The sequence below is a fragment of the Leucoraja erinacea genome, chromosome 28, assembly GCF_028641065.1.
Source record: "Leucoraja erinacea ecotype New England chromosome 28, Leri_hhj_1, whole genome shotgun sequence".
Lineage (NCBI taxonomy): Eukaryota > Metazoa > Chordata > Chondrichthyes > Rajiformes > Rajidae > Leucoraja > Leucoraja erinaceus.
In genome coordinates this window covers 16,121,017-16,409,374 of record NC_073404.1, presented here as the reverse complement: position 1 = coordinate 16,409,374, position 288,358 = coordinate 16,121,017, and the positions used below count along the sequence as shown (strand labels likewise).

Below are 288,358 nucleotides of genomic sequence, written 5' to 3'. Positions count from 1 at the left end.
CTCAGAGTATTGAAAAACCATTCCATTAATATTTCACCTGTAAAATGCAGCTAAGGCTGTTCACTGTAGCTTTTGGTTGTTTATAGGCTTTGAACAGGGTTTCAGTATCTTAAATTGATTTTTAAAGATACTTTTGAAACAAACTGTCAACTGTATCATTCGCTAGCGGTCATTTTAAACACATTGTCTATGAAATCTGAAGACAAAGACTAATATACCAATCTCGTTTGCCGAGTTTCTGTGGCCCTGACTGCCCACAGAATTTCCATGTCATCAAAGTTCATTATGGCAGAAACTTTTCAAGGTGCTGGTAAGTTCAGATCATTTTGAAAATTGATGACAAGGCCTAATTAAATTGAAAAATGCATAGACTTATAAGGACAATCAATCATGAAGAGCATAATTTATTTGGTAAAGAGGTGTTTGGAGCAAACTTTGGAAGCTACTGCAGTACAGGCTGATCACAACTGTACAAATAGGTGGGTTCCTCCAAGTGATCACCTGGATGAGTTGCGTTCAGAATCAGAGATATACATGAGGTTAAATTACAAGTACAGTGTAAGGTTAAACCTCTGTAAGGCTGATAAAGTACAAAAGCCATATTAGTGTACACTATTCATCAATCTGAAGGGTCCAAACCCAAAACGTCTGCCCATTTCCCTACACAGATGCTACCTGACTTACTCAATTCCTCCAGCACTTTTGTTTTTTCCTCAAGATTCCAGCATCTGCAGTCTCTTGTCTCCATAGAATTTTTGCTGTTGTATTTTACGTCATAGAACATAGAACAGTGCAGAACATGCTCTTCTGTGCACAGTGTCCGTGCCAAACATGATGCCGTTAAACCAGGCTCCTCTGTAATCCATCCGTGATCCAAATCCCTCCATTCCCTGCATCTCCATGTACCTATTCAAAAGATAAATACCACATAATTATTTTGTAATTTTGTGTAATAATCAATTGTAGATTATTTGTAGTGCTTTATATTATATCAGTTGCAGTGTTTACTTAATCTCAGTAAATGTTTATGAAGAATTCTGGAGGGGGGGGGGGTGGGGACTTTATACCACTCAGACTGCGATAAACTTAGAAAATACGTGAAAAAGAAAATTATCTACAAGGAGGAAAAATGTAGTGCACACATTATTTTACTACTATTTATACTATTAGTGCACATGATTTGTATTTAACTATAAATTGACCACAATCCTGTATAATTTAATGGACTATAATTGATACAAGAGCATTAATCAACGACGGCTCCTAGCAATGCTACAGTAATGTTATCATTTGGATATTCTTCTATGTAGAAGTAATTGGTAAATAACTTGCAAGTTATTTACCAAGTTTATTGCAGTTGATGTACGATTTTAATGAGAAGCATGAAATGTTGAAAAAGCACGATGGGTCGACTGGCATTTGAAGGCTCCATGTTTGTGGTGGGACTGAGATCACTAAAGAACTAGCGGTTAGGTTTTGGCACAATTGTTGTCGTGGTCACAATTGCATTCCTGGTTAGTAAGGCAATGTTTACAGAACTAAATGATGGTAACAGTCTCCGTTATTTGCATTTGCTTTGCTGAGCAGAGCTGAAGAACGACTTCACCAACCCAGCTCTTCCTTCCTCGTTGACCAAGCTATTGAATGTCTAAGGCAGCTTCTGTCGTTATTTGGTTATTCTCCACTTTCTCCAAACCAAACTTAAGTGGCACCATTTGCATAATTGTGAGTCAGCTTTCATATGTTGAATCACTAAAGTCAATATATTAGATCACTACTCAACCAAGATGAATAATACAGGGTCTGGTGCTTAATATTAATAAATACCATGCCTCATTTTGTAAACAAAGGGACAGAAATAAGAATGATGCTGTTCAAGAACGATGACAGAGTGGTAGACGGGAGTTACGTGGGGAGATTAGAGCATTTTTACTTACAACTGAGGAGGTTAAGGTAAGTTTAAATATTCAAAATTATTGGAGGCTGACAGAATACCAACAGATGTGTCACAAACCAGCTCAAAACCAGTTTAGCATCGCTGGTTAACATACTGACTCAATGGACTTCTATACAGGTCCATATTTATACATCATGCTACCTTGGCAAGGCCAGCAGCATAATCAAGGATGAGTCGCACCCAGGCCATTCCCTATTCTTCTCTCTCCCATCAGGCCAATGGTATAGAAATGTGAAAACGCACACTTCCAGATTCAGGGACGGTTTCTTCCCAGTTGTTATCAGGCAACTGAATCATCGTCCCACAACCAGAGAGCAGTGCTGAACTACTATCTACCTCATTGGTGACCCTCGGACTATCCTTGATCGAACTTTGCTGCCTTAACCTTGCACTAAACATTATTCCCTTATCATGTATCTGTACAATGTAATGGCTTGATTGGAATAATGTATGGTCTTTCTGCTGCCTGGATAGCACGCAACAATAGCTATTCTCTGTACCTCGGTACACGTGGCAATAAACTAAACTGAAACTCGCCAAGTCATACACAATTTAGCCAGATATCTGTTCTATTCTTGGAGCACAAGAAACAGAAACAATGATGGACAGTTTGACCCTTCGTACCCGCTCCACCATTCAATGACCATGGTTGATCTTTTCCCAACCATCCTACACTAGCCCAATTTCATTCTGCCTACATTGTAATCCTTTTACCACAGTTCTACTCATTTGCCTGAATTTGTTAAGAAAACACAGATATGATAGCAAACTTTATTAAACATAATTACATTCCTATTAAATGCCATTGTTACTGTACAGAATGGGATAGCCACTAGATGCTAGATTAGAGAAAAAAACAGATAGTGCTGGAATAATTCAGTGGTCAGTCATCTTCTCTGGAAGACATGGATAGGTGACGTTTCACTTCGGGAAGCTTCTTCATATCCTTGATCACCATCTTTCAGCACAGTAAAGTCTGTAGAAACAAGACATTTGTACTGTCTTTTTGCTGACTGGATAGCATGCAACAGAAGCTTTTCACTGTATCTCGGTACATGTGACAATAAACTAGGCTGAACTAAACTGAACTGAAATTGCCAACTTATCCCTCCAGAGATGTTGTACCCATGTAGCCTAATATGTAGCAATTAAACGCAGAAATATACATGTCGTAGATTTCTTCCCAATGCGCCAATAATGTATCTGACTTCAACTCCCCACCCTCACTCAAACCCACAAACTTTTTCACCATAAATTTCAAATCATAGGAACAAGAGTAGCCATTCAGTTAAATTATGGCTGATCTGTAATTATCCACCTTGGTCCCATAACCCTTGGCTAACAATAATCAATTTCAGTTTTAAAAGGTGATGATGACAGCTTCCACAGTAGCCTCATTCAGACATAGAAATAATGCATGGCTCCAGAATGGGGTCAGAGACCCGGAAGCGATAAAAAACAGGCTCGGCATACAATCCAGAATGGTTGCATGTACACAATAACAAAGACACATTCATTCAATATGTTTTACGATCTCAGGATGTTCAAAAGCAATTTCAAACTGTTAAATTGCTTTTTTTTTAAATGAACAGTAGTGACTGTTGTAATGTATGAAACAAACGCATCGAATTAGGGACACCACGATCCCACGAAAAGCAATGTATTAATTAATTAATTGGATCATCTACTTGTGGCAACACAAGAAACAGCAGACTGAAGCTCCGAAACATTGTCTGTCCACTTTCCTCCACAGATACTGCCTGACCCACTAAATTCGTTCAGCTGTTTTGTTTGCTCATCTGTTTGTAGTCTTGTGTGAGACAAATATTGACCAAGATAATAGAAGAACTCTACTGCTCATTGGAGCATTGTTATAGGATATCAGGCTTCCTACATTACATCAGTCTTCTTCTTCTTGCGTTTGAGGCAGCAGAAGTCTGCAGCAGGGTGATGCCATCCGGTTCGACATCCGTAGGTGCCCGCCCTAAAAAGGGCGCATGCCCCGGGTTGGCGCCAAGCTGCGGTGCTGCTGCTTTCTCTGTTTGTTGTCGCTCGCCTGACTGTGGTCAGTTGACAGGGCTCACCACGGGGAGGTCGACAACATGAGCCCCATTATATCAGTGACTACAATTTAAACAATGTTTTTAGGTATTGAGATACTATGAAAGATATCATATGAGTAACCAAGATTACTGCTCTTTATTGCAATACAGGGAACCCTGCAGACAAGTTGGCAAATGCCAACATTATCTGAGGTTCAGACTTTGTTTGTATGAGATGCTTGTATTTTTTAAGAGCCCAACCAATTGCATTGTATAGACTTTTACAAGAAAGATAGCTATTTGGTCGAGGCAGGGCAGAGAGCCTAGTGATCAGGGGACAAACATGTTTCACACACGACTGGTGAAATAATTCAATTATTGATTTGAGATGTACTGTTATATACTAAGTCAAATATCAGCTGCAGCTCATAGCACCACTTTTGTGTCTGACAGTGGTTTTAGGTTCAAGATTCACTAAAGAAACTTGCATAAAAACTTAGATTGCTATCTCATTGCAGTATGGAGGAAGGGCTGCCATGTTGGAGGTAGTCTTACAAATGAAGTTAATTCAAGGCCATGTCTAATCTCTCTGGTGGACGTAAAACATGCAATAGGAATTTCTTAAAGGTGGACAGTAGTTATCCTGTAGAGCCCTAGCCAATATTTTCCCCTCAGCAGTGCTTTTGTTGTCAACCAAAGGTGCCAGGTTGCAAATAATGATTCAATGGTGCGTTATTGTCACATGTGCAAATACACAGAGAAATTCTTTTCTTCCAAACAGTCCAGAGCAATCTCCAGATTAGCAACGTGTGCAGAAATAGTTCACTGAGCCTGCATGCAAAAGGCACCACGTCTTGGCAGTTGCCTCAACACTATTCGCAGCTGTACATAAAACAGCAATGAACTTTTTAGGGGAGCCGGCACACCTTACCAGCGCATACCGTCACAAGAAAGAGCATTGCCCCTTGGTGAATGTCACAGATGCAGATTGCTTTATCATTATTACAGCGCTGTTTATGTGAGCTTGTAGTATGCACATTGAATGTTGCAGTTCCACATTACAATCGTGACTAGGCTTCAAAAACGGGTTTACTATTCGAAAACCAATTTGAGTGATAGTCAAATTGGCTCCAGAAATGAGAGCCTTTCCCTTTTAGTTATTATGCAAATGCCCACACCTAGATGGAAAATTACATCAAATGTTATCTTTGAACACACATGTCATCTTCATTTGGAAATTTGCTGTTTTTGCCTTTGTTCTGCAGCATCAAAATCTACCTTTACCACACAAATTCCTTTACCACACAGATTATTCACGTAGTGCACCTAATCTGATGGAAATTAGCTGCAATCTGCAGATTGGCAACCAATCCTACCTTTACATTCAGCCATTAGAAGGTAAAAATACTGACTCTTGCTCAATTCATATCGTCCTGGCAGCATTACCAATGTCTCAGCAGCTGCATCACCACCACAGTGGTGTTATCCTTTAACTGTTACCAAGGAGATTGCCACTGGCAACAATGATCCAATGTGCACTCAAACGAAAACAGGTTAGGCCCCAACTCTTGATAACTGAAAGTAGCTCATAAGTAATATTCACAGATCTCATGAAGATAGGGGTAAATGTCTTGTTTCTACATACTATATACTGTGCAGAAAGATGGTGATCAAGGATCTGGAGAAGGGTCCCGAAGCGAAATGTCACCTATCCATGTCTTGCAGAGAAGATGACAAACCACTGAATTATTCCAGAATCTGTTTTTTACTCTAATCTAGCGTCTAGTGGCTATCCCATTCTGAACAGTATTAATGACAGTTCTGTTTATTAAAGTTCGCTATCTCCATGTCTGTGGGGTTTTTTTTTTTAACAAATTCAGGCAAATGATCAAAATTGTGGTAAATGGATTACAATGCAGTCTGATGTAAATTGGGCTAGTGTAGGATAGTTGTGGGAAAAGACTAACCATGGTCATTGAATGGTGGAGCAGGTACAAAGGGTCAAACTGTCCATCATTGTTTGTATTTCTTGTGCTCCAAGAATAGAACGGATATCTGCCTAAATTGTTTATAACTAGAGCAGTTTCAGTTTAGTTTATTGTCACGTGTACCGAGGTCCAATGAATGGCTATTGTGGCGTGCTATCCAGTCAGCAGAAAGACAATGCATTATTACAATCGAGCCATTACATTGTATAGATACATGATAAGGGAATAACATTTAGTGCAAGGCTAAGGCAGTAAAGTCTGATTCAGTTGTCTGATCCAGGATGGGGAGGAATCTGCCTACAGACAGGAAGTGTCACAGCTGGCGTCCTGGTGCCGTAGCAACAACCTAGAGCTCAATGCTCTTAAGACAGTGGACTTGATTGTAGACTTTAGGAGAGCTCCCCCTTCCCTCACCCCACTCACCATCAATAACACCACAGTCACATCTGTGGAGTATTTTAAGTTCCTGGGAAACATCATCTCCAAGGACCTTAAGTGGGGGGCTACCATCGACTCCACAGTCAAAAAGGCACAACAGAGGATGTACTTCCTGCGGCAGCTGAGGAAGCACAATCTGACACAGACAATGATGGTCCAATTCTACATGGCCATCGTGGAGTCTGTACTCACCTTCTCCATCATGGTCTGGTTTGGCTCAGCCACCAAGCACGACACCTGGAGGCTGCAGTGAATCGTCCGAACAGCAGACAAGATTATTGGCTGCAACCTTCCCTCCATTGAAGAACTGTACACTGCAAGGGCCAGGAAACGAGCGGGCAAGATCATCTCTGATCCCTCTCATCCTGGCCACAAACTCTTTGAATCACTTCCCTCTTGAAGGCGACTCCGGACTGTCAAAGCTGCCACAGCCAAACATAAAAACTGTTTTTATCCACAAGTAGTTGCTCTACTCAACAGCCAAAAATCTGTAGCCTCCCTTTCATCTGGCATTTTGTTGCTTCACATGCTTGATCAATGGTGTTTTATCATTAATGTTTTATTATTATTAATGTTTAGTGTTTTCTGAGTCATTCGTAACTGTCACAATGTTGTTACTTGTGGGTGGAGCACCAAGGCAAATTCCTTGTATGTGAATACTTGGCCAATAAACTTACTTACTTACTGATAACAGCTGGGAAGGAGCTGTCTCTGAATCTGAGTATAGAAAAGCCGCAGGAAAGAACATAGACACAAAAAGTGGTAGCCCTGAGGTTGTTGCACCATTAAGTTGGATCATGGCTGATCTGCTACCTATCTCCATGCTCTCTGTTCTTCCATACCCTTTTCTCCATTGCCCTAGATACACAATAAGAAATGACAGGCACTGTATAATACTCAGTAACAAAGAATCAATGTAAGTCCAATGAAGTTTAGAGTTTTCTATCTAATATCAATTGAAATGGCTTGGATGGTACAAAAACAATGGTTAAAAAAGACAGAATGCTAGTTTTCAAAAGAAGGAGCAGAGTGGGGTTTGAGTTGGGAAATGAAAATGGGCAGAAGGAGGATGAATGATGCTCAATGAGAAATTTAAAAAAATCAAATTAGTCTGGCAGGTAGAGATGTTGGATTGAAAAATAAAAATGTACTCTGGATATGGAAAGCTGAAATGAAAATATAAAATGTGAAAGCACTCAGCAGGAAAGAGAAAGAATTCAATAACGTATCAGAACTGTGAAAGAGGGAGAACGTTACTTTTGGTTTGCAGATAGGGTGGAAGAGGGATGGAAAGGACATAGTGAATATCTCCGGTTAGGTGGTGCTCCAAGATCTCAAGATGAGCAAATCACCTTATGATCAACTTATCTGTTTTATCAATTTAATTGATATCAGCTAAGTCAAAGGGAAGAACTGCACTAACATTCTTTCAAATGGAACCAGGGGACATTTAACAGAAGGTTTAAAGTCTTGTCCAACAGACTTACTTCCTAGACAGCGCAGCATTCAGTCTCCTTCTTCCTCTCATGCATGAAACGCATGAGGCTCTTCGTAGATTACTTGGCAAGGATTTTACTGATTTGATGAGCTACGATCTACTGAAATAAAATACAAAATAGCTTTTAATTTCAGTTACCAACCTTTGATCTCTCTGAAGACGATCACATTTTGCTTGTCATGTGGCAAGGCACAGGACTTCATTATGTATCTATTCCTGTATCCTTCGGCATTCTAATTATGTAAACTGTTCTAGTTATTTAATCTAAAGCTACTTCCCTCAAACAAAACGTCCTTATTTAAAATTCTTAGCCCCTGCCTAAAATGCACCACCAGCTCTTTTCTATACTGCAGTTAATGGTTCCCTTTTCCTGCGTTTATTGCCCAATTAACAAAATATTTAATTTTTATATCAGGGTCCTGGTGAGACCACACCTGGAGTATTGTGTGCAGTTTTGGTCTCCATATTTGAGGAAGGACATTCTTCGCATTGAAGGAGTGCAGCGTAGGTTCACAAGGGTAATTCCCGGAATGGCGGGACTGTCATATGTTGAAATAATGGAGCGACTGGGCTTTGGTACAGTGGAATTTAGAAGGATAAGAAGGGATCTTATTGAAACATGTAGGATTACTTATAGAAAGATTGCTTGGGTCCTTGGATGGAGTCGAGGGGGGAGGTAAAGCGACAAGTGGAGCATTTCTTGTGGTTGCAAGGGAGGGTACCAGGGGAGGGAGTGGTTTGGGTGGGAAGGGGCGAATTGACCAGTGAGTTACGGCCCCCACCACTGGCCACATCTTTCCATCTTCTCCCCTTTTGGCTTTCCGCAGAGACCGCTCTCTCCATAACTCCCTGGGCAATTCGTCCCCTCCAACCCAAACCACCCCCTACCCTGGTACTCTGCCTCGCAACCACAGGAAATGCTCCACTTGTTGCTTTACCTCCCCCTCTCGACTCCATCCAAGAACCCAAGCAGTTTCCAGGTGAGACACAGGTTCACCTGCACCTCCTCCAACCTCTTCTATTGCATCTGCTGCTCTAGGTGTTAACTGCTCAACGTCGGTGGGACCAAGCGCAGGCTTGGCGATCGCTTCGCCCAACACCTCCGCACAGTTCGCAACACGTTCTCCCTGTGGCTCAGCAATTCAACTCCCCCTCTCATTCCGTATCTGACCTTTCTGTCCTGGGCCTCCTCCATGGCCAGAGTGAGTCCCACCACAAATTGGTGGAGCAGGACCTCATATTTCACTTGGGTAGTTTACACCCCAGCGGTATGAACATTGACTTCTCCAATTTCAGGTAGCCCTTGCTTTCTCCCTCCTTCCCCTCCCCTTCCCAGCTCTCCCACAACCCACTGTCCCTGCCTCTTCCTTTCTTCGCCCCCCCCCCACCCCTCATTAGTCTGAAGAACGGTATCGACCCGAAACGTCACCTATTCCTTTGCTCCATAGATGCTGCCTCACCCGCTGAGTTTCTCCAGCATTTTTGTCTAATCAACTAGTATTGTCACTTACATTACTTCTTTGAATAGTGTGACCAGAAATGAACACTATGCTCCAGGTTCAGCATGACGAGAGAATAGGAATGGGTGGAGGTTTGTTATTTCTCAAAATTTACCCCTCCACCAACGTTCAACTGGGGCTGGCCATAATTCCCATGCTTATCTCTCTTCCCCCTTTTGCTTGAACAGCATGTACCATTTGAATCAGTCTTTTTTGTCCACTCCTCTCAATCTCATCCAGTTCTTAAAAATTCTGGGATGAAAACCAATCCGTCCTGAGGAAATTATTCTTAACTATTATTTTTTTAATTCCAATTTATCTCCATATATTATTTATGAAGCATCCAATCCCTGAATTAATATTTGCTCTCTTCGGACATGTGCCGTTTATCTTGTCGCACTGCTATAAAAGGTATCACAAATTAAATATTTAGCATGTCCATTATTTTCTTGTTTTCATTTGCAACTTCTTCATTTGGAAGAACAATTTAAAAGAAACATATCTAGTTTAACCAATTGTATCCAGGTTAAACTAGATACAGTTTACTCTTATTTTTGAAGACACAAATGCTAGTTGCTTAAAAATTAAGTTTATTAACAGATTAATAAGGCGGACACTAGTGCAGCAGTAGAGTTGCCGCCTTAAAGCACCAGAGACCCATGTGCAATCCTGACTATGGGTACTGTCTGTGTGGAGTTTGTCCGTGTTCCCTGTGACTGCGTGGGTTTTCGCTGGGGAGTCCGGTTTACAACCACAATCCAAAGGAGTACAGCTTTGTAGGTTAATTGGCTTCTGTGAATGGTAAATTGTCCCTAGTGTGTAGGATAGTCCTAGTGTATGGGGTGATTGCTAATCAGTGCAGACACGATGGGCCGAAGGGCCTGTTTCCATGAGATCTTTAAAGTCTAAAGTCTAAACGTCGGTTACATTCAAAACACTCACAGCTTAATTATTTAATATGAACTGTAATTATGAAAACAACACGATGCCTACGTCCTCCCTGCCTCTCCTCATGTCCTTTGCCACATTGCCACTGGACCTTGTGAACAACATGCCCCATTCTCTTAAATCTTACATTTCTCAGGTAAGGAGGTAGGTTTCTTATTTAAACAGTCAAATCAAAAATAACAAGTTATGCACAGGGCAGTGAGGGGCCCCCATGACATGTGTTCCATGTTGAGTTTTCAGAGCATTCTCCTTCTGATGGACCATTCCAACATAACAAAGTCTCCAGATGAGCCAACCTCAGGATATTAACTGGACAAACAAAGATTATGTGGAGTAGTCAATGTTGGCAGGCTGGGCAAAAGCAACTCTTTCAGAGCAACGTGTGGCAATCACCCACAGCAATTTCCTGCAGACCAGACCACTGATAGTATATTGGACAGGATGGATCCACATTACAGGTGGTATAAACACAAAGAGCTTTGGAACGCAGCAGGTCAGGCAGCATCTGTGGAGGGAATGGATAGACAACATTTTAGGTCGGGACCCTTCTTCAGTGTGAAGTGTTGTTTGCCCATTCGCTCCACAGATGATGCCTGACCTGCTGAGTTCCTCCAACACCTGGCGTTTTATTCAAGATTCCGCATCTGCATTTTCTTGTGTGTCCACAGTTGGTGCAAAAATGCACATTGTCCTTTTGTAACGTCCTGCTGCCTTCCCTAAGTTCCACTCTGCTATGTTTGCAAAGTCGTGGGTTAGTCTAGGACCAGAAAGTGCATGCTCAGAATAAAATGACAAACCTTTAGAATGGAAACGAAGAGGAACTTCTTTAGCCGGACGATGGTGAATCTGTGGAACTCATGGCCACGGAAGGCAGTGGAGGCCAAGTCATTGGGTTTTTTTTTAAGTGGAGATTGATAAGTCCTTGATTAGTAAGGGTGTCAAAAGTCACGGGGAGAAGGCAGGAGAATGGAATTGAGAGGGGAAAAATAGATCAGCCATGATAGAATGGCAGAGCAGACTCGATGGGCCGAATGGCCTAATTCTGCTCCTCTGACCTACGGTCTTATGATCTTATAATTCTAAATGAAATGAAATTCAAACTTCGCCCTGAATCAATGTCAGTGAAAGTAGCTGCCCCCCCCCCCCCCCCCCCCCCCCCCCCCCCCCCCCCCCCCCCCCCCTCCTCGAACCTTCCCATGGGACAGCTAAATTCAAGATTCAACTACTACTGCTTTCCATGTGTTTTAAATGTGTCTAAATTGCATCCTCAAGCACACCCCCCCCCCCCCCCCCCCCCACCCATGTAGATCATAAAGCAGACCCTGCCATTTCTGGAATAATACAAATGCTGGATATTCTTTAAGCTTACATCATGCAGATAAATGTGGATTGATTTGTTTATGGGCTTTAGAGGCTTGTACGCCGTTGAACAAATGCTTCATTTCAGTCTCAGTTTCTCTTCTATTATCCTCCACCCATTCTTCTGCATCAGGAATATAAGTCACGTCTCACACATAGCAACAATCAGCCAATGGGAAGCGAGTAGTGGATACCAATGTACCAATAATTTTCCTGTTTCCAGGGGAATAGCAGGGTGGCAGAATATCGACACAAGTTCTTACACACAGATTGGTATCCCTTTGAAAAAGGACAAAGAGTATGCAGCAATAATCTCGAAGAACAAGGATCTTCACATATTAATCTATATGCTGATCCATGCTCTCTCTTCATCCAGAATACCTGAGGTTTCTTGATTTAAGGTAAATGCAGTTAAGCCTCCCAGGCCTCTTATTTTTCCCCACCTGCCTCTATTTGCTCTGCCCACTCGACCTTGTATTCTATTTTCTATACTTGATTCTGATTCTCTCCATGCTGCACCATCATCCTGGGCCCCAACCCACAGTCCCACTAATTTAAACACTTCTGAACAACACTAACAAACCTCTCTCCCCTCCAGTTTATGTGCAACATACCATATTCCCCCCATTAATGCAAAACACGTTCCTTCCATTACTTACTGATATAAACACTTTCCTTGTTACTGAAGCTCTCGAATAATTGTTAGAAACCTCCTGTCGGGTTATCTGGCTCTTCTCCCACCGGTGGCTCATCAGCGTCGACTACCTCACTGTTGGTCTGCAGCGGCACCAAGTGCTGCCGGTTCCTCCTCAGTGTGCCCTGAGGCACCTGGACGATATAAGAGCGAGGGGTATTGTGTGTAGATAGCACTTTGCCCTGGACTCGTGCATCGGTGATCCACACATCCTCCCCAGGTACTAGTGGCTCCAGATTTCTCGCTCCGTGCCTCTTGTCAAAGGATCTTGCGTCGTTCCACCTCTTCTCCCTTTCATTGGCCCCCAGCGCGTTGTAGTCAGGCAAAACTGGATTCAGCAGGGTTGGAAGGGCAGGAACTGTAGTGCGTAGGCGGCGCCCCATCAACAGCTTGGCCGGGCTATAGCCGTTCCGTAGAGGGGTTGCTCTGTAGGCCAGCAATGCAAGATATGGGTCTGACGCCTTTGTTAGCAGGTTTTTCACGGTTTGTACAGCGCGTTCCGCCTCCCCATTGCTCTGAGGAAACCTGGGGCTGCTCGTGATGTGCATAAAGCCATACTCTGCTGCAAAGGATTTAAAGTGGCTACCTGAGAACTGGGGCCCATTGTCACTTTTAAGAAATTCACAAATTCCATGACGAGCAAATATGGATTTCAGGTGCACCACCACATCTGTGGACCTTGTGGGTGAAAGCAGCGCAACTTCCACATATCTTGAGAAATAATCTACTACAAGTAGATAAGTCTTGTTTTTCAGCGTGAATAGGTCAGCTCCCAAGGTTTGCCAAGGCCTGTCTGGCATCTCCGTTGGCATCAGCTGCTCTTTGACGTTCCTTCGCTCTTGGATGCAGGTTCTACATTTCAGCACCATGTCATTCAGCTGGCTGCTGAGTCCTGGCCACCATACCGTCTGTTTGGCCCGGCCCCTGCACTTTGTCACCCCCAGGTGTCCTTCGTGTAGTCTCTGCAGCACATCACCTTGTAAGGCTGATGGGATGACGAGCCTCGTGCCCCGCAGCAGCAGCCCATCGTGCACAGTCAGCACTGCTCTATCAGCCCAGTAATGTCTCAGCACTCCCTGCAGTTGGCTTTTGTCGGGCCAGCCGTCTGTGCAGTACTCCATCAGTGCAGAGCATGTGCTGTCTGCCTGCAGGTGCTCACGTAGGCTGCTCAGATAATCTCCACTGACAGGAATGTTGCTGATGACAGAGTCTACATAGATGTTGGTGTCCTCTGATCCCAAGGTGATGCCGTCAACCCTGCACACAAGCTGAAGCCTTTCTATGGCAGGTCTTCCCAACAGTGCAGTGTGGAGGTCTTTGACTACATAAATGTCCTCTATGGCTGTCTTGTTGCCTCTGCGCAGTGTTTCTCTGGCTACGCCCAGGACAGAGAGTGCATTGCCCCCTGGCCCAAACAATGGGCGTGTCGACACTGCCAGGCACTTCACCTCATGCCCCCCTGTAATGTCATGGTACACCTCCGCTGGCATGGCGGTGACATCAGCACCAGTTTCTATTTTAAAGCACACTTTTTTTTGTCTCACTTGTAGCTGCACCGTCCACGGATCTTTTCCAGCATCCACGGATCCCAGGAAAAAGCTCTCTTCTTCCTCTGTAGTGACAGCATTGAGAGATTTTGCACTGGTTCTGCACACTTTGCCATAATGTCCCTTTTTGCCACAGTTGTGACACGCAGCATCTTTAGCAGGGCATTCCAATTTTCCATGCGAGGGCATTTTTCCACATCTATAGCAGGCCTTTGAACCTGGCTGTGGCTGTGTATTAAATTTATTTTTGCCTGGTGTTTGTGCTTGTGGCTGAGGCTTTGAGGGAAATTTGGGTTTTCTGTAGCTTTTACCATGCAATGCATCAACATTTGAGCACTTGCTAGCACCGCTATTTTCTCCTCTTAAGTCAGACCACTGTCGTCTAACTTCTTCAGACTGCCTTGTCTTTGTTATAGCAGTTTCAAGGGTTAGGTCTCTGTCTAGCTGTAGCTTTTCTGACAATGAGACGTTTCTCAGCCCAACCACTAACCTGTCGCGGATCAGCTCGTTCTGTAACTGTCCATAGTTGCAGTGTTCAGCTAATCCGTATAGAGCAGTGATGAAGGAATCCACCGTTTCTCCTGGCAGTTGCACACGCTGATTGAACTTGGCTCTTTCGTAGATTACATTCTTTTTAGGCACAAAAAATGCATCAAAGCCTGCCTTGACATCCGTGTACATCCTCCTCTCATCTGCAGTTAGTGTTAGCCCCTTTAGCACATCTTCTGCTTCATCGCCCATGCAATACACTAACGTGTTCACCTGGTTTTCTGCCGACGTCGCGTTTAAATTGCTTGCAAGCCGAAAGCGGTCGAATCTCCTGATCCAACTCTCCCATTCTTGAGGCTTGGTAAAATCGAATGGCTCTGGAGGTTGTATTGTGAACGTAGCAGTTGGTGTAGGTTGCGCCATATCTGCCAGCTCGTCTCCTATTTCCCGCCAAAACGATACACCGTCCTCTTCTGCTTTATTTATTTTCTTGCTTACAAGTCTCCCAGATCTGACACCATGTCGGGTTATGCTTGTAATAAGGCTCGTACGACGACGTAAACAGAGTATACCTTTATTTAGCCTCTCTGTACATCAGCAATCAACCTCGTGTTCCAGCCCAGGCAACTCTCTAACTGCCCACACCCTGGGTTCCAGTCACATCCGGTTACTGGAGCCTGGCTTCTGGCACACAGGGTCCTAGTGCCCCTCTGCTCAGCCTTACACTATATTGCATAATACCACACCTCCCTCCATCAATAACTGATGTGTACTTTCCAACCATTGTACCATGACCAAGCACTAACAAGTTATGCCCTGGCTACTGAAGGCCAGCCTTCATGTGCCTTATTCGCCACTATTGAAAGAATCCCTCCATCAATGACTGGCACTCCTCCTCCACCATCATTTATCGACACAGTTATTTACATGGTTTATTTAGACTGCTGCTGCATCATTATTGACAGATTTAATCCTTAACATACACACTCTCCCTCTCTCCTCTAATCATTTCCTGGTAGATTACCTCCATTATGCTTGCTATTGTCCATCAGCCATTTCCTGGCACTCTCCTTCCATTAATTATTGAAACATACCATCCATTACATACCAACATTCTTCCTCCATCACGGTTGACCTTCTCACTACTCTACTTCCTGACACGTTGCCTCGACTACTTAATTCCATTTGCCACCATCACATGCTTACGTGAGACCAACTATCCCTCCCTTCATTTATGACCATCTCTATCGATCAATAATTGGCAAACACCTTCTAAACTGACACATTTCTTCCACTAAATCCTGGCACATTCCCTCCTCATTTATTGACACTCACTCTCCATCGTGTACTGTCTGTTTACCTCTATCACTCACTGACACACCTTACACTATTTACTATCTTTCCTCTTCATCACTTGCTGACGATCCCAATTCCTTGGCATATCCATATATATTTCCGCCTTTTACCATTGGAACACTGAAAGAGAGGAGGCCCTACAGCTCCTGAAACCTATTCCTCCACTGAAAGATTTCTTGGCTTCCAAAAGACAAATGTAAATTCCTATGCATTCTATATAATCCTGAAGTATTGTTGTTTAAGCTAAAGCCATCAAACGAAATGCAGAAGAAGGGTTTTGGCCCGAAACGTTGCCTATTTCCTTCGCTCCATAGATGCTGCTGCACCCGCTGAGTTTCTCCAGCATTTTTGTGTACCTTCGATTTTCCAGCATCTGTAGTTCCTTCTTAAACAACTGAAATGCAGACTTCTAGAGGCTAGCTGTGCACAATACTGAATATTGTGCCCATCAACCAAGTTCTGCACTATTTGCATCCATCAGCAATGATTTGATTTGTATGATTTGGGTCTGGTATTTTCTTAAAATAATTAATTCTCCCTTTAACTCGTGGCATAATTAGGCATGAGTTTTATAGCGATTACCAAATATGTAATGAAGACTACATTTTTGACATCAACCAGTTATTTTCTTTAAACGATCCAGCAATTCTTAAGTTGACATTTTTTTTGTACCATTACTTCCTCAGAAACCATCACCGTTAGAATTATCTCGACATAGCAGATAATGAAACTGTATGTTGGCACAAGGTGCTTAGTGACGCAGAGTAGTCCAAATGTCAAGAAAGAACAGAGAATGTCAAAGAAGATATTTATTGATTTACTTCAGCTTTTGAAAGCTGTTTCTTTCTCTTCTTGAATTTTCCTTTATATGCCTTTTTCTACTCTCTCAGAAACAGTGACTCAGTGTTGAATTACTTCAACGTGTGAAAACATCAATAGAGAAAGTGTAGTGTCCTATTAAGAAGCCCATCACTTCCCCTGTCCTTGTCCTTGTCCTTACATGACAGCCACAGGTGTAGTTACAAGCAGGACTAACTACACTGAGATCAGGAATTGGATTGTAAAGCAGAGTTTCACAAATTGTCTCACTTTGTCCCAAGTCAAGTGATTGCGAGTTTGAATCTATCTACCTTAATAGGATATTGACTAACACTGCAGTGCAATTCTGAGTGCTGGAGAACCCATGTGGGGATGCTAAACTTTTGGAAAGTGTTTGTGTCTTACTGATTGCCCGTTTTATGCAGTGGTGCTGCCTTTTAACCTTCTGCAGCTGATACAGATGAAGTTAGGATGCTGCAATCCTTAGAGAATTGATAATGTAGGATGCTGGCATACGTGAAGGTGAAGGTCACAGCTGTTGAGAGACCAAAAGGACTGCACTGTCTTTGAGCTGGCAAGTGATGCCTCTGCAAGATATATTAGTGAGGACTGTGCAGCTTTTGCTAGCCAAAGTATTCTGTTGCTTTGAGTACCAAGAATGCAAAGCATTTTCTGATATGCAAAATTAATAATTCAACATGGAATAAAATTGGGAGGGAGCCAATCTGTCTAATATTATGAAGAAGAGTCAAGTGGAATATGCTAATATAATAGGAGAATAAATAATGCTCTCCATTGGCATGGAGAGTGTGGAGTTTAGTTTACAACATATACGTAGGAAACTGTAAATTCTATTCAAGATTGAATTCACACAAGGGAAAGGGAGGGACACCTCTGAACATTGGGAGAGAGATGACTGCGGTGGCGGAATTGACATACGATGAAAGAATGTATCGACTGGGCATATTCATTGGAATTTAGAAGGATGAGAGGGTATCTTATAGAAATATATAAAAATGTTAAGGGATTGGACAAGCTAGATGCAGGAAAAATGTTCCCAATGTTGGGGAGAGTGTAGAACCAGGGGTCACATTTGAGGCGCGACGGTCCCGCGAAGTTCGCACGCGACTTCATTCGCCCGCACAGCCGTCTGGAGCGCGTGACGTCATTTGAAGATGGACACAAAATGCTGGAGCAACTCAGCGGGACCGGCAGCATCTCTGGAGAGAAGCAATGGGTGACGTTTCGTGTCGAGACCCTTCTTCAGTCTGAAAGAAGGGACTCAACCCAAAACGTCATCCATTCCATCCCTCCAGAGATGCTGCCGGTCTCGCTGAGTTACTCCTGCATTTTGTGTCTATCTTAAATTTTTCTGGCCCCGCTCTGGGAGTAGAAGTGGGGGCGGATCCGGACCGCAACGGCCGTGAGCCCCAGGCTGAGCCCGGCGATCAGTTGCCTGCTTCTGCTGCTGTTAAAGGTGAGATGTTGCGTCACGTCAGAGTCTTGGGCCTGTCCCACATTGGCCGTCAGTTACGTGACAGGCCGTTGGCGCGCAAAGATTTCGTTCGCTACAAAAATTTTGGAGCTCCGCGTGATGTCGCGCACAACTACATACCCCTCCGTGTTTCTCAGTGGGAACGGTCCGGCGCGGCCATACGATGACCGTGCGCCTCAGGTCGTGTAATTTGCGTGCCAAGGACACATAAGTGGGACAGGCCCTTTAGATTTAGCTCTTAAGGCGAATGGAACCAAGGTATATGGAGATAAAGCAGGAACGGGGTACTGATTTTGGATGATCAGCCATGGTTTATATTGAATGGCCGTGCTGGCTCAAATGGCCTACTCCTGCACCTATTTTCCATGTTTCTATGCCTGAGTGTGTAAGAGGGGGACAACTTTATGCTGAGAAAGTCTACATGGTTAACAGGGATAGGAAATGTTCAACCAGAGAGAGATAAAAAGTGTGACCTCTACATTAAACGAGAAATATATGTACTTCTGACTTTTATACGAACGGTTTAGTGTTTGCTTTGATTCTGAGCACTGATATTATGATTCTGCCCAAATGAAGGACAATTCTTCACTTTGCACATGCAGATTGATTCAGTTTCCTCAACGTGCGTATGAAATGTTCGATTGGATTGGGCAGCCATCTAGACTGATCCAATTTTCAGACGTCACCAAATTTTTGTCATGACCCTGTATTCTTAAAGTCGACCGCAACAGTGGATGGCCATTGTCTTGCTGCCCTCATGATCAGAGTTATCATTCATTGCTCTGCTGAAACTCAAGGTTGTTTGCCTGCTCTGTACAATACTGTGATGATGCAATAGTACTTCCTGCACCAAGGTCACTGAATAGCACGGGCCTCATATGTTGCTGAGAAAATCCTTTCCTGGTCTTAGCAGCCACTTTTAAAGAAATACAGCCGCTGAGTTTGTCTTTATGTCATTGACAGTCACAGACTCAAACCCTTCCAGTCTTGGTCAGTAATTGTATGGATGGTAATAGGCGTGCAGCATTTCTTCATAAAGATCCTCTTCACTGGTATGATTATTTTCCCTAGGTACACTGCAAAATCCTTGTGAGCATACCTGCAGGTGATGGAGCCATCCATCTCAGGTTACCTTCTTTAAACAGAAATCATCAAGACCGACTGGTTAGTTGGACAGAGAATCTATTGGAAGGCAAGAGAGGGTCCATTGTTTCCTGTTATAAATCCTTATTGTTTTGTTTATGCTGCATGGTGTAATGTCATTATGCCATAGCTGGCCACTGTGGACTTCAAGGGGAATTGTGGTGCAATGAAATTGTTAATGACATTTTGTCCAGAGAAGGCTCCCATAAGCTGCTATTTTTCCACATTTCTCTCTACATTTCTGTTGCTGGAGGGCATCGCCAAAAGGCTTTATTTAGACTTTGGACTTCAGAGATACAAAGTGGAAACAGGCCATTCGGCCCACCGAGTCCGCACCCACCAGAGACCACCCCATACACTAGCACTATCCTACACACTAGGGACAGTTTACATTTTACAGAAGCCAATTAACCTACAAACCTGTATGTCTTTGGGGTGTGGGAGGAAACCGGAACACCCAGAGAACACCTATGTGGTCACAGGGACAATGTACAATCTCTGTACAGACAAACCCCTTCAGTCCGGATCGAACCTGAGTCTCCTGTGCTGTAAGGCAGCAACTCTACCGCTGCACCACAGTGCCGCCCTGAAGATTTTTAGGGGGCAACATCTGACAAGAAGATGGGAGCATGTTTCCAGCACATACTTGAGAGGTAAGCTCTGCAGATACAATTCCCTTCTTCCAGTTCTCCCTTCAGTCCTCAAGTATGTTTATCTTGCCCTGATGCCACCCCTTCACCTCGAACTTGTACTGCACTCCCAGTGTGATTACCGCAGAAGCACCCGTGGGACAGAGATAAGAAACATGCAATCTCAGTGCACCTCATCCTGGGCACTGAGGTAAACTGCAGCAGCTTCCTGAAACAACAAACTTAAAGAATGATCTTAGGACATTGGAGTGTGTGAAATAGGATTCTGGAACCTGCAGTACTTCAGCGGCACCATGCAGAGCTCTCCTGAGAGTTTTAATCTTTGAAACACAGCGGTATATTTTTCTGGAAGCTTTGCCGTTCTAAAGCCAGTGGTGACCTTCTGTGATCTTCTGTGGCTGGAGTTCCACTTCCCATTCCCACACTGGCCTTTCTGTCCTGGGCCCCCTCCATTGTCAGAGTGAGGCCAAACGCACATTGAAGGAACAGCACCTCATATTTATCTTGGACAGCCGACAACCCAGTGGGATGAATATTGATTTCTCTATCTTCAAATAACCCTCGCATCCTTCTCTCTCCATCCCTCCCCTAATCGTCGTACTAGTTTCACTGTGGTCCTGTTTTGTTTCATTGTCAGTATAACTCATTATCACCTACCCGCCAACCCTTGACCATTGTGGACTCCATGTTTCCTTCAGCATTGTTAATTTTTTTTTTTTCATATCTTTCATTCATTTGTTCTATATCTCTCTATATCACCATCTATATCTTTTTGTTTCCCTTCCCCATAACTCGGGTCAGGTCAGGGGGAGATTACCCCCCGCCACGGGAACCATGTGATCCCCTGCTACCTGCTCCATGGTCGGATAGTCAGCGACTAAACCGTCTCCACCACCTGGTTTGCCAGGTGAGGAGGGGACTGTGGACCCCCAGCAGGACCAAGAACAAGACCTGTCAAAGGGCGGGTGAGTTTCTAGCGAGCCATCCACGCTTCAGTAGACATTGCGATCACTGTCGTACATGGCATTGTAAGGAATGATGATAAAGCACACTCACCAAAATCCTATACTTCCAGCAGAGGAAGTCCGCAGGTACAGGAGGCCGGAGATGTGTGGTGCATCCGTTACTGTTCCCATTGGAAACCAGCACCACTGCTTCGCTGATGTTTTCAACGATAATGAATGAATGACTCTTAGTCTGAAGAAGGGTCTCGACCCGAAACATCACCTATTCCTTTTCGCCAGAGATGCTGCCTGACCCGCTGAGTTACTCCAGCTATTTGTGTGTTTCTTCGGTTTAAACCAGCATCTTCAGTTTCTTACTACACCAAGATCTGGACGTCATCAGGTCTTTTGCAAAGTTATGCTGTGGCATAGATCCTACAGTTTCTGCAAGGTGCTCCTCCCCCTTGCAGATTGTACACATAAAAGATAGTATATATCCAAACCTACACTTTCTAAGAATACGCATAATGCATAATGCATAATATCTGATCATATATTTGGGGGAATTGTCATCCGAAGGTTTCACACACAGATTTCTTCTGGATAATAGTGTCAATAAGAATGGAACACTGGTGGACCTATGGAGTTGATTTGCAATCCACTCAAGATCTATTGAAAGGGAGAGCAGGCCTGATGGGCTGAATGGCTTCTTCTTATCCCTAGTTAATTCACTGAGTTGCAGGTACGACCCATCTGTGACTGACAAGAACTGTAATATAATTACAGAGGATTTGTGATACAAAAATAAGTTAGTTGGTCCAGATAATCCAATGGTTCAATGGTCCTTTATTGTCATACCGAGCGAGACCCAGTGAAATTTGATTTACCATACAGTCATACCTATACCAGAAAAAGCACCAAGATGGGGTGGAAGATTGCAACCTTCAAGTGGTCCGCCCTGTTTCGATGAATGCAATCAACCCGGCGTGCACAATCAAATAAGATCAAATAGAACAAGTCGTCCTACAACTTTAGGCTGTGCACGCCATACGCAAGAAGAAGAAGCAACAAGATACAAAACTAGAAACAGAATAAACATAAACAGCCAACACAGCGGAGTGTGTGAATCCCTAGGGCACACAGCATAAGTGGAGACCCACAGCCATCAGTCCAATGTCCGGGCCACACACACGCTCCTTCATCGTGATGTGATCAGAGTTCTACCGACCGCTGTCACTCTCTCTGCAGTCCCTGTCCGCCCGAACAGTCAGAAAGCCGTCCACGCTCACACTAGACTCCGGGATGTCCCCATGGCACAATGTCCCCGCAGACACTGAGATCAACAAGATCACTGCACTCACGGCAATCCCTCCAAGTCCCCACCAGCGCAGGCAGCACGTCCATCATGGATTTTCGGTGACCTCACATTCCCCCACTGTGATGGAAGGCAAAACATCCATGCTGCCATTTATGCTCCATTGGAATTCCTTTCATCTTTCCTCATGAAAATGATATCAACCATCTATCCCATTCTCTTTCATTTTCTTTTCCACCCTTGCTTAGATCTGTCTCAACTATCAGTTATTCCCCGTGGTAGTAATTTACATACTAGCACATAAAATAGGATCAGTAGTCAGCTCCTGAAACTTGCTTTTCCATTTCCACAGTTCTATCTATCGGCAGTAATCAATTTCCTTGCTTGATGAGAATTTGTCTATACCAGCCTCCCGACACCCTGAGGAGAGAATTCCATAGATTCACAGACCTCTAAGGGGAAAAACAATCACCTCATTGTTATCTTAAAGAGGCAACCCCTTATTTATAAACAGTGATCGTTGAAAGGTCTTGACAGGAAACATTGGCCACCCCTTTGCCTCCACATATACCAGTTGACCTGCAGAGCTGCTCAGCAACTTGTGTCATATTCTTGGTTCCAGATCCACAGTCTTCTGTGTCTCCAGCAGGTACATACCCAGCCTGTCTAACATTTCCTCTTAATACAATCTACTCCTTCCAAGTATATTGAGTAAACCTTCTCCCAACTGCTTCCAACGCATTAATATCCTTCCTTAAATGTGACCTAAATTGTATTTTGTATTCCAGATGTGGCCTCATCATGTTCCCATGGAACTGAAACATTACCTCCTTTCTTCCGTATTCAATTTGCCTAGTAATGGATGATAACACACATCCCTACTTACTTGCTTTACCTGCATTGTAACCTTATGTATATTGTGAACAAGCATAACTAGACCATCTACTTCTCAGAGCTCTACAATCATTCACCAATATACCCTTTTGCACCCGCTGAGTTTCTCCAGCTTTTCTGTGTAACCTACCCTTTTTATATGTTCTGTTAAAATTGACATTGTTCCGCATTCTACTAAATTTGCCAAATCTTTCCCACTCACTAAACCTTCTCTGTTTGTAGCCTCCTTATATACACTTCACAACTGATTCTCCTCTCTATTTTTGTATCATTATCAAATTTAGGCAACATACCTTCAGTGCCTACATCAAATCATTCAAATGAATAGTAACAAAAATGAGACTCCAGCATCAATTCCTGTGGCACAAAGCTAATTATATCAACACTTATATGACACTTGTTATGTTAACCTGGTAGTTGTTTCCTGCTTACTGTCATTTTTTTAAAATAAAGGAGCTACATTTGCTATTTTCTGATTTAATGGAACGTTCTCTGAATCTAATGAATTTTGGAAGTGTAAAACAAATCCAATATTTGTATTTGTATTTGTATTGTAAAACTCACTAGTCACTATTTAAAAAATAGTGAACCACCAGGACATACAGTCTGGAAATGGGTCATTTGATTAACTGCATCAGTGCTGACCAGTGGGCATTCCGGTGTATTAATACCATCTTCCAGCACTTTATGTCTAGGCAATACAAGTACTTATCTAGACACTTCCTTAATACATCAGGAACTCAGCTTGCACCACTTTCTCAGGCTGTGTATCCTAGGTGATTGCCACTCACTCACCCCCCTGCAGGAACTATACAACAGGAGGTGCAACTCCAGAGCAAACAAAATCATGAGAGACCCCTTCCACCCCTGCAACAGACTGTTCCAGCTGCTACGGTCAGGCTGAACGTGTGTTCCATATTTTTCCTTCCATCCTAGGTGCATTGCCACTCTCACTGCACATCTCGTATGATGAAAAATAGAGAGTTGAGATACACTGGATACTGAACACAATGGATGGAACACAATGGACCTGGTCAATATTTTGATGGCTCCAATGCTCATCCCGAGAGAAGAAACTAGCTTTTTTGTCATCAACAAGCGTAGGCACTGAACTCCGCTTTAAAGCTTTTATGTGTGTGATTCATGACATGTTAACTTAAGCATATTGAGCACTATTAAATAAATGTAAACTCTCAATGCATAAAAATAGGACTGTGTCAATGATAATCTAGTAAATAATTTATAGCGCTTGAAACCTCCCTTTATGTTAAAGTTTGTCATCTTTTCTTGAATCAGTCAGGTAAATATTAAAAACAGGGTCAAAGTATCACAGGCATGCCAGCAAGAGGCAATGTATGTCTTTGTTTGCCAGCAAGTGTTCAAATAAAACTTTGAATGACTTTTTCCACAATGCTCAGCCTTGATCCAGACAATTTCAAAAGGTATCAGAAGAAGATGGGTCAATGCCCTAATAATTGACACACATTGACACACACTATATTTTTGGGGCTACCATCCCTACATATGAACATTGATGTTAAACTGCAATATCTGGCGTCCAGACTAATTTAAACAAAATCTACAAGGTGAAATCCAACCATTTAAAAATTGAACGAGGATCATGGCAATATTGCCCTTTTTGCCCTTGTTGATCATGTCAACAAACATGGGCAGTGGCCTAGGAGGAGAATCATGTTGGCCAAATTTCTAAGCAAATGGAAACAGAAATAGACCATTGAATCCAGGTCACATGAAATTAAGGAGCATCGTGGCCCAGTTATCCTCTTTGTAAGACAAGTAATTTAATTGAGGTGGCGAAGCAGATTCGAACTTATACTGGCACCAAATTTGTGATTCTTTAATTTAATGTTAGAATGTGAACAAACTCCTTCGCAAATTAGAGTGAGGCATCCTGAGCCAGGCAGCATTCTGGTAAACCTCCTCTCCAAAGCCTCCTCATTTTTACCGTAATGGGCGACCAGAACTGCATGCAATACTCCAAATGTGGCCTAACCAAAGTCCTATAGAACTGCATCTAATCTTCCTGACTCTTATATTCAATGCCCCTAGTAATGAAGGCGAGCATACCATACACCTGATTTATCACTCAAATTATTTTGTTTGTGAGATGTCCCATTGTCTGCATATATGTGATTTGACTAATTTAATTATATTGGATAAAACCAATACTGCGCAAAAAAACATTGTCTGCGTGTTCCTAGACCTGAGATACTCTATAGAAAGTGTTACATTCATATTTTCCCTCTCCAGTCACCATAGAATTTTCCCTTATTGGTGTTTCTTTCTCATTTTAAGTAGAGATGGTGAGGGTCTTGTAAAAATGTCCATTATTTGCTTGTATTTGTTGATGCCCTTCTTACACCCCCCTCCCTCCCCCCATCCCTCCCCTCACCTACCCCCTCCCCAATCCCACTCCCCCTTCCTCTACCACCCTCCCTTCCCCCTATTCCCCTTCCTCTCCCTCCCTTCGCACTCCTCCATCCCTCCCTCCACACTCCCCTCCCCTCCAGCAAAGATGGGTTGACAACTATGGCACTAAGAACTCGTTGGGCCTTCAACTGATCCTTCAAATGAAATAATTAAATCTGAGCGATTGCATGTCCACTCAGCCTTAAACAAGGGGAGATACATTTATGAAGGGATGAAGCTTCTTCCCTTCATTATCCAGGGAACAGAGAGGCCAATTAGGGTAATTTAGTGTTCAAGAAGGAACTGCAGATGCTGGAAAATCGAAGGTACACAAAAAAGCTGAAGAAGGGTTTCGGCCCGAAACGTTGCGTATTTCCTTCACTCCATAGATGCTGCTGCACCCGCTGAGTTTCTCCAGCTTTTTTGTATACCTAGGGTAATTTAGTGGCCATTGCAATTGAAATCTGTGATCAAAGATGAAAATGATTCAATTCTCCAAATGACAATGAAGACAATTGAGCCACCAGGCCAAACTGTAGACAGGAGCTAATAAAGAAAACCTAATGTAGAATGGGCACAATTAAACTGGACACATAATGTTCATTTAGACATCTCGAGGCATAATTCATAGCTCATTAATTCTGTAGATAGCTTTAAATTTGTGATTGAATGATTGTTAATTGGTCACTCATGGGTTAAGTCTTGATCAAGCATGAAATACGGATCTTTAATTGCAACCTAAATCACTTTCATGATGGTTATTATGTCACGTTTCAGTCATTAGCTATATTTTGACTTCAGATGTTGTGACCAATAAAACTGCAGAGAATGTAACAGAGCTGCTTGTCTTGTGTGTCGGTATTTAATTAAATATATTTCGATAAATGCAAGCACAGTCAAAAAACTGCCTTTGTCACAATGATTATGGGCAGCGGCAATGGCTGGGAAGGGATGACAGCAGCAGAGCACTATCATCAGCATGACCCGCCTTGTGACACTTCTCCGCCACAGGATCACCAGTGATCTCATTCCAGCATCATTAAGGTTGCATTGGCAGAATGACATTTCTGGGAAGCAGGATTCCAGAGTATCTGCAAAATGGTTTGCTGTCCTCACACAGCAGCTCAACCTTAAAAACGTCTGTACTGGAATAGTGCAGTGGTCTTCAGGGAGATGGCCCACTTTATGCTGGCAGCTGAGACAAATGGACTCTGCCTGTTCTTTCCTACCTTACTGTTTTAGTAAATATAAGCAGCTACCTACACGATTCCATCCATGCAATAATGAACGAGTAGCGCAGTGATCTCTGCACTGGTGCGTACGCTGGCAGTCCATGTTGTTTACGTCCGACACCAGGAATCCAAAGCAGACGTTCTATTCCGAGTTCTGTCATGGGAAGAGATTATTACCAGGTGGATAGAGATAAAGATTTAAGATGTGCTTAAACCCTCCTTCACAAATGTAATATTCCATTGATACCTGGGAATTTATAACCAATGACTGCTTAAAGGGGCTGTCCCACTCCAGGGACCCAATCTGCGAGTTTGGAAGAGTTTGCCCTCGAATCAAACTCGCAGCATGGTCGGCACGTGGTCCGTCCTAGGAGGTCCTATGACGTCACTGGAACTCTCCTTCATGCTCGAGTGAAGTTCCCGCATACTCGCGGCCTCAGTTTGGTCGAGGAAAAATTTTCAGCATGTTGAAAAATTTTCCGCGAGTAAACATTGGTCGACATGGTTCTTTTGAACTCATAGTGCAGTGGAGTGGGGTCGCGATGTAGTTACAGGCACTCGAGGGCAGCCGTAGGCAATCTCCTTCGCTGACCGCGGTTTCATCGCTTACGGTCGATCCAGCTCAAGGTTATTCAGGCGAGTGCCCTCGAGCTTGAAGGTCGTAGACAGTCGCTGAAAGGTTGCGTCAGTGGGTCGCGTCACGTCACTCCAAGCTACCCTGATCCCTTGCTTCTTTATATGTAGAAGCAAGGTTTATATTAATATTACTGTGTTGGGTGCTGAATTGCACTGTGTCAGACAAAGCAATTGAATTGGGACAGAATTCATGGCTGGGGTCAAATGAAACATATTAACAAAGTCAATTTACTAAACCAACTGACTTTTCTATAGAGACTACTAATACAGAGTCCCTGTAGAGTCTATTTGAAAGGAGTTGTTTTGATGTAAGAAAGCCGAATTCATGACCTAAACCATATTGTCACTTGATAAGAAATTACATGCTTCCTCTGAAGTTTTAAAGAATGACCATTGGTCTTATGGAATAATAGAATGGGCTTGGAGTCAATTTTGGATGAATACTACAAGGTTGTAGCTCTGTTTAGACCGTCGTGCAGAGGTACACAGTCAGGGCGACAGATAGCACAATGGGCTAAGAGTTCGGCTGGCGACCGGAAGGTAGCCGGTTCAAATCCCGCTTGGAGTGCATACTGTCGTTGTGTCCTTGGGCAAGACACTTCACCCACCTTTGCCTGTAATGGAATGTAATTACGGTGGCAGGCGCGGGCACACCGCGACGCCCTGTGTCTCCCTTTCAAGGGAGATGCTAAAAATGCATTTCGTTGTCTCTGTACTGTACACTGACAATGACAATAAATTGAATCATTTCATTTTTTTTTTTTCATTTCAGGTTAACAATTGTGATGAGCAATTTCTTCACTGTGAATGTTTACACTGTCTCAGAGGACTATTGAATATCCTGAAGACTGAGTTGCCTGAGATTTTAGATATAGTGGAACTGAAGGATGTTGCAGTAAAAAGGGGAGGTAGGCCAGTAATGTTTTGTATAATAGGCAGAGCAAGCTTGAGGCCCATACGATCGACCTCACACTGCTTCTAATTCTCCCATTCTTTTGTGATTGTAGAATAAAATGCCCTATCATCTCCATTCTGGTCAGGGAATAGTGGTGCTGGGATATGTAAAAAGATTGCCAGCCATATGATTAGTTTGTCATGCAATGCTGATCCAAGCCTGTACCAGCAATGTACTGTTTTCATTCACTACTCTGTACTTATCCAGCAGCTCAGAGTTTCCTAGCCTATAATTACAATGATCATTCATTTCCATATTGGTCTGTATGAAATATCTACTCTGCTATGTAGTTCCATTGTGCAATGCTCAGTGGTCTGTCCACTGTGCCATCTTAATCCTCATAATGCTACATTAACCAGTGTTCAATTCTATATTGTACTATATTGATGGAATAATAATCCAACCATGTAACTTAATTACTTGCTGCACATCTAGCTCTGTGATACTCTGATCTTATTCAATGTTAAAAACTCATCTGAGAATTCAGTGAAAATACATTGTGTTGTACATTGATATCAATATAACAAACTATTCCAGCATTTTATGTCTATTTATCTTCTTAATGAAGATATTTTATTCGACTTTCTGGCATTTTACATCTTGTATCGTTTGGTTCAATGATACACAGATGTAAAATGGCAGAAAGTCTAATAAAATATCTTCATTAAGACTATAAATGGACACAAAATGCTGGAGTAAATCAGCAGGACAGGCAGCATCTCTGGATAGAAGGAATGGGTGACGTTTCGGGTCGGAGCCCTTCTCGACCCGAAACGTCACCCATTCCTTCTATCCAGAGAAGCTGCCTGTCCCGTTGAGTTACTCCAGCATTTTGTGTCTATCTTCAGTTTAAACCAGCACCTGCAGTTCCTTCCTACACATTTCAGTTAAGACCATGTTCATTAAAGCAAATAAAGAGGGGTGTCCGTAACAATAATTCATTGCCATGACTGGGATTGATATAATATCCATTCCTGCGATGCTTTCATTAGCCTGCCATGATAAATGCAACTTCACAAAGTCCATGACAACAATCCTGTTGAACCACATCTGGAGTATTATGTACAATTTGAGCCTTCTGACTGAAAGAAAAGATGCATTTGCAATAGAGGTGTTACAGTGAAGATTCATCAAATGGATTTGTGGAATGACAGATCTTGTTTGGGACCTGATCAATCACCCTAAATGTTCATTCCCTCCCCCATTGGTACATAATGTCTGCAATATGTGCCATCTATGAAGTGCACTGCAGTTGCTTATCCTGGCTATGCCAACGATCACTCAGAAACCCTCAACATCTGTCACAGAGGAAGAGCAGCACAGCAGAAGCTGGGGAATATTACCACTACCGGTTTCTTTCCAAGATGTACCCACCAACCTGACTGAGAAATATATTGCCAATCCTTCATTGTCAATGGCCCCATATCTATTTGTGTTGTATTGTGGTTTCTGGAGCACAGTGCTGTTGGCGATGATAAGAATTTCCAGTGGGAATGGAGGGAAAAATGCAATGTCCCATTTTCCCATTCAGCCCCTGCAAGATTTCCAAAAGACTATTTACACAGTGGATTGAGGGAGGCCAATATCCTTTTCATTCTCACCAAATGTGAAAGGCTAAAAGTGGTTTGAGGCAAATGATTGTTGGAAAGCACATACAGCATGAGGTACAGGTCCCTAAATAAGGAGAGCATTATTGGTTTATTGTTGTCTGCCTTGTGATCAGAATAGAAATTAGGTTGTAAATAAATTCTGGCATTTGTGCCTTCAAATATTTAACTGAAATTTTTATTATCTGATAAAATAATACACAGTTCTCACGAGTGGCTTCAGGAATTGTTTGCATTGTCATTCATGCTGATTCTCAAAATAGGTCGTGCATCACTGATCTCGGTTCAGTTGTAAGAATGTCTGTCTAGATTAGACTGTGTATCTAGCTTAAATCCTTAAATCACAGCTCCCATGAAGAAAGAAAGTGGAAAGAATGTGTCACCCCTGATGTCATCTCAGTCCCTGCCACATGCCCGTACCAATGGCTAATTCCCTTAAAGTCTAAAAATCTACTAATCTCTGCCTTGAATTTACTCATTGACTGAGCCTCCAAAGCTCTCATTGGGTAGAAAATTAAGGGATCCTCCATTCTCTGTTTAAGAGAAATTCATTCTTATTTCCGTTCTAATTAGCCAACTCTTTATATTTAGAATGTGGCCCTTGGTTCCATAGTTTCCAGCCAGAAGAAACATCATCCCCAAATTTAATATGAAGAAGGGTCCCAACCTGAAACATCAACTATCCATGTTCTCCAGAGATGCTGCCTGACACACTGAATTACTCCATCACTTTGTATCCTTTTGTGTAAACCAGCACCTGCAGCTCCTAGATTCTTAATCCTTGTATTTACCGTGTCAGCTTCTAATGAATTTTATGTTTCAATGTTATAATGTTAAATTATGTTAAATACTCAATAGTATAAGCCTAGTCTGCTTAACCGCTCCTCATACAACCCTATCACCCAATTTAGGAATCAATCTGTGGACCATTGTATTTGCTACAGCTATATCTAATATTTTGGGGTTGGGACTCAATCACTGTGGACTGACATCAAGATTCTTGGTGCAAAAGGAGTTGATGTGAAATATCATTGTCATATCAGAAGAGTCCACGATTGAGTTCAGATACAAGGACCGCCAAAAATGAAAAGAATTGAACCATTGAAGACCTGAACCTTCTCCTTGAGACTTTAGAGATACGATATCGAAACAGGCCCTTCGGCCAACTGAGTCCACGCCAACCAACAATAACCCCGTTCACTAGCACTATCCTACACACTAGGCGCAATTTACGATTTTTACTGAAGCCAACTAACCTACAAACCTTTACGTCTTTGAAGTGTGGGAGGAAACAGGAGCTCCTGGAGAAAACCCACGTGGTCAAAGGGAGAATGTACAAACTCCTTACAGGCAGCATCCATAATCACAATTGAACCCGGGTCTCTGGCGCCGTAAAGGAGCAACTTTACCACGGTGCCACTGTGCCGCCCTAATGCTGCTCTATATGTGAGGAATAAATGAAGGGATGGGAGACCATTGCAGAGCCTTCTCTTTCCACTGGGGGGGAACAGGCACTGGTTATTGACCCTCCTGTGAATGTCAGTCATGTGGCAACTGAGAATATCTGAATGAAACAAAATCTGATTTATTATTGTTGTACCATTGACAAATGTTCCGAAGCATATCATTCAAAAGTTGACCCAAGTAAGCAAATATTTAAATACAGGTAGGTTAGTTTTAAGGAAATAATTAGCAGATGAAAGACAATCATTTTAATGGGGGGGGGGGGTTCTGGATTTCAGAGTTTAGAGCATGGACAGTAAAAGGCAAATTATATTAACTAAATCATTTTGAGATTATCACTTCAGCTCATTTGCAATATAATGCAATCATCTTACACAGAATGTTGCTCTTTTATTAATCATCATCCACAGAGAAACAGCACAGCATAGCATATGCAATAGTCAGTTGAGTCAGTGTTAGAGAGATGCCTGGATATTAGCAACATAGTGAGCAATTGATATCACATGAATTATGTTCTGGATAATGTGACTGAATTAACTTCTACAGTTCAATATTAACGACATTAATTAAATGTTTAATGTGACATTCTGCAGAGATACTTTTTGTAACCTGTGGCATAATGCTTCAGTCTACAATTTAATTTAGTTTAGTTTATTGTCATTTGTCAGGTACGGTGAAAAGCTTTTTGTTGCATACTATCCAAAATGTGACAAGGACAAGGAATGGATCAAAACTTAAGTTCCAGTTTGTTTCTCTTAAAATGAGAGTGTGGTGAATCTCTGGAATTCTCTGCCGCAGAAGGTAGTTGAGGCCAGTTCATTGGCTATATTTAAGAGGGAGTTAGATATGGCCCTTGTGGCTAAAGGGATCAGGGGGTATGGAGAGAAGGCAGGAACAGGATACTGAGTTGGATGATCAGCCATGATCATATTGAATGACGGTGCAGGCTCGAAGGGCCGAATGGCCTACTCCTGCACCTATTTTCTATGTTTCTATGTTTCTATGATTACTAAGCCTGCACATCTATTTAAAATTCTTCTCTCATTTTTCTTTCCTTCACCTGAAACTATGTAAACAACCATGCTAAATTTATCTCATTTGTTTTTGAGTGAAAAAGCAATGAACAGAATGTGTTGAAAACGCTCAGAGGCTCCATCAGCAGCTTTAGGCAGAATAGATAATTTAGTTTCTCCGATGCCTTTGTTTACCAGAACAAAGGCAATTACTTTCAGCAATCACTATTCAAGCTTAAACACAAATCAATATAGCTGGGCTTTGGGTGCACCCGGCGGATATATGAGTTATGTTGGCAATAAAATAGAACTGTACAGCAAAGAAACAGGCTCTTCAGCTCCTATCATGAATCCAGTCTAAACTTGTACCTCTGGCGTTGGGTCTTACATTGACATGTAATGCTCCTCTGAATGCTGATATTTTCTGGTATTTTCACACATTTGGTGCTGGCCACTCATGCACAGTCAGGCTTTCATTCCACTGCAAGGTCTTCTTCAGCTGGAGCTAACCAGAACTTTCCCATGAGGGTCATAGCACATTGCTGGGAGGACATAGAGTCCCTTTAAGCTGTCTATATACACTCCCCTTCAAGTCCTCACCCACATCAGTACTAAAGCTCTCTCATCCAAAGCTCAAAACTCTCTCTCTGTCCATTGATTTTCCATTGTGTGGTGGTCAGTTGAGTAGGTTAACCTATGATGAGCGTTTGTTGGCACTGGGCCTGTACTCGCTGGAGTTTAGAAGAATGAGGGGAGACCTCATTGAAACATACAGAGTGGATAGATTGGATGTGGAGAGGATGTTTCCACTAGTGGGAGAGTCTAGGACTAGAGGTCATAGCCTCAGAATTAACGGACGTTCTTTTAGGAAGGAGATGAGGAGGAATTTATTTAGTCAGAGGGAGGAGAATCTGTGGAATTCTTTGCTGCAGAAGGTTGTGGAGGCCAAGTCAGTGGATATATTTAACATAGAAACATGGAAAGTAGGTGCAGGAGGAGGCCATTCGGCCCTTTGAGCCAGCACCGGCATTCATTGTGATCATGGCTGATCGTCCCCTAGCAATAACCCGTGTCTGCCTTCTCCCCATATCCCTTGACTCCACTAGCCCCTAGAGCTCTATCTAACTCTCTCTTAAATCCATTCAGTGATTTGGCCTCCACTGCCCTCTGTGGCAGGGAATTCCATAAATTCACAACTCTCTGGGTATAAAAGGTTTTCCTCACCTCAGTCTTAAATGACCTCCCCTTTATTCTTAGACTGTGGCCCCTGGTTCTGGACTCGCCCAACATTGGGAACATTTTTGCTGCATCTAGCTTGTCCAGTCCTTTTATAATTTTATATGTTTCTGTAAGATCCCCCTCATCCTTCTAAACTCCAGTGAATACAAGCCTAGTCTTTTCAATCTTTCCTCATATGACAGTCCCGTCATCCCAGGGATCAATCTCGTGAACCTACGCTGCACTGCCTCAATCACAAGGATGTCCTTCCTCAAATTAGGAAACCAAAACTGTACACAATGCTCCAGATGTGGTCTCACCAGAGACCTATACAACTGCAGAAGAAAGGCAAAGGTAGATAGATTCTTTATTAGTACAGGTGTCAGAGGTGATGGGGAGAAGGCAGGAGAATGGGGTTAGGAGGGAGAGAGAGGTCTGCCATGATTGAATGGCAGAGTAGATTTGATGGGCCGAATGGCTTAATTCTGCTCCTATCACATGACCTTATGACCTATGGTCAGAACTGCACTCAGTTGAAATTAATCAGTGTTTAAGAAGGAATTGCAGATGCTGGAAAATCGAAGGTAGGCAAAAGTGTTGGAGAAACTCAGCGGGTGCAGCAGCATCTATGGAGCGAAGGAAATAGGCAACGTTTTGGGCCGAAACCCTTCTTCAGACTGATGGCGGGTGTGGGGGGGGATAAGAAAGGAAAAAGGAAGAGGAGGAACCCAAGGGCTGAGGGAGAGCTGAGAAGGGGAGGAGACAGCAAGAGCTACTGGAAATTGGAGAATTCAATGTTTATGCCATTAGGGTGCAGACTGCCCAAGCGGAATATGAGGTGCTGCTCCTCCAATTTCCGGTGGTGCTCACTCTGGCCATGGAGGAGGCCCAGGCCAGAGAGGTCGGATTCGGAATGGGAAGGGGAGTTGGTGCTGATCCAGACAAGCTGCCTGTCCCACTGAGTTACTCCAGCATTTTGTGTTTATCTTTGGCTAAACCAGCATCTGCTGTTCCATCATAAACAAAGTTGTTTGCTTGCCTCTGTGATCATGTTGTTTCCCCTGAACTGTATCTGACGATGCTAGGCTGTAGATTTGAATGTAATGTGTTTTTTTTGTTCACTTTAAAAGACACTGCACGGTCTGAATAGTTATGAAGCACTGCATTAGCTAAAAGACAATTCCAACAAAAATGGTTGCCTTTTCCACATGATTACACTGATTTCCGTCAGCAGGGTATTATTTAGTGTGGATAGCAGGCACCGCAGCAAATGCACTGCTTTAAATTCTGCACATCTCCCTGACTATTGTTGTCTGGTGAAAGAAAATCTACCCAGGTCTTTCTTCTATCTGCTGATTCTATTCGAAGCATTATCCTGCAGATTTTCTCTATCTACTTTTTATTTTCTGAAAGTGACAATGATCTTGATAATTCAAGTAGCATGGGCAGTTTGATATTCTTTCCAAAGATTTTGATATGCATCCTCTAATAATCTTACTCAGTATCGACGAGTTCAGATTTTGCAGCAGTTTGTGTCAGATGAGTGCAATATTAATCTATTGCTTCTATTGCTGCTTACCTTTTGTGACAGAATACAATCACTTCACACACCATTTGTGCGGTGGTAATACCTGTTATTGATCTATGTTGCAAGTGAAGGTATTCCATGCACATTGTGTTTATATCCTCCCACAGGAGCACCTTTTTGTTTCTCATCTGTAATCTAAATCTTGACATTTTCCCTTCTGGCGCACAAACCACTTTCTCAGTGGGACATAATTGAAGACGGCTCAGAATATCTGTTGAAGATTGTGAGATTAGCATGGTCGACTCCATCTGAACAGGTTGTGAATGCATTGTAAGTGCACTAAACCTACTGAGCTCTAAAATGAAGAAACAAGGAACTGCAGATGCTGGTTTACAAAAAAAGACACAAAATGCTGGAGGAACACAGCGGGTCACGCAACATCTACAAAAGAAGACCCAAAGTGCTGGAGTAACTATAAAATAAAACCCAAAGTGCTAGAATAACTCAAGAATGTTGTGTCTTCTTTTGTAGATGCTGCCTGACCTGCTGAGTAACTCCAGCACTATGTGTTTAAGAAGGAACTGCATATGCTAGAAAATCGAAGGTAGACAAAAATGCTGGAGAAATTCAGAGGATGAGGCAACATCTATGGAGCGAAGGAAGTAGGCGACGTTTCAGGTCGAGACCCTCCAGCACTATGTCTTTTGTAGATGCTGCCTGACCTGCTGAGTTACTCCAGCACTTTGTGTCTTTTTTTTTGTATCCAGAGATGATGCCTAGCTCACAGAGTTCCTACAGTACTTTGTGTCTTCTGCTGAGCTCCAATGTTTATTCAAAACTATATTATTGACGTTAGTTAACTTACATAAGTTAATATTAAATAGATCAGATGTGGGAATGTATTTTTTCCTTGGCAGTTGCAGGGTTGAATGATGATCAGTCTCAATTACAGTCATGCGCGGACGATTTGGGTCGTGACCCTTCTTCAGACTAAAGAACCCTGACCTGAAACATCATCTGTCTATTCCCTCCGCAGATGCTCAATGGTTTCAATGGTACCGATGGTTTATTTATTATCACATGTACCAAGTACAGTGAAATACATCTTTTGCATACAGATCATCAAAACTATCCCCGTACATAGGTACAATCGCCCCAAATCAGTACATTATGCACAGAACAGCTCACTGCAAAAGGCTCCATTTTGGCACAAATAAACAAAGGGATGTGAGACCATTGCAAAGCCTTCTCTTTCCACTGGAGGCAACAGGCACTAGTTATTGACCCTCCTGTGAATGCCAGTCATCTTGTTTGTGGCAACTAAGAATGACTGAATGAAATAAAATCTGCTTTCGTATTGTTGTACCATTGGCAAATGTGCTGAGGAATATCATTCAAAGGTTTCAGAAAACAAAATACTTAACCCAAGTAAGCAAATATTTAGATAGTACCTGAAAGATTGCTTTTTTAAGGAAAAATTCGAAATATTTTAGGGGAGAGGGTCTGGGTTTCAGAGTTTAAAGCTTGGACAGCCAAAGGCAAATTGTATAAACTAAATCATTTTGAGGTGTATCACCTCCTCATTTGCAATATAATGCAAATATCTTGCACTGTGGGGAGTTGATCTTTTAATAATCATAATTTACTGTCCCAGCTGCATCTGACTTGAAGCAATGGCCGCCATTTTTGTTCTCCCATCCAGATGTTGCCTGACCCGTTGAATTACTCCAGTGTTTTGTTCAAGATTCCAACATCTGTGGTTTCTTGTGTCTCAATTACAGCAATGTTGCGAGGAAACCTGCACATTAATTCAAACATCAATGTGGGTCTCACACACACATACTAAATATTTGAGCTGTCGGCCATTGCTTTAGGTCCACCATCCTCATTGCCAGAGCAAACCCAAAAAAAATGTTCTTTAAAAGATGTACTATTTTATAGTATAGTGTAACAACACGGCAGACAGAGGAACATTGTGTTAATCCAGTGTCTAGGAATATAGTCAGCAGTATGATAATTTCTGGAATGAAACTCAGACCTGGCCTTCAGTGGTCCCTGACAGAAAGTTAGTGAATGATCTATAATTCAGATAATACTTCAGACACATAGTGCTTCATTGAATTGTGGCAGGCATGATTCCTTTTAGGTAAATATTTAAAGATATCCTGATAAAAAAATTGAGAACAGAAAATCCAACAATCTTGCTGCCGACTTAAAAAAAAAAGAAGTGTTTGAAGCATGTTTTGACAACGGGCGGGGCCCATAAATAACCTGTGTATGGATTTGTTTGTGTTCTGTTCTTGCTTAAGTCAGTTGTTGATTTTGAGTGAGTTGGTAGAAGTATGGCATGTAGTTGATAGGTCCTCTGCAGTAAAGGCTCAGCTGTCCTTCAGTCTGCTGTGGGTTGAGAGAATTCCTCCTCTTTCCTAGAGGAACATGCTTTGATATATTATGTCAACGTGGAAAGTCAGTGGGAAGCTGTAGGATTAAGGACTGGGATCAATGCTTAAATATGTAAGGTTATTTTTGTGTGTTCTGATGTACACATATTAGGTTTATTGACCAGCAATTTTATGGTAGGACTTTAATACAGCAAGCTTCACAAAATAATATCCCAGGTACATTACAAAGCAGAATATGGAGGTTTATTAAGCCGAAGACTGATTCAAGAGTTATGAGGAGGGAATGAGTGAGAGATGTGGAGAGGTAGATGAGAGGGATTCTTGTCCATAGGGCCAAGTGACAGAAGTTTGACTACCATTGGCAGAGCATCTACAATCAGTAGTAGCAGAGCATAGAGATTTCAGGGAATTAAAGGATGAGGTTACGGTGACAGAGAGGAGCAAGGCCATGGAGATTTCAAGAAGAGAACTTTGAAATTGAGACATTTTCAGACTGAAGGCACAGAGGGATAATAGATGGATGATAGGTGAAAAGGATTAAGGTGAGATAACTTGGACATTTGAGTTAATGAATGCTTATTATATATGTGTGCTGCTCCACATTTGTCAAAATCAGTGTTCAGCAGATGTATAAAAAGTGGGAATGGGATGTATTCTTACTGAAGGTGCCAGAGTCAGCACTGACTTGCACATGGCAGAGTCAGGAAGCAACAAGCACAATAAACTATCCTGCAGAAGAGAGTCTTGTGTAGAAAAGTGTATCATTAGCATATGCATCAATAATGGGACAGTTCTTACTTGCAGCAGCTTAACAGACCTGGAAACGCAATACGCACAGAAAAAAATAAAAAAAACAATGAATTAATCACCATAATACTAGATAGCCATAATAGTGCAAAAAAAACAAAGTCAGTGGCTACAGAAAACACAATCCATAGAAGTCCGAATATCCTCAGTCTTTTGAGGAAGTAGACGTGTTGATGAGCTCATCAATGTAGCCAGCACAGTTCTCCTGAGATATGCACACCCTGGAATTTGAAGCTGTTGAGGCGTTACTCAATACTTCCATGCTGGAAAAGATGGGCTCAAAGTACTGGGAAAAGTCCCATGCGGGATTGTTGATAGTTCTTGGCATAGCTGGATTTCTGGCCTACCAATGAACCAAACATTTCATTATGCATTTCTATCATTTTTCTTCCAAGCCCAAAATGACAGAAATGACTCTTATAATCCTGCCAGATTGCTCGGTCATTGAGTTAACAAAACAGACAGAGGATTCAGTCTGATCTGGACCGCACAGCTCATGTTTCAGACGGGCAATAAACTTACCTGTAATATTTGAAATGCCTGATTCAAAGAGGTGAGAAAGCATTCTGCCGTAAATTTAGGCATTAAATTATTTTTACTATTTTTACTATTTTAAAAACAATACGATTAAAAAGTACTGAACGTTGTGGATATCTTGAACAAAGGCACCTCAAGAGGTAACAACAACTTAAATTTAATTATAATTATACTGTAATTATGCATAATATTCTTGTACAATTATTCTCACTGTCAGTGCCACATTCTGCTTCCATTCAATCAATTATCCCTGGGCCTTCAGTCAAAGTCCACAGTTCGATAAATGTAAATGCCTGTTGCTCACTGTGGTAATTTTATCTCTGTTTTTGGCTTGTTATTTTAGTGAAAGACTTCCACAGATCACTGGATCAAACTGCAGAAGTTCCTGCCTAGCATCTTCAAGGGAGCTACTTCCCAAGAGGAATTGTTGCAGTTGATGTAGAAGGCAGAATACTGCTGTCTCACAATAAATACCCATTTTGCAGACATCCCACATCCCAGTAATGAATCATACTTCAAAAACGAAACTCTGGCATCACCGAGGTAGAATCTCTGCAGGGTTTAAGTGGGTTATATAAAGGATAATCAATTGCAGTCAGCTATATAAAGGATGGGAAACAGCTGGTAGTGGGCTACACAAAAGGCTAGAAATTGCAAGGCATGTTAAAGCAATGCTACACAAGTGGCCCACTCTATTTTTGAGTAAATCCCCTAGCCCTCATAGTGATATTCTATCCTGTAGGAGACCAGGAATGTCGTGTGTCGTGCCTTACATATTGAAAGCAACACAAAGGCCTTTTGGAGGATTCATTAACTGATCAAAAGATTACAAGTAAGGGGAGGAAAATGGCCATGATAGAAAGAAGTAAGTCAAGAAAGGTCGATGGAAGGGTGTAGATTGATGTGGGGTGCTGGTTATAAGATTGGGTGATGTTGAGTGCTATTATTGCTCAGTAAAAGATCAGGAGGGCAAGAAAGATGATGGGTGGTGGTAGAGAGTGCTGGTGTATACGGTCATTCAGGGAGATGGTTGTGTGATGGTTTGGTCTAAAGTCACGAGGACATTGCTAGTCAGGAGTGGAGGGGCAGCAAAACACAAAGACACTCTAACACAAACCGAAAAGAGTGCTTCACCCAAGAAGTGGGTTATATACAGGCTACCCCCCAGGTTATGAACACACAACCCATACATACAATCAACCACGCAAAACATTATTAACTTTGAAAGCCCATACATAGATACATACATTTGTTCCTATGTTTGGCTGAACTAGTTTCCTTTCTCTCTCCCTCTCTCTCCACTTTTCTTTGTTTTCAGTCTCATGTCCTTTTGTTGTCATGATTAAAATACTGATGTGGGGGCTGGTTATGAGATAATTGGGTGATCGATGAGTGGACTGATTGCTCAGGTGGAGGTATGGTGATCATATTGGTGTATTTCTAACTTACGGACAAAATCTACTTATGGACATCTGTAAAAACAGAACTGGTTCATTACCTGAGGATGGCCTGTAAAGGTTTATAAATAATTGAAGAGTGGGCTATATAAAGGGCATTAAACGTTTGAATGGTGGACAATGTAAAGGTTAATAAACAATGACATGGTGCATTATACAAAGGACAGTAGGATGCTGACAGTATTTTTATTATGAAGAATAATAATCCTGGTATTAAAGGTAATAGATAGCAGACAGTGGAATATGAAGGTAGAATGGATAACTGTTAATCTGAAAACCAGCTGATTGTGAATTATACAAAATATAATAAATAACTGGCAGTGGATTATGTATAAATATAATGGATTTCTATCATCGTTATATCCTGGACTGAGCTGCCAACACAATAGATTTTGTGTGATAAGAAGCCGATCTGTGATCTGTAAGTTGGGGCGCGCATATCACACTGATGGTTTGGCTCTGTGTTGACAGTGGGTGCCCCATGTTCACTCTTCTTTGATCATTCCCACTCTGTTCCATTCCTATTCATAAACTGTAACCTAGCATCTGTTTGTCCACTTCCTATCACCAACACCACAAACCATCTAATTAGTTTGTACCAAAGACAGACACAAAAAACTGGAGTAACTCAGCGTGTCGGGCAGCATCTTTGGAGAAAAGGAATAGGTGGGGTTTCGGGTCGAAACCCTTCTTCAGACTGAGAATCAGGGGAAAGGGAAATGCAAGATATAGACGGTAATATAGAGAGTTATAGAACAAATTAATGAAAGATATGCAACAAAGTTAAAAAGTAGCGATGATTAGGGGGAGGTAGAGTCCACAATGGTCCATTGTTGACTGTGGGCTAGGAGTTAAAGAGTTATACTGACAATGAAACTCAACAGGACGACAGTGAAAGTAGTACGATGACTGGGGGTCAGTTCCTTCCTCTACATAATTAGTTTGTTCAATGTCTTTGTGCTTCTTTCTCAGAGCTCTTGGACTGTTGCCATTTTGACCATGCTGACCATTTTGTAGAATCTTTGGAATGCACGACTTCTGCATACATCCAACATGACCAGTCCAGCGAGGCTATACTGAAATGAGAGCACCTGCCTATCTGGAATGCTGCACAGCTCAAGAACAGCGGGGTATGGAATCCTGTCCTGGTACACGTATTATTTTAATAAAGGCAGTGCAGATGAAAGCCATTAAGAACAGAAATGTAAGACAAAGAAACTCCAAATATTGTGCCATAAAGCAGTGGAGGCGATATTTTGTCGATGTCAGCTTCGTCATTTTTTCCAATGCCAAAAATGGTTCTGCTTTCAGAAAGCAAGCATCAATGTCACCATCAAAGATAGCACTGCAATGCAGGACACTTCCAAGATAGAAATAATTATTTGCTATTTGTAGTTCATAATCATCCATGTTGACAGTGGCCGAGACATGGATTTAAGGCACTTCAGATTAATCGTCAATCCACGAGCCTACTTATGTAAAAAAATCCAGAATTCTTTCTATATCCACAAGTATGTGAGGCTATTAGAGCACAGTTATAACTCAGTAACAGATCACAGGTGGTTGCAGTCAACATCTATAGAATATTCATCAGGCAATAGTTTGTCATCTATGATGTTGCTAAATGCTTGTTGTGTATGCTTGATGGGCGAAATGATTTATTTTCAATATCGAGGTACACTAAATAGTTGATGGGTGAAATTAGCCTTATTTTGGGTAATAGGGAGCAGTAAAAATCATATTTAAAAAATAAAAAGGAACAAATGTAATTGATTTGGTGCGATAAATTACTCAGTCTGAAGAAGGGTTTCGGCCCGAAACGTCGCCGATTTCCTTCGCTCCATAGATGCTGCTGCACCCGCTGAGTTTCTCCAGCATTTTCGTGTACCTTCAATCTTCCAGCGTCTGCAGTTCCTTCTTGAACAAAATTACTTACATGTCAGTTATGGCACTGTCCCACTTAGGTGATAGTTTGGGTGACTACAGGCAACGGCCACAACATTTTCAACATGTTGAAACATTTTCGGCGGCAGTGGCAACAATTTTTGCTGAAGGTTGTCGCCAGGTGTCGTAGGTGAATTCCATTAAAAATAGTCCCTAGCAGTCGCCTAAAGAGTCGCCTAAGTGGGGCAGGCTCTTTAAAAGATAATTGATTATATGGAATATTGATAGAAATGAATTTGTATAATTCAGAATATTAAAAGAGGCAGAACAAGTAAAGATAGTTGGGGGAATTTAATTTGATTTAAACGAGGAAGCACGTTGCACAGCTCATAGCTGGTGCATATTGCTAAGGTATCTTGACCCAAAACTTCCTTCTCTCCAGATCTGCTGCCTCTCCCGCTGAGTAACTCCAGCTTTTTGTGTCTGTCTTCGATTTCATCTGCAGTTCCTTCCTACACATTGGTTGGACACAGTTCTGTTCAATTTTACTGCAACAGTAGATACAGAGATGTGCAAGATAATTGTACTGCCTAATTACTTCATTTAGTGGTGAACACTACGTCTTTTCACTTCAATAAGCCTGACCTGTAAGAACTTGTTGAAGTAATTTATATTTACAGTCTGGTATAACATGGAACAATACCATCTTATATCAGGTTTATGTGGATGCTGTTACTTCTTTCCTTAATTTTATTTTAATTTGAGCTCACTCCTAATTCCAACAAGAATTCCTTTATTGTCATAATTGCATAATTGGCCTTTTTGATGTACTGCACAAAGCACTCTGCCACTGATGGCTGTGATTGCCATAATCCGCTGCTGAGTGGGTAGAAATCTGTGCTATAGCCATAATCATGATTGACAACTGCACTGTGCTGGCCTCTTTTAAACAATTGGATAAAGCTGTTTGGGAAATAATATAGGGCTTAATTTTTTATGAAGGCAAGAGAAAAGAAGTGTTAACGAGCTCACAAAGCATGTTGCTGCACTGATCTTGTTGTGCTCTAATGAGGTGCCATTTTCCCATTTTTCACCCAGAGCGTTGTGAATTTGTGGCAGAAGGCAGTGGAGGCCAATTCACTGGATGAATTTAACAGAGAGTTAGCTAGGGCTATTGAGGCCAGTGGATCAAGGGATTTGGTGAGAAGGCAGGCATGGGTTACTAATTGTGGATGATCAGCCATGATCACAATGAATGGCGGTGTTGGCTCGAAGGGTTGAATGGCCTCCTTCTGCACCCATTTTCTATGTTTCTATGTATATCACATTTCAAAAATTACTTCATTGGCCACAATTCACATTGAGATTTTGAAAGGCGCAATAAAAATGGATTTTCGTTCTTTACTTCAGTTAAACCAGAGAAAACATACCCTCATTGCTCAGCTGCAGTAAATGGCAGACCTCAACAATCAGAAGCTTTGGTCTAGAAACTACAAGAAAAACTGAGCAAGATTGTGCCCACCCCATTGATCCTATTAATAATAATAATAATAATAATAATAATAAACATTATTACGGACTCAAGGTCCAGACAAGGGGCAACATTACATTAAAAATGCATTGCATATCAAATATTATAAATATATATAAAATCATGGTATATCACATAAAAACATCATAATTTATATTTAACAAAAATCCACAATACTTAAGTTAAAAATCCAGATTAAAAGATGATCAATGTCCTACAACGAGACAACGATACCAGTGTCTCCACAGCTGGGATTCGTAGCGTGTAGTGCTAACCCTTATGTTTGTCAAGGCCACAATAAGCACATTTTTAGAGTCATTTATCCTGCAAATGAATTTATACACGTGGTGTCTTAGGATAGCTTCTAAAGTACTGACTCCTGCAGCCACAAACATATTACTGGCACTACACCATCTAGGTTGCCTTGGCAGTGTTCTCATGGCATCGTTATATGCCACCTTTAGTCCCTGCATACTTGTCTTTAAATAGTTCGACCATAGGTGCGCAGTGTAGAGGGGTGTGCAGTATGCTCTAAATAGCGACATCTTCACCACATCTGCACACACACCAAATTTACACAAGAGGATATTTGCCTGTACATACAGCATGCGTCGTTGCCTATAAATATCCTCATCATCTGTCATTTGTTCTATAATAATATGTTCTAGATATTTTATCTTATTACAGACACTAAGATTGTTGTCACACAATTTGAAAACAGGATATTTTAGGCATTTGGTTCTACAGACCATAACAGCACTCTTACTAGCATTATATTTAATGTCATGTTCCACACCATGCACGGAACATATAGTAAGGAGCTGCTATTCTACCCGTTCTGTCGATTTCCCCCAATGCCAGCCACAAGACTTTGCACAATGAATGAAAAGCTCAGAAGATAGACGAAAAGTGCTGGAGTAACTCAGCGGGTCAGGCAGCATCTCTGGTGAAAAGGAATAGATGAAGTCTCGGGTCGAAGCACTTGTCCAGACCTTCAGAGATGGCAGGGGCTCCACGGAAGAAGATCTGTCTTCGCTCATGCTTCCCTCCCTGGCAACTACTTCAGCAACGCAGTATAAGGAGCAGAACAGCCAGGTTTTGCAACAGCTTCTTCCCCCGAGCCATCACTTGAATTCCATATAATGTGCTGCCACTAATATCTATTTTATCTTTTATCTTATTTATCCTTTTGTTATTTTATGTTGCACAGTGAGCCAGATGCAACAACATTTCGTTCAGACTTGCATTTGTTGGTGTATTTTTGAATGACAATAAAGTATTTGATTAATTGATAGATTGATTGATTGATTTACCTGTGGTGTTCAACCAGCTGGTCAGGGCTGTGATTTTGCAGCCTATTGCTGGGCCCTCCAGATCAAAAACTTCCCAGTCATCCTTTGAAGCTTTTCCATCGCTTAATTATAATAGCTGGGGAAATATCTTGCATTATTTCCTTCTATAAGTAACCCCCCAGCTCAGTGACAACCCCTCCCAGAATAAGCCCCAGAACAAGTGGTTCCACATGTTCATTATCTGAATGGGAATTCCTGCAATGTTACAGTCAGTAACCCCAGATGAGAGCACAAGCTTATAAGCCCAGCAAAAGTGGTGACACATCTTCAACCAATGCAACTATGTTACAGTCAGCAGTGATGGTTATCATTGTTTATCTCAAACCAGTTTAGTTATGCATTTAGTACATGGTCATTGTTTCAGTGATAATTTGCATTAGTTTTCGAATATTAGTGACAATTTAATATTTTTATATTATAAAATCATTGTAAACTGTCTTTGCATGGTGAAGCAGGGGCTCCACCCTGCCCTTCCATTTAGAATTTAACACAAGCTCAGAACTTCCCAACGCACTTTAGAGCTAAATACATTTGAAGTACAATTACTGTGCTGATACAGTAAGAACCAATCTGTGAACAGCTATGACACCCACTCCACAAACAATTGCTGTATATTAGCTTATTTGTTCCAGTTTGGTGCATAAAAGGATAGAATTTGAACAAAGCTCTGAGAGCTCTTTCTGAGTTGGACTTGAACCTCCACTCTTCTGACTCAGGGACATGAAACTCCCACTGGCCCACCATCAAAGGACAACAAATCAGCACGATAGTAAAATATCAGAACACTGAAACAATTCAATCATCAAGGGAATATTATTCACCATTTCTAAAAAATTGTAACTTGAGAGCGAATGCAACAGAATAACAATAGCTCCCGGAGTCTCTGCTGATGAGTATCAGTAACACCAAAAGGGAATTGAAGAACTTGAATTCTTCCCATTATTCAAATGGAAGAAAAACTGAGAAGCCCATTCGCAAGCTATCTTTTCTCAATATGAAAATTTAGAAATACACGTTTCGAAATGTCAGGAATGCGGATTTGGAAAATTAGATTTTGAATTGGCGTGATATTTGACTCAGCACTGAAATTTGACAAACAAGTCAATGCCGTGGTAAAAGCTAGCTTCTTTCAGCTTCGGACGATAGCTAAAATAAAACAATTCCTCCAGTTTGATGACCTGGAAAAGATCATCCACACATTCATCTCCTCCCGCCTAGATTACTGCAACTCCCTTTACACTGGCATCAGCCAATTTTCCATGTCCCGCCTGCAACTGGTCCAAAACGCCGCAGCGAGACTCCTGACGGGCACCCGAAAAAGGGACCACATCACCCCGATCCTGGCCTCTCTCCACTGGCTCCCTGTGAGGTTCCGTATAAATTTCAAGATCCTCCTCCATGTCTACAAAGCCCTCAATGGGCTTGCCCCCACCTACATAAAAAGTCTTCTCACCCACCACTCCACCTCCAGGCCCCTCAGATCGGCCGACTTGGAGCTGCTGAATATCCCTCGGTCTAGGCATAAGCTCAGGGGCGACCGCGCCTTTGCGGTTGCAGCCCCTAGACTCTGGAACAGCATCCCCTTGCCCATCAGAACTGCCCCCTCCATCGACTCTTTTAAGTCACGACTAAAGACTTATCTATACTCCCAAGCCTTTCCTGACATCCTCTGAGTGAGGGCTACATGTATATATGTATGTAGTCTGTTTTTGTTGTGCTATTCTTATAACAAATGTTAAGCACATTGGCCAACGAGAGTTGTTTTTTAAATGTGCTATATAAATAAATGTGAATCGACTTGAATATAAAAAATAAGAGTGGAGAAAGGATGGTTTAGATGGAATGGATATTTAGTTTGTGGTCATGTTGTAGCGATTCTGTGGGCGGTAGAATGGAAATCATCACTCCTGCAAGTGACCTAGAGTTTTGGAGAGTGTCCAAAGTTATTCCCTTGATTAAGAATAGAAAAATCGATCATCCAGGAAAGTATAGGCCATTATAGGCTTCACGTCTTTGGTAAGGAAGCTATTCGAGAGATTACTTAGGGATAGGATTTATTCACGTTTGGAAAAAATGGGCTAAATTAAGGTCAGTAGGCATGGATTTGTCTGCGGCAAGTCATGACACAAACTTGATTGAGTGTTTTGAGAATATGATGAAGGTGATTGACGAGAGAAGGACAGTGGATGTAATAGATTGGTTAGTAAGTTTGCAGACAATGCAAAAAAAAATTGGTGAAGTTGCAGACAGTAAAGATAGGTAGTAAAGAATGCAGCAAGATGTAGATTAGTTACAAATATGGGTAGGGAAATAGCAGATGGAATTTAATCTAGGCAAGTGTGAGGAGTTGCACTTTGAGTGGCCAAATGTAAGGGGAAAGTGAACATTTAATGGCAGGCCCTTTTACAGCATTGATGTACAGAGACTTCTCGGGGTACAAGTCCACAGCTCCCCGAAAGTTGCAACGTAAGGAGATAAAGTGGAAAGATGGTATATGGTATGCTTGCCTTCATTATTTGGGGCACTGAGTGCAAGAATGAGGGAGTCATGTTGCAACTTTATGAAACTTATGAACACATTTAAAGTATTGTATGCAGTTCTGGTCACCCCATTACAGGAAGAATGTGGAGGCTTTGGGTGTAGAAGAGATTTACCTGGATGATTAGAAGGTGTTAGCTATAAGGTGAGGTTGGACCAACTTGGATTGCCACAGGTTAAGGGGAGAAATTAGATGTTTATAAAATTATGAGATAGGCATAGATAGGGTAGACAGTCAGAATCTTTTTTCCTCAAGATGGAAATGTCATAGACGATGGGGCATTGCTTTAAAGTGAGTGAAAAAGTTGGCCCCATAGCAGAAGCGTCCACGTCACGGGGCTGGAAACTGGAAGTATCATCAATCAATCAATCAATCAATCAATCAATCAATCAGTTTTATTCGCCACTTGCACATAAAGTGCAAGTGAAATGAATTTGCCAGCAGCGGAACAATAAAAAAAAACCACACAAAAACACAATAAAAATTTAACACAAACATCCACCACAGCATTCATCACTGTGGTGGAAGGCACAAAATTTGGCCAGTCCTCCTCCATTTCCCCCGTGGTCGGGACCTCAACCCTCCGCAGTCGTCGCTGCGGGCGTCCAGATGATCAGACAAGGTAAGGTCCAGGTAAGTTCTGAATCGGTGCCTCCCCACCGGAAGCCGCGGCTTCAAGTTGGTCGGCAGTCGAAGGCCGGCGGTCGAAGATTTAAAGTCCCTGCCACGCCGCTGCCAGAAGCATCGCAGACCGCAGGGCCGGCGGTCAGAGCTCCCCTCCAGGGATCCCCGGCGAGGGACCCCGCTCAGGCTGGTAATTACCCTGAGATAATTCTGCTACCACCATCATCTATTGCAACGTGCGATGGCTCCCACTGATTGTCGCCGGAAGCTTGGTTCCTTTTCAGGTCGGACGATGACAGCGATATCAACATTTGAAACCTGGAAGATGGACACGAAAGAAGAAGAAGTGAAAAAGTTTAAAAGAGATGAGTGGGGCAAGTTTTTTTATACAGAGTGGTGGGTGCTTGAAAGAAGTTGTCAGGCGGAAGCAGATATGAGGCTTTTCGATAGGCACATGAATATGCAGGGAATGCAGAAATATGGACCATGTGGAGGCAGAATGAATTAGTATCTTCTTCCTTGCAGAAAATTTGGGCGAAAGGGCTTATTCCAGTGTTGCACATTGCTTTGTATATTCTATACAAAGGCAAAAGATAGTGTGTTGGCCATATATATGTTTTATATGTATACAAATGATTATTTGCATCCATGCCTGAGTTTTGGATATACCTGCTTGTTCATTGTGTGTTTCATCTGTTATAAATGCATACATTTATATGTGTAAATTTGAACCTTTTCATAGTTTTTAAATGTGTCTATAACCGTGTATGTGTATGTGTGTGTGCCTGTCTGAGTGTATTTGTGTAAAGGTATGAGTGATATTGCTAGTTGGGGGATAAAAACATATGTAAAAGCACAACCAGTTGGAGACTATGTAATTTTACACCTGGTAGCTGTGTAGGTTTTTAGTTGAGTTGAGGCATTCGCCATTTCCTAAATTCTCACCACAATCTTGAACACGAACGGCAAGCATCATTCAATTATTTGCGACACAAGCTTAATTTCTCAGAGGGAGGAATATTGTGTGTACACAATGTACTTCTCAAATCGATTCCTCCATTAAAGCAATTAAACAGTTTTCACGAGTGACGCCTGGTGAAAGGGGCAGTGTCTTGACAGCTGCACGTCCTGTCTCATTTGCCAGGTGAATATCACTGGCTGTGCTTTCAGGACAGAATCGTGAGTCTCACCTTAGCAGATTCCACAAGGACTTTCAGCATTGTGCTGTCGGCACAAACAATAGCAGCAGTTGGGAATGGAGCACTAGTACGTCAATGCAGCTGTCAGCACAAAGGCTTTCAACACCTGCACTAACCAGTTGTTTTCAAGGACTTGGCTTTTAGGTCGACTTTTTCTTTAATCATATGATGCTCCTGAATGGATAATGAGAAAGTTGAAGGAAACCTGATTGGCTGCCGTGCTCTGACCACATCTGTCACCATGGCAACTAGATCTTACACCGACTGCCCCTAGTTCGATGTTTTCCAGGAACAAACTGATTCTGGAAAAAATTTAACCCTGTGGAGTCATTTTTTACATTTTAGTCTTTGTTTACTTGGTTGATATTTTACATAGAATTACATGTAATCTGTGCAGGGAATAGATCTTTCAATGATACTCACTTCAATTTGCCACTATGTGCTGGTATGTGCAGAACATTCAAGTCTCAAACCTTACTTCATCTAATAATATCAACATTTCCTATTTTTCTTGCGCCCCTCATGTTAAAGTACCACATATGTCAATGGTATTCGACGGAAGAAGGCAAGTTTGATTTTAAATTGATGCATGGGATAAAGGTAAGGGTAACAATTGATGAGAGTCTTACTGCCATGAGAACAATAGTGTGGGGACCGGCAAAGGAGTGTGGCTGGTATCCCAAGCGATACGAACAAAGTCAAGGTCCACAGAACCTGCTGCCAGAAAATCTTACTAATCTATTACAGTGGCGTGAGCCTTCCACTCCCCTTCAGGGACTGGAATCCATGATAACAGAGAGATCTCTTACTGCAGCATCTTGTCTGTGCTGCAATGGCAGTGTGACCTCAGCCTTCAGACATGCATCAATGTTGGTGTGAAGCTGGCTTTCGACGTCACAGGCCAGGTTGGAAATGGACTCCATCACACACTCAGAAGATTCATCCAAGCTTTCTTACAGAGCGTGCAATGCTCCATGCGTCTCAGTGCTCATCAGCACTAGTACGTAGACTGCACCAGTGCAACATGGAATTACACAACATGGAAACATGCATAAATCATCCATTTTACATTGATTATATATTAATCCCATTTGTTTTTGTTCTCACTGCATTGCCATCAATTTCCCCCAGATTCTAACACTCACAGAAAATGGTGACAAGATACACAGGTAGATAGGGGAGTGAAGAAGGCATTTAGTTTACTTGTCTTTATATACAAGTGTATTGAGTATAAAATTTGGGGCATCATGTTGCAACTTTACAAAAGATTGGTTAGGCCACTTAGGATATTGTGTGCAGTCCTGGTTACCACAGTATTAGAAGGATATGATTAGCATTAGAAAGTGTATAGAAGATATTCACCAGGATGTGGCCTGGAATGGTTGGCTTTAGTTACAAGGAGAGATTGAATATGACTGGGGATAGATACAAAAAGCCATAGTAACTCAGCGGATCAGACAGCATCTCTGGAGAAAAAGAATAGGAGATGTTTTGGATCGAGACCCTTCTTCAGACACATTGTTGGGATGAGACAGGGATTGTTAGTGGAACACAGACTGAGGGGTGAATTTATGGTGGTTTCCAAAATCATAGGGGGCATAGATTGGGTAGATAATCACACACTTTTTTCAAGGGTAGAGGAGTCTAAAACTGGAAGACATAGTGAGGGGAAATATTTAAGGGGAATCTGAGGGACAAACTTTTCACACAATGTGATGAGTACATGGAATGAGCTGCCAAGGGGATTGGTGGAGACAATTACATGCACTTGGAAGGTACACAAATATGAAAGGATTAGAGGGATTTAGGCCAAATACAGGTAAATTAGATTAGGATAGATAGACATCTTGTCGGCATGGACAAGTCTGGCTGAAAAGCCTATTTCCGTGCTGTATAACTCTAAGATTTTGTTATCTGCACATTAGGGACAATTTACAGTGACATTTTATAATTTACAGTTAACTTATATGTCAGCGTATCTTTGGGTAATGAGAGCAAACTGGACCATAACCACTTGGTTACAGACAGAACATGCAAACTTCACACAGGCATTATGTATAAAACCCAACTTGCTGGAGCTGTACGGTAAATGTAGGATTTCCTATTGTGCCATCCTGTGGTGTGATTCTAAACCATCAGTGGAAGCAGTACACAATCTCACTCTCCGGAGAGCAATGTATGAATTCTGCTTTCCTACTAATCTGACTGCAATCCTCTCAGTCCACAGGTTGCCAGTTTTGATGCAGCTGTTAGCCAGCAGCATCTTCTCCTTCAAACTCATCTGACAATGCAGATAGCAGCAATTATAGAAATGACGGTGATGTTCAGAATGCTGATTCCGAAATATCACCCATTCCTTCTCTCCAGAGATGCTGCCTGTGTCACTGAGTTACTCCAGCTTTTTGTGTCTATCTTCGGAATGCTGATGATGGAAATGTTTTGAATAGTAGAAATGTTGGATTCATGCAAGTTCTGATGATAACACTGGCTGTACTCTGGAACTATTTTAAGTAGTGTGTTGAAAGGGATCACTTGAAAACGGGAAACCAAAATCTGAAAATTGTCCAAAGTTAATTTGGTTTCTGAATACCAGCTTAGTGTCTTCTTAATAGCTTTTCCTTCAGAACACTTAGAGGGAAGGGTAGCAGATGAAAACATTAAGACACACAAAATATTGTATTAATATGATAACATTTATTTTTTTGCTCACCATTCATTTTATTAATAAAGTTTAATATTGATCCAACAAATAATTTGGTAACACATTTATATGGTTGTGTCAAAGCAAAAGATACAGAAGGGTTATGAGAAATATGCAAAGTGGACATGAACTAGAACCACTGCCTGTAATTGTGGTACAAAGTCATTCCGTGATTCTAAGGCACTTGAAAGAATATGATGGTCTCATTGTACGCTGTAATCATTTAATGATTTATGATTTTAACTTTTGAAAAGTTCAAATTATTTTTGCCAAAGTCTAGAATATAAACAGAAAATATTTAATAATCTGACTACAAACTATTGAGGCAATAAGTATGATTAGCTCACACCCAATTAATTGCATTGGTGTTAGCTGGTGGCAATGGTTGACTATTGTGATCCTGCAATAGCTTTCTCAGTACAGTATTGTGTTAGCTACTTTGGATCAGGTCAGTCTATCAGTGCAGTTCTGGGTATTATGTGCTGTCTTGGTGCATTGCCTGCTATTTGAGATGGGTACACTCTTCTTTGCTACGGCAGTCACTTCTTCGTTGCTTCATTTGTCTTCTTTGAATCCTGCACTCCAATCTCAGCTTTAGTCTCATAGGTAATAGGGATGGTGACCTCAGAAGACTGCAGAGCTGGTTTGACCATTGATGCTTCGACCGTTAGCACACCAGTGGGTGACAGTGCTGAAGAAACTATACCAGGGTCGATGCCTTGAGGGAGGCTGAAATGGAAGGGAAGAAAAGGTTAGACTGAACAATATTATTAAATGCATCACAACCTAGACCTAAATGCTCGCAACCTAGACTTGAGTGACAGACAACAAGGCCTTAAAATTAGATTTTCATCGAAGAATCAATCACTTTAATAATTACACTTTTGAGACAAATGTTCTACTTCTCCTAATGGCCAATATTCTGTGCAGACACTAATTCTGATGGTCATGGATTAGACCAGACAATTTAACATTAAATATAAATCATTACTCTTTTGAGCCAAGAGGGAATTTCTGGTGAAATTTCTCTTTAGATGAAGGGATTCAGTGTAACATTAACACATTTGGAGATGACATAAAGCTGGGTGGCAGTGTGAACTGTGAGGAGGATGCTATGAGAATGCAGGGCGACTTGGACAGGTTGGGTGAGTGGGCAGATGCGGTTTAATGTGGATAAATGTGAGGTTATCCACTTTGGTGGCAAAAACAGGGAGGCAGATTACTATGTAAATGGCGTCAAGTTGGGAAAAGTGGAAGTACAATGGGATCTGGGGGTCCTTGTTCATCAGTCAATGAAAGTAAGCATGCAGGTACAGCAGGCAGTGAAGAAAGCGAATGGCATGTTGGCCTTTAGAACAAGAGGAGTTGAGTATAGGAGCAAAGAGGTCCTTCTGCAGTTGTATAGGGCCCTAGTGAGACCACACCTGGAGTATTGTGTGCAGTTTTGGCCCTCTAATTTGAGGAAGGACATTCTTGCTATTGAGAGAGTGCAGCGTAGGTTTACAAGGTTAATTCCCGGGATGGCGGGACTGTCATATGGTGAGAGAATGGAGCGGCTGGGCTTGTACACTCTGGAACTTAGAAGGTTGAGAGGGGATATTAGTGAATCATATAAGATTATTAAATGTTAGAGGTAGGAAACATGTTCCCGATGTTGGGGGAAATCCAGAATCAGGGGCCACAGATTAAGAATAAGGGGCAAGCCATTTAGAACGGAGACGAGGAAACACTTTTTCTCACAGAGAGTTCTGAGTCTGTGGAATTCTCTGCCTCAGAGGGCGGTGGAGGTCGGTTCTCGGGATACTTTCAAGAGAGATCTAGATAGAGCTCTTAAAGATAGCGGAGTCGGGGGATTATGGGGAGAAGGCAAGTTCGCGATAATGAAGATAATGTTTCTGCCAGCTTGTCAACTGTCAAGTTTTAAATAGCTGTACATAAAGTGTGGGGAAATTGTTTCCCACAGCTTTATCTCATGTATACAACGGCAAATAGTTTCCCACAGCCCTATCTCATGTATACAACGGCAAAAAGTTGGTTGAAATGATCTGCAAAACCAATGTAGATGGGAGAGTATTAAGAAGAAATAGATAGAGAGCTTAAAATGGAATTGGGGTACAAGTGAATAGGTAAAGCAAAAATCAACAATTCATTCGCTGGATTCAGTGGAGCTTTTGGCCTTCCACAAAAAGCAACAGGGGACTTTTATTTTCAATGGCGGTTTTGGGAACAGCTTGTGCCTCCAAAGACCAGTATTGAGATCATTCTCTCCCAGATTTAATAAAGACACTTACACATTGGACCACTCAAAAATTAAGTAGGGCTTAGTTAGAAATTGTTCGATGGGTGTTTATTCGATGGAAATGCAGCCACAGATTCTACTTTATGGCAGGGATTGGAAGGCAATCCATTTTGCAGGAACATCTGCGCTTTAAAATCGGAAGTGAATGTAAATATTGCATGGATGTGCAAATTTATACCCACACGATTTTTCATGGTCAAGGTGCTAGATATGTTTAAGGTCATACCTTATCTTGATTCTGTATCTTACTATATTGCAAATGAAATGTAAAATATGGCCTGCAAAGTTATTTTTGATAAAGCTGTAAGATACACTGGAATGTAGAGATCTGTGGTGAACCTGGTCTATTGCATAAACTGTTATTGATAGTTGGTTTCATATTTTCAGGATGAATGTAATGTTGTAATTACCAATTGTTAATATTGCCTTTGCTGCAGACCTAAGGTATTAGCTTGTAATACAAGCACGATGGCTGAAAAGTCACACTCAGAGATGAATTTATGATTTTAATATATATCTGTACTAAAGTACTCTGGTGATTAAGGAGTTGGGGGTGACAGGAAGAAGACTATTTTAAAGAGTCTATTGTTTAGGAGGAGTTGGTTTGACTGTGGGTCCAATCAACAGGGTGAGACATGTCAGAGCTATGGTCAGCTTCAGTACCTGGGGAAAGGAGTTGGGGGACAATAGTGGTGTGGAAGAGGTGGTATCAAATCTACAGCCAGGATTAGGGGTCAGTGTGGTCATTGATTGAGGAGACGGTGAGCGTGGTTTAATGATGAGATGGTGGTCAGGTGAGCAGGCAGGCATTCGGTAGTAAGTGAGTTGACGGGTTGATGCATGGCAGCCTTGGCAGGTGCTGGGAATGTGAGGGCATGTGGGGGAATGATGGTTAGTTCCAGGGAGCAGTGTGGGTGGCTCGAGCCTATGGGAGAGCAGGGTGAGTATCACTTTTGAAGCACACCTACTGGTTCACCTCCCCATGCACCCTTTAAGTCAGGCAAAAGCAGCCACGTAATTTGATAAATGCTTGTAATATGATTTATAAAATAATTCACTCACAGATATTTTCGAGTAAAACATCTTGAAATGAAGCCATGTTCATCTTGTCTCTCCTCATGTTTACCTGCAAAGGAGAATTATTGAACTAATTTTAGCTGTTAACATTTTTTTATAAAGACCATAGTCATAGGGCTATACAGCATGGATGGTGTATAGAAGGGTCTTGTTCCGAAACGTCACCCATTCATTCGCTCCAGAGATGCTGCCTGTCCAGCTGAGTTACTCCAGCATTTTGTGACTACCTGCAGCCTAACTCATCCATAGCGACCAAGTTGCCTAACTGTGCTAGCCCAAAATGCCTGCTCCTGGGCCATATTCCACCAAACCCTTCCTATTCTTGTAGTCATTCCAGTGCCTTTCAAATATCATGATTATACCTGCCTCTACAACCTCTTCAGGCAGCTTATTCATTAAACTTTGTGTCAATACGTTTCCCTGCTGGTCCATGCAGTGTCTTTGTTCTACAAGATCAGACATGGTAAATCGCCATAATTCACAGGTAGTGCTAAATATGTTTTCTGTGGGCATATTCATTTATTGCAAGAGAATACTTCCCAGTATTAGCTGAAAATTGGACACTTGAAAATAAACAGACTGTTTAAAACAAGTTATTCCGAAATATAGTGAAGAGCACTACAGCTAAAAGGGCGTTCGGCTCACACCTATTGTATACCGAACATGATGGCCAGTTAAACTCATCTCCTCTGTCTGCATGTGATCCATTCCCTGCATATCCATGTGTATGTCTAAAAGTCTCTTCAATGCCACTATTGAGTATGCTTCCACCCCCCCCCCCTCCCCCCCTCCTCCAATAATACCAAGGGCTGGGATGTTTCAGGAGGACACAGGGCTGATGTTATAATCTCATGATAGGCATTGTGTCAATCCTATGTTGTGTAGAGTAGACTTGGTGCTTTAGGCAGTGATGTTCAAATCCTACTGTTCCCAGGGTGAGCACTATTCCAAACCTACTGTGTCCATGTTGGGAACTGTTCCAACCCCATAGTCTACTCTACAGGACAAAGATCTCCCACTCCCATAGTCTACACTGTACAATGTGAGCCCGTGCATTGTCGTGTTTTAGACCTACTGCCAGCTTTACTGCAGAATGGGAATCTCTATATTGTCTATGTGGTGACTATTTGCATACCTTGGATATTTCTCCATATCTTGAAGAATTTCACTGTGACTTGTCACATGTGACAATAAAGTATTAATTCATTCATCACATTCCATTCCACAATACATTCCTTCCTAGCGTTGGTTTTTGGTCAGCACCACTCACCCCAACATAGCTAAGATAATGCATCAGGGAATTGACTATTCCTAGTGCATAGATTTTTAATATCATTGTGATTTTTAAAATTGTGTAAATTTGTCCAATTGTTTTGTTCCAGATGTTTTGGATCAGATGGGGAGTCAAGTTACCCAGATCACAATGTTACTGATTTGCGAGAGATGAACACAACGCAGAGGTGAACCCCTCAACAGGCACAGGTAGCCATTTTAGCTTTTTTAAATTTTGAACTATTACGCTTTAGTTATTTTTTGAATATTTCTGCCAATTGCTGTTAAAGAATAGGGTGGGGGTTTAATTTAAGTTATGTTCATACCATTTCGCGCTTAGAATACGTACTAAGAATACGTACTAAACTAGCTTCGCCCTTAACTTTAAAACATGTGTGGTAGCGGTGTGTTGCCCAATGACATACAGTAAGGGGCCGTGGTGCGGACGAGGCTACCGAGCTCGGTGGGAAGTTTGTTATGGAGCGGGAGCGATGCATCGGAGACCGTGACTCAATTTGGAAAGACCCTAGTAATAATGCACCCCCATTTGGACCAATGAATGAGGCATGGACTCAGTTGAGCTCCAGCAAGATCATGCATGGACATCAATGCAGGCGGAGTAAGTAACACCCAAATGGTCACCCCGGGGAAGAATTAGATGGGAGATAGACACAGAATGCTGGTGTAACTCAGCGCGACAGGCAGCATCTCTTACTCCAGCATTTTGGGTCTAACTTCGGTGTAAACCAGCATCTGCAGTTCCTTCCCACACAATAGTTAGTTGGGGTTGAGGTTGCCCGCTGTTAGTGTCAATTGCCTACCGTTAATCTCCACATATCCATCCTTGGTTTTGACGGTAATCTCCTCGGGGGCGAATTGGTTGACATCCAAGTTGACCCTCCACTTGTCCGAGGTGACCTTGATTTCCGAGATGCCGGTGCTCTGCTGGCGACTGAGAGCAGCAACAGCGGTGGGCGCTGGGATCTGCGCCACCGGTTCCGCCGCCGCCGGGGCCCTGGCTCCAATTGCAGGGAAGGGACGCATGTAACCCGGCCACATGCCCTGCCAGTCCGCGCCCCAGTCGCAGCCCAAAGCCGGCATGCCGAAGGACTGGTCGAAAAGCCGGCTGGGGTAGTGCCAGTCCCGGAAAGGGTCCCAGCTGGGGCTGCGCAAGAAGCTGAAGGGAATCCGCCGCTCGGACATGCCTGCAATTAGAGGTGGGCGCAGAGCTGGTCAGGGAGACGTGCTCGGAGCTGGTCAGACTGCGGTCAGGACTGGGCTCTTATATATCTGCTGCCTGTTCTATAAATGGAACAGGTGCCCCAGTATAGGGGAACAGTCATTGTTGTGGAATGCGACCGGCTTCCAGAGCATTCACAGTGGGAAGCTTCTAGTGCCCTTTAATTGTGTAGGAAAGGAGAGGGGACCGATAAACAAGGGTGGACACAAAATGCTGGAGTAACTCAGTGGGACAGGCAGCACCACTAGAGAGAAGGAATGGGTGACGTTTCGGTTTTAAACCAAATTAGAGGCATAGTCATAGAGTGATACAGTGTGGAAACAGGACCTTCGGTCAAATTGCCCACACCAGCCAACATGTCCCAGTGTTAAATCCAAGGAAAAGGCATATAAATTGGCCAGAGGAAACAGCAAACCAGAGGACCGGGAGAAATTTAGAATTCGACAGGAGAGGGCAGTTTAATGTGGATAAATGTGAGGTTATCCACTTTGGTAGCAAAAACAGGAAGGCAGATTATTATCTAAATGGTGTCAAGTTGGGAAAAGGCTAAGTACAACAGTATTTGGAGGTCCTTGTTCATCAGTCAATAAAAGTAAGCATGCAGGTGCAGCAGGCAGTGAAGAAAGCGAATGGCATGTTGGCCTTCATAACAAGAGGAGTTGAGTATAGGAGCAAAGAGATCCTTCTGCCGTTGTACAGGGCCCTAGTGAGACCACACCTGGAGTATCATGGATGCATTGGTAATCATTTTCCAATGTTCTCTCGACTGGATCAATTCCTGTGGACTGGAGGATAGCCAATGTAACCCCACTTTTTAAAGAAGGGAGGGAGAGAGAAAACAGGGAATTATAAACTAGTTAGCCTTACATCGGTAGTGGGGAAGATGCTTGAGTCGATTGTCAAAGATGTTATAGCAGGGCATTTGGAAAGCAGTGACAGGACACCCCCAGGGTGCCACTAACTAGGGAGTCTCAGAATTTAGACCAAGCAATGATGAAGGACACTCAATAAGTTTCCATGTTAGGATGCTGTGTGACTTCACATCGAAATATGGAAAACCGATGTAGGAGGAGGCCATTCTGAACTTCAAATCTACCTCTATTCAATGTGACCATGGCTGATTATTCAAATTAAAACAAAACAAACTGCTGGAGCAACAGTGGGTTGTGCGGAAACATTCTCTGCCCAGTTTCCTCCACTAGCTGCTGCCTGACCTGTTGAATTCCTCCAGCAGTTTTCTTTTTTGCTCAGGATTCAAGCACGTGTTGCCTCATGTTACTGCTTCACTTCACAATCTCCTCTGAAGAAGGATTCCGACCTGAAACGTCGCCTATTCCTTTTCTCCAGGGATGCTGCCTGACCAGCTGAGTTACTCCAGCATTTTGTGTCTATCTTCAGTATAAACCAGCATCTGCAGTTCCTTCCTATATGTCTCCTGAAAGAATGCCCACTTTGAAAACGTTCTCCTCCAGAGTCTGAAGACGGGTCCGTACCCGAAACTTTGTCTGTCCAATGTGATGTCTCTTTCGCAAAATCATGCTGACTTGTCATTTTTTTGCTTAACAAATTCTATGTTACAATGGACTCTTTGCTTTTATCACAACTAATTTCAGACTAATCAGACACTAATTTCCATTTTAAACAATGGAGTTACATGAATGGAACTAACCCGGAATCTAGGAATTGTTGGAAAATAATGACCAATGCATCCACTACTTTGAGACCTTATGTATTGTGAGATGCAGATTATCAGGCTTTGGGGATATATTACCCTTCAATCCCATCTATTTCTTTAACATTGCTTTCCAATGAACACTAATTTCCTCTCTGTTCCATAGAAAATAACTCCCACCTAATTGGTTTCTCCTCATGACAATAATTCTCCAACCCATCAGCAGCATCGTAAATCTCCTTTGCACTCTTGCCAATACTGCCTCATACTTCCCACAGTGTTGTGCCCAGAAATGACCATTGTGCTCTAACTAGTGTTTTATACAGTTCCAAAACAATAGAATTTGAGCTGGGGAGGATAGCTTCAGCATAAGCGATTGCCCACTTGAGTAAATTGAGAAATGGCTTTTTTGCTGAAGATTGAAAATGTATGAATTCTGTACTTCGGAGGGTTTTGGATGCTCAGTCATGAAAATATTCGAGGCTGAAATTCATAAGCTTTTGGTCACTAAAGAAATCAAGAATGGTGAAGGTTGAGAAATCAGTGGATCGAGGTAGAGAACTGCGAGTGAATTTGAATGGTGGAGCAGCTTTGTGGAGTCCTAACTTCTACCTCTAGAAACAAGGAACTGCAGATGCTGAGTCATTAAAAAATATATACAAAGTGCTGGAGTAAGTCAACGGGTCAGGTACATCTCTGGAGAACATGGATAGAGTACATTTTGTTTTGACTCAGGACCCTTTTTAGATTCCTGACATGATGTTTGCTTATCATCTTTGAGCAGTATATGCTATCAATATTTTAAAATAATTATATCCTGAACATAGGGTATCATCTCATACTTATGTCAACACAGAAACAAAGCATTCAACCTTTCAGGTCCACGCCAGTTGCCAGGAGTCCTTTCCTGTCCCATTTCTTTCCTGTTTACCTGTCTCACTGCAATTTATTCTCTCACCATGCCTATCAATTCTCCTTTGATTCTATTTTGGTTTTAGTTTTAATCTATACAAAGGGTAATTTACAGTTGCCAATTAACCGATCATATAAAAAGGCAGTTGTCACAACTGATGTTGGAACTTTTGTAAACTCCGTCAGAACAGAAATCTCAACAGAGACAGGAAGAGCTAAACATAACACTGTTTTTTGAATGATAGAATGTTTAATGAAGGATGCATTTCCTCGCCCCACGTTTCCATTCCTTCTCAAAGATTTGTTAGAAAGATTTCTATTTTTATTCATTTTTCAGAATGCTTTCATCACTTGCTAGTTGAGCAGCGGTGTTGAAGGGACGGATTTTTAAAACATCGTAACATCAGGTTGATGGTGCTAACACAATTATTGGAAAGTAACTTCCAGGATGTGGACTCGGATGACAATGAAAGCAGAGCAAAATATATTCCAAAGCAGGATGCTGTGTGCCTTGTTGGAAATCTGCAGAAGATAATATTTCTTGTGTCCTTCTTGATGGTAAAGGTGATGTTTTTAAAAGATATTGTTAAATTATCTTATCTGGATAACTGCAGCAAAGTTTGCAAATGGACACGTGATATCCTGGTGCAGGTTAGCAGTAATGAAACTTCAGGATGATGGATGGGATAGCAATCATATAGGCTGCTTTGTCTTGAATATTGTCACGTATCCTGAATGTTGAATGTTGAATTTCACACTTTCAGGAAGACAAAACACAACTTCCACGTAAGTGATGAATATTCCATCACACTCCTGATCTGTGGTTCATAGTTAATGCTTTGTGGAGTCAGGAGTTCAGTTATTCACTGCAGATTATCAAGATCCTGATCTGCTTCTATGTGTGGGAGGTCCAGCTGACTAGGTGATCAATAATGACCCCTGTATATTGATGGTGGAAGACCATGCGGTGGTAATGCCATTGAACATTCAAGAATAAACAGTTGGATTCTACCTTGTTGGTGATGGTTGTTGTCTGCTACTGATGGCATAAAAATACATACCACTTACCCACACATGCCCTAGTTTGTCTAGGTCTTACTGCATGTGCACATTGAGTAAATTATTTTCTGAGGAGTCATGAATGGAGTTCAACATGGACCTTTAGATTTCTCCAACTCTAACCTTGCAATGGCCAGAAGGTCACTAATGAAGCAGCTGAAGCTGGTTGGGTTTAGGTCATTGTGCCAGGAGCATTTGCAGGGATGTTCTGGGGCTGCAACAATTGACTTCCACCAAGCACAACTACTTTTTGTGCCACGTTCAACTTTCCCTCATTGGAACGTTTTATCCTTCATGGTCATTGATTTCAGTTTTACCAGGAGCCCTTGGTGCCGTATATACTGGGAGCTGACTTTTAAAACGAACAATACCCTGAAAGGTTAGTGTCCACAAATTAGCTTTTCTTTCTGTGACGTGTGTTCTGTAATTTCAGCTGAATGGCTGAGGAGGCACATGAGCAGTTGTAGTCAATTGTAACTCTACTTCCCACTGACTTGGGGCATGGAGACTTGAGCAATTGGGAGCCAAGTATTGTGCTGGAATCAGTACCGTAGCCCAGCATGATATGTCACTAAAGTAATTGGAGCCACCATGCAAGCCACTATCACTGAAAAATACTTCAATAGAAATGAAAACTGTTCTATCCTAGTTTTCTGCGCAGTATTCTCCACGGAACACAATTGAAAGACATATGTGGCAATTAAAGGTTTGGAACTAAGCTTCTGTACGCAATTCAATTGATTACTTGGATATTGCTGCTCAGAATTACCAATGAATGCTATTATACTGCAGTCACAGTCCACACACCACAGGGTATCTGGGATTTTGACTGACTGGTCCTTCTGTGAATAACATCGGTATAATTCTTGCCACTGGGTTATTTTTAGCTTTGCACGGTGAGTGCGTGAGTAATGGACCACTTTAATCATTCGGCCGTCCAATGGGGGACCAAGTTGAGAAGTGAGTTTAGGATGTGAATGTGCATTAAGGTAATAAAAGTTGTATAAGGCAACGAAGACGCTAAAAATAAAATCATTCCACTCTCAGGTCAACTGCAGAGTTTTCATCCTTATTGATTTTTAAGTCATAAAATATTAGCCACTGATGTCAGGTTAATCGATAAAATCATTTTAGAAACTAGGAAATGCAGATGCTGGTTTACTAAAAAGGACACAAAGTGCTGGAGTAACTCAAAGAATCTAGCAACATCTCTGGAGAACATAGAAGGATGTTTCGTGACGAAAGAACTGCAGATGCTAGTTTAAAGCAAAGATGCAAGGGTGTTTCCTCTGACTTTGGAGACTAGAAAGAGGGGGGGGGGGGGGGGAGGGGGGGGGGAGGAGGGTCACAGAATCGGGATATGGGGCGAAATGAGGGTAAATTTCTTTACTGAGGAAAATGAATTTGAGGAATTCTCCCCACAGAAGGCAGTGGAGGCCGTCACTGAATACACCCAAGGAGCAGATCGATAGATTTCTTGGCACAAAGAACATTAGAGGAGAGAACAGGACTAGGGAAGGAATGAAAGATTACCAATTCCATTACTTCCATGGAAGATTGAGGAGTCTAGGTACAGCATGTTGACGAATACCCTTGTGAACTTCTGCAGGTTTATGGTAGAGAGCAAATTGATTGGTTGCATCATGGCCTGGTTTGGCAACTCAAAAGCACAGAAACAAAGGAGATTCCAAAAAATTATGGGCATTGCCCAGTCCATCATGAGTACTGACCTTCCCACCATTGAATGTATCTATAGGAGGAGCTGCCTCAAAAAGGCAGCCAACATCATCAAGGCAACATGGCCACATTCTTATTTCACTCCTACGACCAGACAAAATGTATAGGACTCTGAAAGTTGTGACCTCCAGGTTCAGGGACAGCTTCTTCCCAACAACGATCAGGCTCTTAAACAGTACAAACACCAACAAAACTACAAGCTATCTTGGTTGCACGAGACACTTTGGCTTTTGTTTTGCACTAATATCGAGTTTCTCTTTAAGTTGTTGAACTTTCTTCTGTTTATTGTATTGCCTATGAGTACATACTGTGTTTACAGACCTGTTATGCTGCTGCTGCTGCTAGTAAAAATGTCATTGTTCAATTGTTGGTACTTATGACAATTAAACACTTTTGACTCTCTTGAATAGGGCATTGAAATAATCAGCCATGTTTGTATTGGTTGACAGAACAGGCTCAATAGTCCTATTTTCTACCTTTCTATAAGGGCCAGACTGAGCAAGGTTTGTGGATTTACCTCCCTGAAGGATATTTATGAACCATGTATATTTTTACAGTGTACAATGTTTCATGGGTACTGGTGCTAACTTGATCACTATTTTTAAAAAAACATTTGATTTTTCTGCCTAATTTAAATTCTTCAGTTTCTAAGGTGGGGGTTTGAAGCTCGATGAATGGTCCAGAACTCGAGCCACTGTCTAATAACCTAACAACCAGCCAGCATTATTTATCACTGTAGAGGCTAAAGTCGGTCCTGGGGAAAGTTCCTCACTAGGATGAGTTATCTAATGTATTTTGGCTGGACAGGCGAAGTGCCTCACTGCTCCTTGAACTTGCATGCCAGTCTGTCACCCAATCCCAGGTGCCTTGCCGGTACGTTGGGAATGAGGAATCACTGGGTGGCATAATCCGGATTTTCTCTCACACTCTCACACTCTTCCCCGCAGCGTCTCTGCTCAGTTGCAGCTGTGATATGTGCTGCTGCTGTCTGGCTGCCACAGATCATGCACTCTTCAGCAATCCCTGCACATTAACTGTCAGCAGCTGCATTACAGTGAGTGAAGTCCCATTGAGACCTATGCAGTACCCGAGTAAAGCTGCTTTCTGGGTGTGAATCAGTGTTCAATACAATAATGGTTAAGTTCACAAGAAAATGGTGAAATCCAATTTCTGGGCAAAAAAAGTCTGCAAGGGAATAAAGACAGGTTAAATGAATGGGACAGAAAGAAGATAGCAGATGAAATCCAATGGGCAAAATGAGGGTAGAAAGCTTAGAGAAGTAGAATATTATTTAATAATGTTGGACTAAATGAATGTTGGTGATCAGAGGGATCTGGTTGTTCTCAGACAAGAAACTGCTTGCAAGGACAGCATTCAATTAGGAAGACAAATAGGATGCAGACTTTTATCACAAGCTAGGTGAATTCAAAGAATCATTTTATGTACAACATGAGTAAGAAAAATACAAACAGGTCCAGTTCCTCAGCGGTAATCTCCACTGATGTTGCAGAGTTAAGAATGCTTAAAGAAGTTCTCCTTCAAGGAACTGTTCCGGTGATACTGCATTTAATTGAACTATTTCATTTTGAGTGATTTGACCTGTTTTTACTGCTTTTACTGGAGCTCTTTTGGATTACCTTCCCAGGAGCTATATTACTTTAGGATATTCTTAAAGGAACTATATTGGTTTAGAAGATGCTAAAAATAGTTAATGAAGAGTGAAATTGCTATACATTGACTGCAAATGAGCTTTATTATTTAAGATTAATGTAATATTACCTATTTTTGACTGCTCTTGGAAGAGTGGCAGTCTTTCCAAGTAAAAGTGTTATATAGCACTTTAAATTCTACAATCTTGGTTATAAGGCAGGTTGGATGGACTGTGAGTGTTTTCCCTGGAGCAAAGGAGGCTGTGAGGTGCTTTATAGCAGGTTATAACATTATTAATGCTATGGATGGGGTAAGATAGTCATTTGCCAATTAACCTGAATCCACCTATTACTTGTCAGTTCTTGTTCCACTCTTTTCACTCACTACTTTATTCCATCTCTTCTTTATTCCATCAATCTGTAGAAGGATCCCACCCCAGAATCTCATCTGTCCATTTCCTTCTACAGATGCTGTGGAAAATATGACCCTCTGAGTTTCTCCAGCAGTTTGTTTTTGGTCAAGTGTCTAATATCTCCAGTCTCTTGTGTTTTTGGATAGTCACAGTCTTTTGCCCAGGGTAGTGGAGTCTAAACGCAGATGGCATAGATTTTTGAGAAGGGAAAGATTTAAAGGAACCTGAGGATCAATTTGTTCACTCGGAGAGTGTGGTGAGCATTCCGAACGAGCAACCAGAGGAAGTGGGAGAGGTGGGTGCAACTGCAATGTTTAAAAACATTTGCATAGGTTCATGGATAGGAAAGGTTTAGAGGGATAAGGGCCAAATGGGACTAACTCTGACAGGTACCTTAGTCAACATGAATGAGTTGGGCTGAGGGCCCTGTCTCCAAGTTATAAAACTCACAGACTCCATGTTAAATCACGACCCTGTCTGTTATCTCAAGCCGATACGATAAGTCCAACAGTTCATAATTAAAAAAGAGCACATTGCTTCTGTTTCTACACCTGCAGGTTAACTAGTCATTACCACTGTGGTAACTGTAGGAATTTGCTCTGCTCAAACTATTATAGAGTTACAATGCAAGGAAACAGGCCTTTAGTTCATTGAGTTAGCATTGGCCATCAAGCACAGTGTGAAAGATACTTCTAGATGCGCTGGGATGCATCCTCAGTGATGTGACCTGGGGTCATCGGGTGTTTCGGGTCTCACAACATCAGGCACCCTCACCCTGGCGTTACAGCCGGGGTTGATCAAGCCCCGACTTGTGTCCGAGCAGCAATCGCACACGGATCAGCCCTCTTAATCCAAAGCCACCTAGTGGCTTTCTCTGCGGCTTCGCTTGCGGATTGAAAGGCCCTCTTCTTTGCCAGCCCTGTAATGGCCAAATGATTGAGGACTTTGCAGAGTGAGCGTCCGGTAAAGCAAAGACATGTACACGGATCCCAATTTATTCTCATCAACATTTTCCAGATTCTACCACTCACCTATACAAGGGGTCACTTTACGGAGGCCAACTAACCTCCCATTCCTTACAACTTTGGGAAGTGGGAGGAAACCACAACAGCTGAAGAAAATCCATACCGAGCATGCAAATAGCACCAGAGGTCAGGATTGAACCCGGGTCACTGGAGTTGCGGGACAGTAATTCTATACTTATTGTCTGCCATATTTCCCATACAATAACTGTGGGGAACACTAAGGTTGTAGAGGGTGCTCAAGAAATGCAAGTTATTTTCATTTTTTACAGGTACAAATGCAGAAGAAAAAGGACAATAAGGATTTAAAGCATGATAAATAAGGACACTGCATTCCTTGGTTTGTTGTTACCCATTATTTTTTATTTGATCTTTTTTTTGCAGTAATGTTGCTCTGTTATTAACACTGCTGGCAGACCTGACGTTGAGATCCCACTGCGTGAACTGGAGCTGAAGGAGGGACCAAGGTCCTATTCTTAGCATGCAGAATGGATTGAGAAATATTTGTATCGCAAATGGAACAAGTCCAGTTTCCAGTTGCTAGTCTGTGCGCCACTAAACAAAATCTAAAATAAAAATAGAAGGTTCTGGAAAACCACAGTAAGTGGATCGGCATCTGACAGCAAGATTAATGATTAGATCGAATTGTTCAATGGATGTCAGCCACCAGACTCATTCAATGGGGCTGCCTGCAGAAGTCAGTGTGAAAAGGCATAACGATCAGTGTCTTCATTCCCTGACTAACAGCCTGAATAAAACATGACTGACTCTCAGTAGACCCCTTCCTGCCTACTTAAACTTCCCTGCACATCCATCACAACTCTGGCGATGTTATCTCACTCAGTAGAATACGGATAATTATCATGTAAAAGAAAAAAAACCTTTCTGATTTGTTTCCGCGCTCAGATAATATTTCACTACACTTTATCCAGTCCGTCCATATCAGTTTCTAGAATGTGTCATTGGGAGCAGGTCAAGATATCTTCCATTAATAGCATTTTCCATTTTGAAAATTGTTTTACCAAGTCAAACTTATGTCATTACAGTTAAGTACTCATTTTGTTTAGGCGGAGATATAATAGAGCTAGAATGAGCTGGCAATAGTACTGTAAAGGAGTTGGTGGGCATGGGTATGTTAAAGTGTGGCAAAGGGCGCGTTGAGGGGTAGGTAGACGTAAAATGCTGGAGTAACTCGGTGGGACAGGCAGCATCTCTGGAGAGAAGGAATGGGTAACGTTTCGGATCAGACCTGAAGAACGGTCTTGACCCGAAACGTCACCCATTCCTTCTCTCCAGAGTTGCTGCCTGTCCCGCTGAGTTACTCCAGCATTCTGTGTCTATCTTTGGTTTAAACCAGCATACGCAGTTGTTTCCTATACATTAAAGAGTAGGGTTGTGCAGTTGTGTGTAAGGGTCCACAGGTGGGATATTTTATCATTATTCGATAAGACACCAAGGCAGCACAACATACCAGGCCTTGGAGATTTGTGTGCAGGGGGCTGTTTCCACCACAGAAAGTGGAACTCGCACTGGAAATCAGTCGGCCTGTGGGGAGCGGGGTGTAAGAGAGGATTGCAGGCAGAGGATAGTTGGAAGAGATGGTGGACGGAACAAAGGAATGTAAATAATGGTGGAGAAAATCAGTCAGGGGAGACAGGATGGGATCGGTGGTTGTCAGGAGTGGTCGGAGGAGCCACCAAAGGGCATTAACAGCAAGAGGTGGAGTAGTTGAAAGGAGTTACCACTAAGAAAAATAATTAAGGGACCTTCCTCAAACAAGATAGATTTCCAAAATGGACAGGTGTCAGGGGTTATGGGGAGAAGGCAGGAGAATGGGGGTTAGGAGATAGATCTGCCATGATTGAATGATGGAGCAGACTTGATGGGCCGAATGGCCTAATTCAGCTCCTATCACTTATGACCTAATGACCTTGATTCCTAGCAATGACCGAATCTGACCGGTGGTGAATGACAAACCGAGCTCTGTCTCTGGTCTAGCTCATTCACGGAATTTATCTGTCGAGGGCAGTTCTGCAGAGTGATGGAAGAGTGAGCTTTGCACAAAATTTCAGATCACCGAATGTTTCCATGGTCTCCAATACACTCCAAGGAACTGGAGCAAACTCAAGAAATACCTGGTCAAATTGTTTTTAATAATATTCATTTGCACAGAAAACCTTTTTGCCATTTGATAAACACTAAGACTCTATCACATAGCCATTGAATATATTCCCGGGATGATCATCATAGTGGCAATTGTGTGTTCCTACTTTCCTTTGCAAAGGCGAAGGTGAAACTTCTCAAGTTGCTGCATTTATTATGCTGAAGGCAGATTTTAACCCAATGATGATAATTGGTATTCAACTGAAGATCCTTTACACTTTTAGATATTGAAGTCAGAATATTTTGGAGCTTTTCAGTTGCAATGTGGAAGCATGCCATTGGGACTGATATTCACTCTACCTATTAGACTCTGCTTTGAATCTGTATATAGCACTCTTGGAAACTTCATTGTGGCTTTAGGGCATTGAGATGTTATGCTGAAGTTCATCATGAACCATTTAGCAGTCGAATGTATTGCCGGTGAATCATCCCTTCAGTGGATTCAATGTGATTTATATCTGCAATAACATAAATATAAAGCATATAAAGAGAGAATATATTTACAAATCAGCACTCTAACTAAATATTAGGACTTCAAGAGTTGTTGTAGACTCCATGTTTGAAATGGCCTGCGAAACTGCTAGATTGAGAAGCAGACAAACTAACACGACTCTGCAATCTAAAGGATTACAATACAAACACAGCCACAATTACAGTATGGCCCAGATATACGAGAACAGCGTACAAACAGAATAATGAGCTTGCCCCACGACCCTTTACACCATGGTATTCGATGTTTTCTGTGATTGTTAGGTGTCAGTTGGAGGCCTGGGAGAGTCTTGAATGCAGTTGGCAATGTGAGGGTGTATGTGCTGACTATGGGCTGTGGTAAGGATGGATGCGGCGATTTGGTTTGTGATTGTGGTGCTAGGCTGGAAATCATGAGCTGGGGATGAGATGATTGATCATCCGTCAGGGTGGATTAGTGTCTCGGGTGGGGTTTAGTTGGACTTTAGGATTAATTGGAGCATGGTGGAAGTGGTGAGATCAAACCCTGGTATGATTGGGAGCTGGAAAAGTGATCAAGGGGCGCAATCACCACTGGGTGGTGCCCGTAATGGACACCTCGCCAGCAGTTTGTCTTGTCCCTTCTCTGTTTTTATTATTTTAAGTATGTCTTGAACGTTTGTTTTAATGTCTCTCGGTATGTTTTATGTGGGGGGTGAGGGGGGATCGGGGGAAACCTTTTTCAGTCACTTACCTCGACGGAGATGTGATTTTTCTCCGTGTCACATCTCCGCCCCCTCCCTTTGTGGCCTACAATGTGTAGTGGTGCGGCCTTTCCTGGGGACCGGCCCGGAGCTTCAAGCTGTGCGCGGACTTACCATTGCGGAGTCTGGGATCTTTTGCCGAGGATCGCCAGTGTTGGAGTTCTGACCGCGGGGCCTGTGGACTTTAACACCGTGAAGCAGCGGTCTCCGGTAAGAAGCGGCCGACTCGGGAGCTCCATGCCGCGGAGTGTTCCGCTCCTTTCGATCATCGATGCCGGAGTTCCCATCATCCCGACGAGAGGACTTGAACAGCAGACCGTCGACAACGGCCCCGTTCAAAGGCCCCGACCACCACGGGTGAACAAAGAAGGAAGATGACTGAACTTTATTGCCTTCCATCACAGTGAGGAATGTTGATTCCACTGTGGTGGATGTTTATGTTAAACTTTATTTTATGTGCTGTGTGTATTTTTTACTTAGTATGGCTGTATGGTAACTCAAATTTCACTGTACCTTCATTGGTACATGTGGCAATTAAATTGAATCTTGAATAGTGAATTGAAAGTCATGGCAGTTTGGTTCCATGTGAGGTCAGGCCAGAATATAACGACCAATCAAGGAACTTATCTTATAGGGAGTCCCTTTCTACATAGCCCAAAAAATATAGATGGTTGATGATCCAAGAACAATGTCATTCAATTTCATACTCGTGTAAAAACCTAATTGGGGATGATGTAACCAAAGCTTGTTGGCCTTATTTTTGATACAGGGCTGATACACAGCTGGGCGCATCCAACAACATTAAGTGTGAAACAAAAATGTTGTCACTGTAATTTGTGACCTACTGTTCCATGAGTCCTCACTTTTTACACCACCAGCCGTTCCATGATTAGAGCTAAGCAACCACCAAATAATGAAACATACCATGTCTTGGACGGTTGGTTACAAGCAAGGTGGTTAGAGGCCCTGTAACTCCAGTTACAAGGACAGATCAATTGACAATCACTCATAAACTGTGTTAAGCTACTCTATGTTACATAGCAAAGCACTGAAGTTGGGCAGCCAGCCTCAAATCCCAGCGAAGCAACATCACTCCCCACCATGCATAGCTTTGCTCTTTTCCCTTTATGCCTCAACAGATAATGCAGAATCCAAAAAAGATGCAAATATAATAATAACATAGAGGGAAACATTTTTGTCTAATAATTAGTGCTGGAACTTTGCTTGTATTAAAGGAAAATTTCTATTTTAGATGGTATGTATGCTGCCAATCACTCATAGGTTCCACTGTGACATACATTTAAAGCCAAAATAGACTAATTCCGGTGGGCGGCACGACTCTCGTCAGCAGCGGCCTCTGCAGCCCGTCCGCGCTTTATTATTTTCTGTCTATGTTTTTATGTAGTTTTTGTTATTTTTTGTTGGGGTGTGTGTGTGGGGCGGTGGGGGTGGGGTTGGAGGGAGGGGGAAACTTTTAAATCTCTCCCTGCACGGGAGACCCGAACTTTTCTCGTCGTGTCTCCGTTATCGTTGGGGCTGCAATGAGGAGCGGCCTCCAACAGGAAGAGACCGGGGACTCTGGTGCCGACGACTCACCGTCACCGTCGCGGAGCTGGCCGAGTCCGGAGCGGGTGGAGCGGTGGAGGAGCGCTGCTGCTGCTGCTGCTGCTGCTGCGGCCCGACCGGAGAGTCGGAGGCTGCTACTGCGGGTCTGCGGACGGCGGCACCGGGAGCCCGCGGGTCCCTGGAGGGAGACTGCTTTTCAGGGCTCTCGCAACGGCGACTTCTCCCGCCCGAGTTGCGGGGTCGAAGAGCTCCTGGAGCGGGGCCTGACATCACCGCCCCGCGCGGCTTGGAATGGCCGCGGGACTCTGCGAGCGCACGCCGGGGGCTCTAACATCAAGACCCGGTGTGCGACCTTGCACCACCCGCCGTGGTTTTAATGGCCGCGGGACAATCGCCATCGCCAGCCGGGGGCTTTGACTTTGACTCTGACATCGGGGGGGGGGGGGGGGGGGGGGGAGAGTGCAGTGGAGAGATAAGTTTATTTGGCCTTCCATCACAGCAATGTGATGGATGTTTATGTAAATTATGTTGTGTCTTGGGTCTATTTGTTTGTAATGTATGGCTGCAGAAACGGCATTTCGTTTGGACCTCAAGGGGTCCAAATGACAATTAAATGTATCTTGTATCTTGTATCTTGTAATTGCTTCAATGTTATTTACATCTCAGATATACCTTTGCAAACCATCTAAAATTGTAGGATGAATTTAATTGTGGACCTGCCTATGGACGTCCAGACGCTTTTGAAACTCTCTACTTTTCCATTTATAAGATGATGCTTAAAATCTACTGCTTTGACACGCTTTGTGGTCCAATCTATCCTTTTGTGACTTGGTAACAAATTTTAAAGCACTCATGAGGCCTTTTGGGATATTTTGCTGTTGTAAAGGTGTCAGATAAATACAAGTATTATATTCAGTCGGAGAGGTTGCTCTCCAATAAAGGATGAACAATCATCAATTATTGTCAAATAATATTGATTACTGTTTGCTTATCTATGCAAAGAAAATATTATTGCATTCTGCTTCACCACATGGTTTATTTTGCAATTTATTAATCCAATGCAAAGGCAATGTAGGAACCTGACCTTGGGACATAGTGTAAAAGAGGCATTTGCAACTCGGGACCTGTTACCCCTTTCCCCATGTTTATTACCAATAACAATTACCAATACCAATAAATCTATTATCAACTGTTTAACACTATCACTGTAAGTGACAACTTCTCTTGGGTATTAATCAAAACCTTACATGTCTGTATTTTTAAAACAAAAGACACTTTTCACGCCAATGATTTTCATTTTTTAACACAAAAAAAAGGCTCTTAACAGGACGTTAATGACTATTTGCATTCAGTTAATCCAGGTACCTTCAAGCTTTATTGTCCAGCTAGGTACATGAGAAGCTGCAAAACTGTGCTCATGCATGGCTCTTGGGTAGTGTGGTGCTGGTGAGATGATGTTTGGGCACCATAGACTTGTGTAAGGGCACTCATACACTGTTTACTAATTGTACATTTTCTACTTCCAACCTGAGTTACACATGTGCACCTGGTGAGGCAGTTGAAATTGAAACCTTGCTAACTAAGAAAATGATAACGACTTCCACAGTGCCATGCAGTCAGATGTCATGCATCTAAAGAGACTACTCACTAGTTTGTGTAATTGGGTTTTTTCCCCCGAATTGACCAGGGGATCAATTCTATGTCACTCGAGTTCTAGCAATATTCATAAATCAAAGCCAAATGTGAAGAAGGCCCAATTAGTGATCTGTGAGATCATTTCATCAAATGCATTCAGAAAACGTTAAGCTCTGAAAAAAATTTATTATTTCTTCTGATGATCATCCCTGACCAATTTTAAACAGTATACTATTAGCACCACTTCATGATGCATGGAGCAAATGACCGTGTGTTCATTAATAGGAATTTCTTATTCATTCATAGGTTGTGGATATAACTGGCTGCATTGTCCTTCCCTATTTACACTTGAGGAGGTAATTCAGAGTCAACCACATTGTGGGCCAGGTGTTGTAGGAAGACCAAGCTAGATAAGATAAGGAGGTCACTTTCTTTAAAGGCATGGGATTTTCTGACAGCTATGTTGGGCAAGCTTTAAAAAAAGAAATCACTCCTATTTAATCTATTGAATTCCAATTACCTGGCTGTCATAGTGAGATTGAAATCTTAAATCTCTGGATAAACTAGTCAGGTAATTTAATCAGTATCAAACTTGTGCTGTTGACATGTTATTATAGGCCTGTATATATGTCTAGATAGGCAATAGGGGAAAATTCCAGGCTCTACCTGGTTTCAAAATTAAAGTCTGCTCTGGTTTCCTGTATTCTTCACAGCTGAACTTTTATTAGAATAAATTTAAGGCCTGTTTTAGGTGGGGGTCTTTTTAAATGAAACCACATGTCTAATGGAGAATAAAACGGAATGATTCATTAACTTGTGATACATGGTTAGAGTAATGGGAACGGCTGAATAGATAAGCACTCCAAACCAGAATGAAACTGGTTTGTTTTGACCAGATTCAGGCCTGTATTTTAGAACATTAGAGGAGGGTGGATCTGTTAAATATTTCAAAAACTTAGCCCATCTCTGATACACGGTTCTTCATGATAACCAAGTTAAGAGAAACACATTTAATACTGTACAGGAAAAAAAGCAGCATATTGGAACTTCTACATTTCAACAATACAAGTCAACATAACACAGATTAAACCCAAACCGTACAAGGCTGAAGGGGGCTTATTACATGCCACCTTTATTTAAAAAAAACATTTTTTATATATTATGTTGTCAATAAATGCATTTAACTACTGAGGTACATATTTACAAATAAGTTAATTGTTACCAAACAAATAAAAGACAAAAGGACAAATCTCAGAACTCAAACATTGAATGTTTCTTATTGGGTTAACAATAAATTCTATGAATGAGATCTGTGCAATAAATTAAGAGGTTTGCCAAGTTCCTTTTATAAATATATCTTCCAATGCTATTGTTGAAATACATTTTTGGGGGGAAGGAGCCTGGATTTGCAGGCAATCTTAATAATACGTTATAATGTAACATGCTGTGAAAAAATTCTACCACAATAAGCCCCTCCCCCAATGAAATGTTTTCCGCTACTGAATATCTAGCTAATAAATTGATTGTTGGCATTACCATTGTGTTTGGAAATGCTTGGATTACAGTTGGTCTATCTCTGTTAAATTATATTGCTGGTAGTGGTGGAATCATTCATTGTATCATTGCCACTTTTTTATTGTTTGCCAAGGTAACATCCCAAGGACTCTTTACCCCCTAAGAATGTGTGAAGGTTTTGTTCTAGTTTGCTCTTGTTTATCCTTAGAAATATCAGACAGTACGTTGTATTCTATTGGGATAGGCCTGCTGTTTTTTTTCATATCTTTTACTGCATGATCACATACAGTAAAACTCCACTAATCTGACACACTTGAGTCTTTGGTGGTGCTGGACTAGCAGAATTTGGGAGAATATATAGGACGAAATGTGATAAAACCAGTTACTGAGTAAAAAAAGGGGCGATCAAATAAGATTACAATATTCTGCTGAATTGCAAGATAATAAATAAATTAGTGCCATTGAATGTAAAAATCCAATTAATATGGATCAGCATCAGATCTTATACTCTTGCTTTTCAGGTTATAAAACATTATGCACCAGGATTGACATGCAATTTCTTGTGTTAAATACATCCCACCTTTATTAAATTAAATACAACCTATCTTTCATTCTATATTATTTGACTTCCTGGACTTTAATGTTTCAGTTTGTTGTACTGGATATGTTACAAACAGCAAGGCTTGCAAACCTTGAGTATGCACTGAATGTTATAACTACAACTGGAAAAGGCTCTGCATAAAATTGCACATCCATAGGACATACCTAAGTCAATTTGATCTCCTTTCCTCTGAGAATGTAAAAATAAATGTTTGTGTTTGAGATATCATCATTCTTGTGCAACTCGTGGGCAGGAACGTTAGATTTTTCTAGATTCATCCCTTATTTTAGGACACTGAAAAGTCAGTGATTATCAAAACTACAATTCCATTCTGCCAACTTCAGAATTACGGATGAGTTTTCCAAACTCTTGGTTCAAGCCTTCAGTCTGAATGGCAGCATTGGATTCCAATTTATTCAATGCTTCAAGTTGGACTGGACACTAGTGCCTCGTATTTAGCATACTGCGTGCAATCAGAGTGGCACAACTCTATTCACTGGAGAATAGTCATCTAGTGGATGAAGGGTTAACCTAAAATAATGAGTTTCATGAAATAAGCATTTTGATTAACAAGATAATAAGTTAAGGTATTGCCTTTAAAATCCTAATAATGAGAACAGAAAAGTAATGAAAAGACAATTGCATTTGCTGCACAACATTTAAACATATATTTTTTGAGGCATTCTCAACAATGTTGCTTAAACAGGCCTCATTAGCAACCATTTGTAAGTAACTAGAAGAAGGGACACAATTCCACATACATCTGCATTATACAATTCCCCTTTGATATCTTGGGTCGCTCACCAGTTGTCCCCTCACCCCCCCCCCCCCCCCCCCCCCCCCCCCCCCCCCCCCCCCCCCCCCCCCAACCCACATTTGCTAATTATACTATATTTACAGTGCATAGTTTTCCATTTTTGCAACCAGTGACTTAATCCTAGTTTCCTTCCCATTGGTACAAGGTCAGTAGGAGGAATTTGATAGACTACTCTTGTAGCTGGCATTTACCGAATAAGACCAAGTAGAGAACTTCCATGCTCACTTGTCCACTTGTTCATCTGAAGTATTTCATCCAGAGGTTCTTCAAAAATATAAGCATGGAAACTCCTGACGATTTGTTCAATGAAAATTCCAGTCAACCAGAAAATAATTGTTTTTTTTAAATAGCTGCATGTTTAATATTTGGTGGAAGTTGCTGACTTTTGGTTCAGATAACTTCATGGAAGAATTCATTTGCAGAGGTTTATAATTAAAGTTTTTTTTTCTACAAAAAACGTATTCACTTAAATCCCAGCACCAGGCAAATAGTTTGAATCTCCTGAATGATGGTGACCAGAGAAACATAGGATGGAGAGAGTTTGAAGACTGCAAAACTGTTATGTACTTCATTTTTATCAGTGCTGAAAGTTGTGTGAGCCTGGGCCAAGAATTCATCAAGGCTGTCTTGATATAAATATATACTTGTTATAATATAAATCTGGTTGCACTGACCTACTGGGTTTACTGAAGCTTGCAGTTTCTCTTCAGTTCCCATCTTTTGAAAACGAGTCCATTGATGATACTTACTTTTGTAACTCTCAGTTTTATTTGTGCACATTTTAATATCCAATCCTAGAAGCCTGCGCTTTCTGAGCTGGTACGACTGTCGTAGCTGGCTGTCCGGCTGCGAGTCCGGCTCCGGCTCCTGCTCCTGCTCCTGCTCCGACTGTACGAGCTGTAGCTATCGTAGCTACGGCTTTGACTCCTGCTGTAGGAAGAGTAACTGCTGAGGGAGCTGGGTGACGATGGGCTGGGCCTGTAGTATGGGATTGGCCGCTTACGTGCACTGAATGAAGGGGGACATCAAAAACAAACAAGGAAAAGAGACAAGAATGAAGCTGGGTTAGTTACGACTCTACACAGCATGGGTATTAAAATGTTGCCACTTATCCCAATAGCAGATTTTCCTGCTCTGGGCATCTGGACCTTTGGGACATGCTTACAAGGGACAAACATGCCCTTCTCCAAATTCTCTGCCCAAACAATCTAAAGGCATCAGGCACCAATGCAGGAAAAGTTGCTCAATATGGTTCTACCCTTCAAATAATTTACTGGGATTTTCAGACACATTAACAGGAAACATTAGAGTTCCCCAAAGATGATATGTTTATAGACTTATGTTAGCACGTACGTGATGTCTGATGTGTTCAGTTTATCCAGTCTTTTAGCAAGTCTGATTCTTTAGGAACCTGGCCTATGTCCAATTTAGCATCTGCATTTATGTCAAAAGAACCAGAGTGAATATGAAGATATTTTGCTTTTACAGTAACATCTGAAAAACATCACTTTAAATGATGGTTTGAACAGACCAAATAATGATGTTCAAATGCGAATTAGACATGCATTTATAAGAGAGAGGACTATTTAAATATTAATCTTAATCTTGAACATTAATCTTAGTTTGAACTAGGGAATTCCCATGTGTTAAAAATTGTCAGTATTTCATAAAGTATTTAGATTAGTTGCTGTTAACTGTGATTGGCTTGAAACATTAACCTTGTTCCTCTTTCCACAGATGCTGCCTGACCAAAGTATTTACAGCATTTTCCTTAGTTCTTGATTTTATTTCAAATTTCCAGCATCTGCTGTGCCTTTTGATTGCTGTTTATTTAATTTATTTTTGTTAGAATGCAATTAATTAAACTTGTCAGTTGTTATTTTTGGCTGTTCCAAGGACAACTGGTGAGATCAGAATTGGTTTGGGCTCTAATGCCCCATGATTCAACAATAGCTTCAACAATTAAAGCCTAGGCTCACATAAACCAGAGGCCTGTTGTCAGCTATAGAACCAATATCCTGTATAAACTAGAGGAATGGGGAGAAAACTAGAGAAGTAATCTGGTGCATTATGTCAAATAAGCTTTAGTAGGCCACAGAATGGTCACAAAGTGCTGGAGTAAAGGCAGCATCTCTGCAGAACACGGATAGGTAATGTTTTGGGTCCGGACCCTTCTTCAAACCCGAAACATCACCAATCCATGTTCTTTGGAGATGCTGCCTGACCCACTGAGTTACTCCAGCGTCTTTCTTTGTAAACCAGCATCATCAGCTTCTCGTTTCCACCGAGTAGGCTTTGTTTGATGCAATTAGGCAATAGGCCTTTTTAAATAGCGAGCTCTTGTCAAACTCACCAAAAGACTGGATTGTACTTTTGAACACTGATTATGTTCTGGTGTGCAACGGTAATTAACAAGTAATGTAATTAGAAAGCCCCCATAAAGCCAGACTCAATTATTGAAAAGAGTCAATTGAATTGCTTCTGAAAATGTCAACCAGTGAAGATTATAAAAACTATATGAATACAACGTAATTAAAATCACTGTTAGATTAGAGATTTATCTCATATGAAGAAATGCAATCTGAAAAAAAATATTTCAGGACTCCGTTAATCAGGCAGAGAAAGCCTTGGCTTTTCAAAATTTGCAAATTAGGCAAATCATCAAATTAACAGATTAGAAGAAACATAGACAAGACAAAATCAACTCCACGTCATCTCTATCATTTTGTGTCAGTGTTTTCCACAGAGCTCATTGAGGTAACAGCTCAGCCTAGTATAAAATACCAGGTTTCATCAATTCACTAGCCATCAGAACCAGAACCATCACTTCATATCTTAATAGGAAAGTAGATATTCATAAAAGTGACTACTTGCGGCCACTCAAAATGTCCGATTTCAATTAAAATCAAGAAGTGAATTATTTTAACTTTGTATGTATGTGGAGAACACTGAAACATTGCACATTTCATTTGATTGTGAGCGCAAAGTTCATTGAAAGCTATTTTATTAATATGTAGAAGTTACAAAAATGATTAGTTGAAAGCCTGTGCTGTCCTTCGGAAAGATCAGGTACGCCAGGTCTACAAGAGGTGAATATAACATTGGTTAGTAAGCATGTTAGATTAGATCAGAGAGGGCCTGCTCAGTGGGGTGGGAGGCAATTCCAAAGATTTATCAAATTGACTAGAATGTTTGTCTGTCATGTGGGAAGGAGAAATTCCAAAGGCATTTTCTAATATTCCTTCCTGCAATAAAACCACAAGTAAAACTAGTTTCCAAACATTTTCTGCTGAAAAAAAACTTGTTTAAGGTATTTTGTCATAAATTACAGATATCAGTTCAAATTAGGGGACTTGGTACTTGAAATGTTTCCGGGGTTAGCAGTATAGTAGAGCAAAGTGGAGATACCAATGATCCAAAAAGCTATTAGCATTCAGCTCATTTGCCTTTTCCTTTGGGTCTATGTGTTCTGAAATGAAACTGCTACCATGTGAGCAGGTTTAGAGTATTTAATGACGTCTGAATGTTCCTGCCTTCAGTATGCCGAATTGCTAGCAGTTCAAAATGGAAATTAAATGGAAATTAAAAAAAGGTGAAAGTGTTATTGGGGAAAAATGGGCAAAATGAACCTGAATTGCTTTCAAATGAGGATTCTAAAGAATGTTATGAAATATTCACCAGTGAGCAGTCCTTCATAAACTCGCAGCCCCAAAGAGCAACACCATAATCTGTTAGTTGGCTGTGCAATTTGCTGCTGTTAGCAAGGAAGCAAAGATTCAATTTTGTACAAGATCAGATCTGTACCAGACTCAGGTGATGTCCATGTGGTCCCAGAGTCCCTTTGTTCTACATAGTACCTTTTAATGTTTATTCTATATAAAGAATATCACTCCAATAATAAAAGTCTGACCTGAAAATGCATCGCATTGACATGTTATTACTCTATTCTGCCCCATCAGAAGCTGAAGTGTAGCAATCAGCCAAATGGCTGAAATGGTCAATTACTAGCAAGTTGCTTGACTATATGTTTTCATTGGTTGAGAAGAACATATGAGCGCATTTAAATGGACAACAGCCTAACAGGGCGAGGTTGGATTGCATACCTGTTCTATGCCTGGCCTGATTTTATTCTCTAATGACTGGGAAATTCAACTTTCTATTTTATAAGGTGAGATCAAATAAGTTGAAGTCTTTCCTTTCCACAAGTTTCTCGAGCAGTATTATAATGAAAATGGCAGCCAGGCCATCGGAATGCTCCTCCTGCAGGATGTGGGAAGTCAGGGAGACCTCCAATGTCCCTGAGGACTACATCACTGCAGCTCCTCAGTGACTGGGCGAAGAAACTGAGGCTGTAGTTGGACAATCTCATGGTTGCCTGGGAGAATAAGAGCTTCGTAAATAGGAGTTACAATGAGGTGGCCACATCTAAACTGTAGGCAGAAAGTAGATAGCTGACCACAAAGAAATGTAGTATGCAGGAATCCCCTACAGCCATTCCCCTCCAAAACAAGTGTGTCCTGTTCGGGGGGAGAGGGGGTGATGGAGGGGGAGGTGGGAGGGTAACCAGTCAGGGGGGAATAGCAGCAGCAGTCAGTTCTGTGGCACCAGGCCTGGCTCTGAGGTACAGTGGAGAAGGGTGAAGTCAGAAAGAATGATAGTGACTGGAAGCTCGGTAGTCAGGGGAGCAGACAGGGGATTCTGTGGCCAGGATGATGTGTTGCCTCTCTGGCGACAGGGTACCGGATGTCTTGGGGGAGTTGCAGAACATTCTCGAGGGCCAGGCTGAGTGGCTGGATGTCGTTGTGCATGTTGTCAGAAATTATATAGGTTGTAAAAGGGAGGAGGTCTTGCAGAGTGAATATAGGGAGCTAGACAAGATACTAAGGTTCTTAGGAGTCTTGAGGTTTAGTAATATCCACTTTCAGTGCCATGTGGTAATGATGGTAGGAATAGAAAGATAGGACAGATGAATGTGTGGCTCAAGAGTTGGAGCATAGGGCAGGGATTTAGATTTTTGCACCATTGAGGCAGGGGAAACCTGTACAAGAGGGATCTGAACTGGTGGATGGTGCTAGTGCTACTTGGGAGGGTTTAAATGAAAGTGGGGACCAGAGTGGAAGGTCATCAAATGGAAGGATTGATGGAAAGGTGGAAGTTAGACCAATAAGACTCAAAGAAAGGACAGACAAGGGAGAGGTTAAGGAATATGGTGAAAGTGAGGGGCTGAAGTGTGTGCATTTCAACGCAGATGAACTGGCAGCTCAACATTCCAGGATTTCAATGTTTCAGACATGATAGAGTGGTAGGTAAAAGAGGTGAAGGAGTTAATCTCTGCTAATCAGGGAGAATGTCACGGTGGCACTCAGAGAGGGCATACTGGAAGATTCATCCATGGAGGCAATATGGGTAAAACTCAAAATAAGGAATGTGAAATCATTCTAAATGTATTATAATATAGGCCCCTCAATAGCAAGTTGGAGATAGAGCAACAGATATGTAGACAGATCACAGAATGAGAAAACTCAGTAGGGTTGTGGTGGTAGTGGGTGACTTTAACTTCCTCAATATTGAATGGGACTTAGTGCAAAAGGCTTAGATGGGGTAGAACTTATTAGTTGTAACCAAAAGGGTTTCCTGAAACAGTAGGTCACCACTTCGTAGTCATGCACAGAGTTATTCCTCAAAGTTCCCTTAAATATTTGCCTTTTTGTTTTGCATGTGATCTTTCATGCCAACTTTGATGATTTAGGTGGACACAACCCAGTTTCATTCATCACACAATACTTACAGCCAGCAATTACTGCACTACATTTATTGCTTGGAAATGAAAGGCAACTCTGCCAACCTGTTGACTTCCCCTCCCAAGTGATTTTTTTAGACGGGCAACCTTAAGACTTAGTGTGACTAATGTTGGGTCAGAATCTTGCTACCTGCATCTACTGTTTGTGGATTGTTCATTGTTATGTTGGTGAAAATGGGGATTACAATAAAATATGGGTCCTGTGGACAGAGGCAGGTGAAAAGTAGTTAAAGGCAACAAGTTCCAACACCTCGACATCAGCTGAATTGTAAGTACACTCTGAAAGTTTGCACAATAGATTAGGTAAAAGTGACTCGTCAGCAGAGAAGCTTCCACTGTGATTAGATATTACTTAAATGTTTCAGTATGGACAGAGCGACAAATGTTGGCCGTACAGTGATGGGATGCTCTTCTTTAACTGCCTCACAATGGGGGTTCAAGGTGGGAAAGCGTCACTCCAACGCAGAGCAGCGGTTACCCAGGTAACCAGAATCCGATGGAGCAATCTTCACCAAACCTTCAAATGGGAGGAAAAAAATGAGACAAAAGACAAAACTGAAACAAAGTTAAGCAATTTGGAGCATCTTAAAACAAAAGCCTTTTCAGGGCCTTGAGTTTAATCATCCACATGGAGAATAATAATGTAAAATATGGAACACAGTTATATACGTGGCTCAAATCATCCAAAGGAACGTATGCCCCAAAATGTTGACAATGCAATGATGCACATTGAGCATTGCCAGACTCAGATGTATGTGGAACAAATAATTACTGCAACTCAAATTCATCAACCGACTTATCAATATTCACCAGTGTTCAACATTTACCATCAACACCAAGTGTCTTAATTTGTCATTCACACATCTCAAAAAACAATTCACTTCCAGTGAGTGTCTTCAGTTGTTTAGTAACCAGTGTACTTTAGTTTAGTACGATTGTTATGTTGTGCAGAATTTACTAACCAGTGGTAATCTAGAACAGGCTGTATTTTTTTTTACCCGAGGTCTTGAGATCCTGTAAAGGATCAAGCTGAAACTAGGTTAGATTCAGACTAAAATAAGGGATTTTCTTTAATTATAAAGTGAAAATCGGAATGAAATAGAACCTTTTGTTTTGTTGCTGTGTTATTATGCAGGAAGAAGAATAACAATTTAAATCTTCTCCAAGATCAGATTACATTTTAGATCCAGCAAATAAAACAGCACGTCCTAGAAGTTAGATTTCCTTCTTACTAGGTGGTTCAGTGGGTACAGCTGCTATCAAATCTGGGTTCAATCAAAAGAAAAATGCAAATCTGCGGTACTTTACTTTAAGAAATGGTTATAATTTCCTCCCTTTAAAATGCATTGAAACCTAAATCTGTGGGATTAAATGGGCACCGGCTCATGGGAGAGGTGGTGACACCATGACAGAGCTCTCTCTGTGGCAAGAATAGGCTGTCTTGCAGTGGTGAGGATCTGAGGTATGGGAGAGGACCATGATGGCACAAGGCAGGTTGAATCGGTGGGGTAGTGGTGCACATATCTCTAGGTGGAAAACTTCTCCTCCCCTGATGCCCTTCCTTGTGGTTTTAGCTTTATATACTTGTGGCTCCATCTGCCTGTGCGGACCAAGATGATCGGCATCACTGCATCTGGCTACCAGTTGACACACAGAAGCTGCTGGACTGCAGCTTACTATCAGCTTACCGCTCTATGTAATGTAGCAGATAGATATTTAGCTAAGTGGGGTCAACAGCACTTTCAGCGGGCACTGTGAGCTCAAAAACCAGGCTTGCTATAATTTGATAGTCAGCTATTTTGAAGGCTTTCCTGCCAAGATCACTGAAGCAAGGAGTATAAGTCCACCACTGAAGGACTTTCCATTCCAGTAAAAGTTGTCAATAAGTATGCTTAAATGTACCAAACGTTAAATGTACAAAGAACGTCGCTGGCGAGGAGCTAGAAGAACATACATACTTTGGACGATATGCTGCACCTCATCTTCTTAGACTAGCTGTCTAATAGCCAAATAGAACAAGCCAAAGTTAGCATTCAGAAGCTTTAAAAGTACATTAACTAACAATAAAGAATGCAGTCTTCACATCCCACCTGCAACTTAATACATTCCCTATGAAAGAAGGTTTAGTAAGAAGGTTATAAATGAGAATAAGTAGTACAGGAGGAAGTCCAAAAGTCGCCCTTTGGCCATGTAGGGGATCTGTTATATCAACCCTTATACTCTTGCTAAAATATCACTATACTCACGATAAGATGAAATCTGAATAGCTGAAAAGATGCAGTCAGTAATGTTTTCTTCCTTTATTGAATCCATGCCTACATCCTAAACAAACCTACTGAAGAATGGCAGCTGGGGCCTCCAGATGGTGTACCTTGTAATCCGACGGGGCTCCATGAAGCTGGGCGAATCCCTCCTTCGTTTCCTGATCGGCGAATAACTTCTTGATCGGCGGCGATGTCTCTCTGCTTCAGAGTCATGGTGCCGTGGTCCTATGTCATTATCTCTTTCTCTGTTAGGAGGAGAAAATTAATGAATGACTGCACAGGTGCGAAAGAAAGAGAATCCGTCCTACTTCAACTCCTATTCCAATTGATTTCCTCTTGTGCTGTCTTAACAATAATTGTGTTGTAAATATTAAGGCACCAACTTTACTCATTGAAAGACAAGCCCCAGAAGCAGTCTCATTTTTGTCTACAATGCTTTCAGTTTCAGTTCAGTATTAGTTTAGTTTATTGTCACGTGTACCAAGAGACAATAATCACATTAAATGGCAGTGCAGGAGTAGGCCATTCGGCCCTTCGAGCCAGCACCGCCATTCAATGTGATTATGGCTGATCATCCACAATCAGTACCCCGTTCCTGCCTTCTTCCCATATCCCCTGACTCCACTATCGTTAAGTGAGGGATGGCTTGAATACAGAGAACAGGAAGAATTTTAGCTAAACAGGTTGTGGTATAGAATTAGACTCGGTTTGTGTCGAGAATTAGGGATCACAAACTTAGACAAGTTATTTAACACTGAAATAGTGAGAATTTGTATCACTCAAAAGGCTGGTGAACCTTTGGAAGCACACACTAATGTCATTAAAAATCAAGATCAATTTATTCCTAAATAAAAAAATGAATTGATGGATATGGGAATAGGGCAGAAAAGTGGCACTGACTTGGAAGATCAGCCGTGATCTTGTTAAATGACAGAGCAGACCCATGAGGCTGAATGGTGTATTGCCAGTGCTGTTTCTATTGTTCTTATGCTCTTCTCTACATTTCTATAATCAGCCAGTGTCAGTATTTGCACTCAATATTTGATGTAGGCAGTCTAACCCTTTCTATCTGTGGAATGTATTTATCCTGAATTCTCTGAATTTAATTATTTAATTCTGCTGAATTACCTTTATGAAACTAATTTACCTTCAAGTAGCTGCTTAGAGTTCCACTTTTCATAAATAAAGGCTAATAAAATAAGCCATACCCCAACTTGGAATCTTTTTACCTAATTTATCTTTGTCTTTTTGCATAACCAGACTGAATCTAACCACATAGAGGTATGGATGCAGCATATAGTTTTCTGTTGACACAAAATGCTGGAGTAACTCAGGACAGGCAGCATCTCTGGAGAGAAGGTCTCGACCCGAAACGTCATCCATTCCTTCTCTCCAGAGATGCTGCCTGTCCGGCTGAGTTACGCCAGCATTTTGTGTCTATCTTCGATTTAAACCAGCATCTGCACTTCCTTCCTGCACATATAGTTCTTGGTTTTGGGTCTACTATGTGAATGTGGAAATATCAAATGTACTAGCCTGGCTCTGCACGCAATTTCCCTGCTGCACTAATCCATCCCTTGGATGCAAGATGCAAGAGTCCACTATTGGAGCTGGAGCTACCTGAAACTCTCAAGCATTTATGCAGGATTGCAAGTCTATTCATTTGAATTGTGGTTGTATTGCTTTAAGGAAGAATCGCATGAATGCACTGTTACATTTTGTAATTTTTATATTTTACGACCAGTTTTAATTATTTCATAATAAATCATGTTATCATTTTATGACAATTGGTGGAATAATGCATCCCTCTTGGGATCAAATCGTCCCTTACTAACAATTGGCCTATCAGGGAACCACCCTGCCTGCCCTGATCTGTTGCTGGCCCTGATTTGTCACAGTCTGTTCTTGCTTCCTGTTCCCCTCACCCCTAAATCAAATTGAAGAAGGGTCTCCACCTAAACAAGAATTCCAAAACAACACCTATCCATTTCCTTCAAAGATGCTTCCTGACCCGCTGAGTTACTCCAGCATTTCGCGTCTATCTTTGTTACGTTTTATTAAATTGTTTTAATGTTTTAATCATTTAATATTCAATGTTTAGCCACTCTTAAATTTTCACAATTTAAAATCTATAAAATTATTTATTTCATTAAAAAAATCTTTTTAAACAGTCCATCAATAAGCTTGATGGGCATCTCTAAGTTCCAGGGCAGCCTTGGCCAGCAAGATCAGTGATCTGATCTGATCTGATCTGACCTGGTCAGATGAGCACCAAACTCAAGCTATGTGTGTGAGCAGGAGGCTCAATGCACTCAAATCTGAGCCTTTGTGATCCATGGGTAAAATGGATGAACAATGGATGAAAATGGATTAACCACCACGTGCTGCAGTTTGTTGGTAATCCAGCAGAGGGAGCCAGGTTAGATGTTGCAGGGAATTAATGCAGCAAGATGAATATTTTAGCAGAGCAGCATAGGCTTCCACCTCTGCATTGTGTAAGCAAATCACTTGATAGAATAACCACAGTTGGGCGCTGACAATATGAAAATACTGTGCGCAACAGCATATTGTTATTTTACATTTCATCAGGGGTGCACGATGAGTCTGCTCATTGTCATCCCTGTTTAAACTGGTTTCTCAATATGAAAATAGTTTTATCAAAATGACAGCCAATCACTTAACATCATCACCCTCAGGTCAAAAAATGAAACTTGAAACCTGGTGCAGAGCACCACATGAATAAATAAATAAAATGCAATATTAAAAACACCTTGGCTATAAGGAATTAAATCAAAAACAATGGAAATAAATAAGAGATTTTGAGGAGAGAAAGTGCAAAATAGCATTTCTTGCAATATTCAAAAATCTATCGACCTTAATTTTTGGATTAATGTAATGACTGAGCTTCCAAAGACCTCCAAAGTGGAGAATTGCAGAGATTCATCATTGCCTGCATCGAGAAATCTCTCTTTATTTCAGTCTTAAATTGTTTACCCATCATTTAAGGTCATGGCTTCTCAATTCCTTAACCAGAGGAGATGTCCTCCCTGCTGTATGTTGCTACATGTAATGATAATAAAACAAAACCCAAAACCTCTCCTAGAATTTTCTATGCTTCAGTGAATTAGGTTGTCGCATTGCAGGCAGAATGTGAAGGCTTTGGAGAGGGCCCATAAGTTGTTCACCAGGAGGTTGCCTGGATGAGAGAGTATTAGCTATATGGATATATTGGACACACTTGGATTATGTCATCAGGTCATAAGGTATAGGAGTAGAATTAGGCCATTCGGTCCATCAAGTCTACTCCACCATTCAATCATGGCTGATCTATCTCTCCCTCCTAACCCCATTCTCCAGCCTTTTCCCCATAATCTCTGACATATTTACGAATCAAGAATCTATCTATCTCTGCCTTAAAAATATCCACGGACGGCCTCTACAGCCTTCTGTAGCAAAGAATTCCACAGATTTGCCTCCCTCTGACTAAATAAATGTCTCCTCATCTCCTTCTCAAGAGAGCGTCCTTTAATTCTGAGGCTATGATCTCTAATCCTAGACTCTCCCACCAGTGGAAACATCCTTTCCACATCCACTCTATCCAAGCCTTTCACTATTCTGTATGTTTCAATGAGGTCCCCCCTCATTCTTCTAAACCCCAGCGAGTACAGGCTCAGTGCTGACAAATGATCATCATAGGTTAACTACTCATTCCTGGGATCATTCTTGTAAGAATTATGTTCTCTCGAGTGTCGAAGGCTGAGGGGCAACCTGACAAGAAATTGGTGGAAGGCTCTACCCGAGCCGGCTGCCTGCCCCTTTTCCGGGGAAACGTCCCTGCCCGGGTGCGGATAGAAAGGGAATACGCCCTGTCTACGGGCACCCTGAGGGAGTTCCGCGACCGCTGGGCACCGAGGAGGGTTGAAGGTATCCTGGACAAGGATTGCAATATAGTTGTTTAGCAGTTGCTTAGCATATTTGTTTGTCTTGTATTATGGTGGTGTTTTGTTTTATTGTATTGTAAATACTATTTTAATATTTGAATAAATATTTTTGATTAAAAAAAAAGAAATGATGAAATTATGAGAGGCATGGATAGAGTAGATAATCTTTTTTCCACAGTGGAATTTTCAAATATTGGAGGGCACAGATTTAAGGTGGGAGGAGGAAAGTTTAAACACGATTCATGTGACACATTTTTTTACACAGAGATTGGTAGGTGTCTGGAATATGCTGCCAGGAAAAGTAGAGGAAGTAGACATGACAGCAATGATTAGAAGACATTTATGTAAGACATGAATAGGCAGGGAATGGAGGAATATAGAACATGTGCAGACAAATGTACAGTTTAACCTGGCATCATGTGCAGCATAGCCATCATCGGCCAAAGGGCTTTATTCTGGGCTGTACAGTTCTATGTTTTATCATCCCTTACTATTGTAAATTAAAGAGAGTACAGATCCAGTCTAGTTAATTTCTCCTCATCTAACACAGTATCTTTGCTGCAAGAATATCCAAAACTGCACGCAAGAATATCCAGATCTGCACATTTGATTGGGTTTTTTGAGATGATGATCTTCCATTTATATTACTGCAAATAGCATTTATTTTCTTAAATAATAAATTTTGTAAACAGGCATCGTAGCAGAGCAATTATCTCAGACAGGATAAAAAGATAATTTGACGGCTTTTACAACTCTAAAACAGAAATGGAACATGCAAATCAATTAAATGAAGGCTGAGCAATTTTAGAAGACATGAACTTGACCAATTAAGGAAAAAAGTTTGATCTCTTTAACCGATTGAAACTCATTCATTTGGCTTCCTTCCTCTGATTGCCAGAAGCAGGTCCAGAATTTGCAAAAGGCAAGATGATCAATGTTCTGACATTTTTTAAACATAGTAAAGTTCTGCAAATCAAATTCAGAAGAAAGTACTAGCGCGTTCCATTTCTCTGGTATTACATACAGTAGGCAAATGGAATTTGCACAATTATACCTACAATAACCATGTGTGTAGGAAGGAACTGCAGATGCTGGTTTGTAACGATGATAGACACAAAATGCTGGAGTATCTCAGCGGGACTGGAAACATCTCTGGAGAGAAGGAACCCGAGATCCGAAATGTCACCCATTCTTTCTCTACAGAGATGCTGCCTGGCCCGCTGAGCTACTCCAGCATTTTGTGTCTATCGACATTAACCCTGCTCAGCATGGTCGAGGGAAGAGACTGACCTGGACTGCTCCTTCCGAAGTAGTGACCGTGATTTGCTCCGTCCATCTCTCTTATCGTGCGATCGGGAGCATGAGCGGGACACGGACCTACTGGAGCTCCTGGAGCTGCTCTTGCGCCGGGGGCTGTAGGAAGAGCTTTTCTTCTTGTCCGAGTTGTGGCTGCTGGGTTGTTCGTGCTTCCTTGGAGACCGGGTGCGGCTCTTGTTCCTGCTCGTGTAATGCCTTCGATGGTGACGACTTGAAGCATGCCTTAACCTTTAGAAAACCAAACAGATGTTCTTAATTTTTGTATTGTGATCTGACGAGCCTAGGACAATGGGGATATGAACAGATCTTCTGCCTCATCCAACTTTGCCTCTACATCTGTGCATTGTGCATCGCGGACACTCCAAGCAGAGTTTTAATGGACTTGCATGTCCTGGATTCTCTAGGAAATAATTATTCATTTCCTGGACATTGTTGCACGCAAAAGGAAAGGTAGTGATATTAATAATGTGTTTTTTTCTGCACTTTTTGAACAGCAAAATACAGACAGTTCTGCGATAGTGTGATAGCTGCATTCCTGAGAATCTTTGCATTATAAAAACTTGAGCTATCAAAGCAATTATGTCAACAGGGATCAAGGGGTATAGTGTTTCAGATACCAAAGATTTTCAAATATAAAGTTATTTTTAATAGGTGTAAGTTTATTTATGTTACTGCAATTTGAAAATACTAAAGGCGGTATGTTACCCTTTTAATTAGAATATCCATGTGTCAATAAAAGCAAATATTTGTCCATTTCAATGAATACTGGTGGTGAATCGACAGACTGCATTCTTAAGAGACAATAGTATCTGATTATTGTGGGCAGGTGAAATGGAAGCAGTTTTCTCCTCCCTAGACTCTTTTTTTCCAAGCTTTACCGGCATGTCAATTTAAAATGCCTTTTAAGTAGTTCTCTAGTTCCTGGTCAAAATAGCATTGTAACCAATTCCACCCAGGTAATAGAAATAGCGTTCCCTAATTCATCAATCTTGTCATACCTGATTCGCTTTGCAGAAGTATGTATTGTAGGATAATTTAAAATGTTGTAAGGCTGAATGCAGTGAGGCTTGGCAGAAATAACATCTAATTTCCAAGAGCACATCTGCCTGAAGCAGGAAGCAATACTCAGTAGCCAGGTGACAACTTGGGAGAGGTGAACACCTTTATCAAATAAGAAAACAAAAATCTTACTGTTTTATGAGTCTGAAATGAGTTCACTTGGCCATCTTCCTTTTAGAGATGAATGCAAGGTTAAACAGATGCATCTATTAAGAGTGGCAATCCACATTTACTATTGGACAATGGGGTGAACAGCAAAGGTACACAAAAAAGCTGGAGAAACTCAGCGGGTGCAGCAGCATCTATGGAGCGAAGGAAATAGGCAACGTTTCGGGCCGAAACCCTTCTTCAGACTGATCGGGGGTGGGGTGAACAGCAAACACATTTGCCAATTGAGCTGCACTCACAATCTGGATACTTTGCTTTAAATGTAAAATCTCAACTTTCTTGAGATTGAGTTAGCTAAATTTTGGGCTGCTTTTTGAGATGCTGAATGGGTCATTCTTTTTACTGTGACTGCAATTTAAAAAAAAAGACAGATACAGCGTGGAAACAGGTCCTTCACTGCTGTTATGAAGGGACAATTATTGGTAAAATCAGTCAATGGTGGCTTTGTTGAGGATTCTACAAAATTCCTGCAGCAATTTCCTCAACACTTATCTTTTGTATAAAGCATGACTCTAACCAGTACATTTTTGATTCATATTGGCCAGTTTGACCAGAGCACTTCATGAAAGTATTTAAACTTTTCACACTGGCCACAATGCCTTCACAACACCTTAAATAATAAAAATCAGGCATGAATCGAACACAAAGGAGTTTCAACAAAATGAAACCCAAACTCACAGGGGCGCTCATAAATAGTGTGTCCTGCCTTTGGTTGAATAACTATGTGTTGTGGTTACATTTCTGCTAAGCTTGCTTTAATGAAGAAGAATATGATAACATAGACAGAACGTGGGTCACTGCAAGGTGGTATGACCAATTACATGATTGTATGGTGACTGTCTGGATATAAAAGTCTAGAAAATGGATTTGAACCATTTTTGGTGATCTCAGTTATGCTCTAAGATTACATGGATGTTATCCAACAAATAAAATCTGCTTACAAGGAAGCGTATCAGCATTGTTAAAGAGCTCACGCTACACCAATCACACAGGCTGCCATGTGTAAGAGGGAAAAGAGAAGACAGAAAATCTGCATAGGGGAGGGGGGGGCAGCGCAGAGAATGGGATGGGGAAAACAGAGAAACAAGACTGAAATCAAGGGAGGAAAGTGGAAATCGTGGGGCCAGGATGGGAAAATAATTTCAAATGAAAGCGTTATGGAGCTGCTGACTGGGCTTCATGTTATATCCAAGCCCCAAGCTGCACATAATTATTGGGACTAGCATTTGTCACTGTTGACCGCCTGCTAAAGGGCAGCATGCATTAATCAATGTGGCTCCCCCTCTCTGTGTGTTGTACTTTTTGTTTTGCTGTGATACACTAAGATCATAGGCCACAGCCTTGTTATTCAATGTCTGTCAGTGAGTCATAAGATGAATGTTAATGATTTCATAGCATGTGAAATATGATGGAAAATGACACTTGGAGGGTGAATCATGACAGGAAGTGAATAACGTACGCACATCGTACAGACTGCAGGTAGCCACAGATGTTTATTTTCTAAACCAATTTCCAAGATAGGTTTGTCAATGAACTGCAGTTTCACCAATACTAAGAGGTTGCATTTTGGGTGCCAGGTCAATTTATTGGTATTAAGGGAATCGAAATGTGGTTATAGCTACATTTCCATTCCGTCATGTCCAATGACCCGGAAAGCCAGATTTGTAACCTGAAGTACAGGTTCCATGGAGGGAAGGAGTACTTTGGGGCATGTCAACACTGAATTACCTAAAAATGGGTGGACAAGAATTTACGACAGCTGGTAATGCAGAATATGAAGACCGTGTCTTTTGAAAAGCAGAAAAATAAGAGAGGACTAACTTCTTTGCTCGTGTGCTTTTACTCCGGCCTGACGTATGACGCGATCGCGACCGACTGCCGACACTTCCCGCAGAGTCACTGCTAAAGTCCGATTGACTTGGAGAGCGAGAAGATACTTTGTGAGCCGGCAGGATCGACTTCCGTCGGCTTGAGCCTCTGTGAGTGGATGCTGATCTTGACCTGGGCTTTGCGTTTCTTCCCTCAGCGGAGGACCTCCTGCTGTGGCCGGGGGATTTGGACCTGAAACTCCTGGAGTTATGCTTCGAGTGTTTGCCTTCCTTTGCCTTTGGCGACTTTGATGCAGACCTGGGCTCTGCTCCTGGGGACAATGACCTGGAGTCCGTGCTCTGCAGCAGGAGAAAAAGGCTAACCTTAAAAGAGACCCTGACATATTAGCAACACCATTTTCCAATTCTTGCCATATCCCTATGACACAGCCTACGTCAATATTTTATCTAACACAGTCCTCTACAGTGCAGCTCATGCAAGATTTTGCATGCAAACCAAAAACTAATTGAAAATAAAAACCTGGAATTGGAAAAAATAAATAAAGAGTCAACAAAAGTTTAAGAAGGAATAGAATGGAAGAATAAATAAACTTTAAAAAGTGAGCTTAACAGGTTGCTGTAATTTTTGAGGAAAGGACAAGTTTTCTTACAATTCCTGGTTTAAAAAAAACAAGGTGAAGATAGACAACTTGACTGAACAGCACAGAAATGGAAGGCAAAAATTGAAAAAAATTCACAAATGTATTAATTATCACTCAAACAAAACTCGCTGAATAAAACTGTTTTCTTTTTGTGCTTTTTCCTGCAGAGAACTGCTCATCTGTCATCAGCGACCCAGATTATTAATTTTTTTTGTACCCCCGTTTGGTTAACATACACTTACCAATCAGGTAGCATTTCCTCCATTAGTAGGTAAGGTGTGAGGAAAAAGGGAAAAGCGGGGCAACATAAGTGCATCATTAGAGTCACAAAATGCAAGAGAAAAAAAGACACAAAAAAGCCCTTTCCAAGTAGTGAAATATGAACAATGTATGAAATTAAGAATGTGCAAAGGAATTTTTTAATACTACAATAATGCAACTGCTTCAATGCCTAAGTATTGATGAACTAAAATAAGGCCAGTCCGGAGTCTCTGGGCTACCGTCCACATTAGGGAAATATATGCACATGGATCATCAGATTATACCTGTAAAGCTTAGAGCAGGAGGTTGTAAAAAGCAAGGTGAAATGCAGAATGTCTAACTATGCCTTAAATGCAGAAATGGGCCCCTCAGCCTCAGCGACCACTAAGACTTCTTCAGGGTTGAACAGCCAAAGGGAAACATTTTGTCGACAAGTTTCAGAGTTGAAGTTAACAATAGGAGTCCAAAATTGTATATTTTTATGTTCAATGCATTTTAATCGCAAAGCTATGTAGATTGGTTCAGGGCAATTTAATCGATCAAATCTTCTGGTTTTCCCCTTGATTCTGGAGAGGATAGAATATTGTTCTAGAAACCAGTCACTGCTATTTTCTAACCAGAATTTATGTTACTAAGATTAAACCATTCTCTACCAATTCTCCTAGTTAATATGCCCTGGTTATAATTGTTGCCCTGACCCATATCCTCAAAGTTGGATTCCAGACGACATTGCAAGTTAATTGTTGAAATAACAAGGTTTTTTTCATTTTTGAAATGCTTCTATTTGTACAACGTATTTGTAAAATAAACCATCCCAAGATGCTTCATAAAGAATGTGGTTGAGTTGAGGTCTGACTGGTTTAACTGGGCCCAGCTTGATGATTTTGCACTGCCGATCTTAAGTCTGTGACAGTTTCCAGATGTGTTTCTAGAATGTCAGCTTGGGGCCTTTCGTCTTCTATGTTAAAACTGTGGTCCATTATAAGTGACCCGATTTCCTTTCCCAAAAGGAAACATGCTGTAAACATTCAAACACCACACGTCCCAAAAGCCCTATTTCATCATAATAACTATACAACAACAACCATCAATTAGCTTAATTGTTAATTATGTTGATGGAAGATCCCAAATTACCTTCTGGTACAGTGATGTTCTGTGGTGGGCATGTTTTGCAGTGCCATCTTATGAAAAGCACAATATAAAGTGGTCAATACTTTATTTTTTTTTGGAATAATTTAACATTATGAATTATCTGAGCAATAATTTATTTTTTAATTTTATTTCTCCATCAATTTCTTTTCAAGCCTTTAGAATAGCATAGGTGCAAGGAATATGTATTTAGGCTTCGATCAGTTGCAACTACTTAACTGGCACCAGCAAATGGGAGAGAACTAACACAACTCCAAGTAACCCTCCCATCCACTATTGTACTGAATGTTCCTTGAATTACAGAATAAGAAGTGATGATCTGGTGGCCTAATGCTGCCATTTTATATCGCATCAAATACTTTGGAATGGAAAAACAAGATGTTTATTTGTAAATTGTAAATCATGATTCTTTTAAAAGAGATTACACATTGGAAATATTTACCTATTCACTTGGCTTTCATTGGGTTTCAAAAGTGAATGGTTGCAAAATGACTCTATAAAATTGAACTGGGATTGTACACACAAGAACATCAGAGCTTTCAGTGGGCAGGGATTGTTGTTGTTGAAACACATCTAACTTGATTAACAAATTTCAACCTCACTTATTGTTAACATAAAAGAAAGTGATTAAGAAATAACATTACAAAAACTATCTTAAAAATTGGAAAGCAGAATTGGTTTCAGGACTACTTGTAATGAGGATTGTTTTCATTGTTCCCTGCCTTATCAGGATTCTATAATATTACAAGAGGCCAGGAGCTCCAGGCAGAAGCACAGATGCCTCTCCTGCCCTCGACCAAGTTCATGGGCAACGTTACAGAAATTCTTTTTGGCCATTTTCATTTTCTCTCTCCCTAGAGACAGCATTTTGAACACTTGGTAATGTAGCAAAGCAACACCATTCCATGAGACCCATATCCTATTTGCTTCATCCTGGAGCTTTGATATCCGTTTAGTTAAACTGCATTATGAACACCTTTGGTCTCCCATAATTTTCTTTCAAAGAAGTCAAAGTGTTCATTTAAAATCACTTAATTAAAAATAACTCCAACAGCTTCAAGACTTGACTGTAACCCAATTATGCATGGATTTCTTGACTTTATTGTGAAGCAACAAAGCAAAATACGAATCAAGGAAAAGGTATAAGAGGCAACCAGCCATGCATTTTAAGAATGCTGTCATCAGCAGCCTGAAAGCTTGCCCAAACATTCAAAGAAGATGTAAAAGGTGCTAAATAAATATTTGCTTTCCTAATAATCACATTTTCAAGGTAGAGATGTATTTTCTCACTTGACACCAGAATAAGTACAAGAAGGTGAGGACAATGGGATGAATAAACCTCTGCCTGGCTCTATCTGTAATGATAGCTGGTGATCAAAGGTTATGAGGGATGTTTATTAATGTCTTAACCTCACGTTTTGTTTTCTTTTTAAATATATTACTCCTCTAGGATAGGTCAAATCCAGTGTCGAAAACAGGGAATAGCTGGAATAATAATTCTGCCTAATGTACTGGCAAAATACCCACACACTTTATACATACATTTGGTCTTTACTTTTTGAGATCTTTCCCTTGTTTAAATGTTCTATAGTTAGAGAAGAACAAACAACCACTATATTCAGGGTGCTACTACATATGTTAGTAAAGCGACTGAAAATAAGAGAAATAAAAGAAAATGGCTTAAAAGGCATCATTCATGGATCAATGCTACAAACGACACACAGATATGCATCTTAACAACTCTAAAGAACATGAAGGTTAATAAAACACAAATTCAGAGCAGGGGGCTTATGGGAGGATTAATAAATGAAGCAGAAGAACCAGAAAATTTAAAAATAAATCAACCTATAAAATAGAAATCAAATAGATTTAACTTCAAGCCAGGGTGCTTTAACAGACTCGTCTGCAGATGTGTTGCGTGCCAAGGCAAATAAATACCTACCTTTTAACCACTGATAGGAGTGCAATAATAAAAGAAAACAATATTCTCCACAATGGAGTGCAGTATGGGAAAGAGACAGTGACTCTTTAGTAACGTGCCTTTTCACTTGATGCTAACTGTTAGTTTTTCCTCTTTTTTTTTAATGCTCAAACATTGCAGCCATGATATTTCATTCGCAAAATGCTCAATAAAAGAAAACGTTTGTTAAACATAAAAGCCCATCTGCATGCATTGCAATTACATTACAAGACAACTGGCTGAGGACAACAGAAGGTGCACATGGATCATATGCACATTGGGAAGCTCACAGGTGACAAAAAGCACACAGAGAGGGAAAGGAAGCTGTCGATGAGAGAATGGGTGACACAACCAGAACACCTTATGGATACTTTCTAATAGGGAAAGTTAACTCTTTGAGAACTATTTAGCAAATGCTGTTGCCAACCTGATCAGCATTTAGAAAACTATATGAGTTCCCAGGCTTGGAAATTGTCAACAGAGGTTTGTGCCATATTTAAGGTAGGTTCTTGGATACTCAGGGCCAAAATTGTGCTATAATTGTAAACAAAATATGCAGACAGACAGTGAAAGGCAAGACTGAATGTAAAGATGCAGACTCCATGAGCTTTCCCTTCTCCTACACCTGGGTGGTGATCTGACAGTCAGCTGTTCGCTATTATGGAAACGGCTTGTGATTTGGTCAATAAACATATTGCCAGGGAAGATTTACGAAAGCATGTGATCACTCCTTCAAATGCCCACCTCGGCAATGGGAGTGAAAACACAGTTCATTGTGTTTCACCTGCTCCTCTTAAATGAACGTTTCCAACTAAAATTATACCAGTTGATGAATAAAGCAAATTTAATGTTAAAAATTGTGAAGACACAGTACATTGAAATCTGCCTATTTTTTTTTCTGTACAAAAATGCATTGTGCCTAAGTGATTATTCTCCATCATATCGAATGAAAGTGACAAATTAAATGATACAAGATTTGAATAAGTGGAGGCCAGGACTCGTCACTGATGACAACTGAACAGACACTATTATCTAAGAATGGTACAAATTAAACCTTCTGATAAATTGGATAAATATTCTTAGTATATAGATGTTGCTGGCAAGGCTGGCTGTTCTTTGCAATAATGCTGGCGGACCACCTTGTTGATCAACTGTTCCCCATTCTTTGTAGTGATCTGGTACAAGTGGATTTTTACTAGGCCACATCAGAATGCATCTCACAGTCAATTAGACAGGGGATAGCAGTCTGACATTGTTCTGAACAGTTTAGTGTGTTATATTTCTTTCCGTTAAGGAACATTAGTGAACATGCATAGTCTCTATTTTTACTGATAACTATATTAAGATGCATATTAATCGTAAACGATCTAACCGTGATGACACCTTACCTGGTTAGTGCAAGTACAACAAACACAAAGAAAGTAATTCTCTTCAAACTTGAAATTGGTGAGGTCTTTGTCAACCTGCTTTTAGTTTTATTCATGATAGCCCTCAACATTTTTATTTTAGCATCTTTGCTCGGTTTAATCAAGTTATATGTTAAATGACCGTTATTACTTAATGTAGCTAATCCCAATAATTTAATGAACAATGTCTAAGGTGTAAGTGATTTAGGTATTTGGTATAATCTGAAAACTGATTTGCTGGACAATTATAATGTTGTTTATGCAACAAGTACTTCAGTCAGTGGAAGTGAAAAGATAAAGGACATGTTCAGGCATTCATGTCTATAATTAGTAAAAGCCGAACTGGTCAATTAAAACTCATTGATCAAGGTAAGTAATGCATCCAGTGTCATGTCAACTTCATTTTTCTGGTACAGATTTGAAATTAATGCTAAACTGAATGTAAAAGCTGAAGGTGATATTATAAATCTTATATGTGGCATTATTTATTATCAATTTCTCAAAATACATCCCCAGCTAATGCTAATATTCCAACTTCCTCTCAGAATCCCTTTAATTTGTCTTCTCCAAATCAATGAACATTATTAACCTTTATCCAAATTTGCAGATCAGTAAATTTGTTTTACCTTAAATCAATTTCAGATAATTATTATTTGATTTCCTCTTAAAACAAGTGATTTGAAACAGTATTTCATGTGCTGACCAGTACAGAGAACGTGTTAAAAAAAATCATTGTTTTAACATGCACTTTAATGAACAAAACCTCTCTATTCTGCCCAAGTGCCATGCAATAAAACAAAAGCAATGATGTACATTCATTTATAAAGAGAAGCAATAACAGTTTCACTTTTTATTTTAAATGGACATCGTAGCAACTTTTTGTATAGAGTTTAGTTTTGTATGAATAATGGTGTTAAATTGAAATCGGAAGAAACTAAAACTGTGATGGCCCGAAAGGTATTGATACAATGGAGACACGGGAGACTACAGATGCTAGGAACTGGAGCAAAAACTTCTGGGGGAACTCAGTGGGTCAAGCAGCATCTGTGGAAGCAAGCTGACGGTTGACTTTATGGAAACCCTACATTAGGACTGAAATTATAGAGAGCACATAGCCAATGTGAAACAGTGAAAGGGAGGAATGAAACAGGGGCTGGTATGTGATAAATGGAGCCGGTGAAGTAGTGATTGATGGGCAGATGGAGGTGGAAGATGTAGTTTAGAGATGGTGGGTGGGTGATGGGTGGAAACAGTTAAAGGAAAAAACATTATGTGCAGGGGTGAGCGGGTGGGGGGTGGGGGGGGAAGGTAGCACAAAGGCTGGAAAGTGATCAATGGAATATGGGAGAGATGGTGGGCAGATTGTACCAGGTGGGAAAGGGAATAGGAAAGGAAGGCTAAGGAGGAAGAAACTAAAGTGGATAGAAGTGTGGGTGATGGTCAGATGGAACCAGGTAGCGGACGGTAACCAATCCAGGTAATGGGTGTTAGAAGAGGTGAACAAACGAGATAGAACCTAAGAGGACTGGAAGGAGTGGGAAAGGAACACTGCAATTAAGAATAGCCTAAAACTGGAAAATCCAATGTTGATACCACTGGGTTGTTGGCTACTCAAGTGGAATAGGAAGAGTTGTTCTCAAAATTTGTGTTTCGCCTCACCATGGTAGTGGAGAAGGCCAAGGGCAGACACGCAGGGCAGGAATGGGAAGGTGAGTTAAATGACATGCAACTTAAAGATCAAGATAGCTGTTGCCCCACAAAACAGTTGCCTAGTCTCTCACCGATGTCGAGGAGGCTGCATTGAGAGCACTATATGCAATGTTAAATACCTTAGTGAGCTATGTAAAGTGGAATGCATACTTTAAGATTGACAGGTCTTAAGTTTCTTACAAGGGGAGAGTCAGTTGTGTCCAGAGAATTAAACCAATGGAATGATATTACTGTATATGTTTCAGTTTGCTTTCTTATATACCCGTGTCGCATGGGGGCAATTGCCACAATTACCATAGTGACATTAGATGCAGATTTCTCCTGGGGATTATAATGGCTACAAAGAATGTTTGTATTTCATGCATCGCAAAATCTACAAAACCTTTAACACCCATTGAATGTTTTCATTGTACCACCCAGGTGATAGCCAGCTTTGTATCAGCAAAGCGAAACCAGTCCTAAAAGGGCTGAGCCACTTGGATTTAAAACACATCACTCACAATAATCAATAACCGTTGGCTTACCTGTGTTGCATAAAAGGAATAAAATGGATAGATACATTTCAGACAAAATTCTATTTCATGGAAAAGCAGCAGTAATGATTCTTAATTGTTTGCTTCAATGTCATCCCGTGCAGATTCCCAATTTTATCCTTTCTCTTTTGTAGATTTTTACCTCCAACTATTCCTGTTGATCAAGTGGATTTGCTTCCATCTTTTTCAGGCCCTGATTAATGATCAGTCTGCTTTGGAACCAGGTAGATTTCAGAATAGGACATGCCAAAAATTCCAGCGAGATAACAAAAAACAGGTAATTTTGGAACAAAAGTTGGATACCATACCTGGTATGTAGAACCATTAATAATGAAATGTTGTGGCACTTTTTGTTATCTCTGCAGCAAAGCTCAAATGGGAACACAAAATCCACATAAAGTGGTTCAAATTCCATGCTGACACACCCTTAAACCACAAGAACTGGAATGATTATGAGTGGAAACTGATTTCTTGTACCCATGGACGAATATGCCATAGTTGTTACCAATTTCATAAGGAAATGTGTGGAGGAGTGTGTTCCCACCAAGACTGAGTGTTTTCTTGAATTCTCTGGAATGCCAGATGCCTTGAATGAATTAGGAAATCCATCATATACTGAGGACCTGATAGGCGTTCAAATCTGGCTTTGCCGGTTCATATCAGAAAGGTTAAGAGACATTTTTGCTTTGAACTGGAGGATTAGACAGACATTTGGCAGCTGTGGCAGGGCCACATGTCATCACTTCCTGCAAGGGTAAACCGAGTGGTAGCCCAAACGGTAGCAAGGCATCACTGCTCATTGAACGAGCTCAATGCTTACTAGACTCACTTTGATAAATCGAGAACATCGATGCACATTCTTATGCCACCAGAGCCCTTGATAGCAGTGTAATCACAGTCATCAAGGCCGACAATAGAGGATTATTCATGAATATGAACCCTGAAAAAGCAACCGACCCTGATGGTATTCCTGGTTGCGTTCATAAAGGATCCGTGGGCCAACTAGCTGGAGTGTTTGTGGATATCTTCAACCCCTCATTCCTAAGTATTGAGGGTCACATATATGCTTTAAAAGGACATCAATAAAACTGGTGCGCAAGAAGAGTAGGGTGGGATGCCTCAATGATTGCTGTCCAGTGGCACAAATGTACGTAGTGATGAAGTGCTTTGAGAGATTGGTTATGACATATATTAATTCCTACCTTATTAATGACATGGAACCATTACAATTCATCTACCACCACAATAGATCAATGGGGGATGCTATCTCACTGGCTTGCCAGTCTATAACTGGACCACTTTGACAATAAGAGCACTTACTTTGTCAACGTGGATGTTGTTCGTCAACTATAGCTTGGCATTCAACACCATCATCTCATCCAAACATTATCAAACTCTGAAAACTGTGTCTCTGCTTATCCCTATATAATTGGATCCTTGACATCCTCACTGGCAGACCACCATCACTATAAATTGGCAACAGCGCCTCTTTCTCCACAACAATCAGCACATAAACCCTTCAAGCCTGTGTGCTCAGTCCCCTGCTCTACTCTCTCTATATCCATGACTGGGTAACCAGACACAGCTCCAATGCCACCTTCGAATTCTCCGACAAAATCACCATTGGTGGACAATCGGCCTGAAGTGGTCTGAAGAAGTGTCTCGTCCCGAAAAGTCGCCTATAGATGCTACCTCACCCGCTGAGTTTCTCCAACATTTTTGTCTGCCTTCGATTTTCCAGCATCTGCAGTTTCTTCTTAAACATTGGTGGACAATTAATGGGTAATGATGAATCAGAGTATAGAAGTAGGATTGAAAACGTGATTGAATGGTACCAGAACAATAATTTTGCTCACAACATCAAGAAGACTAAAGAGCTGATTGTTGCCTTCAGCGGGGGGAAAGCCAAGGATCCGTGAACTGGTCTTCATTGATGGGATGGCAGTGGAGAGAGTCAAGTCAAGTTCCTGTGCATGCATATGTCTGAATATCTTTCCTGTGCCCGACACATTGATGCAATCACAAAGAAAGCTCATCAATGCCTCTACTCCCTCGGTTGATTAGTGAATGTATTCTCCACTGAGCTTCTACAGGTGTACCATAGAGAGCATAGAGACTGATTGCATCATGTACTGGTTCAGTATATTGAACACCCAGGAATGAAGGAGGTTAAAAGAGTAGTGCCAAGTCCATCAGAGATACTGACCTCCCAAGTATAGAAACTTGCTGCCTCAAAAAGATAGCCCATATCATCAAAGATCTACACCAGCCTGGCCACATGCTCATTTCACTCCTACCATTTGGAAGAAGGTACAGCAGCCTGAAAATCATGACCACCAGATTCAAGAATACCTTCTACACAACAACCATCAGGCTACTCGACACTAACCTTAGCAACTATGAACCTTCATGGACTCTCTTTGTTTGCACTAAGGACTGCAGTTTCTATTTCGCCTAGTATTATGGCTATTAATTCATTAAAAATTATATTATATATTAACTGTGTGTTTTATGTTTATGGGCCTGTTACGCTGCTACACGCAAGAATTTTACTGTTACGTTGTTCGTACAAATGACAATTGCGTACTCTTGACTCTTGTCTTGACTAACTCTTTTATATGTCTAAGTCACACAAAAGTTTGTAACTGGTAGAGTATGGTATGTTGTGATCATTTTTCACATTCCCACTTCCAGCTATTACACTGACCTCATTGGAAATGGCTTTGCTGACCACTTCGATAAGCGCAGAGACAGATGATAGGCACAGACTCTTCCTTCAAGTCACAATCAATACTAAACAGTGCACTGTGATTGGTGTACAGATAGGCATTAACAATGACTAGAAGGGGAAGTTCATCCAATTAGTTGCTTGGAAGCCTGACAGCCGCACTGTTACTCTCACACTTTATGGCTGTAAACCCTGGATTTACAAAAAGGGTCACTGATCAGATTATAATCAATTATATTTTCTAGCATCAATGCTTTCCTACTTCATCATGAGTTAATTAGGGGGCATCGTTTCATTTAATTCTAACAGTATCAGTGGTGTTTAGATCTTGAAGGATATCAGAAGACCAGCAGATAGCATGGACTGAGCTTCGTGGGGATTCACATGTGCTGTGGGGTCCATACCTGCTATCAGAGATGTATACTAAATCTTGTTTAAAAAATCTTATAACTGTCACTGGACTGTCATTGGGACAAATTTCCTGTGAAAATGGAGAGGTATTTCAATGCAGATGAATAGAGCTTATTGGGAATTCATGAGGACAACTTTGCCTGTGCACACAGCAGCATGAAATCAGTGTCGATAATTTAAGTTCTGTGGTAATGAACTGAAGAAAAAAAAAAGGTCAAAAGGACCGACAAAAAAAACAGCTGGAGTAACTCAGCAGGTCAGGCAGCATCTCTGGAAACATAGATGGGTGAAGTTTCGAATCGAGAACTTCAGTCTGATGAAGGGTCTCGACCCGAAACGTCACCCATTCCTTCTCTCCAGAGATGCTGCCTATCCCATTGAGGTACTCCAACATTTTGTGTCTACCTTCAATTTAAACCAGCATCTGCAGTTCTTTCCTCCACATCTAACCAAAGAATGTTAGTTAAAAGAATTTATAAATTAAATGAACAAAAATAGCATTGAATTGCACTTTTCACCTTTGTTTTCTGGACTTGTTAAAATATAGTAGATCAACCTGCATACTAATTATATCTTTACATCGCAGATCAAGGGGCATGATTGCTTTGCTGCTACCCATCATGAAAGAGAGAAATATAAAATTACAAACAAAATATACCAAACTGAATTTCAAGGCTTCTAATTAGACCAAACTGAAGTAGGTAGGGACATGCACATATACACTGTAAATGGATAGATTGTAATCATGTATTGTTTTTCTATTGACTGGTTAGCACACAACAAAAGCTTTTCACTGTACAACGGTACATGTAACAATAAACTAAACTGAACAGAACAATCAGTAAAGGGGAAGATGTTGAAACACAAGAGGAAGTTGGCATCCATGGTCTGGAAATTTCTCAAGGAGAAATCAAGTAACAAAGGAGGAGAAATTAATCTTTAGTGATCCAGTCTAAACATATACAAAACTAACTGCTGCCTGCTGGATTCACATTCACAAAACCAAATATGCAACTAGCAATCAATGTTCTGCTTTATATCTAGCGCTAGCGACCAAAATCAATTGTTTTTTCATCATCCATGAGTCAAATGATAAAGGACTCCTGCACAATCCCTGTTCAGCTGATGTTTCACAGAAAGCAGGCAGAATATTTGTTATCAACAGTAAAAGACAGCTTCAAGTCGACGGTATCAATAATTTTAAGAGGGATGCAGGCATTTAACTGGAGAACTAACTAAGGAACATGGCTATTGCATGGTGTGTTTTGTTTATGAATTCAGCCTCTGAGATAGATGAAGATGTTGTTTAATGTTCCCAGGGTGTGATGCACCAGTTACAGTTGTTTGTATATTACAGTTTTTTCGATTATCGATAATTCGCTGTATTTTTTGCTAATAGTTTCTGGCTAGTGGAGAAAAATTGTAAATGCCCTATGACATCCATGAATTAGATGTTGCACGTAGAAGTGAATTTACCACCAGCCTTGTCCCAGTCCTATGATTATGCCAGTTCTGTGGACATGGTTCGCTTGAACTTCTTGCTATGGATGTGGAGAAATGGATCGCAAATCGAAGATTCTAATATTATGAGGCACAGGATGTAGGAAGGAATGCCCAGGAATGTTCTAGTATGCTGGAAGATCAGCTCCTATAAATATCACCACTTCGGTTGTTTGTGTGCGTTATGGCATAACTTTATCTTAACTAATTAAATAATTGCTAGACAGCAGAGTTATCTCTCAGATTGAAGATTAAATACAGGAAAGCAATCGAGCTACAAGAATAAAATGGATAGAGCTTCTGGGTGAAGAGAGCTAGGGCTGGTGAACATGGTGCAGCAAGTCTGAAATGCATGTGCAGTAGTGGCACCTGGAGTGACACACGGATGGCACCTTGAATAAGTAAATATCATCATGTTTTGCCAAATAAGGTGGTATCTGTTGTATACCCAGTAAGAAAACGCAGGCAGCTGCGTTTGAGAATGCTGCAACTGGAAATTGGTGCAGTGTATCTCTTCATCATTTGTTTCCACCAGCTGTATCAGTATATTCAAAGTGGTGGCAGCATGAGGAAACACAATAAAAATAATCATATCTCCCTAAAAGTTTTACCCAAGGAGGCTTCCTTTAATCGCTAACATGTGGCTTCAGATTGTTTCTCTTGTATTTCGTTTCAAGATACAGGGAAAATGGAACACACCAATGGAATACATATTAGTTTGGCTAATCCCTGCTCCCTTTGAGCCAAAATGAAGCTGACAGTAATCACAAAATCTGCAGGGGTCTGATCATATTTCCAGACTGTTGAGCCTCTCAAACAGCACACTTGAATCTATGGCTTGCACATTACAATTCATTACAATGGGGATGGGTTGCAAAAACTAATTAAGATTTCATGAAACTTAAATTTTAATTGTCATAACATCCTGCTTTGGACCAAAGGTCTATCAGTCCCATCCCAATGTTTAACCTATATAGGTTTTTTTCCTTTGAAGTATTTGACTTTCTTAAATTTACTTTTGCATCTGTTTCCAACCATTTTTCAAACAGGTATTCTGATCAAGAAATCTTAATGCAGACACTTTTTTTGTCTCATGTTCTCTTGCCATTGTTAATCAATTTATACATTTGTCATGCGAGCCTCCTGTCAGTAGAAATGATTTCTCCTTTACCAAGCCATTCATAATCTTGACTACTTCTTTTTGCACTTCTAGCCAACCTTTCCCGCTCAAAAGGAAATATCAGTTTAACTTATTTCTTTGAACTACTGAGGTCTCTCATCACTACTTGAAAATATTAATACTACCATGCAATCAAATTTTGTGAAAGGCTAGTCGGTTCTGACTGTTCTCCCTTACCAATTGGATATAAATTTTCACTAAAGCCTTTAACGGAATGATCGTTAGTTCAATAGACAAATTTCTGGATACAATTAATATATGGAGGAAGGACATTCCAAGATTAATAAGGTACTCTCCACTAAATTGTTCATAGGATTTGGAATTTTCTATCACAAATGAAGCTTATTGCTAATGAACTGCACATGCTGTTCAGATGGTAATGAGAAATAGAAAACAATGATGGGAATGGAGAGCACACACAAGATTCTGATTGGAAACTGGCTTCAAAACTCCCAGAAGAGAGAGAGGAAAAGAGAGGGGGCTGGATAGGAGAAAAAGAGAGAGAAAAGAGGAAAACCAGAGAAAAGAAGGAAAAGACTACATACATCCTGTGATCTGTTTGGTGGATGTCTGTGTCTTGGACTGTGTCTGTCACTCCACGAAGGACCCTTGTGTCCATTCTCTCTGGGAGTCACTGATCTGTTGCGTCGGCCTTGCAGAGGAGATTGACTGGGTTCGTTTGTGTCATTCTTGGGCTGCCTGGAAATAGCACTGCGTTTGCTTTTGGAATGTGATGTTCTACGCTCTGAAGATGGGCTGTGGGAACTGGAAAACAAATAAAAGCAAGTGGCTGATTAAGTGTAACCAATAAGTTCTTTGCTGAGTTCCAACATTGGTCAGTGGGTGAACTTTGATTAGTTTTTAGTCAATGAAGAATAGAAAGCTTGTAATATACTGTTGCACACAGTGCATTTGCGAATACAATTCAAGTACATTGATGACCATGCTCCAGCCTCAATCACTCCACACAGCTTGCTTCATTGTAGTACCACCTAATCAAAAGGCTATTAAACTTCACCCTTAACCTGTCATGCCACTGTTAAATTTAAAAAAGTTAATGTGGCACAATCTGGCACTTGCACATTAGGTATTTGTTGATAGTTTATTTTCTCCTATGCTTGATGAACTTAAGCCCAAATAATATTGTGATCAAATAATTAACTAAATGCAGATAAATCATCCATGGCATTGCTGTTTTATCAACAATACTTGGGGAAGTATTGCAGCAAGAAAGCATTAACTTATAGAAAATGGGTATTATAAGCAAGGCATCTTAATGTTGTGAATTTTGCCAGTAACTTCACATAAAGATCCATGTTTTGGAATTTGATATTTAAATTGTGATATTAAATATTTTTGTGTCTTTACCAATTAAACATTTTTTTTAAATTACAATGTCAGGAATAATCAAAAACAATCAATGGCCTTGGTGGCTTTTAAGCTTTGAGTGAATGGTATAGATGGCAATAGTGAAGCCAAGCAGCATTGTGCCCCAGATGCGCCTTCTATTAAGGGCATTACCAAAAGTTCAGAGGGATTTTTTAAATGGAGGTGGTTCCAGATATTACTGGAATGAGTTGCTGCAGCTTAGGACCTAACTGACCTAACTGTTTGGCTCCAGGACCTTGGTGCTGGTGTGATTGCCTTTCAAATTGCCTTCAGATCAATAGGCTTACAGGCAGCAGGTTGACAAGTGGAATCCAGGCCTGTGTATCAGTAAATAGACACAAAATGCTGGAGTAACTCAGCGGGACAGGCAGTATCTCTGGAGTAAAGGAATGGGTGACGTTTTGGGTCGAGACCCTTCTACAGAAGATCATCTTCTCCAGTATTGTTGACAGGTTTTAAGACCTGCATGTTAATAGAAAGGATACATGGACGCAATGCAAACCTGACGTGAAAGCTTGGGGAAAACATTTAATTTAGATCGCTGTTGAAAGTATAGGCTGGCAGCTGTACTTTATCTTTATGTTCTATGCCAATTTAGAATCGTTGGTCTAGAGATGAGTACACCTGTTAAAACTGCCCTTGCTACACATGATGAAATAAATGGTCAGATAGGATCAAATGGAAAGCAAAATGACCTGGGTGCCGACATAGCCTACACACATTTTAGATAGATACATTTTGTCCTTTTTCACACTCTGTTGTTATTTATTTATGAAATCATGGTAATATATTAATAGGCCTATTAAAAAAAATAATAAATGTGTGTTAATCAGTTTTAACTATTATGTTAAGGAACAAAGCAATGATTTCTGAAGAAGGGTTTTGGCCCGAAACGTTGCCTATTTCATTCGTTCCATAGATGCTGCTGCACCTGCTGAGTTTCCTTTTTTGTGTACCTTCGATTCTCCAGCATCTGCAGTTCCTTCTTAAACATAAAGCAATAATAATGTCTCTCTCCCTCCTCCTTCTTTTCTTGATTCCTCACACTTTCTATCTTTTGTCTGTATCTTTCTTACTCTTCTTCCCAATTTTAATCATTCTCAGACCGCATTTACCCATTGCAGCAATCTGCTCTCTAGGTGGGCTGTAATATAAAGTGCCAAATCACTAAACTTCCAGTGTTTCATAAAACAGAACTGGGTGTTACATATTATTTATTCTGTTGCAAGTTTTAGACGTTTAACAGATGGGAGTTACAAATTAAGAATACTGTAGTAATTTAATCTCATTTTGACTAGGATCATGAAATCGGCAGTATGGAACCTTTGAAAGCACTGCTGACTATCTAATTCTATTAACTGCTGGGTGCTGCATTGAACAGATGGCCTTTGTGATAAAACTTGTAACGTACTGCAGAACACGAGTAATATCTAACCAAAATTAGAAAAGATCCCATTCTAATTATGAATGGGGATAGGTAATGATGGTAAAGTTAACATCGGGGAATTAGGTTTACAGACTGGAAGTCAGAATTTGTATAATAACATAACACCTAGTCTGTTGATATTCAGCTGAATCTGTGGCATGTAATACTGACCTGCTTAGAGATTTGGAGGAGCTGCGTATGGACGATGCAGACACACTGCGGGAGCTGCAACAGCTTCGTGCTTTGTGCGCTTTCCGTGGTGGTGACTCACTGGGTGACCTGTTGAGGAAAAGAGGCTTGCATGAGAAATGTACCACACTGAGCAATGTCATTCCTGAGGATGTTATCAGCAGCGGATATTTCAGTATAATATAGAATAAGTACAGAGTATCATTAGCAGACAATCAGAAAACAGCCCTTCAAGCAGAATCTACCTTTCAATCAGACCACGACTGATTATTTAATGTATCACAGCATTTCATTATTATTTATAATGTGTAAAAACAAATTCTATTAATTACACAAAAAAAAACATTATTAATGTTATGAGTACAGAATGCAAGAATTTAGGCCACATTTCCTTAAGTTAGGAAGATTAAAGCATAAATATTTCCTCTGGTTGAACAATTTAGAACAAATACACGACTTTATGAATCAGGCGAGATGTCAGGAGGTATTTCACAATAAGAATATTACAAATGGAAATTTCTCCTCAAAAAGCTGCTGCTAATTCATAAATCTTACAATTTTTCTATTCAAAGGTACTCAAAACCTATCTGATCACTTGTTCATAAACCTCTTTTGTGATTTAGTATTACATTTGTTTTATAAGACATCTGCAAAATGCTTTGAGATGTTTCACAACATTGAAGGGCCTGTCCCACTTATGTGTCCTTGGCAAGCAAATTACGTGACCTCGTGGTCGCGTTGAGGCGTACGGGCATTGTATGGCCGTGCGGGGCCGGTCCCACTGAGAACCATGGAGGGGTATGTAGTTGTGCGCGACATCGTGCGGGGCTCCGAAATGTTTGTAGCGAACGAAATCTTCGCGCGCCAACGGCCTGTGGCGTAACTGACGGCCAATGTGGGACAGGCCCAAGACCCTGGCGCGACGCAACGTCTCACCTTCAACAGCAGCAGAAGCAGGCAAATGATCGCCGAGCTCGGCCTGGGGCTCACGGCCGTTGCGGTCCGGATCTGCCCCCACTTCTACTCCCAGAGCGGGGCCAAGAAAATTGAAGATGGACACAAAATTGTGGCGTAACTCAGCGGGACCGACAGCATCTCTGGAGAGAAGGAATGGATGACGTTTCAGGTCGAGACCCTTCTTTCAGACTGAAGAAGTCTCGACACGAAACGTCACCCATTGCTTCTCTCCAGAGATGCTGCCGGTCCCGCTGAGTTACTCCGGCAATTTGTGGCCGTCTTCAAATTACGTCACGCTCTCCAGACGGCTGTGCGGGCGAATGAAGTTGCGCGCAACCTTCGTGGGACCGTCGCGCCTCAATGCGACCATGAGGTCATGTAATTAGCGTGCCAAGGACACGTAAGTGGGACGGGGGCTTAACGGTATTAAAGCAAATAGTAGTTGTCTAATCATTACGCTTATGAACACTGAACTCCATCTGCCAGTTGCCTCAACCATACATTTAGGATTATTGTGCATTGACTATTTATATTATTGTGCATTGGGTTGGTCTTATCTACAAATCTGAACACTTAGAAGTGTGTCTTTCTTTATGATGATTAAAAAACAGCTGATAATCCGTATGAAACTGCATGAGGAACCTGAATTCACAATAACATCTCCGCTGTAGCCATCTCTCATTCATTGTTCCAAAGAAAGGACTTTCCACAGATCCTGCCTGAGCTGCTGGGTGCTTCCAGCTTTTTATTCCCACTCACACAATTTCTGTTAAATGGTACAATGTAAAAGTCAGATGGATTCCCATAGATCCTTCAAGATAAAAGAAATATAGGTGACCTAACATTTCTGAATTTCTGCATGTCTGCCCTAATTCTCACCATTGGCAAATTACTATCTCTTGCTTCTGGTATGCTTTACAGCTGCCACATTTTTTGCTTAATCTTCCTTTTAATTGTCTAAAATGGAACAGATATATCGGAAAACAACTTACTGGTTGTTACCCCACTGCATCAAATATCAATGGAGACCAAGATCCAAAGCAGTTACAACCAACAAGGTATTGCACGTTCCACATGGGGGGTCTGCTATCAGGGTCACTGACCTTTCATCTTATGAAGGTACAAAGGAACTGAAGCTACTTTGTGTATACTCTAATGCTCAATAAGTTGGGCCTGTGTCCTTCATTAATTCTATCCTTTGCATTTTCCTACTTTTCAAAATTAACCAAAATGTAATAATCTCTTTCTTGAACATACATGACCGAGCTCATGGTCATGAGCCTTTGGGGTAGAGAATTCCAAAAAATATCAAATCATTTGAGGTGAACAATTCCTCCTAATCGAAGTCCTAAATATCAGATTTTAATGAATGATTATTGGCCTGAAACACTTGCACTATTTTCTCTTAACGTATAAACTCTCAATGAATATGATTATGGTACATCAAGGTGTTCTTGAGTTGCTGATTCAAGGATAAGTGTTGGCTATACTACAGAGAATGTGATTGTGGAACTAAAGGTAGCCCTTGTAAATTGGCCATGGATCTGGAACATTATCAACTCCAACCTGATTTCATACATTATTAATTCAACTGGAGGCACAAGCTACATTTTGCAGTTGGTGGGAGCAATAAACAAAATGTCAATTAGAACATAAATGCCTAATCTCTTGGGATTCATTTTAATTAATCACTGATTTGGAGAAATATTATTATACTGCAATGGATTAATAAAAAAATATGTAGTGAGTCAGGAAGGCAGTCGAATGTTTGTGCACAAAACTGTGACTAACCTGAAAAAGGTTGATCATACAAATATACAGATCAGAATTTATTTTTGTAGTTTTTAAATTATACGTTAATATGTGAATAATTTAGTGGATTGGACAAGACTACTATTTACCAGTACAGAATAAATGCGTTCATTCCGTTCACTGCACTGTTATGCTGCAATATTTTTAGGTTTGCTACATTATTGTGGCTGTTGTGAAATCTGTCTCACACATTAACTAGTAAAATGGGATTATTAAAGTAATAAATACTGCAGTAATTATTCCAAGTTTATTCATTAGTGTGCTTAACGCCCTACAAGTTTTTAAGTGATGTCAAACGGGTGAAAAACTTTTTAAACCTAGGGAAAGAGTAGGCCATTCAACACCTTGAACATGTTTCATTATTCAATTAGATTGCAGTTGATTGGCACCTTCATTTATTTCCCATGGTTTCATATTACTTAATGCCTTGCTAACATAAATCTCCAGTCTTATCAAATTTTAATTGATCTATCCTCAACAGTGTCATGAAGGACAGAGTTCCAGATTTTCATTACCATTTAGACAAAGAAGTGCTGTCTAAAATTACCCATTCTATACGAGAAAGGCATAGTTCTAATTTCACCCACGGATGTAACCTCTCCTACCAGAGGAAATGCTTTCTCGACGTCTAATGAAAATATTTGATCATCTTTTAAACAACTCGATTATATACGCTCTTAATTAATTTCATATGAGAAATACAAGCCGAGCCTAGGAAATCTGTTACCATAATTTTCAAGGATTAGGACTGATGCTATTTGAATGTATAAACACTACATGTCCTTCAAGGCTAATATATCCTTACTGAAAATCAGTGTTCAGAACTAAATGTAGTAGTACTCTAGATAGTATTTGTAGATAGAATTTGTATGCCTCTTCTTTCTGACACACCCACTCTATAACAGGCCTACTCATTTGTCCTTTCCTCCTGTCCTTTATTTATCTAAAAAGCTACTGATCTCCAACGTGTCACAGTTTTGACAAAATACTTGATTTTAATAGGCATTGAACAAGTTTACCAGATTGCTGATTGGATTAGAGGGGATTAGTTATAGCGGAGGCTGGACACCCTTGGAATGTTTTCTCTGGAACATCAGAGGTTGAGGGATATCTGATAGAGGAATAAAAATTCCGAGAGGCATTGATAGGGTAGACTGTCAGAACAAAAGACTAGAAGACTTAGCTTTAAGGTAAGTCAGAGGGGGAAATGTAAAGGTGTGGCAGTTAAAAGATGTTTAGACAGGCACACAGAAAGGCAACAAATGGAGAGATGTGGATCATGTATAGGGAGAGATTAGTTTAAATTGAGATCATATTTGGCACATACATTGTGGGCCAAAGGGCCTGTTCCAGGGCAGTACTGATCTGCGTTCTGTGTGTGCAGGCCTTCAACCTGAAATATTATCTCTGATCTCTTGATCACCGATGCAATTTGACCTGCTGAGTATTTACCATTTTTTTCTGTTATTTTATGGTGGATACGTACCCAACCCTAATGTAAAGCAACACTGCAAATAATTTACAAACTAAATGGGAACGCCATGTACTTTTCCTGTGCAACTTAAACTATAAACATGCGGCACATTTTAAATCGACATAAATTGAACTATAGCAAAAAATCACCGCAAAATGGAAAAGTTAACAAACAAAGTGTAATATAAAAGAAAACAGAATGATGGAAGATCTCAGAATGCAGTAATGAGTCAAGCAGCTCCTGCAGAGGCAAAACATGGAATTTTACATTTAGGGTCGGGACTGCATCAAGATTGAGAGGGAATAAAAAAGTTTCCAGGAAATAACAGCGCAAAGTGAGGTGGGACAGAGGGGCGATCAAAGTGAGGTGGGTGATAGGTGCAACCATTGGTTCATGGGAGGGGATGAGGTGGGGCGAGGTGAGAAGAAACCTAGAAGGACAGGTGAGTGTGTGTGGAAGGAGAACACTGGGGTGCTGGTGTGTGGTGTAGGTTTGGAAATTAGAACAATTATTTTTCATTCCATTGCATTGTAAACTACCAGGCAGAATATGAGTGGTGTTCCCCAAAGTTACAGCTTTTGGTGGCATGGCAAGCCAACATTTCCACTCCCACACTGAACTGTCTGCCCTTGGACTTCTCCATTGCTAAGGTCAGGCCAACATCCTCATTGGCCGCTATCCCATCTGCCCTCGCACTCCTATTTATTGGAAATCTTTCCGATCCCCTCTCAATCCTGATGCAGGATCTCAACCCAAAACATTGACCCACTGAGACCATCTGCCATTCTAATTCATGTTCTAGATTCCAGCATCTGCAGTGTCTTTTGTCTTTAAACAAGAAAGCATTGAGCCCTATGCTTTATGCTGGTGTCCAATTAGGCTATCTCTTATTTGGTTTTGGTTACGTAAATCATTTTGGTTACGCAAATAATTTGAATCCAACATGAAAGAGAAAAAGTAGCATTTTCAACAGGCAAATAAGCAGGTGGAACCTATTCTAGGTAACAAATACATTGTGATGGTGGGCAATAACATTCGCAATTCCTTTGTGTACTTGCGTCCAATTTGTCAGGAATGAAATTTATTCAGTTGGTCAATTTTAGGTAACCATTTGAGATATTTGATTGGAATAGGTTCTTGAATTTTTATTATTATGCATTTATTCAACATTTTAAATTAGGCATTAGAACTATAGAAATGAAAAGAAAAAGAAAAAAGTTAAAAAGACAAATGTGGGAAACTGAGCTCCACAGGGCTGTGTAATTAGATTATTTGGCATTATCATGAACTCTGCGCCAAACCCTTATAAGATTATATGAATAAGAATCACCATGGACCAACATCTAGTATTCAGGCCATCTATGTGAGCAAGAAGTAGCTTATATCAAAGGCTGAATCCTGAGCCGCTAGGATAATCATTAATAATTTAAACATACCGCCTTCTTTGTTTGCTTCTGTCTTTGCGTTTGGTTTTAGGGCTTGTAGACCTACGGAGAAAATTAATAAATAAAAATCAGGGAAGTAAAATTATATAAGCCAATATGTGTGTAGACTTCCTTAGGAGTACTTTAGATTGCAGACTTCCTTCAGAGCAGATTTCAACAGTATGTGTGGTTAAAATACCCCCCCCAAGAGAATAATACTGCTACTCATTATAATAAAATGTGGCAAAATTTGATGAACAATATACTTTACCACAATTTCCTTGCAACACCTGCATGAAGTACTTCCAGGTCAAAGGGGAGTTGCTTCCATTCATGAGATGCAGCATTAAATTTCATGAATGGAACAATTCTATTAGACAACAATTTTAATTGGATTCATGACCACCCATTATGATGGACATTTACCATTTAAATTGCGACATAATTCACGCAATTAAGATATTCAAGAAGGTATAATCTTTATTTATTCTTTCTTGATATTTACGGTAAGTAGTTATTGGACTAAAGCCTGGGTGCAGAAAATGTTGGGGCAGGAACAATCGGGGTTTGCTGAAGACAGTACCAACATGTTTTTGTATAAAACTATTTCTGAACTTCTGAAACATATGATTTTAATTTACTGGGTATGTCACCTAATGTCGGAGTCCCCTAATACTTTGGAAATCAAATCAATTCCTACAGAAGAGGTCATAGAGGAAACGGACAATCGTTTAGGATAGCTGAATATAAATAAACCAAGTCACAACATGATTTTAAAAGGTAAATTATGTTTGGCAAATCTACTTGAATTCTTTGAGGACATAACAGGGAGAGTTGATGGAGGGGAACATGCAGCTTTAGTGTAAATTCACAAAGGCCATTTGACAAGATGCCACATAAAGGCTTGTGCATAAATTAAAGGCCCATAGAACCAGAGAATATGTGTTAGAAAGGACTGTAAACTGGCTGTCTCATAGAAAACAGAGATAGGCACAAAATGCTGGGGTAACTCAGCGAGACTAGGCAGCATCTCTGGAGAGAAGGAATGAGTGACGTTTCAAGTCAAGACCCTTCTTCAGTCTGGCAGGTAGTGGCTAGTGGGGTGCGGCAAGGCTCGGTGCTGGGACACCAGTTATTTTGCAAGATATAATAACGATTTAGTCGATGGAATTAAATGGAAAAAGATGGAACAGCTCCAAGTTTACGAATGACACAAAGCTGTGTGAGCTGCAAGGAGACTGCTATGAGGCTGCAGGGTGACTTGGATAGGATGAGTGAGTGGGCAGATGCATGGCAGATGAAAATAATGTGGATAAATGTGAGGTAAATGGGTATGCTTGTACATCAGTCACTGAATGCAAGCATGCAGGTACAGCAAGCAGTGAAGAAAGCTAATGGCATGTTGGCCCTTATTGCGAGAGGATTTGAGTTTAGGAGCAAGGAGGTCCTACTGCAGTTGGACAGGGCCCTGGTGAGACTGCACATGAAGTATTGTGTGCAATTTGGGTCTCCTAATTTGAGGCAGGACATTATTGCTATTGAGGGAGTGCAGCATATTTTCACCAAGTTAATTCCTGCGATGGCAGGACTGACATAGGATGAAATGATAGGTCAACTGGGCTTGTATTCACTAGAATTTAGAAGGATGAGAGGCAATCTTATAGAAACATATAACATTCTTAAAGGATTGGATAGGCTGGATGCAGGAAACAAATTCCCAATGTAGGGGGAGTTCAGAACCAGGGGTCACAGTTTAAGAAGAAGGGGTAGGCCATTTAGGACTAAGATGAGGAAAATATTTTCACCCCGAGAGTTGTGAATCTGTGGAATTTACTGCCACAAAGACAATGGAGGCCAATTCATTGGATGCTTTCAAGAGATATTTAGATTTAGCTCTCAGGGCTAATTTAATCAAGGGATATGGGGAAAAATCAGCAACTGATTTTAGATGATCAGCCATGATCATATTGAATGGCAGTGCTACCTCAAAGGGTCGAATGGCCTACTCCTGCACCTATTTTTCTCTGTTTCTATGTTTCTATTTTGTGGCTATCTTTCATTTAAACTAGCATCTTCAGTTCTTTCCTACTCATAGAAAACAGAGTTCAAATAAATATGTACTTTTTCACCGGAAGGAGGTAACTAGTGGAAAACCTCAGGGAGCAGTTCTTGGCCGCAATTGTTCATGATTTATATTAATGATCTGAAGGGAGATGTTGTAAGCAAATTTCCAAATTTGTTGATGGTCCAAAAAATAGATGGAAGGCCGTATTATGATACTGCAACAGGATACAAGTATATCGAGTGAATGGGCAACATACTGGCAGATGTAGTTTAATGTGTGGAAGCTGTATACATTGGTAAGAGGCAGGTTATTATCTAAATGGAGAGAGACTGGAAATGATTGAAGTTCAGAGAGACATAGGTGTAATAGTAAGATAACTCAAAAATGAGTTAGGATCTCAATGGAGGGACTACAAATGAGAAGGCAAACAACATTTTGTCTCTCAAGGGATTGGAGTTTAAAAAAGGTAAGTTTTGTTGCCACTTTATAGGATGATGATGAGGCCTCCTCGACTACTGCATACAGTTTTAGTCCACTGAACTAAAACTGAACAAATATTAACTCTAGAGACATTACAAAGGATATTCACTGGCTGATTCCAGGAATGAGAGGTTGTCCTATTCATTTAGACTAAATATTTTTTGACATATTTCTTGAAGTTTAAATTCCTCTTTGGGAATAACACAACAGCCATAAATAACATTGTTCAAATTATTTGATAATCATGCATTGCATAACATAGAGGTAATTATTTTTATTTGCCACTGTCCACAGCCAATAAAGGTTTTTCTCAAGCATACCATCCTGAAATGTTTCACCTTAGCAAGCTTGCAAAGGAGGTACCACAGGATATGGAACTCCATGTACTTGTCACACCCAATCAGTACCCCGTTCCTGGCTTCTCCCCATATCCCCTGACTCCGCTGTTTTTAAGAGCCCTATCTATCTCTCTCTTGAAAGCATCCATTTATTTATTCCCTGATGGAAATTTCCCTCGTCTCAGGCTGAAAGGAATTCTCTCTATGTTTGTATTTTACATGTCTACAACAGCTTTTACACATGTTTAAGCTTCTTGTTAGATCTCAAGTTCAACTTTCTTATTCCTTATTAATACCTCAGCCCTCCATTGCCAAATTTAGATATTTCCTCAATGTTCAAGATTTTTCTTATTTGGCAGCATTGTATGACTTTATCTTTGATCCAATATTACCTTTAAATGTTCCTGTCAGCCATGGTTGGACCAGTTTACCTATTTATTTTTGGTGCCTTACAAGAGATATATAATTTGTTGTAATCTATGAAATAATGAATTCATTAATTATTTAAATTGTCTGTTTACTGTTGTACATTTAATGTAGACTCCCAATTTACCACAATTTGCTTGTGCCTCACACCTTTGTAGTTTGCTTTGTTTAGATTTAATACTAATTTTGGACTAAATTAAATAAATTCCCATCTCTGTATATAATTCTACCATATTTCCATCAGTCTTCCCTAAAATCCCCTTAACCACAAAGTTATTTAGTTAACTTCTCACTGTAAAATACTGGATCTAAATAACCTGTTCTCTAATTGGTTTATTGACATATTTATCCATAAAACAATCTTGTACAAAGTCCTGGGACAAAGAAGATTTCTGCAGCATACGCGACTAGCTGATGCCACTAATCCCAATAGCACTAGATGTGTGATCATTGACAGTAGGCAGCTAATGAACCTTTACAATGGTATCCAATGCTTACCTATGCTTACCAATGCCTCCTCTTTTTTCTGGAACCTGAATCAGACCCGTATAAGATGAGAAGTGACTAAGTGTAGGGGTTTACTCGATGTAGCCTCGAGCACAATGCTCTTTGATTGCTCCATAAAGAAAATACTTGCAAAATAAATTTACGATTCCATGTATCAAGGATACTTAAACAAGTGGTTTATTTCAAAGAGATTAAGACATTCTCCTAGTTTTTTTTTTATCACCGGATCACAACATTAGGCAATTATTGTGGGTCACTTTTTCCATTTTAGAAGACAAAAATACAAAGACCATTTTCTTTAGTAAGAAGAATTAACACGAGCATTTGGAAAAACCAATGATGCACAATGTTCATTTGGATATCAAAGAGCTGCTGCACAATTTCTAAGGTCCTACCTTTAATGTTCTGAGAAGAAAGGTTACTGACCTGAAATGATTACCATCTCATACACAATTGCTGCCTGACCTGCTGAGTATTTCCAACATTTTAGATTTAATATATAATTTTGCATGTGACTTAAGAGTCAGAGAGCCATACAATGTGGAAACAAGCCCTTCAGCCCAATAGCCCACACCGACCAACATGTCCCATCTACATTACTCCTACCTGCCTGCGTTTGATGCATATCCCTTTAAACATCTTATCCACGTACCTATCTAAATGTTTCTTAAACATTGCGACTGTACCTATGTCAACTACCTCCCCCGCAGCTCCTTCCATACAACCACCAACCTTTGTATGAAAAAGTTAGCCCTCAGGTTCCTATCACATCTTTCCCCCCTCACCTTAAACCTATGTGCTCTGGTTCTCAACTCCCCTACTCTGGGCACGAGACTCTGTGCGTCTACCTGATCTATTCCTTTCGATGGATGATTTTGTACAACTCTATAAGATCACCCCTCACACTTCTGCACTCCAAGGAATAGAATCCTAGCCGGCTCAACCTCTTCCTACAGCTCAGGCACTCGAGTCATGGCAACATCCTCATAAATCTTCTCTGCACCCTTTCAAGCTTGATAAAATCTTTCCTATAACAGTGTCCAAAACTGAACACAATAATCTAAATGCGGCCTCATCGACGTCTATACAACTGCAACATGACCTCCCAACTTCTATACTCGATACTTTGAGTGATGAAGGCCAATGTGTCAAAAACCTTTTTGACCACCTTATCTACCTGTGATGCCACTTTCAACACACTATGTACCTGTCCTCCTAGATCCCTCTGTTCAAAAACACCCCCCCCCCCCCAGAGCCCCACCATTCATTGTGCAGGTGTTGCCTATGTTAGTGCTCCCAAATTACCCCATTTCACATTTCTCTGTATTAAATTCCATTAACCATTCTTCAGCCCATCTGCTCAGCATGAGTTAACTTCCACATCACATATGAACAAGTTATTCCCTATACAACATTCTTACTTTGTTGTGTGCCTGAGATGACTAAATACTAAATCTGTGTTGAACTGGGAAGCCACAAAGGTTAAATCCCGTTACTTACCTGGTATATGTTGGACATCCCACTATCATAGTTCTGTATTCAACCAAATAATCTCTTCCAACAGCTAATCTCCTTGATCACCAACTTTCTGATCTCCAAACTGACACTGGCACTGACCACAGATCTCCTATTAGACCCTTATTGATCTTCAATCCCTACTGGACTCGAGATGTGATCAGACATCTTACTGCGGCCTCCTTCCCCTGGGAAGCTGAAATGCTACCTTGGGAACCATTTAAATTTGTAGTTGCAGACCACAACTTAAAATTAATATTGGCATGCCTTGCAACAGGGAGCCAAAATAAACAGAAACAACTGTCCATGGAACTCGATGGTACAAGAATTATCCGGATCCCTCACTTTTCCTCGTGTGCAAGGCTTTAAAAAAGAGTGGCTGGAAACAGATTAAAAATTGCAGTGTCATCTATTATTGATGTTATATAGGTTGCTTTAACTATATCATTCAGATAATGTGCTGTGGCCAAGGATGTGAGAAAGACATTACAATTATCTCCAGGGATTGTGCAGACAATCGATTCTGCATTAGATGTGCTATATACCTGGAGGGGTCTGGTATGACTACAGAAGAACAGAAGCAACTCCACCTGTCTCTCTTGTGTTTCTTCCCACTCTTCTTTTTTCTCTCTTTCCGTGATGATGAAGAACTTTCGCAGCTATGAAGAAAAACAAAACATTTTAAATATAACAATTGTCTCTTTCTGAAAATACTTGCATCTAGTACAAGAAGAACCAACCAGGAAACAATACGTCAGAAAAATAGCTTGCTGGAGTTGCAATTTTATTTACAGCAGAGGAAGACAAATCAGCAATTCTCAAGCTAGACTTCTCTACCCCTGGTGTATTTTTTTGTGGCTTTTTATGTAAGCAAGTTTAATGTGCTGCGTTTCACAAAATTGTCCGAGCCACATTACATTATAGTCATAGCTTCCCAATAAATGAATGAGTGGGAAGATGGAAATAGAATTTGCAGAAGAGCAAAACAAAATTAAAGTTGTTCAGGGCGTCAGGAAGTTCCTCTTCGTGCAAAAGCTAATGGAAATCTGGAATGCTGACTTCACAAAGCACTGATGAAACTGGGAGTACAAAAGTGAGCTTGATAGCTTGAATATAGAAGTGTATTAATGGATTTGGAACTAGAGAAGTAGACAGAGTTACGATGTACATCAGTTTCGAGATACTAAATGGAAGAACAGACTTGCAGAATAAAACAGACAATCATGGAACAGGTTAGGGAGAAAACATTAAGGTTTACAGGTTGACTACATGCATGATAATTGGAAATGCTGAAAAAGCAGTGAAACAGATGAGCAAGGGTGATTGGTAAAGAGAGAAAGCCAAGTTTCAGTCTGTAAACCACTCAAAGCACAAGAAGCCATCATGCTATTAAAACAGGAAATGTGCTGTGTCATATTGTAAATTGTGGGACAAATATCCCCATAGATAAGCAGCAAGCAGCATCAATAAAGCTCATGGGAATATCAATTGCTTGGTATTTATAGAGGAGAGCGTTTCAGGACTGCACTGCAAACAATTTTTAAGAAGGTTTTGTCTGTAATAAATCTAGTGAGGACATTGGTTGTACTGAAACTTTGCAGTGAAAGCAGAACAGGATTGGATCTAAACAAAAAGCTGCACTGTTTGCCACGTTTTTACATTTGAACTGTGAAAAGAACCCCATATTAGCATTATTAGTGGGGTAAGCCATTTATGATTACTTCCTACATTGATATAATGGAAATAAATGAAAGGGCATCACGTAACAAATCTTAAAAAGGTAAGAATTATCTGTCATAATTTCAGACTACAATGATCTTCCAAAACCATACTGAGTCAATGGTACAAAGGCATTCTACAACCTTTAGTTTTAGTTTGGTTTTGAGATACAGCGTGGAAACAGGGCGTTTGGCCCACTGAGTCCACACCAACCAATGATCACCTGTTTACTGGTTCTATCATAGAAACTAGGGACAATTTACAGAAGCCAATTAACTTACAAACCTGCATGTCTTTGAAATGTGGGAGGAAACTGTAGCAGCTGAAAAAAGCCCATGCATACTCCGTATAAACAGCAAGATTGAACCCAGGTCTCTGCCGCTGTAAGGCATCAAGATTTTTTTTCACCCTTGTTGTAGAAATCTAGAATCACTTTTATTAAAATGCTGTGAACACTTGGTCAATTGGAGCTATCAAGTCAGATATATAGATTCTTGTTCAGTAAGCAATCAAGAAATAGGAACTCAAGGTGTAGGACATGTACAATCCATTTTTCTGTTTTAAAGTCTTTTATTTTCATAAATTGAATATCTATAAATACTTTTTACAGATATCTATGTAGTTTTATACAATATATTAATGTCCAGTCACAGTAACCAAACACAAAAATCCGCAATATACGGGGTTGAAAAAGGAACAGGTTTTTATGTGGTCAAAACTAGTGTTGAAAGGATTAAACCTGCACTACAAGGAAGATTCTACACTTAGCCGTACTCTCTGATGAAAGGTGGCTTTCATAAATAAAACATTTGAATGAAATGTTCTCCCCTTGTAAATCTTTTTTTCAAGATTGAATTTATGGGATTTTTTTAATACATTTAAAAAAACTATCAAATATAAGAAACTAAAAACACCAGGAACTGCAGATGCTGTTTTATTTATTAAAAAAGGGGACACAAAGTGCTGGAGTAACTCAGCAGGTTAAGCAGCATCTCTGGAGAACATGGATAGGTGATGTTTTGGGTCCGGATGCTTCTCCAGTCTCTGAATCTGCAGAAGGGACCCGGCCAAAGATGCTGCCCGACCCACTGAGTTGCTCCAGCACTTTGTGTCCTTTCTTTATATAAGAACCGACATTTTCTTATATGGCCTGCCACTAACCACCTGCTGTTTACTTTTCACTTCTTCAAAGTCTGAAATGCAAAATCCACTGTTAGGTGTCACATAAGAAAGGATTTTGAAATAAAACAGTTAACAATTTTGAACCCTGTGCAGTTTCATCTGGAAAACTAGGTGAGACGATGTTACCTTTTGGAACCTTACTGAAGCTTAATACAAACCTCCACCTGTCAAACATTGCATTCCATTGCAGCAAGATTTTTTGGAAATATGCACCAAAAATTCAACAAGCATCAAGAAAAAAGACAGATGGTTTCCTCTTGATGAATGCTTTGTACATGGATTTAATCATTCCAAGAAGGAATAGCACTTAAAAGACGCTATGATGCCTCAGTAGGTCTACTCTGGGCTCAGAACCTGAAATGACACCTCATTTTTGAAATACACAAAAAAAACCCAACTTTGTTTAATTTAAGAACACAATCTACTTGTATGGTAGGTATTGACAATTCATTATGACTAATCGTGAAGCTTCCTATCCTTTTCATGGCACCCTTATTGTACAACACAAAAAGACATTTACCGGATTTTGTAGTGCCCCGATTTCTTCTTCTTCTTCTTCTTGGGTGGTGGTGAGGGAGAACTGCTTGATTTCCTTTTCTTACTTCAGTGGCATTATTCGCAGAAAAAATTATTCAGATATAAACACAAATAAGTTACTTAATGTGGGATAAGAAATCTTTACATAGGATATACAATATATAATCAGACCATATTCTCCCTGCAGATAAGATACACCTTCTCTTTAACTACTCTATCATCACATTAATTCTCGATCATGGAAGACATGTCACAGATGTAAACTCTCAATTAATTGATCAAGACAATATAGCTTTGTCAAAGTGATGCACACAGTTGTCTAGACAGTGTTAGGTATTGTGTCAGAGCAAAAAAACACATATATTGACATACACAAGATTGGTTCCCTTCTTTTTTCATGATTGGGACCTAAACCCCAGACAACAAAAGGTTTGTTACTGAGTAGAGACCAACTGATTCCCCACAGCAGAGGAAGGCAAATCTGCTTCAGACACATCCTATCCCTATGTCCCCTTTAAAATTATTCTCATGTGTGCAAATTAACAGAGACAAGTGTCACGGCATGTAACAGATTCAAGCCTCATTATTGTGCTGCATATTATATAGACCTGCGCCTTCCCAAATATTGTGCTGTGAACACTAGCACCACAGAAACCAAGAGGGGAAGAGATGGTTTCACTTAACCTTTTGAATTCATTGTTGCCCAGCAAGAGATTTATGCTCTTGTTATTTGTTCATGAAGGAAATAAAAATCTGCCCTATGTTCGGAGCTTTTAATGTTTACAAGTGACCTCACCTCGAGACCCAATCTTCATGAGGGACTGTGCTTGATGAAGTGAGCAGAAATTTGAAAGCTGATATCAGTAAAAGTATTACACATCAGTAAAACTATCAGTGACTATAAACATTACACTGGGTGGGACATTGCAACCTTCACGTGGTCCGCCCTGCTTCGACGAATGCAATCAACCTGTAAGATCAAGTAAGATCAAATAGAACAAGTTGTCCTACAACTTTAGGCTGTGCACGCCATACGCACGAAGAAGAAGACCATTACACAAACTTCTTTGTTTCTGCATTGTGTAATTTTTCCATATTAGTCCTCCTTCTTTAGGAAATGCAGGTTCCCATCTCACATCATAGATGTCTCCTCGGTACCACGCAACCCCGCTCTTGCTCCCCCTCTCCCGAGTCACAACAGAGACAAACTCTCCCTAGTCCTTGCCTTTCACCCCATCAGCCGTTGCATACAACACATAATCCATCAACATTTTCGCCACCTCCAACAGGATCCCAACACTAGTCAAATCTTCCCATCTCCACCCCTTTCCGCCTTCGGCAGAGACCGTTCACTCCACAATTCCTGGGTTAACTCATCCTTTCCCAAACCACCCCCTCCCCAGGTACCTTCCCCTGCAACCGCAGAAGATGCAACACCTGTCCCTATTCCTCCTCCCTCCACTCTGTCCAGGGACCCCAGCAGTCCTTTCACGTTAGGCAGAGGTTCACTTGAACCTCCTCCAACCTCATCTACTATATCCGTTGTTCAAGATGTGGACTCTTATACATTGGCGAGACCAAAGGTAGACTGGGCAATCGTTTTGCTGAAAACCTTCGCTCAGTCCGCCTGAACCTACCTGATCTCCCGGTTGCTAACCACTTTAATTCTCCTTCCCATTCCCACACAGACCTTTCTGTCCTTGGTCTCCTCCATTGTCTAAATGAGGCTAAACACAAATTCGAGGAACAGCATTTCATATTTCGCTTGGTCAACTTCCAACTCAGTGGTATGTATATTGATTTCTCTAACGTCAGGTAGCCCCGGCATTCCCTCTCTCTATCCCTCCCCACCCAAGTCGCACTAGCTTCTCGTTTTCACCCAACAAGCAGCTAACAATGGCCTGTTTCCTTTATCATCATTACCTTTTTGCTTATCTTTCATTCATTGTTCTTTATCTCTCTACATCCCTTATCTCACGTCCCTTACCAGTCTGAAGAAGGGTCTTGACCCAAAACGTCACCCATTCCTTCTCTCCAGTGTTACTGCCTGTCCTGCTGAGTTACTCCAGTTGTTTGTGTCTAACTGCAGATGCTGGTATACACATATTAAATAAGAAAATGCAACAAAGAAAGGAGAGTATTGTGGGAAAAGGATTAAGACTCATGGTAGCTGGTTAATTTAGTAAGAAACAGACAAGTCTGCAATAATTATAAATCAATGCTGAGCAGTGACTATTGAGCATTGCTGCCTTGTTTTTTACTCCCTGGAAGCCCACTGTTAATGTTTCAATAGCTATTGCATGTGATTAAATAAATTAGATAGCTTTGGTAACTATAAAATCTGCACACATTCCATTCGAAGAAGGTTCCAAAGTACAACTGTACCATTTCTTACACCTCACAACACTTAAAATGTTTCTCACACAATCGAAGCATAAAATTAAAATCCCATGATAATTGCAAGGCGGAGATGATTCACACTAAGTGAATGACTCACAATGCCCTTCATCACCATGGAATTTATATTTATAGGCACTGAAGCTCAGTGAGACAGCAAGAATGTCTGTTATGCTGTTGTAAAAAATTGACTCTAACTGCATGTTATAATTTTACCAGTGAGTGTCCTTTAAATTTCCAGTTCGTTTTCTATCTTGAGTTATAGCCAGGGCTTGAAAAATTAAGGTTTGATTTCCATTAACTAACTGAGAATACACACATACATAGCACAAGATCACTTTTCATATCTATCCACTGCATTTGTCATTAATGCCATGTACTGTAAAATAGACAAATTCTCTGATTTTTTCCATCCCTCTCCCACAGATGTAAATTCATCCATTATCAATGCCTAATTTGCTACTCTGTCCCTAACTATAAAACGCACAGTACTTCTACACCACAGTTATGATTAAGAAAACATACATTTCACATTGATGGATTAGATTGGATAAAAGACAGTTAAAATTTTTTACGAAGGCTTTTGAGGGATATTGACCAAATGCAGGCAAATGGGACAAGCCCAGGGGATAAGTAAAGGCCAAAGGGCTTGTTTCCATATCATATAGCTCGAGGACCCTATGTCAGTATTTATTCATATTTTAAAGGAACTTTCACGTGCACTTGGAACAGATCACCCATTATTGAACTAAGTGGCAGAATGGACTCAATGTACTGTAGTTGGTGGACACCTGAAATATTGCATATTAAAGGGCTACATTTATGCAGACATCAGGACCTCTAGAGATATCAATTTCAAATTGCCAACGAGTTGTCTTTGGAGATAACAAGCAAGGTCACGGGAAGCAAGCGGATGGGATTCTCATAGCTATCTGATGGGAAAACTCATGACCTTGGCTTATAATCTCATCGCTGGTCATTTTTAATTTTTTAATCCATCACGTAGAGTACAAGACAGCAATAGCTATTTCTCTGAGCATTCGCTGATTTTGTGGGTGCGTCATCATACCGTGAAGCAGCTCGGATAGCAATCTTTGGTCAGTCCAGTAAGAAAAATGTTTGGGTTTTCACCTGCAACTTACATATTATTATGTGTATTAGTGCAGAAGATGGAAGGAGGCGGCTGTGGGATGTCCATATTGGAAGTCATTGGGCATTCTGTGCTCATCAGGATGTTACTACTGCAGTAAGGGCAACGTGCCATAGGTATACCAGCAAAGAATGCGTGATGATCTATAAAGAATTCTAGCCACACAGCATTGTGCTTCATTAGAAAGTAGAAGAGCATGAGGAGTATGAGGAAGATCCTTGCATTGTCATTTTGGTGCATTGAAAGAATAGCCACCAACAAAGAACACCAAATGTCTTCATCTTACAAGTGCTCATAGGTCTTCATTTAGGGCTTGCACATTATGCATGCAGCTTTGTATTGAAAGCATCATCACCTCCTCAATCACAGTCTGGTATGGAAACACTGACAGTCACTCACTACACAGATTACAGCGCATTGTCTCCAAGGCCTCCAGGATCATCAACTCCCCCCTCCCCTCAATCCATTCCATTTACCTCCAACGTACCTCAAAACGGGCAATAAAGATCATCTCGGACCCCTCCCATCCAGCAAACCACCTTTTCCAGTCTCTCCCTTCAGGGAGGCGCCTCAGGTCACTTGCTACAAAATCCACCCGCTTTAAAAACAGTTTCTTCCCCTCAGCAATAAGAACACTCAATTCCCTCCAATAACAGACAATACTAAGGACTTTTGATGTATACAGTGTCTTGTCTATGGTCTTTGTTTGTTCTTTTGCACTATGTATTGTTGGTGAGATTTGTGATTTGTGATGTGGTATGGATGCACTTTATTACTGTGATCTGTGTTGTTATTAGTGTTAATGTGACTAAAGCAGTGTACCATCATGTACCAAACCCAAATACCACCAACCCTGGTCGTGTGGCAAATAAAGATTCTATCTATCTATCTATCTATCTATCTATCTATCTATCTATCTATCTATCTATCTATCTATCTATCTATCTATCTATCTATCTATCTATCTATCTATCTATCTATCTATCTATCTATCTATCTATCTATCTATCTATCTATCTATCTATCTATCTATCTATCAAATGGCATATGCAAGGAAAGAAGATATCTTCTACTATGCCTTTTGGTAGCACAGCCAGAGGATTGTATGTGCATTGCAGTCTTTCTCAGAGTTAATGCATGTACAGACTACACGCATGCAGTATTACACCTAGCAGAGACCATTTTGCAACCTCTTAGCAAGAACATGTGGCAGAGGAGACAAAGATTGCAAAGAATGTTGCAGAAATTACAGCATTCCAGACAGAAATAAGCACCACTCCTTTTGCATTGCCTGCATCGTGCACCTTTCTTTTCTTACTGTGCCTGTGTCTCTGGCTTCTTTATCCTGGACAACAACTTTGATGTTGGGCAATGTGGTTGCTGACAACATTTCTTGTTGATTGTCAACAGGTAACCCTTCTAGTTGATGAACAGTCCTTAATGATCTGCAGTAAGCCAGAATCATGTTGTCAATTATACGCAGTCTTTGTGGAAAACTGGCAAAAGTCACGTACTCTATCTCATCCTGACGAGCTGCATTGCAGCAAAATTGACAAAACTGGTCACTCTGGAAAACAAAGTACTGGTCACCTTACTTCTGCATTAATACCTGATAGGGGGTTTAGGCAGCAACCTGGAAGGACCCGAGGCAAAGAGGTCTTCAATGTGACCATGCGCTTACCTTGATCTCACTCATAAATTTTAAGATGTCTGGGAAACCCTTGCACACTATATTAAAGTAGAAATCCCCTCTTAATAGTACTCATAATGCCATTAACAAATCAACTTCATGCTCGGATGCAAACCGATGTGCCAGGATTAAATGGGAAGTCAGTTATTAACGGGCGATTTTGCATCACTCTGGTAATTCAGTCTCTTTCTGGGCACTTGTTTTTTCACCCATGATGAAATTTCCATGTTAGTTACATGAGGGTTGAATCATTTCCCCTTGAAATGAGACACATTTGTCCCAAGATTAGTCTTCATTGGGTACTCCTGGGACAATTAGTCAATAATAAACTTGAATTTGAACTCCTTCATGCCAAGTTTTATACTCTGATATTTCAGACACGCCACTCTAAAGATGCATTGCCTTCCTACCCTTAACCCTTACCACAACTGCTTCCAGCCACCCCTTCAGGTTTTATGCCCAAGCACCTCCCATAACCTTATTTCTTGATGCTAAGATGCATGATGGAAGTCTCATTCTCTACATACCCCCCAACTTGATCCATCTGACAGATCTTCCTTCAATTCCAACCCCTCTCTTGATGAAGATAGATACAAAATGCTGGAGTAACTCAGCGGGACAGGCAGCATCTCTGGAGAGAAGGAATGGGTGACATTTCGGGTCAAGCACCCTTCTTCAGACCCGAAACTTCACCCATTTCTTCTTCCAACTCAAATATTTAGGTTGACCAGGGTCCTGATTTTTCTGGCTACATTTCCTCGCAAACCATCACTACCACCTACTTTATTTATTCTCTTAGCTGATTCTGGGCTGAAGTCCTCCACCAACAGCATCAGCCCCATCTCAGGCGCCAACCAAGTACGAATTTCATTGTTCTGGTTTGGGATATATGACAATCAAACACTCTTGATCCTGTATTTTGGGTTTGGCCAGAAGTGGCACATTTTCCACAATAAAGTGTCCACTGCACTTTCAATATCATATTTTTTATGCCCTAAGATGTCTAGGCAAAATTACTTTTATATTTTTACTCTCTAACGTTAGATATCTTCTTCAGTGTAATTAAGTAGTACATAAATCTCCCTCTCTCGCTCTCTCTCTCCATCTTTTCCCCACTCCCCTCTGCCACTGATGAACAGATAGATTTCACTTCGCACCAGTGGTCCCCACTCCCTCGACCTATTAATTAGATTATGGACAAAAATATCCTGGCATCCAACGGAACGCCATCTGGGAGCTTGTCATAAATTCAGAGCCAAATATCTCATGACGGATTCAAGTCTTTTCATCTGTCAATGTGTGTTCCAAGGTTCTGTTCCTCTAGTTCCTGCCAGGATTTAACACGTAGCTCTCATTCAGTTCTGCCAAATTCAAATTAAAAATGCCTTTCCCAAATTTCCATGAATAGATAATGGGATGCCAATTTTAAAATATCACTGTATGCTCACTCCATATTTAAAAAAAAAACCCACAGCTATAATCAATGGTAGACAAACATGTTGGAGAAACTCAGCGGGTGAGTTTCTCCAGCATTTTTGTCAACCTTCGATTTTTCCAGCATCTGCAGTTCTTTCTTAAACAACAGCTATAATTAATAATCAATTTTTAAAGAAATGCACCCAATTAATCTATTTTTTAAATGATAGTAATAGCATAAGTAATTCGTACAAATTGTTTATGTTTTACAGTATACATTTATTAGTATATAGGATGCATCAAATAATATGTATTTTATATTAGAATGTTCTATCCTGTGTCTTTAAAATGTAATCACAATTAAAACAGCAAAATTCAGCATGCAGAAGTTTTTATACCCTGATTGAGTTAAACAACAAACACAATTAAAGTTCATTTACTGGTGCTGTTGCATTAAATTCACATGCATTTATGAAAAGATAACTCTATATTGACATCTTCAGCAAACATTACTACATTGAATCTTACACTGATAAAAAAAAATGTCATCCTTGTGGTGTGGCAGGTATCTGGCCATTTCCACACTGTTTTCAAACATCTATTGGTATTTTCATAAGTTAAGTTATAGGAGCAGAATTGGGCCATTCGGCCCAACAAGTCTACTCTGCCATTAATCATGGCTGATCTAGCCCTCCCCCAACCCCATTTTCCTGCCTTCTCCCCATTATCACTCACACCCATACTAATCAAGTGTCTATCAATTTCCACCTTAAAAATGTCCTTTGACTTTGCCTCCTCAACCTTCTGTAGCAATGAATTCTGCAGGTTCACTATCCCCTGATTAAAAGAAATCCTCCTCATCTCCTTTCTAAAGGAACATTATTTTATTCTAAGGCCTCTGGTTTCCACTAGCGGAAACATCCTCTCCACATACACTCTATCCAGGCCTTTCACTATTCAGTAGAGTATCAATGAAGTCTCCCCTCATCCTTCTAAACCCTAGCGAGTACAGGCCCAGTGCCGTCAAACACTAATTCTATGTTAACCCAACCACCCCAATATCATACTTGTAATCCTCCTTTGGACCCTCTCCAATGCCAGCACATCCTTACTCTGGTATGGAGCCCAAAGCTGCTCACAATATTCTAAATGCGATCTGACCGCCTTATAATGTTCTTTTAAAAAAGGACCTTTTTTTTAAAGAGGTTATCCTTAAAGGATGCACTGTGGCATTGAGCATTAGGTTGAATTTGACCTATTATGTAATTCTTAGTTTAGTTGTTAGTTTAGTTTATTGTCACATGTACCAGGGTACAGCAAAAAGCTTTTTGTTGAATGCTATCCAGTGAGTGAAACGACTATACATAATCACATTTGAGTCATCCACAGTGTGCTGATACAGTGTAGAATAACATTTATTGCAATATAAAGTCCCAACAGGGTCCGATTAATGATAGTCCAAGGGTCTCCAATGAGATAGATAATGGCTCGGGCCCTCTCTAGTTGGTGATAGGTGGTTCACTTGCCTGATAACAGCTTGGAAGAAATTGTCTGTGAATCTGGATGTATGCATTTTCACACTTCTGTACCTCTTCCTTTACTGGCAGAGGGGAAAAGAGGGAGTGTTTGGGATGAGATCATTAATTATGTTGTTGACCTTTCCAAGGCAGAGTGGTGTAGATGGATCCAATGGAAGGGAGGTTAGACTGTGTGATGGTCTGGGTTGCATCCACAATTCTCTGCAATTTCTTGCGGTCTTGATTGGAGCTGTTCCCAAACTATGCTGTGATGCATTCCGATAAAATGTTTTCTACAGTGTATCTGTTGTTTGGGGACATGTAGCCAAACTTTCTAAGCCTTCTAGAGAAGTAGAGGCGTTGGTATACTTTATTGGCCATTGCTTTGCGATGGTTAGTCCAGGATAAATTGCTGGTGATATTTACTATGAACTTGAAGCTTTCAACCATCTCCACTTTGGTGGCGTCAATGTATACCAGGGTATGTGTATTGCTTCACTTCTTGAAGAAGATCACTATCTCCTTTGTCTTGCAGACATTGAGAGAAAGGTTGTTGTCTTGACACAAGGTCATGAGGCTCTTGATCTCCTTCCAGTTACCCGTCTCGTCATTATTTGATATCTGGCCCTTTGCAGTGGTGTCGTCCGCAAATCTGTAAATTGATTTGTATTTGGTTGCACAGTTGTGGGTGTATAAGGAGTAAAGAAAGGGCTGAGAACACATTCATGCAGATCATCAGGATTATCATAGAGGATGATTTGTCTCCTATCCTCATTGATTGTGATCTGTTGGGCAGGAAGGGCCTTGAACCAATATGAACTATTCTAGACCAGAATCATTCCATGCTGCCTGTTGTAACAAGCTCTGAAATATAATTTAATGTTGTATTGTGACCTCCAAGGATGTTATGTTGGGACAGATGGGAAGGTAAAAGCATTTGAAAATCTCAAACCGACACTCTTCAGTTTAATAGGTGCGGGTCAGACAGCATTCCTCTCCTAAGGGGTAGATTTTCATTTGAATGTGACAACATTTTATCATGGGTTAATTATTTAAACTTTTGTAGGTTGTAATTCCGAATAAATATTACTGTTAGCTTAACGCCTGGGATGAAAGGTTTAACACAACCTCTGGCATTTCAGGTGACTTTGGTCAGAATGAGAGCTGTTTGCAGGTGGCTGTAAAATGTTCAACTGTTCAAAGGATAAACTCTCAGAATGTCTTGATCCACCATTCATACACATTTGACAATTGTCAAGCAACATCTAGGTAATGACCATATGCAACAAGAGGGAGCCTAATCAGCTCCTTAGCGCATTCAAAGGCAATGGCATTACCTAGTTCCCCAGCCATCCACATCCTGGGGTCACCTTTGACCAGATTCTCAGCTGGATTTACCAAATAAATACCATGGCTACCAATGTAGGTCAGTCTAGTAATCTTCTTTGACGGAGTCATCGCAGGATATTCCCAAGCATTTAAAAGGCAGCAGATTTTGGAATAATCCTCCACTTGGCTAGATATTGCCACTTGCACAACGCACTCAATGCCATTTGAAAAATTGCTCAATTGGCACCCAATCCACCAACCTAAACCTTTATCCATTCACCGCTACACAATGCACTACAGTTATTGCCTCGGCTCCTCTGTCAGTAAGTCCTAAACATCTGACTACCTCCAAAAAGTACAAGAGTAGCAGGTGCATGGGAGCGCTGCCACCTACTGGCTCTCTTCCAAGTAACACATGATCCCGATTTGGAAATATTATCAACAGGACTTCTTTGTTATGGAATCTGATACTTTGGATTCCCACAAACACTGCAAACAATATGGACTTTGCTATCAATTGCAACATTTACCGGCCACTATTAATTTAAATTGTGGAAGCAGTTAAGAGTAAACCTCATTGGTGATAGTCTGGATTAAGAGATGAACAGGTCTGGAGTTACTCCAGGTAAGGATGCCTGATTTCCTTCCCTTAAGACTGGTGAATGAGATGTGTTCATGTAAATAAGAATTGGCAATAAATTCTGCCCTTTAGCAATCTTGAAATGCCATAATATTAATTTTTAAATCAATAATATCACAACTGATCGTTATGTTAAGTGATCTTTTATGTTAAATTATTAACTCTTGCCATTAAGAATGTTTGGAATTTTTCATTTGATCCTCTCTCAAAACCTTTTGGTGGTGAGAGCTATTCCAAATTTCCGTTATGCCGTCTATAAAGGAGTACTAGAGTAACTCAGTGGGACAGGCAGCATCTCTGAAGAGAAGGAAAGGGTGACTTTTCGGGTCGAGACTCTTCTTCAGTCTAAAGTCTGAAGTCTGAAGAAGAGTATGAAGAAGGATTTCGACCTTAAACATCACAATTCCTTCTCTTCAGCCATGCTGCCTGTCCTGCTGAGTTACTCCTGCATTTTGTGTCTATCTTCAGTGTATAACCAGCATCTGCAGTTCCTTACTACACATGAAGGAGCATTTCCTTATATTCCCATGCTCACAATTCTGAATTGCTAGTTCTGGATTCCCACTCATGGAAACAATTCCACAATATCTACTATCAAATATTTCAGTCATTTCAATCAGCCTTTCATGACTGTATGGCTCCAAGATTTAACCTCCTTGCATATCAGTTGTCGAGAAGAACATGGAAACCCCACTCTTTATATAACAAAGAAGAAAAATCATAGTTCCAGAGAAGCAAGCCACTTGCAAGGTTGGGGTTGAGATATGCTTCATGACTTGGCATTTACCTATCTGCACCCTCTCCACTCTGACAAATGGCACCTTCTTAGCCACTGCAGTCAAGGTGGAAAATACATCAATCTGTGCAGCACCTCCTCTGTGCCAAGCTTCATCTTCTTTCCAATTAACAACTAACATCTGCTGGGACTCATGAAAAATTGCAAAGATTTGCAAGGTGAAGTATTTCAGAATGAGGATGAATGCATTTTGTACAAATGCAATTGTCAGAAGGATATAAACTTTAAAATGGGTCTGAAACTTGATCATGACTCCAGCATCTTATTCACCTATCATGTACAATCGGGTGGCGCTGCAATGGCAGTCCTTTCGTCATTTAAAATTATTTTTAGTGTGTTTTTAAAGTTTGTGTTAATGTTCTCCAGTTTGTTTTATGTGGGGGGTGGGCGGGAAGGTCGGGAAAATTTTTTTTCCAATCTTTTACCTTGCCGGAGATGTGATTTTTTTTTCGGGTCGTATCTCTGGTCGCTCTGCGGCCTAATATCATGCAGCTGGATGGCTTGCTCGGGACTAACTGTAAGTCTGCGGGGCGTGGACTTACATTGGAGCTGATTCCTTGCCTGGGCCTGCGGACTTTAACATCAATGGCTCGCAGTCTCGGGTGCTCCAAAACCACACAACGTTCGACTAACCCTGACCCGGGGTCTGATCACCTGTGCGGGGGAGCTGACAACCCCCCGTTGGAGGAGCTTGATCGCCCCGTCGAAGAGGCCCACCGCCGGCTACGGGAGTCAAGATCGTCCTGCCAAGGGAAGGCTCAAGGCCCTTGATCGCGGATGAACAAAGAAGTGAAGAGATTTAACTTTTTTTCGCCTTCCATCACAGTGAGGAATGTAGAGAAGTCACTGTGGTGGATGCTTATGTTAAAATGTATTTTGTATGTTCTGCTGCTTTTTATTAGTAATACTGTATGGCAAATCAAATTCCTCGTATGTTGCAAAACATACTTGGCTAATAAAGTATGATTATGATTAATTACACACAGCAGCAATATACCCTCTGCAGTCAGTGCAGAATTTTCACCAACTTATTATTAAATAGGACTTTCACCTCACGTCAAATCTAGGTTTTCACTAAGGCAAATTGGTGGTAATAACTTTCTTCAAAACTCCAATGAGTACAGGCCCAGTGCGGACAAAAGCTCATCATAGGTTAACCTACTCATTCTTGGGATCATTCTTGTAAACCTCCTCTGGACCCTCTCCAGAGCTAGAAAATTCTTCCTCAGATATGGTGCGCAAGGCCACACAGCAGAAGGGGCTGTCGGACCGTGGCCATACCCAGCAGCAGGTCTAGCTCACCTGCCGTGGAACCGGGGAACCCACCTGGAGAGGGAAACCAATGAGCCGGGCCCCTGCTCTTCTCTGAGGGCCAATGAACCAGGGGGAAAGGTGGAGGAAGTCATGCAGGTTTTGTTCTTTCGACGGCAAATGCAAGAACAGAAGGCCGGTAGGAAGAACGAGGGGTCTAATCGGAGTCTGAAGAAGGGTCAAGAACCAAAACGTCACCTTTTCCATTTTCCAGAGATGCTGCCTGACCTGCTGAGTTCCTCCAGCATTTTGTGTCTATTTTCAGTATAAACCAGCATCAGCAATTCCTTCCTACACAGGGCTCTTATCTTCTGGTCGTCTACAGGAGGCACTCCCAGAGCACAAACACTGAACGGTGGCTGGGTGAGGGGATGGACGATGGTTTGCTGGACACTCCTGATGCAGGCGGCAGATGCAACAAGCCTTTATGGCCATCTGCAGCTTGGACTGTGACTCGTTCATTTGGTCTCAGTGGGTTATTTCTATACACCTTGGAATTAAACTGGAATAGTATTTATTTATGACAATAATTTACTGAACTGTGTGCAAAAAAGGATTTCCTCTGTACCTTGGTATGTATGATAATTAAGAACCTTTGAATGTATTTTACGACAGTGCTCATAAGAGTTGTTAGTTACAGTACTCAGAATGAAAATGGTTGGCAAAAGAGAAGACAACTGAGAATGCTATACCCATCAAGGAGATACGCATAGGAGAAATGGATCCATACACTAAACACTGCAACTGAAAGGGGTTGCATTTTTATGAGACATTTCGCCTTCTTAGGACATTTGAAGCCAGTTCTCAGATGCTACCTCCGATTAATTCTGCAAGCATATGGCCATCTCAGTAAGGCCTGCGCTGTCTTTGAAAATGATGAACACAGATTGGAAACTCGAAGGGACAGAAAGAAGATAGAGGAAGGAGAAGGAGTCATGGAAAGCAGAGGAGTAGAACAAAGAAGATGAGGAGAGAAAATAGGAGAAAAGTGGCAGGGGTTGTGGCAGGGTCTCGACCCGAAACGCCACCCATTCCTTCTCTCCAGAGATGCGGCCTGTCCCGCTGAGTCACTCCAGCATTTTGTGTCTATCATCAATAGTTAATTCAGTCCCTCAAGTTCATGATAGAACTGGCAGACCGATTGTTTCTCTTTCCTCGTGCCCCACTAAACTCATCTTCAAATAACTTGATTCTATCTTGTCCTCCCTTGTCGAGTCCATTTCGATCTACATCTGACATGCTTTGCACGCTCTTCACCAACGTTCAATTCCTAGGCCCCCATCGCCTCATCTTTAACATGGATGTCCAGTCCCTTCACACCTTCACTCTCAACCAGAAAGGTATCAGGAGCTCTCCCATTCCTCCTTGAACAGAGATCCTCTCAGTTCCCCTCTAACAACACTCTCCTCCTCCTGGTGGAACATCCTCACCCTCAACAACTGTTCTTTTAACTCCTCTTACTTTCTTCAAATCATAGATATAGCCAAGGGGACACGTGTGGGGCCCAGCTACGCCTGCCTTTTTATTAGTTACATTGAATAGACCTTGTTTCAAATGTATGCTGGCACCATCCCCCAATTCTTTCTCCGCTACAACCGCATCAGGGCTGCCTCCTGGACCCATGCAGAACTCGTTGATTTCATCAACTTTACCACTAACTTTCACCCGGCCCTCAAATTCACTTGGACTATCTCTGACAACCTGTCACCCCTTGCTCAATCTCCGTCTCCATCACAGGGGACTCACTTTCAACTGACATCTATTATAAACCCACTCATTCCCACAGGTATCTGACTGCACCTCCTCTCATCCTGACTCTTGCAAGGATGCCATCCTCTACTTTCAATTTCCCCATCTCCCACTAGCTGGCACCAACCGAGATAAGAAGGATTAGAGGCCCAAGTCAGCTTTTATTTAAGCTTCCTTTAGAACCATGGACAATAGTAATGCATCTATGCTCCTATTTTGGAATGAATAACATTTGGTTTCATCAGGCCACCTTTCCCAACATCAGAACTACATGAAGAGCTTCTCAGCCAATTCTGTTCCCAAAAACTGTTCGTAACCCAAATTGTTTGCAAGTTGGAAATGCATTCTTAAAAGGGGATACGAGAAACTGCAGGTGCTGATTCACACAGAGAACCCATGCAGTTACAGGGAGAATGTACAAACTCCATACAGACAGCACCTGTAGTCAGGGTTGAACCTGAGTCTCTGGAGCTGTAGGGCAGCAACTCTACCGCCATGCCACTGTTCCTCCAGTTTGGATGTGGCCTCACTCTAGGAATGGAAATTGGGAGAGGAGTTAAAATGGTTAGCAAATTGGAGATCCCCAAGGTCTTGACGGACTAAATGCAAGTGTTCGGCGAAACGGTTGCCGACTCTACACTTGGTCTTGCCAATGTACAGGAGACCATATCGGGAACACCGTATGCAATAGATGAGGTTAGACGAGATGCTCATGAACCACTGTCTCACCTGGAAAGTGCGCTAGTCCCTGAGGTGAGGGAGGAACTAAAGGGACAAGTGTTACATCTCTTATGGTGCAGGGGAAAGTACCTGGTAACAGGATGGTTTGGGTGGGAAAGGATGAATGAGCCAAAGAGATGTGAAGGGAGCATTTTCTGCAGAAGGTGGAAAGGGGTGGGAATGGGAAGATGAAACTGGTGGTGGGATCACATTGAAGATGGCGGAAATATCGGAGGATGAGGTGTTGGATGCGACGGCTGGTGGGGTGAGAGACGGGGACCAAAGGAGCTCTATTCTTGTTCCATCTGGATTGGGGAAGTGAGAACAGAACTGCAGGGCACAGAGGAGATGTGGGCAAGGAATTAATCTATGACAGCAGCGGGGGGGAAACCACTTTTACTGGAATGGTCTAGAATGGAAAGCTTCATTTAGGGAGCATTTGCAGCAGAGAAATTGAGAACAGGGGATAGTGTCTTTGCAGGGGATAGTGTTTACTTGACTTGCTTAAGCCAATATAGTCCAATTAAGCGTTTTAAATCACTTTCACCTCATTTTGTAACAGGGAATGTTATGGGAGAGAAATAGATGATGTTGCTTTACAAGTGATTTGATTAAAGGGTGCATTTAATGAGGTAAATATATACATGCGTGGGCTGTTTAATTATTATTTTTACAAATGTAGTTACTGAATGCCTCACAGACTTTCCACTTATTGTAATAGTCACGTCCGATTCCACAATGACATGACAGCGATGACTGAGGTTCATCAATGCAGTAATTAATACATCGATTATAAAAAATATTGCAAACCTATGATCAATTACAGTGAAAGATTCAGGGGCCCAAATGTACATATGAAAATATGAAATTCATACCGACTACCCTGCATGGACCCAAGAAATGACACCAGATTTACAACATCCTACTGTGATTGATAGATACCACTTGACATTCAGTGAAATACATTTCTCTGTTTACTGTAGAAATAAAGAACTGCAGATGCTGGTTTACCCCAAAAAGGCACAGAGTGCTGGAGTAACTGGTCGGGTCAGACAGCGTCTCTGGAGAATATATGATGAGGTGAATTCAGAAGACGGATCCCGACACGTAACGTCAACTATCCATGTTCTCCAGAGATGCTGCCTGACCCACTGAGTTACTACAGCACGTTGTGTCGGTTTTCGCAGTTTATTTTTCAGACTGTGGGCAACACAGGGTCCCAGGACACACGTGTTGCTCTAAGTCCGTTTCTCTCGCTGCTTTTACTTTGGACAATGTGTACCAGTGGGAAATGGGCCTATTCTCAAGCTTCCTAATACCTGTCTCTGACACACGGAGGTCAAGATAGGCTTTTCCATATCGTTCAATGGTAACATCCCACCTGCGGTAATGTTTTCACAACGCTCAGCAAAGGTAATTCAGCGATGCAAATTTCAATTAAATTTTGTTCATAATATTGAACAAAATTACAGTGGCGTTTCCCGATATGGCAAGACTGACTCGGGATAAGGATGCTCTAGGTAGCGCTGTAGCGAAATGGGCAGCGGAGCATTGGGGGGAAAAAGCATCCATTTTACATACAAGAAAAATGAGCATCAACCACAAAAATTTAATTATTCACAGTGTAAAGTCACCTTTGCACTTAGACATCAATTTAGAAAATAGGGTAGCATTCTCAGGTATGGCGAGGTGTCGTTAAACAATGAAACATGCCACACGCCACTAACCTGCTTTCATATGAGCTGACAGGCTTTCTGGAATCAATGTTTTCCAATGGCATACTCTGAGGCCTTGGGGTGGCCACTGTTTGCAACGCTCCTCTCCAAAACTGCTCAAAGAGCTGCTTCTCATCGCATTCTGCCCTTGTCATGTCCGAACACATTTTGCATCATTTATGTGCTGCTGGCACATGCACCGTGAGCAGACACACAGATTTAAAAAATGGATGCTCGAGGAGTGCCTTCCAGTTGAATGAAGAGGGTGAAGCAGATCCTCCTCAGCTCTGTCTATGCTCTCACTGTGTGGTTGTCTCTGTCTATGCTCTCACGGTGTGGTTGTAACGGCGCCTGACATGTTCTTGCTTGTGCAGCACGTAGTACAGGCAGCGTTCGCAGCGCTGTCGACTTTACACTGCACACCTTTTCACAACACTGGCTGCAAGACCACAATAAGAACCCTCAGCCATGATCCCCAGGGCTTGCCACTGAGGGATTTATTCTATTGCCTTGTCAGAGAAATGTCCAGAATTTCCCTTTTCCTCCCTTCCCCGATTAAAACGTCTAAGCAAATGCTGCATCCTCAACTTCAAGGCAGCATTTATTTACAGAACTTCAAAAATCCATCATAAAGTATAAAGGCAATTAAATAGTTCGGAATTTTGTGCAGTGTAGCCTTTCAATATTCTTGAAGACAGCAGCGTTTCAATGTGAACTGCAAGGTAAAAATCCTCAATAACTGGCTCCTCAGAAAACCAGGATCCCGGATTTCCCGAGACGCAGGATTCAGTCAATAATGTTCAAGGATTCCGTCTACAATGCCTACGTTATGTTATGTTAACGGTACAATGTGCCGGTGGGAATTATTTGATCGGGCATCATACGCTTTGAAGCAAGTGTAAATATGTGTTTCTGCAAAGTGAATTGATTTTAAATGATGTTATCCTGAGCTACTACTTTCCCCTAAACTATTTGCTTCGCTGAGAAGTGAATCACATAGTGTTTTTATTACACTAAGCAAACCACTATAAATATAACACAGTACTGTAATAATTTTCAGATGAGATTCCACCATTTAGTAAGGATCCACATTACTGTTCCCATGTTTTCCCAGAGTCGGATATGCATCACGAAACTCATGTTTGAAACCTTCACAACATAAATTGGAGCTCCCAGGTCAAACAACTGTAAGCAGTCACAAAGAAACATGGCACACAACCCACGTCAAATCCATGGGTAGAATTGTGTTTAAAAACAGTCAAGCACTTTGTTCATTCCCACCTTCTTCCCATTATTTCAATTATGGATGGCCCTGTATTCTGAAACTAGACCCACCATCTCTAGATTCCCCCATGAGAGAGACAGCCTCTTGGCTTCTATTCTGTTAAACTCTCTCAGAATATTATATATTTTAGATGATACTCTCCAGTTCACAAATTTAAATGAGCCCTTTCAACCTTTCCTCATAAGTTAACCTCTTCTTCCCACAAATCAACCTGGAGAATCTTCTCTGATTTGTGTCTGCTACAAATAAATCCCTCCAATATTGCATCTATACTCCAGGTATAATCTCAGTAACACCCTGTATGGTTGCACTAAGATTCCCTGCATTCATACTCCATCCTCTTTGCAATAAAGGATAATGTTTAATTTGCCTCGAAGAAGCAGGGAAACCCTTCTGAAGAAGGGTTTCGGCCCGAAACGTCGCCTATTTTCTTCGCTCCATAGATGCTGCTGCACCCGCTGAGTTTCGCCAGCAATTTTGTGTACCTTCGATCTGCCAGCATCTGCAGTTCCTTCTTGAACACATGTTTAATTTGCCTGCCTGGTCACTCACTGTATGTACTTGCATTCTAACATGCGTGCTTCAGGCACATTCAGATCCCTTTATTCTGTAACATCCACTATTGACAACATTGACAAGGAACAATTGGACTAGCAACTTAAAAAAACTGTGGTCCTAAAGGCAAATCTGAAGTTGGGGATTTTGTGGTGAGCAACAAGATCTCCAATATCTGGTGTCTTTCTAACATCTACAAGGCACAAATCACAAAGGTGCTAAAACACTACACACTGGCTGAATAAATGCAACTCCAACAATGCTTAAGAAACTTTACACCATTCAGTGTGAAGAGCATCCAACTGAGACCCTATGTTCGACCATGAGCAGTCATTATTTACAGCATTTGTACATCATAGCTTTGTATCATCAACGAATTATACTGCAGTCCCTTGCCAAGGATACTTTGACAGCATTTTCCCAGTCTGCAATCCCTAGCAACAATAAGGGAAAAAATAGGTACCATGGAACACCACTACAGGTACCTGCGAGTTTCTCTCTAAATTACACAGCAACCGGCTCAGTCCATCATTATCCGTGGATCTAAGTCTGACAATAACCTACCCAAATGCATTGTGTTAACACCTTTACAACCAGAACTGCTGGAGTTCAAGAAAGTTGCTCACCACCATGTTCTCAACTGCAGGTAGGGATGGACAGTAGACATTGGCTTTGCCAGTGATATCCACCTATCCCCCAAAAAATGATTAAAACAAAACAGGGGACCTGGCACCAATTTGTCTAGTTTTGCAATTCACAAAGTAAGTACCAATCACATTCAGCAATTGGGATTTTTATAAGATTCATTTGGTAATGCACATAAACATGGAGCTATGAGAAATAATTTCCAGGCCTTTCGCTATCATATCAATGGTTATGTGTGAATTCCAGTGAAACTGTGGGATAGGAGTCCAGAGGAGTGTTTACAAATGAATTTCACGACTTATCTTCAGCTGAACTGTTGATAATAAACTGCATGGAACACAAGACTTGTAGTGATGTAATGTAACATTAAAATGCAATGATTCATTGATAAACTGCCACCAAGACACAGAAATGATGCAATATATTTGTGGCACTCTTCTCTCCACAAACAAGAAACAATCTTAAAGGTTATAACCACCAATTTAAAAATGGCACACACGCTAATGGATCCATTGCATTGCATCAGACCATCATTCCCTCTAATTTAAATCAGACTTCAAACAGGTAGACATCGCTCTATGAGCCACTTCCTACAAAAAAAGATAAATTAAGAAATTGTGACAATAGATGTGAGGAGAATGGATTTCTGTACCTATTGCTGCAAGATCAATCCGTACTCAATTACATGGACCATGTAAACTTGCTATTTTGAAGCATCTTTTATTCAGTTCCTCTCAGTGAAGGGAATGTTTCTTCCTTTGATTTCGCAGCAAAATTGCTGCTGTATAAACTTTATTTTTAGCTCATGTCTGGCATGACTTCATTAAAAAATCCAGAAACCTGCAATGTTTATAAAGAATTTATTACTGGTCATAAAAGAATTATTGAGACTCTCTGAAAGTCTCAATATTATAATTCTTTAACTTAGCCAATATTAGAAATAAGACGGAACCTATGGAGCGAAGGAAATAGGCAACGTTTCGGGCCGAAACCCTTGAAGAAGGGTTTCGGCCCGAAACGTTGCCTATTTCCTTTGCTCCATAGATGCTGCTGCACCCGCTGAGTTTCTCCAGCTTTTTTGTGTAACCTTCGATTCTCCAGCATCTGCAGTTCCCTCTTAAACATTAGAAATAAGACTATTTTTTTGATCTTAAGCTGAGATGGATGTGATAAAAGACATATTTGAACCTGCCAGATCCATGCGTCAATGTACCTGCACTTTGTTTTGAAATTAAATTAGCCTTACATGATCTGAGTTAGCATTTGAAATCTGGCATAAATATACCATTAAATATGGCATTAATACATTGCTAAACTCAAGAAAATATGGCACCAGCAGTCTACTATATACGACCACACCTGCCACCAATCTTCCTCAACACAACCCAACACATCAACACATTGCTCTACATTATCAAACATGGCATGAACGCACTGCTGCACTTTACTGAATCTGCCATTGAGGCACTGCAACACATCAATACTCTGTCACATATTAATTAGCCTTGCATAAGTATACTTATGCACCTCACTAGAAAAGGCAGCAGATCATTATTACACAACACAAGCCAGGCATTCAATGCATTGTCCTGCATTATTAAACAATACATAGTGCTCTGCTAATCCTTATCAAACATGGCATCACAATTCTGCTACACACTATGAAAACTGGTGTAAAGGCACTGCTATATAGCACCAATCTGACACCAATACACTGTCTCGGATCCCCAACCTGACAGGATTCTGTTGCTTATTATCACCAAACGTGCTATCAACATATTGATAAGCACCACCAAAACTGGGTTCAGCACATAGCCGCACAAAACCAGATCTGGCATCAATGCACAATTGCACTTCATTAAACCTGGTGCCAGCAGTCTGGTACCTATTACCAAACCTGGCAACAATACACCGCTACACAACAGCACTGCTGGCATCAGCACTTACCTATACATTTTCAAAGCTGGCATCCATACACTACCAGAAGTATACTGAATCTAGAATGAGTACAAAGCTATACCTAACAAAGCTGGTATAGCTTCATTACTACATATCACCAAAACTGAGCAATAATTAACATACATATCATAAAACAGTGGTAGGAATATATAGCTACTTATCATAAAAGCAGGCACCAGCAGACAGCTACACATCATCAAACCCAGCACTGACATACTGTTGCACATTATCAATACAAGAATCAATGCACTGCCATGCATTATCAAACTTGGCATCAGCACACTGCTACACATCACCAAACTTGATGTCAGCATGTTGCTCCCCATCACTAAAGCTGCAATGAGGCCATCCTCAAAGCTACCATAACTACATTGTGACATCAACAAAATAGGTATCAGGATAGTGGTACATATCCCCAAACTTAACATGAATGCACTATTACACATTATCAAACATGACATGAATACACTGCTGCACTTCACAAAAAACTGGCACTAATGAACTGTTCCATCTTATCAATATGGCACCAGTGATCACAATCATCATAACATTTAGAGGGAATGGAAAATGTGATCTAACTATCTCCCCCCACTCACTCTACAACTTTAACTTCTTTCTCCCACTGACAAAGGGTCTCCGGCATATACATTAACTCACCACAAATTCTGCCTGCTCTGCTGAGCGTTTCCAGCATTTTCCAATTTTTATCTTGCTGCAAATATCTGCGTCCTCCTCACCCCTTGCCTTCACCCTCCTCCTCTTTTATTTCATCTGCAAATTTGGCTACAGCGCATTCGTTTTCTTCCTCTAAATCACTAACGTATTTTGCAACCAGCTACAATCATATCACTGATGCCTGTGGGATCCCCCCACTGGCTACAAGTTGTCAACCTATAAATGACAATTCTCTAACAACGCCAATAAATTACTTTTAGCACCATGAGATAATATCTTTGGTAGATAACCTTTTTTTGTGGCCACTGCTCCTAATGCCCATTGAATAGCCATATAAATTACATTCACTGGTTCCCTTCTATCCATTCTGGTCTATATTTTCACAAAGGACTCTAGTGATTTGTTAAACACAAATTCCCTTTCATAAGGCTATCGCTAAACAGTGGATTCTTGTGCATTAAAACACATTGCTGCTCATCACCAAATTTGGCATCAGCAGTCTGCCATAAATTACCAAATGTGGCGCCATTCCTGCTAGCATCACCAAAACTGCAATAACACACCAATTCTGTCCAAATAAAATTTACCAAATGTGGCACCATTCTTGCTAACATCACCAATACTGTATTAACACACTGTCTATCAAAACACATGACCCCTTCACACAGTTTATTCTGTCTGACCTTTGAACAGAGGAAACATTAAAGTAAGTCATTGGATTTAGTAGCTCAGAAGGTCATCTACTGTGTCTTTTTCCACTTTGACGGTCACATACTCCAAAAGAAGTCGGTGCTGTTGAGTGATTCTAAAAATCAATTGTTATCAATTATTTCAAAGCACACATATATGAGGCCAGATGGTGGGAACCAAATATCTACAGTCTCTGGTTTTGTCCCCCTAAGTATAAGAGACTTACTACATGTGTCTCAAATTAATCAGATACTACAGCACAGGATAATAATTTTGGAAAGAAATCTATCAAATTTGCATTTTAATGTATTAGTGCTATCTGATTGTTTTGTCTCCTCCAAGGGATAGAATGTGTAAATTAAAGCTTCTGGACCTTAATTATACAAGGGACTTGGCTGTGCAGACTGCTAAAAAAAAAACCTCATGCAATAATGATGGCAGGTTTTCAGAGAAACGTGTCTGCTCATAAATTTGTTTCAGAAAAATTGTTTTGCTTGTCTTGTACCTACAGAATTGCATGAAGTATTTAAATTACCATTTTTGTGGGATTCATACCAAGACTAAATGAAATCTGTTATGTTATTGGTAACCATTCCCCTGTTTCATCCCAATTGAAAAAGATAAATTCAACCATAGGCTCAACATTCTGGAATAACACAGTGAGTAAGGCAACATCGCTGCAGAAAATGGATAGGTGACATTTAAGGTCATGAAGGGTCGCCTATCCACTTTCTCCAGATGCTGCCTGACCCACTGAGTTACTCCAACATTTTCTGTCAATCTTTGGTATAAAACAACATCTGCAGTTTCTTTTTATTACAAGAGAAATTCAACCTACATTTCAAGGGCTAAGACACTGATGCGGTCTGATGCGGCCAGTTCGGGAGCTGGTTATTTTGAACCTTGTCACACAATCAATCACAGTTAGCAGTAGATTCACAGTGGGCTTGTTTACCCAATTGGAAAAGATGTATACCTCTTAATCTATCTGAAGAGGGAGCAGTCTTGAGGAGATGCAAGAGAGGGTGGCAAGAAGCAGTAACTGGGAGAATTAAAAACAATGGTTCAAATGAGCCAATTGACAGAAGTTACCAGTAAATGGAAAACTGGGGGGAAGAGAATGCAAAATGCAAGAAATGGAGATAACCTTAATAAAGGGAAACGTTTGGTGGGCATTATGAAGATATAAATCTTAAAAACAGTAAATGGGGAAAACATAAATGGGAGAAGTTGAGGAGGATGACAGTACTGTAAATAGGTGATTTAAGAAGAGCAGAGAATGAGAGAAGCAGACGAACATATCATAAGGAAAACAGAATGAAGAGCTGGAAAAGCTACCTGCCACTTTGAGCTTGCTCTGCGTTTATCAAGAACATAGACTCAGCAGGACAGGCAGCATCTCTGGAGAGAAGGAATAGATGGTGTTTCAGGTTGAGACTCTTCTTCAGAGCATGGTTGATTTTCTATCCAGCTCCATGTTGCTGCATTATTCATATATCCCTTGATTTCTTTAATAACCAGAAAACCTTTTGATATTTGTTTTGAATGAAATCAGTCGCTCTCACCAGAGCCTCAAGGATAGAGAAATCCAAAAATACATCACCCTCCACTTGAAATAGGTTTTCATGACTAAATCCTCGAGAACCTATTTTTTATTTTGACATTGTAATCCCAGTTCTAGACTCAGAAGAGTGTAATCCACAGTTCCAGACTTCTCAGGCAGGGGAAACAGTCTCCTATCATCAACCCTGTGGGGCCTATACTGTACACTGACAATGACATTAAAGTTGAATCTGAATCTGAATCTGTAAGAATTTTGAAAGATTCAACACTTCTTATTCTTTTAAACTCTAGAAAATACAGATCTTCACAACACATTTACTTATGGCTTATCCCCTACCATAGAGACCATTCACATAGAGAATTTCACTGTGCCTTGTCGCATGTGACAATAAAGTATTCCATTCCATTCCATTCTTGTGAAACTTTGTTGAAATACCCCTAGAGCAAGTGTTTCATTTATAAATTAATGAGACCAAAACTTTACACAAACACTCTCATACACGGACATCTCACCCCCATTGAACATCAACGTTTCCCAATTTGGCAACATTTAAAAATATTCTGGTTTTTTCCCTACAATGACTTCACATTTTCCTTCATTATATTCTATCTGCCAGGTTCATAACTTCATAAGTTCTAGGAGCTGAAATAGGCCATTCGGCCCATCAAGAGATCATTCTCGATTGACCATCCTTGATTAGCACAGGCATCAGAGGTTATGGGGAGAAGGCAGGAGAATGGGATTAGGAGGGAGAGATAGATCAGCCATGATTGAATGGCGGAGTAGTCTTGATGGGCTGAATGGCCCAATACTGCACCTATCTCTTATGACCATGTGACCTTATGAAGTCTACTCTGCCATTTAATCATGGCTGATCTATCTTTTCCTCTCAACCACATCCTCCTGCCTTCTCCCATAACCCCTGAAACCCATACGAATCAAGAATCTGCCAATCTCTGCCTTAAAAACATCCAGCTCTTGATAAAGAGCTGTGACCTTCCCCGTTCTTTATCAAAAAACCCTCATGATCATCACCCGAGGGGGCAAGTGAAACCTTGACTTGACATCTCAATTGAAATATGGATCCGCCATCAGTTATAGAGGTATAGTGCCATATAGTACAGAGACAGGGCCTTCAGACCATCATGCCCATGCCAACTATCAAGTACCGATCTTTACTAGTCCCACTTACCAGCACTTGGTTCATATCCTTCTAAGCCTTGGTGTTTCAAATACTCATCATGATAGTTATTACTGGTAAGTGTTTAGTTTAGAGATACAGTGCAGAAACAGTTCCCCTCGGCCCACTGTCCACTCTGATCAACAATCCCCGCACACTTACACTATCCTACATACACTAAGGACAATTTTACATTTATACCAAGCCAATTAACCTACAAACCTCTATGTCTTTGGAGTGCAGGAGTGCAAAGATCTTGAAGAAGACCCAAGCAGGTCACGGAGAACGTACAAACTCCATACAGCCAAGCACGATCAGTCAGGATCGAACCCAGGTCCCTGGCGCTTTAAGGCAGTAGCTCTACCACTGTGCCACCATGCCACCCCTATGTTATGAGAGTGCCACATTCCACCAGTTAGATTGGGTCAGTTGGGACATAGGCTACATTTTTAGAACTGCCTAAGAAATTGGCCAGAAGAAAGAAAACAATTGCTGCATTACAGGGCTATGTTGAGGGAGAGAGAAGTGTAGGATGTATTTTGGAGCTAGCATGACTTATGTTTCCATATCTTGGATTTATAAATGTGGTCTACTTGACCAGATGCAACAAGAAGATGAATCAAAAATGATGTTACACAGTGACTTAGTTAAACAAACATATAATGAAATATTATATTTCACAAGGCTGAATATGAATTCAAGTGGATTCAAGTTCCAAGAGATAAAACAGAGAGTTCAGGCAGAAAAAAAAAATCCATCATTTTTCATTGTCTCTGTTAGATCTTCCTGCCATATTAATTGAGGTCAGTTTCTACTCTAGCGAAACTCAGCAGGAAAGGCACATCAATTGGTAGATTTGGGATTATTTCAACTTCAAGCATCGATTTTCCAATCTAAATTATACTGGAGTAACAAACCGTTTCCTTTCCTTCTCTGCTGACAAAGTGAAATGAGATGCACTTATGCACCACTTGCGGCTGCACTTTACCAATTTTGCAAATCATAGAGCTTGATTACGAGCTACTAAAACAGATTTACTAGTCAACTGGCCTTCCATGAAAAAAAAAATCACATTAAAGAGGATGCTTTTAAAATATCTTTTGCTTCTTTTCCTGCTCCTTCACAGCACAGGCTGAATGTGAAAATGATTAATCCCAACATCCATTTCATTTATGGGTATTGACAATGACATTATTTGCATTGATGCAGAGCTTGGCTACCCAATCTGAGCCTGGCAGAGACAGACCATGCATCAGATTTGGGTAGGGTTGGGTGTGAACGCTGACAAAATGTTCAGCTTCAGGTCAGTTGCAATCCACCAACCAGGTCTTTTGCCTGATAGAATGAGAAACGGAAGCAACCATGTGTATCTCTTTACTTGCCTGCTCTGTCACAGTAAAATCATGGCTAGTCTTTTAAAACTGTGCCACATCCCTGCACTAACTTCATTAAATGTTGGTCTCTGTTTTCACTGAACAAAATATTCATATTTTAGTTCTGAATTGCCAACACCTTACTTTGAAAACTGCAAATTATATTCATAGAAACATAGAAAATAGGTGCAGGAATAGGCCATTCGGCCCTTCGAGCCTGCACCGCCATTCAATATGATCATGGCTGATCATCCAACTCAGTATCCTGTACCTGCCTTCTCTCCATATCCCTGATCCCTTTAGCCACAAGAGCCACATCTAACTCCCTCTTAAATATAGCCAATGAACTGGCCTTAACTACCTTCAACATGAACCTGTCTTCATTGATGGGTTGGCTGTGGAGAGGGTGAACAATTTCAACTTTCTGGATGTACATGCCTTTGAAGGTCTGTCCTATGCCCAACACATTGATGCAATCATAAAGAAAGCCCATTGGCTTTCCTTAGAAAACTGAGGTGATTCGGTGTGTCAACGAACATTCTCTTCAACATCAATAGGTGCACAGTAGAGTGTATTTTAATTGGTTATATCATGGCATGGTTCAGTAACTTGAACATCTAGGAAGGAAGGAGATTACAAAAGGTGGTGGACACTGCCCAGTTCATCACTAGTATTGAATACCCCACATAGAAGGGATCTATAGGAGGCGATGCCTCGAAAAGTCAGCAGCCTCATTAAAGACCCACAGCACATGGCCACACTTTCATTGCATTCCTTTCTGTCCAGAAGAAGGAACAGGAGCATGAAAACCATGATCATCAAGTTCAGGAATAACTTCTTCCCAACAACCATCACTACACAACACTAACCAATGAACTATTGTTGCACTAAGGACTTTGGGATTATTTTGGTACAAGAACTGGTATTATTAATTAAGATTGTTTTTGTTATTATGTATTATCTATGTGTATTGTGTCATTGGCCTGTTAAGCTGCTGAATATCATTGTTCCATATGGCAATTAAAAACTGCTGACTCTCGACTCGTGACTTATTGTAGCAAATGATACGGCAACTGACGGAGATCAAAAGTATTAGCCTGGAAGGCTCCTGAGGCTAAGACGCTGAGAGTGACTATGACAGTAACCCATAGGGGTAAAGTTATATTTTAAATCATGGGATCCAACATCTCAGTGAGATATAAAGAATGTAGTTTGAGTCGAAGATAGACACAAAATGCTGGACTAACTCAGCGGGACAGGCAGCATCTCTGATGAGAAGGAATGGGTGACATTCTTCTCTCCAGAGATGCTGTGTGTCCCCCTGAGTTACTCCAGCATTTAGTGTCTATCTTTGATTTAAACCAGTATCTGCAGTTCTTTCCAACACAATGAGTAGTGGTCCTTTCAAAAATAAAATCTAATGGGGAAACGGCATCTTAAACACTTGCCAGTACTGTGAGTTAATACAACTTCAGATTCTTTCCAGTGTGGTAAGGTTGAAAATCTATTTTTTGTAGATTTAGTGTTAGTACATTTGGGTTGTTTAATTCTGCCAAAATTCCGATCTGGATCTGTATGCAAATTTACTCACCTCTGGTTTGAACTGAATATTTTTTTACTAAATCTCAACGGCACATCTTTTCTTTTCTGGAACTGAATAAGTGAACATCTTAGTCTCAAACTTTCAGACTTAGAGAAAGCTTCTTAATAGTCAAACCTCTCAGGATTGGTACTGAATCGCATTGTCATTTATCTGTTTGATTTTAATGAAATGCGTGCTGTCTGAGCAATGACTGCAGGGGCCGAAGTTGAGTTTGGAAGTTGGAGAACAGAGGAGGGAATGCAATTAATCTACATAAAGTGCTATGACTCCCATTACCATTTAGGTTAATGATCTACTGATATTAATGTAATTTTCTTGCACAGATCTAACTACCTGAAACTGGTTCCATGAATGACTAATGACCTTGATCTGATTATATTTAAAAATAAATATTGCACCTGTAATTTGATCTGCTAATGTGGAAGGTACTACATTAATCAAAAGAGTGAAGAATGTTTAATTGTCACATTCATTGGGACCAATACAACATTTATTAATGGATCCCTCACCTGCGTCTCCTCTCTGTCCTTAGTTCTGCTCTCACTCCCTCTCTCCTTAGACGCAATAAGGATAGAGTTCCCGTAGTCCTCACCTTCCACCCCACCAGACTCTGCATCCAACACATCATCCTGTGACACTTCCGTCACCTCCAACGTGATCCCACCACTAGTCACATCTTCCCATCTCCACCCTTTTCAACTTTCTGCAAAGACCGCTCCCTCAACATTTCTTTGGTTCATTCATTCCTTCGCTCCCAAACCACACACTCCTCGGGCACTTTCCTCTACAACTGCAAGAGATGTAACACTTATCCTTAAACCTCCTCCTTCGCCTCCATTTAGGGACCCCTGCAGTCCTTCCAGGTGAGACAGAGCTTCACATGCACCTCCTCTAACCACCTCCTCTTACTGCACTTGATGTTCTAAATGTGGGCTCCGGTACATTGGCGAGATCAAGCGTAGACTTAGTGACCGCTTTGCCGAACACTTGCGCTTGGTCCACCAATGCCTACAGAATCTCCAGGATGTTAACTATTTTAACTCTCCTCCCTATCCCCATACTGACCTTTCTGTCCAGGGCTTCCTCTATTGCCAAAGTGAGGCCACACACACACTGGAGGAAGAGCACCTCATATTCTACCTGGGTAGTTTATAATCCAATGGTATGAACATTGAATTTTCCAATTTTAAGAACCTCTCCCTTTCACCCCCTCCCCCCCTCCCCCCTCTCCTGCTCTCCCCCTCTCCTTCACCTCTCACCCCTATCCCTTGAAACCTGTCTGTCCACGCTCTGCTTTTCCCCCTCCCCCTCCATCTGCACCATTTGCAATGGACACATAATTCACACCTTTTCTACCCCTCAGCGTAACAATTCACAACTCTTTATCCTCTCGTGCCCACACTCATCTCCTCATCTCTGGCCTTTATCCAACAACCAGTCTCTCAAATAACCTCTTACCTGTGTTCATCTATTATTAGCCATGCTCTGCCCTCCCTCTCCTCTTTTCCATCTTCCTTTCCTGCCCCCACTACAATCAGTCTGAAGAAAGGTTCTGAAACAAAATGCTACCTACCCATATTCTCCAGGGATGCTGCTTGTCATGCTGAGTTCCTCCAGCATTTTGTATCTATCTTTGGTATAAACCAACATCTGCATGTCCTTGTTATCGCAAAGAGACCTTTACTTGCTGCATCATTACAGGCAGACAAATGCAACTAAATTACAACACACGTTAAATAACAATACACTAAATTATCATTTATACGAGGTAACCAGACCAAAATTGTGCAAGCTGAAGTGCGTGGTGCAATCTTATACAAGGTCCATAGTCGTTCGCTGAGACAGGGTTAAGTTTAGGGTTTTGCAGTGGACCTCATGATTAATTAGAAGCTGGTCTTGAACCTGGAGGTAACGATTCTCAGGCATCTGTACACTCTTCGTGATAGTAGCAATAAGATGAGTGTGGACAGGGTGGTTTGGATCTATGATGGTATTAGCTGCCTTCCTGAGGCAACACTTCCTGTAGTCCTTCAATGATGGAAGTCAATACCCATAATTGACCAGGCAATGTCCATCAAATTCCGCAACTTCTTTCATTCTTAGGCATTCAAGTTAACTGAACCACCTTAACGGCATCTTTCCTGGTAACTAAACCTGAACACAATACTTCCGATATGACCCCACCAATGTCTTGGACAACTGCAACATAAAACCCAACTTTTCTACTCAATACCCTGACTGATGCTAATGTACCGAAAGCCTTCCTGACCACCCTATCTTCCTGTGATGACACTTTCAGGGAACTATGCACCTGCGCTGCTAGATCCCTCAGCACTACAACACTCTCCAGGGCCCTGCCATTCACTGTGAAGATCCTGCCCAGGTTTGACAAAATGCAACACATCACACTTGTCTGAGTTAAATTACATTAACAATTCCTCAGCCCACTCGCCCAGCTGATCAAGATCCTGCTGTGATTATTTGACATCCTTGCACATATACTGAAATCCACTAGATATGAAAGCCAACATACCATTTGCCTGATTAATTGCTTTTTGTAACAGTATGTTTGCCTCAGTGACCTATGTGCGTAAGCTCCCAAGCCTCTTCGTACATCAATGCTTCCTATTGTAACACCATTTCAATAAAACAGCACTTTCTATGTTTTCCGCCTGAAATGATAATTTAACATTTATTAAATAATATTAAACAATATTAAATATAATTGTTAAATTCTCATGATAAAACTGGAGCTGCTTAAACTCGTGCAACAAGAGCTAAAAAAATCAGCTAGTGATCTTCACCTCAAAAAGATTAATATTTTAGATGAAGCCATTGCTCAGAACGCTCTGTTAATGCTGATGATTAGTCTTGCATTAAGAGGTCATCTGAACTGCTGCAGTACTATCAAGAGTCAAATTACATTTTGGCTTTGAGCTAAATTGGGTAGACTAATGCAGAACTATTCCCTGCAATATGAGGTATTTGCACTTTCCTGCACAGCATAAAAGGATATGAGAAAGGATGCAGAATGTAGTGTACAAATTGCAGCTGAAACCAACAGCAGTGGGATTTGGCAGAAGAGCAGGGTTCTATTCTATAACATCTTATAATGGAGTTATGTCTTTTGTCTGCCCTAGTATATATACATCTGCTTTAGTGTTCATTCTGTTCATTATACAGGAGCCCTACTTCGTCATTCTCTCTGACTACTCCATGCGGAAGGCAAAAAAAAAAAACATCTAGGAGATCCAGTTCAGCATACAAATGAATATTATGCAGCAGGAGGCCAGAGATAACAATGCACTGCCTAGAATAAGACTCCTTCAAACCTGATGTGTTCCATATTTCAACAGAACCCAGCCGAGTCGAGTTACCGTCATATGCACAAATACTGTGAGGTACATGTAGAATGTAAATCTTGTTTGCAGCAGCATCACAGGTAGTCTCACCCAATCCACAAAACCATAAAATGTAATAAGTTTGCACATAGAGTCTGCAAGACAATACAATGAACAAACAGCTGCGGGCGGCGGCGCCGAACTTTACACCGGGAGCCTGGGATCTCGCGACGAGATCGCCAGTTGTGGAGCTCCATCCGGCGCGGCCTTGTCGGCTTCGGAAGCCGCGGCCTCCAGTACGGAGGCGGCCGTTCCAGGGTTCCCATGCCGCTGTGAGGACTCTCCCGACACCGGAGCACCACCACCCGGCGAGAACGGCCAGGAACATCGGGCCTCCGTAGAGGCAACTGTGGAGGCCTCAATAGGCCCGACTATGGGTTAACTGGGGCTGGGGACTGGACTTTATGCCTTCCCTCATGGTGGGAGCCATTGTGGGGGGATGTTCTTTGTGTTTAAGACTCTCATTGGTGTTATGTCTGTATTCTTTTGTGTACTGCAAAATGGCAAAAAGCATTTCACTTCATTACACCTCGGTGTATGTGAATGTGACTAATAAAAACCTTTGAATACTTTGAAAAAAATGACATTTGTGAAAACGCAATTAGAAAAAATAACAAGTCCATGCAGAAGTTCAAGAGGCTCCCGTAACTTCTGTCCGATGGAAGCAGTGAGAGGGGTGGGAATTCTTGATGATCGATGTCACCTTCATGAGGCAGCACTTCTTGTAGGTACTTTCGATGGTGGGGAAGTCTTCATCCGTGATGAACCAGGCTAAGTACCACTCTCTGCAGCCTCTTGTATTGTTGTGCATTGGAATTTCTATACCAAGCCATGATGCAACCAGTCAGGATACTTTCCACAGTACATCTGTAGTGGTTTGCTAAAGTCTTCGTTGATGTGCCAAATCTCTTTAAAAATCCAAGAAAATAGCGACGTTGATCTTGGTGATTTCATCTATTTGCCGGGCATCAGGACAGGTCATCTGATATGTTAATACTTGAATGTTAAGCTGCTAACTCTCTCCACCATCAAACCACCAATGAAAACTGGTGCACGGTGTCATGATATCCCCTTTCTGAAATCAATAATTAGTTCCTTAGTTTTGTTGACACTGAGCGAGAAGTTGTCATTATGGCAACACTCAACGAGATGTTCTATCGCTCGCTTGTACTCATGCTGACTCATTGTAATCTGTGATTCCGCCACAACAGCAGTGTCATTGGTACATTTATAGATGGCAATGGAGTAATGCTTACCACAATCACGCGTATAAAGAGAGCAGAGCAGGGAGCTAAGCATCCAGTCTTGAGTGAACCTGTGCTGATGGCCAGTGATGGAGGAGATGTTGTTACTGATCCACACTGACTGAGGTCTGTAAATGAGGAAGTCAAGGATCCAATTGCAAAGAGAGCTATAGAGGCCCAGGTCTTGAACCTTCGTCATACATTTGGAGGGGATGATAATGTTGAAAACCGAGCAGTTCTCAATAAACATCAGCCAACTGAATGTGTTCCTGTTACCAACCTAAAATATGAAACTGTTTAACTTTTCATTGAAGAAGCCTAATGATATTTGCAATATGCACCTGCAGTTTGCTAGCGCTTTTATATACAATCAAGCTATGTTAATCTGACATATTCAGGACATGGCGGAGTGGCAGATTTTCCAGTGGCATCATATTTGTTTTAACAAACTAAAGGGCCTGTCCCACTTACGCAACTTTTCAGCAACTGTCTTCAACCTTCAAGCTCGAGTGCACTCGCCTGAAAAACCTTGAGCTGGATCGACCGTCAGCGATGAAACCGCGAGCTGGATCGACCATCACACACACACAAAAAGACACGTCGCAAAGGCGGGGGCCAGGGAAAGCGGGGGAGCGCTGTCTGAAATTCACACCCGCGATGAACAGGAAGGTAAAAGACAGCTGGCACAGTGTACGGTAAGTCCTTTAGAGAATGGGGAGAGGGGAGAAGGGGAGAGAAGTGGCTAGAAGGGGGGGGGGGAGAAGGAGTAGAGACACTTTTAAGAAGCCAGTCAACTTTTAATAAAGTTTAGCGGGCATTTAACACTACCGGTCGGTTTTCCTTGGTTCTGAAAACTCCAATGAGCCAATTAAAAGGCCCGGTCAACAAAGGAGATTGCCTACGGTTTCCACAACTGACTATAACTACATAGCGACCCCACCACTACTGCACTACGAGTTCAAAAGAACCATGCCAACCAATTTTTACTTGCGGAAAAATTTTCAGCATACTGCAAAAATTTCCTCGACCAAATTGAGGCCGCGAGTATGCGGGAACTTCTCTAGAGCATGAAGGAGAGTTACAGGACCTCCTAGGTCCACGTGTCAACCATGCAGCGAGTTTGTGGCGAGTGCAAACTCTTCTAAACTCGCAAATTAGGTCGCCATAGTGGGGCAGGCCCTTAACGGAGCTTCAAATAAGCACAGGATCTAGAGCCCCAATGTGTTGAAGAAAGTGTGGACACTGAAGTCCCAACCTGTTTAGAAGGATCATGGGAACCAGGGTTCCAGCGTGTTGAAAAGAGTGCAGGATCCTGGACCCCGACGCATTAAAAGGAGCTTGTGAACCAAGGACCTGGAGTGTTAAAGGGAGCTGGTGAGCCACTGCCAAACTATCAGAATTTGTTAACAATCAGATAATATAATTATCAGTATTTTACTGTATGTGCAACTGATGTGGAAAAGGTTCATCTTATTTATCAAACGGCATTTGCTTCTCTCAATCTATTTCTAACATAATAGTTGTGCAATGCTCACAAAGTAGGTAGTATTACAGAAGAGATGTTTTATGCAGATGCTTTATAGCATTTTCTCAGCAGTATTTGCACCCTGTATTGAAGGACTCCACCTATAAAACACTTGCAGGACAGGACAATACAATTCACCACACGGTGGAGTTCTTAGCACAGGCAATGAAGCAAAGAGAGCCATGGAACTGAAATTCCAGGTTAGCAAAACACTGGTGATAAGCAGAAGATGAAAAATGACAATTGGTCAGAATGATTTTTTCGACACAAAGAAATAACTGCATATGGATCCAAAACATGTTCATTTGTCACTGTGGCCTGGGAGTACAGCACTTACATTTTGATCAGAATTATATGAATACACTTGTGTTTTTCACAGCACTATGTATCATCTTTTTTAATTTTGTTAACGTGGCCTAGAATCCTATCCGCTTTGCAATGATCTTCTTTCTTTTCAAAGAATGTTTCAAAGGTGGTCAAAGTCATTTGGTTCCTTAGTTCAAACCACAGTTCTGATTTAAAGGCCTTCTCTTAAATATTGAAAGAAAACAATGGACTTAAATCCCTCTCTTAAATATTAAAAAAAATAGAACATCTCCTCAGATTGAAGCACCTGGACCTCAGAATTATTTTTGACTGTTGAACTAAGTCAACTTCACAGGGCACTTCACAGAAACCCCTTAGAAGACACCTGGTATTTTACGCCAGTTGATGGAAATATGCATTTGTGGTTAACTAAACTCATTGTAAGTAACTACTGCAGTCTAAATAACTACTGCACAAAGTGTTTCACTGCCAATAAAGTAATGCACATTTTTGGATACTGCTCTTCCATGCTTCCATGCCTGAGAGGGCAGATGGTGGTCATTTTAAGATGTGTCTGGTAAGCAGCACATCTGACAATACCAATTTGTTCAACAATTCACTGAATTGTTCATCTTGATTCAGAGTTCAAGTTCAAATTTCATTAATTCGAGGAGCAGAATTAGGCCGAATCAAGTCTACTCTGCCATTCAATCATGCTGATCCATCTATCTTTCCCTCGCAACCCCCACCATGTTATAGCTATCCAGGACTTTCATTTTCATGCCACTGACAGCAATCTCCGTATACTTTTCGTGTGTTGATACATTTTTTTTTTTTCTCCTTATTAAAGTCACTTAATGGGGTTTGTATTTCACTCTGAACTACGAAACAATGGATAAATTCATGAATAGCCTAGATTAAGTCAAACAATACGCAGGCTTACTCCTTGCCAGTGCTAATGCTTTACAATTTTATGTGAACTTTATTTTAAAGGAAATAGTTATGATCTGTAATGCATTACTTCAAAGGATAGTGATTCTTTTAAAAGAATATTGGGGAAACAGAATGGGGATACTGCAAGGGATTGGGCTTAAATGGAGAGTGGCATCGATATGAAAGGTTAAATAATTATTTCTGCTCTTTAATTCGCTGTGTAAATGCTCAGATCATTGCCAAACATAGGCAACTTATCCAATAACTTCCTTTGAGGCTTAGCTTTTTAATATATAAACTTCAATGCTACAGTTGGTAAGAGGTAAATTTTCAATCCCAGGTTATGCAATAATGATTATTGAAATGTGATTTTTTAATACGTGGTTTGGAGGAGGATTCTGAAACACAATTTCCACAGGCCATTTTTATTTCCAATTATTATTCCCCATAAAAAGGTCGATAACTTGATCCAAATCAAAAAAATAATTAAGCGCAGCAATAGGTTTATTTACACCAGCCCAAGTATTCAACAAAACAACGCATCAACATTTTGCTGAATGTAATGATTAAATTGTTCAAACTCAGTGTGTTTCATCAATTTCTTCTCACAGAGGGTAGTGAATCTCTGGAATTCTCTACCCTAAAAGTTTATAGAGACTAGATCATTGGAGATATTTAAAGAGAAAGTGGATATATTTTTGAGAGGACAGGAATTGAGGGCCTTGAGGAACTGGCACAGAAGAGGACAAGACACCTGGAGTGGATCAGCCATCGTCACTGACAAACAGACAGACTTGAGCGATTGAGTGGGCTTTTCCTGCTTTTATACTCTTGTGTCCATAATATTATGTACAAAAGTACACAATAGGCTAGTCTCAAAAACGTTTGTCAGTGGACCACAGCCTCCAACTAGCCAATTTGTAGAATATTAAAGATTAATGGCTCTAGCTGTCATATATTATTGCAATTAATTGCAATTTGAACAATTAGGAAATATCAATTTTTACATGTACTGTGCACTAAAAATAGGAAATAATCTCTCCAATACCCAAATATTCACATTCAAGTATTAAATCCAATAAAGTTCATTGGCCAGGCTTTTATGATAACCAAAAGTGAGAAAGCAAATACAAAAAAACCCCTTAGATAAGGTCACAAGAAAGCATTAATAAAATGCACCCAAAGGATCAAGCAATTTAATTTATGATATTGATTAATTATTCAACCAGTTAATCACAATGTCTTCTTCCCTACCATCTTCAATGTTGCCATTGTTCTCGTCTTAAAGGCCTAGTATTTTCAACTAATTAAGTTCTGGTTCAGTGCAGATCGGTGTTGAAAACTTAATTACGAAAAAATCTGTAAATTTCTCTCCTTATTATTCTTCATTAGCTATGCTTCAAATAATTCTCACATCATAACCTGGAATTTGGAATTCTATTACATTGATAAAAAAGGTTTTCATTTTCAGGATCTTAATAATAATGAGTTTTCAGGCTGGGTATTTAATATTCTGGATCATGCGAGTTCATACATAGTTGAAATTCTGCTGACACATTTACATTGTTTATTATTGCAGATCATCGAATATCTAAGTCGTCTCTACTTCTGGAAGAAAATAAAGTGAATTAACTTACAAACTGCACCTTTCAGAACCTGGACTCTGCATCCAATGAAGACTTTCAATGTAGAAAATGCAATTTGGATAAAGCAATGTCGCACACATTGAAAATTGAGATAACCTGTTTCAGTAATTTTGACTAAAGATTAAATACAACATGAACATTGGGAAGAATATCGACTAGAGAAAAAGAATGGGTGATGTTTCGGATCGAGACCCTTCTTCAAACATCTTCAATCTTGACCCAAAATGTCACCCATTTCTTTTCTCCAGAGATGTTGCCTGATTCGCTGCGTTGCTCTAGCTTTTTGTGTCTATCTTCAATTTAAACCTGAATCTGCAGTTCCTTCCTACACATTGGAAAGAATGTCCCTGGTTTTATTCAAATATTGACGTAGATTTTTTTATAGTTACTATATGGACAGGCAGAACTTTTACTGAATGCATAATCTCAAAGATGACCCTTCCAAAGTTCAGCATTTCCTCAATAATGTGTTGCAGTCAGCCCATATTATGTATTTAGATAGCTGAGGTATGGCTTGAACCATGACTCACAGAGCTGCAATGAAGCATATCTTCAGTTTGGATTTTTTTATAATTAATTCTCAGGGTGTTTGCACTTCTATTTAGGTCAACATTTATTGCTCTTCTTTCCTTACTCTTCAGAAGCTTTTACTGAGCCATTACCTTGAACAGCTACTGTCCATATGGAATAGGAACTCCCACAATGACACCAGACAGGCAATGCCAGGAGGTTGATGAAATAACAATGGTTTTGTATTCAAAGTATGTATTGATGTGTGACTTGGAAAGAACTTGCAGATTGTGATAGTTCTATGTTTCTGCTGCTCTTGGCAATATGTGGTATTAGACGTGATGGGATATGTGGCTACCACTGAAATAGTCATGGTGCATTGCTGTTTGTCAGATAGCACACATAGCACTTTTGATGCATGCAAGAGGTGACTACCTTTGCATTGGGTGCTTTGTCCTGGATAGAATTGAATTTCTTAAATGCTACTGGAGTTGCAGTCATCAAAGTGAAACTGCATTCCATCACAGTGCTGACTTTTACTCTATTGATGGTGGAACAGCTTATTTCACTGTATGGGTCGACCACTGCCAAGCACCTGCACTCTATCCACTGTGGCCACCTCGATCACCTGGTTTCATCCCATTAGAATTCCCTTTCCCATACCCATACCGACATGTCTGTCCTTGGCCGCCCCCAATGCTAAGGTGATGCCAAATGCAAACTAGAGCAACTGCACCTCATACTCTGCATACTCTACAACCCAACAGCATAAATACAGAATTCTCCAATTTCAGGTAACCCGGATTCCCTCCATCCCTTTCTCTCTCTTCCTATCTACTGTAATCCTCTCACACACACCTTTCTTGTCAGCTCCTCCCCCCCCTCCCCCAAGGCTCCCCATTCACCCTGCTTCCTTCTCTCCACACACTCCTCCCACCAGATTCCTCCCGCCCCACTCCCACCCCTCCCCTCAATTGTTCCCATCCGCGACTAACCCTCTCTATTCAGTTCCATGTTTCACTTTTCCTTCTTTTCAGATTCTAGAAACTGCATCCTTTGGCTCTCCACTTATCACCTCCCAGCCTTGGTTGCTATCTCTACCCTTCCCTCCCCCACCTGACTGTCAATCAACCCCTCCACACTTGTATCTACCTATCAGTTGCTAGCTTTTGCCACCCAGATAGTAGCTCCTTCTCCTCTATTCTAGATGAAGGGTCTCAACGCAAAACGCCAACTACCCATTTCCCTCCACAGATCCTGCTTCACCCACTGAGTTCCTTCCTGTTTTAATGTTACCGTATACCATCATCCAGCCTTCTCTTGAAGGCATAATAATTATATGTGTTTGTCCAGTGTCTGATCAATGATATTGCGCAACATGTCACCAATGAGGGAAGTTGACAATAATATAGTAATACAACTGATTATCTAGTGGAGGTGCGTAGATAGTTTCTTATTAGAGATAATCATAGCCTGTGCCTTGTGCAACAGGAATGTTATTTGCTATTTATTGGCCCAAGCCTGAATTTTGCTGCATGTGAGAGTAAACTATTAGATTTCCAACGGAATTGTGAATAGAACTGAACGCTATTGAATCAGCAATAAACATCCCCATGTTTGACCTAATGATGGACAGAAGGTAAAGCGGCTAAGATGATAACCAGATAACCAAAACCAGAGTTTCTCCACTGGCTTAATTTTACTTGGAGTACTTGATGCCACATTCTGTTAAAAGGGTTTGGATTTCAGTGCTTTATCTAAGTTTGGAGCAAGACTATACGAGATCTGCAGTGGAGTGGCATAAATGAAATCAAATTGTATATTGGTGGACATATTACTGGTGAGTGAGTGCAATTTGTCAACAATGTCAACATTACACGTTAAACCATATCTGGAATATATTGTGAACAGCAGGTTATAAAAAAGATATGAATGCAATGGAGGAGACACATAGGTGACGCAGAGGACATTGCCAGAACTGGAAAATTGTAGCCATAAGAAATAGTTTAATAACTTAGAATGTTTGGAACAGAGGATGCATGGGGAAGATTGAGGTATGTAAAATGATTAGGGTCCCAGTAGATAAAAGTAACCTGCTTCCCTGTGCAAGAAAACGCTTTAAAATTGCTCTTTTTTGATCATCATTTCTGAGCTAGAATGGGCCATATGGTTTCCTGTGTTGCATTTTTACAATGCTGCTTCATCGCTCTGCAGATGATTGCTATTATGTTGCTGGGTCAACAAATGGCCCAATTGAATTGGTTGAGGTTCTTATCATGAGGCCATACAGTACCTGTTATTACACATATTCCACATTGTTAGGTAGATGCCAGTGTTATTGTTGTACAGTTTGGAACAGTTTGGCCTGAAGCATGGTTAATTCTGGAGTAGTTATCTTCAGTTTTACTTCTCTGATATAGTCTGGTCATACAGATTTTGCTATCTTCTCTGCTCTCATATGTGTCTTAATATTATGAGTGAGATCTGGCTCCTGTAACGGTGGGGATCTCAGCCGGAGATCTAGGCGCATTGTTCATTCAGAACTCCTGAGTGGTATAGATACAAATGCTCCAGCCATGATTTTTTGCTCTGATGTGCTTTTCTCTGCTATCACCGATGTTCATGGAGCCTCGTCTTCCCAAAAGCTGTTCAGTTCTGATCACTATTTGTGATTAAACATGACAGGATTGCAGAGATTGAATATGATCATCTGCTCCTGAGGCCTATTGTGTAGCACATCAGGAGATAGTAATTTGTACTCGCTAGAATTTAGAATTTAGAAGATTGAGGGGGGGGGGGGGATCTTATAGAAACTTACAAAATTCTTAACGGGTTGGACAGGCTAGATGCAGGAAGATTGTTCCTGGTGTTGGGGAAGTCCAGAACAAGGGCTCACAGTTTAAGGATAAGGGGGAAATCTTTTAGGACCGAGATGAGAAAAATATTTTTCACACAGAAAGTGGCGAATCTCTGGAATTCTCTGCCACAGAAGATAGTTGAGGCCAGTTCATTGGCTATATTTAAGAGTTAGATGTGGCCCTTGTGGCTAAAGGTATCAGGGGGTATGGAGAGAAGGCAGGTACAGGATACTGAGTTGGATGATTAGCCATGATCATATTGAATGGCGGTGCAGGCTCGAAGGGCCAAATGGCCTACTCCTGCACCTATTTTCTATGTTTCTATGTTTTTTTGTTGAATAAACACACCCCATGCCTATCATATTAACCAGTCATGCGAGGTATACTGTAATTAGTATGTAAATTAAATAATTTGTATTGAATAAGTTAGGTCTTTATTCTCTGGAGCGCAGAAGGTTAAGGGGGGACTTGATAGAGGTCTTTAAAATGATGAGAGGGATAGACAGAGTTGATGTGGACAAGCTTTTCCCTTTGAGAATAGGGAAGATTCAAACAAGAGGACATGACTTCAGAATTAAGGGACAGAAGTTAAGGGTAATATGAGGGGGAACTTCTTTACTCAGAGAGTGGTAGCGGTGTGGAATGAGCTTCCAGTGGAAGTGGTGGAGGCAGATTCATTGGTATCATTTAAAAATAAATTGGATAGGCATATGGATGAGAAGGGAATGGAGGGTTATGGTATGAGTGCAGGCAGGTGGGGCTAAGGGGAAAAAAAATTTGTTCGGCACGGACTTGTAGGGCCGAGATGGCCTGTTTCCGTGCTGTAATTGTTATATGGTTATATGTTATATGGTTAGTAGAAAGTTGCTACAACCTATAATACATGTACCATATATTACACCAACTTATTACAGATTTCTCAACGTCATTTCCGTGACATCTGCCACCTAGATCAAGGTCTGTGAATACATAAAAATTCACAACAAGCAAGGTCAGCTCCAAGTTACATAACATCTTGTCTTGGAAATGTGTCACCATCCTTATTGAAATACCTTGGGAAGTTTTAAGCCTGATACTAAAAGCCTATAGATTGTAGAAAGAAATGGAACCATTGCAAATATTGACCCTATCTACTTCTTGGGCCAGACTGCACCTCAAGAAAACACTACATTTTGGTTTGGTTCCTGCCTGAATATTCACATTGTTTTAATTTGCTTTCAATTTAATTATTTCCATTTAGGATACCTATTACTTACAGCCTATAGAATATAAATAATTATTATTATAACATGTAACTAGTAGTCAGTGATTCATTAAGTGATAACTCTTAATAATTAAGAGAAGATAATCTGAGTAAATGTATTTCTCCTTAATGTAGTTTTCAAAATATGGTCAATCTGTTCTTGCTTAATGTTAAAAAAAAGAAACACAAATCTAGCCTGAGGAGATTGTATTATGATACCCAACAAGAATATGAATGAGGATTTAATTACTACATGTGGAAAATTTATGTAAAACTTTTACATAATTATATAAGCTGAAGAGCAGTTTGCATTTATGGGCATAAATTACAAACTTAATTGATATGATATATTTATATTCAATATTTCAAATGTAAATAATCCCATTAATAAATGTGTGCCTTGCAGATAAGTCCATACTTCATAACAATTAAAACATTAAAAATCCTTATCTGATCTATCACCACAGCTGAACAATTAAAAAAAGAGGAAATACATTTTCAACACATCTTTAGCACTTGATAAGTAAGAAAGGGAGATTGTAGTTGAAAATGCTCAGTGGTTTTTCTAAAGGGGCTGTCCCACTTGGGCGACCTAATTGGCGAGTATAGAAGAGTTTAAAAAAATGATATGTTGAAGACCTCCTTCGACTATGTAGAACACTTCCTTCGACCACCATTGGCTATGTTGAAGACTAGCTACGACTAGCTACGACTATCTTCGGGAAAATTGGATACCGAATAGTGGAGAGTGAAGACGACCTCCTTCGATCTTCTTCGACCTCCCTTTGACCACCATGGGCACTGCAGCCCTGCCGGCAATGTTCGTATTTTCATCTTTTTGGTATTTTTAGCGTTTGTTAAGAGTTTGTTTTAATGTATTTTGGTTTGTTTTATGTGGGGGGAGGGGGAGAGGGGATCAGGGGAAACTTTTTTTCAAGTTCTTACCGTCCCGGAGATGCGATCAATTTTCGGATCACATTCTCCGGGCTCTGCGGCCTACCATCGATGGAGCTGGAGGCCTCCTTGACCTGTCGTGAGCCCCACCGCGGGGCGCAGACTTAACATCGGAGCGGATCCCTTGCCTGGGATCACTCCCACCGCGGCCTGCGGATTTACCATCAAGGGCTCACAGTCTCGGGAGAGGCTTGCCAGAAGCTCCAACGCCGCAGAAGGTTCGACCAGCCCCGACGTGAGGTTGCGATCGCCCAGCGCAGTGGAGCCGACATCACCCGATGCGGGAACTGATCGCGTCGATGCGGAGGGCTCGAACGCCGCCGGCTACGGGAGTCATGACCGTCCCGTCAATGGAGGGCTCAAGGCCCCCGACCGAGGAAGAACAAAAGGAAGGACTTTAACTTTATTTTGCCTTCCATCACAGTGAGGAATGTGCATGAAGGAGTATTAAGGGCCTGTCCCACTTGTGCTACCTAATCCGTGAGTTCTGGCGAGTTTGCCCTTGACTCATACTCGCAGCATTGTAGTAACGAGGTCGTAGGAGGTCTTTGCAACTCTCCATCATGCTCGAGAGTGGTCTCCGCGTACTCGAGGCCTCAGCTAGGTTGCGGCATTTTTTTCAATATGATAAAAAATGCCCGCAAGTAAAAAAAGTTCGCCATGGAAAAAATCAATACTTTTTTTACTTGTAGGTATAGTCGTAGTTGGTCGGCATGTTAGTCGTAGGTAATCGAGGGTAGTCGAATGTAGTCGAAGGTAGTCGTAGATAGTCTTCATCATAGTCGAAGGAGGTCGTCTTCACTTTCCACTATTTAGTGTCCAATTTTTCTGAAGTTAGTCGTAACTCTTCTGTACTCGCCAATTAGGTCGCCCAAGTGGGACAGACCCTTTACACAGACCTCCTATGGCCTCGTGACGACCATGCTACAAGTATGAGTCGAGGGCAAACTCGCCAGAACTCGCCAATTAGGTCGCCCAAGTGAGACAGGCCCTTAACAGTTGTCCATGAGAAAAATGCATCTGCGTAGAAAAGCAATTTTAAAAAGGCAAAACCTGTCTTCATTCTCAGGAATAGGAGAGGGTCCTTCAGCCCTTCAAGCCTGCCTTGTCATACAAATGGATCATGGCTGATCTGTTTCTTCATTTACTCAATTTAATACTAAAACTATGACCCCGCATAAAGAAAATCCACTTATTTTAATTTTTCAATGGACCTAAACTCAATTGAATATTTGGGGAAAAGAGGCCCAGATGTCTGCTGCCCTATGTTAGAAGATGGTCTTCACTGTTAATGACACAGCTATAATATTAAGATTATACCCACTAATTCTGGTCTCCGCCCAGCCACTGCATTCACCACAGAGGAAACTGTTTCTCCCACAATATTTCATCAATTAATCTATACACAGGGAATATACAATGAAGATACACTTCAGTCTCTTATGGTTTAAATAAATACTCGATAATTTCACAAAACAGTGCACACTTACACATGACGTTCCTGTGGGTTCTCCTTAGTTAATACCCCTTCCTTCTCCATCAACATTTGTCGGAAGGTCCCAACCTTCTGCCGAATTTCTTCCTGGGTGTACCTGAAGCAGCAATAGGAGATTGACTTTGTGAGTAAGCAAGACAGTCAACAAATTGGAAGAACAGACAAATATAAGATGTTTGCATTCAAGAGCATAGAGACTGAACATGGGTGCAAAGGCAAACTAATCTAGTATTAGTTGCTATGAAATTATCGTTCATGCAAGGAATGGTCATAACATGGAATGGACTATGAGATGGAGAATAGAGAGAAAATATCATGGAGTCCTTAAGGGACCAAATGATGTTCACTTGATCATTTTGGAAGATGAATGAAATTATTGTGATTGAGTGTAACTTGCTTCCTCTCCTGTTTTATGCATTCTGAGGTGGAAGAGTCAGGGATGGACGGTGTGAGATAAGGACACGGTGAAAATTGGCAGCCAAAATGATGAGATTTTCATGCTCGATTTGAGTTGAGGAAGAAGTGCCAATGTAGTTGTAGGGAGACTGGAAAAATCAATGCGAGAGTCGGCCTTAGTAAAACTGAAACAAAGATTGTTCCATGTACAGAAAAAATCTGATTATCCTTGAATACCTTAATATTCTTTTTATCTCACTTATTCTACAGACGCAACACAGTATGATAATAAATTTTCTAATGAACCAGGTCTCCAACTGCAACTGCATGGGAGTCAGGTTCCTGGTGCATTGAATGGGTAATGGATACTAAGGAAACATAGGAACTGGGGGCCCCAGTTAGTAGAAACGAGGTGTGTGAATGAGGACCCAGGTTATTGGTAGGGGACTATGGAAACTGAGGCCAGGGTGAGTGGAAAAGGAGCACTAGAAAGGGATGCTGATTAGTGGAGAAATAGAGTGGGAATAGGGTCCCAGATGAGTGAAGAGAATCTGTGTGAACGTGGTCTTCAGTCAATGAAGAGGGAGTAAAGAAATCAGGGGCCCGGTATAATAGAAAGAGCATAGGAACCAGGAAAGCCCCAATGAAAATATTTGATGACCCATTCAATATTTTTCAAATTAACTGCTTTATGACACATCAAGAAAAAGGTTTGCAAAGGTAAGAATTTCATTTTTTTCTACTTATTTTAAATGTCACATAATATTCTATGCCCTTAATGAAAAGCATTTGTTGGATTGGATATGACATGCTGATTTGTTATGTACCCGTTTTGCTCCACATTCCCTGCATTTAAACTGTCCTCCAGGGCATTGAAAATTAAAACCAACTCAACTAATATTTATTTTATGTAAATGACAATAATTATGACTGATAACAACATACGTGCACCAAGACAAGATTAAGAGCCGCAACTGATTCCAGCTCCATAATTGTTATTTTCAAATCATGTTTCTGCATCACCAATTTCCAACTCTAGTTCTTAAATTATATGTGTGAGATTTATCATAGACTTGCAACTTTATCTTTAGGGAAATAAATCACTCAGAAAATCCTGGCTGTTGTCACCATGCCAACAGCCAGGAAGAAATAAACAACTGTGATGCATAAGATGTAGAGGAAGAAAATAGATATTTATGATACATTTTTTTGTAAGCCCTTTATATGGTGAGAACAATCTATTCAATTGGTGAGGCCACATTTGGAGTATTGTCTTCAGTTTTGGTCACGCTGCTCCAGGAAAGAACTTGTTAAGCTGGAAAGAGTGCAGAGAAGATTTACGAGGATGCTGCCAGGACTTGAGGGCCTGAGCTGGAAGGAAAGATTAGGCAAGCTTGGATTTTTGTTCCTCGGAGCACAGGAAGATGAGAGGTGTAGAAGATCATGAAAGGAATAGGTAGGGTAGATGCACAGAGTATTTTACTCAGAGTAGGGAAATCAAGAACCAGGGGACAAAGTTTTAAGGTGAAAGAGGGAGTGGTAAGATTTAATAGAAACTTGAGGAGCAACTTTTCTACACAAAGGTCGCTGGGTATGTGGAACAAACTGTCGGAGGAGGTAGTTGAGGCGGGTACTATCACAACATTTTAAAGACATTTGGATAGGAAAACTTTAGTGGGATGTGGGCCTAGTGTAGATGGGGCAGCTTGGTTGACGTGGGCAAATTGGGCCGAAAGACTGTTTTCATGCTGTGATTCTATGACTAAAGATATCATTTGTGATGGTTTAATTATTTTGGTATGTTGGTACTTGGAGCAAGTACTTTAGCAAGTACTTTATTGCTAACCCTAGCCCTAATCCTGTTAGTAATAATGACAACCAAGCCCAGAACACAGCTATAACAGAATAGTGGACAGTCGTTTATTGGAATTTGAATATTTAAAAAAGATGAAAAAATGTATAAACTGCTGTCAGTAAATTGGCCATGACACTATCAACTTGACTCTAACTGCACTTCAAAATGGACAAGCAAGAAAACCAGTGGTAACAAACCTCAAAATAAGAAAGCATAGTTTAAGAATAAGGGGTAAACCATTTAGGACTGAGATGAGGAAAAACCTTTTCACCCAGAGAGTTGTGAATCTGTGGAATTCCCTGCCACAGAAGGCAATGGTGGCTAATTCACTGGATGTATTCAAGAGAGAGTTAGATATAGCTTTGAGGGCTAACGGAATCAAGGGATATGGGGAGAAAGCAGGAATGGGGTACTGATTTAGGATGAGCAGCCCTGATCATATTGAATGGTGGTGCTGGCTTGAAGGGCCGAATGGCCTCCTCCTGCACCCATTTTCTCTGTTTCTATGTTTCTATAGCTGAGCCAGTGACACTCAGACAGTGAATAATAAAATCAAGTATGATGAATGGCCAGCCTTTCTAGGTATTGGCCACTTGACAATTAATGGAGCTTCCCTTCCTTACAGCATCAATCAGAATGTCAGCAAAAACTACAAACCAAGTGAGACATAAACCTTGTTTCACAATGACGTCAACAGTCGCCAATTTGACTAAATACAGAAATCCATTATAAAAAGGCAAGAGCTTAAGAAAATAAAATTACCCAGTGAGATAGATAATTCTGTAAATAGATTTTGGTGAAGCAAAGAAACAATGTATATGAAAGGACATAAGGTTTTAAATCAGGTCGGCAAGGCCATTTCTTTAATGCGTTTTAATTCATGCAATGAATGTGGGCTTCACAGGCTGTGCCAGCATGTGATTACCATCTCTAATTTCCCTTGAGAAGGTGGTGGTGAGTTGCCTTCAGGAAGTGGTGCAGTCAATGAGGTGTGGATATACTGAGAATAATGTTAGGGAAAGAGTTCCAGGATTTCGACTTGTGGATTGTAAAGGAACAGCAACACATTTCCAAGTCAGGATAGTGTGTGGCATGGAGAGAACTTACATGTCCCCATGACATGCTATTTATGTTTGACATGTAAGTAATCTTGTTCTTTCACTAGGCTGAGGAATGCCCGGTGCTGCTCCTGTTATACCCTCCTGAACATTTCCGTGAACTCAGTCACTGAGAAATTAGTCCTTGCGGAAATAGGAAAATGGCGGGGAGGGGAAGATGGTGCAGCTGATTTGAAATGACAAAGGACGATGTTCTGGATGTGAAGGCTAATAGGATCTCCATTTCCCTTGTTGCTTGTCTGCTATTGCCTCACCCTTCCCTCACATCTATTTATGCTAGATCTCCTCCCTCTACACTTTCAGTCCCAATGCCAGATCTCTTTTGAAACATTGATCATCCTCTGCCTCCACAGGTGCTGCATGACTTGTTTGTTTATTATCTATGATTACTGTTGCACAGAACAAAAATAAATGTATTTAATACTAGACCAAGTGCTGCTCCCCCACGGGAGGCGTTGTCCTCCAACTCAACCCGTTGTCGAAGTTAAGATTCAAGCACTCCTCAGCAAAGATCATAGTTCGTGAGCCTCCCCTAGCACTGAAGTTAAAAAATAAAATCCCCATCCCCACTTGCAATACCAATTGACACTCCCCCTCCTATCCCGCCAGGAGCTATGATGGCAACATTGCTGCAAATGTCGGGTGCACTTGCTGTGAGATGAAGTTCAGAGTGTTGCTGCCAGTGTTCCTGCCTTGCAACTTTGTATCAAAGTGTGTTGGGAGCCGTGAAGAATGATTTTTAACAGTAAAAACCATTTTAAATTAAAAATATTTTAAACCATTTTTCAGTAATAAGTCGAGAAATAAAGCCTGAAATTTGCAGATAAGTAGATTTTGGACTCCAGGGGGAAAATCTCTACTGGAATATGTAAAGATGTTACCATTACCACGTCATTTTCTTCGAGTAGATGTGATTAAACACGAACAAACACACACACACACACACACACACACACACACACACACACACACACACACACACACACACACACACACACACACACACACACACACACACACACACACACACACACACACACACACACACACACACACACACACACACACACACACACACACACACACACAAATAAATACACATCCAAGATCAGACTTTTAATAGGTATATGATAATACTCAGACACAAATGTTTGTAATTTTTAATGCCTTGAATAGCGAAAGTGGAGTGGATATGGAGAGGATGTTTCATTAGTGGGAGAGTCTAGGACTAGAGGTCAGCCTCTGAATTAAAGGATGTTGCTTTAGGAAGGGGATGAGGAGGAGTTTCTTTGGTCAGAGGGTGATGAATCTGTGGAATTCTTTGCCACAGAGGCTGTTAATTGATACTATTAAGACAGAGATAGATAAATTCTTGATTAGTACTTGTATCAGGGGTTATAGGGAGAAGGCAGGAGAATGGGGTTAGGAGGGATATATTGATCAGCCATGATGGAATGGCAGATATTGATGGGCAAAATGGCCTAATGCTGCTCCTATCACTTATGACCTAATGACAACCTTTTAATCTGTTGAAAAATATAATTTTATCTGTTTGACCTCATCAAATTTGTCAACGAGGCAGCATTACTCAAAAGCTATCCCTTTCTTTGATATTTACTGGTACAGGGATAAACATCAAAAATATTGAAACTATAAATACTGATACAAAAGAAAGATTGTGCTGACTTGCTGTCAAATTTATTTAGTACATTAGGTTTTAGTTACATAGAAATAGACTGAAATTGTTTAAAACACTATCAATTCTAAAATGAAAACAGAAAATGCTAGAAGTACTTATCAGATCAGGCAGCAATTGCCAGGAGTGAAACAGATTTGATGTTTTAGGTGCAATACTCTTTGTCAGAACTGGAAAAGACATGAACGACTCTCTTTCTCAGTTCTGATAAAGGGTTTTCTTTCTGAAATGTCAACTCTATTTCTCTTCCCGCAGATGTGGCCTGACCTGCTGACTAGATCCATTATTTGCTATTTTCATTGCTGATATGTAAGATTGTTGACCTTTCGCCTAACAAAAAGTAATAATTTCACTGAACTCTCGGTGGACACGAAACGCTGGAGTAACTCAGTGGGACAGGCAGCATCTCTGGGTGACGTTTGGGTCGAGACCCCTCTTCAGACTGATGTTGGGGGTTTGTTACTTGAGCTGCAAGGGAAATCTAGGCCACATTGGCTTCATTAGTTTGCACAGTAAATCATGTACATGCATTGATCATGTATTTTATTTTAAACATAACCTTCCCTGGCCTCCAACAACTGTATTGAGACTTGTGCTTGGCCTTGTCATTAATCTTGTTATTTCTGTATGTTGTTTATAATCAATAGTTAAGTGAAATGAGTTGCTCTTAAATTGCAGAATTTGCACAAAATAATTAATATTACAGTTTGAACATAACAATTTTCTGATTAGTTTGATGGCTTTAATTCCAGGAGAAATCTGGAATTTAGGAGCACATGTTCTATGAAATTTAGACACAATAAATATGCTTCTGAGACACTCAAAGTTTATCACAGAAAGTGGCTGTGAGTAAGTGGTGTAGCAATGTTATACACATTTTCCTGGTTCCCAAGTTAGCAGTTGGTCACCAAAGTATGTTTGTCTATATGTGGAACAGGAATGGTGTTTAAGAAAGATGAGCAGTAATGTTGCAAAGACCAATGGATGCCATCATAGGACCAGTTTTAACTGGTTAAATTGATTCTGGGTTCAGTATATTTAGACTTTAGGCTTTAGCACTGTTGTACACACTAGGGACAATTCTTTTACTGAAGTCACTTAGCGTACAAAACTGCAAAACTGTTCTTCTCTAATGCAAAAATCTTTATATACTTGATAGAAACATAGTAAATAGGTGCAGGAGTAGGCCATTCGGCCCTTCGCGCCTGCACCGCCATTCAATATGATCATGGCTGATCATCCAACTCAGTATCCTGTACCTGCCTTCTCTCCATACCTCCTGATCCCTTTAGCCACAAGGACCACATCTAACTCCCTCTTAAATATAGCAAATGAACTGGCCTCAACTACATTCTGTGGCAGAGAATTCCACAGATTCACCACTCTCTGTATGAAAAATGTTTTCCTCATCTCGGTCCTAAAAGACTTCCCTCTTATCCTTAAACTGTGACCCCTTGTTCTGGACTTCCCCAACATCGGGAACAATCTTCCTGCACCTAGCCTGTCCAACCCTTTAAGAATTTTGTAAGTTTCTATAAGATCCCCCCTCAATCTTCTTGATATGTGGTCACCAGAATATTTGTATAATTGTAAAATGTTCTTGGAAGACTATGCTGTGGTAATGATCCTCCATATTACATATCATATATGACCAGATTCATATCAATGTAATGTCAAATGATACAGACAATGAAATACAATATGTGATTAACAATTGCGATTAGTTTGATGGCTTTAATTCCAGGAGAAATCTGGAATTTAGGAGCACATGTTCTAAGAAATTTAGACACAATAAATATGCTTCTGAAGAAGGGTTTCGGCCCGAAACGTCGCCTATTTCCTTCGCTCATTAGATGCTGCTGCACCCGCTGAGTTTCTCCAGCATTTTTGTGTACCTGTGATTAACAGTTGTTTACATTTAAGACATAATAAAAGAGACTGCACTCCTTTCACGTCATGGAATATTTTAATATTTGTTTATTCCTCTGAAATAAAAAATTATTTGATAGCTACATTTATTCATTCTGGCTGACTGAGCTTAAAATCTGAAGGCAGAACAAAAACTTTTCATTGCTGTGTGTAGTCACCTTGCTGAGGCTATGATTTATGGCGCTGTAACACCATTATCATTGTTTCTCCACTCGATTGCCTGTCACTATGCTAAATGGACACTGAGAGGTGGGAGTGGCAACCTTTCTGGGTCCAGTGGCATGCCTAGATCTGGGTTTCCAGGTCCTTTAAATGCGGCAGATGTGAACCATAAAGTCAATTTATACATGTTTAAGATAGCATCATCACCTCTGCCCATCTTATGCGCTTTCTCGACACCCACAGGAGAGCTACATCAGTTAATTCATCTGCTTCCTTCTAACTTTCAAGGGACCCAAACAGTCCATCCAGCTGAAGCTGTGTTTCACTTGCACTTTTTTCTACCTAATTAATTGTTTTCAGGCTCACATTGTGTACTCTTCTACGGAGAAAAATAAAACTGGTGCAAAAGTGACTGGGTGCTGGTTTAAATAGAACAAAGGACAACACACACAGGATTACACCCTTAAACTCCACGATTTCTTCTGATTATGATGCCATATTAATCTAAACCCACCAACCTACCCTCCATACCCTGCATGTCTATGTGCCTATCTAAAAGCCTGTTAAATACCATTAGTGTATCACTTTCCACTGCCATCTCCAGCAGCGTGTTCTAGCACATCTCTTTCTTTGTAAAAAAAAATGCCTTACAAATTTCCTTTGAACCCCCTCCCCCGCCTCTTCTGATCTTAAATCTAAGCATCCTTGTACTTGAAATTTCCAAGCTGGGCTAAAGACTCTGACTATCTACCCTATCTATGCCCTTCATAATATTATAAACTTCTTTCAGGTCTCCACTCAGTTTGTCCAATTTCTCTTTACTGTTAATACTCTCTAGTCCAGGCAACACCATGAACCTCTTCTCCATCCTCTCCAAAGCTTCCACATCCTTCCTGTAATGCAGTGACCAGAAATTCACACAATACTACATATGTGGCCCAACCAAAATTTTACACAGTTGGATTAATTTAGATAACCCACTCTTCAGCACCGGTAATTTCTAAATGTTCTCAAAAGCCTATCTCCCTATCATCACAGCTGTCAATTGCTCAATGTTCTCCTGTCTCTCAGATCTTTCAAAAATAACTTGTTGAATTATTTTTTTAATAGCTTCATGGGATAACATTTCTGTTTAGACATTCAATAAGACCAAGCATGATCTTCTACCTCAGTGCTACTTTCTTGAACTAACCTGAACTTCTAAAGATTGATCAATATATGTTTTATCACATACCGTTTTTGGATTCTTACAGCATGTATTTCAATCATGAACATGCTGTAGAAACATCTCATTAACTGTTTGTATCTTAGCATTTATCTAAGTATTGACATTTATAATATATGTTTTGTAAAAGCAAGTTTTTTATGTGCTTGCATTGCATAGTGATTGGCAGGTAGCAGAACTGACTGAATTGTAAGCCTTGTGACTGTTCTGGCACTGGTGTCTGACACCAGATGGGTATCTTGGTTGGCATGGACTCATTGGGCTGATAGGGCCTAATAAATGTACTGTATGACTCTTATGGTGTCAAATGAAAATATTTTCCCCTTTATGTTGACTGATATCAAATTATATTTTAATTATTTAATTTTAAATGCCTTGGGATTTTTGTTTGATATTTTAAAGATGCTATAAAAATATAAGATGCAATAATTGTTGTGAAGACAATTTTAGCTGCTTTTGGAACCTGCACCTCATCACAATTTAAAATATGTCACAAAATCTGTCACAATACAAGTTATTTTTAGGCTACATGGATTGCCACGTGGAGAGAAACATACAAAATTGTTGCCTTCCAATTTAATAACCATATCAGCATTTAAAATAATTACAAGTATTTAGAAAAATAAATCTTCGAGAAAAGATACTCGACATTGTACTATTGCAGGATGTCAATCTTTTCGTAATTAAACTTCGGTAATTTATTGATAGATGTTGTTATGGTTCATAATTACATTATGTAACATAATAATCCAAGAAACATTGTTATAGATAGCTTAGTGCCTAGTTTGATTGTGGTAGCTGACCATTCTCATCAGGATGGTTACAAAAGGTAGGATAAGCAGTGGAATAAAAAATGTTTCTCTATGAACATAAGCAGTGTTTCTTTTCACAGAATCAATTTTGTGCAATATTTCATTTCTCTCCGAAGCAAGTATGTAATTTGAATCAGCAAACATGGGAAATATTTCCCATTAAACCTGCCACACATATTTTTCATATTTTCAACACAAGCTCGCAAAGCATGTTCCTTCTAGTGTAGTAGACCATATTCACCACAAGAGGTAGTTCTTTTACTGTTTTTTCTGAGTCTCATTTATTTTTGAACAGTGATGTTTCTGAGTCACGGTTATTTTTGAACTCGTGGACTCTGCCAGCAATTTCCCAGCTATCGTCCACCTGTGGATTCCACATGGACTCCGTTAGAAGAGCACAGACATGTTGGAGTCCCCTGTGCAAATGGCTCACTGAACCTGTGCCAGTTTTGAAAAGATCCACAAGACCACTCATTTGAAACAGATTTTAAGGCGGCAAGGAGAAACGGTAATAGATTTGTTGTTGTTTTTAATTATTTGTGTTTGTTTTAATTTTCTAATTGTTGAAAAGTGTTAACCTATATTTGTGGATTTCATTTTTTTTACAATTTTATAATCTTATTTGTTAATTTGATTTTTGATTTTTTTTTTTTAATAATCTTTTTATTAGAGGCAGGTATATATCATAATAAAAACATTTAATGTATACCATTCCTACATTACTAATATTATCGATTGATATCAACTCTGCCTCTAGTATTTTTTTTTATATAGATAGAAAATAAGAAAGAGAAATTAAAAAAAAAGGAAAAAGCATGATAAAGAAGAATGGAATAATTTACTAAAAATACAACATTAGAGATAAGTTCTTAAATTATAAAATGTTGACGTCTTTTTAAAAGGTCTCTGAATGTAAGGGGCACTCAGAGCAATTGAAAGGAATGACAGATGGCATCGTTTGGAATGTGGGTTTGCCATCTGTCAGTTGTTTCATGGGCAGGGCTTGTTCTGGCTCATCCACGTGATTAGATTATGTCATGCAATAACATGTCATGCTGAACAGACCCTGGAAGTCAAGCTTCCGAAAACACATCAGCAGAAACAGTATGATTATTGATTTCTCTAACATCAAGTAAACCTGGCATTCCCACTCTCTCCATCCCTCCCCCTCTCTAGTTATCCAACTAGCTTCACTGCCCACCTGATTGATTTTACTGTTTGTATGACTCATCGTCACCTTCCCCTCAGCCAACAATGAACCATTCTACATTTTGTTGAATATTATCTGCTTTGATCTGCCATTTTCACACCGTACTCTTCCTTATCTCTAGTTTCCCTCTCCCCTGACTCTCAGTCTGAAGAAGGGTCTCAACCCAAAATGTCACCCATTCATTCTCCCAAGAGGTGCTGCCTGTTCCGCTGAGTTACTCCAATTTGTGTCTATCGTCGGTGTAAACCAGCATCTGCTGAACCTTCCTACACAGAAAGTGTTCGCAGTGAAATGCTTTTAACAGATTTTTGGCCGTATGTCTCAACAGAAATCATTTATATAGATTTGCGTAGAGAATGCACATGGCTGAAAAACATTACTAATACTGTACATCAGAGTATGTTAAACGTGTACCAATAATGTTGTATTGTATTGTAATGGAGATACTCTTTCCATTGGTAAATTCAATTGCTAGCATTTAAACATCAGTATGTAAGGGCTCATGCTGCCATATATGGCAAAAAAATGCAATGAAAATGGTAGCATGACTCTTCCAATATCCCACTAGTTGTTTGTTGCACAACAAAAAAAGGCATGGGTTATGCCCTGCATAGGGTCACTTTGATATCACGGTAGCAGACACCATTTGCTTGACAATGAAGGCAGAGAAGTTACTGAGACAATGGAGTGTGCCCCAAAGTTGTGAGAGCGTGAAAGATGTAGAGGTCCTCATGTAAACAAATGAAGAAAGACCGTCTGCTTTCCGCAAGGGGATGCTGCAGCTGCCAGGGGTATCTTCTGAAGGGCTCGAGACATCGTTACATGAGGACCATGGTAACATGAAGCCTAAATCCCAGGGATATGTATGGCTCAGCATCAGAAGAAATTCCATATGACAAAGTAACACCTCGTACCAACTCATCTCTTCAAAAAATATTATTTTTAACTTTACTCACTCCATCTCCAAATAAAATGACAATTATAAAGGACAAATTGTATTGCACTCCTCCTATCTGGTATTCACGTAAACATATGCAACACTAAGATGTACATGACGCATTTCACTTATTCAAACAGCAACTGTAGCAAGAAACACTTGTCAATGTGGTAACTTTTCTTTTGTGGCAAAATCACTGGAAACTGTAGACTATCCTTGCAAATTGGTGTGTGACCATCTATGATTGGTGTGTGACCATCTTGACTTTGGAAGACATATTTACTCCTATGTAGGGCATGCCACAATCTTTGGAGTTATTGAGCATGCCCATAAACGATTAAGTATGTTTCAATATGCTGTTCAGCCATCCCTTATTCTCAATACAATCCTTTCCTCAGCTATCCATCTATTTGCTCTCCATTTTTAGGTATCAATCTTCACTAACCTGTTTTTCCATCTCAAACTGTTATTGCCGCAAAAACTGATTTGTATAACATAGGATGCAAACAGCTTCCTTGCAGGAGGAAGACAAAGGGAGGGAGGTATCAGAGAAACAGGAGTTAGAGTCTCCACGTATCTGATAGCAAGGTTTCTGTAGACCGAAGAAACCTCAATCCTCTTTAGTTCATGGAAACTTCTACTGCAACTAAGATACTCTGCCATTTCAACTGACTCCACGGAGCACCAGCTCAGGTACTACAGGCACTTTGGGAGATGAACAGTCTAACGTAGTGGATCATGCTTCATGAAATGAGGCACCTACAACTCACGAGCTACAGTCAAAACCAAAGATCCTATAGGAGACGAAAAAAATGCCCATGATCCACTCCGTTGCATACTACACGTCAGCCCATTGCATTTAGCAGGAGTGGCCTATCTTGCTCCGCTATAGGATCTTTGGTCAAAACAAACTGAAAGAGTGGGAAGTTATTATGGAGGATGCAAGTACTTCTAGCCAAAAGGATGCAGATGAGCACCCTGAGTGAGATGCACATGGGAGAAAGCAGGAGATGTTGATTAACAATACACTTAAGAGTGGAGTCTGACTGATAATTTACTGTGGTTTCTGTGGAGTGCCTGTCCATACTCTTGCAATCAAACCAAGGTTATACCTAATTCTCAGCTTGACACTCTGAGCATTTCATTGTGGCCACATAGCTTTTGTTGCTTCCTCTGCACAACCAAAGTTGGTTCAATGAATATATAGATAGCTTATAATATTGAAGCTGCATTGAATGGTGTTCTGTTGGACCTGCCTCATGGCAGATGCCCACCATGTTGATTGTCTGATACTCTGAGGGTCTCAGTCAATTAGTGGATTGACAATGTTATGACCTCCCTTAAGGTGTTTGCATTTCTCCTGCCAGTACTGGCTCACATTATTTTCTTGCAGTCTGAAGATGCCGTTTGCAGGGAAGTTTATTAATTGCCAATTCAATAACCTGATATTCAGAATATAGAAATAGGTGAGCCTTCCACTAGCTCCTCTAGGCACGGGATAAATCGGGTAGATGCACAGAATCTCTTGCCCAGAGTGGGGGAATCGAGGACCAGAGGACATAGGTTCAAGGTGAAGGGGAAAAGATTTTATAGGAATCTGAGTGGTAACCTTTTCACACAAAGAGTGGTGGGGGTATGGAACAAACTGCTAGAGAAGGTGATTGAGGCAAACTGCTGTGAGACAAACTACACAAATCTCTAGGTTTAGTTTTTGACTCAACGGGAACACTGAAACAGAGGATAATTATCTCATGACTTGGAAATATAATCTGAGTTTGAAGTTCAACGTAATTCTAAAGGACTATTTTATTGTCGGAGGTTCTGATTTCAATTGAAATATTAAACTTAAAGTAGACACAAAGGGCTGAAGTTATTCCGCGGGTCAGACAGCATGTCTGGGTGACGTTTCGGGTTGAGACCCTTCTTCAGACTTCAAACGGAGGCATTGTCTGTCTTCCAGTAGACCTAAAAGCATCCCATCGCACAATTTAAATAAGAGGATGTTCAATCCAGTATATTTGTTAATACTTAACCCACCATCATCTCACTACCATGTATGGGATTTACTTGTACACGAAATAACTGCATTATTTCCCTCCAGTACAATGACATATGCTGCATGGAAATGGAGGTTGAGTGAGATGCCGTCATACATGCAGAATTAATCAGCCTGCATTTACTCAGAAATCACGCAATGGTATCCAGCGCAAGACCATGTCTGCTGTTGTGAGCCACAATAGTTGGTAAGCAGTAACAGAGAGAAAGTAGTTAGCAGAATCGCAGTGGATGCCATGAGGGGAAATTAGAAAGAAAGGGCTCACTAGGAAAGATTTGTGCCCATAAGGGGGTTGTGGCAAGGAGAGGTACAGGTGATAGGTCAGGAGACCAAGAGGAGATCAAAATCTGTGAGTAGTTGTAGAGGGGAGCTGAGGAAGTTGTACAAGTTGAGTGGGTGGTCAAAGTATGTCAGTGTGCACATAAAGTGTTTGTGTATGCTAAATCTGTGAAGCAGAGCCTTGTTTTCAATTGTCTTGTAGCTCCTTGCCTTTGGGCCAAGACCTGACTCTATCAAGCCAACAACTTGATATGGCCATCAACTATCCCTTGTCATGCACAGGCTCCTTAAGCTCCTCTCCGGAGAACGTCATCCCTAATCCCTAGGGATTTTCTGAGACTCAGTAGCGTTGGGAAGTAAGATTTTTGTCCCTTGTTCATTTCTCAGAATTTGTGCATAACTAGCAAGATGAGCATTTATTGCCCCTTGAGAAGACGATGGTAACAGATGACTAGCTTGTTAGGTCATTTCAGAGCATTTTGAAGGGTTAATCGCATGGAATTGATCTGGAGTCACACACAGGCCAGACCTGGTAATGATGACAGATTTACTCTCTTGAAGGACATTGGTGATCCAGATAGTTTATACGACAATCCAACAGTTCAGTTGTTTTTTTTAATTTATGAATTTTCCAAATTAAAAACTAAATTCAAATTCCACAGCTGCTGCAGTGGGATATGAACTTAGGTCTCTGGAATGTTGGTCCGGGTTTCTGGATTACTTGGCCAGCCATTTAAAAATACCCTGAACTCAAAATAATCCTTGACGTGTGAGCAAAATTAGCATGTGAGAACTTTAATACTTTTCAAGGGATTGACAAACCACTTAATTGACATATACACAATAAACAAAAGCTGTGATGAGCAAATAGCCAAAAAAGATTTAAAGAAACTGAAATGTTATCCCCCAAGCATTAGGTACATTGATAGAAGTACGATTCTGACTCACAGTGCAATAGCACAGCCTTCAATTACACCGAGGAAACAACAAGCAGGGAGCAATTTGCCACCAGTTGTTTGAACATGAAGATGTCACAATATATTTTTCTGAAGGTCTAATTAACTCAAGGACACAATGTTAAAACAGCATGTCAGGTTATTTGCAGCAGCTATTAAAGTGATATACACAAACACCACATTAAGGCAGTATAGATATTGTAACAATAATGTCTGAGGTAAAATAGAAATAAGGATATCATGGCAAAATAAATTAGGCCAAAATGTTAACAAGAAGGTACAACTATAAAGAGGTTCTATGCAATAGCACTGGTGTAATCATAATGAGTATTCCTGCAATTCCAGATTATATTCATAAATTCAAGTTCATGTGATAGTAGCAGAATTAGACCATTCGGTCCATCAAGTTTACTCAGCCATTCAATAATGGTTGATCTATGTTTCCTTCCAAACCCCATTCTTCTCCCATCTCCCTATATCTCCTGACACCTGTCCTAATCAAGAATTTGACTTGGTCTCCACAGCCTTCTGTGGCAATTAATTCCACAGATTCACCACCCCCTGACAAAAGACATCACTCCTCATCTCCTTCCTAAGGTACGCCCCTTCATTCTGAGGCTGTGGCCTCTGGTCCTAGACTCTCCCACTAGTGGTAACATCCTCTCCACATCCACTCTATCCAGGCCTTTTATGATTGGATAAGTTTCAATGAGATTCCTTCCTCTAAACTCTGGCAGGCATAGGCCCAGTGTGGTGAAACGGTCTTCATATGTTAACCCAATCATTCCTGGGATAGTTCTCAGAAACCTCCTCTGGACCCTCTCCAGCGTCAGCACATCCTTCCTCAGATTTGGGGCTCAAAATTGCTTACAATACTCTATACTTCTATCAACTCCAAATGCAGTCTAATCAGCACCGCATAAAGCTATATCTTGTGCATGTATCTTGTGGTGAGTGATTCAGCTACTGACTACCTAAATGCAAAATAAAATAAATGTTCTCCATATCCTTAAATTAAGAACATTGAATCTACATTATTTACAATAGCTTGTATTCATTGCATTCAAGAGATTCAAATTTACATCAGGTATGGAATTACGCAATTTATTGGCTTTCATTTAATGAAATAGACATGTAAAATCAGAAATCTGAATGAAAAGTTACTAATGGAAATGCACAATGGGTCAGTTTCCTGGAAATCTTTTGTCAGAATTAACTACAGTGGTGGGTCTTAATCCATAATCATTGACCAAATTTACCGATGTCCCTCACAGGGTATTTGCCCACCGATGACAAAGAGTGTTTCAAAGATAATGGCTTCATGAAGGCATTCTCCTTGAATCCATTTGGAAATACACATAGAGCAAAGCATTATCTTCACCTCAAGAGGTCAGCATTTGTTTAGAGTGTTTCGCTGTGAGTTTTCTTTTAATGCAGTCAGTATCAATTTCTAAAATTTAACAAACATTTTATGAAGAGATGGGTCCCACAAACAACAATGAAACAAGTGATCAATCATCTTTTTTTTAAGTGTGTAACTCGGCAGGTTAATGTTAATCACCTTATTTCAGTTACATTGAACCTCTGTCCTGAAATGCTTTGTCATTTTTGACATTAGCCGACAAAAGGAATGATTTTAAAGTTGATAAAACTACCTTTGATAATTTTGAAATCTAGTTAAAAATCAAGTGCCAATGAAGAAAAGGGAAATGTGAACAAATTGATATTATAAAAGTAATTAAAAATGTCAGCACTTTTTAGCTGAAAGAATTAGAACTGGAATTTCTAATAATCAAGTGTAAAATAAAACTTGAAAAATAATTTCCATTTTATTTATTACTGTGCTGCATACAGTGTATGGAGGTCATACTCCAAGTAATTAATCTGCTTTCACTTTTCCATTGACTGAGGAACATAAAACTTACTTTGGTAATTAAGTGAAGATTTATGTGTACCCAAGGTTATACAAGGTGATAACACCCTTGTTGATAAAGTACTGTTCTCAAACTTCTAAGTGATTAATAAATAGTGAGGCAACAGAGGATTGTAACTCTCTTCCTCACCCCCTTCCCCTCACTTTCCGATCAATATTTCTTATCAATCCTGCAATAAACTAGACTGGAAATTGTATGACAACAACCATTTTGACAGTGGTGCTAACATTTCCTGCTTCAGTTTTCCCTGAGGACTAAGCTGCTGAATTTCTAGGTCATAGTATTAGAATCAGCGAATTATGTAGCGTGGAAACATGCCTTTTGGCCCAACTTGCTCATTCCGACCAACATGCCCCTTCCACCTGCCTGCGTTTAGCCCACATCCTTCTAAACATCATAAGGTCTTAAGGAATTGGTGCAGAATTAGGCTATTCGGCCCACCAAGTCCACTCTGTCATTCAATCATGGCTGATCCATCTCTCCCTCCTAACCCCATTCTGCTTCCTTCTCCTAATAGCCTCTGTCACCTGCACTTATCCTATCCAGTACCTGTCCAAATATCTTTTAAATGTTGTGATGGTACCTGCCTTAACAACCTCCTCTGGCACATCGTTCCATGTACCCACCACCCTTTGTGTAAAGAAGTTGTCGCTCAGGTTCCTATTAAATCATTCCCTTGCCTCAACTGAAACCTGTGATTCTTGATTCCCCTACTCTGAGTACAATACTTTGTGCATTTACCCTATCTAATTCCCTCATGATCTTACACATCTCTATAAGATCACCCTCATCCTCCTAAGCGCCAAGGAAAAATGTCCTAGCCTCCTCAACCTCACCCTATAGCTCTGGCCCTTGAGTCCTGGCAGCACCATCATAAATCCTTGCTGCATCCTTTCCAGCTTAAAAATATCTTTCATGTACCAGGATGATGAAAACTGAACACAATACTCCAAATGTGGCCTCATCAATGTATTGTATAATGTCTTGCTCTTGGGTTTAAAGGGAATGCATGTAAAGCTGTTATTGGTGAAAAGTGACAAAGTAGGGCAGGAATTTTATAAACAAATATTCACTTGCTGAACGAGAAAGAAGTTGGCTTCAGGCAGATTTTTCAGTGATTAGCAACATGATTATTTTACTTACATATTACTGTTCAATATGGAAGATCTGAATTTATGCATAAGTTGGCTGCATGTCCCAAAGGATCTATAAGTGTGGGGGTGGTAGCAGGTGGAACAACGCCTTGGAAAAATGTACAGCTGGTATTATTTCTCTGGGGCAAAGAAGTCTCCTCCCTTAATTCCAAAGGGAGATGATGAGAATTTCAGACCAAAAATGTTCAGACAAGGCAATTCTGACAAATCTCACCATTTATATATTTGCAACTCCACTCACTGGGTAAAAGGTTGCTGGTAAATTGCAGGCCTAAACCTAAAACACGCCTGATTAAAGGCTTCTGAATGATTTCCCGTTACTCATCAAAGTGTGCTGACCCAATAAAAAGGCTCTGGTTAGGATTTAGCATTTAGAAAAAGACCAATGATGGTTCAAGGCCAAGTTCATGACAAATGAACAGGGTTATGTGCGGCAGAAAATCTACAATGAACTATTTTGGTTTAGGTACTCTCATATTTAATGGAAGGAATTAACTGATTTATAGCAGTCCCAGGGAAACAGTACAATGGATCGCCTTTAAAAAGTGGCATATTCTGTTTATGGTACAAACTGCAGCCAAGATTGAACTTAATTTGGGACATGTTTTTATCTCACATTCTGTTTAAATTCAATTTGCATCTGAATACAAAATCTGCAATCAGACAAATCTAAAATGAAACCTAGAAAACTAAATTTGTTTTACATGTCTTTCTTAGTTATAATTAAATATGATAATTGTGCACTTAGATGAACATCATAAATAAGCATTGTTATCAGTGTCTGAGTAAGCAATTTTGTTATTGAAAATGATGTGAAATCACATACAACCATTCACCAGTTATAATAACGCAGCATCTTTATCTATATATTTTAAATATGTATTCACTGTATGCCTGTTATTGCACCTAAAAGATCAGCTTAAATTTTAGTTGGTTCTCAAAGGATTGTAAAGAAAAGCAGTCTGTGCAAATTCACAATGTTTATTAATATTCCCATGTTGTGGGTGGGAATTGCATCCAGTACATTTGTAAAAAGTGCAAATAAATCATTAAAATCATTAATTTGCCTTAAAACATTCTACACTTTGCACATGTTGAAATATTTGAGAGAATTAACCCAAAAAAGCAGTACAACTGAGCAGAAACTCCGCCTCATTTTCTCCAATAACTGGGGACCCAGAACACGGTCTAGTCTCCAGTAATTCCTTAGAGCTTTCTCTTGTAATTAGATGTTATAGGAAAGAGCAATTTCAGTGAGCTGGATGATTGTTATTAAGTATCCTGTTTCTAGTTGTTGGATTCAAGATGCTTTTAATGCATACAAGGATTGCAGAACCTCTGATCAGTTGTAGCATGGCAGTCCATATGTATGTCGCGCTTAGATGCTAGATATAGAGCAGTGATACCATTTGGCTACCAATCCACTATTGATGCCACTGCTTCAATACAGTGTAACGCAAATTCACATTTAGAAAATGGCTTCTTGAAATCTTGAACTCCGAAGCATTGTTGGGGCTCAACACAATCACAAAAGTGGTGTACTTTGAATCATAATTGTGCCTTGTGAATGTCAGGCTTTGAGTTAGTCAGTGGCTGAATCATTCACCACAAGATACTCGGCCTCATGCAGCCATTGCATCTATGTGGCTCGTCTATTTAAAATTCAGGTCAGCGGTAACCTCCAGGGATGTTGATTGTGGGGTACTTAATAATGATAATGCCTTTGGTGCTCAAGACTATGGGGTTAAAAATAATTACTACCAATCACTTCTGAGTTAAATGTCACCATCTGACCATTCCTGAGTGTTAGACAACCTTGAAATGATGTAAGAAAAGTTGTGGAGGGCGAGGACGTTCTGCCAGGTGGAGGAGAGTGGTAGTAGAGGTAACGTCTTCAATTTCCTCAGCCTGAAACTACACCTATACATGTTCTCCAGGGATGTTGCCAGACCTGCTGAGGTACTCCAGAACTTTGTGTCCTGTTGCCTAGGTCTTGCTGTACCTCCAGGCCATGGCTGAGGAAGTGTGAAAAGAGTTGAACGTTGCGCAATTGAACATCCTTTTGACAGATGGAAGGTCATTGATGAAGCAAAAGGAAATTGCATTAAGGAGCTTCTGTTATACTCTCTTAGATGGTGCAAAGAGAGGAGGCAAATAACAGATGTTGCAGCTGTGATTGTATTGCTGATGAAGGCAATGAACCAGAGAGTCCCATAGGAAATGTTGAAAGGGTTGGAGAATTATTACGGCAGCATAATGTTAGAGATTCCCAGCAATTAAATATTTTACTTCTCATTAAAAACAAAAATCCCATGGAAGAGGGAAAATGCAGATTGACAATAACGAAACCAGGATTCAAAGGGTTATACTGAGGAAAGACTGAACACACTTAATTTGTATTCCCTTAAATATAGAGGATTACCAGTAGTGTAATCCCACAATGAAATAGTAAAGAATTCAAAAGGATGATTGGACATAAAAAATTCTCTGAAGCATGACTGCAGAACAAGGGAGCGTGATCTTAGAGAATTACATATTGGGGTTTTAAGATTTAAATCACAAAGCAATATTTCATTCAAATAGTTAACTTCCAAACTACACTCTCCCAAACATGGGAATGCTGAGAGAAAGAAGTAAAGGAAAAGATCGAGTATAATAGATGATTTTGAGAGTAGATTCCAGAAGGCTGTGGAGGCTAAGGCATTGGATATTTTTAAGGCAGAGATAAATAGATTCTTGATTAGTACGGGTGTCAGGGATTATGGGAGAAGGCAGCAGCATTGCAGGGTTAAATACTTCTGTGGCAGTTAGCAATTATTACATTATCTCAAACTGTAAAGGTATTCCTAATTAATGTTCCAACCTCTTCCTTCCTTTCCTGTCCTACTTTCAAGGTTATGGTCTTAACCGTGAGCCTCTAATTAACGTTGTTGTCACTGAGACACATTGCGTCCCATGTATCTGCACTGAATTCCATTTATCAATCGTCAGCCTAGGCGTGTGGAATTGACAAAATCTTTTGGTTAACCTTTCAGCCAACTTGCCACCCAAATGATGCTGCAGCAACAGCAATGTCTGAAATGGCTGCTCATACCAACCTCATTCTGCTGGCTTACGGAGAAGGCAGATGATCAAAAGATCCTGGAGGATTCCTAAGGGACTTCATTAGCTGCTGCAACTCTTCATTGGAATATATCAGTTTTTGCCTCATCCCATTTTTGTCACCTTGCCAATTTCTCTGAAATGTGGCTCCAGAGCCCAAACAAGTGGTTTGGGGGAAATAACATAGATGTAACATCAATTTTTTACATGCTTTCATCTTGAAATCCATATTGTTTCATGGTAACAAACTAAACTTGTATATTATCATGTCCATTCCAGAATTTGGTTTTAAAACGCTTCAGTTTGAAAGTAATAAAGGATGTACAGTTAGTTCTGCTTTAACACCTGCTTCCATAATAAGAATTGGATTGAACCAGAGTGGTGTATTAGGGAACACTATTTGTATTATGTAGGCCGAGTTAGTTATAATTCTGATTTTTCTTTCCGCAGATGCTGGTTGATCTGCGGAGTGTTTCCGCCATTTTCCATTTGTCTTTCACATTTCTAACATCAGCAGTTTTTTTTTTAAATTACAAGTATCCTTGATTATTGCATGACCTTTGTGATCTTTAAAATTAATTGTGCTGGAAACCTGAAAGTGGAAATACAAGGCACCTGACCACATCTCACATCAATGCATGTTGCAATAGACTGTCTGGAAGAACTAATTCAAGCTGAAAACATATTAGAACATTTTGTAAATTGAGAAAATGTAATGCAATTTCCGGAGGTATACACAGCAAGTTCCTGTGTGCTTTGTATTAGCATCATGATAATAAACTGCAATAATTTTAAAATCAGAACATTACAGAACACGGTTCTACGCAATTAACACCCATCTTGTATGGGACACTATAACTATACAGTTTACAAGGAAAATAGTTTTAGCATCTACACACACACACAGAAACCACGGTTTTACTTTGGTGCCTGCACCACTCAGTTCAAGATATATAATTTGCAGGTCAGCAGCTAATCCTGATTACGTGTTTACGTGTGCTCAAAATAGGATTGCATTTAAACGGCACATGAGCTGTGCAATATTGCCTTTCAGTCCAATTGTTCTTTTCAATTGTGAAACTAAAAGGGCTGGGAGCACCACTACTTGACAGAATGCAATTAAGGGATAAATTGGAAGGAGATTCTGTCAGGGGTTGGAAGGAAAGGGAAAATTAAAGAGACAGCAAATCTAATCATGACAGAATGTGCAGTCTAATAGGTATCTGTTTTTTTCAAAGAATTGCCAGACTGGTGTGAAGGCCTTGTTGAAATCAAAGTTTGAGTTCATTTGGGTGTTTTTGGCTGAAATATCACCAGCATTTACTTATTTTGGTTGAAAAGTTATGGGTAATTGTAATTGTAATTACAGCCAAAACCACCCAAATGAAAATCTTTGATATCAACAAGGCTTCACACCAGAGGTCTGGCAATTGTTTGAAAAAGCAGTCTACCTATTAGACTGAACATTCTGTCTTGATTAGTACCAGGCGGCGCTTCGATGGCAGCTTCGCCTACAGTTTGTCCTTTTTTAGTGTGTTTTAAAAGTTTGTGTTAATGTTCTCTCGTTTGTTTTATATAGGGGGTGGGGGAGTGTGTCAGGGGAAACTTTTTTTCAATCTCTTACCTTGCCGGAGATGCGATTGTTTTCCAGGTCGTATCTCCGGTTGGTCTGCGGCCTAATGTCGTGGAGCTGGAGGCCTTGCTCGGGTCCGACTTTGAGTCCCACCGAGGGGCGAGGACTTACCATCGGAGCCGATTCCTTGTGCGGCCTGCAGACTTTAACATCAAGGAGCTCGCAGTCTCGGGTTGAGACCTACGTCTGGAGCTCCAAAAGCCGCACGACGTTCGACTAGCCCCGACCAGGGGTAGATCACCCGGCACGGGGGAGCTGTGATCCCCCTCCCCACCCCCCCCCCCCCCGATGAAGGAACTGATCGCCCTGACGAGGAGGCCTGCCGCCGGCCACGGGAGTAAGATCGTCCCGTTAACGGAAGGTTAGAGCCCCTGACCATTGAAGGACAAAGAAGGGAGAGATTGACATTTTTTTGCCTTCCATCACAGTCACTGTGGTGGATGTTCTTGTTAAAATGTATTTTGTGTGTTCTGTTGCTTTTTATTAGTAAGACTGTATGGCAAATAAAATTCCTCCTATGTTGCAAAATATACTTGGCTAATAAAATATGATTATGATTATGAATTAATTTATTAGCCAATTATGTAAACATACAAGGAATTTGATTTGCCAACAATCATACAAAAAAGCAACAAGATACTTCGCCACATAACCACATGCTGGGATCACCAGTTGTGATTCTGCTGATGATCACTATGCAATACGTATTAGCGTTCTAACAGAGCAAATCTTAAAGAAATCTTGACAAATACTCTCACAATCTTCCAGAAGTCACATAATGTTGCAGTTTAAGTCTTGATGAGCCCATCTCCCAATTTATAACTATCTCTGTCCAGGGCTAGTTTCAATACAGGTTCTTTTTCAGGCAGAATACAGACAACTGGTGACATACAAAATATATTATTTGAATTTGGTTTAAGTAGTAGCCATAAATTAAACTTGCGATTTTAGTGAAAGCAAATATTCCTTTCAATATTTGCAAAGCAAACATCATAGACAATCAGACATAAGGCTACATGGTGCATAACACCATAAATCTGAAGGTAGACACAAAAAGCTGGAGTAACTCAGACGTCTGAAGAAGGGTCTCGACCCTAAACGATTCGTTCTCTCCAGAGATGCTGCCTGTCCCGCTGAGTTACTCCAGTTTTTTGTCTCCATCTTCGGTTTAAACCAGCACCTGCAGTTCCTTCCTACACAAACCATAAATCTGTCTGGATTATGGTAAATGACGGAGTTAGGCAAAGATAGCCTATGTGGAAAGGAAGTGCCATGTGATACATCAGATTATAAAGAGATCATTTTAGAGAAGGCTTAGCTCTGATCTGAAGTATCCAGCCTGTCTTTATAATCAGATTTGTTTTAGATAGACAGATGTATATGAATAACCATGGAAACATCAAGCTTAAACTTCCTGCATGCCAACTCCCAACTGCGTTTCAAATGCTTGTTATTATATCATAGAATGTTTTCTCAAGGCCCATTCACAATTCAGCTTTGGGTTGAAACAGGCATTTGAGATTTTGACATCTGTGATTCCAGCTGACAAGCACTGTGGGAATTCTACAACTCTATCCAGGAAAAACCTATGTAAATGCCGAAGAATCTTAAAAGTCAAAATTGTGAAGGGACATATTCCTGTTTACCAAATATTTCAATAAAAGTAGGTGAGCCAGCAAGGTGTACTGCAAGTCACTGAGCACTTTGTAAACCAGTTACGTTAAGACACTAGATTCACAATCCACGCAGGGTCATGTGAAAGGTGTGAGACACCATCCTCAAACTAGGGTAGCTCACTCTGACTTATAACAGAGTATGACAAGTTTTAGCTCACAGTGGGGTTAACAATAGTACAAAGCAAAAATAATTTCTAGCTACTGGGACTAAGCTGGAAGCATTCATTATTTTTCCCTTTTAAGATTCCATAAAACCTGTTGCCTGGACAAATTTTTGGTCGCTTGTTCCAAAGCCACCTTCTCTCATTTAGTGTGAATTTAATTCTGTAGTGGCTTGGGACTTGTCACAGTGGTACAATCACTTAAACATCCCTGTATGTAAGAAAAAGATTTGTCTGATGATGCCTCTCTTATCATACCTTACCCGTGCATGTTTACTGGAAACAATAGAGCTGTTCAAATTCGAGCATTGCTCCTAAAATGTACATATTCCAAACTGTTCCTCCTTTCCTTGAGTATATCAACTAGTCCCAATCTTTAATTATGTGATTCTGTTCGGCTTGAGCTTGACGTTTCATTGTAAAGACGGTTGCTGCAGCTTTATGCAAATGAGATATATTCCAAATTACGTAATATGATTTAAAAAACAAATGACGACCAAGAGTATAAACACATTTCCAAGATTCCAGCGGACATCAACAAATTGGTAGTTGAGGCAGGTACTATTGCAATGTTTAAAAAACATTTAGACAGGTACATGGATAGCATAGGTTTGTAGGGATATGGCCCAAAAGCAGGCAGGTGGGACGTGTAGATGGGGCATGTTGGTTGGCTTGGGAAAGTTGGGCTGAAGTGCCTGTTTCTACGCTGTGGACTGTAGAATATTGGATGCAGCAACGGCTATGGGACCAATAACATCTCACCTGGATTGCTGAAGACTTGCCCTTTGGAACTAGCTGTGCTTCCAAGCTTAAGGTCAAGCTTTTCTAGTAAAATTACAACATGTGCATCTATGCAACAATGTGGAAAATTCACAAAAGTGCAGGACTAATTTAATTAATCTGATTACTGTCCCATCAATCATCAGCAAGTGGTGGGAGATGCATCATTACCGCAGCTGTAGCACGTCATTCACTTAATGACTCTAAAAGTTTATCACACCTCCAAATTACTCCAGTAAAATGTAAAGGGCACACACTTCATTTTAACATAATGGGAGGAAAATCAAAAACAATCAGGCTGGAAATTCACACGATATCCTATGAGATTCACTCTGAACAACTAAAGGCCATTGCAGATTGGTGGCACGGTAGCGCTGCGGTATAGTTGGTGCTTGCAGGGCCAGAGATCCAGGTTCGATTCTGACCATGGGTGCTGTCTATACGGAGTTTGAACGTTCTCCCCATGAACGCGTGGGTTTTCACTAAGATCTTCGGTTTCCTCCCACACTCCAAAGACATACAGGTTTGTAAGTTAATTGACTTGGTATAAGTGTAAGTTGTCCCTAGTGCATGTGGGATAGTGTTAATGTGCAGGGATCGCAGATTGGTGCGGACTAGGTGGGCCAAAGTGCCTGTATCTCTAAACTAAACTAAACTAAAATATGGATCATTTCCTCTTAAATAAATGTAGACGATGTTTTCAAATTGATTCAGAACTCATTTGTATGTAGGGTAAGAACCTTGGATTTGACTGTCTCTCTCTCATGGCCTAATTAGTCCACACTCTCAGCAGCAGCATTGCCATTAGCCAGGGGAACACACTGATTATGCTGCTCTAGCACACACATCTCCATTGGCATGCAGAAAGCTTTGCAAATCTTTCGTGGAAAATATATTCCATAATAATGGACATCACACAATCAACTGCACATCTTGAAGATATAGCAACTGATAGTTTTTTTTAGAATTCTACTTTAAGAAATGCTTTGGTCATCACACCCCAACTGAGTCACACAGCACAGAAACAGGCCCTTCGGCCCAATTTATCCATGCTTACAAGATCTCACCTAAGCTAATCTGATTTAATTATTAGCCGTTTACAATTATAAATTGACAGCAGTCAAATCCCTTCTTTATCAATTATAGTCATAAGGAACCGATCATAGCCGGGAGGCCAAAAAATACCAGAACCAGGGTGTGGCACAAACTTTGAGGAATCAACTAAAGAGAAACCCATCAAAAATAATTCTAGAGCTTCCTCCTGCACTCTGGGTGAATTAATGGCATGCTGTTTGATCTGAAAGGCAAGGCTGTTAGGATGTCCCTTGATTTAGTATTGTGAGGTCCACTTCAAATGAATTTCTTTACCAATTCACAGAGTGCCTTTTCTGTTTTGCAGACTGAACAAATGTTTATGGAGAAGCTCAAGATTAAATTGAAGTGCTTTTCACTCTTACTGAAGCACTGCAGTTGATAATGAGTTCATAAACTGTGATGCATTTGAGAGTCATGTGATAACTGCAATTACAGCATTTGTTTTTAAATATCATGATCAGGATACAGCTCCCACGCTAGTTATCTTACGGTTTCTAGCATGACTAGCAATTTAATGCCAATTGGTGTAGAAATACGGTTTGTTTTGCACAATGGATATGTGTATCCACTAGAGATTGAATTGAGCTTGATCAAATTTATTTCATTTTATATGATAAGTTATAAAAATTAAATGTCTTCCCCCCCAAGATTTCTTTAAGTTCATGATTATGGGGAAGAAGTGTGGAAAATAAAAGTAGGTTACGTCAGGATAATTAGGGTAATTATAATGCTGCTCTGGAAGTGACAATCAGGCAAGGTATTGCAATAATTTTACTCGTATTGATTGCTGCTTCGGAAAACTGCCCGGTCTGTGGCTGATCACGTAATGCCATTAATGAATGTCTCCCAAGAGAGTATTGGCTGAAGAAAGCACACCAGTGCTAGCTGAGGCTACAATGCACTTCCTCTTGAAGAGGTGATGGCCTGCCTTAAGCAGTGCAATGTGAAGGAAGGAACGGCAGATGCTGGTTTACACTGAAGATAGACACAAAATGCTGCAGTAACCGCGGGCCAGAGAGCATCTCTGGAGAGAAGGAATGGGTGACGTTTCGGGTCCAGACCCTTCTTCAGACTGAGAGTCAGGAGAGAAGCCAGCTGTAGGAATATTGATTAATCTAACTTCAAGTTACCCTTGCTTTTCCCCTCTCTATGTTCCTCCACATCCTAATTCTCTGACTAGTTTCACTGTCCTGATTAATTTTACAATTTGTATGCCTCGTTGTCACCTTCCCCTCAGCCAACAAGAACCATTCTGCATTTCCTTGATCATCATCTGCTTTGATCTATTGTTTTAGTACCTTGCTCTTTCATATCTCTAGTTTCCCTCTAACCTGACTCTCAGTCTGAAGAAGGGTCGCCGCCTAAAACATCACCCATTCCTTCTTTCAAGAGGTGCTGCCTGGCACGCTGACTTACTACAGCGTTTTGTGTCTATCTTTAAGCATGCAGATTGTCTGATGACAGATCCTCATGCTTGCTCGACTCTGCTCATTGTGTTGAGCACATAGCACAAACGTAGTGTGCTGCATGATTCAGAATTAAGGAACATGGTTTAATTGTATATTACAATAGTCTGGTCCTTTTTAAACAATACATTTTAGCCCCTAATTGAACAGAACAGTGCTGCTTGTCAGTTCTCCATTCATGTTAATTTCTGACTGTCTAGCACAATTTCACCCGCCCCCATCCATACCAAGTAAATTTCTACCACTGTAAAAGGCCATGACAAATTGCCAATTGAAGCTGAGCCACATGTCCTTAAAATAAAGGAAGGGAAAGATCTCTAATTTATTCAATTTTCTCTTGAATTTGTATTTTTATTCATTCATGATGAAGGCATTGTCAACAAGGTCGGTATTTATTGCCTTGACAAGGTGATACTAATAATGAATCACCTACTTAACAACTGTGTCAACCATCACCTTGGTGATTGAACTTCAAGCACTGCATCCATGTCCTCATCCAGATCATTTCAGAGAGCAACCGCAATTAAAACCACATTGCTGTAACACTGACAGTCGAGGCAAGCAGCGGTAGCAAATGAGATATCTGAGAGAACTTGATGGGTTTTCACAACTATTAAGTTGCAGCATGGTAATAAACATATACTCCCTTTTTAATTTGTGATTTTAATAATCAGTCTGAAGAAGGGTCTTGACCCAAAATGTTACCCATTCCTACTCTCTCCATAGATGCTGCCTGACCCGCTGAGATAATCCAACGTTTTGTGTCTATCTCTCTTTTTAATTCGTTTTTATTTAATTAACTGAGTTTGAATGCCCTAACTGCCGTGGTGGGACTTGAACTCATGCCTTTGGATCATTAGTCCAGGTTTCTGGGTAACTAGTTGTTTAAGGTAGTAATAATCATTATGCAATGTTCACGAGGATGCATCTTCCTTGCACTATATTCAGCTCTGGATCTCCTTGACAATAAAAACATCTATGTCAGGAAGGTTGACAATGTCCAGTTCCTTGGCATCCATATCACCGGCATGATCTGGTACCTTCAAAGGTGAAACGGTGATCAACTCATCACATCAGCATGTTTACTTTCTTTGCTGTTTGAGAAGCTTTGGCATGTCCACAAGGATTTACTTGACTTTCTGCAGATGCAATATAGAAAGACGGAATGCATCTCAGTCTGGTACAGCATTCGCTCTGCTCTTGACCATCTGAACATACAGACAACAAGTCTTTGCATCAGCAGAGCTAGAAGTATCGCCAAATATGCCTGCTACCCTGGCCATTTCCTTTTCTCTGTTCTATACACTGGGAGAAGATGCATTAGGTTGAAAATCTAAACATCCTGACTTAAAAAACACTTCTTCCACACTTCTACCAGACTCCTGATCCAATAACTTATTTCATGCCCCCTTCGCCGAGGTGCTGCAAAATACTCCCTTAACTCAATCTCAATTGATTATTCCATTATTCCACTTTCTTTTCTTTTTTTTTGCAATACTTCTGATTTGTTTCTCATTAATTGTATCATCAGTTGTATTCATTGTACCCAATGTACTGTTTACTCTCTGAGCTTCATGCAAGCAAGGAATTTCATTGCACTCTGGTGTATATGGCAATATACTAATATGGATCAAAATCTCTTGGTAGATCTGGTCATAGTTGAGACAGCAGATGGCACAAGCATCTCTGAAGGTAGCGAGCAGTTCAGCCAGGGTTTCTGGTCCTGTTGGTCATGTACTGATCCCAGGCAGAATGTTGTAAGTGTTTGTCTAAACCTGATCCACTACATAGATAGATAGATCCTTTATTGTCATAGCAGAATATCACAACAATTGGTGCTGTTTGGCAGAGGAAGGCAAGCTATAACTGTGTGGGAGAATGGGAAAAAAACTAGAAAGAAAAAAGTACAGCCAACATCATCATTCAACAAGATTAATTTCTTGCAATTATTCTCAACAACTTCCCCATGAAGTTATAAATAGGTTTAGTACTGAAAGCTCTATTCAGCCCATCAATAGTTTTTATATTCCACATTAGCCTCTTGTCAGCTAACCTATTTCAATACATCAGCATGTCTCTAAAAGAATGACAGTTATCTATCATGTCACAAACTTTGGATGTCCCAATATGCTTTTAAAGTACAGTCACTGTTGCAACACACTGCGCCCTCCTTACTTACTGACTTACCTTTGGCATACTCAACAAGATTGAGGCCGGAGTCTGGGACACTGGAGATTAAGTGAATGCAAGTCAAGTGGAATTTATTGTCACATGTACAAGCACAGTGCAGTACAGCTACAATGACAACCTTGCTTGCCCCAGCATCACAGGTAGATTGACTCAAGCAATAGGGAAAAACATAAAATACACATACATTTAAAACAATAACACAAATTCTACAAGACAGTAAAAAGAAAAAGACTATTCAAAACAAAAACAAGACATTGATGCTAAAATACATTTAGAAAATACACATTTAGTGTTCTGTTGCTGAGGTAGGATTGGAGTTGCTGGTCGGATCAAAAACCTGATGTTCCGGAAGTGTGGAACTTCAGGCTTCAGTACTTCCTACCTGACGGTAGCAGCCAGTAGAGAGCATGGCCCGGATGGTGGGGTTCCTTGATGATGGATGCTGCGTTCTTGATGCAGTGCCTCATATAGATTTGGTAGGTTATTAGGCTGGGAATGTGGGAGGAGCCAGGACTCTGAGTGTCGGCTGGAATGTGTTTGGATCCATGGTTGGGATCACGGATATCAGGGGTTAGGAATGAGGATAGGTTTACATACAAGATGAAGCAGAAACCTAAAAGCTGAAACAAACATAGAACCTATTATATTTATTGAAGAGTTGTCAGCAGCATGTCATTGCAGCCTCAGTGACATTGCCTGCAATCTGAGTGGTATCTGCAGCTTTTTTTGTTATCCGCATGTATGCTCTTATCCTTCACATGTATGAGGACTTAATGTATATCAAAAGCAACAAGAAGTTTGTGTTTAGAAAGTTTCCACAAATTCCAAAGAAATAATTGACTGAATAATCAGTTTAATGGTACAGGTTGTTGCAGACAGTATAAGAAGATGTCTACAAGGCTTGGAGAGTGGATGGTTTTGGCTTTGATTTATTACAGCCTTGTGTTATAGCAGCAATCATATTTTGAACGCCTGTCATTCACTGCCATTGTCTGAAGAGTGAGTTAGCAAATGATGCTAAAATAGTGCACATTTTAGATGTAACTATTTTTTATTCCCTCCTGTCATTTTTTGAAACGCTGCCCTGTGGGATGTACTTTAAAAAGATTCCTTTTTATCGGATTGAAAATCACCATACTTCCAATATGACTGGGCAAAACTGGTTATTTATTAATAGAAACATATAATTAAGGCAATCATTTCTGAGCATCCACAATTTAATCTGGAAGCAACAGCCTGCAATTTGGTTGGTAAACGGCAGCTGACAGGCAGCTATTTCATGCTGCATTATGCTATTCAATTCTGGATGGAACATGAAGCAAAGTCTTGAATCAAAGTGGAAAAAGGAGTTTTTATTATCAGCAGGCAGAACCTAATTTTATTAGGTCTTAATATTGCAGATTCATAGCATTAAAGATTTATTCTCACTTTATCAGGTGCTTCAAATCATATATTCAATTCAGGTACAGGTTCAGGACACGTTTAGAGGGATATAGGCTCCAGGCAGGCGTGGGACTAGTGTAGATGGGACGTGTTGGTCAGTGTGGGCAAGTTGAGCCGAAGAGCCTATTTCCACACTGTATGACTCTATTTGGGAAATTACTAAATACTCAAAGTAAATTGACTTCTAAAATTGCAAACCACAAGCTTGTGAAGATCAGAATAGTGTGAAACATTTCTGGATTAGGTGGTATTATCTACAAGGAAAGGTTGGACAATTCTGGATTGTTTTCTCTGGAATTCTGGAAGTTGAGGGGAGACCTGGCAGAAGTGTATAAAATTATGAGAGGCATGGATAAGGTAGAAGTCAGTACCTTTATCCCAGGGTGGAAATGTCGGAAATTGGAGGGCGTAGTTTAAAGGTGAGAGGGGCAAAGTTTAAGGAAATTAGTTGGCAAGTTTTTTTATTACACAAAGGGTGATGGGTACCTGGAACATGCTGCCAGGGGTGGTGGGAGAGGCAGATAGGATGGTGGCATTTAAGAGGCTTTTGGATAGGCACATGGATATGTTGGGAATGGAAGGATATGAATCTTGTGCAGGCAAATGAGATTAGTTTATCTTGGCATCATATTTGGCAACGACTTTGGGGCCTGTTTCTGTGCTCTGTACATTTCATTTGTGTAGGAAAGAACTGCAGATGCTGGTTTAAATCGACGATAGACACAAAATGCCGGAGGAACTCAGTGGGACAGGCAGCATCTCTGGAGAGAAGGAATCGGTGAAGATGGGTCTCGACCCGAATTGTCACCCATTCCTTCTCTCCAGAACTTCTCTTCTCTCAAAGGTACTGTCCCGCTGAGTTGCTTCAGCATTTGTACATTTAATTGTTCTGTGTTCCTCGCTTTCTTTGGCATTTGTATATACTCTTTCCCAATTAATCACCTGGTGACCTGGATTTTGCCTTCAATTGCTGCAGGAAAGACACTTGCGATTCACCTCACTAACACAGCTCAAGCATTCTTGTTGACTATGTCAGCAGATTGCCACTAATTTGATGCCTGCTTCACTTTAATGCCCTCTATTGACTGTGTGAAGGTCTTCAAAAAGAATCATAGTGAAAAAAAACTGATTAGGCATTTAAGAAAAGGAAATAAATGTGATTTTTAATTATCTATAAGAAGCAAAATAAAGATCGTGAAACACAGATGGAATAATAGGAGAAAAATAAAAGTGACAGAAAAATAGTTTTGACTTTTACTTTACTAAAATGTTAAATATTTCATTTCTATTGAGTGAAAAATGAGACACTCCAATTATAACATTATTTTTCTAGGTAGCAGGATTTCCACATAATATTGCTAAAAATTCACTCTAGGATGTGGCGACCCTAACTGTCTAAGCTGGCTTTAGTGTATAGCTAATGATTTAGTGTTCTAAGTTGGCGTCAGTAAACTGCTGACTCTGTTGGCAAGGACTGAGTAGCACATTTTGTGAAGGACCACTCACCTCTGACAGCATATTTAATCATGGATATTGGGACAACAGAAATTCCTGTCAAATTTACCTGCACTCTTATTATTAAAATAAGATCTGGACCAATATCTGAATCTTTGGCTACTAATCCGAGAGCTTGGGTGGAAAAGCTGAAGGTGGATCTGCTTTGATGATTTCTTTTCCATCTCTTCCAATGTTAGGACCTCCTGCTACTAGAAAATTCAAATTAGTCTCAATTGTAAAGGTGATCTAGATGGCTTAGGGTCATACAGGATACTGTAGCTATAAGGCAGCACTTGTGAAAGAGACAGCTTTAATAATATCACATAAGTGATCCTTTTATGGTATTGCTACGAAGGTCTACTCCTCAGAATATTTAGTTTGGTTTAGTTTAGAGATTCAATGTGGAAACAGGCCTTTCAGCCCACTGAGTCATCACTGACCATAGATCACCTGTTCACACTAATTCAATGTTATTTCCCTTTCTCGCCCACTCTCTATACCCAATATGGGCAATTTTACAGAAGCCAATTAACCTACAAATCCGCATGTCTTTGTGATGTGGGAGGAAACCGGAGCACCCGGAGGAAAGCCACGTGGTCAGTGGGAGAGCGAGGAACTCCACACAGATGGAGCCCAGAGCTTTGGATGCCAATCAAGTCACAACCACTCTGCCATTGGACCCTAGCAATTAGAGATGTAAATTTGGGTTTAAGCAGCAGATGTAAAATTAGAAAGATGAAAGATTAATCAAGAGCAAATCATATTTAGGTTCCTCATTGAACAGTAGCTTAAAGCAAACCCATATTTACATCTCTATTTGTTTCCAAATTTCTAATTTCCTATGCTACCAATGTCCCTACATTCACTCACTGTCTGCTTGCATACTGTATATTAATATATTTGTCCTATTTCTCTATCTCGATAGGAAAATAGACAAGCATTCTTCTTTACATGCTTTGTGGTTTGTTTGACCATTTTACCACAGGAAGTATTTGGCAAAAGTGTTACTATTCTAAGTTGAAAAAGTAAGAGATATTCATTCCATTAAAAAAAAACATTTATTCATGAGCATGTGAAACCAATTCTAATGTGTATGCATCAGTCTGGGAATATAAGACAGATGATTCTCGATTGTGAGTTATTTGAGTATTTTAGTGACAGGCGTGAGATTTATTTGCAGCATTATTACAATAATAAATAGAAAACATTGAGTTGAAAAGGAAGGACATTCCTTTTATCACAGAAGCTCTATGAGTCGCCAGCATTAGAGACTGGTATTAGATTTCCTTTGCAGATTGGGAGTCACTTGAAGTGATCTGAATTTGTCTGTGGACATCAATGTTGCTGACCTAGTCTTAGTTTTTTCTTTGGAGCATAGGGGGAGGAGGGCTGATCTTATTGAAGTATACAAAATCAAGAGGGGCATGGACATAATGAATACTCACAGTCGTTTTCCCAGTGCTCTGGTGTTCTAAAACAAGAGTGCATAGGCATGCGATGAAAGGAGGGAAACTGGAGAGGGACCTCAAGGGCAAGATTGTTATTCAGAGGATAGTCCATAATTGGAACAAGCTGCCAATGCAAGCTATAGAAGCTGATCAAATTATGATTGACAAAAGCCATTTTGGATAGATTGGACAGATCTGGACAGTTACTGTATATTGATAGGAAGGGTTTAAAGGGACATGGGGGCAAACACAGGCCAAAGGAATTACCCCAAAATGCCAACTCAATTGCCATGGATCCATTGGACTGAGGGGCTATATGAATCTATGACACTGGTTAGGCCTCATCTATAGCAATACGTTAGTGTTGAATCAAAGTCTCAGAGAGGATGTAGAAAAGATGTTATGCCAAATGATAGTTATGCAACAAACAAAAAGAAACAAAGTGCTGAAGTAACCCAGAGGATCAGGCAGCATATTTGGAGAACACACATAGGTGACGTTTTGGGCTGGGATCCTTCTTCAGCCTCACAACCTGGTTATACTCTTAAAGCAGTAAAAAATTTTAGAGGTGAGATGAGACACTTTTTTATAGAATTCGTTTTTATGACCCGAAAAGGTAATGAAACAAAAATTCAACATGAGCATTCAAAATGGAATTGCGAACATCTGAAAGAAGACAAACATGTTGAGCTACGTGAAAAAGATGGGAAGGTGTTTGAATAGTTCTTCCGACACAATCACATTGTTCTGCACTCTTATGTTTTGAAGAAATGGCAGATGGAGTTTTCTCAGAGCAAGTGTGAAGTGTGGCACTTTGAGAAGTCAAATGTAAGAGGAAAGTATACAGTTACTGGCGAAACCCTTAGCAGCATTGATATACAGAGGGAACTTGGGTTCCAAGTTTATAGCTCCCTGAAAGTGGCAACACAAATAGACGGAGTGATAAATAAGGTCTATAGTATGCTAATGGAATGTTGACCTTCATTGCGAGAGGATTTGAGTTTAGGAGCAAGGAGGGCCTTCTGCAGTTGTACAGGGCCCTGGTGAGACCACATCTGGAGTATGGTGTGCAGTTTTGGTCTCATAATTTGAGGAAGGACGTTATTGTTATTGAGGGGAGTGCAGCGTAGGTTCACCAGGTTAATTCCCAGGATGGCTGAACTGACATATGACGAAAGAATGGGTCGACTGGACTTGTATTCACTGGTATTTAGAAGGATGAGAGAGGATCTTATAGAAACATATAAAATTCTTAAAGGATTGGAAGGCTAGATGTAGGAATTTTTTTCCCGATGTTGGGAAAGTCCAGAACCAAGGGTCACAGTCACATAAGGGGTAGGCCATTTAGGACTGAGATGAGGAAAACCTTTTTCACCCAAAGTGTTGTGAATCTGTGGATTTCTCTGCCTGAGAAGGAAGTGGTGGCTAATTCACTGGATATTTTCAAGAGAGAGTTAGATTTAAGTCTTGGGGCTAAAGGAATCAAGGGATATGGGGGAAAAAGCAGGAACGAGGTACTGATTTTGTATGATCAGCCATGATCATATTGAAAGGCGTTGCTGGCTCGAAGGGTCGAATGGCCTATTCCTGCACCTATTTTCCATGTTTCTATTAAGCCCCTAGATTTTCCTGGGCATTGATAGTCAGATATTTATCAAGTTAGCCTTGATCTTGTTGAGTGACACAGCAGGATCAAGGGGTTGTGTGGTTGGCTCTGCTCCTAGTTCTTATGTCTTTAAACCTTCCTGCTTAAAATAAAACCAAGAAGTGTAGCTTTTCATAAGATTGGCACAATTGAGGTCATTTTAAATCCAATAGCTGTACATTGAGATTTTTTTTGCTGTTACCAACCTAAACCTGATCCAACAACCTTCACCCAGCAATGTCATAAGATTTCTTATGCAAGCAGATTTATTTCAGAGTTTTTTTATTTTAGGCAGGATGATCTAATTTGTAGTGGTACATCAATACAATATAACAAAGCTAATAGTAATCCAGTAAAATATGGATTGCTGCCCATGCTGAGTCAGGGGCACAGCCAAAAAGCCAATGGGATGTTGCTATAAATATGTATAAGATATGCAGAGAACTTTCCTGCAAAATAGTAATCTCTTTGTAAACCATCTTCCTGGGTCAATTCAAAAAATGAAAGGTGGCTTTTTGAAAAAATGATTTATGTGCTTCTTATATAAACTACTTTCATGCGGTGTCGAATATTACGTAGATGATTTTATATCTTCTAAGCCATTAAATCAAAGCTAATCCTACTTCTATTGAAGTTGACACAAAAAGCTGGAGTAACTCAGCGGACAGGCAGTATCTCTGGAGAGAAGGAATGGATGACATTTCGGGTCGAGACCCTTCTTCAGTCCTATTTCTATCCATTATTAGACTTTAATCCTGAAGTAGCTCTTCAATTATTATCAGAAAATTGTAGATAACAGTTGAATGGTGAACAGATTAAACAAAATTAGAAACATTAGAAAATGTCCCTCATAATCCAACCAAGGGTCCACAAGGCAGTTCGTCACTGCACAGTTTACACAGTTCACTGCTGTGCATAAGGCACTCCCCAACTTACGTAAGGGTTATGTTCAGTGAACCTTTATGCAAGTCAGATTTTTATGTTGGAATCACCAACGCTGTGTCTGTTTCCATCCCCTGCCCAGAATTACTCACTGAGAGTATTAATTAGAATCCAGCAGAAATTCTCGCTGCCTGCTCGACAAATCCTTTTCTCCCTCCTCACTTAAACCACAAGTTGATACGGCTGGGCTAAAGCTCGCTGTCTCAGAGGCATCCAGCTGTGACTCAGCAACTGGTAATAACTCAAAACCTTGCCACAGCATCAGTGGAGGAAATATACATTCATATCCTCCAGAGATGCTGCCTGACCTAATGAGTTATTCCAGTAATTTGTGTTTTGCTTGTTACTTGTAAACTTCAGTTTTGTCTCAGCGCTGGGGCACATTCTGATGGGCATGGCCTTCTGGATCAGCAATGCTGTTATTGCTGGCTTGAGTTCCGACTCGCAGTTGGGGCACTTTCTGGGGCCCGCAGGCCTCTGGGTAAGCACCACCACCATTGCTGGCTTGTATCCGCCCCGCTGTCTTGCAATAGTTTAATCGCAAAGAATTACAGATGTAAAGTTGTGTGGTTTGTACAGTGATGTGGAAATTACAAACTGCCTTGATTGCACCAGGGACTGAGTACAGAATTGTTAACAAAAGTGCAAATGTATGTAAGTTGCCTATTGCGTAAGTTGAGGAGGATCGATAATTAACCGACTAATAGTACATTGTTGAGCAAATATTTCGGAGATTAAACTTTTCACCGAATCCAGGTCAGGACGCAAATTTACATTCAGATGATGATCCTTTCAGCAATGCCATTAGTCATCTAAAACACAATTTTGGAGTGTAAAGCAATTTTTTATCTTTGTGGCTAGACCCAAAATGCTGGAGTAATTCAGTGGGTCAGGCAGCGTCTCTGGAGCGAAGAAATGGGTGATGTTTCTGGGTCACGACCCTTCTTCAGACTGATGTCAGAAGTCTGAAGAAGGGTCTCGACCCGAAACGTCGTCCATTCCTTCGCTCCAGAGATGCTGCCTGACCCGCTGAATTACTCCAGCATTTTGTATCTACCTTCGATTTAATCCAGCATCTGCAGTTCTTTCCCACACACTTTATCTTTGTGGATAGGTTTGTGACAAAAGATGCCTTTCCAGCTGTTGTATTGGATATATTGTGCTGACAGAAACATTGGTCTTCCTAACAGCCTTAAAAAATGCTAAGCCAAATAATTGTTTATGTTAGCTAAGCCTCTCAGTGTGATAAATCTTTGCCCTTCATTTTAAACCATATGAATCAGTATAGTGCTTTAAAAAACTATTTACAGATTATTTATAAACTAATCTACTTTGCATACAAGATACAACACTATAGTTTGTAGAGTTTGTAAAAGTTCAAAGTTATCATTACGAATAATTAAAATGGACCATAACTTATTCAGCATAAGCAAACACGTTTGCAGTTAACAAATTATGTTCAATAAATTGAGATTGCAATTTTTAAACAGAAATTACATAAACCAAATAATCAATGAGATTTGGGGGACCTACCTGCTCTCCAAATAGTACATAGAATTATTTATAACTGGACAGCTGAGACTTGTTACTGAAGCACTTGGTGGGGTTAAGCTCACAAACATCTACCTCAAGGAGAAGTGCTCTCCTCTTTTCTATCATTTGGTGCTTGTCCTAAAACATTATTGCAGTCTGTTCAAGTAGGAACTAAGCTTGGTTTTAAGCACGTATTAATAGAGGGTTTACTGTTAACATTTTGGTGAAAATTGAATTAAAAGATATAAACAAAATGATGAACCCTAAAGTTCTCCTTGAGGGTGAAGCAGTGAATTAGAAGTCCAGGAACATTACAAAACAGGTGCACAAATCACAGGGTCTCAAAATGTATATTACATAAAAAGCTAGGTTCATTTTATTAATTTCCTTGAAATTAGCAGAACAAATAAATGTTAATGATTCAACTCAAATAGTTTTGAAACTTCAAGTCCAATGATAGAAACAGCATATGCCAGAATACATCAATGTGAGCAATTATATGAGTTATTGAACCATCCCAAATAAGAATTGTGTTCTAAGTGACAAGGTTATAGCTTTTTCAAAAGTAGCAGATTATTTTTTTTACATTCTCTACAAGGTCAATCAACTTCAACAAATCTATTTGAAATGACATGCTTTTATAATAATGGATGCAAAAAATAGTACAAGAGGCTTGTTCCAATAAGCTTTGCAGAGAAACTCAGGATTGTGCACTAGTTAAAGGAAAATCAATTAAGAACACTTATGCTTAAATGAAAAATGGAATAGATTCAAAATAGGTAAATAACAAGACCTTAGGTTTAAAAACATAAATATTATCAATGCTAGAACTGATCCATTGCTGGATTCATAGACAGAAGCATCCGAGGCAAGACAACTAACCAAAGCTAAAGTTGTGATTTCTTCCTTTAATTTCCCTCCTCAAGTCACTAACTCCACAGACATCAATCATCCTCTGGTATCCTGAGCAGATACACTCTCCCACAATGTATTCGGACTACCACAGTAAAACCTTAGACTGATTCCTACTATCCTGACTTTTTCAGGACTGGCCTATTTTGGTATGAATAACATACAAACTTCATTCAAATCTTTCAAATAAACAGTACAAGAAGGTGATTATGAATATTTTACTATTTTGATCAGTTCATATTCCTTTCTGGTGACAACTGATTTTCCCATTAATTATTATCTAAAACAAATCTTCAATATTTCACATTATTTCCAAAGCAAACCTTGATGATCTCTATGGGAGAGGTGTAAATTCTTCTATTGTCTTCTCCAACCTTTTTATTTTAAATAGGTTAATGGCTCATTACAGAATACCGAGTAGGCATAATTCATCATCATCGCCGGTCACTCAAAACGAGTATGAATGTCTTCTCATGGAGGGCGCATGTGCGTATCTTTGTTTAACGTGGGGAGACTGGTGCACAGACAGCCACCACGCGGTTCTTGACAAATCTGGGCCAGAATCCAGTGGCATGGAATCCAAGACGACCGGCGACCCTTTTCTGCTGCAGCCTTCATCTGCCTTCCCAGCTGTTGTGACCCTCCACTAAAGTCAGCCATCATCCTCCGCCTGTTCCACCGTTAAGGTCTTGGTTGAATTGCTCTTTGTCAGAGACCTCCCCTTCGACCTTACCTACCAGGAGCATAGCTCCAGACGGCATCACTCTCAGGATCTCAGGACCACACAAGCTTCTCCACCACGACAAGGTGACAATCCATGGAGAAGACTTGGGCCCATAATGTCTGTGCCAAACATATGCTAATACAAAATGCACATCTGTCTGCACATGGTCTACAGTGTAAAGAACATCTTAGTAAATTACCTTAATTTTTTCTCTTCTTATCTTAAATCTATGCCCTTTAACATATAGCATACCCATTCTGGGAAATAGATTTTTAAGATCCACCCTCTCTAATGTTGTAAATTTCTGATTGCCCATTAACATTTGTTTCTCCAGGAAAACAATCCAAGTTTTCCAACCTCTCCTTATATCCTCTAATTCTGGCTGCAACCTGGTGAACCTCTTCTGCATTCCCTTCAAAGCATCCACGTCCTTCCTGGAATGGTGACCAGAACTGCACACAATACTTGCATAATTATCAACAATCAATACTGCATATGATCTCACTTGTTTATCGGTAATGGCACACATAGCAGAAGCGTTCTCATTCAAAGATTTATACTGCCAGAGCAAAGAATATAATTTAAATATTTAATAATGTAATAACTTTAGTTGGTGACAGTTAAAAATTGAACAATTGTTGACAGACTCTGCACCTATGAGTCAATCATACACAACAGGAGCAGGCCATTCAGCTCAGTGCTCATGCCTTCTCTGGAAGGACCATCCAATTGATCCCACTCCCCTTGCTTATCCACCGTATCTCCAAACATTTCTTCATTTCAAATGTACATCCAAAAATAAGTTTCATTTTATCTGTTTCCACCACCCTTTCAAGCAGTGAATTCCAGCTTGTAACAACTTATTGTGTTAACCAATTTTACATCCCAGCTCAAGAATCTTTCATGATCTTAAATCTGGAAGTTCTGACTACCAACTCTTCTGAATTTATTTACAGGGGAATGTGAAATTTAGTGTAAGAGCAAATGTGCATATGGTATGCTGGACAAACAGAAGCTGTGTTTGCATGTGTGTACACACCTTTGTGTGTACTGTACGTGTGTGTATGGTTATTTTTCTGTATTTGCTTTGAAAAGCTTGACATAACGTTGCATGAGTCCGTGTAGCCAAATAGAGATATATCCAGATACAGCATTGGTAATTCCCCTTTCCATCCAACCTAAAATCCCAATCAACTGCAGTGGTGTTCACTTGTTGCATTGGCACTTCTGCTGGTTTAAAAATTCAAGTGAATTTTAACATAAAAATCAGAAACAGGCACAGTTGTTTTCTCCAACTGAAGCATTTAATGGCATAAAAAAATATGGCACAAATCCTCTGGCTGCTTTTCAAAAATTCAGTGGGATAGTCAATTTATTAATTTACAAGCCAACAACTGCTGCCTGAAAAATTAAGACAGGGTGTCTTAATGGGAATTAAATTATCCTTTTTTTTATCAATCCATTTGCATGAAACAAAATCCATTAATGGCTATTTTAATGCAATGTAAATTCATTAGTGCATGAAAGATCCTTTTTAATAAATACCCTCATTAACGTGTGACAACTAAAAAGATGAGTATTTCGCCAACTACATCACTGCAGGTGAAAGACTACTGTATATTTCAATATGTTGAAGTGCTGTACATTGGACTAGAGGAGGCGTATAATATATTTGAAATAAAAATGGCTTTGCATGCAGTTACGCCCATTAAGAATGAATTGTAGCTCATGAATGATGTATTGATATACGATCAGGATTTGCAATAAGGCATCACACCCTTTCCCTCCATCCCAGGCTGGTTGCAAAGGCTGTCAGTTTAATGAAATATTGGGGATACAGATGTGAACATTCACTAAGAAACCAATATTCTCAAGCAAAATTCGCAACCCTTCTTGAATCACAGATTACATCGTTGACAAGGAAATGCACAGAATGAATGCCAGGGCTACGTTTCACAATGATCTAGCTCTGAATTACTATCTACATATTTAATTCCTGTAATATAGCAGATTATATAAAATTGTTGATCATCTCACAGTAACTAATGGACTACCTGAACTAGATTAGCTGTGTGCATTACACAACATTGGCAAGTTTTATAGCTCTCTCACTTTTTAGACAGATATAAAAAGTTTAAATTGTTGGTTTTAAGCACACACTGTGAATCTTGCTGCACAGAATTATTTGGGGAGTAGTATTTCCATGAAAACGACTCTTTGTTTGGAGTAGAGAATCTTTGTATTCTTAGACATTTATTTGCTTGCTGTTGTATATCGCCTTCAGATGTATGAGATTGTGATGAGTTGCAATGCCCAATACCGATAGCTGAAAAGCCATTGTCATACAGCATGGAAACAGGCCCTTCATCCCACCATGTCTGTGCCAAGCAAGATGTCCTATTTGTTTGTGTTTGGCCCATATTCCTCTAAACCTTTCCTAACCATGTACCTGTGCATGTGTCTTTTAAATTTTGTTATTGTACCTGCCTCAACTACCTCGTCAAGCTGCTCATTCCATATACCCATCACCCGCTGGGTGAAAGAGTTACCCATCAGGTTCCTATCAATTAATTTCCCCTCTCACCTTAAATTATGTCCTCTGGTCCTTGATTTCCCTACCCGGGTTAAAAGACGTGCATTCACAGGAGCTAATGTCTTTGGATGATGTTAAACAGCAATCCATCAGCCATACAAAATAATTAGAAGCGAATAAGAGGTGGCAGAGTCGGGACCTTATGGAGATATTTACAATTTGAAAGGCAATGAGGGGAGATAGTTGGAAACTTTCCCCTGTAGCAGAGATATTTAAAACTTGAGGGTATAGACTTGTGTTGCTACTTTCAATGAGCTCTTGACAATGGACCCAAGATCCCCCCTATACGTCAATGTTGTTAAGAGTCCTACCATTAAATGTTTAAGTTTAGGGTAAGGGGTAAGAGGGGTAATGAGGAAGTAGCTTGTCACCCACAAGCAACTGGAGTCTAGAACACACCATCAGAGGGATGATGGCGCCAAGAACGCCCTCAACATTTTGGAAATATCTAAATGACCACTTGAATCACAGAGGCAGGGAAGACTACTCACCAAGTGGATAAATGGGAATTGTATAGATAGGTACCTAATTGTAATGGCTGCCATGGGCATCATGGGCCAAAGGGCCTGTTTCTCTGTTGCATGTTTATTTGGTATTAACATTAAACAAAGTTGTTATTTAAGTGTAATATGTTTGAATTGCAATATTGTCAAACTTAGACTTAAGAAATAAATAATCATTCATATTACTTGCTAAATTAAACCAAAAGTTAGAATGAAGCGATATGTAAATTGAATGACACCAATAATAAAGCAAAGAATGTAGATACAATCTATACCTACTTTGTGCCATGGTAGACACAAAAAGCTGGAGTAACTCGGCGGGTCAGACTGCATCTCAGCATCTCTGGAGATCCCCTGATTCTCAGTCTGAAGAAAGATCCGGACCCGAAACATCAGCTATTCCTTTTCTCCAGAGATACTGCCTGACCTGCTGAGTTAATCCAGCTTTTTGTGTCTGTCTTCAGTTTAAACCAGCATCTGCAGTTCCTTCCTACACATTATGCCATGATAATTTGTTGCCAATTGCTGATAAGCAATATTATTTATTCAGAATTGCAATAAATATGTTGAAAATAGTCAATTCAAGTCAAGTTTATTTGTCACATATACATACAAGATGTGCAACACTGCACAACTCGTATGTGTATGTGACGAATAAACTTGACTTGACTCGGTATTAATCGCATTAATAACATTAGTTACAGCAACACATCTGCAGAGTTATGCATTAGTCTGAAAAATCCATTTACTTTGCAATATGAAACCAAATTCACATTCACGAACATTGCTGTATACAGGAAATTACATATCACAGTGAACCTGATAATTGTCATTTTACTATCTTAGTTTAATAATATTACATTGAGAAAATATATTTTAGAAATAATGAATTACTGTGTTCGACCTGTGCTGTGGGTATGTGGACAAACTACTTCATCCCCCCACTTTTCATCCTGGAATCAATTTATAAGCATCTCATTCTAAAGAATTCAGAACTCCAAAAGGGATAGAATGGAAATGGAATTGGAGAGGACATAAACGCATTGTTCAGAAGGCCTGATAGAAGAGAAATTAACGTATTGGAGTCTCATATCTAATTATATAATAAATCACAAAGTTGCCAGGGCATCAAGAGTTAATTAGCTTGATTCTTTAATTGCAGCGGTTTTAATTGGCAATCTGTGGCACTCACTGTGGAACCATCACATTCTGTGAGAAAGCAGCAGGGGATTACAGGCGGTGCAGTGTGGGCTCATTACCTAACACTTTCCTTCACGTTGTCCAAGATCACGTAATTTTTTTTTTTTGAAACCCACAATAAGCGCAATTAATTAAACTGGGCTTTTTTTTTTTGTTGTTGTTGCAATCTTCCCAGAGAGTGTGTGCTGAAAAATGCCTGCCAGTTCAACTCATGGCTGGATGGTGCAATCGTCAACTAATGCAAAGCTGCTGCTATAGATTGTACGTGGGATATTACAGCCTCAGCCTACTACTGAGAGCATAAAGGGAGAAAAATTATCACATTAAACCCAAGGTAAACGATCCTAATAAAAACCAAGAAGACTGTAAACTTAGAATCACCATCGGCAGGAGTTCACTGAACAACTAACTCATTAGTTACCTCCAATTCATGTGATCAAAGAAACCGCTTAATTGAGCATATTTTTAAGAACACAACCACAATATCCTTTCTTCTTATCACAAGTATCCTTCCTCAATGCGAGAGGGTATCACAGTCTGGACTGTAATCGGATAAGGATGTCGTGAGCTGTGTTATAGGTAAATTGCAGTCCGCTAAATACCATGAGATGCCAGAAGTCGTCTAATGCCTCAAATAAAAACATTTTCTCATTTATAAATCCCACCTCGGAGGGGGTGGCTGTGGTGCTGTTGCGTTGCAAGTAACAACCCCGACATATTTTAAGAAGTTCAAGCTAACGATGCTAAATAATTACAAAAAAAACCGATAGCAGATTAGTGCTTGAGCGTTGCCACCTGGAGCCACCTGGCAGATTTCTTATGGGTTATGGCGAGCATTGGTAAGATTGGGTTTATTTCACCAACTATTTCACATTGTGGAAAATGCTGGAACTACTTAGCAGGACAGGCCGCATCTATCATGAAGAGAAACATATTCAACGTTTCATCCGGAGTATTTCCGGCATTTTCTATTTTTGCTTTCGATTTCCAGTATTTGTAGTCTTGTTTTTCATTTCACGTACGGAAATGATGTCGCAAATTAGGAAAACGGCCAAGGAAATACCTTCTCTCAAATTATTTGAATACATTCCCAGTACTATGTGTAAGGGGATTCATTTCTTGGAAACTTTTACGCGGCGCCAATACATGTAGTGCACTCACCCCTGTTCCTCCATCATCTCCTGAAGCTCCATGCATTTGAGTTCGACCCTTCTTTTCCGTTCGTGGTCTAGTATTTCCCGGTTGGCCTTTTTTACCACGAGTGGTTCCATTTGCTTGGGGTCCCCTTCGGTGGTGTATTCCGCGCCACTTTCCTTCCTCTGCGGGGCTGCAGAGAGCATTTGCTGAGCGCAGCCATTTGTACAGCTCTCCCGAGCGGAGGGCAAACCGTCGCCGTTGTTGTGCATGTTGGTGATCGAATTACCAATTCAGTTCTGCAAGGGAACTGCAAGGGAAAACACAGAACTTCGGTTCAGCCCACATGCACATAAGTGGCAGATTAATGGAAGTAGAACTAGAGTACACAGAGGCCCGGTGGATACACTATTTCAAGAGCGTGGAGCCGATTTTATCTTTACTTAAAACATTCCCCCATTTAAGTGCTATTTCGAACGTCGTGAATTCAGTTGCATCTTCGCCATGTTACCAATTGCGATGCCACCCATAGTTGAAATTTAGTCAGCAACATCCGGTGGAAACGTTTTTTACGGCAGGTCCCAGGTTTAAAGATCTGTTACTCCACGGGACGCATAGTGTCTGCAGTTCAGCGATTACACTATTAACACACATTACCCATTTCAGTGCTGAATTCAGTTACACATCATTCGAAAAAGTATTACCGTCTAAATCCCCAACTCTACGAGCCAAATACCCGGGTGTGCCAAATACAAGTGCATTCTTTACAGCCACATTAACAAATAATAACAAACATGTGTTAATTTGCGTGTATTAGTATACACCGCCCCAACTTTAAGCAGTCCGGTGCTATAAAATGATCCGGGCAAATGCCCACTAATCGCATTACCATCCGAGCGAATCCAGCTCGGTTGCCGCTATCCACGATGGTGAGAGCAGGACCCTACCTATTGTGTTGTCTACAAAGCCGGAAGCAGGATCGCTCGCCGCGGTGTTATTGTCCAAGGTGCTGAACAGTGAAACCGTCGCCTCGTTGCTGACAGCAGGAGCGAAGCGTGTTGTGTCGCTAACCGCGGTGCTGAAAGCAGGGGCGCTGCCGCGCTGCTGCTACCCACAGTGCCAAGGCAGCAGCTCGACGCTTATGCTGCTAGCCGCGGTGCTGAAAATAGGAGTTCCTGTTGGTGTGTTGCTATCCGCGGTGCTGATAAGACTTTAACTACATGCTGCAAGTTTCCCAATAAACTGTAATATCCTGGCCTCACCATCCGTGGTGTAGTGGTGCGAGGCGCTGTGCAGGGTGCTGAGACTGTACTTATATGTGCGAAGCGTTAGCAGCAGTCGACTCGTTGCTCGATATGATCAACGTCGAACGCCCCGGCGCTTCTGATGCTTCATTGTTCCCTTCAGAAATCGGTCGCGTCGATTGCCTGTGATAATCAGACGATACAGGCATAACCAAATGCACCCCTGAAATGCCTCCCGTGTGCCTGTCCGCGGGACGATCAAATGTCCATGGCTGCCTCACTGGAGAAAAGCTTACAATGTGGCAGTACAAAAGGGGGAGTTGCTTAGCCAGCTGTCCCGTGTAACACAATGCGCCGACACTGGCAGCGCCTTGCATATATAAATACACCTCTCTACTCGTCAGCTCACCGAGAGGAAATAAGACCCAAATGCTCCCCACAGTATAACGCTAGTTTCAGCCCTGCACTATAATTAGAAACGTGACATTAGCTCCATTCCCCAATCGCTCATCTTGAATGATAAAAAAGACAATGACATTTGCAGTTCCCATATGGATCTAAGATTAATTCCGTGCAAAAGTTGGCGGAACGAGAATTGATAGCCTATATTTAGATTTAAGATTAAATACACCACAGCTTGTATTAAATCTCCAATGTACACGGGAATGAAATCGCTTGAGAATAATTTGCCGCCTCAAAAATATGGTCGTGGTTTATGAAAATAAAAAAAAGTATTTTTGACGACTTAAGTCACAAGTGAAAGTCTGTAAATTGATTAGATATTGTTGCCACTACTTTATCTATTCACAAGAACAGAGACAACACATTAAAATATAATTATTTCTGATTCTCAATTCTCCAGCATTTCAGGCGGGAATTAATCAACTGGCTTGCTGCCTTTATAATCACCATAACTATGATTCTTATTATCTACAGAAAGTCTTCTTCTAACTTTCTGCCATCCTTCCGGACTGATCTGATATTTTCCATTTCACCGAGGGAGTGAAAACTCTACGAGGATGGCCGAGTAAACAGAGTTGATTAAATTAACGAGCACCGACAGTCTGCATTTAAGACCAGTCGCTTTCGAATGCAATTTATCTGATTGGTTTGGGTGGAATAAGCATTTGAACCCAACCAGTTTCATAATGCTGCTCGAGTCACACACGAGTGCATTAATAACCCGCTCGCTGAAAGCAAGACGCCAAAACAATTGAGCTCTGCTAACGTCATGGGGAGTGTTGGAGTGGGGGGAGAGAGAGATCTGATATTTTAATCTGAAGGGCTGCAACGACAGCATGACTTCAGGCGTCCATTTCTTTTTAACCCTTCGTGCTACAGGTTCCTTAAAATCGGATCCTGCTGAAGTGCGGACCTTCAACTTGGAACTTAATGCCGCCCAGAGTGAAAACATAACGCTTACTTGTACGGGAACAGGCCAATCGAAAATCTTCATTCGCGAACCAGTTTGTTGTGCAGACACTGGACTGCGCTCGTCGCCACAGTTCTTAAACCGCCGACACGAGGCATTGAAGGTGCAGCGTTACTTGCAACAGCTCCTTTTACACTTGGCTGCACTCGGTTTTCAACGATGCATTTGCACACCGTTTCAGTTTTTTAAAAATCACTTAACTGTGAATTATTGATAGGAAAGATGGAGGGTGTGACACCTTGCTTCAGAGGAAGGAGATCAAGTATGCACACCAATGGCTCTCATGCATATTAGATGTGTCACATCATTAAAAGTTGAAATCGATAGACCTATAACTGAGAATTACATTGTGCTTATCTTCCCTCATAGAACAGGCTGAACTTGAAAAAAACATTGATGCAATCCTTTTTCAATCCTCATTCTTTTTCTGTCGAGTTCAGTTGAGAGGTATTATCACCGTACCTCCATTTCTGGCGAGGTTCTATTTCAGGATAACAGTGTAAAGTCCCACTTCCCTTTCTGTAACTAAAATGGCAAGCAGCCCACACCCACATATGTCGGTAATAATGCTTTAAAATAAAAAGCTCCATTGGGGAACTTAACTGCTCACAAATAGTCGAACCATGCAAGTCAATCCATTTTAAGCATGGTCTGATTTATTTTAGGTATGAGTTGGGGAAACCAGAACTCATTGCCAGAATACTTGGATGGAGGTTCAGTACAAGGCTTGTGCACCTTTTGATGGATGCTTTATGCCTATTGTCTTTGGAGCCATCCCAATTATTCACGCAGGAGTAGACATCAGATATCAGCCGAAAACACAGTAAAACATGATGCAATTCTGATAGCAAGTCTCCCAGAACTGTACTTCATGGTAAACTATATCCTTGTAATTACATCCATTCATGGTCTCACCTCTCCCCTATAAATCTACTCCAATAGAGTTTCAACTGGTCTAAAAATTATATTCCATTGTGCTATAGCTTTTGCAAAATGACTGGCAACCATGAGGTCCATTCTTCTGCAATTCAGTCACCATTCCCTCCATCTGCTTTACACTCTATCTCTGCCTATGTTTGAGGGGGAAGGGCGTGTTATTTCATCGATTGTCCCTACACCTACTTTCATCGAATTATATCTGTTCTAAAGCTCTCTAAGAATTATTTTACACAGTAGATAATGTATATTTGTCATAAACAAATAATATAAACTGCAGAAAGGGGTAATTTTCTATTTCTCACCAATCCCAAACCAGATATGACAAGGGCTACATCAGGGTCTATGTTCACTTTAGGCTATCCGATAAGGATGGCAAACAATTGACGATCTCACTTAAAGGTCCAACATTTTCCATTAAATGGTGATGAATCTCTGTTACCCATCATGGCTCAAGACGAGTCTGACAATTTAAACCTGAATTATTATCTGTATTGTACACTCATATCCACTGTTCATTAGGAAAGGCAACATATTTCGCCATAAGGTGGGGGAACTAATTGTCCAAAAGATGCAAACCCATTTAAAGTAAAAGAACAAGAAATTGAATCTTGGTAGAACATGTTTAGTTCTTTGTGCTAAAATTGTAAAGTGTCAATTTCAAGACACATTAATCTCAACACAATAATTTATAACACCCAGAGGGCAAACATTTCACAGCTCAACTGTTTGAAAGCAAGGGATCAATCTATTTTTAGAACAATACACATGTTATCTTGGCCCTGGATGACTGGTTCTCAAGATTTTAAAACTCATGGTGTGTTTCAATATTATTCAAATTATGTTGAAACATAGCCATGGCGTATAGTCCCAGTTTTGACATTGAAGAATAGCTTTACTAAAGCTGGTTGGTTGCAAAATGGTTGGAATCTAGTGGAGTTTGTGCTCTAACCAGTGGACATGGATGTGCTTTTGTCATCCGTCTTAAGATATGATTAATATTAGGAAAGTGACAAATCTTTGGGAATGGACACTCATTGATAACTTTGCTATGTACATATTGTACTGTTTGTACTGTACATGCTTGTACTGAAAGTTTCAATGACTTGCAGACAATTTTATTTGTAACTGTTTTGACAAGCATAATACAACGAGGAACCTGATGTTCTAACACTGTAGAATAATGTTGTTCTGGTGCTAAACTCCATGTCCATGATAGCTCTGAGAGCTTTAACAAACTATCTATTCCTTTGAGTACGAGTTCACATCACAAATCTGACAGTGTTGTTTACACTATCTCTACAGTGTAATTTTGTAGGTGTCAAATTACATTTTTGGCATGCTGATTCCAAAATCTGCATAAGTATTTCAATGCAGACTGTGATAAGTAAAATAGGACGAGGTAGACTTTAGACTGTTTATGCTTCACACAACCGGGCATCTTACTTTTTAATTCAATAAAATATTTGGAAATTCAGAATTGGTAACTTTTGATTGGTATCAATAAAAACTAGATTAAAGCATTTGTAAGGTAGGCTATTATCCACGCAAACATAATTATTTTTTTTTAGTTTAAAGATACAGCATGGAACAGGGCCTTCGGTCCACTGAGTCCATACTGATCATCGATCACCCGCTCACACAAATTCTCTGTTACTACACTTTTGCATCCATTCCATACACTCTAATGAGGAAACTGGAGCACTTGGAGGAAACTCACGCGGTCACCCTGGAAGAACGTGCAAATTCCACACAGACAGCAGACAAAGTCAGGATTGAATTTGAATCTTTAGCACTATGAGGCAGCAGCTCTTCCAGCTGTGCCATTGTGCCCATTTCTGTTTATGCTGCTTATGAAGGATAGCTGGTCCATTAAATAAATTAAAATCTGCAGATATAGTTGTAGAAGAAGAAAAGTTTCTAAACAAGTGTACAGGCACTCTATATCAAATTGTATCGGACTAATCTTTGAGTGATTAATATTGACATTTGGTTAGAAATATTTTCATTCCAAGCACTGAGAACTCCAAAGTTGCTAAGCATTAAATTAAAAATTATAAAATGTTTTAATTGCTAATTACTAATGTAAGGTGTCTTATAAGTGATTGTTCTCCTTAATTATTAGTGTGGTGTTTATAGGGTTAAAAATAACCATCCCAGAACAGCAAAAATAGAAAGCGTTTTCAATTTGAACAACTATAAAATGACGATTAATTTTAAAAACTTTACGGAAAAGCTGAAATAAAAACAAAATTTACAGAGGGGAGGGGGAGCTCTCCTAAACAAAAATTACTGGAAAATTGCGGCATTTATGCAGAGAGAAATGGTTAACATTTCTTCATCAGACCCCCATCATCAGAACTGATCGATGTAACATATTAAATGGAAGGGATTTTCTACTTTCAATGCTTTTAGCCATCTATAGATTATAATAGTAAACGCATCTATGGTGACCTTCTATCTTTTGTATTTTGCATACTGGAGTGTACAGCTTTATGGTGAGATGGGCTAAGTTTAAAGGAGATGTGCAGGGCAACTTTATCTACACAGATCGCCTGGAACACTCTGCCGATGGTTGTGGTAGAAGCAGATATGATAGTGACATTTAAGGTACTTTTGGATAGATATTAGGACATGTAGGGACTGGAGGGATATGGAATATGTGCAGGTAGATAAGGGATGGTCTTGGCACAGACATTGCTAGTCGAGAGGCCTGTTCTTGTGCAGTAATGTTGTATATTGTATGTTCTATCATCACTAGTACGATAACAATATTAATTGTAATATGACCATAGAGATGGGATATTATCATTATCCAGGGTTGTGGTACTTCATTCCCCAAACCCATACACCATCCCCCTAAGTAGTCATCTATATGAATGAATGAATAAGTTTATTGGCCAAGTATGTACACATACAAGGAATTTGCCTTGGTGCTCCACTTGCAAGTAGCAACACGGCATACAGCAACAATTAAGAATGACATGTAAAACATTAAACATTAATAATAAAACATTACAGTTTAAACATGTGAATGAAATAAAATACCAGAGCAAAATGAGGCTACAGACTTATGGTTATTGAGTAGAGCTACTACTCGTGGAAAAAAGCTGTTTTTTTGTCTGGCTGCAGCCAACAACCTTCTCAGCTGATCGGACGATTCGCTGCAACCTCCGGATGTCATGCTTAGTGGCTGAGTCAAACCAGACCATGATGGAGAAGGTGAGGACAGACTACAATGGCAGTATAAAATTGGACCATCATTGGCTGTGGCAGATTGTGTTTCATCATCTGCTGCAGGAAGTACATCCTCTGTTGGGCCTATTTGACCATGGAGTCGATGGTGTCCCCCCACTTAAGGTCCTTGGAGATGATGCGTCCAAGGAACTTAAAATACACAATACACAATACAATTTATTGGTCACTTGAACCTCATAGAGGCTCAAATGAAATGTTGTTTCTGCAGTCATACACACAAGAAAAAAAGACCCAAGACACAACACAATTTACATAGACATCCATCACAGCGCATCTCCTCCTCGCTGTGATGGAAGGCAAAAAAAATTATCCCTCCCATGCACTCCCCATTCCCCTCCCGATGTCAGAGTCAAAGCCCCCGGCGGGCGATGGCAACTGTCCCGCGGCCATTAACGCTGCGCCGGGTGATGCAAGGCCCTGCTCCGGGTCTTGTTGTTGGAGCCCCCGGCGGGCGCTAGCAAAGTCCCGCAGCCGTTGAAGCCATGCCGGGCGGTGATGTAAGGCTCCGCTCCAGGTCACCCTCGACCCCGCGACTGGGGCGGGTGAAGTCGCCATTGCGGAAGCCCCGAAAAGCGGTCTCCCAGCAGGGACCCGCGGGCTCCCGGTGTCACTGTCCACCGGACCTGCGGTAAGCCATCGAATCCCCGGGGATTCGGTAAAAGACTGCAAAGATGTGACTGTGGTGTTGTTGATGGTGAGTGGGGGGAGGGGAGGGGGAGCTCTCCTAAAGTCTACATTCAATTCCACTGTCTTTGAGCAAGGAGCTCCAGGTTGTTGCGAAGGCACCAGGATACCAGCTGTGTCACTTCCTGTCTGGAGGCAGATTCCTCTCCATCCACGGGATCAGTCCAATCAGGGTTTTGTCATCCGCAAACTTGAGAAGCTTGACAGAGATGTCTGTGGAGGTGCAATCGTTGGTGTAGAAAGAGTAAAGGAGAGGAGAGAGTACACAGCCTTGTGATACTCCTATGCTGAGGGTCTGTGGGTCTGAGGTGTTTTCCCAGCCTCACATGCTGCTTCCTGTCTGTCAGGAAGTTGGTTATCCACTGACAGAGGGGTTCAGGCACATTCAACTTGGAGAATTTGTAGTAGCTCTGGCACAATGGTGTTGAATGAAGAGCGAAAATCACCAAACAAAATCCTTGCATAGCTCCCCTGGCAGTCTAGGTGCTGGAGGATGAAGTGCAGGCCTAGGTTGACTGCGTCATCTACTGATCTATTGGCCCAGTATGCAAACTGCAGAGTACATCACTGTACGTTTCCACTTTTCTGCTACGAAAAAAAACAATGTCTCTGTAGCCAGTCATAACCCATATTAAACGTTCTGATGTTTGCAGCAGAGTAGGAAATCAATTTACATATACCCCAAGTTTTCCTTCAAATTTCTCCAGCAATAAAACTAATCTCCTTTCATCGTATTTTTGAGGGAAGTGATGGAGTAAAACATACAATATTATTGCTTAGGAAACACTATGTTCCTCCATGCCAGAATACATTTCTGGAAGTGGTTACATAATATTTACATGGTATGCTGACCATGTTAATCTCATATCTCAGTACAGCTTCCTTAGCACAGCGAGTTGATTAGTTAAACCACACAATGCCACTTGTGTGACATCGACAAGGTGAGGACATGCTATGGCTGTTTCTTCCCAAATTACAACCTGTCAGTGATGTTCACACCACTGTACCCTTAAACTGTCAAACATGACAGTCACCCAAATGTTCACCAGCTGGTAGACATCTTTTAATGTATGGTTTAGAGTAATGATAGGTTTGAGTATTATTATCTCCAATGGTATTCCTCGTCTCACAAAGCATTACCGTTCATTTAATTTGTGTGCGCTAATCTACTCAAATGATATCTTCATATCCGATTAGGTTGGTTAAATAAATTTGCACCACGAATATATTTTATCAACATGCACCTGCAGTCACTGTAATCTTTAAAGTTTAGAACATCTTGCACTCAGAGATACATGTGGTGTGTGGTCCTTTCAGGCATACCCCTCATGATGAAAGTAGGGAGAGGTGTGAAACCATAAAAGTCAAAGGACTAAAAACAAAACTCAAAGCCAGAAGATTGGGCAGCGTTTTCAGTCTGAACCAACATTTGGAGGTTGCAATAGACAAGGATGTTGATGATCTGTGAAGTTCTCAGGGAATGTCTGGACAAATATAAGAAATAAATATTTAGGAATGAAAATTGATGATGAAAGAGTGCATCTCCAGTACCGTTTAATCACAGGATGAATTAGTCTGGCATGAGATAAGGGACAAAATCACAACGTTATATTCTCCCAGCTTCATCAGAGGCAGTGATTTATTGGTAAATTAGCTTACGATTCAAAGTTCCAGAGGTCTAATCACTTGCAAGCAACATGACTGGCCATCTAGTTTTAGTGAAATCAGAAACAATGGATCCTCTCAAAGACAAGGAAAGAGCTGGCTGTTACTTCAGTACTGAGAGATAACTAGAAAGACTGTGTGTCTAGACTTGGTCATGAAATCCCACGTGAAGTGTAAGGTCATTGTATGAATTGTCAGAACAACCAATTCCATATTTCTTTGTGCCTGCTTGGCTCAGTACCAACAACAAGTGGTGAAGTGGAAGGTAGAGGGGATAGTTTAGCAGCTGCAGTGGGACACAGATAAACAAAATGGGTCAGAACCAAACTGGGATATCAATGTGGCACTGTCTCATTTGAGGGAACAAACGTAGCAGGAGGGAAATGGATTCTGGGTGCAACTCCCAATGGAACTCTGGACCAATGTGAAACCAATACTCAGAAATGAGAACCCCTCAGTTTCTTGTTTCATAGATAACTGGGTACTACCAATCACCTTCTGTCTTGACACATAAGTGCTTATACTTTGTCTAGAAGATTAACAGTTTGAGTAATGCTAAGTATACATTTCGTCATTTGTCGCTGGTGAAAGTGTGAATTTGGCACAACACCAGTATTGTTCATCAGAGCGATATTTCTAATTAAAGCCAAAGTCAATCTTTAAATCATACAGTTATCATTCCATTGTCAGTGAAAGCGATATTCTTGTAGAAAAATGAAGATCAAAGTAAAATTAAGTCTGAGTGTTCCATGTAAAATGGAATATGTTAGCTTCCAAACTTGCTGAACTGATGATATATCAAAGGGTAAGAGAGTGATGGGACTCCATTAACACTGCAGGTGTATATTGTTCTGAAAGATTAAAATCTCAGCTTTAAGTCAATTTGAACATCTATAGAACATTCCACGGTACCAGAAACATATAATCTCAGCAAAACCCACCTCACTGGTGCTTGATAGATGAGGACAAAATAAATAATTTAATCATCCATTAAAGAGAACTCAACTATGAACTGTGTCCATATATAAAGACTTCCTCAATTTAGTGTGAAAGCAGTGTATACTGCTGGCCGAGCCAAGAAGATGGCATGACAATGCATTTCCTTCTGTGACTTCAAAGCATTCTATTACTAGGATGATCCAAGTGTCAAAAACCAACAGCAGCTAACACTACCAGCTTAACAAATAATCATGGGAAAGTGATAATGTTGATAACAGTGACCAAACGGTGAAGCAAAGGTTATGTGAACAGTATTGTGGTCAAATAATTCACAAGGAGCTTCGTATCAATACTCAAACCAGCAAGTAAAGATTTATATCTGAAACAAAAATCATTAGACTCCTGCAGAATCAATTTCTAAGATGTCAGATTCAAAATATATTGTCTCAATTGCTTCATGCCTTGCAGTATAAACGATGACCCTGGATCCAGTGGCTATCTGGTTAATTCTGCATTATGTTTCAGCACGGCAATGCATTATTTTGCAAAGTAAGAATGCCTGTTACATTTAAAACTTAGAGCTTCGTAAAACGTTAATAATGTTTCACTATTTTAATGCTGCAATTAAATTAAATCAGATTAACTGATGGTAATTTTTTTCCTCATTAAAAAATCATCTTTAGCTGGTTTCATGTTTTGATGGCAACAAACATTTGGCTTGCTGTGAGAGAAGTTTGCACAATGGCAAAGTGTATTGCAAAATAAACAGTATTACAGTTAATCCCCCTTTAATGCAATATTGTGAAAAGATTTGACAGCTGATGGAAGCTATTGCACTGATGCAAACAGCCATTCCAGGTCACTATCTTTATAATCATATATTGATTTAATTTACAATTTAGATTACCATGAGGTGCTTGCTACTAGAATGCACCTTGATAATTGTGAACAAACTGACGGGGAATGGCTGAGTAAATCGTTTAGTTATTTATTGGTGTTTGCGGCAATTTTAACCCTGCAAGTGGATGGATTTGAGAGCAAACAGAGGATTAATCTCTCAAAATCCTCAGTTCATCAGAAAATTGCTGCCAAATTACAAACATTTTCATTTAACCCAGTGTGATCAGGAGATTGTGGCCTGCAATTCCAGTGTGTTCATTCTTCATCAATGATCTATTGATATTGATGAACATTTAGGTGCATGAGTTTCATGTTTCTTGATTCCCGCCAGTGAAAGCAAGACAAGAACAAGGTGTCTTTGGAATGACGATGGTAATGTGGTATAACGTCGTCAGTGGCATATGTGGAGACTATTTGTATACCTTGGCTATGCAAGGAAAAAAATCCATTGTGCCTTGTCACATGTGACAATAAACTATTCCATTCCATTTAGTGCAACTTTGGCAATTCAACTTGGACATTCAACAGTCCTATCCTCATCATGTGAGTGATGGTTAGTACTTCATCCATCTCCCTCACTGAACCCATCAAAGTGGTTATATTTGGCTGAAGTATATCGCTCATTACTGATGAGCAGTATACTTCTGGACAATTAACAAGGAATATGTGAATGATTGGCAGGGGCTAATCCTTGCCAAAAGATGTGGAAGACTGCTTTGGGCATGGTTCCTACGACTGCACCATTTGAAATGATCTCTTACAAGGAGGATTTCTCCTAGATCATTCTTCAAACCTGACACAGCATTCCTGCTCTCTCTCACTTTTTTTGTCACACAGTTTGACACATTTCACATCAGCTCACTTCAGCTTAGGAATAGGCATAGGCCATTCAACCCCTGGAGCTTTTCTGCCATTCAGATCATACTGATTCTGTATTCTAACTCCAATTACTCGGCCCATTTCTTAATTCCTTTGTACACGCAGTTAGCAAAATGTATCTCAGTTTAAAACATATATTGAATCGGAGATTTATCATTTTTAATATATAAAATACTAAGAAATCCAAAATCTCTTTAACTATCATCACAGAATCATTAGCTATTTACGGAAAGAAGCTCTTTATATTCCCCTAACGTTCGTTTGTTTAAAAAGACGCTTCTCAAAATTTGCCATTTCTAAAACATCCCGGTTCCAACGTTGACCTCGTGGCCCTGTGTTTTGAAGTCTCCAAGCAGAGAAAATAAAGGTTTTGCTACATATATCCAATGTTATCAAACCATATAGTTATCAAACACCACAATTAGATAACACAACCCAAGAAAATGCACCCCAAGGCTCAACAGCCGATTAAGAATGGGTGATAGAATTTGCCAAATCTCTTTTTAATAGAAGGGCAATGAGGAACTCTGATGTCAGAATATATATTTACCATTAGATCGACCATCGCCTGCAGTGGTTATGGATAAATAACAAGGTTTGTAATTTGATCTTCTGCAAAGTTCAGTGAAAAGCACAAGGTAATGGCAGGTGTTCTACCATTTGCATGCTGAAAACTTAATTCTATAAACTCCATGAGTAATTAACATTTAAACATTTCTGCAGCTCATGCAACCTCAAACAACGAAATTATTGGAAAAAAAACTCCAGCAAGTCTACAAAAAAACTGAATGAATTGCACATTGAAATCTAGAAATCACGAAAACAAGCCTTCAAAATTCCGTGGGAAGGTCTGCCTGTCCATGCCACTGTCGCTGTGGTTTCCATGTACTAGCATTCAGTGGACAACGCATTGTTTCAGCTGTTACTGCACAGTATGTACTTATTAGTAATTGAACACTGCACATCTGCAGACTGAGTTTCACAAAATGATGTCAGGGTTCCAGTTCTCAAAGAGCATGTGATCATGAAAACATTCCACTGCTGATTAAGTGACTACAGGGGACATTCAACTGGGCAGGGTGATCCCAAAGTTTTATGTAGGAAGGAACTGCAGATACTGCTTTAAACAGAAGATACACACAAATAGCTATAGTTACAACGGGTCAGACAGCATCTCTGGAGAAAAGGAATAGGTGTCGTTTCGGGTTGAGACCATTCTTCAGACCTGTTTTTGGAGAAGATAAAGGAAAGGATTCTGCACTGGAGCCGGGTTCAGATACCGTTACAGCAGCAGGACGCGGAGGTTAGTGCTAGGAGTAAATCTCCAAGGGCCTGGATGCTGTGTCGCGAAATGTTTCCATGACCATAGTCAAGGTTGTTGTCCTGAGGGCTTAAACATGAGCAGACAAGTGTCATACATCACAGGGCATTGGCCTCCTTCATACCTCCTCAGGCCTTCATTGGCCTCCTCCATCTGTGATTCTGTCACTTCCATGTTGACACCGAAGCTGCCTTTGCTATTGCCAGACTTTCACCTGGTCCAGACTCCTGTTGCTCCTGCCGAGGTGGTGCAGTTGGAAGCTGCATCTTTCAAGTCCAAATCTGCTACACCTTTAGGGCCATCAGCAACCTCTGCCATTGCAAATGGGCAGCCTTCTCCTGGTGGGGTTGCAGATACTGGAAGAGGTGCAGAGCAGATTTGGTGGTACGGACAAGCAACCAAGTTGCAAGGTATTCACATTGATAATGTTTGTACAGCTTTTGTTTTAACTGAAGACATAGATATTTGGTTTGTTATATTCGTGACATGTGGTCAAAAAGACCAAATCGGCAACCGAGAAAAACTAGGAGGTGCAAGGGGGAGGTTTTATTATCCTTTATTGTTGTTTAACCATAGGATGTAGACAAAGTTGACACGTCAGATATTTAGCAACTGTTCCTCAATGCGTATGAAAAAGTAATGATTCTTGGGGTATAGATTCTTGGGGTATAGATACTTCCATAGATCCTGTTGTGAGTGAATGTACAGGATCACGACTCAGTAACAACAATTGTGTATTTCACTTAGAAGTCAGGACGGTGTTGGGTTCAGGCATTGCTTTCTGTGTAGAACATTATACAGTCATAGAGTGATACAGTGTGGAAACAGGCCCTTCGGCCCAACTTGTCCATACCGGCCAACATGTCCCCACCGGCCAACATGCCCCAGCTACACTCGTCCCACCTGCCTGGGTTTGGTCCTGTCTATGTACCTGTCAAATTGTTTCTTTAGCATTGGGATAGTCCCAGCCTCAACCACCTCCTCTGGCAGCTTGTTCCATACACCCACCACTCTTTGTGTGAAAACGTTACCCCTCAGATTCCTATTAAATCTTTCCCCCATCACCTTGAACCTATGTCCAATCACCCATTGCACCAGGAGAGAGCCCATTACATCATCACAACTGTTGGCCCACATACCCACACCAGCAGTGGGCTTTTGTGGTCTCATCAACTTTAAGAGTTGCTCTAAAACCAAATTGAAGGAGATGCACTCCTCTGCGCTTTCATAGTGCAGACCCAGCTGAGTACACCACTCTTGAATGTATAGACACCGAGATTGAATAAAGACTGTTTGCACAGTTTTTGTTTTATATGCATTTTTTATTCTGAATAAAGTTTAGTTTTGGAAAAAAAACAACTATCTTTGCAGGAATGGACTGGAAACTGGTGAGAGGGCTGATGTTGGCCGCAATTGCCTGGAATGAATCAGAGGCAGGTTAAAGCCCACAGTGACCTCAATTTATAGGGCCACATCTGAGCACTGCCCACAAACAGATTTCAATGTCAAAAGTGGATGGTGCAAAGCATTTTTCTAAAGTGTTTGGATGCTAATCCGTTTAGGATTTCGATTAAAAAAAAATCATGGTATATATTGTCACCACTTCACACTGTTGGCAAATTGAATATTATATGCGTCGCGTGGGCAGAGCAGAAGAGACTGAGGGGCCATTGGTGATATCATCTCTTACATTATGCCGATATGATTCTATGTAGACATTAGCCTCTTGAATAACTACTGGTCAGTTAGGAACTCTGTAGGAACTCTGCAGGAACTCACATGAGAACTAAACTCACATCTCTAACTGCAGGGGCCCCAAATTGACTTATGGAAATCCGACTTTACACAAATGATCCCATACATTAAACAACATTTTTCAAGCTAGTAATAATAATAATAAATGGTATCCAGATATTCAGTATTGATTAGATTCAGTATATATTCTTTAGTTTAATTATCAGTAGTGTTAGAGTGAATACTCAATGAAATAAAAAAAAATAAAAAAGCTAATGTTTGTGGAGTGATACGATATGGATTACTAGAGAAAAATGATTTTGGAAAGTTCTCGGGAACCCTTACAAAACCCCGGAACTGCGAGAATTCTTGGACAAGTCTTTCTACCCATCATACTAGAGACCCAGCAGGGATTTCTTCCACAGGAAACTTTCTCTTCCACCCAAGTTTTGGACTGATGCGTCTTGTCTGCTCTGAGAAAACACTAGCATTGGTCATCAAACTTACTCGCTCATATGCAATCCCCAGCAAACCAGGAAGTCATTGAAGATCCCCTTAAATACTGCAAATTGATGAGTTCTTGAGGATTGATAAGGCAGGGCAAGAATCAAATCAACATAACTGGAAAAATAACAAACAGAAGACACTGTGAACACTCGCCAGGTCAGGTAGCACTTGTGGAAAGAGAAGCAGAATTGTTGGTTTGGGTTAAAGACCCTTCCTCAGGGGAAAAGCGAGAAGAAATGTGTGCTTTCAGTTGCAGAGAAGATGGAGGAGAGACAGATGGGACAAAGGGAATATCTCTGACCGATTGCCTATGTGCGACTCCAGGGCCACTGTTTTCCAAACAACTTGTAAGTGTCCCCAACAAGCTGCACAGTTCAAATCATACGTGGAACTGGTGATGACAACTTCCCATGAATAACAATGTATAAATAATGAACATAAATCACTGCAATTTCTGATATTCTCAGTCAGTGCAAGGAGGTCATCTGTAGAAAGCTTCCATTCTGTATGGTTTGGAAAAGGGAAATATTTGGAATAAAATAAATATCTACACTATGTCTAAAATAGAAAGATTAAATGAAAACCTACCGTTTGAAGTTTGATCTTTATTTTATGAGGTTGAAGTGAGGGATTACGTAAAGAGCCCACCAGCCCGGATGCGCGTCAATCTTCAGAGCAACTGTATGAAACCACAAACCAGTTGCAGGACTTAAACTATAGAAAGATTAACGACCCTAGACTAAGCGGATGATCTTTATGAGAATCAGGGTTGGGAGTGGAGGGCACGTTTCATCTTTCTATTTTATATCAAAGTCGCGTGAGTGACTAAGTGAAGCCTTCAAAGCTCTGTGGTTTCATGCAGCGAGCCAGTCTATATGTGGACACACTGCGTCGATTAACCATACATGGTTGAAAGAAAAAACATACTTCATTGAAACATGATGTTAATTTGCATACATGTACATGCTTTAATAGAAGCAATCCCTTTACCTCAGGGATAAACACTTGTCTTAATCAACATAACAATATTCTTTTAGCAAATAAACCAGGCCTGTTAATTGGTTTATTGTAAAACTTCTGAAAAGTGCGCTCATCTGCCCATTCTGCTGTCGCAAGAATGTGATCCAGCGGAACCTCCATTTTATTTCCCGCCGATGTAGCTGCATCCCTGGTAAAGTGAGATTTGAAAATATCAGTATCCACTCCCACATCCATTAACATACATTTTATCCATCTAGAAATGGCTTGCACCGTTACTCTTTTGTGTGGCTTTTTATAACTTATGAAGAAAGCTTATTCGTTACCTCGAAGGTTTTTTGGAACCTCGATGTATTTCTTTACATGAGTAACCACACACAATCTTCAATCTGGTGGATACGCCAACAGCTCTAATTTGTATCCCAACACACCTGACCAGCTCTGCTTTATCAATTCATCTATGGAAAAGACCACTTTTTTTGTCAGATACAACAGCGTTATCCAGTCAAAGTTTCTGCAAAGACTGAACTTTTTGTGCTGAGACAAAGAGCGATAAGCATTACCAATTTGTGAGTGAGCTGAACCAAAGATAAAGATGCGGCTGGTGCCAAATTGCGAAGCAGCCTTAACACTACCTTAACATTCCATACATCATGATATCTGGGTCTTGGAGGGTTCCTGTTAAAAACACCTTTCATGAATTTAGATACCAATGGGCGAGTGCCAACAATTTGATGTCCAAACCTGAGCACTAAATATGATAAGGCACTACGAGCAGTGTTAATAGCACTGTAACTTAACTTTTTTCAAAATATAAAGCTGTAAGAAACTCCAAAACATCGGCTATATCCGCCGTAAAGTAATTTAGATGTGCCTCCCCACAAAACTTCTCCCATTGGAAACCATGGTTGAGTAGGCCAATTAGAGCTACTAAAATGCCTGATGCCTTGAATAATTTTCTGCAAGCATCTCCCAATAAGGCAGAATGGAGTGAAGGCATAGAATAATACCCCCCCCCCCCCCCCCCCCCCCCCATAGAAAATGCATCGATTGCTTCTGCCCCTGGGTCTGGTTGCCAGGCTATACATCTTGGTAATTGATTATTAAGTCTGGAAGCAAACAAATCAACCTCTGGTGTTCCATAACAAGCTATTATCTTGTTGAATACTGCCTCATTCAGCACCCATTCAGTTTGTTCATTGAACTTCCGTGACTTAGCATCTGCTACCACATTGTATCTGCCCGGCAAATGAGCAGCTGATACAAAAATACTTCCATCGAGACACCAAGACCAAATGGTTTTTGCCAGAGCATCACACGATAGTGATCTACAACCACCCATATGATTTACATATGCCACTGCTGTCGAGTTATCCAATTGTAGCCTTATATGCACACCATGTTCCTTCCCACAATATGCTTTCAAGGCATGAAATGCTGCTAACATATCAAAATAATTTATGCCATATTTTTGCCCAAGACGCAACTCTTCCTTGTTCCACCTACCATCACAACTAGAGATGGTGTTAGTTGCCCCCCATCCTAGTCTACTAGCATCACTTTGCAGTGTTGCTGTGGGTTTATTATGTAGAAAGTTGCCCGAACAACCATGTATATTTGCAATCCCCCCATTGTAGTTCAGCTTTTGACTGTCAACAACTTCATAGGTCTGTCAAAATGACCTTTTTCTTTTCCCTTGAGAAAATGTTAGAGATATATTCTTCTTTCTCATGGACCGACTGCTCAATCACTCATTTTTTATGCAATGCCTCTATCTCTGCTTGAATATCCAAAGTTTCCTTTTTGAATATACACAGGCCTCAGCATGTCTTGTCGAGGAGGAAACTTGTCAGCCAAGAACTCAATTTTGTAACCCGTTATGCTATGTAGTATAAACGGATCAGAAGTTATCCGTTGCCATTCATTTAAAAATAACCTTAATCAGTCACCGACACGAAATTCCTCCGCACACCCTATGTGACTGATGGTTGCACATCCACCTACCTCAATGGTCATAGGTGGTTTATCACTAGAGCCAGCAGACCCTAGATTTTGTTCGGCCTTCTTCCTTTAGCTCTGACATTTTGACCTGTTGGGGACTGAGGCTGAACGTACGGTGTGCGCATCTTCCAAGGTGGACGAGATGGACCTAGGCCTAAAAAAGACCTCTGGCTGGGTCTAAATTGAGTAGGCCTGGTACTCCAACCAGCCTCAGAGAAATGATTCCTGCTGCTTGTCATATAGGGGTGATATTGCCGGAGTACTGGAGCCTTACCCTTATAGGGTGTTTTAAGCATATTCACAACAGCCTGGATGACTTGCTTGCAGAAATCTTTTCCGAAGAGATATGTTGCAGGCTGCACATTACTGGGCCTGCATAAGTGTGCAAATTTAGGATTTATTTCGGGCCAAATGGCATCTTTCCGTAAGCAGTTTATCTCAAAATAAGCATTACATGACAGTGCCAACGTATCCTGCTGTACTTCCGAAAGCTGAGCCCCATCTACTGACCTAGCAAAGGCCGTGATACCTGCAGATAGTAGTCTCAGGATTCGTTGTAACTTTAGATCGTTTGACTTTACTCTGTCCTTGAGAATATTCCAAATGATAGTATTGACTTTCGGGACATCCAAAGACTTGCAGTTTTCTGGGGTGGGATATTTTCCAACCGTATCCAGCATAATCTCCTTATTCAACTGATGAGATAGTAAGAAGTCGATGCGCCTGGCCAGCCCTTCCTCTAGTGGCTGACTTGTCCCCGAGGGGATGGCTTCCTTATGATGAGCCTGCCGCATATCATCGATTAAATCATGAGATCCCCATTTCTTAGTGATATCCCCATAATCGGAGTCACCACTGTAAGACTCTCCGATACTCCCCTCATCAGAGTGGGAGACGTACTGCAACCCTGAGCTAGGTGCTGCTACAGGCATTTGGCTGGATCCGCCTGTTAATGCCTCCTGAGCACGGGGCATATGTCGTTCCATCAATTTTTCAAGTTGCCACTCTAGTTTGGACAGCCGGTCTTTCGTAGATGTTGGGGCAGTGTCTTCCTGTCCAGACTCGTTCCATTGGACATTTCTGTCTGATTTAGCTTTGGCCTTGCCCCGACTCGGGGTTGCCGAACTGCTCCCTCTTGGAGCTGAATGGGAGGTTGCTGTGTAGCCCGCGGCTGCCAGCATCGAAGTCGAAACGGGCGGCCGTCGGCTTTTTCCACTTCCGCGGTCCGCTGCCGCTGCTTTCTCAGCAGCCCGTTTCCCCTTTGCCCTAGGTTTATCCATCGCGCCAAACCTCGGCCAACGTCGGAATTAGTTGTACAATTGTACTCACCTGTTCGACTTTTAAACCTTACCACTTGGGGAGATTCACGTGACTTCGATATAAAACAGGAAATCAGTTGTTAAATTTTCCTTCAAATATAACCGGGGTTTTAGTTTCAAGTACTTATTTGCCACACTGATAATCTTTTTTTTTTTTAATTTTACAATTCAGTACTGGGTTTCCAATGCCATAATGGAAGGTGTAAATAGCGTATAAAATCACGAGAGGAATAGATTGGGTAGATGCACAGTCTCTTGCCCGGAGTGGGTGAAGCGAGGACCAGAGGACGTAAGTTTCAAGTGAAGGGGAAAAGATTTAATAGGAATCTGAAGGGTAACTTTTTCACTCAAAGTGTGGTGGATGTATGAAAGCAGCTGCCAGAGGAGGTAGTTGAGGCAGGGATTATCCTAACATTTAAGAATCAGTTAGACAGGTACATAGATAGGACAGATTTGGAGGGATATAGACCAGGTGGGACCAGCGTAGCTGGGACATGTTGGCCGATGTGGGCAAGTTGGGCCGAAGGGCCTGTCTCCACACTGTATTACTCTGTGATTCTAATAACTCCAATTTATTTTAATGCTACGCCTTTAACAGAGAAATGTCACAAGTTAACTCATCACAATCAAACATGGTTGAACATTATCATACATATGATGTTCAGAGGTATGACAGAAGGCTTAGTTATAGCCACTGTGTTTTTTATACACCCTTGAAAATGATAATATGCTTTACACATTCTTGTATTTGTGGTATTGTACGCATTATAACGGAGAGTACTATTTTTGAAGATTTTCTTTACTGGGTGAAGAGTGTCATTTCAGGTTCCTGCATTTACCCATATAACAAATGAGCAAATAAAAATAAAATAAAAGATGAAAGATTGGACGCTTTCCAACTTCCATTCTGTGCAGATGTCCTTGACTCCAAAAAAAAAAAAAATTGACAGCCTCAAAGCTAAAATGATTTCAAACACACGACTAGTTAAAATAAAATTCTGGAAGCAAAGGGGATTGTTGAAAGACTTTTCATTGTACAGATTCACATATCTGTAGGGATTTTTTTTTTTGACTGAGTAGGCAATGATAGCACTACATGGTAGCAGATGGTGTGTTATGCTGGTGCATCAGAAAAGACTGAACACCTAACAGCATATGATGCCTTTTATGATAAACCTCCTTAATCTGTTTCTGTTGACTAACAAGAGACTGCAGTGAGAATGCATCTTGTTCCTGTAAAAGCAACATTCATTTACATATTGAGAAATGTCACTTTTCACTGGGGAGAAAAAGGCGTCAAGTTCTGATCCAAATTAAAAGTTTAATTCAAAAGTAAGCAAGGAAAGCTGTACAAAAATAAATGGACTTTTTAGACTTTTTATGGTATTTATCAATAGTCTATTATTGAATCAGGTTAACACACACTGATTTGATTGTGTCACATTGCGCCATAGAGTACAAACAAGGTAGAAACACATACTTAACTGCCCAAAAAACTGCTGTTACGTCCAGATTTTAAGTGTTCCAGCAGCAAAAGGGGATCAAAGCAAAAAGATACAGTTTGTACACTGCAGGAAAGTTTGCCAGAACAATATCTTCAAAATAAACTTCAGACCTTTTTTGAGACAGATATACAGGAGATAAACTGAAGCATGCAGCACAGTTCCATGTGGATCGATAAGACTGAGAAATTGAACTTGAGATAACGTCTGCCAGGAAGCACAAGAGATTTGAGCACACAACATCCAGAGCTGCAAGGTGAAGCAGCTTATTTGATACTAGTTTTGCCACTTCAACCTACACACATAAATCAGAGGGTTATAACATGGCTGCACATGTCAATGTGATGCAAAGGGATTGCCAAATAATAACTAGTTAATTGCCCAGTTATTTATTCTGCTTGGTGGTGCAGTTACATATGTCCTTGGATCCTTCCACACTTGGCTCATGTTTGAGTACTCTGCGGGGCGTTTTCTGACTGGGGTTGAAGCAGTTTCTCACTCATTCAAAATCTTCTGTTGCCGTCGGGCATGGGTGGAATGCGAAACATAGAGGTGAAGAGCCTTTGTAGAGCAGGACGTGTGTTTAGAATGTAAATGGTAGCAGGTGAGCCAGTGATGGAAGTTGGTAGTTGGAAGCCCTATATAGCAAGAGAAGTTGCAGAACAAATTCATTTATCTTGAACTCATTCAACGCCAATGGATGAAACATCTGTGTTTCATGAAGAAGCAGGTTATGGCATCAGGCACAATTATAACTTTAGACCTCAGACCAGAGATACAGCTCAGAAAGAGGCCCATTGGCCCACCAAGTCTGCACCAACCAGCGATTACAATTTTACCAAAGCCAATTACCCTACAAACCTGTACGTCTTTGGAGTTTGGGAGGAAACCGGAGCACCCGGAGAAAACCCACATGGTCATAGGGAGAATGTACAAACTCCGTGCAGTCCGCACCAGTAGTCAGGATCAAATTCGGGTCTCGGGCCTTGTAAGGCAGCAACTCTACCACTGCACCACTGTGCTGCCCCGAGACCAAAGTCTCAACAGCACTAGATATGCCATCCAACACCTAGGTTTTATGTGATAGCATTCTTACCATCCACCACTAGAGACAAATGCAACAGCTTGCTCTTTGCAGTTCTGCTGCTGTGTAATAGTCTTCTCTGCTAAGACAAGCACAGTAAATGGATCAGCTCTTTCCAGATCCAAGCAGCTGAAGCTAGTATGGAGTTGTCCACTGTCACAGGATACCATGAGACTCACTGATGAGCATTTTTGTGAATCGAGGAACCCCATTACCTGATGAAGGGCTTCGACCCAAAACGTCACCTATTCCTTTTCTCCAGAGATGCCGTTTGACCTACTGAGTTACTCCAGCATCTGCAGTTCCTTCTTATCCATTGCTTGGATGTTTAGCTGGTGAGTGCTAACAGGCAGTGAATCGTCTGGTAGCTATTTCCATTCTGCATTGGTTCTTTATGGTGCTTCAGATTCAGATTCAGATTCAGATTCAATTTTAATTGTCATTGTCAGTGTACAGTACAGAGACAACGAAATGCATTTAGCATCTCCCTTGAAGAGCGACATAGCACCCGATTTGAATAAAAAATAAATAATAAGTGTCAAACCGAGGTACGTTGTTTATTCAGCTAGTCAAAAAACAGTTGTTGAGCAACATGGTTTTACATTCTAACGTGACCAGATTGGAACACATGCCCAAACATCATCAAGCACGGTTCCAACATTCACGAGCAGAACTTTAGCTTCCTGCCACATACAGGGTCGTTCTCAGTGAGAATAAAGATGTGTGGAGATATGCACATGCTGTCCAAAGTTGCCATTATGAAGAAACTGATTTTCTAATTAACTATCAGGCAAGAAACTGAGGGGGGATGAGGGGAATGAGAAATAATAGTAAATAGAGGAATAACAGGAGGAGGAACAGCTACAACACTGAACACTAGCTCAGCTTTAAACAAATTATTCCTGAGAGACAGCAGTCACCTCAACTAAACCTCCACCACAACCTCGCCATTCACTTCGCTCTCACTTGTCAACCATCTTGTTTCTTTTTTCAAATTTTATCCATTCATTCATTACATTGTGCATGCAAATTTAATCTTATCACCTTACTGCCTACTCTTATTGCTTGTCTTCCATATACCGTTGATGAACCCAGTATTCTACATATTGTGTCCCTACTAGGTAGTGCTTGGTGGTAAAAGGCACAAATTAAAGAGTTTTCAGATGGCCTTGAAGAATAATCTCAACTTTAAATGACTAATTTAATGCCAAGGGCTGCAAATGTTGGAGCTAGTGGCTGACAGAAACAGACGGAACGCTAGTACTATGGTGGAGCTGTGATTAGGAATGCTCCCATTCCATTCCCAGAAAGAATCACAAGTTTGTGTTCCTTATATCATCTGTCATTCATAGAAACATGGAAAATAGGTGCAGGAGTAGGAGTAGGCCATTCGGCCCTTCGAGCCTGCACTGCCATTCAATATGATCATGGCTGATCATCCAACTCAGTATCCTGTACCTGCCTTCTCTCCATACCCCCTGACCCCTTTAGTCACAAGGGCCACATCTAACTCCCTCTTAAATATAGCCAATGAACTGGCCTCAACTACCTTTTGTGGCAGAGAATTCCAGAGATTCACCACTCTCTGTGTGAAATTTTTTTTCCTCATCTCGGTCCTAAAAGATTTCCCCCTTATCCTTAAACTATGACCCTTTGTTCTGGACTTCCCCAACATCGGGAACAATCTTCCTGCATCTAGCCTGTCAAACCCCTTAAGAATTTTGTAAGTTTCTATAAGATCCCTCCCTCAATCTTCTAAATTCCTGAAGAGCAGTGCCTTGGCATCCATTCTATCCTGTCAGAGACTGATTCAAAACAATACACATAACATGCAGCATAGGAACATATGTTGTTGTTGAAATCTGAGACTATAGGTCTTGAAAAAAAAAGCTGGCGAAACTTAGCAAGTCAGAGAATATGTGGAGGGAATGGACAGATTTGCGTCAGGACCCCTCATCAGACCGATTTGTTCGAACTAGTTTACAGATATATTTATGAACCTATGATAGTTCTTCCAATGTAAGTCTACCTTCATAACCACCTGGTATGAGAACATGAGTGAAAATTATAAAACCATAAAATATAAACACTAACTTCCTGTCTTCAGTGATCTGCCAGCATTATGTTATAATAGGGAAAACCAGGTTAACGTCACAAATGCTAGCTATTGTTTGCCAACTTCATGAACAAATACAAAATATTTTCTGAAATTTTTAGAAAGTTATTTGCCCTGTGTTTAAGCTTTCCAAGTGTCTGATTATTAAGATCACATTTGTGACAAAGGATTTTCAAAGGGCAAAATTCTGCTTGTCTAATCAGAACATTATTAGACAGGAGCCAGGGAGAATAAATTGGAAGCAGCTGATATTGGATAAGTTCACGTCTGAATGAGGGAGTTGTTTAAAGATGACTGATCAGAGTTCAGGATGGGCATGTTCCAGTCAGGATGAAGGACGATGATGGCAAGGTAATAGAACTTTGGATGACGAGATCGGCTGTAAATTTGGTCAACAAGAAAAATAAAGCATATTAAAGGGTTAGGAAGATAAGCCTTTGTGGAATATAAAGCAAGCAGGAAAGAACTCAAGCAAGCAATTCGAAGGGACAAAAGGGGCCATGAAATGTTATTGGCAAGTCGGATTATAGAAAAGCCCATAGCACTTTCTACATGCATTAAAATCAAGAGGGTAATTAGGAAGGGAGTAGAGCCACTCAAGTATAAAGGAAGGAATTTATGTTTGGAGTCGGAGGATGTAGCCTGTAAACAAGTACGATGCTTCTCTATTCACCAAGGAGAAGAATATAAAGGATCGTGAGGTTAGTGTGGTGTATATTAATATGTCAGGATGTACTGAGATCAAAAGGAGGTGGTGTTCAGTCTCTTGAGCAGGAAGGTGAATGAATCTTCCGGGCCTGATGGTTATTCAGAGAGAAGAGAGGAGATGGTTGAGGCCTTGAAGATGATCTTTGCATCATCTCCAGCCACAGGTGGGATGTTGGAGGACTAGAGAGGGGACAATATTGCTTCTTTACAGGAAATAGGGACTGACGAGCCTTGCAACAATGGTAGGGAAACGATTGGAGAAGATTTTTAGCTTTAGGAATTACTTCAATTTGAAAGAGAATGGACTAATCAGAAACATCAGCATGGCTTTTCTGTGGCAGTTCATGTCCGGTAAAATTGATTCCGTTTTTTCGAGGAGGTGACAAAGATGATTGATAAAGGTAGGGCAGTGGATATTGTCTGTACATGGTCTTTAGAAAGGTATTTGACAAGGTCCCTCATTATAGACTGATCCAGAAAATTAAGATGCATGGAATCCATGGTAACTTGGGAGTTTGGATTCAGAGTTAATGTATTCACAGAAGCCAGAGTGTAGTGGAAAGGTGATATTCTGGCCCGAGGTCAGTGCCCTGTTGTGTTCAGCAGTGATCAGGGCTGGGAACTCTGGTGTTTGGGATATATAAATGATTTGGATGAAAATGCAAATGAGTTGGTTAGTAAGTTTGCACACAGCATAAGAATTGGTGATGTTTCAAACAGTGAAGAAGGCTGTCAAAGAATACAGAAATTGTATAAATAAATTACAGATATGGTTGAAGTAATGGTAGGTGGACATGAAAATGGGCAAGTGTGCGGTGTGTTAATTTGAGAGATTCAATGTAAGGGGAAAATATACAGTATATAGCTCCCGAAAATCAACAACACAAGCAGATTGAGTGTAAGGAAGGTATATAGTATACTTGCCTTCATCGGGCAGGGCATAGAACATAACATCTGGAAGACATGTTGCAACTTTATAAGACTTTGGTAAGGCCACATTTGGAATATTGTGTGTAGGTTTGGTTATCCTATTACAGGAATGATTTGGAGGCCTTGGAGAGGATGAAGAAGAGGTTTTTCAAAATGCTGCCCGAATTAGTGGGTAATAGCTATAAGGAGAGGTGGGACAAACTTGGATTAGAACAGCACAGGAATGGGACCTTCTACCCATGACATCCGTGCCGAACATGTTGCCAAGTTAAACTAATCTTTTCTGCCTGCATGTGATCCAAATCCCACCATTCCCTGTGTTCCCACCTATCAAAAAAACACTTAAATACCACTACCGCTGCCTCCACCACCACCCTTGGCAGCATGTTCCAGATAGCCATCATTCACTGTGTAAAAAATCTTGCCCCGCATATCTCCTTTAAAATTTGCCCCTCTCATCTTAAACCGGTGTCCCCTGTGTCTGCCATTTCCACCCTGGGGGAAAGGTTCCAACTGTCTACCCGAACCATGCCGCTCATAATTTTACATACTTCTGCCAGGTTTTCCCTCAGCCTCCGATGATCAAGGTAAAACAAACCGACCCCTCCTTATACCTAATATCCTCTACTCCAGGCAGCATCCTGGTAAACTTCCTTTTACCCTCCACTAAGTTTCCTCATCCTGCCTGCAATGAGGAGACCAGAACTATACCACAATACTCAAAATGCACCCAATCAAAGTCCAATAAAGCAGCAAAATAACTTCCTAACTCTTATACTCAATGCCCTGAATTATGAAGGCAAGCAAAACATATGCCTTAATTACCACTATCTGTGTTGACATTTTCAGTGAGATAAAAACTTGGACCACCAGACCCTTCTGTACATCAGTACTGTTAAGGGTCTTGTCATTAACAGTATACTTTCCCCTTGTTTTCTGTGGAGAAGCAGAGGCTGAGAGGAGACGATAGAAGTATTTAACATTTCTGAGAGGCACAGATAGGATAGCTAATCTGGATCTAGAAACAAGGGATGCTAGGGAGCATAGCTTTAAGGTGAAAAAGGAAAGTTTAAAGGAGATGTGCGGGGCAATATTTTGTTTTTACACAGAGGGTGATCGGAACCCGGAACCTGCTGCCAGGGTGGTGTTTGAAGCAGATACGATAGTAGCGTTTAAGAAGCTTTAGATAGGCACATGAATATGTAGAAAATAGAAAGATATAGATCATGTGTAGGCAGAAGGGATTAGTTTAATTTGGCATCATGCTCGGCTCAGACATCTGTGTCCGAAGGACCCGTCCTGTGCCATACTCTCTCTGTTCTATATTAACCTCATGAATTCACACGAGAGAAATAAACTTTAGAAAACTCTATCTGACAGCAGTGTTAACGCCTGAACATTTGTGACATTTCAAAATGTTTCCCTATTTTTTGGCCACTAAAAACATAAGAGAATGTGTTTATCCTGACACATTTTCAACTGGCAAAAGAATTACTCTTGTACAGCATCTTTGTGTTTTAAAAAAAAAATATCAGTGTAAATATTAACGTTTCAGACCAATTCACAGTAACATAACGTCTTTGTCAGAAATAAGGAGAAATCTTTTTTCCACAGAACATTTAGGTTTCAGAACTCACTACCGCAAGTTATAGTGCGGTGAATGACATTGTGTTTCTGACTGGAGACTGGGGAAATATGTATGAGATAATAAAATAGAAAGTTATACTGATAATTATGAAATGAGCAGGGGTGGGGTGAAAGGATAATATGAAGTGTAAACGCATTTAGACGTTAGCTGTGTCAATACTATAGAAGACACCATATGTGTTCAAGAAATAGCTTCTAAGATGGCGAGGAAGAATCATTTCAATCATATTCACTGAATTATTACCAAGAAGTGAAATCAGCTTAATGTGGAAGGTCATTTATCAAGACTGGCATTCTCTTCTCATAAATTAACTGGAGCTCTGACTGCTGTGGAGAGGTACTGACAAATGGTGCAATTTGAGAAAAAATAGGGAAATACTGTAGAATTCTATTGAGTTATCCAGAGTAGACAAACTGTCATTTCTTAAACGTTAACAAACAAGCATTTGGCTAAGAACGGCTGCATCTTGCAGTCAAGCTCACACAAATCCCTGAGCCCAGGAATAAGCAAGTTGTATTTGCATTTGATCATTCACCAATTCTTTATGGGTCATGGAGTGATATATGCAGCAAATCTGAATATTAGTTCTGGTGCTCAACCTTATTTGTGGCACTGACTCAAAGTAATTACATTTGAAGATACTGTCTTCTTTATGAGGCTGGCATAGAAACACAGCCCATCAATAATATTAATTGCAGCTGAGCTATACTTCTCATTATCCTGGGTAAAAACATCAATATTTCAAAAGAAACGCAATCAAAACATTGGTAAGCAGTGGTCACTACTTCAAATGTTCCCTTTCACTTTGCACCTTGCGACACAAAAATAACACGAAGCAATGCTTCCCTCAAACAGTGAACCCAGGACTTTTCCGATCTATCTACAAAAAACTGTCAAAAAATATTCAGCAAATTCTCCAGATGCACCGCTTCTATGACAGATGTCCTACCTCCTGAAGTTTTATTTAGCCTGAAGAAAATCAAAATGGCAGCATGCCATCACAAACCACAGGAAATATGGCAGCAGTGAAATGTTTTAAGACTGCCCCACATATTTTCTACATCTGTGCCAAAATTGATTTTATGTTTGGTTTGTTAAAATAAGCAAAGGGCGCCACACCGCAAATGGGCTTAAACAAAATAGCTGTGATGTTAATGGTCGTTTTGGTTAATTCTTGCACTGCTAATTTTAATTAACAAGCAAAACACATGAAAAATAACAGTTACTGTATCTGCCGGAAGGAATGCAACTACAATTACTTGTATTGAACCCAGTGAATTAATTAATTAATAACATTTTCGAAAAGACTGTAACTATGGCTTTGACTTTGCCTTTAAAATTGAACTAGGTATATCCTTATTATTATTATTTTATGATTATATAATTCTCTCTCCTACCTAGTAATGTCCTACAGATTCAACAGTGGCTGTTCAACCCAGCTTATGAATTTTAAAAAATCTCAGCAAATAAATTATATGAGCACAGACAATGCACTCTGGATCACCAATCCCAATGGGATTCTTTCAGCAAGCAATCAATAGAATAGAGACCTTTATATCTTTCAGCTTTGTTGCTGAGGATAAATTACGGCATTGTTCATAAAACAAGCAAGCGTCAGAACTTAAAGATGTTTCATCAAGAGGGTTTCAATGCAGCATGCTCATTGTGGGATTTTTGTACACCAGCATTCAGTGCACACCATGATTATTTTTTCCAAGCACTTTATCTTGCACTAATCATTAATGAAATTCACGTGCGTCCAACATCAATTCTTTAATACCATGGAGATGAGTCACTCCCAGCTGCCACAGGCCCACAAGCTGTATTCCTGAATGAATAATTACTAGGCCCGTGAATAAAAGAATAGGGCAGAAGGATTTTTAAGGCAAATCAGTATTCAGGTTAAAGTTCTTTCCAACAGAAAGGATTTAGTTACTGAATGAGTTTAAATTTAATATCCACCAATCAATCAGACAATGGAATAATCCAAATGAGATGGGCATGAAGTGCTCTGGCTGATGGAGATTAATTAGGAAAGAAATGGTACAGTTGTAAACCAGCATCTGATATGTTTCCAAGTAAGCAAAAAGTGAAATGGTTTCACAAATGAAGTCTTCTTCTTTCGTTTGTGGCAGCATAGGTTATGTAACGTCCTCCAGGTAGCCAGTTCAATGTGCTGTTGTTGAGGGCCATGAGGTCTACCTCTCCACCAGGGGGGGCGGAGGACAGCGCAGTCAAAAATGACGTGCTTCGTTGTTTGCTGGTCTGCTCCACACACGCAGGCTGCAGACCTGTAGCCACCATCTTTCATGGATAGACTATCTCCACCCTGTCCCTGTAGCTGAGACACTTCCTGAATCAAAATCTACCCCTATGACCTTTATTCCTAGACTCTCCCACTGGTGGAAACATCCTCTCTACATCCACTCTATCCAAGCCTTCCTACCTTCCTCTGGGAGTAGCCACCCACCCATGCATTGGGGTCCCTACCTCTGCTACCAGTTTTGGACAACTTCTTGAGCTACAGCCTGCTTCTTCAATCAGACTGGCACCTAAACAGTGTCATTAGTAAGGTAGTCACCATTACTGTTACATCTGTGACTATCAGTGAGTTCTGTTGAACATCCATTAAAGTTTGGCATAATTACCTTGACTCAGTTCAGTCAGTGCCTGTTGACCTGATATCTCGGAAAAGTCCCTCAAATTTATATGCCAGGTACTCTTTCAGTCATAAGGTCATTTATGATAGATGAAGAACATGCATCAAGCCTCACCATTGACAAGGAAAGGGTTAATATTTTAATACCAAGAAGCTTTGCTTTAGGTTCTGAGAAATGTTAGAAAATAAGCCTGTTTGAACTGGCAGTGAAGGGAGTGGGGTGGAGGGAACAAAGGGAATTTTGTGACACCACTGAGATTGAATGGCATAATTAGACTTGAATAGGAGAGGGTGCTGAAGCCTTGTTAAAAGCCACAAACCAATTTTGAGGTGGTATCAACATAGGAAATGGGAAAAAAAGTCCTGCTGGAACTGGGACATATTAAAATTACTAAAACATTGGAAAATAAACATGGCCCAGTCGTACAGGCAGCACATGGGAGAAAGAGCAAAACTGAGCTACATCAGAACTGGCAAAGCAAAAAACTGCTGATGCTTTTGGTCAAATTATCTGCTGCTGGCTCAGAATGCTATGTATTCAAGAACTGTCCAGACTTTAACACAATCCAGTGCAATTTTGCGGGAGTGTTGCATTGTCTGAGGTGCTGTATTTTACACCTGACGCTAAACCAAAGTTCTATCTGTCTACATACTCTGTTGAATACATTAGAACCAATGGTACTATTTGAAAAGAATTCAACCAGGCTCCCCAATGCCTGAGCAAATATCCCTTCCTCAACTGTCAATACCAAAACTGATTATCTTGTGTTTCATTAATTTTCAGTTTGCAAAACTTAAAATTAATGAAATAACTATTTTGCATAAAATAACTGCTACATTTTGCCTGACAACAACAAAAGCACGAATCAAAACTTATTTTCTTAATAAATCTCCATCAGGCACCGTGAGAATGTAATAAGGCCGTCCTTATGATTTGAACATCACTGCATGTTAGCTATTTCTAATTGAAAGCATATTTTCTTCACCTAAATCTTAGCTTTTGCAGTAAGGGGTAATTAATGAATTCACTGGGTTCAATTTTTGGAGCATTACAAAGATTTTGGATCGTATTCCAAAACCACTAGGGTTCATTGGCTGTGTACCAGATATGTTATAATGATAGTAACTATCAAATGTATACAAGTTTCCTATTACTAAGATTAAAATGTCCCCACTACAGAGCAGGAGATATTTTCATTCATTTGGCTGAGGAACAAATGAACTGCAATGCGGAATGTTTAAGTTACTCCATGAATAATTAAAGGGAATACGTGTCATGATTTCAGAGATGATGATGATTGTTATTGCTCTAAGCGACTTGTGCCATTAATTAACTATGCCTAGCTAGGGAGAAACAGATGCGGTACGCTGGTTTGGAAGAAGCGCAAGTGAGTTTCTGCTTCACCTGGAAGAACTGTTTGGGAGCCTAGATGGTAAAGGAGGGTGAGATGACAAGGCAGGCTTTGCATCACGTGCAGTTGTACGGGAAATTTCCTGAAAGTGATGGTGGAGATAGAAGAGTACACCAAAAGGGAAGAGTCACTTTGAAAATGCTGAAAGAGGATGATGGTGCAATGTTTTAGCTGATGGAAATCGCAGACATTACAGATGATGATCTGTTGGATGGGGAAGCTGGTGTGGAGGAAGACAAGGGCCTTATTTTAATTGCGAGAAGAATGGAAGAGAGCAGCAGCGTGGCATGTCGGCATTCGGACCAGACTGATTCACTCCTCCATCTCCAACACCAACTCCACTTCCCTCGGCATCTTCTCCCATGGGACATGCAAACCCTGTCTATTTATCTCTTCCCTCCCTCCCATCCAGTTGAACCAGCAATTGACTTGCAAAGCTTACATGTGTTTTTCATGACATGACTTGTTCTACAACCAAAAGCATGTTGAGTGACAGCTTTGAAGAGCCCAACTGTCAATTTGCAAGGGGGATCGAGCTTTGAGGTGCTTGTCACTTTAATTCTCCTTCCCACTCCCACTACAGACTCTTAGATTAGTTTAGAGATACAGCATGGAACCAGGCCCTTCGGCCCACTGAGTCTGCAATGACCACCAATCCTTGCACGTTAATTCAAGTCTACGCACACTAGAGACAATTTACACTTGTACCAAGTATACAAACTCAAGCCAATTAACCTAGAAACCTGTACATCTTTGGAGTGTGGGAGGAAACCGAAGATCTCGAAGAAGACCCACGCGGTCACGGGCAGAACGTACAAACTCCGTACAGGCAGCACGCATAGTCTGGATCGAACCCGGGTCACCGGCGCTGCAAGTGCTGCAAGTGCTGTAAGGCAGCAACTCTACCACTACACCACCGTGCCACCTTCTTTGTTCCAAAGTTGCACTATGTAAGTTTAAGGAACGGCCCCCCCCATCTTCTATCTGGAGGCATTCCAGACCTCAGGAATCACGAATGAAAATCTAAAATGAAAATGGAGGATGCTGGTAAAACTCAGCAAGTCAGGCAGCATCAATGGAAGAAGAAACTGCCAATGTCTCAAGTCTGAGACCACTGATCAGACCTGAGAAAGAGTGAAACAAATTAACGTGGATGGCAGAGGAGGTGAGGGAGGGTGATGGTTGGAACAATAGGCATTACACCTCTTACGGGATGAAAAATAAGGCCATCATAGACCAATTAAGCTCCTTAACTGAATTTAAGAATTTCAGGGAATCAGTCCTTTTTGGGATGAACACTTTGTTAATACTGGCCAAATTAAAGACACCACAAAATGGAGGATCCCTGCACTTGTCACAATTGCTTAACACCTGTCAGCTGAAATATACAGGCTTTGGATTGGCCTGGGCCCAGACTGGCATGCAGGATGGTGAGGGATCCAGGTGTTCTCAAGTTTTTCCTAAATTGATAAAATGTATAGGAGTTTTGCAAACAAACCCTAAATGCATCATTTTGATTGGATCGCGGCAAGGGCATCGTAAATAATATAAATAATGTTGCGAGATGGTCATCCTGTTAATTGATGATTGGTCGAACTGTTGAGCCTTGGAGAAACTTGTTTGAATCCCAAGGCACATGTTTCAATGTTTATTCCTGTTTGCTTCCTTCTAGAAGTTTCTTTCAAACACAATGTATTTAAGATTGTATTATTGGGTCACGGAACTGTCAAATATATACTGTTATTATTAATATGTGTAATTGGTTTATAAAGAGGCCACCCCCATGTGGTTCGGGGACCTATAAAAGGTAGCTCCCACGAGGTCTGATGTTGATCTTCTGGAAGAACGCTTGGGACTGCGTGACCTTTTGGAGTGTCTCTGCTTGCACGAGGCCAGAAGGGCTTGGCCAGGCAGAGACAAGGATCGAACCTAGCAGTGGTTAGGTGTAGTAGAGGGGAACTGTTGTGTTTTCCAAAATAAAGTTTAGTTGCTCAAGTGCTTGACTCAGTATTTTTAAAAACTTTTCCAGTTCTGATTAAGGGTCAACCACCCTAGACTTCACTACCACTGACTCTCTGAGGGTTTCTGGCATTTTATGTTCAGGCATTAAATACTATGGTGGCCATAGAGGAGAGCAGAGCAGCAGAGGGAAGGAATGTGTCCTATGGTTGTCACTACAAGACCTTAGAAAATGTGGTCAATGAAACCCATGCCTGGAAGCAGCTAATGTGTGTCATGTCTTGCAGATGCTGCTGGCAGCAAGGACAGGATTGTTTCAACTGTTTCAATCCAGTTTTTTTTCCACATCTACCATTCCACAACCCCTCAATTTCTCCATCACCCAAACAGGAATCCCACTGGGTCCAATCCCCCCACTGTTCCCAGCTCCCTGATGTGGTCCCATTCTTGACCTTCCTTTCCTGCATAATTCAATCATAATTCAATTGCTGTCTCCATTGTGCCCCTCCTCACATGTAAGCCCCGCCACATCCCTCACCCCACCTCCTTATACTGGTGGCTTCTTCACTACTCTTTCTGACAAGATGAAGAATTCCACTGGAAACATTGACTGTCCATTCCCCTCCATAGATGCTGGCTGGCCTACTGTGTTATTCCAGCAATAGTTTGCTTGCTCCAGATTCCACCATCTGGTGGTCTCTTGTGTCTCCAACTGATAGTCATGAGGGGAAAACACTGAGGTCAAATACTGTAAAGATGTTTAATTAAACGTTATCATCTTTGTTTCAGCAATAAAAGACGTGTTTATACCTGCCCGGTTCAGGCTAGAATTGCTTTGATATGAATGATGACAATTAGCTGGGATACATGTTGCAATTCACCAGTGGGACATGTTTTACAAATATTCAGATGACTCATTCAGGACAAAACAAGGATAATTTGGAGACATTACACCAGATGACTCAACTCTTGTACAATCTTCAATTTTCAAAATTGCTGCCAATGAAAAATTGCTTTTGTCTTTCAAAGGTAAAATGTAAAAAAAATGGCTTGAGTCACCATCACGTTGTGTAATCGACTCTAGGTAAAGTGCTTTTGTGATGAAAGATCAAAGCACAGTGACTGGGTATTTTTGGTACAGGTATGACAACACAATTTCATATTGCACATTATTAGTGTTACATATTTAACAATTAAAGATAAATGACTGAATGCTACCATCCTCAATGCATTGGTAGGGCTCTGCATTGAGCCCTTGTCTGAGAGACTATGCAAAGTATAAGGATTTATTGGCATTACTGATGTTTCGTTTTCTATGTGCCCTGGTGGAGCATTGCAGTTGCGAGTCCTGTTTGGTGCTAAATGCGATAATCTGAATGTAATCGTCCAGAGGGAATCAGTTTCCCTGGGATTGTTACTCAGCCTAGAGGATTGTTACAGTTGCCAAGACTGGAGTTGAATATAGATCAATAGGTGCCCATTAAATGGTTAGCTGACATCATTGGGTGCAATTACTTTAGGGGGATTTTGTGATTTTCCCTAATGGGAAGTCCTATAATGAGTATACAGTCAGACTCTTGCAAGGGTGGTTTCACAGCTGATTGAGTAGGCATACTGATATAAGTGGTAGTACCTTATCCTCTTGAGACTAAGTGCTTGCAGAGATTGAAGTGTGCATTATTTATAGGCATTGTGCATTTATTATAATGCACCCTTGATAAATTTGTACAGCACGTTCTTCATTCAAACATTTAACCACCCACTCTCCTTGTAGCATTTAGATCCTATGTGGAAGATTACAGAGCATATTTGAGAGTGTTTGTGGATACAAGTTAACTAACTGCGTGAGTGGAATATTGGTGATGGTCATATGAACTGTTTTATAACCATCACAGCCTCTGAGCTCACAGCAAAATTGCACCATATTATCTTCATCAATTTGTGAGGAATATATTCCCCCCCCCCCCACACACACACACACACACACTTTTGGCATTAGTCATCTATACATTGGCATATACATAACAGAATGGGCAGTGAGTAATGGTTGGCTGATGTGTGTAGGTATACACGACCAGGTCACCACTGTGATTATGGGTTATGGGTGTTTCTGTGTAATGCCTCTAGTAACTTATTTTGACTGGAAGCTTCAGGAAAGGTGTTGTTGTACCCAAGGTAAGCCAGAGCCCCAGCGGGGAATGTGCAGAAGTCCACACTTCCAAACACTCTTTCCTCAAGGAGTAAACAGTGACATATGCTCTGATTTTGGCTGTCCAAAGACAAATTCCATGGAGCCTCAGATTTTCCAAGCTAGTTGGCACCCAGTTGACATGTTGCGGGTAGATCTTCAGCCGTGCAAAGGCACCTGGTAGCATTGACTGCAGAGGTCAGTCACTGGCTTCCTTAAAATGCAACTCCACTGCCTGAACTAGTCCCTGCAAGCGCTCCACTCAAAATAGCTCCTGATGTCTGTCATCATATACTGCACGCTGCAGTGGCTGCGCCTAGATAACTTAGATGACTAAGTTATGGATGTCTTAGGGCCGTGCAGAAAGGATGGGAGGCACCAGCCGTCAGGAGGAGCAGGTGGAGGACGAGAGAGGAGCCTGAGGATGAAGAGTGTCAGCATGGGATCCTGCGGGGTTGTGTGGCTCAACTGAGGTGGGAAGACGATCTGGGGACACTGGGTGTGCCAGCAGTGAAGATGAATCCACGTGTTCATAAAGACATGCCCTCCTCACTGCTGGAGATAGAGGAAATACACAGAAGCACACTTATGTCAGTGTCAGGGGTTATGGGGAGAAGGCAGGAGAATGGGGTGGAGAGGGAAAGATAGATCAGCCATGATTTAATGGCAGGGTAGACTTGATGGGCCAAATGGCTACATTCTGCTCCTAGAACATATGAACATGAACATAATGACCTGTGTAAGGTTGTGGTGTGGGCACCTGGAACAAGGACAGAAAGAGGAATAGAGATTGATGGCATTCCATGGTCAGAGTCACCAGATGGCTACGCATGGCTGAAGATCCATCTCATCCATCTCAGTGACAACTGCCTTGGGAATGCCGACCCTGCAAATAATTGGTCTTTGGAGAGGACAAGAGAGGAGCGCATGGAAAGAGTTTTCAAATGTGTGGATTTCTGCATATCCTCCATGGAACTCCTAATCTTACACGAGGTCCAACCACAACTTTGCCATTCAAAATTCAAAACATGTTGCTTGAGGAATCACTACAAGAGCTGTGTAGTAAGTGATTACTAAGTGTTTGTGGTGACTATGAGCACTTTTAAAACTGTACAAACTGCCTCGAGAGAGTGGTCAGACGCTCTCTACTGAAGTTCGCTATTGCCATGTGAATGGCCCTTTAAATTGTCATCTACGTAACGGAGCATGCAGTAGAATCGTGACCCTTTTTTAAATATTATTTGTGCAGTGGAGCCTCTAATTTACATTGATAGCATGGAAAATGGCATCACACAAGACTGACGTGAATCTGACGAGGTGATTTTACAGAGTGATAGTTTTCCACTCAGGACAATTTCCCCAATTCAGCACAGCAAACCAGAAAAGTGGGCTCCAATTTCTTGGTAATCGAATCAAAACTTTTAGGCTTTGGAATTAAACATCAGAATTTGATTTAAATGATCAATGGTGTCAGATGAAATAAAGTGGAAGTAACACTGTAGAGTACAAATGTGAACCCTTGACCAATATTGCTTCTGCAATTTAGCTCCAAACCATAATTCTAACTAATCCTAATACTAACCCTTCTTTAGGTAGCAAATAAACAGCCATTATAGTTTATTTTCCACATTATCATGCACTAAAAAGACAAAATACAGCTTTACATAGATGCCCTGGAACTGCTGTGTATCTATATATTCCATCTCTACACTACTGCATTATTATTTGTTATTATAAGTGCAATGAGATATATCGCAGATGCAGTATGGTTAGTAGAATGTCTAACCTCTATATCTCAGGCTTTCATACACTGCATAATGGTAACATTGGATGAAGTGTTAGTATCATTGGTGTGAAGATTGAACAAATTAGAACAATGCATTTTCAATTGTAGAATTATTCATCCTGACTTAATGTTCTTGTAAAGTAAGTTGTGCACTTCTGTGTGTGTGTTCACCTCTTGCCCAGTTCTATCCCTACTCACTTTCTGTAGCCTTGACCACTTGGTCCTTGAGCAAACCAGTTAATAGGCCTCGGCAAGTGGATCCTCAGGTCACATCACCAGGCCTGCTCTATTGGCCTTTTGATAGGTTCCCTATAATCAGAGGCTCAAATGGGCACAATAATTTTTTTAACTTTTGAAAGCAATTTATATTGAAGGCCCTTAATTAAACAAGAAACCAAACCTTTTTCCTATATTGGGCTATACAATAAAGGTCAATGACCCCATTCAATGAATAGGGCCACTATGTTTGGCAGCCATGTCTAATATAAAGCTGACAAAATGTTGTAGGAAGGAAGTGCAGATGCTGGTTTAAACCGAAGATGGACACAAAATGCTAAAATAACTCAGCGAGACATATTATCTCTGTTTGCTTTGTTGTTTTGTTGCTTTGTCATAGCTAACTGATCTATTCTACATTTTCCTTGATCTCCATTCCCCTTGTCTTATTTTCACACCTTGCATTTCCTTATCTCCGTATCTCCCACTCCCCTGATTCAGTCTGAAAAAGGGTCTCAACCCAAAACGGGTCACCCATTCCTTCTATCCAGAGATGCTGACTGCCCCGCTGAGTTACTCAAGCATTTGTATCTATCTTTAGTATAAAGCTGAGGTGTCAAATGGAAAGTGCATCTCACCACTCAGTTCAGGAATTGGAGCTGAGCCCAGCAGTGGATCTGATGCATCGCCACTGGCCACAACTTCTCCCTTATGTCCGCAAAGCATAGGTGTGGAGAGACAGGCTGACCCACAAAGATAATTTATCTGTCGACTCACTGTTCCACCTGTGAAACGCAAACAGTTTCTGACCCATCCTGCAGCAAACTTGAGCAACACCTGAACAAATACTATTTCTACTTTAGTAAAGTTGCAATATCCTCATCCTGACTCAGAAAGCAGTTCAGAAAGGCTGTAATAATTAATATAATGGCAGGTATGGACAAGAATAAGAACAGGCCATTGAACCTACTGTGTAAGGTTCGATTAATTCAGATATAATACAATAGAACTTTATTTATCCCAGGAGGGAAATTGGTCTGCCACCAGTCATAGAAACACAAAAACACAAAATACATGAAACATGAAATTAAAGTGATGAGTGGAAAGGATTGGAGATGTGTGGGGGAGGGGATCAGTCTCAGTCTATCCCACGATAGAAGGGGGAGGGATGTACAGTTTGATAGCCACAGAGAAGAAGCATCTGCTGTGGCGTTCTATCCTGCATCTTGGCGGAACCAGTTTGTTGCTGAAGGTACTCCTCAGGTTGACCAGTGCAGATTGCAGATTCTACTCGTAGCTCCATGTACAGCCCCTTTCACATCCCTTAATATCAGAACAAAAAAAACCAACTAAATAACACATTATTTTTTCAAAATGTCTGTTGGCCTCCAGTTTTGAAGAGAGAGCTCCAGCTACTCACTATTTTGTTTGTGTGAAGAAGTGGTTTGCGACGTGCTCTGGGTCTAATGATAAGGATATACTTCCTGAAATCTGATGAAATAGACAGGGAGGTAATGTATTCATGGGTGGTATTAGGTTTCTCATGTGGACTCAGTCTGTAAAGTCTGATAACAAAGGAAGACACGTTGATTAGCAATATGAGCCTTACAGATGATAATTAAGTTCAGGTGGCTAAAGTCACGCTTGAATAAAATTCAATGGCAACGAAAAGGAATTGGATATACTTGAAAATGAGAAATTTGCAGGAATATAGAGAGAGCAAAGGAGTAGGTTTCATCTGTTAACTCTGTAAAAAGCTGTGCATGATCACAATGTGTTGATTGGCTCATTCCGTACTATAGGGCTCTTCAACTTCGATTTTTTTAAAAACAGTATTTTGAAACAGAGCGATTTAGAAAATAACTAGACAGCCCGGGCACTAAAAAGGTGAGTCATGTGTGTCAAGACAAAATACAGGGTCACAGGCAGTCACTGTAGAACTGTGCATACAGCAGTGGAAGGTATGTTTCAGTTACATTTCCCGCAAATTGCAATAGACAATAAGTGCAGGAGTAGGCCATTCGGCCCTTCGAGCCAGCACCGCCATTCACCATGGCTATTTGACAAATTAATATTGGAGTCCCCTTTACTGAGAGCAGGCAGATTGCCACCACCACTTTTTTCTGATTCCCTTTGAGCTATCATCGAGTGAGATGTAAATGATGCCCAGTGCAGAACATGTGCTCTCTATTGGATGGTCAAGAGTTTGATCACGGTTATCAAATGATCAACCCAATCAAAGGAACGAAAGAGAAATGGAGACACAGTGGATTGCAGATGCTGGAAATTTGAGCTAAAAGTAAATCGCCGGAGCAGCTCAGCAGGTCAGGCAGCATCTGATGGAAATGGATAGACGATATTTCGAGCTGGGTCTTTTCGTTAGTAAGAGGAAGGCAGCTTTGCAATCAGTGACTGTATATATATGTTTGTCTGCAGCTGCAGGCAGGAATTGTGTTGTTTTATTATTTATTAATTTTGTGTGATCTGGGTATGGCTCACCCTGAATTGCCCACAGGAAGGTGGTGGTGAGACTCTTTCTTCAATCATTGCTTCTGATGGACGTACACCCACGGTGCTGTTTGATAGGTAGTTCCTGGAATAACCATGTAGCGAAGATGAAAGAATTACAATATATTTCTAAGTTGGTCTGCTGCCTTGTCCATATTTGTGACAAAGATATTGAGCTGGTGAGAAGCTGTTGGAGCACCTAGCTAAGTAACCATAGTGAATAATGTAGACTGAAAACAATGCTGCCATGGTGCATTGGTAGTGAAGGGAATGAATGCTTTGGGTGGTGAATGGAATAGTATTCAAGTGGGCTGCCTTGTTCCAAATGTATAGCAATTACACTCACCCTGTAGATAGTGGAAATACTTTAGAGTGTCAGATTTTGAGTCATTTGCCACAGGATACCCAGCTTCTGACCTATTCTTACATCCACAGTATTTACAGAGTGGGCCCATTTGAGTTTCTGGTCAATGGCGGCCCTCAGGATGTTTGCGATGGAGGACCTGGTGGTGATAATACCACTGAACGTCAACGTTAGGTGGTTGGACTCTCCCTTATTAGAAATGCCCTTGTCTGGTACGTTTGTGCTGCGAATATTATTTCTTATTCAGCAACCCATGCCTGAATGTCGTCTGGCTCTTTCTGCATGCAGGCACAGACGGATTGCTTCACCTGCAGAGGACTTTCCCCATGGGGTTTGACAACCGTGCAACTGTCAGCAAACCTCTCCACTTCTGACCTTGTGATGGAGGGAAAGTCATTGATACCTGGGGCTGAGATGACTGACATCCAACAACCACACCCATCTTCCTTTGTACAAGTCATAACTAATTTCTGGAGTGGTATCCCTTTCATACCCACAGACCTCAGGTTTATCAGGAATCCTTGATGCCACACTTGGACAAATGCTCCCTTGATGGCAAGGGCACTGGGTGTTCTTCCTTCATACCTGCAGAAGTATGTAATTCGAAAAAGCACAGGAACTTATCAGCTCCGCTCTGAGAATCCTGTTCTTACTAACTGTACCTAAAGTCCGTACTGAACTGGGGAAAAGGGCATTTAGTTATGCTGCTCCCTTCGCATGGAACCAGCTGCAGAATGAACTGAAACTTAAGGAGCTGGTTTCTATAAACAGATTTAAATCCCTTCTTAATGATGTTGAAGCGGGCTCTTCTGTCTGTACATGCTTTGTTTGATGATGTTCTGATTGTGACTCTATTTATATGTTCTCTGTTGTTTTTAAATTATTGTCTGTAACTGTGGAAGTGTGCTGCTGCCTGTCTTGGCCAGGACTCTCTTGTAAAAGAGATTTTTAATCTCAATGAGACTTCTCCTGGTTAAATAAAGGTTAAATAAATAAAATAAAATAAAATAAAATAATCCCTTCACACCTTTGGAAGTCAGCTCTTGGGTCCATGTTTGGACCGGTGTTGTGATGAAGCTTGGTGCTGAGAGATCCTGGCCAAATCTAATTGTGGCATCGTAATGGAGAAAGTAAGCATAACAATACCCTGATGCCAAATAATAGACCGAGCTAAGCAGGAAGTCGATGCATAAATGTTTCATGGCGTCAAAGCATCTATGAATGCATTACAATCGATGTAATACTTATGAAATATAATGCTGACAAATGACAGCCAGTAAGGGCACAGCAAGCTCCTGCAATCTAAATAAAGATCAGAACATCTGCTGGTGGTTTTGACATGTTGGCTGAAAGTCAAATATTGGATGGAGCACTCTGCTTGAGAACTGTCTCCTGGGTTCTTTTATGTCCACAAAAGAGTGCAGATTAAAGCACAGTATTGCTGCATGCTTTGTTATTCTCTGTCACGGCACTTGATTGGTGTGCTAAACTCATACTGCGCATACGGCTCACTGGATATATCACTGCAGAAGCTTGCAAGTGGCAAGCCCTACTTAAAATAAAAAGAGTCAATGCTGGAGATAATCAGTTCTTCAGCCAGAATTCGCGAAGAGTTAACATTTCAGGTTGATGACCTTTTAGCAGACAGAAGAAAATATAGAAACTGGAAATTGTCAAGAGGGAAGGATAGCGAAAAAGAAGTGAAAGTCTGTGTTTTTGTTTTAGTATTACTCACAAGCCCTCTCTCTCCTCTTTCAGTCATTTAACTGATGACTATCAATGTGCTTCCCACTTTTATTCAAAACTCAGAAATTTCTGAATCTTTGGTGCTTTTTTCAACCTTCCCCTCACTGTAACATTTATCAGCCCCTTACCTTCAACATCCCAAACTCCATCTCAGAGAAAGGCCTGTGACCAGCATTCATTACAAATCACCAGGCATCCACAGGTAAGTAGTAATGAATAGCGTGCCGAGACCAGGAACAGGTTTACAAAATAAATGAGATAATAACATGGTGAAGCTGCAACACAGGACAACATGCATGTGAACAATTGAAAATAGCACGCATGTCAGAGCAAAGTGATCCCACAACCAATGATTCAGATGTCTGTCACATCTTATTGTGAATAGTCGTGGACAATTAAAATACTCCAAGAACATCTCCATTCTCAGTAAGGACGGGGTTCCACATACAAGTGGGATAGAAAAGATTGAAGCATTCGCAGATCTGTTCAATGAGAAGTTCATCTGGATGATCCATCTCAGCTTCTCATTGACATACTCATTGTCACAGAAGCCAGTTTAATTCATTCTCGAGATAATATCAAGAGATGACAGACTGCATTGAATACAAAGACCATGAGACCAGAGGAAATGTTGGCTGCATTACTGGAGATTTGCAAGCCAGATGAAACCTTGTCTCTGGTCAAGCTTTTTCAGTAAGTTACCACAATCTGGCAATGTAGAAAACTGCTCAGAGATGTCCAGTCCACAAAAGGCAAAAATGTAATCCAATTATGTATTCACAATCAGACTATTTCTATTTTTGACCAACAGTGGATCGAATCAAACCGTTTCTCAATGCCATTAATTGGGGCTCTGCAATTCAACATAGCGGCAGCGGTGGGCACAGTATGTCCATAGATACATCAAACTTTTATCTCCTGTTCTGTATTTTGTTTACATATTCTGTTGTGCTGCAGCAAGCAAGAATTTCATTGTCCTATCTGGGACACATGACAATAAAACTCTCTTGACCTGACTTGACAGCATCCGTAGTCGGGATCGAACCCGGGTCTCCGGCGCTGCATTGGCTGTATGGCAACAACTCTTCTGCTGTACGACTGTGACCACCCACACTTTAGGTTTGCACCTGATTGTAGCTAGCCTGCAATTACATTTCATAATCTGACTATCATGACAATATATTTCCTGTTAATAAATCATTTCCACCTGCTCTGTGAAAAATCATCCAGATAAAAGGTGCTTATTGTCCTCTTGACGAGGAGTGCATATTTATTCAGAGATGATACAATTTTGTTTTTTTGCCAGAAGGTATTCAAACTACAAAGTTCATGACAGTTGACAACCAATTGCCCTGCCTAGCCAGACATCATAGCTATCTACCAATCACCTTGAAGACTACAGGATATTTGTCTATGTACTTTTTCAATGCAATTAGAATTTCTGCCTCTAATATCATTTCAGCCGTGAGGTCTGTATCTCCACAAATGTCTGGTTCCCCTTGTAATCCTAAATCTATGCCTCTTGATATTGAGCTCCATTCTAATGGTCTGGAGAAGGGTCTCGACCCAAAACGTCACCCAGCTGGAAGAGAGGAGGTGCAGGATAAAGCCTGGCAGGCGATAGGTAATATAGCTGAGGAGGGTTTTGATGGGCAAATGGTTGGACAGTCAGGGATAAAAAGGCAAAAGGTGTGAGATCAGGATAAACAAGTTGCAAATGTGAAGTTGCAGGAAGAAATATAGATGGGATGGGAAGGGGAGGGGAGAAATGTGTGTAAGTCCAGGCAGGGCACAGGGAAGAGTGGGAATGGGATGGGGAAAATGGGGGGGCTGGTGTAAGAAGAGGGGTGTTGGTTAATTACCTAAAATTGGAGACTTCACACCATAGGGTTTTAAGCTACCCAAGCAGAATATGATTTTTATTTCTGCATCCTATCCAACTTAATGACATCTTTCCATAGCTAGGCAACCAGAGCTGTCCACAATACTCCAAGTGTGGTGTCACCAATGACTTGCCCAGTTGCAACATAACATCTCACTGCCTGTACTTAAGGCAAGCATAACATCTCACTGCCTGTACTTAAGGCAAGCATACCAAATGTCTTTGTCACTACTCTGTCTACCTAGGTTGCCACTTTCAGATAACTATGTACCTGTATCCCTCGGTCTCACTATTCTGTAATATTTTCCAGGGCCCTTTCATTTACCGTGTAAGTCTTGTCCTGGTTCAACTTACCAAAATGCATACGTCAGAGTTAAATTCCATCTGCCATTTCTTGGTCCACTTTCCCAATTCATCTAGATCTTGTTGTAATCTTGGATAACCTTCTTTGTCTAATACACCACCAATTTTGGTTTCACCCACAAACTTACTAACCCATACAAACAACATGGTCATCCATATCATTAATATAGATGATAAACAACAGTGGAACCAGCAGTGATACGTGTAGCTCAATACTGGCCACAAGCCTCCAGCCTGAATAACAATCCTTCAATACCATCCACAAACCCCTTGCACCTTGTCAATTTTATATACAGCCTATCTCATCCTAGATCCGATGTGATCCAATTTTTTAGACTAGCCTACCATGCAAGATTTTGTTAAAGTCCTTGCTAAAAATCATATGGACAATGTCTACCAGTCTTTCCTCTTCAATCTTAGACACACGATTTCCCATGCACAAAGCAATGTGGACTATCCTTAATCAGTCCTTGCCTTCCAAATGCTGGTAGATTCTGTCCCCTCAGAATCCCTCTAGTATCTTTCATACTACTAATGTTAGATTCATCGACATAGTTGCCTGCATTGTTCTTGAAGACCCTCTTAAATATGGCACAGCATTAAAAAAACCCCAGTCCTACAACATTTCACCTGTGGCTAAAGATGGTGCAAATATCTCCACCAGGACCCCTGTAGTTTCCGTCCACAATGTCTTTGTATATACCTGTACTTGATCAGGCCCCGGGGATTTATTCATCTTAATATGTCTCAAGACTGCCAGCACTTCCTCTATTGTAATGTGGATATGTTCCAATACATCACTTTTCATTTTCCTTAATTCCTTAGTTAGCTGGATAATATATCATGACCCAGACATTACAACACTAGCATCACATTTGCACCACTGTCCCTTAATGACCATTTTATTTACTCCTACCAAGGAAATGTGGATTCTTGCAATACCTGATTAACTTTTTCTCTTTCAGTTATGAAAACTCCAAGGCCTCAAAATTGACTGCTAGTTAGCAGATGGATATATTCTATATTTCATGATTTCCAGCATTAGCAGTTTACAACACTAGCATTTTTCAAACCCACACATTGCACAGTTGGTTCACGATTCTAAGTATATTGTTCTATGCACACCACTGTCCAGTTTGCATGACCATTTTATTTACTCAAAAAATTCTACCAAGGAATACCCATTGTCCTTTTCCCCAAACACAATTTTAACAATGCCATCCTGTTTAAAACACTTGTTTTCAATTTACCATCGTTCTATATCTTTTATTGTCATTTCCTGAGTATTCGCATTATCAGAAAAACGTTGCTCAACCAGGCCTCAAATATTGAAATAGAAAATAAAAAATACATTCATGAACAAAATTAACCTCTACAAACACAGCCGCTCCGACCGGCAGCGGCACATGGCTCTGCTTTGTGGGGGTTTTCATATTTCAGGGGGCAAAGCATTTAGCAGTTCTTATAGCCTGTTTCATTTATCTTGCTGGTTTTGCAGCTATTTTTCAAACCCACACATGGGAGGATGGAGAAATGTCTTGCGATGGGTTAAGGGTCTTTGATGATGGTTGGGCTCTGTATACATCTCTAAGTATATTGTTCTAGGAAGGGGAGTCACAACTGCTTGCGGTCATCATATTGTCCAGTTGGTGCCGTTCGTACGTTTGCAGCTCCCGAACCAGGAAGTGAATTCTACAATGTGCTATCGATATATCCCTATAAAAAGTCTAGGTGTGCAGGCGCTTTACGTAGTCTTCGGAGAGGGTAAGTTGCTGGGCTCTCTTGAAACCGTGGACGTCAGGTCATCAGACAGATGTAGTCCTAAGAACTTCATGCTGCTGACCCTTTCCATCAGCTTCGATACAGAGGTGTATGGTGTTGTTTTACTTCTAAGTCCCAACCATCTCCTTAGTTTTTCCCACGTTAAGAATGAGGTTGTGGGATTTGCACCACCCTGTGAGCAGCTCCACCTCCATCCTGTACGCCGATTCATCATTGTCACTGATGAGACCCACCACTGTTGTGTCATCAGCGAACTTGTTGATGAAGTTGTTATTGAGTCTGGCAGTACAGTCGTGTGTCAGCAGACTAAACAGAAGGGGGCTTAGGACACAGCCTTGGGGTGAGCCAGTGCTCACGGCTATGGTTTTTGATGTCCTACTGCCCACCCTGACTGTCTGCTGCCATTGCGACAGAAAGTTCAGGACCCAGTTGCATGTGCCAGTATCCAGTATCATAGTCGCATATCTCACATGAAGCTGATATTTTATAAGATACGTTTGTAATAATGTACACCTTAATATTCTATAATGTGCATTTGTACTCCATGCATACTCCAAAGCTCTAAAATATACTTTGGGTATACAACCAAATTCCACAATAAACCACCCTTTCATGTAATTTCAGAATCTCAATAAAACTAAATATACTTCAGGCAATGTAAAACATCACATAATACAGTATATCTTGATACAAACATGAACGTCAGATACTAAAATATACAAATGTGCATTGTAGAATATTCTATTTCCCCATAAACTGCAATATTCTGCTATTCACATTCACGTATTCTACATGCACCCCAATTTCTACAACTTTTACATACCATTTGAATTTCAAGTTTTACAATATATTGCTTAAGCACCAATACACACGTTTAAATTCATCATAAATTATTCAATACACTTGCGTGCGATACCTGCCTTTAAATTTGGCAAAGGTGTTACACACTGAATAATCTCCAAAATCCACAGCCTACATTTACACATAATATGAAGTCAAAATATTCAAATGAAATTCTATTGTATTCAATGTCAACTCATAATTTACAAAATACTCATACCATATCAATTCCAATCCTCCCTGATGTATTTTTCTATACCAAATAAACTGTAATATTCTACAGTATACTTGTGGATACTGCATAAACTCCAACATGCTACGATGTATTTCTGTATTATGTACACGCCAAACGCTAAACTATATTTTGTGCAATGCCACTGCATATCTTGTATATATCCAATATGATCCCCCACTCCTACCTCCCCCCACACCCATACAGCTATGTTTCAAAGAAACACCAACATAATATAATGTGACTATGAAACCTAAATGCAAAAGTACTGTTTTGTTCTGTACATTTACATACCTTCTGAACCTTCTGAATTTGTAGCCGGCAGGGCAGTACTCTGCATATCGCCAACTTGGATGTGTTGTGCATACTAACGTGCTGTTAGTGGCCCCTTAAAACTGTCTAGTGAAGGTTATTTAACTATATTGTCATCTAGTTTATTTCATCCCTTAAGGTTCTTACAAAGAATGAGTTCTTATAAATATCTGTCCTGGTGAATGGGGTTTCTATTTGCATATAATTACTCTTTCTTGTTCTCCTTTCTGTTGAGTATGTTATGTATCTATCTGCAGTTATGCCCACGATCCCCTTTTGAATCTTGTACAACATGGCTAATCTGTTCCTTGCCCTTCTTGTTTCCAGCGTTTCTGACTCCAGGTCGGACAGTATCTGGGTGACACTGCTACCTCTATTGTAGTTCCCGATGCAAAAGCATGCTGCTTTCCTCTGTACCCCTTCTAGTTTGTTGATATGATCAGTTTTGTATGGGTCCCAGGCGCATGAAGCGTATTCCAGCAAGTGTCTAACCAATGTTGTATATGCTGTGGTTTTCACTTCCTTTGGGCAGAACCAGAGGTTTCATCTAAGGAATCCTACAATATCATTATGCTATCTATATAACTAAAAGCCTCATCTATACCACTTCCTGTCTGCGTTGTTTAGTGATTTTAGAAAAAATACTACCGTATAGCACTATCATTTTTGACCATCTTACTCACAGTCCTCCTCCACTAAGGCAGCCCCGAGAATGCTTCCGATCGATGAAAAATAAAAAAGTTATGAATGTTAAAAAAAAATCTTGAGATCAGCTGATTGGTCCTCTTGCCTGTCAATCACCATGATGAAGGTAATGCACCTTCTGGGAGGGCAGGAGCATAATGCCCAAAAGGTATGAAATTGCATTTGAATTTGGTGGCTTGCACTCTGCTACAAATGGTATGAAATTGCATTTGAATTTGGTGGCCTCAACTCTGCTTGAAATGGTATGAAATTGCATTTGAATTTGGTGGTCTGCATTCTGCTTGAAATGGTATGAAATTGCATTTGAATTTGGTGGCCTGTACTCTACTTGAAATGGTATGAAATTGCATTTGAATTTGGTGGCCTGCACTCTGCTTGAAATAGTATTTCAAGGAATAGCCATGAGTGAATTGCCAGCCCACCAGCCATGAGTCAATCAACTGCCAGCCCACCAGCTGTGTCAATCAACTGCCAGCCCTCCAGCCGTGAGTCAGTCAACTGCCAGCCCAACAGCCATGAGTCAGTCAACTGCCAGCCCACCAGCCCTGAGTGAGTGAGTGAGCTGCCAGCCCACCAGCCCTGAGTGACTGAGCTGCCAGCCCACCAGGCCTGTGACTGAGCTGCCAGCCCAAGAATCTATTCGGCTCACAATGTCCATACTAGCCCTCTGGAAACCAGTCCCTTCGGCTCACAACACCCATACTAGCACTCCAGAAAGCCCCCCCCCCCCCCCCCCCCCCCCCACTGGCCCCAACGGGTCCCAATTAGTCTAGTATTGTATTAAATAGCATAAAACATTCTACAATATTCTACAGTGCCCTTTTGGTTCCAAGATACCTGCTGTACCTCTATTTTAAACCATATATTTTAATTACATTTCAAACAGTGACTAAGCTGTAAATGCTTAAAGTGCCTGTCATAACCAGTGGGGTTTACAAAGCAGGACTGATGTGTAAAGGTCTCTCACTTTTCATTTCATGTGTGAACCAATGGTCTAAATGGAATGCTTTGCAACGCTCCGCTTATGAATCATTTAAAGCCAAAGACTGTAGAGGACATGTAGGTCAACATGCTTGCAAATAACCCCAATAGATCAATGGGCTTGGTGATGTCCAAAACCAGTTACATTTCTGTGTCAGGTTATATTGAGCTTAACAGTGGGATGGTAATAAATAGACTGTAATAAATGACCTACTGAATCTGTTCTGATTCTTACATATTACATTGGGCAATGTAGATATAGACTGTACTTTGTAAAACTACCACCTCCTATCAAAGCCTTTCTCTTCCTCGCCTTTGTTTTCTGATATTTTGTCAAACAGAAAAACAATTTCACAGCCCCCCAGATGCCTTTTATCAACTCGATTCTAGAGGTCATTGCGCAGTGTGATTCACATACTAAACATGACTAAATCATTAAATGCATGCAGTGTCAGCTGAAGGAGTAAATTTAAAACAACATTTTTAATGGTTACATTATTTTCACAAAAGCATAATAACATGTATGCTGAGAATTGGTGACTATTCATCTAATTTAAACATATGTACATGTAATTCTCATGAAAGGTCATTGACCAGAAACATTAGTTCTGTTTTTCCTCTCGCCATAGAGCATGTCTAGCATTTTTGTTGAACTACTTTTCCTCATTTAAGGAAACAGACCAATATTGACTGTGAAGCTGGCGACAAAATATATGTTTGACCAAGTATTCACGATTGCTCTTAGTCTGCTATCACAGTTGCTCTTTGGAGATTCATCTATCAATAGCTTAGAGACAGTGCATTCTAATGGATTTCTCATTGTGTACTCTCATTTTAATTCCAAGATTCCATGAGGGGTTTGAGAAATTTAGATTCCCTGGGCTTTGTGCTAATTGTTTCAATTCTCACCCTCTGTCTCTAAAATAGTTCATATTACTTTAAAGGGCATTTGAGTGTCAAAACTAACTTTACCACTGTAATATTTAGTACAAATTATCTGAAAATGAATACTATGAAAAGACAAAGAGATTTGGAGGAAAAAAATATTCGTATCTGATTTCTCACGGATTATGATCGAGGAAGAGACACTGGCAATTTTTAGGGGAAAATTGATTAATACTTAAAACAGTGATCCAGGATGGTGGGGAAAGGACAGAACAGCAGGTTGCCAGCACATAAATGATGCCTCAAGTAGACTCACAATCTATAAACCTCTCTGACATTGCAAAATATTCTTACTTTATGCACTTCATTCATTACTTTCGGCTCCCAGCTGTGCTCAATTTCAATACAATATCAATGTTAATGGGTTCATTCATTTACAATAATAGGAAGTAAAATACTTCTATTGACCCATATGCCATCATCTCTAGGGTTGGCATATATATTTTTCAATTGACCTGTAATTATTTTAGAAAATTGTAGGTCTTTTAAAAGTGCAATAAACAGTGCTAAGGACTGGAAGGTTGGCAAACAATCTCATTTCAATAGCATCTTTAAATATTAAAAATACACAACTTTGTTTGGTGTTATTGATATCCTGAAAATGGCACAGTAGCACGATGGAGAAATGTATTTGTGCAGCAAACTGTGCTCTAAAGTAGTGTTACGAGATGGGGTGGGGATATGGATAGGAACATGTATTTATCTGTCTTGCTTTCACATGGCAACGGTTGGTGCATTTAAGCAGCACGTTTAGCACCATCTTTAGTATTAGTAGGGCATTTCTAGGAGACCCATGCACCAGCCTGTGGTTGGCATGCTTGCCTTCAACAATCAAAGTATTTTGTACAGGAGTCGGGATGTCATTTTATAGCTGTGCAAATGTTAGTTCAGACCACATTTGGAGCATTGTGTACTGTTATGGTCACCCAGCTACAGGACCCGATAGGAAAAATATCATTAAACAGGAAAGGGTTAAACAAAAAAGATTTACGATGATATCACTGGGTCTGAAGGGTTTGAGTTAAGGAGAGGCTAGGTCTTTTTTCCCTGGCTCATAGGAGGTTGAGGAGTAATCTTATCAAGGTTTACAAAATCATGAAAGGCAGATGTAAGGTGAATAACCACAGTGTTTTTCTCATGATAGGGGCGTCTAAAAGTAGAGGTCAAAGATTTAAAGGTGAGAGAGGAAAGATCTAAAAGGGAATGCAGAAACAATGTTTTCACATAGAAGGTGGTGTGTACAGGCAACGAGTTGTCAGAGGAAGGGGTTGAGGCGGGTACAATTACAACATTTAAGAGACACTTCGATGGATAGACACTTTGGTTGGTATGCACAGGTTGGGCTGATAAACCTGTCTCCATGCTGTATGACTCTATGAGTAACCCCATGCAGTAAAAAATCTCTTGCCTTCTTTCAGGATGAGTACATCCCTCTCTAACTGTGCCCGCTCTGATGCCTGTTCATTAGTAGTACAGATCATTGCTACTCATGATGAGAAGGTGCGGGTCCAAAACCAAGCCTCCCAATCCCAATATTGCTTGCAGTCACACCTCACAGCCATCTATAGCCTTCTGCACTGTAAGAGCTGGCAACCATTCAACAGCTTGGCAACAGCCACTGAATGAGCATTCCACGGATGAACTGGGAGAGATAAAGCCGTCAGAAACAGGCACCAAGGGAAACACTAAGACAAGCAATTATCAATTGCATGGTTATAGTAATGATGTATAAAATTGCCTAACATGTTATGTGTTCTAGTGGACGCTGAGATAATCAGCAAAAAAATAGCATGATAATTCAGGATTTGGGTTTTCTTTCTCTGTAAATGGTCATGGCTGGTACATCACAGGGAGGTCATTATGTTTTGATAATCCCTGTGTGCCAATAGGACTTACCTGCCCATTGTGCCCATCTGGACTTGCACCTATTTCTCCCCTCACAATCCCCTTCGACGAACATTCCTTCTACTACTTTCACAATTCACAAATCTTCAATCAAGTTAACGCTTCTTCAATGGTTTTGGGAGTAAGTGGAGAAAATTCTTCCCAAATGTACTATTGCCGAACCAGCAGGTCGAGGAACAGCTTCTTTCCGGCGGCTGTCACTCTACTCAACAACGCACCTCGGTGACTGCCAATCACCACCCCCCCCCCGGACACTTATTATTATTTATTCAAATCGTTTGCTATGTCATTCTTCCAGGGAGATGCTAAATGCATTTCGTTGTCTCTGTACTGTACACTGACAATGACAATTAAAATTGAATCTGAATCTGAATCTTTTCACACAAAAATGAAACTTTCCTGCAAGTTCAGGGACAGAGTCTAACTGCAATAATTGCATCCTCCAATTTATTGTTGAAGCCGCAGTAGTTATGTGACTGGTCCAGATCTTTTCCTCATGATATTGTTGGTAAGAAACTGAACAATGCTAATGCTATTGATACTATTGAATGCAAAAGGAAAATCATTAAATTGCTTTTGGTTGTCAGTACTAAATGTTAAGCACTAGTGTAACACTTTGGTAACATACTGCTTATTGCCCCAATTCTAAGTGAGGGAAGATCTTGCCGAAAGAAGGCACAGGCACTCTCTGAAATAGCCATCTCAGCTGACAGAACATCTTCTTCCCTTTGCTACTCTCCTTTTTTCCTCCATCCATGCAACATTGTGAACTTGCAGCACTGGGGAAACTCTTCAGTGGGAACTCTGATGGAAGCACCACAATATACCTACTGGCCTTGTGGATGTGGGTGCAATTACATTTTCCAGCACTTCCAGGAGGCAGGAGCTCTTGACCACAGGAGCCACATGCTCTGAATGAATGCGCTACAGGCACTGATCAGCCTCATAACTGTGCGGTCATTCTGACAATGTTCACATGCTAATTCCACATTCAGGGAGTGACTGCCAGTTGATGAACAGCCAAGGATTTGCATGTTAAGCTCAGAGTTAGATACATGTCCAGTCCATCACTCCCCGAATCCAGCCCACGGTGTGGGAAAATCTGGAAGTCTGCACTTTTGCTACTCTCTCAATGAAGAGACATATTGCCTTCTTATTTTTGGAAAGAATCCATCAGCTTGAGAATGCAGTTTGTGCTGCAAACTGATTGTATGTGCACATCACCTGCTGCCACGTGGGATGAGACTGAGGTTAAGCAGTTCAATGTTTTAGTGACTTTCATCTCCACAGATAACAACATAGAACAGTGCAGCATTGCAATTGGTCTTCTGGCCCTCAATGCTTCTGCTGAACATGATGCAAAATTAAACTAATCCCTTCAGCCTGCACATGATGTATATCCTTCCATTTCCTGCATATTAATGTGCCTACCTTAAAGCCTCCTAAACTTGTTACACCTTCACTTGTTGGTTATCTGGGAAACTATGTAATCCTTGTACTAAAGTTATTAACTCAAATAAATCCCCCCCCCCCCCCCCCCCCCCCCCCCCCCCACGCGTTAATTCCAAACAGACCTCTGGGATTTAAGGATACATTTGGGTTGGGACGAGGTTGTTCCAAACAAATTTCCTGTCCCTGGTCTGCACCACTCTGCTCGGTACACATAAGTACTAAACACCAAGTAGGCTCTGTGTGTTTCTGGCACACACACATCTCATGGTTTCATGTCACAAGCCGTATGAGATGTGCTATACTGTAATTTGTCAATTGTGAATTCTGAGTCAAGTGCATTAAAAAAATTGTTCCCATACTTAACATGTTGGTACAGAATCTGAATCTTCGCTGGCAGATAAAAAATACTCATGCAATTGCACCCAGTACGTCCTTGGAGCATAATGCATCCTCTAGCCACTGCCACCTCTAACTCAGCTATGCAACATAGAAACATAGAAAATAGGTGCAGGAGTAGGCCATTCGGCCTTTCGAGCCTGCACCGCCATTCAATATGATTATGGCTGATCAACACAATCAGAACATCCATATTTTTAATTTTTTTGTAACTCAGCTAGCAAATTTTTAAGATGTTTTGACCGGTTTTAGTTTTAGTTTTCATTTAATTGTTTTGAATGCAAACCAATGTTGTAAGTAAAGATTAGCTGATCACAGTTGAACCTTCTATGGTTAAGTCTATTGCCTTAATCCAAATTACAAAATTCAAAAGCAGTTCAGAAATACTTCATTAGCTGGAAAGCCAATTTTTTAAGATTTAGAGATGCAAGGTCGCAAATGGCATTTTATAAATGGAACTTTCTTTTGCAAAGGATGCACTCGACGATTCTATAACTTGGAGCCCTTAATTCAAAGGAGACCATGTTCCATCCTCCAGCAGTATATTTACCCCTGGGAAATCCCTTGCTAATGCCTCATCATTCGTCTTTCTTCAGTCATTAGGGAGTCTGCAAATATAAGTTTCTCTATAAATAAAATACATTTCCTTAGAGACTAATATATAGTAAAGCCTGTTAAGAACAGTTCAGAGGACGGACTTACTCCCTGTAGTTCACACTGTCTAAATAAAACAGCTTAAAGCTGCTATATTCTACAATAAAACCTGCTGAAGCTTGCACTATATTGAATATTTGCAGTACATCTCTCTCCAAATACTGTTCGTAGCATGTGAAGATATAACTGGCACTATAGGCCAAGCAAAGACTATGTAATATAGATCAGCAATAAATATTGCATAGAAGAGAGGTGGAAGAGGGGGTTGGGTTACATTTTCGCATCTGCGAAAGGTTATTTGATATCAGGGATTTAAAACTGAAATGCTCCATGAGAAACCATAACACACATAAACTGTAACTATTAAATAAATGTTGTTTTGCTGTTAGTGAATTCATAAATAAAATACATCATATAAAAATTCTCTCTGCATAGGTTACTAAGCAGTTACCTATCACCATGAATATATTTTATTAATTTACTCATGAGATGCTTTTATCCACAGAAGCGCCATAATAGTAAACAAAATGTGTATCTGATTCAAAATGGTTACTTGCAATAGTCTAAAAATATATGCATTTGTGATGATAAATCATTCCAGTATTCATTCAACAGTCCATTATCTCTGATACAATAATGTCCACCTGATTAGCAAAGTTTTGCATCTTGCTGTTTCAATTAGTGTATTCCTTTATCACTGGTTCAAACATTGCACAGTCTAACCAACATAAGCCAAGAGTCATGTTACTGTATTTATCCATCCATTTGTTACCCTTATCAAGTAACAGCTCTGCATCTGCTGCCCTTTGAATGCAAAGCACTCTATTCAACAACAATATACTGTATCACAATGATCACATCGCCGATTATGGACTTGAATCCCGAGCAACAGCCAAGTATTGTCACCCCAAACGAGCCTTGAAGACAAATTTACTGCTTGTAGAATGCAGCCAGTTATAAATATTACCAAGATTGCAAGTCTTCTTGCTTCATATGAAGGAGATGGGTGGGATAATTCATGGCTCGTGAATTAAATGATGCCCTGAAGCCATTGTGCATTATCTTGTGGAATACCAAATAGCTTTTATAAACCCAGGTACACTCAAATCCACAAGGAAAGACATATCCAAGTAGTGGGACGAAGTCTGGAATTTAGTGAAATATTCCTGGGATGTACTGCTTCTATGGGGAGTACATGGAAGATCTAACAGGATAATGAATAATTGATCCTGGGATTACAGGATAAGTAATTAACATGAAATTGTGTGTGTGCAGATTTGAGTTTTTGATAAGAATTAAATGTCTTCTGCGACATTCATAGAGCGATAAAATAATACAGCATGAAAGCAAGAACATCAGCCCACTGTATCCATGGTGACCATCAAGCATTAATCTACACTAATCCTATTTGTTTATCCCCACATTTCCACCAACCAGGGCAGCAATGTTGAGTTGGGCCGAAGGGTTAGTTTCTTTGCTGTATAACTCTATGAAACTCATGTGAAATTGGTCCCTTCCCATGCAATTGGGAACGGAACCTCCAGGCCCCTGCATCAATTGGCAGCCTGCCTTTCCACCAATCGATGGTACATTGAGATTTTTTGGTGCACCCGAACTGGGAAGTCTCAGAAGAGCAGGTACAGGCCTCCATCCAAAAGGATAGGAGATGTTGCTGCAATACTGCAGGAGGTTGAAGAATTTTGGAAAATATTTTAAATACTACACTGGAGTAGCAACTTGCAAGACAATTATAGTCCATGATGGGGTTCAGCGTGCAATTAACAGTGGAACTTTAGTTTTTTTAATAAAATATTTCAACTCTTAATTATCAATTTTAAATGAAGCAGCCAACCTCAATGAAAATCAATACTCCTTCTACATCTGGGGGGTTGGGTCTGCGACCTGGTTCATCAATAGGTAATTGAAATCTACCGCTATTACTGTCCTACTGTAAATTTGTCTTTCTATTTCCCTCGGATTGTTTAAAGATCTATTGTGCACCCCCACACACATCTCTTTACTTCAATGCGTATAGACTCAATTCATATTCCTTCAAAAAGGTTATCCCTTCTCACAGCTCTGACTGTTTCTTTAAACAATACTGCCCATCTCCTTCCTTTATATGCCCCTCTTGAACTCATCTGAAATCCCCCATGGCCAGGAATGTGAAGATACAGGTTCTGCCTTCTTAAGCTACGTTTCTATAATTGCTAACAATATTATACTTCCACCTGTCTGTCAGTGACCCCTTTCTGTCTATTTTCTAGCCATTATTTGCTCTGCCATTCAAACTCTCTCACTGATTTTCTGTCATCTATTTCCAGTTCTCCCTTCTGAATTGGTGCTCCCATCATTGATCCCATTGGCACTTTTTTTTCTTACAGTTTACCAATATGAAAATCATCCATTTATCCCGACTCTGTTTTCTCCATGCTTATATACTGCCCCCCAACTCCATACCTGTGCAGATATTTTTTTTAATGTGGCACCTTATCAAATGGCCTCTGAAAATAGGAGCTCAAATCCCTGTTAATAATTTACATGAATTGTAATAAAAGGCTAGTGCAAATATTCTGATAACAAAGCTATCAAATCGCCATTAAAAAGCCATTTGATTCACTAACATTTGGGGGGGAATTCTGCCAACCTTCTGTGGTACAGTGAGGTAGATTTCCAGAGATGCTGCCTGTCCCATTGAGTTACTCCAGCATTTAGTGTCCACCTTCGATGTAAAGCAGCATCTGCAGTTCTTCCCAACACAGTGACATAGAGGCCGAGTTGCAGACTTCAATCCCACTGCGGCAATTTAAGGAATATAAACTCAAATTTTAAATAAATCAGGAATTACAAAAAGAGAAAATATCGGTGGCACCAACCATGAAACAACTGGATTTTTGCAAAGTAACCTGTTGCTCTTAAAGGAAGGACATCTGATCTCCTTGCTCAGACTGACCTAGTGCCACCTTACACTAGTCAGATTGGTTGATTCTAAACTGCTCTCTCAGTTGAGGAGAATTAGGATAGGCAATAATGCCAGCATCATTAATGATGTTAACATTTAAAAAAGAATATGGACCCTCCTTACATTTTATTTGCTCTCTGAAATACCCTTGCAAGCTATTTGGTTAAACAAATAATTCACTCTCTTCTTAAGTAAAACTGTATCCTATAAACATATTTATTTGCCTGGAGAATTTGAGCGAAACGCTTCCTGACAATGTACTTCAAAAATAATGTAGTATATTTTGTTTTAAATCAGAAACTACTTGCTTCTCTTCTATATTCATAAATATTTTAGAAACGTCATAATACAAGCAAAGATGTAAATACTTTCAATCGCATGTTCTTAAATCTATAGAATTATTTTTCAAAGAGAAAAAGATAATTATGTTAGCTTTAGTCACTAACAATGTCATCCACGACATGTTTTACGTCTGGAGACTGCAGTGCTCCTGAAGGCAATGTGAACTGCCACTTCCACTGTACCAATATGTCAATTGCTGAGAAGTCAAGTCCTAAATAAACTTGGTCATAATCAATACTGTGTTTCATTATGTCGTATGTCATGCTGTCTACAGGCATGAAATCAATACAGGCCTCCACAATGTACTTCAACGCCATGTATAAAAGTGACACATATGGTATGGAAATTATACTCCAGTACATCAGATTTGGTTACCTTGAAGTTACAGAGGTGCAAATGCCTAGACATTCATTTGTTTTGTTTATGGGTTCACTGAAGAAGGTCACAAGCGCCTGCAGGAGCTCTGGAGCAATGGACCTGGAAGACATGGGAAGCAGTATGGGTCCTATTTGCTATTCTGTGAATTTCATGCATTTATTGCATGGCAGTGCTCAGTCCTCAAGGGCATTCAGAGAGAAGTTACACACGTTATGGCTGCCATGAGGAAGAGAGCACTCGGGAAAGAGAAGGAGCTTGAAGGTTCACTGACTGTGCTGCAAGGATTGATTGTGGAGAGAAACTACAATAAGGGAGGTATGCTGTGTGCCAGGGAGGCCAGGAGACCTGCTGGTGCTGTGGTTCACCAGAGGTAGCAGAAAGATGCTGAAATTCCGACTTCTGGGAGTGGAAACCTAGGGAATGGAGCAATGCAGCAAAGATGCAGTGGGTGTGTCCTTAACTGTTTCTCCTTCTCACACAACACATACACAGCTTCTTCTTGCGTATGGCGTACACAGCCTAAAGTTGACGGACACTTGTTCTATTTGATCTTATTTGAATGTGAATGCCAGGTTGATTGAATTAATCAATACAGGGCGGACCACGTGAAGGTCACAATCTCCCACCCCATATACACAGCTACTAACGTAAAGACTGTAACTTGACCATCCTTCACTATCTCCTTATTTCAGACTGAGAAGTAGCGGGGGGGGGAGGCTACAAGATGAGATGGGAATTTTCACAAAGCTGGCGATAAGTGGCCATTCCAGCTCACGGATCCAGGAACTACACTGGTCCAGACCGAACTACAAGCAGGGGGTTTGATAAATATCCCTTCCTCTTTGCTGATCTATTCGCTGCAAATGCAAAACACAGGCATCTTATTTTTGCACCTCACTTGAGGATTATGTTTGCAGACTATGAAGAGGGTTCCCCTCTTCTTGCTTTCCCTCTCACTCCCCCTCCCACCAGCTCAGATGCAACAGGGTGACACAGCAGTCGGCATTGCTGCCTCACAAATCCCAGGCACCCGGTTCATTCATAACCTCAGGTGGTGTCCATACGGAGCGTGCACATTTTCTCAGTGCTTCTACTGGGTGCTCTAGTTTCCTCCCCATATCCCATGGCGTATATTGGCTGCTATAAATTACCCCCTTAGTCTAGATTAAAAATAATCTAGGTCCAGGCGGACCCGAAGGGCCTGTTTCCACGCTGTATCTCTTAACTAAACTAGGGTGAACTGAGGGGAATGCGGGTGGGAAAATAAGTGGCGAAGATACTAAGAACTATGAAGAGGAAGGATGGGACAAATGGGATTGTTCTGCTGTGAGCCTGCATGGATCCCGTGGGATGAATGGCCAAAGAACGATGCAGACTAAGAGGAGTGATTCCACCTGACATCACTTATGTCACATTGACCTGCAGTCACAATGAGAACATGCAAACTCCACATTAACAGCACCAGAGGTTGGGATCAAAACTGGGTCACTGGAGATGTGATGCAGCAGCTCTGCTGCGCTACCCAGTCAACTGAAACTGTTGGCTCATCCTAATTTACACTTAAAATGTTTGTAAGCCTGGAATTGCCTCAGTTTTTCATATTCTTTCTTTTGAATTTAAGGCTACTTCTATATTTACCTCCATTATCTCCACCAGTCTCTAAGATCTCTGCAAATTGGTCACAAGACAAGGAGAGATACCAGGCTTTGGTGGGCTGTAGATGGTAGGAAATGTAGGGAAGCCAGTGTGGGGGCTCAACAGACCAAGAGCTGTGCGTAGGACTTGCACCCACCCATTTTCACCCACCCATTCACTTCCTAGGGTTAGAGTTAGACATTTCTCCAAGAAGAGCAGGGAACTGTTCAGAATGAGTGGAGCAAACACGAAAGCAGGAAACAAACTATCGTTTAGTTTAGTAAAGAGATACAGCGCAGAAACAGACCCTTCTGGTCCGCATCGACAAGCGATCCCCGCACATTAACACTATCCTCCACACACTGGGGACAATTTACACTTATACCATGCCAATTAACCTACAAACTTGTACATCTTTGGAGTGTGGGAGGAAACCGAATATCTCGGAGAAAACCCAGGCAGTCACGGGGTGAACATACAAACTCCGTACAGACAGCGCCCATAGTCGGGATTGAACCCAGGTCTCCGACGCTGCAAGCACTGTAATGCTGCAACTCTACCGCTGCGCCACTGTGCCGCCGATTGGGAAACAGAATCTGACAGCTGCCTCTGTCATCGGCTTGGAGGTGAAAGTAGTCACAGCGTCATGGTCCACCTTGTGTGGTGAGCGACCCAGTCGTATTGTAACGGTTGTCTTTACCCCTCTTCAACCCCCCTCACCCCCACCCCACCACCCCACCCCACAATGCCTGCTTTCCTAAGGCCCAAATAGTAAAGCACTAAACTACACATGAATTCTGCAAGACAGTAAAAAGAAAAAAAAGACAAAAAAAAATACATTAGTGCAAAACAAAATAGAATTTTTAAAGGGCCTAGGACTAATAATGAAACTCGCTCTTAAGAAAAACCTTCCTGTTATTAAATTGTTCCTAACAGCACTTCCAAAATAACCTGTGGAGAGACAGGGCATAAGGTCATGTGATAGGAGCAGAATTAGGCCTTTCAGCCCATCAAGTCTACTCCACTATTTAGCCATGGGTCATCTATCTCTCCCTCCTAACCCCATTCTCCTTCCTTCTCCCCATAACCTCTGCCACCTGTAATCACCATGTGATTATCTTCTTCACTATGTTGGGCGTCTTCCTCCTCCAGTGGCACTTCCTCTCACACTCATCCTTGTTCTCCTCCCCTCCAGCTCCAGGTGTCCTTCAGCTGGAGGTTTTGCCTCATTACCCAATGGAGGGGTGGGGCTACATTCTGCTGTGCAGCGGTGGTGCAGTGGGCAGCAAGTGACCACTGGGTGGAAGCGTTTGAAGAATCAAACGGCATCAGAGGCCGCAGAGCTGGTGAAATACGGAAAATGCTGTTAGCACTCAACAGATTACCACAGAGTTCCTGGCGTGTTCTGATTTAATTGGTTGTGCTTCTGCATTAGACTCCAGACTAATGGAGTTGATAGATGCACTGGCATTGTCCCCCAGTGTCCTGATTGGCCTGTCACTCACTATGGTAACCATGAGACCTGGTGGTCTGTAGAGAGGTAGAGCAGGTGCTGTTAATCACCAACATGGTACACCCAACACAAAACTAAACTAAGTAGCCAGCAAAGACAAAGTCAGGGAAAACCCACTACCAGGATTTACCAGCATTTGGATATGCAAGGCTTAATTAGTGATAGTCAGCATACCTTTCTGCTTGGGGAAATTCTCTTCAGCTTTACCTTATAATAAAAATATTAATGCAGCATTTTGAAAACTTGAATCCAAAAGACAATCATAATATTTCAGGCATCACATGTAGAAAGTGTCATACTCATAAGTATCTCTCCACATTTATAAATATATAGCATAAACATTGAGCAGACATATATGAAAGCAACCATTGAAGTACTAGATAGAAAACTAGTGAATAAAAAGTTAGCAAGTGGGAATCATTCATGTAATTGGAAGGACCAATGTTAGTACAAAAGGTATGTTTCAAAACACAACTTGGCCAGCATTTTATTTTACCTGGGATTCGCAATACAATAGCATATAGGTTTGACAGTGAGTCAGGAGCTTATGAGTTCAAGTGCCATTCCAGGACTTGAGCACATAATTGCCACAGGCAATTCAGTGTGGTTCTGCATTATTACTTTAAACAAATCAAATTAAGAGTTAAGAGTGTTTAATCGTCATATGTATCTACAAGGGAACAATAGATAGACACAAAAAGCTGAAGGAACTCAGCGGGACAGGCAGCATCTCTGGCGAGAAGGAATGGGTGACGTTTCGGGTTGAGACCCCTCAGGGTTTAAACCAGCATCTGCAGATCCTTCTTACACATACAAGGGAACAATGACTTGTTGCAGCTGGACAAGCCTGCAAATGCAATAACAGACAGATAAATATATAACAATCAAAAGTACAATAAATTAATAACCATAGTTTAGTTTAGTTTAGAGATACAGTGCAGAAACAGGTCCTTCAGCCCACCAGGTCCGCACCGACCAGCGATCCCCACACATCCTACACACACTGGGGACGATTTAGACTTACACCAAGTCAATTAATCTACAAACCTGTTAGTCTTTGGACTGCGGGAGGAAACCAAAGATCTCAGAGAAAATCCGTGTTGTTATGGGGAGAACGTACAAACTCCGTACAGACAGCACCCGTGATCTGGATTGATTACAGGTCCCTGGCGCAGCAAGCGCTGTAAGGCAGCAAATTCATTGGCTATATTTAAGAGGGAGTTAGATGTGGCCCTTGGGGCTAAAGGGATCAGGGGGTATGGAGAGAAGGCAGGTACAGGATACTGAGTTGGATGATCAGCCATGATCATATTGAATGGCGGTGCAGGCTGGAATGGCCGAATGGCCTACTCCTGCACCTATTTTCTATGTTTCTAAATCTACTGCTGCATCACCGTGCCGCACACTGGGAAGAATCTGTTCTTGAATCTGGTGGTTACAATTTTTAGGCACCTGTACCTTCGTCCCGATAATTGTGGCAAAATTAGAGTGTAGATAAGTGGTGTGGGTCTTTGACGATATTGCCTGTCATTTTGAGGCAGAGCTGCGCATAGATCCCTAACATGGTGGGGAGGTCTGTACCTGTGATAGATCGGGCAGTGTCTACCCCTTTCAGCAGCTTCCTATGTGCCTGGGACAGTTGCTGAACCAGGCCGTGATGCAACCAGGCAATATACTGTCTACCGTACACCAGTAAAAGTTCCATAGAGTATTCAGTGACATATTTAATGCCGTCAATCTTCTAAGGATGTAGAGGCGTTGATGAGTTTCTTTGTAATTGCATCGATGAGTTGGGCCCAAGACGGATCTTCAGAGATATGCACACCCAGTAACTTGAAGCTGGGTTACTGGTGACTCTCTCCACCTCTGTCCGATTGAACCACAGTTTTATGGATCCCCACGTTTCCGCTCCTGAAGTCAACAATCAGCTCTTTGGACTTGATAATTTTGATTGTTGCTCTGGCACAATTCTAGAGATTTTCAATCTCCCTTCTACGCTCTGACCTGTTATTTGTCCAACAACAGTGGTAACATTTGTGAATTCAAAGATGTCACTGGAGATGTGTCTGGATACACAGTCATTGGTTTAGAGAGAGTTGTGGAGAGGGTCAACACCTTCCGGTTTCTCGGCGTCCATATCGCTGCTGACATCTCCTGGACGGACAACACGACAGCGGTCATCAAGAAGGCTCAGCAGCGGCTGCACTTCCTGAGGGTCCTCAGGAAGCACAACCTGGACTCTAACCTGCTGCTGACCTTCTACCGCTCGTCCATCGAGAGCCTGCTGACATACTGCATTACAGCATGGTATGGCAGCTGCACCATGGCAGACAGGGAGAGGCTTCAGAGGGTAACCAGGACAGCGCAGAGGATCATTGGCTGCCCTCTCCCCTCCCTGATGGACATCTACACCTCCCGCTGCCTTAGCAGGGCAAAGAAGATCATCAAAGACAGCTCCCATCCTGCGTTTGGACTGTTCGACCTGCTGCCCTCTGGAAGGCGCTATAGGTGCATCAAATCCAGGACAAACAGACTCAGGAATAGTTGCTTTCCGAGAATTATAACTACTATAAATTCAAATTCACACATGCACTGACTACACCGCCCAACACGGACTTCCATCTGTATATATGTATATATGTATGTAGCGCCGCAGAATTTGTGCACCTATTCCCCCCCCCATCTCCCTTCTGTTTTTTTGTTTTTTCTGTTTCTTGTTTTTTGTGCTAAATTGTATGTATGCACTGAGTACGAGCAGCTTTCAGTTTCACTGTACATGTATAGTGACAATAAATGGCATATCTATATCTATATCTAGTAGAGCGTGGTACTGAACTTGCATTCCTCCAAGTCGAGAGACCTAGTTCTTGTTTGATGTTAGGTTTGGGGAGGATAACTCAAAGCTGTCATTGTTTGACCGACAGCCTGACATACATTTCTACCTTGTTCAACATGATCCCACCACCAGTCTCATCTTCTCATCCCCACCCCTTTCTACTTTCCACAGAGAACACATCCTCCACAACTCCTTGGTGTGCTCTCCCTTCTCGCTTCCCACTCAAACTGCCCCTTCCTCAGGTACTTTCTCCTGCAACTGCAGGACATTTAGTTTAGTTTAGTTTATTGACATGTGTACAGAGGTACAGTGAAAACCTTTATTTTCCAACATCGGGCTCATTGGTTGAGATGACAATGGAGGCCCAAAAAGGTACATAGATGCTCTCTCTTTTGAAGCGAGCTTAGAAAACATTGAGTTCTTCTGGAAGTCCTTGCTATTACTTGAACTATCACTTTGTTTCATCTTGTAGGATGTGATGGTGTACCACAGTTGCTGAATGTCCATTTCATTCTTTAGTTTAGTCCGAAAGTGAATCTTTGCTTTTCTGATGAGCTTTATCAAAGTCGTGTATCCAAGGGTTTTGGTTAGGGAACGTTCGGATGGTAGTGGCAATGCACTCCTCCACACATTTATTTGTGGTCGATTACGACTGTAACCGTGGCCCATGGCCCATTGCCGACTCCTTGCACAATGTCCAGTCTACCGACGTCAAGCAATTGTACGTAGACAAAAGTGCTGGAGAAACCCAGCGAATGAGGCAGCATCTATGGAGAGAAGGGATCGGCGACATTTCAGAAGCAATTGCACAGTTGTTTCAATGCATCCTCTGACCAACTTTGTGCAATCCTCATCACTGTAGCTGAGCTCCTCTGTCTCTGTCTGTATGCAGAAGAAGGAGACATTTTGGCCCCGACTGCCTGTTCACAAAGGTATAAATGATTGCCACAATATTATTTGGGAAAGAGTAAGGGATTTCCCTTGGTACGCTGGGTAACATTTATCACCCAAGCAGCACAATAAAGCACGGATTAAGTGGTCATTTGTCTCATATTGTCTGCCTACGTAACAACAGTGACAGCTCAGTGATAATAATTCATTCCCGCTAAGTGCTTTGGGACTTGCTGAAGACTGGAAGAAATTGTTGCAAATACAAGCATTACATAAAAAGCAAAAGTCGTTACCATGAAACGACACATGTAGAAGCAACATCTAAATGTACATTCCACCATTTTATGGCATTACCCACGTCTGCTCCAAAACACTGCACTGTTCTGATATTGTTAACGGGACAGTGCTATCCGATTCAAGAGACAGACAAGAATAATATCAGTGAGATGAATATTTAAAAGGTGCAAGTAAACTATTCTAATTTTAACGTGAGATAATATTTCAAACAGTGCTTGGCAATCTATTACAGTATATTGCATAGGAAGGAACTGCAGGCGCTGGTTTAAATCAAAGACAGACATAAAAAGCTGGAGTAACCCAACGGGACAGGCAGCATTTCTGGAGAGAAGGAATGGGTGACATTTCGGGTTTGAAGAAAGGTCTTAACCCGAAACATCACCTACTCCTTCTCTCCAGAGATGCTGCCTGTCCAGCTGAGTTACTCCAGCTTTTTGTGTCTATTACGGTATATTGTTCTTTTTTTCACTTATTAAATACTGATAAGGATTGTTCTATTTATCGCTTGTTTTAGTACCTAGTATCCATAAGTCATCTGATTATTGGCCTAAGTTTAAATTAAATGAATGAGTTGCTGGGATGGGAGAGGAAAGACTCTTTCATACATGAAGATATTAATTATTTGCTTCCAAATTCAATCATTTAGCTGGCGAAGGGATTTTGTTTTGAAGTTATCGCACCCATTATCTCCAATTATTTTGCAATAAAATGCTGATTTTCTTGGATATGGTTTCCATTCTCTCTATCCAAGGGCTATGAACTAGCTCTGATATTTCCAGTGATACTGATCATATCAGTGATATTCAATCTATTACTTTCCAGTCTGAGGGATTAGTCTCTGATTATTCAATAACCTGCAGGATGAATATGGAGCTGCTGATAACACTGAGACTGATGTAAACTTAGGAAATGCAAGCTCACACTCAGAAGAGAGAAGGTGTACCAATAGTGCGGATTTACATACTGATGGCACTAAATTAATTGAAAACAATGCTCTCTGCAGCAAATTCTATGATAAATAAGTATAAATTTAAACTGCAATATGGAAAGGCAATGAGCTCAACGCTCTAGCAAATAAACTGTTGTTGCCCTTTGGGCCAAGAGCTTGAGAGAAGACTATCTGACCTTTCTAACACCTCTATGGAGATAAACAGGTCAATATGATTGCGATGTCCAAATCAGATAAAGATCCTAGCTCTGCAGGGAGTTGACATCTGCACTGCTCAATCTACAGTGATATGAGGAGATAATATTGGGTAAATAGCAATGACAATGGACGGACAGATGATCACTCTAGTCCAGTCTTAAATGCACAGCTTTGAAAAGTCATACATTTTCTGGCCACATAACACAGTGAAATCTTCAAGCACTGTGGGTATCGACTGTATTTTCTCCATGACTTTGGAGAGTCTGGTTAGTTCAGAACACCAGCGCCTAGGATACAAAAATCTCACGTAACCTCAATCAGGCAAAGCTGAGTGGCAAAAGATGGTAATAATATAACAACGTGAAAACTGAGAAATATGTCAAATGTGAATGTGGGGAGTGTTTGGGAAAATACTTGACCATTGGATAATCCATAACCACTGTCAGCATCCAGCAGCATCCTCCAACTCTTCAGGCCAAATGGCATCATTAGATTCTGGCTGAGGATTTTGAGCAATGCATATGATTCTTAGATGATTTGAGGATGGAAATTTGAAAGCAAGCCCACAGTCTTTAGCATAGTCTTGCAAACCTTGGGGCAGAGAGGACCACAGATTTGTTGATGAATGTGAAATAGCTTGATTGACTTTAAATTGTAGGTCGAATTGATCTGCTCAATCTTGACTCCTAGGATATTGATGGTGGGGGAATCAGTGATGGAATTGCCATTGAATCTCAAGGACAGGTGGTTAAACACTCCCTTCTTGCATCTGGCTATTTGCCAGCATCTATGTGGCATAACATTGGCCCATGCTTGAATCACTGCATTCAGCCATGGACTTTGTTTATCTGCTGAGCAGTTAGAAAATGGAATTGAACATTATACAATCACCAGCGAACATCCCCACCTCTGACTTTATGATGCACGGAAGGTCATTGATGAAGTATCTGATGATGGTTGGAGTCAGACCAGACTCTCTGACTTTCTATGATTCTATGACATTGTCTTGTGGAACTTCTGCAGAAGTGTTCTGAAACTGAGATTGTTGATCTTCAGCAGCCTCAACCATCTTTCTTTGTGCAAGGTACAACTCCAACTTCTGCCCATGAATCACGCTTACAAAGCACAGAAAAAGGCCAAACATCACATACAAATCTCATTTACATGTACTCGCTCCATGGTCTTCAATGCCTTGATAATTAAATTGCACAGTTCATGCAGGTTACGAAGAGAGGTTATGAAGTACATTTCTACCATTAACTGTTGGGGTTATGGCAGAACAGCACAGATATCAACTCATGACTTTGTGGCACCAGGTGACTTGGAAAAGGCATGAACGCTTTGGCATGTCTGCTGTGTGCAGCTACATTTGAAGTACACCCAGCCATGCTAAACTGCCCAAAGCCAATTAAGTGGTCCTGCAATGGTAAATCGCTGTCATACAGGAATAATATTTTAGTCTAACCTAGAAAATGGAACTTGGTGTCCTAAATTTAATATTCATTTCCTGCACGTCATTTTCCGACTGCCAAGAGATTAATCCTCAGATTATTGGAAAGCATGTCAGATTTTATTGAGTCACATTCAAGATTAATGTAATTGCAATGCATGCAATTAGCATCGCATAACGCAGCATGTCATGTTCCCTTACGGATGCAAAGGGGCTTTGAATTCTCAGCAGAAACGAGGTTTCTTTTACAAGCTGCCCAATATGACATTATTCATTTCAACTCAATTATATTGCCCAGTTAGATAAAATGAAATATTGTAGGCATGCTGCATGTTAAAGTGTCAGTATCTGCCAGTCTAACAGCTCCGAAAATATGAAATATGAAATAAGCGTTGCTACATTTTGCCACTTGTCCATAATTTGAAGTAAAATTACCATTTAAAAAAGGTACTGCTTTTATTTTTTTTCATCTCTGTATAAACATTGACTAGAGAGCTCAATGTCAAACACTAGTACATCTGCAGGCAATGTCAGATTAGTAATTGTATTCAGAATAGTATTTCCCCACCAGATGTTCACCTTTTCGCTGTGAAAATGTTTTATTTATTACTGCCAGATACAGTGCGACATTAATCACAGTCAAAGATTATGACGTCACAGTAAAGGAGGTGATTGTGTTCAGAAATTACAGAGTTGGGAGGGCATAAAGGCAAGAGCGTTGAGGAGATTAGTGCAACTGGGATTGTGCAGGTTTATACACACTTTGATAGGATTAGCTAAACTGCATACAAGGGTCAACCAGATCCACTAACACTTAAAGAAACAATGTGGGGACTGGGTGAAGTAATTCATCTTTGATCATTGGCCCTCACTTGGCACATAAATAGCGACCTTTGATTATATCTCCTCTGCAGGTTTGGTTCATTGACTCTTGCATTCAGTGTTTTTAACTGTACTCCTTCAGCACCCAAGACAAAATCTGCTTTCAATGTGTGCATTTAATTTAATTTGCTGCAGGAGTTTCTAACATGGTACAATACATAAACGGTTTAAGCTTGCTCTGCAATCGCAAATTACACACCATGTTAAAGCAATATATTGTTTAAGAAGGAACTGCAGATGCTGGAAAATCGAAGGTACACAAAAAAGCTGGAGAAACTCAGCGGGTGCAGCAGCATCTATGGAGCGAAGGAAATAGGTCACGTTTCGAGCCGAAACCCTTCTTCAGACTGATGGGGGGGTGGTGGTGGCGGGGAGAAGAAAGGAAAAAGGAGAAGAAGGAGTCCGAGGGCTGAGGGAGAGATGGGAAGGAGAGGAGACAGCAAGGGCTAACAGAATTGGGAGAATTCAACGTTCATGCCCCCAGGATGCAGACTCCCCAAACGGAATATGAGGTGCTGTTCCTCCTATTTCCGGTGGTGCTCACTCTGGCCATGGAGGAGGCCCAGGACAGAGAGGTCGGATACGGAATGGGAGGGGGAGTTGAAGTGCTGAGCCACCGGGAGGTCAGGTTGGTTAATGCGGACTGAGCGGAGGTGTTCAGCAAAATGATCGCCAAGCCTGTGCTTGGTCTCACCGATGTAGATCAATATGTAAAGCAATATATTGTTCGGTTAATTCCGTGATAGTTTGTTTGAAGGAACAGCCATACCACAAATTGCAAATAGGACAAATACTATGTAATGTAACTTGTTCTTCTGACTGGGCAATTTCAAATTTAACTGACTTCTATTTAACCCAATGAACACAATAGTGTTTTTAATTAATTTGATATCCAACCGAAACCTAGAGCAGGAGGTGTTATTTTCAGCATTCCATAAAAAGGCAGGTCCAATTATCTCAAGGACCTGGAAGTAATCTAGAAAAAGTATACTCCATTTCATTGGTGAGTTTCATTGTCTGTAACTTGTTTTCATCTTGTTCACAGCTAACAATGGCCTATTTCATTTATCATCATTACATTTTTGCATAACTTTCATTCATTTGTTCTCTCCCTCTCTCTATTATCATCTACATCTCTCGTTTTCCTTTCTCCTGACTCTCAGACTGAAGAAGGGTCTTGAACCGAAATGTTACCTCTTTCTTTTCTCCAAAGATGCTGTCTGACCCGCTGAGTTACTCCAGCATTTTGTGTCTACCTTCAGCGTAAACCAGCATCTGCAGTTCCTTCCTATACAAAGAAATGAGAACAATGGGGGACCCTGTGGTAGGAGTGTGTCGTCTAATAAGAATAATTGATGGGAAGAAGATGAAGACATCTTCCATAATCTACAACCCCTCCTGACTCTGTCACCATTGGACCCTTCCCTCCTTCACCAGACTCCAATTGCCAATAAACTTGTCTTCAGGTAGATCCACCTAATACTTCCCTGCTCTTGCCTTACCTCTCCCCCTCTGTATCCTGGCTCTCTCCCCTCTACTCTTTCAGTCCAGGTGAAGGGTGATGATCTAAAACACAACTTTCATTTTCTTCCACAGATGCTGTCTGACCCACTGAGTTATAGAGCCATAGTGTCTTAAGGGCGTGTCCCACGAGCATGCGACCTGCATGCGGCAAGTGCGACCTAAAGGGCCGGTCCCACCAGCATGCGCCTGCATGCGGCAAGCGCGACCTAACGTGGTCGCTTGAGCCGTACGGCATGCGGCAAGCGCGACCAAACCAGAAGCGGGAGCCGCACGGAGGTCGAGTGAGTGACATGAGGTGGCTGCGGGCCGCCAGGCCGGTGCCGAGCGGAATTTTTGAACTCGGTCAGTTTTTCAGAGCCCCGCGCGATGTCGGGACCAGCTCCGCACAACTCCATATGGCTTCGGCGATCGAAGTGGGACCGGCCCCGCGAGGCCGTACGGCTTAAGCGACCACATTAGGTCGCGCTTGCCGCATGCAGGCACATGCTGGTGGGACCGGCCCTTTAGGTCGCGCTTGCCGCATGCAGGTCGCATGCTCGTGGGACAGGCCCTTTACTGCGTGGAAACAGGCCCTTTGGCTCAACTTGCCTACACCGGCCAACATGTTGCACCTGCCTGTGTTTGGCCCATATCCCTCTAAACTTGTCCTATCCATGTATCTGTCTAAATGTTTCTTAAACATTGTGATAGTTCCTCCAGCAGTTTGCTTTTTTGCTTGCAATTCAGGGACTGGATATCGTCAACATCAAATGGACTGTAACAAATAGAGAAGATTGCAAACCACTAACCGCATGAATAGATAAAAGCTAACTTTCCCATTGATGTCCAAATGCTGTGAATAGTTGTGAACGCTGCAACATTTAGTTTTTGACTGAATTTTATTGGGACTTTTCATGTTTTCATCTACCTGTTCCCTTCATATAATTATAGTGTCATACAAACAATACCAGCACAGATTTCCCAAAGGAGCTTGAACTAAGGACAGTTTGAAACAAGACTAGTAAGCAAAAAGAGGCAGCTCTCAATAGTTTGGCTTTGTTTATCATTTGTTTAATATATGAGGATTGACAACGTATGGACCCATCAATAAATGAACTCTTTGTTTTAAAATCTTTGTTTTAAAATCTGGCAAGTTTCTTCTTCATTCTTTTCTCGTCAATGTTTTTTGTTTGTTGTTTGCATTGGAATGGCATTGCATTCTTTAAGAAAGATGCTGGAAAAACTCGAAGGTAGACAAAAATGCTGGAGAAACTCAGCAGGTGAAGCAGCATCTCGGGCCTCACCCGCTGAGTTTCTCCAGCATTTTTGTCTGCCTTACATTTATCCTTTCTGTCATTGAAAACACTCCATAGATTGGGCACTCTCTCTCCTTGCAAATCCCTCCAGCTTTGCAAGTCTTAGACATCTGCGTAATCTTTAAATCCTGGCCCTTTTGCAGTGATGATTTCCTCTGTGCTACCATAGCTGACCAGGTGGAATTCCCTTCAAATACTTACTTGATTCAAAATGCTCCTTTATGCCTCCACTATGTGTAAAGATTCTCACCATCTATGTTTGTACGGTTCAGTCTTAAATCCTGTCTGTTGATGCTCCAGTGAAGCACCATTGGGCATGTTATGATCTTAGACACCAAGTAAATACAAGTTGGTATTGATTGCTTTCCCTTGCGCATGTCAGTTGTCCTCTGAAGTGTACCTTGACCCCAATTATTCTAATCTTTCAATTTAATATCTTCCAATCTGACGTCTCGATTGAATATCATTATAGTCCAGGGGAAAAGTAAATGGAGAAGACAGACACAAAAAGCTGGAGTAACTCAGCGGGTCAGACAGCATCTTTGGAGAAAAGAAAGAGGTAACATTTCGGGTCAAGACCCTTCTTCAGTGTGAGAGTCAGGAGAAAGGAAAACGAGAGATGTAGATGATGATAGAGAGAGGGAGAGAACAAATGAATGAAAGATATGCAAAAAAGTAACGATGATAAATGAAATAGGCCATTGTTAGCTGTGAACGAGATGAAAACAAGTTACTCACCAATGAAATGGAGTATACTTTTTCTAGATCACTTCCAGGTCCTTGAGATAATTGGACCTGCCTTTTTATGGAATGCTGAAAATAACACCTCCTGCTCTAGGTTTCAGTTGGAAAACAAATTAATTAAAAACATTATTGTGTTCATCAGCCAACAAACAACTGATCGTATAAACTGCAGAACTATTTGTAGCTTAACGATTTGTATCATTATTAATTCATTATTAAATGTAGGTACACTCAAAGACCAATCAAAATGTTGGTTCATTTTGTGGTACGTGTTCATTCTGAGCTGGAAAGTTTACTTTGTTTTTGTCACATGCTGGTTCTTCATTATTCTCCTTTTGCATTTTGCTGTTTCTTCGTTGATGGCATTTTAATCTATGTTGCCTGTTTATTTGCAATCTTGGTAATATTGGATAAACCTCAGTTTGTGATTAGTTATTTCATTGCTGATCTCATCAGATTTCTTTTGGCTTGTGTTCATTCAAACTATAATTCAGCATGTCACATGCAAGACATTTTATTTCTAGAGACTACATCATTTGGGCTCAATTTACGACATATTTTCCTTGATCTAACCACTATAGACTTAAATTTGAATCTCAGTCGAATCTCAGTCGAATCTATACTTCTTATAGTCCTCTTATGCAAGGTTTATTTTAACAAATTTACAGAAGCCAATTAACCCACAAACCTGTACAACTTTGGAGTGTGGGAGGAAACCAGAGCACCCGGAGAAACCTCACGTGGTCACAGCATACAAACTCCGTACAGACAGCAGTAATCAGAATTGAACCCAGTGCTGTGGTGCTGTAAGGCAGCAACTCTACCACAGTGCTGATGTGCCATTCCTGAACTTGCATATACATATGTGGATATACGTACACATACACTGAACACATGCAGGGATACCCCAACAGTATATTGCTGTGGGACTGTTGAAATTGTGGAGTTTCTATCCTGATGAAAAGATAATTGACATCTTTCTAAACTACATAAAGAGTATTTTAAGTAAGAGTTCCAACAGTTAGTCTGGAAATTTGTCCAAAATATTCACCTAATGAAGACAGTTGTGCTAGAGCCATACTTTTTTTTCTTTAACCAACACCACTCTAGGAAAATTAATAACTGTTGATTCAGTCTTAGACTGTGTGAGATTCTGCTGATGTAGAAATGCTCATTTTCTTTCCGATGAGCATGAAAAACCAGAAAATGGAACTAACCCATCCACATTGTACTCTTTTAAAATCCAAAGTAAGAAAGGTCAATTTATTTTGCCTACGGCACTGTGCACTGCAGTTTGTGTATCAAACACGGCAAAAGGTGGGGAGAAATGATATAATAGGAATTATTTGGATAGGTGTAAAAGCCTAATGGTCCAGATGATCTCATTTTGCTATAGTATGATTAGCCTTGCAGCCCTGCACAGATGATCACGTTTTGATGAAGCTACAGGATTAGGAGAATGGGTAGATTTCCAAGGATTCTCGTATATTTGTAGCTGTAAGAAAGTTTCAATGAATAAGATGCCAATTTTAGTTCACACTTGGAAACGCTTTGCTGATGAACTTAATAGGCAGGGAAGTCTAACTGCAGCACATTAGCACACTGTCAGGTATGGCGTCCAGGCCACTAGCCATCTTTAGCAATTCTTCACCCTCTTAGCAATGCTCATTCAGACTTTTACAACACGTTTAATTCCATGCTGAAAATCAAGATGTGGAAAGAATCATAGGCTTTTTTTAATACTTCCAATTGTGAAATTCCAGTAGATTTTTAAAAATTATTTTCACGTGATTGTTCACTTGAGTATCTGTCACAAAGTCTTGTTTAAAAACTGTGAAACTGTAGTCAATCTTCAAAGCTTATGATTAGATGATTAGGGCGGCACAGTGGTGCAGTGGTAGAGTTGCTGTCTTACAGCTCCAGAGACCCAGGTTTGATCGTGATAATAGGTGCTGTCTGTACAGAGTTTGTACGTTCTCCCTGTGACTACGTGGGTTTTCTCCGGGTGCTCCAGTTTCCTCCCACACTCAAAAAGAAGTACAGGTTTGTAGGTAAATTGGCCTCGGTAAAAATTGTAAATTGTCCCTAGTGAGTAGAATAGTTATTGTATGGGAATCGCTGTGAGCTGAAGGGCCTGTTTCCATGCTGTATCTCTAAAGCCTAAAGTCCAGTCCAACCCATGCAGCTGATTCTTCATTGTTTCCAGAGTTCAAGGCCAGTTAGAAATGCACCATTGCCAGCGATGTCCATATCCCAGTGGAATAGAAAAATGAGAATAGAATAGAAACGTTCTCCCTGTGACTGTGTGGGTTTTCTCCAGGTGCTCTGGTATCCTCCCACATTCCAAAGACATACAGGTTTACAAGTTGTTCAAGAAGGAACTGCAGATGCTGGAAAATCGAAGGTACACAAAAATGCTGGAGAAACTCAGCGGGTGCAGCAGCATCTATGGAGCGAAGGAAATAGGTGACGTTTCGGGCCAAAACCCTTCTTCAGACTGATGAAGGGTTTCGGCCCAAAACGTCACCTATTTCCTTCGCTCCATAGATGCTGCTGCACCCGCTGAGTTTCT

The 288,358-nt window shown here is 40.8% G+C and overlaps 3 protein-coding genes across 7 annotated transcripts; all 3 read right to left on the bottom strand.

Moving 5' to 3' along the window:
• Nucleotides 1-52,164: 52,164 nt before the first annotated feature.
• On the bottom strand, nt 52,165-58,104 carry hspb1 (heat shock protein, alpha-crystallin-related, 1). Its single transcript, XM_055657867.1, has 3 exons — nt 57,661-58,104; nt 55,553-55,616; nt 52,165-52,920 (listed from the first exon to the last, which is right to left on the bottom strand). The coding sequence occupies exons 1-3, from the start codon at nt 58,040-58,042 to the stop codon at nt 52,731-52,733; spliced, it is 636 nt and encodes a 211-aa protein (XP_055513842.1). The 5' UTR covers nt 58,043-58,104; the 3' UTR covers nt 52,165-52,730.
• Nucleotides 58,105-76,095: 17,991 nt separating this feature from the next.
• On the bottom strand, nt 76,096-216,495 carry LOC129710693 (serine/arginine repetitive matrix protein 3-like). 5 transcript variants are annotated; one of them, XM_055657863.1, is made up of 13 exons: nt 215,486-216,495; nt 213,766-214,245; nt 212,846-213,128; nt 167,418-167,519; nt 123,332-123,412; nt 120,501-120,569; nt 114,592-114,642; nt 108,895-109,002; nt 106,454-106,673; nt 92,422-92,768; nt 89,347-89,601; nt 84,223-84,360; nt 76,096-77,059 (listed from the first exon to the last, which is right to left on the bottom strand). In XM_055657863.1, exons 3-13 carry the CDS (start codon nt 213,088-213,090, stop codon nt 76,846-76,848), a joined length of 1,830 nt encoding a protein of 609 aa, XP_055513838.1. In that variant the 5' UTR covers nt 213,091-213,128; nt 213,766-214,245; nt 215,486-216,495; the 3' UTR covers nt 76,096-76,845. The 5 variants fall into 5 exon arrangements, with proteins under 5 accessions (XP_055513838.1, XP_055513840.1, XP_055513837.1 ...); XM_055657865.1 differs by lacking the exon at nt 213,766-214,245; XM_055657862.1 differs by lacking the exon at nt 215,486-216,495 and having other exon boundaries at nt 213,766-214,411.
• A 12,455-nt stretch (nt 216,496-228,950) lies between these two features.
• On the bottom strand, nt 228,951-235,307 carry LOC129710692 (uncharacterized). Its single transcript, XM_055657861.1, has 2 exons — nt 231,300-235,307; nt 228,951-229,485 (listed from the first exon to the last, which is right to left on the bottom strand). Exon 1 carries the CDS (start codon nt 232,574-232,576, stop codon nt 231,341-231,343), a length of 1,236 nt encoding a protein of 411 aa, XP_055513836.1. The 5' UTR covers nt 232,577-235,307; the 3' UTR covers nt 228,951-229,485; nt 231,300-231,340.
• Between the last annotated feature and the right edge of the window lie 53,051 nt (nt 235,308-288,358).

What these genes read in the sequence shown, in the direction of transcription:
- LOC129710692 (XM_055657861.1), bottom strand. Translation starts at nt 232,576, where the DNA reads ATGGATAAACCTAGGGCAAAGGGGAAACGGGCTGCTGAGAAAGCAGCG.
- LOC129710693 (XM_055657863.1), bottom strand. Translation starts at nt 213,090, where the DNA reads ATGCACAACAACGGCGACGGTTTGCCCTCCGCTCGGGAGAGCTGTACA. An exon ending in CTTCGGAAGGAGCAGTCCAG is followed by an intron (nt 84,361 to 89,346) that starts GTCAGTCTCTTC and finishes TCCTCCTAACAG; the next exon opens with AGAAAGAGATAATGACATAG. An exon ending in GAGCCCCGTCGGATTACAAG is followed by an intron (nt 77,060 to 84,222) that starts GTACACCATCTG and finishes CCCTTCATTCAG; the next exon opens with TGCACGTAAGCGGCCAATCC.
- hspb1 (XM_055657867.1), bottom strand. Translation starts at nt 58,042, where the DNA reads ATGTCCGAGCGGCGGATTCCCTTCAGCTTCTTGCGCAGCCCCAGCTGG. An exon ending in TGGATATGTGGAGATTAACG is followed by an intron (nt 55,617 to 57,660) that starts GTAGGCAATTGA and finishes TCTCCTTTGCAG; the next exon opens with GTAAACATGAGGAGAGACAA. An exon ending in TGTTTTACTCGAAAATATCT is followed by an intron (nt 52,921 to 55,552) that starts GTGAGTGAATTA and finishes CTTCCATTTCAG; the next exon opens with CCTCCCTCAAGGCATCGACC.